Source organism: Gnatocerus cornutus, chromosome 1, assembly GCF_029298725.1.
Source record: "Gnatocerus cornutus isolate USDA-ARS CGAHR chromosome 1, icGnaCorn1.1, whole genome shotgun sequence".
NCBI classification, from domain to species: Eukaryota; Metazoa; Arthropoda; class Insecta; order Coleoptera; family Tenebrionidae; genus Gnatocerus; species Gnatocerus cornutus.
Genome location: NC_142233.1, coordinates 27373263 through 27595904, shown reverse-complemented (window position 1 = coordinate 27595904; position 222642 = coordinate 27373263). Strand labels below are relative to the sequence as shown.

The window sequence follows — 222642 nt, the reverse complement described above, 5'->3', positions numbered from 1 at the left end:
CCATATTTTTTCTATTATTTTGAATATTAATTTCCACTTTCGATCTAAAATCTGTATTCAAGGTACATTAAGTAGTTCAACTGTTCTAGTCATGGTTTGAAGCCTGAAAATGAAAAACTTGGACTCGAAACCGGAACTAAAACATTGTTGACGTAAGTGACATTTTAAATAATGTTTAACATAGTTATATTCACTATGAAAACAAAGCGGCAAAATAGTGCATGACAGGAAAACCACTGCCACCCTTGATATTGGAAACATTTTAGTATGTATAAACACCGTCAATTTTTTTAATTATTTTCATTTATTTCTATATTTTCTTTCGTGGGATTCGAGAAAATCATTACTGTCTGGTTAGTCGGACACAAAGATTTGCGAAATTTAGGTCATCTATGCAAAAATTTTAGGAGGCAATAAGTGTAAATTTTTGAATGTTAGCCTGTTTTGAAAAACAAAAACAAAAAAACACTCGAAATATTTTTTTTTTTCCAAAAGTTTTTTTTGTAGTTTAATTTTCTGAGCCGTGTGTGTAAAGCCCCGTGTGGTTTAATCATCAAAATTTAAAAAACAATTAAACAATCATCCGTTTTGATCTAAACTTTGCTTTTAATTGCTGACCTCCAAAATAAACTCGCGATTGTAAGTTTCCCAGTTCAAACTTTGCTACGTTGATTCAAAAATTATTTTGACAAAACGAGCACATAACGAACAAAATTCTCTGGCAACGTTATCAAGCTCTTGTTATTACTGCAGCTAATTAAATTTGTATTACATTAAGAACCTAATCAATTAGTGAAAAATAAATATTTGTAATGTAAGCATAAAACCATCATCAAATCAATAAAACAAAGATATTAAAGTCAGGAACTGAAACGTAATTAATGTTGCAATAAATTTATTGTAACGATTTCATGATAAGCAATAAAGCCAAATAAATTGGAGGCGAAAAAAATATAAAAATTGCAAAATGTTAGTAAAAATTGTAGATTACTAACGAAGCGAACAAATTGTACGTAAATCGAAAGTATTAGTGTTAAGCAATTAGAAGTATGTTATATTATTTATTAATTTATATCAAACTTTTGGTCAAATGAAGATAACTTAACGTATAGGCAACCAATTTAACACTACAGTAACCTGTATTACCTACATTCGGAGTAGTAGCCTTTCTTCCGTTTATTATTTTTCTGACGCTAACCTCGAAACAGTTGTCAAAGTGACAGGTGTCAAACTTGACGTTTTCAAATAATTTTATGCATTTATCTTCGGCCGGCGAACAGTAGGTAAATAACACTTATCTTCCAAAATTTAATAATTAATAATCTTAATTAATAAACTAAAGGATTCATTCAAAATTATGTAATGACCAAATTTCGTAACATTGTACAATAATTTGTAAACATATGTGAGCTTATTTATAACTACCTCAAATAGGCTCGTCCTAAAACATTATAAATTTAATTTTTACGTAATCCAAGGTCAAACCACCATGGGTCAAGACGAAACATCAAGCTGCACCGACCGTTGCAGATCGACCCAACATGGTGACATAATTACAGCAGCAATATCCAGACGTAGCGTTTCTGATTTTGACCTCTGTTCGTACCTCAGCTACATATGTACCTGTTGCGAATCTGTTAAAGATTCAATAGGAAGAACCGCACTTCATGTGGCGGCTTCCTGTGGGCGCATTGAGCTCGTTCGCTGGCTTGTACAAAATCGCCATGCCAATATTAACGCTAAGGATGACGAGTCTGGATTTACAGCTTTACATAGAAGTATTTTTTATGGAAAGATTAACGTTGCTGTTGAGCTTATTAAGCTAGGTAAGCTTAATCTCTACTAGAATATGGTAAACTTGAATTGACATTACTCAGGGGCCAACACAGCACTCTTAGATTCCAACAGTCTAAGCATTTTGGATCATGCAATGATGGATGGATTTAAACCTGAATCTAAAAGTTCTGGAGAGGTGTATGCTTGGGGATCAAACTCCAACGATTCTCTTGGACCCCAACAGTCTCGCGAAATCCCGGAACTGCTGGACGTTTTTCACAAAAAGTACCCAGAAGAGTTGGTCTGTAAGGTGGTTGTGGAGAAATTTCATAGCGTAATTGTGGCTGCTTCTGGTAAAGTGTACAGTTGTGGGCATGGACAAGGAGGAAGATTAGGACTGGGGACCCAAAACGCTGTTGTTGAGCCAGAAGTGGTTAACTTTCCCCATAACAATCATGGAGAAGTGATTACGTGTATTGATGCAGCCATTTCCAGGGACCACAGTCTGTTTCTGGGCTCAGATGGCAACGTGAGTGTATTCAAATTTTGCGCCCTTCATTTTACTCGATAAAAATAACGTCACTGATATGACAATTTGCAATGCTTTAAATGTCATTTTAGCCAAATGTAAGGTTAGCACACCCCAACACCGTCATAGCAGAAATATTATTTAAATCAATAATTTCAGTTGTATTCTTGCGGACTGAACACCCACCGAGTGTTGGGTTTAAAATCATGCCCTCAACAGTTGTTGGTTCCGACTCAACTTGCGCACTTATCTCAAGAGGTGAACCATGTCTGCGCGAGCCAGTACCACTCAATAGCATGGGGGCCGAACTGTTTGTACACGTGGGGTCTAAATGCGGGTCAAATAGGCCACAAGAAGCGAACTGATGACAATAACTACATCGCTAAACCAAAGGCTGTTGGCTACTTTTCTGAAACTAAAATTGTCGCTGTGGATTCAAGCGATGGCGCCATATCCGTATATACTCAAGACGGAACCATCTACGTCTTGCATGAATACAAATGTCGCAGAATAGCGTCTAGGTACATCTAAACTTAATTCTGAATCTCCAAAAACATATTTTATTTTTCAGACAATTAAATGTGATTCAAGTCAGTATTGTCGGCGGAAAACTCGATCCTTTACTCAGTAAGGAACTATCAGCGGACATGAACAGAGAGCTCAAAGTTGTCGCTCTAACTAACACGGGGAATTTGCTAGTTTGGCAGGAATCAGATCCACAGTTATGCAGGTGCATTTACTCCTTAAACCGACCAATTATTGTAACTCAAGTTTGTTTGAACAACAACGGGTTGCTGTTCGTGACAAGAGACGGTGAAGCATTCCAAGGGTTCATAAAACCGAGAAAAAAGAAAACAATTACAAACAGCAACGAGAAAAGCGCGTTCCATAAATTTCTAGAACGAGAAGACTGTGTTTCCGTAAAACTATCAAAGTTTCCCAGAATACACAGAGCTGTGACGATTACAAGCGATGCCAAAGGGCACGATTACTGCGTCATTCAAGTTCCTCCATATAAAAGATTTGAAGCTCCACACATTGTGGAATCGGAAATGAAAGAGAATCTTCATAGACTCTTGCAGGAATGTCACGAAAACGATGATTTACACGACGTCGTGTTCCAAGTAAAACAACGATTTTTCCCGGCTCATCGGTACATTTTAGCATCCAAAAGCTCCTATTTTGAGAAACTTCTAATGGATGGAGATAAGTTGATTGTTTTGGACGGGTACCATCCTCTGATTTTTGAGCAATTCCTATTATACATTTATGTGGGTGATTGCGATTTGCTAAAATGTGGAGAATGCGACGACAAATTCAAAGAACTGTGTGAAAAAAGGAGAAATACTGAAGGAGAAAGTGAAACCGTTGAACCAATTGACGGAAAATTGTCAGCTTATGAGGTGTACAATAATAATAAAACGAAGAATCAAAAGAAAGAAGTGAAACCAAGCAGTAAAAGTGAGAATCCTGTGAGAATGTTGCACGAAATGGCGAAGAAATTTGGCTGCGCGGAGCTGTGCTCCATTTTAAGCAACTACGACATGCAGAAGTTTATCATCAGAAAGAAAACACCAAAAGATGTTATTTTTAAGCCGCTCCAATTTAAGAACACGATCTTACGCGAATTCTGTGATGTAACGATAAAATGCGCTGATGGAAATAAAATTGGGGCACACAAATGCATTTTGGCGTCTCAGAGTGACTATTTTAATAACCTGTTTTCGAGCAGGTGGCGAGGGGTGAGTTTCTTCTTACCTAATAACTTAATTTTGATTCTTAATTTCAGACTGAAACCTCTACGATAACTCTACCATGCTCTAGAAGCATCGCCGAAGCACTGTTAGAGTATCTCTACACTGACACCCTTTCCTACCTAAACAACAGAGAGCAAGACCATTTATTTAAACTGATAATTCTGGCGGACCAGTTGTTTATAGCAAGATTAAAAGAACAATGCGAATACTTGCTCTTCCGGTGCTTGACTCTAAAGAACTGCGTTCAGTTTTTGACGTTTGCTAACATCTACAACGCCGTGAAACTAAAATATTGCTGCTTGAAATTTATCGTGTCAAACATGGCTCCACTTCTAGAATTGCGACTCTTTGATGACATGGACGATCAGTTACTGAAAGAACTGAGCGATTTTTATTTTGAGGACAAAGATCAAATCTGTTGTCGCGTTATAACTCCGTACTCTACCGCTCCTCTTGAAGAGGAAATTGTTTCTGTGAGCACCACGTATCCTGTGTCTTTATCGGAGGAAGTGGAGAAAGTTGTACAGAAAAGCACTCAGAAGAGACGATCTCGACCTCATAAACCTAGTTTAGATTCTAGTCAAAAGTCGTTTAAAGAAAACATGAATGATGACAACGTACTTCAGTTTCCTGTGTCTCCGCCTGACGTTTCTTGTGATATTGAACGTGTCGTGCCAAACAGATTAAAGGCGATAAAGTTAGCTGAAGAGAAATTAGAGCATGATGATTATTCCCCTGAGTTTACAAAGCTCGTTTCTAAAAATAGTTTTGATAGTGATGTGCTTGGGACTTCGTTTGAAGAGTTTCCTTTGCTCAACAGTCCACCAAGTTCCTTCTTCCATTCCAAGTCTCCTCACAAGCCTGAAAGCAAACACAAAATTGTGAGAATGTCGCAGAAGCAGAGAAAACGAATGTCGTCGGAGAGCAACTCGGAATTACCACCAGGTACGTTTCCGTGTTATCAATAATTTGTCTTCTAAATTTCTGAAATAGAGAGCCCGAAGAATCCGTGGAAGATTGTCACTGATGTAGGAAGTCCCCCATCCCTAGAAACAAGCATTAGTGAAATTATTTCTTCCGAGAAGAAGCAGAAGGAGAATTTAGTTAAGATTAAGAGTAAACAGTTGTTTTATACTCAAGTAAGATTGATTAATTAAATGTTCATTAGATTACGGTGTTTTTGCAGATGGAGGATAAAGCTATTGAAGATTTGTGTAAATTTTACAATGCCGACAGTATCTCTGATGAATTTATAATAGCGGAGCGTGTAAATATGGGAGCTGTAGCCGCACCTGTGTGGGTACCTGGCGTGAAAAAACTGGAATAGTCAAAAGCTTGATCTGGTTTCCAAAAAGTGGCTGTAATTTGTGATTTTATTTTGAATAAAAGTTTTATTTAAGATATGAGATTGGTGGTAGATTTTTTTTTATAAACTCAATATATCAGCTAATAAGACACGTCATGGCTACGTAGCAAATGCGACGCAACTTTGCGCGACCAATTTGAAATGTCTGGTCTATCTAAAAGAGCCATCAAATTATCTTTATCATCGGCTCGAACACATACTTAGGTATTGCCCATCCAAACTAAATGTGAATAAACAAACGGATGCGCACCAACAAATTTCACAATACGCAGCCTCGCAAATCAGTTGTTCGCCGCGTTAAGAAGTGGCAGTGGCGTCGTGTTATGAGGAGCATAACAGTATAATTTTTCATTTACAGGTTTTCAAACTTATACTAACGGCACCTTTAAATTATAAATTAAAAAACGCGCAATCAAAACTACTCATCTTAAGAGTTTTTTTCTTGTTGTCTGCGAAAGCCTGCAACTGCAACTTTATTATGACTTCAAATTTCCTATTCTCGACGCCTATGGTAGCGACTATCCTTTTCTATGCGCGTGTTTATTCACATTTAGTTTGGACGGTCTGTAAGTAATAAAAATTGAAATAACAATTTGTATCATTTAAACTTCTGACATAGCTTTGTTATTCAATGTTTTATTTATTTTTTTTATTTTGCGTTCGTACTGAAGCTAGTACGATAGTAAGTCGTACTGAGCAATTCCCGTATCGTACTGAACAGTGCAATTTTGTGTTGTAGGGTTGGCATCGATTTTATTTGAGGCGCATATTTTTTTTCATATACAGGTGTCCCAGAACTCGCGCCCCAGAGAGCAAGGGAGGGTGCCAACAGCAATACAGATGGTAAATTTCAAAACAAAAATTGACTAAGTTTAATAGTATTCGAGAACTGATAAAAAGTTAACAACAAATCTTGAAAGCTTATTCGAGAAGTGGAGTAAATGGCCATCCCAATTTCCTAGGCAACGAGAGTCTAATGTTTAACTGACCAATAGATGATAGTATGTGTCCATAATTACCAACTTTCAAATTCTCTTCAGCTTCAGAATTGGCTACAGTTTTTTTGTCTTATCTCGGTTATTATTTGAGTTAAAAAATTATGGTTTCAAACTTTTGATTCCGAATTGTTGCCTCCATAGCCCTTTCTCTCTAGGGCGCGAGTTCTGGGACATCCTGTATTGGCGCTGACTTTGTCGGGAGCAAATTACACATTGTGTTTGCAGCCAAAGCCTGAATTTGCCAACTGTGGCAAAATTCCCTAAAATGTGCTTGTTTTGTTTAAAAATGCGCAAAATAAAAAAAAATGACGTATGATGGCTCGTTTATACTGGATTTTGTCGCACTTACTCCTTTAGGACACTCCTCGTTGCGCTCGTCGTGCCCTAAACCCATGCGTGCGACAAAATCTTCAGTATAAAACTCGTATCATAATGTACTATTTTGTTCAGTAGAATGTTTGAATGGTAGAACGTGTTGGGTAAAGGAAACTTGTCAAAGTGACAAAAAAAGTAGAAAGAATTACAAAATAACCAGAGCAATAAAAGTAAGGATAATATTTTAAAGTTTATTTTTACTGGTATGTAATAGTAAATATACAGCAATTTTTCCCTGGACGGATTAAATTTTATACGCTTATTTAAATTCTTCTACGATCATTTCTGTTTTCGGGGTGCCCGGCTCTTGTAAATCGACCGTCTCTTGTCTGTTTTGATTCAGCACTACGAGGATTTTTTTCCTGGATAGGTCTTCTTCCAAAGCTTTCTGCGTTTTCTGAGTGGATTTCACTAAGCCTTCCGGCAGCTTCAGATTGTTGTCGAAATTCATACTCAGGGCGATGTCTACCGTTTCTTTCTAAAGAGTTAAACCGAAACGGGAGTTTTTCCTCTTTCATTTTAAATTGGTTGTCATGATCAAAACTTCTTTTGTTTTCAAAAAAACGACTTTCAGAACGAGTGTTTGTCCGGCTTTTTGGTGAAAAACGGTTTTCGGTGTTTGGTCTCTTTAAAAATTCGACATTTTCACGTCTCCTAGGATTTTCTATCCGTTCTGACTGAGCGTTACCTCGAAAATTTTCGGCTTTAGAAGGCGGTGACATATTGTGATTTGAACGAATTCTTTGAGAAGAACGCTCTCCGAAGGTTGGTCTTCCTCTCCTTGAGAACTCACGGGAACTTCTTCTTCGGGAATCGTTTTGCAACTCATCAGTATCGTGGTACCTTACATTTTGACGAGGTCTTCTATTATCTCCAGGTTCATCACCATTTAAACCAGTTCTCGATGAAACTCGATCTCCTGTTCTTCTTTTTTCTTCATTATTAATTGCTCTCCTATTTGAAGAATCTCGTTCCATAATTCTATGAGGTCTTCTACCATTTCGGGACCCATCATCAGCTAAACCAGTTCTTGACGAAAATGTGGGTCTTCCCCCTGTTCCTCTAATTTCGGAAGAGCTTTCATGGATATTTTCGGAACTATTTAAAGTTCCATCGTTATTAAATCCTTTTCTATTTGGTAAATCTGGCCGTGTATTTTCAGAATTTTCTAAATTTTGCCGAGGGATACGAGAAAACTCTTGGAAATGCGGCACTCCTTCATCCTTGGTTCTTGGCCTACTCAAATCTTCCGTATCTGCATTTCTATTTTTCGGGAAGTTTCGACGAAGTCCTAAATGAACAAAAACATTTAGAAAAGTACTACATAAAATCACTACACTTACCTTCAGCATTAGCGCAGAAGAAAAGAACGCTCAACAACAAAGAAGCTATTAAAACCTTCATTTTACTTAAAGTTTACTAGAAGTTTAATATACTGAATCACAGTATTGATCATTTTTATAGTAAACGAATGTGCGAGATTGTAGTAATCAGAATTAGATAACTCGTCTGAACGACGAATAGAGAAAGATGTCGTGGTCTTTTCGAAATTTTTAAAACGTGGATTCTAATTAGTTAATTCTTGTTATATTTTAAGAAATTGTGCAATTATATTAAAAAAAAATACCGAAATTTCGCTCCCTACGAGCAGTTTCATGAATATAAATAGTACTAAGGGGTAGTTTTTTTTAACTAGATTAAAAAAATCTTAATAAATACTAGCTTAGTAAAGACACTTTTTTTAAGAATATCTCGTTGTCGGGATCATCCTACATACAGAACTCATGACCCATATAGCAAGGGAGGGTGCCGACAGCAATACAGATGGTAAATTCCAAAACAAAAATTAATTAAGTCTAATATTATTCAAGAAAGAATAAAAAATTAACAACCAATCCTGGAAGCTTATTCTAGAGATGAAGTAAAATATCCTTAGCAACCAGAGTGTAATATCCATCTGACCAATGAATGATAGTATGTGTCCATAGTTACCGATTTTCAAATCCTGTTCTGCTTTGGGATTGGCTACCGTTTTTTCGTCTTAGCTCGATTATTTTTTGAGCAAAAAAATGTTGTTTCAAAATTTTAGTTCAGAATTGTTGCCTCCATAAGCCTTTTTTCTCTGGCTCATAAGTTCTGGGACACATGTGTTTCAATTTGAACACCAAAAAAAGTCTGACGTGGCTTTATGAATCGATTTGAAATAAATTTAATTCTTTTGGTAAATTTTTACAAATAAACTGATTACGATGAATTAGTTTTAAAGGGATACTTTCTTTAGAAAATTGGTAATCTTTCAAATTTTATTTTAATGTGTAATTTAGGCATTTTAAAAGTTTTGATGTGATTGCACAATAATTAATTAAGAAGACTTCAACATTTCAAAAAGGCCACGACATCTCTGAGATATGAGATATCTATACATCTGATTAGCACAATCCTGCAATCTGTTTTACTATAAAAACGATTGATATTGTTCCTCAGTATACCAGTAAATCTCAACCAAAATGAAGATTTTCAAAACGTCCTTGTTTTTAAGCTTTTTTTTCTTCTGCACCAATGCTGAAGGTAAGTCTTTACTAATTATATTAGTACATTATTACACGTATTTCATAAGGCGAGTATTGTAGCATGGAATGAGTCTTGACCACGACGAGCGCAGCGAGGAGTGGTCAAATAGAATGAGTGCTACAAGTCGTCTTATGAAATGAAAAGTGTAATATAATAATTTATGTGTTTATTTTCTATGTTTTTGTTTATTTAGAAGGGCTTCCCCGAAACCTTTCTAATGATCTGACCTCAGACACGGAAAGTTGGCAGACACAAAAAGCAAAAAACGAAGAAGAACCCCATTCCCAAGAGTTGTATCAAACTTCACATCATGTCCCTTATCACAATTTCGAAGAGGCTGAAAGTACGCCACAGGAATTACTAAATGGACGAGCAATTCACAACGACAAGCACTCCGAAAATGTTAATGAAGCCTCCTTAGAAATTAGAAGAGTGGAGGCAGCACACAGACTTTCCTCGAGAACTGGTTTAAATGGCGAGGAGTCTGAACGTAATGAAAATAAGAGATTTGGAGATAACGACAAATTCGCAAACGGCTTCCAAAGACCTGAAACAGAAGAAAATCCAATTAATTCTGAGCGTTCTCGTGATTTCTCAAGGAGAGGAATCGACACCATTAGAGAGCGTCCCTCTGAAGGAATTCTTTCAAATGACAACGAATCTCCGCGCTCCAAAGCCGATTTTCGAGGTAACGGTCATTTAGACCGTACAGGAGATTCTAGAAGACGTGATAACTTGGAAAGATCAGTTTTTTCTGACCAATTCCATCGGGAATTTTTAGAGAGACCAAACACGGAGAGTGGTTTTTCGCCAAAAAGTCATAGAGATCCTCATTTTGAAGTTAGAAAAAATTCTCAAGATAATGATCACCTCCAAAGAAAATTTACAATGAATATAGGTCCGAAAGAAGGAAAAAACCCGTCCAGTGAACGTGAAGAACTATGGAGGTCCTCAGAATCAAATGTAGAACGTCAATTTGGACGTAAAACTGAAGATGTAGAGCAATATGGAAGAAGACCTAATTCGAAAAACAATCTTCGTCTTTCCAATTCAAGACAGACAAGACCAGAAAGGGACGAGCAATCCCAAGACCCAAACAACCAGAAACCAGAAATAGTCGATTTGGGAAAAGAAAACTGAAATTACGCCACATTTTCTATACTTCAAAGAAAATTTATTGGATCAATTCTTGGTGTTGACAAATTATTAAAATTACAATTTTTTCCCAAACACCAAATTTTTACAAAAAATGCTGACGCGCGTTTCGATAGCAATGCTATCATCATCAGAGCGATGATTAAACTCAAGTTTATTTAGCATTTTTTGTAAAAATTTGGTGTTTGGGAAAAAATTGTAATTTTAATAATTTTCTATACTGTTCTTTCATACAGGGTGTGTCGTAAGTTGCGGATAAACTCTCCACCACCATGTCTGGAAAGTTAAATAAAAAGTATTGTTGAAAAAATTATTTTTGTAAATAGCATATTTCTTGAGATATTGAGTAGTATTACTGAGCTAACTGTTACTACCTATGTACCTATAAAGGTTGATTTTAACAAATCTTGTTACTTAGTAACTTACATTTTTGAATTCCGAATTAATAAAATTAAATGATCCATCGCACTTCCCAAGCACTAGGTGCATTGCACAAGACTCGTTTGCAGAAAATTCTACCATGTGAATGTATGCAAACAAGAAAATGAAAACCTAACAAAAGTCAATTTCATTGCCTATTGTAAATCAAATTTTGCAGTTTCCGTTGTTTCATATGTTTTTAACAAAGATGTGATTATACGGTGTTGCCATATTGTACACACAACTTTTTTTTAAATTTAACACTTTCAATATCAAATAGTAATGACGTTTTGATTATTAAAATTACTTGCATTCGTTGCAAATGCTTTAAAACTTCATTATTATAGTTACAGCTTTCTTTAAAGTTTACTGAATTTCCTAATAAAATGGGATTTATCTGCTTGTAAAACTGTTTCTATCTTAAGAAGTGAAACTGATATAAGAACATAAAGCACGTTTTTATGCATTTTAAAGACCGGCCTTTATGAATTCGTCAAGTTTATCCGCGACTTACGACACACCTGTAGAAAGTGCAAAATAAACGAACTCTGTTACTCATTATTGTTAAATTTATTTCTTCTCTACATTTTTTGACATGAGTTGGACACACGATAAGCACTAGCTCACGACATTTTGATATGCATATTTTTATAATATTAGTGGCGCCAGGAATAACATGCTATCATAACAATTACTGTTATCGCTTTTTTTTTAATAATTTTGGTACTAATAGTGGTAACGAGTAGAAACTATTCAAGTTTACTTATTTTTGTTCTGTTCTGGTTGAACACATGCATTGCGCACGTCAGCAGACAATGAGGTCGCAGGATCATGATAGTAATAAATCGTTCATGAAAATTTAATTCTTGCATCCGCAAGTCTAAAAGACTGATAGTTGCAAATACTAGTAACGGAAGAATATAACAAACAGCTGATTCAGCTATAAATAATGCATAACTTGGTATATTTAAGGAAAAAATCAAATATGGTCGTAGATTCTTTTATTTTTGTCTGTGTATCGAGAATTTAAAAAGCACATTAAATTTTGAAGCCATTTAAAGCGTGATCCTTTGATTGTTTAAACAAGTTAAATAGACCGATATACACATCATGATAACCCGAAACAAGTTGGCGGAACCAAAGACACTTAATAGTTTGATAATTTAATAAATTAAACGTAATTGAAAAAATAATTTTTTATTCGTAAATTGGAAGTATCATGTTATTTTAAATTGTTTTTTTTGTGATGGAATTGTCTGATCACGATCGCCGTATACTGTCATTGATAACATGTTTTCTTTAGTTTATTATTTGTCCAATTCATTAATTATGCAATTTAACGATGTGCTATTTAAAACTCCGAGAGATTAACGAATTAAAAAAGTTTGTAATGATGTAGAGAGAAGGTCTAACTTTACGTTCGTATTTTAAGATAAAATTTCAGGGATTCTCGACTCAAAATATTTTAAAACGCTTCATGCATATTCATATTTCAGTCGCCTAAATCCAAAACGCCACATCTGCATCAGATCGAAATTTGACACAGCAATATAAATTCCGGAATTGTGACTAATTGGTTTTATAAAGATTTTGCAAATGTTCACCTTTATAATTTATAAGCTTTTTCTAGTAGAGCTTTTTCTATAGCTCGAAAAATTAGAGTTGAATGCAAATTGCGGGTTTTGCATTTAAGCGACTCAATTCATTAGATATAAAAAATTCTACTTATTTCAGTAGTCTGAGCTATACTTACCTACCCAAATCCCAAAACCCTAAGACTTATACCTAATTAATTCATTAAGTTATACCTTATTTCACTACAATTAATAGTATTTTATTCCTGAGGATCGTAATTAAATTTGGGGTATATTTTTTCTTCAGATTCGGAAAAAATGTATACCTAAACCACACTAATAATACTGTATCTCAGAATTTTTTTTCAAAATGGGCTCAAATCCTTTCAAAATTTACTTTACCAACAATAGCACAAAATGTTAGAGCAACATCGTTTAGAAAACTGCAGAAAAATATGTAAAATTTCATGACTTTAGACTAAACACCGGAAGACAGATCAATGAAAATCGTAAATTTAAACCAAAATTGATTAAATTGTACATTTTTTTTATTTTCCATTTATTGCTTCTAAGATCACTCTTTCAAAATTTGGAAAAACAATTGAAAATCAAAAAACTAGAGCTGATATTATAAATCTATCTACGAATTCTTACACAATAAGATCTAAATTATAAAGAACCGTTGAGACTTCTTTGAAAAAAAAAGTAATTTTGTATGGCTGTGTAATAAATTTCGTCTCAGATCTTCAAGATTGAAACTATTTTATTTCTTTGTTGCCAAACGTACTATTTTTACTTTCAATGTAGACAAATAAGTACTCATTTTATTTGGACAAAACTGTTTTTTTTTTATGATAAACCGACTGATCTGATTTGATTCGGAGTCCGCAAAGGGCGTTCAGCCATTATGGAATAATTAAATAATAAAATTTTTGTCGTCAGAATCCTCGACTTTGATCTTTCAATTCAGCACTAACTTACGCATTTCGCACAACGTACGTAATATCACTTCATTAAACCCCAAATAAGCCATAAAATTAATTACTTTATTTTTACCAACTTGCTAATTTCGAACCCAAACATTTAAAAATAAAGAGTGGAAACTTTACAAAAATCCACCAAAATATTTATAACATCACTTTTTTCAATTCTTTCATTTGTCGTTATCACATTTCCTACATCCGGTGATCGATGACCATTCATATTATTTACTTCTTGTTTTTTTATAAAATCTGACCCATTGTCCTGCAGACGTCCCTGAAAATGGTCCAATGGCCCCGCCCACTGCGCATGCGTGTAACCGAAACTTCAAGTTTAAATGTAACTAACCTATAAAAATTGTTTACATTTTGCATGCTCGAAGATCAACATTATCGCTACGATTGAAAACAATTTTCTCCATAAATTCGTACAAGACAAACATTTGTAATCAGACAGAATTTGAAATCACTTGTGACAGTGCGACTTGACAACTTCTTCAACGACCAATTGAGTTTTTTCTTACAAGAGAATAGTCGTTTTCTGTGGTGGGTTATGTGAAAATGAGCATATACAGAGGCAAGAACAAGAACGAGATTTATTTGGCTTCTCTGCTGTACGACGCTATTGAAGACACGGATTTGAGGTAATTTATTTTTCACCTAAATGGGTAATATTCATAATCTCACTCGTTCACCCACGGAAGTTTTAATTTGAGAGGGTCTACTTGAAGAGGACACTCTACTAGTTGGCTACATAACAGTTTCATTCTAGTCAGAATGTAGAAATCTGCAAAGATAAAATAGTTTCATTAGACAATTAGCTGTTAAGTTGCATCATCCAACTTACTTTGTGAAGATCGGTCAGAATTGCAAGCACTATAATAAAAGGCACTTTCTTAAAAAAAAGGGGTTTGCCTTGAACATATTGATTAGTCCGTGCAAAAAGTCTTTTGTTATCAGAATTTAAAGTTTTAGTGCTCGTTGGAAAACCCATCGTAGATGTTCTTATTACATACTTTGAAAACAATGTATTTTTCATACAATTGAGTACTTTTTTTGGGATTACATACAAATTATTATCAACTTTAAAGACCATGTAAAATTGTCGATAATTTTTCTTAAATAGTTACATAATATGAAATTTAGAAACATTGTTATCGCAGGCAATTTTACATGGTTAAAGGCTTTTTAACTTACCTTCCTCTGCTTCCAGAAGAAGTTGTTTCAGCAACAAAAACTTTAGCATAAAATGGCATTTAAATAATTGGCCAAATTCAAAAAGTTCTGATTGGTTTGAATTTTAAGAGATAACAGCCAATCCAAATTCCCTCAGTTACTCTCGCCCTAAAACATAATAAAGTAGAACCTTGCTAATATGTACCTATTAATTGGAGCTAAAGTCTGTTCGGATTACAGAAAATATGCTCAAACTGGTAATTATCATCTCACAGACTTTAATTACATATTTTAACAAGCATGCAGACGCAATGAAGGAATAAGGCTAAATCTAATTCTAATTCTATTCGAATTAATAAAAATTACGCCCGTTGTTTGGATTAAAGGGTAAAAATAAAAACAATCTATATTTTCACTGGAATTTTCGTTAAGCGAGGTTTGGATTAGAAATTATTGTAGCCCAAATCACGAGAGTAGACGGCTACGTCATCAAATTAGGAATTAAGAAAAGACATACTTCTTTGCCTTAACGTTGTGAACTGGAAAAGGACATTTAAAAAAAGTATGTCTAAACGTCATAAAACAGGCTATACAGTCGTGAGCAAAAAATTCAATGCCTCTGTTTTGCCAGTGGTTCTCGTCTGATTGGTCGTTTGTACAGAATAAATGTCAATTTGACAACCAAAATACTTTGGAAACTTCTCTGTACCAGTTGTGTTACTTGCAAGATCGTTCTTTAAAGTAAAACTGCATCAATCTAAGGAAAACGTCTGGTATAACTGACTGCAAATAATATGTATGCAAACATTTTGAGAAAACCTTCTATTAAATCACAAGACTGTAATTTTCTCTAGAAATCAAAATGTAATTCACAGTTTCTTGATTTATCTGAACTAAGATCTCCCAATTTCTTCATCCTAGTATTTTTGGCTCTTTTCCAGAAATAAAACGTATAGTAAACATATCGTTATCATAGCAGATAAAAGGCGCCTTCGACGCGATTTTCTAGAAATTTCATTCGATTCTACGAAAAAAAGGCAATGACATTATAACAAAATGTTCTTTTTTGTCAAGTGTAAAGTGCAAATTTAAAATTGTGCTAATTCTTGCGTATTCCGTTCGTATGTAATTTACTTCATTGATAGCGATTTCTATAAATAAATGCAAAAGTTTAAAATAATACTATAAATATATCTCACAACCTTTGTTTTATCTCTTTGCTCTGTTTCAATTGTAACTAAGCGTGCATAAAATAAAAAAATCGTCTCTTTTTCACACATTGATTTTGCAAAGTTTTGTCAATCTTGTTTACTTCAAAATTGGCGTGAACTTTGTCACATTTCGCCGAATTGCTTTATTTTTCATTGTTCTAAATTTAGAATTATTATTGTTTGTTTCTTGACCATGAACCTGATTGGGTCTAAATTTAACGTCTCAGCACTGTAACCACAAATCAGCTTTCATCATCTTGTTTCAATAATAATTGTTGTTAATATCATAATTGATGAGGAGGCCATAAAAGTGTTAATTACTAGCACCCAAAGTGCATCTCATTAATATGGGATATTATGACTATCTTCAGAACTCGATTTGAAAAATACGATGGCAATTACGTCACGAATTAATAATTGGTTTAAACTTTGGATGTAAATCCATCGCCTTATCACGTAGCCAGCTTGTTATCACAAACCCGACGCCAATTGCGATAGTTCTTGCGCATTTTACATGTCTTCGAGAGTACGCTTTCCGGGTGAACCGTACCATTTCGTTCCAAAGTCGAAAAAAAGCTTTGAACTGGCTCAGCGCGGAAGCGCAGTTCCATGTATTGTAGAACTGTTATCGGTTTACGAGTGCTGTAATAGTAAACAATTGCGAGTTTTAAAAGTAGCGATTAATAGAAGTTAATTAATTATTATTCTGAGAAAGGAAATGACCGACAAATGTGATACTGATTATGCTATCGCGGGGTTTTTATTGATACTTGACGCATTGGCCCTATTATGTTCTAGAAAAGTGTTGAGAGGTCATGTGTCTCTAGAAGAGTCACGTTTCATTCGGATTCACGTTTTATAGAGATTTTATGACCCAGGGGCACTAATCTGCCCTAATCTAACTTAAACCAACATAGGCCGCTCAACTTCCAAACAAAACTAGTCTGGTAGTTCATTTGGGGCCAAATCTACCGAGTTCAGTTTTTAGCTTCACAGACTGATGATCTTTTCTCTTTCAGATCCGTGAAAACATTGCTTTCGATCAAAGGCGCAGATCCAAACTTGATCCTCCCTAGACGAAAAATCGCCCCATTTCATCTAATCATCGGCAACGATTCCGATAGCTTCGCCTTGAATGTGACCATCTTGATCCTGCAACACGGTGGAAATCCCAACATCCAGTAAGTCTCATTTTCTGAAACCAAAGTTCCAAGGTCCTCTTGGCCAATATTCCGGTCAATAACAAGGATATTTGCTTCATTTCTAATCTAATCACAATTCGCGTGTTAAGTTCTTAGAAAAACCAGCGCCAGTGTTCCCTTGACGAAACTTAAACATCTTATTTAAAGGGTCACTGCATTCATATTCGATAACAAATAATTGGGAACTTAAACATTGGCGCGATAAATGATTGCATAATAAAATTGAACGTATTTTAATGTGACTTTGATTTTTGCAGATCGGATGACGGCTTGACTCCTATTCACATTGCTGCAGCTTGGGGACGATATGAAGTTCTTAAGCTACTCCTGGATTGTGGTGGCAATCCGGAAATTAGAGATATCAACAAAAAAACTGCCCTTCATTACGCCTTGGAGGAGAAATTTGTGGATTGTTACAATTTGCTCAAACTTTACGTGACCGATAAAGCTGCCGTCATGACTAGAGAGAAAGAAGACTGCATCCAATATGCCATTAAATTAGGTAAGAGATAAAACCAGTGCAGATTTGTCGTCATGTTAACATAACGTGCTACAAAATCCGTAATTCATGACATTTAATTTGATAAGAACGGTATAAACCCGCTTTTATAGTGTCTGTTTTTTGCCATGGAACGGATTTATCGCGATTTAGCTATTTCGGGCCGCAATAAAACTGTCGTAAATTTTTTTTGTGGTTATCAATGACTTGTTTTTGTAGTAAATTTGTAGAGGAGACAGTACCGATTATAATGTAATGATAATGACTAATGAGTTGCTTACTCGTAGGTGTTGTGCTGAAACGGAATTACAGTTAAACTTTGACACGATTCTTAAAATAATGTAAACAATACCACTGAAGATAAGCTACAAAATCCTCGCTCTTATGTAACATTCTTTCTGACGTCTTTATTGAATCATTATTTAATTAAACAAGTATTAAGACGCTCTAATTAATTATACGCATCTTCCCGAAGTCGCATTAAAAATAAAAACATTCTTAAGACAAACAGCGATTACGTAAATCGCAGTCTATATTTGAAACGATTTTTAACCGATAAGTCAAAGTTTATTGTTTTCTTCATTATTCTCTTTGTAACAACAATGTAATCAATGACATTCATGATTTTTCTTTCATTCCAGATAAAATTCTCGTAAACAATGGTACTACGTTCGGGGAGTACGAGATTGTTAATGAGTACAAGACTGACTGTATTTATAAAGAAACGCAAAAGCTGCAAGATTTGCCGGAAACTGATAGTAAAGAGTATGTTATGAGTTGGTTCAATACCATCAACCAAAATGCCCCTAAAATCGCGGAGAAGATAAACAGTAACGGCAGTACTACTGGAATTAGCGAGGAATCCGATCATTCTTTCAAAGAGTCGGACGAAGAACGCTACAATCACCTTAATGAGAAGAATATTTGCTTTCGTAAAGTGTACCGCAAGAAAGTGAAGACTCCAAAGACGAGTTCGCCTATTAAAACCAACAGTGTCAATCCAAAGAAGGAATTTACTAAATTCTCTGTAGAAAGCGGAATTGAACTTCTCCCGGACTCGCTCACCAAACCACAATTTGACTTGACCAAAATCAAAAAAGATGCGAGTAGTGATTATGTTACTTGCACCTCTGGAAATTCTCCTGATATCCTGGAACGCAATATTTTCGATTTTAATATGACTAACGATGATAGCGGAAAAAGTGTAAAAAGTCAGTTCAGCGCCATTACTAAATCAGAGGGCATCAGCAGTTCAGATATGAGCTTTGTCAGCGTTTCGGAAGTTTACAAATACGTGGACAGGGATGAGGGCATTGTCCTATATGAAAGAAGATTCCTAAAAACACCTCTAAGGTGAGTTGCAATGAGTCACCATATCAAATTGTTATCACGAAATTCTAGTAATTTGATAAGCAGTATGTATCGTACAAACATGACGGCTGATTGTGTTTTTGATTCTAGTGACGGAAATGGCAGTGTCAAGTCATTTGTTTCATCGCAGAAATCTTTACCAGAGACCATCGACTATGAAGATTTTGATCCAGAAACGATTCGGAGGGAATTGACGGTTTTGGGGTACAACCCAGGGCCCATTACCGTCACGACGAAGCGTATTTACTTAAAGAAACTCAAACAGTTGAAGAGGTTGCCAAGGGTGGTGACCAATCAAGATGTGCCAAATACATGTAGAGGTGAGTCCGAAAGTTTCTCCAAAGCGCTTTCAAAATTTATTGCAACGATAAAGAGACGAATCCATTTTTAAAAGACATGCGGTGTAATCAAATTCTACGTTATCTTGTAACTAAGTGCATCTCTGATAATTATGTAAAGTTGTTTTGCGAAATTTGCAAATGGAAAAGTAGGAGGTCATCTCTTTTGAAAATAAGTCAGTTCTGATTCAAAATATTTACAAAACTGAATACCTTTTTCGGAATTTTTTATGTGTCACTGTCACTCTTAGACAATGTTTTCGTTTGTTCGTTTTTTTTATCCACAAAATTCCTGCTCTGTTTTAACCAGCCCTCTTCTTTCAGCTTACTCTAACGAGTTGACAACCACCTTAAAAAACCCCGATTGGCTCAAAGACATCTCTATCTACAAAAATCTAGAAGAAGCAGTATGGCGTCAATTCTCCACGCCCGATCCAACCAAGAAGTGGAGGGAAGGAAACAACAAGTCGTCCTTCACATACCTCCTCCTGGATCCCAGAATAACGAATAATCTTCCTTTGAGGTCAGAAAACCTCAAACCGAAGGAAATCTGGGAGACTTTCCTCGGAGCTGTTTTTTACGTGGGCAAAGGAAAACGTGCAAGGCCCTACGACCACTTATACGATGCTGTGAACTTGTGGAACAAAGGACAACAAACTTCAAACTGTAAGAAATTGGAGAAGATTTTGAACATTTGGAGTGATGATTGTGGTGTTGTCTGTTTACACTTGTTCCAAAATACCATTCCTGTAGAGGCATACACAAGGGAAGCGGCAATAATAGATGCTTTAAAAATTGAAAATTTGTGTAATGTTAACAGAGGGAATTTTTATGGGGTTGCAGCGACGTGGTCGCAAGAAAAGCGGTCGATGTTAGGGGTATATTTGCTTTATAAAGCAATGATGATATTTTTGAATGAAGGTGAAAGGCAGCTGTGCCCTTCTGATATCAATTAAATGGTATATAAATTTCCCTAACTAAAGTGTTTGTGTGTAACAATTTTGTCGTGCAGTTCTGTCAAATTGATATTTTTTGTATTAGTACAGTATTAGGGTCTTTTGTTGAAATCATGAGTACTAGGGGAAGTTGCACATAAACTTACATTGTCATGCTCTGTTAAATTGTAATTTGATAGAACTGCATTTGCGGACGGATGGTTGTAAGAGAAAGTGTATTCTGCTCATTTTACATCCATCACTATTTATAAATCATTGAATTCTAGTCTATAAATTGTACATATTTTATAAGCATAATGTGAGTTCAATTTATTTTATATTTTGACGGTGTTTTGTAATTTTTTACAATTTTCGACAGACAATAAAGTTTTTGTATAAACTACATCTCTTCGTTTTTTTCTTGGAAGACCATCTGGTGGTGCTAGTAGCAGCGAAAACTCCTATAAAAACCATTGAAGTAACTTTCAGGCGTTACATCTAAAATTCGAGATGTCGCAGAAATTTTATGGAGAAATTTTTATTTTGATTTTTGACGGCTCTACAAAACTCCCAAAATTCCATTTTTTCCGGTGATGCCAATATCGATTTCGTTTGTGTACTTCATTTACTCGAAAGCTGAATATATCTACAGTTAGATATAATCTTAGAAATTAAAAAAAAAAATCTATGCTCAATTTAAAAATGTTCTTAGAATAAAATAAGATGTAGTATATTCATGGCAACGAGTCAGCGCATCAAAACATTAGCACGGGATAATTCAAATTCAAATTAAAATTGAATTAAAATAAAATATAAATAAGTTAGATATTTCTTCTCGTGCAGCTACTAGAAGCTTTTTTATCCTTTATTCGAATTTTTTTTTATAAAAATTCTACAATCTGCCTTCGTTGAAGCGTAAAGAATTATTCAATACAATTGTTTGTTTTGACGAGCTGACTCTTCTCCATGAATATAGTATAGTCCAGAAACAGCCTACATGTTTGAAGATTAAATAATTTAAAGGTTGATAAGAAACCGTAAGCCGGCTTTACAAACCGATTCTGGTTTCGTATTTCAATGAAAAAAGAAATTTAAAATCGCCTTTCGAGTCTTTTTGACGTGCTCCATTTTCACAAGTACTTTTGCATATTTGGACAATTTTTAGAGCAGCACTTTATTAACTTAAGTTTTGCTTAAACAACATTCATCAGTTAAGTCGTTTACTCTTGAATCTTTTGTTAGAATTTACAATCTGTATAATAATCATAGTCTTTGTTATATACCAAAAATCTTACTTGAAATCATCTCATATTTTATCTCAATTATTTCTCAAACGAACACAAGGAAATTATTGTAAATTTTAATTCCCTGTAGGTGATCATTTCAAAGATAAGATAACAATTTCCAAAATATAATTGACAAAAAAATCAAAGATTAATCAGTAGTTTGTTTTTCACTGTAAAACAAAAAGTGTATCTACTAAAAAAAATGATAATAAAACTTTTAGGCTTACTTTTCATACTCTATTCCGTCGATGCTTTGGACAACGGCCTTGCATTAACACCCCCAATGGGATGGATGTCTTGGCAAAGATACCGATGTGTTATCGATTGCGATAATTATCCAGATGACTGTCTAAGGTGAAACTCTGACGAAAATAACAAATTCATCTTCTTACCCTTTAAATATAGCGACAAACTTATTCGTGACATGGCCGATCGTTTATCTGAGGACGGCTTTTTAGACGCTGGCTACGAATATCTTATTATTGATGATTGCTGGCTGGCCACCGAAAGAGACAGTGATGGTGTATTACAAGCGGATTCGAAGAGATTTCCAAATGGTATGGCAGACTTAGGCGATTACGTAAGTTGAAGTTTGAATCCTATTTGCGCTACTGATTCAATTTAGATCCACTCCAAAGGTTTAAAGTTTGGTATTTATGAAGATATTGGTACAAAGACTTGCGGGGGCTATCCAGGGATTGATGGAAATTATGAACTGGATGCCAACACTTTTGCAGAATGGGGCGTTGATTACATTAAAGTTGATGGATGTTACCAAGATACCGAAGGAATGGAAGAACGTAAGCTCTTATTGAACATATTAGAGGTACGAATAATGTATTTAACATGCAGTGTACGCCGAATTTGGACATTACCTAAACGCCACAGGCCGACCAATAGTCTACTCTTGCAGTTTTCCAGCATACAAAGAACTAAAGGTATTAAAAACCGCGTTAATTTAAGCCTCCAAATTCAAATTTGTTTAGGCGAACTACACCGCCGCCGTAGAACTTTGTAATTTGTGGCGAAATTATGGTGATATTGACGATGCTTGGGACTACGTTACAAATATAGCAGATTGGTTTGCCAAAAATCAAGGTTTCATCAACAAGTTTGCGGGACCAGGACACTGGAATGATCCGGATATGGTACCCATTTTATACGTTTACAATGAGCAACTTTTTTAAAACTGTGTCTTTTAGCTGTTAATTGGAAACTACGGATTGAGTTTCGACGAAAGTATTGCCCAAATGACCATTTGGTCGTTATTAGCAGCACCACTCTTATTGTCGGTTGATTTGAGAACGATCAAACCTGAATTTACCGAAATCGCTCTAAATAAGGACGTGATTAAAATCAACCAGGATCCTCTAGGAATTCCAGGACTTTTGTCTTATAACGTAAGGATCCTACTAAAAGTACTCATGTAATATTTTTTGTAGAAAGGGAATATCTACGTCTGGATTAAACCCATTTCACCTAAAGTCGACGAAAATTATTCATACGGTCTTGGAGTGGTCAACTACGCCACCGGTGGAGGTCCTGACCGTTTTGTATTTACCTTAGACAGTTTTGGTTTAGACAGTGATGATGGCTACACAGTTAAAGTAACGATGCCGTTTGTTATAAGTTCAGAGTTTTAATTCTCCCTGTTTTAGAACATTTTTGAACCAACTGATCCAGTCACAGTATCTCCTTTGGATGAAATTGAAATCAGAGTTAATCCTTCCGGTGAGATGTTTCGAATTCACTAAAAATACTTACGTTAATTATATGTTTGCAGGTGCAGTACTTTTCCAGATAAATCCACTTTCTGGGCAGAAAACCGATAAAATGTCCCAGAAGGTAAACAACCTTTTGCGTCGATAGAATGACAATTTTCATGTATGAATATCGCAAAATAAATATTTTTGACCATGTTTGTTTTTCCTTGTGTATATCTTTAATATCTTATCTTTTTACCTTTGATCAATAATACGATTCTCAAACGAGCAAATTGGACAAATTCAGTCAAGTGGATTGGAACTGACGTACCTGCAACAGTAATAATGATAAGATAATTTAAAAATAAGATCTAAGACAAAAATTTTGCGAAATTTAATCAGTTTCTTGGTAACTAAGGTAAGATAGAATTTCTAGGTTGCAAAATGATTGTAAAACCACTAATTTTGTTCTTCATATTATCTTCTGCCAATGCTTTAAACAACGGTCTAGCACTGACACCCCCAATGGGCTGGATGTCTTGGCAGAGATTTCGATGCCTGACGAACTGCGTTCATTATCCAGACGACTGCTTGAGGTGAATTCTCGACAAAAACAACAATTGTTTTTAATGTTTTATTAGTGAAGACCTCATACGTCAAATGGCTGATCGTTTATCTGACGATGGATATTTAAACGCGGGCTACGAATATCTTATTGTTGATGACTGTTGGTTGGCCGAAGAAAGAGACGAGAATGGTGTTCTGCAAGCAGATCCTGTTAGGTTTCCAAATGGTATTCAGGATCTTGCTGATTATGTAAACTTAATTCAGATTAAACAGTTGTGATAGTATCAAAATTGTAGATTCATTCCAAAGGGTTAAAATTTGGGATTTACGAAGATATTGGAACTAAAACTTGTGCGGGGTACCCCGGCATTAACGGAAATTTCGAACTTGACGCAAACACTTTTGCGGAATGGGGTGTGGATTACGTTAAAGTCGACGGGTGTTACGAAGATACGGAAGCAATGGAAACAAGTAAATATCTTAAGAACTGACAAATACATATTTAATATTTTTTCTCAGAATACGCAGAATTTGGGCTATTTTTAAATGCCACTGGACGCCCCATCGTATATTCTTGTAGTTTTCCCGCATACAAGGGTCTGAAGGTAGATCACATTTTAAATATTACTATTTAAAAACTCGTCATCAATTTAGGCAAATTACACCGCTGCCGTAGAACTGTGTAATTTATGGAGAAATTTCGATGATATCCAGGATTCGTGGGACGACGTTACTGATATCATAACTTGGTTTGCATTTAATCAAGGATATTTAAATAAATATTCTGGACCGGGGCATTGGAACGATCCAGACATGGTAGAAGCAAACCTGTGATCAATTCAATCCTATGCTTTTTTTGTAGTTAATAATAGGAAGCTACGGATTGAGTTACGACCAAAGTCTTGTTCAAATGACACTCTGGTCCCTTCTAGGAGCCCCCTTGCTAATGTCTGTCGACCTTAGAACTATAACACTAGAATTTAAAAACATTCTTTTGAATGAAGATGCGATTAGAATCAACCAAGATCCCCTAGGAATTCCAGGGCTTTTGTCTTGGATTGTAATGAGTTTACTACAATTACTTGAAGTTTTCTTTTCTTCAAATTTGTTTTAGTACAATAATGCATACATCTGGATAAAGCCGATTTTACCTCAAGTTGAAGAAAGCTACTCTTACGGCTTTGGAATCGTAAATTTTGGAGAAGGAGGAGCACCTCGTCAAGTTGAATTTACTTTAGATTATTTTGGTTTAGATCATGCTGATGGCTATACCATTAAAGTAATTGCTTGATGTGTTCTAATTTTGAAATAATTGTGTAATTTTTTTAGAACGTTTTTGAACCGGCAGATCCAGTTGTGGTATCTCCTAGTGATTCTATTCAAATTCTTGTCAATCCTTTAGGTAAGTGGTTGAAATACTTAAACGAACTTATTTGAATTCATTTTATGTTTTATTTAGGTGCAGTTCTTCTCCAAATTACTCCCGTTTCGAGTCAAAAATCTGACTAAAGTAGAAGAATTTGTATTGGCAGATTAAATGATATACAAGATTTATCGAAAGAAATAAAAAAAAAATATATGACTTTGTCTACATGCACATTTGCCATAGTAAATAAAAGTTTAGAGACGTGTTCTTATTTCGATTTTATTTTTAATTAAGCACTCAGTCTCTAGTAGTTTCACATTTCTTCTGATAACTAATAGACAATGAAAAGGCTCGACTTCAACAAAGTTGTTTACTAAAAAAATTGTGAAAATAAACACTTAAGTTAGTACCACAGCTCTTGTCCCCACTTCACAAATTGATATTTGATTAGTTATGATGCTCAAAAAATAGAACAAATAATCTGATTTTTGATAGTTAATCTAATCATTGCTTTCAAGAGAAGTATCAAAAAAGACAATAGCGAAGCTAGAACTTGAAGTTTTTGGTACATATTTTCGTAAGTGACAGATAAATTAGCCCAAAAAGTTTCTCAAACATTAAATTAAAACATTAAATTAATTTCGGCTTAGATAAAATGTTGTTGGGTTTTGTTGTGTTCTGTTTGCTGTATTCCATTGTCCCTCTTCACTCTCTGGACAATGGACTAGCCCTAACTCCTCCAATGGGTTGGTTAGCTTGGCAAAGATTCAGATGTCAGACCGACTGCAAAAATTTTCCAGATGAGTGTGTCAGGTAACACTTACATTAATTTTATACCAACAACAAAAATAATAAAATTGTCAGTGAAAAACTTTTTCAAGTTATGGCCGACCGCATTGCCGCAGACGGCTGGTTGGAAGCCGGCTATGAATATGTAATAATGGACGATTGTTGGTTAGCTCCTGAAAGAGACAGTGAAGGACGTCTTCAACCAGATCCAGATAGATTCCCAAACGGAATCAAAGCACTTGCAGATTATGTAAAAAAAATTGCTGAAAGACGTTACCAATCACTTACTTCATTGTAGGTTCATGATAAAGGGGTAAAATTTGGTATCTATGAAGACTACGGAACCAAAACCTGTGCGGGCTACCCGGGAAGTCTGGACCATTTAGAAATCGACGCAAATACCTTTGCTGAATGGGGAGTAGATTATTTGAAATTTGACACATGTTATGCTACCCCTGATGAATCAATGGAAAAAGGTCATCTAGAAATGGCTTCGTATTTAAACAAAACTGGAAGACCGATTGTTTTTTCGTGTGAATTTCCACTTTACAGAGGAGATAAGGTACCACCACTAAAAGTTTTCCTTTCAATATTTATTTTGTATTTTAGGCCAATTATACAGTCGCGATCGAAGCTTGCAATCTTTGGAGAACATCAGGGGATATTGATGACTCTTGGAAAAGTGTAACTGGTATTGTACAATTTTATAAAGACAACCAAGCTACTCTGCAACCGGTAGCAGGGCCAGGACACTGGAATGATCCAGACATGGTATTGATTGCAATTACCTATAAACTTTCTTTAAACTAGTGGCGATTTTAGTTAGTTATTGGAAACTTTGGGCTTAGTTACGAGCAAAGCAAAGCTCAGATGACAATTTGGTCCATTTTGGCTTCTCCCTTAATTATGTCCGTCGATTTGCGGACCATCAAACCTGGTTTTAAAGAAATTCTTTTGAATAAGCATGCGATTGCTATTAATCAAGATTCGTTAGGAATTCAAGGATATCTTCAAACTACAGTGAGTCAAAAATCATTTAGGAAATTTTTTGTAATTTTTTTTAGATCGATGATATTGATGTGTGGATGAGACCCATTACTCCGACAATCGGTCCACAGTTTTCTTACGCTGTTGGGTTTGTTAGTAACAGAGTTGATGGATATCCCTACAGGTTGGAATTTAATCTGGAGTCGTTATTGGATTTGCAATATACAGCATCTTACAAACTTTTGGTAAAAATATTTCTTAATTCTAATGCGAAAATAAACCTTTACTGCAAATTTTGATCAAACAAAATAAGAATTAACCACATCTGCACTTTTTTCGGAATAACACAACCATACATATAATCTAGAAATATGTTATATAGTTCTGAAGATATAAACCCCAAATATTCCGAAACTTCAAAATTTTTGGCCTCTAGTATTTTTCCTAAATTACAATCGCTCCTAATTCAGTTATTTGTCGACTTACACAAAAGTTTAGCACAGTGTTAGATTCAGCGTTTGATGACCACCAATAACTTAAGTATGCTTCGCGGATAAACTAGATTTTGATCAATTTTGATTTTTGAGCGGTATTTTCGACCTCATGTTTAAAAAGCGTTTTTAGGGTGGAAACGTTTAATACCATTGCCTTATATACAGGGTGGGCCAACGAAAACGAATCTGAGGCGTTTTAGGGATTTAAAAAAAGCATCAAAAAAATCCACATGGTTGATCATTCTCTCGTGATTAGAATATAGAAGAGTCTAAATATGAAAAAACTTAAGAGTTTAGAATCTTAAAATAGAAACCGGGAAATCCTATAATAAATCAACAATAATCTTGATTCTAGAAGAGTATATTGTTTATCTTTCATTGCCTTATCTTCTTTTTAATAAAATGATGCCAACGTGCTACAAACGGAACAAAATGAAACTTGGCATTTATCAGACTTTTATATGTATTTTAATATTTATAAACTTATTTACAGGATGTTTTTGAAAGTACTGAAGAGGAAATTCATAGGAGTACTGATATGCTTGAAGTTCGAGTGAAACCTTCAGGTAAACTTTGTTTTGTGAAATATTCAATGTTTTTTTTACTTTTAGGTGGTGTATTGTGGTATTTGACTTTGCAATCGTTTTAGGTAATCGAAGTAGAATTATTATTAAGTTGTTAAAAAAGTATATTAATAAAAATTGCATTTTCAAATTTCTAACGTATTTCTTGTACTTACTTCTTTTCAGTTGAAATAAAATCTTACATGTTATAAAACCGTATTTTATTCTTAACTTCATTATGGTAAAATAAGTGAACATAACTTTTCAGAAAATCCCAAAGTTAAGAAAATATTGTTTTAATGGATTTGCACTCTTTTTATCGTTGCTTTTAATTAATGCACCTAAAAATGATATGTTGTTATGTTTGTATCAATATAAATGTGATAACTGCTAACATTAAACAAATGACGTCACTAATTTTAAAATATAGGCAATCATCTAACTTTTTTTATCGCAAAACAATAACAAGAATGTAACTAGCATGTGCACAGATATAATTAATTTACATATTATGTACCATAACTGTGATAAGTGCAGATATGATAATGTAACCGCAAACCTTGTTAACAGTATTTCAGTTTTAAGTTCCTCGGCGCGGTTGTTGATTCCAACATTTGCCGGTTTATTGAACTCTTATTGATTGCGACAAATAACTGATGAAGTCGTAGTCCAACAGTTGTAGTGATCGGTTTAAGTCCTTGTCATGCCTCTCATGTAAATGTGTTATTGAATATTACAGTAAGTTGCTTATTACATTTTAATCACTCATCCAAATAAGGGACAGTTTTAGAAATCCGTTCAGTTTAAGTACGTCTTCCAAAATGTGGACGTTATGGGGAATATTAGTCTTTTTTTCTTCCGTTAAAGCCCTGGATAATGGTCTTGCCCTTACTCCTCCAATGGGTTGGATGCATTGGCAAAGATTCAGATGTTTGGTTGATTGTGAAAACTATCCGGAGGAGTGTATCAGGTTTGATCCAAAACAAGTGCTTTCAATTATTAATCATAGATTTTAGCGAAAAATTGTTTCGAGTAATGGCTGATCATTTAGTGTCAGATGGATATTTAGATGCTGGTTATGAATACCTTATAATTGACGACTGCTGGATGTCTAAAGAAAGGGACAGCGAAGGCAGACTTCAGCCAAATGCCACCAGGTTTCCTAACGGGATTAAAGCTCTCTCTGATTACGTAAATAAATCGTTTGATATAACCTGTTTGAATAAATTGCGTGTTATTTTAGGTCCATGCCAAAGGCCTAAAATTTGGAATATATGCGGATTATGGAACCAAAACTTGCGCTGGATATCCAGGCAGTCACGAATATTTAGAAATTGATGCTAACACTTTTGCGGAATGGGAAGTCGATTATTTGAAACTTGATGGGTGCTACGCTGCGCTGGATGATTTAGAACCAGGTGATCAAATTTAGCTACCTTTTATCGTTACGAAATTGTATTTTATTAATAATCATTATAATAGCGTAATTGAACGGTGGGTGAATATCTAAACATTGCAAGACCTTCATGTTGAAGGTAAATGTTTCGACACTAAACTAAAAAAAAGTTCTCTGAAAAAACTGCCATGACACTTTTAAGCACTTGGCGCTCAAATTGTTTATGAATAGTTTTTTGAATAGAAATTTTGTTATTTTTTTTCAGGTTACATTAAAATGGGTCACTATCTAAACAAGACAGGCCGCCCGATCGTCTATTCCTGCAGCTGGCCAGCTTATCAAGAACCCAAAGGCATCAAAGTTCGTATTTCAACTTTATACACCAAATTCACCAAACAGTTTTGTTTTCTTTTTCACCTTCAGCCAAACTACGCAGCCTTGTCCGACGCTTGTAATCTCTGGCGTAATTGGGACGACATCGACGACACTTGGTCAAATGTAACCAACATCTTAAAATGGTTTAGTTCAAATCAAGACCGCATTGCTAGTTTTTCTGGAAGAGGTCATTGGAACGATCCAGACATGTTAATCATTGGAAATTTTGGTCTCAGTTATGAACAAAGTAAAGCTCAAATGGCGATCTGGGCGATTATGGCTGCTCCTTTAATAATGTCGGTTGATTTGAGAACCATCGAACCGAAATTTAGAGATATTTTGTTGAATAAAGATGTTATAAAGATTAATCAAGATGCGTTGGCTGTGCAAGGAAGGTTAATTACAACGGTGATTCTGAAATTTTTGTTGTTAGAATGTAAAAGTGTAATGTTTAATTTTAGATTAATAAAATAGATATTTGGACAAAACCAATTCTGCCACAAACCGATGGTGTTTCTTCGTACGCGATAGGATTTTTGAGTAATAGAGTCGATGGTTATCCGTACAGGTTAAATGTTACTTTGGAGCAGTTGAATATTACAGGAGTAGAGCAGTATGAACTTAAGGTAAGATAAAAATACTAACGATACGAATTGAAAATATTTGTGTAATTCATCATTGTAAAGACTGAAATCCTTTTTAACGCGGTGACAATTGCATCTTTTATCATTTAAAATTAGAGAGCAAAAAACGTTAAGAAGAAGAAAAATTAAAACTTTGTTAGGTATATAATGTATTAAACTTAATAACGCAAATACAAAAAAATTAAGTAATAACAGGAAATGGTCTTAAAACTTAGTACGCCTGCTGTCATGGGCGTCTTCGTTAACGTACTGACCTTAGATTAGTTAGAGTTTGCGCCACCGTTCTTCTCGCAATTTTTTTCATAAGAAATAGTTCTTAGATTTTTCAATAGTCGAAATTTGCAAATTTTCGCGAAAATTTATGACTAAAACTATGCCAAACTTCTGATATCCATATCTCGCTTATTTTTTGGAGTAAACTAAAGTAATTATATATCACTGCACACAGAATTTGCCGCAGATTCCAAATGTGGGATTTAAATTTAGATCCGACAACAAATAAGTGAGTTATGGCCGATCAAAGTTTCGAAAAGTTGATTTTCATTTTTCATCATTTTTCCTAATTTTTAAAGTTAAATATCTCGGAAACTGTTTGAGACATTGAGATGCGGTTTGCGCCATTTTTTTTCTCGGCCCATTCTACGTTAGAAAATGCTCTCAAAAGCCCAAAATTTAATAATCGATTTTTCGCGAAAAAAAAATCCGACTCAATCGATAAACATTTTTCAATATTGTAATTTTTGGCCATAACTCGTAAACTATTTGTCCGATCGATCTCAAAGTTGGCTATTAGATAGATTTCGAGCTCCTATTTCGACTGATTTAAACATAAAGGTATCAAACGTCGTTTATAGCTTGAAAACAGTGATTGAAAATTACCCCAAAATGTCCAGTTTAAAACAGTTTTTGGCCAATGCCTCGTTTATTTGTTAAGCAAGTTTAACAAATTTTAGCTCACTTTACGCAGAATGTCACGCTGAATCCAAAGCTTCAAGAATTTTTAAATTTCGTCAACAAATAACTGAGTTATGGACGTTTGAATTTTTGGGTTGTCGCCATAGGGCCAAATTTTTGAAAGTTCGAAACAATTCATGCTCGATATCTCGGAAACTATTACAGATATTAAGATGCGGTTTGCGCCATCTTTCTTTTCGCGATTTTTTACATAAGAAATAGTTCTTAGATTTTTCAAAAGTCGAAATTGCAATTTTCGTGAAAATTCATGACTAAAACTTAGAACAAAATCAGGACACAATTATTATAAATTCAAAATTAGGATAAAATTATATGAAAAGGAAGCAGTAAACCAACTACAAAGTCAAAGCCATAAACGCACACAATTAAATCCAGTGTACATACGAGGGTAATTCCAAAAATTTTGAGAATAAAAAAAACAAAACAAGTTAGATCAAAACTGTTTATTACAGCTTTTTGAAATAGGCTTTTTGAGCTTCTATACAAGAGTGCATGCGCTTGAACCAATTCCTAAAGCATCCAGCCCATGCCTCTTGGGGTAGCGCGCTAACTTCGTCCTTGAATGCTTGCATCGCGTCATCAGGACACTGAAACGATCGGTTTCGGGGTCATAGGTGTATACCCAGGTTTTATCATCTGTAACAATCTCTGATACACGATTGGAAGTGCCATCTTCAAAGCGATCTGGCATGTAGCGGCACCGATCTACGCGCGCGTCCTTTTGCTCCTGCCTCAGCAGGTGTGGCACCCAACGCGATGCAATTTTTTTGCTCGCAGGTGTTGGTGCAAAATGTTGTCCAACGCTGCCGATCTAATGTTTAAGATGTGCTGAATCTCACAACATGCGATTCGACAGTTATTCACTATCAGTTCCTCCACAGCTTTTACGTTTTCTGGAGTAACTGCGGTTTAAAGTCGGCTGCTTCTTTCTTCATCCGTCAATGTTACGCGTCCGCGCCAAAATTCACCATACCAGCGGTAAGCCGTTGCTTTGGAATGACTTTCATCCCCAAATGCCCCTTTCAATTTTTCAAAGCACCATTCCTCCTTTATGCCAACTTTGAAGTCGTACAGGATCATCGCCCAGAAATGTTCTCTGGTCAGTTTCATTTTTATGACTGATTTGCGCTTCTATTATAGACTAAAGGGTTAGGGAGGGTGAGTGAAATTTTTGTGGTATAGTTCAGCCAAGTTGGTCTGAGCCACCATAAAAGCATAAAAATTTGCGGGCTACCGCAACGGGACAGCTTTATAAGATTCTCAAGTGCACATAATGAGGGTTTATTTGCTCATGTTTGCACCCTGCGATAAGAACAGCATCCCTAAACAGGCCAGATGTCTCGTCACAAATGACAAAATACCGCAAACTGTCCGGTTGCGGTTGCGTCTAATTTTTATGATTTTATGGTGGCTCAGGCCAACTTGGCTGAACTATACAGGGTCCGGCAACACTTGTGTCCACCCCCAAAATCGTCTTTAATTTTAAAGATAAAATTTTGAAAATTTGCATACGCTCACAGTTGACAAAGCTCTAGAAGCTGACGGAAAAATTTGTTTTTTATCACTGATAGCTTTGGCGTCGCGACGCCTTAAAAATGTAATTTTTAGTTAATTGTGAGGGTTTGTAATATCAACCCCTAATTTATTTTTTTTTCAATATAAATGTGTTAAAAATATCTCAGTTGTTATTTTAGATTCAATGCAAATTGTCTTCAAAATTTGAGAAAAAAATGCAGTTTTATCAAGTTAGTTTCCATTTTCATTACGTCAAAATTGGGAACTACGTTTACACCCATCTGTCAACATATTGTGTCACAAATGACATCTATTCATTGGTTCGCTTTAGATTGTAACAAAAGTCTTACTTGGTGAAATTGTCGCTTTGTCGATGTTAATTAACGTTTTTTGGGGTCCATAAAGTGCAACATGCCCGTGTTAATCAAAATTAACCTTTATAAGAGTGAATGAAGTGACTTGTGAAATTTTGGTGTAAACGTAGTTTGCCGCTGCGCTGTCATAATTTTGAAAACTAACTTGATAAAACAGCGTTTTTTTCGCAAATTTTAAACACAATTTGCATTAGGACTAAAATAAAAACTCAGATATTTGTATCACAGTTATGTTGAAAAAAAATTGAATACGCGAATATTTTCGCAAAAACTCAAAAATCGCTAAAAATTATACTTCTTAGGCGTCGCGACGCCAACCAAACCGTGGTAAAAAATAAATTTTGGCGTCAGCTTCTAGAGCTTTGTCAACTATGAGTGTATGCAAATTTTCAAAAATGTAACTTTAAAATTTAAGACGATTTTGGGGGTGGACACAAGTGTTGCCGGACCCTGTATAGTCACCACTAGTCGTCCGTTATTGTCATGGAAACAGATAACTCCCCACCCTTCTTGTTTCGTCTATTCTCAAAACTTTTGGAATGACCCTCGTATCTACCTGATTGCATGTAACTACTAGGTACACGCGTGCATGGCTGGTTGTCTGTAGTTTAAATTTATAACGCAATTTTTTGTTGTAATTCATTAATAATCATTAATCATTATCATGTTTAAAAGTAATGACGAAGTGACGCCACTTTTTGTAATAGATATAATACAAAAAACAGAATAATACTTTTATACCAAATTATAGAAAATGGGCATCTACAGGTTCCTCAGGTGAGATATGTTATCATGTAATATTAAAGAAATAATTTTTGTTTGATTTATAAACATCATTGACCCAATAAACATTTTCGTTCTTAAATTTGAAAAATTACTTATTACAACATACCTCACCTGTAGGTAAATAATTAAACTACCACCAGTCATCTAAACTTCGATTTATTGAATGCAAATAATAGTTTTTATAAAAAATAAAACTAGAATAGCATTGCTATTATTCTAATTTCAATAATTTATTTATGTAATTTGTACAATTTCCTATAAAACCACGTTTCAATTTCAATCTATTTCTGAACATATTTTTGTCCTCAGGCAGCAGACAATCATAAACATAAACAATTGTATAAAATATGAAAAATTTCATTTTTATCGCCATGAGCATCTACTTTCTTAATGTTCCAACTCTTCAGTCTAAAAACTTGTGGAAAAGTTATAATGATATGTTTATGTGACTAGTAAAAATTAAAGTAACTTTCGGCTAGTGGAAACTGAAAGTTCTAGTGATTTTTTTTTCTTTTTTCAATCGATACGAACTTATTGCAATATAAAAGTGCTGATGGGTGCTATTCTGTAAGTACCTAAGTGGTTACGCTCCAATCACTCAATTGAGTTGTTACGCGTGGGGTGCATGATTACTGTAACAACTTTAAAAAAAATGCTAATATGAGTTTTTAACCCAACATTTACAATTAAATATTCCATTTATAATAGAAGTCGTAAAATTTTTAAGTGTGTAATAACATAAAACCATTTTATAAAGCAAACATTGTGGCCGCCCTGGTTTGAAAACTATTCCAGTGGACTTCAGAATCATATCCTCATGAATTTCATGATTCACACCAATTGCGATTTTAAAATTGCTTTAACGAGATAATAGCCAGCAAAAAAGTTGACCTTATTTTGTTTATTCGTCAAAAGTCGCAACATTTAAATAATAAAAGCAAAAGTTAAACTAGTGTCAGAAGCCATCTGATAATTCCACGCTGGGTTAAAAGTCTTTTTCTATTTTTGCAGGATATTTTTACTCCCGCCTCAACTACCATTTCACCCACGGAAAAGTTAATTGTCCGGGTAAAACCAACAGGTAAGTGTTAATAAAATGTAACAGTATTAGATCAGAGTTCCTCGGGCTGTAAAGAAAGTGTTTTCCTGGCGAGATCTTCAAATATTGAAATAATTAGAAAGTAAAACTACAATTGGAAAGTAATAACCTCATTCATTCATGTCGATCTTGCGACACGAAGCTATGCCAAATTTCTTTTTGAGAAGTCAAGTAATGTTTAGGAATTTAAAAATCAAAAATAAAAAGGAAGAGTTATTAGGAAAACTTACGATTGCGTGACCTTTGATCGAAGGAAATAAACGGTAATAATAAAGGAATTAAGTTGGTTGTTTGTTATTTGCAAAAAATATGGACGTTGATAGGTGTACTTATACCTAACGAGCTATGTACTTAAAATAATTCATTGGAAAGGTCAATAGGACGTTTTGATTGCATTTTTTTTTTATTTATACTTTCATGAATATGAATGTTAAAATAAAAACGCAACGAAATACAAAGGTTAAAATCAGTACGTATTAAATATTTAAAGTAATTAAACTGTACGTATTGTTAGATCAACTACTTTTCCAAGGAAGTCAAAAACAATCTTGCAAATTGAATTTACATGATATCAATAACATATTTAACACCACAAAAACGCTCTATAATATGGAAGGTTATTGACACATAATTACACATTTCCTTTTGAGTTATAATGCGATCAGGTGCGTTTCCAAATTATATTTGTTTGAAAAATTGCAACTTCAAATCCATGTAGTTTGACATCACTTTACTTTCTTTTTGTAAAAGAAGATGCACTTACCTTTCTACTAAATATAGCTGGCTCCAGCCTTGAAAAATATTCAAAATAAATCGTCGTCTACAACCTGAGTCGAATGTAAAAAAGTAAAAACACAAATATTAAACTTTAGTAAACAAAGAAGAAATTGTTTATTTATGAATCACTGTTGCAAAAATTTAACATCCTCCAAGATTACGGGTAAAATAAAACACGAAGAACATTTCCAAGTATATTTTAAAATAGATTAAATTATTTGGCTTCAAACAAAAATAATAAACTTGGGTTTTCTCGCTCCTGATTCACACGTTTCTTTGAACATTTATTATAGCCTCAGATCAATTCTTCATTAAATTTCAAATACTCTGACTACAGAGTAAAATTAGCAGGACTATAATTTTGATGTGTTTGATGTTAAAGCATCTGTGGAGACGATTTCACCTCAACCTTGATGACTAACGAAAACTCTCACTTCTGACTTTGTAGGTCAAGTTCAATGAAAGCCATTGACTGGTTTTATCGAGAAAATTTTAAGATATTTAAATCTACAAAATATTTCTACTTCCTTAGTAACACTGTTTCTTTTCAGGCGTGGTGCTTTTGACGGCTACTCCAGTTTCAGAAATTTCAAAGAACAAAGACGATATTAGCGTTTCCATGGTGTCTACTGCTACACCATGACAATGCTTAAATTAATAAATAATAATTTGTTGAGAATGGAGTTTGTTTCTTTAGAAAGCGTTTGCCGCTACAGAAAGCGTGTCTATGTATTGTAAGAGGTAATCTGCCGCTTGTTTTATGGATTTAAGTTTAAAAGTGACAAACCAGTTAGCGCTTCTAACATTTTTCTGCTTGGTCATAAACATGATTTATTTCCATAACTTTTACTTTTGAAGATCAATTCGCGTGCGTTTTCTCCTTAATAGTAAGCTATTCGTCCTAGTTCGGAAATTTTGATGAAGTTTGTTGATCTTGAAACTTTCCAACAACGAAAAAATCATTTTTAAGCCAATTCAAGGGTCCAGACCCAAATTATTCCAAAATTAAGATAACTTAAACAGGAACATTTAGAGAAATTTGAAATTGGGTTTTCATTTTTTCCATTTTACGTTATACGCAAATTTCTAAGTACCTAAGCCTCATTTGAGTTATCGAAGGGTATTTTGTTTAAGTACTATGCTATGTAGGTTAACTTATTTACGATTTGTTTATTTCTTACCATTAGAAACAAAAAAGTAATAAAATAAATAAGTACCTACCTTGTTCGGCTATACAGTTAGGTAAAAATAAACAACTGCAATAATACATAGTTTTCGCATTTTTTCATTGAATATGTAACTAGTTTTTCGCACCAATAAAAATAATAAACAGAGCTTAAAATGCCCGACTGTTTAAATAAATTATTGGGACGTGGTGCTTGTTTGTTCCATATACCTACATACATGTTTTAGGTTTTGAAATATATACGTTTTTAAAATTTATGATACAATTTTAAAGAAAAATATTTTCTTAAATAATTTTTAAGGTCAGGTTATCTTTTCTATGTTGACACTGTTTTATTATGAAATTTCAGAAAAAATTGTCTAAAACTCTTAAAAATTTAACATCTTTAACATGTATAAAAATTAATATTTCAACAATTTGTTTTATACCGAACATTTAAGATCATTTTAAAGGTAAGGTGACTTGGGGTAAGTCCGAACGTAGGGTAAGACCAAACGAGGCTAGTTGCAGCCACATGCAGACAGCAACATACTTGTAGCGGAGTGTCCACGTTTGAAATAAAACGTTTGGCAGTTACCTTCTTAACTGCTATTTATTCTACTGGAAGTTCTTTGCGCCAGAATTAATATTTTGTTGTTTTTCTGTTGCAAAAATAAATTTGAACTTGCCCCAGGTAGGTTAAGTCTAATGTGGATTAAGTTCAAATTTGCACCGATTTTGCAATAATGAAAACTTTCAATTTATTTTATAAACTATGATTTTAAAATACGCAGAGATAAATTTGGAATTCAAGGAAGCCTCATTTTAATTTATGTAAGAACATTGTACGAGTTGTTTCGTTAATTCGATGTAGCCTCGCCTAACGAACTAGTTTGAAACGTAACGTTCTGGATTCATTCTCTTCAAATTGGATTTATATAAATGGGTACACCATATTAGTACCTTAAGTAACCTATGTTCAAATTAAAGTTATCATTGCTTAAATTTAGTTAAAATTGATTCATAATTCTATTGAATAGAGACATCTCAACTGGTCCCAGAACGCTCGCACTTCCTTTTAGTAGGAAATTCTCTGTCAAAATCTGAGCTGATTGTAGTATCGCACAATGTTCAGGCCCTTACAGAGTTTTTGGGTACAGGCATTTTAAGTTGGCCAATCACAGCCCATAAATCGCTAGGTAGCATTCTGTTGCTAGGTTACCTGCGAAAAGATGTGCTGTGAATGGTCAGCTTTAAATGCTTATAATTTGAATACTATAAAGCCCTGATCATTGTGCGATACAGCAATCAACTCATATTTTGATGGAGAATTTCCCCAAAGGAAGTACTAGCGTTTTTTTTTGATGTAAAAAATGTGCTTTTCGTCAATTTTAATACGCTACCCTTAGTTATATTGGGGATCATTTTTCTATTAATTTTGTAAATATAACATGCATATTAGGTATGTATGTACAGTTGCGGCGGATGAAAAGTAAGACAAAATGACAAGTTCAAAATTTTGTCTTTGTAAAACCACCTATGGTTGAAGTTTTTGAAATGTCAGTTCGATTGTCATTGAGACAGGACGATTCAGTGTCGTAGAAGAAAGAACTTTAGTTCAAACTTCAAATATTTAATAAAATTAAATGTTGTTAACAAAAATTAATATTTTATTGCTGCATCACCGGAATTAATAACACTTTCAAGTCTTCGTGGCATCGACATAATAGCATGTTGAACGAAATGTTCAGGTATCATTTGCCAGCTATCCGAAATGCTCTGGATCAATTTTTCGCGATTATTGGGCAAAATTTGTTCATTTATATTTTTGGTCATGATACCCCGAATGTTCTCAATAGGATTCAGGTCGAGACTCTTTCCGGCTAAGGTCATGTTTGCGCCCTATTGTCCTGTAAAAAATTGGTGACTGGGCTCGGACTGCAATTGAAAAGGGGTTTTTGCGAAGAAAATTTGCTAATACCACGTCTTCGTACGGGGTTGATATTTTTCTTCGACCAGTTCCTTGCCTTCTTCGGATGGTTCCCGTCTCTCGAAACTAACGTTTTGCACGTAAAATCGTATTCTTATTGACACCAACTTTATTTGCTATATCTATCAATATCTATCAAACGAGCTAGAATCAGAGTTTTTGCAATTCTGTGAGTTGGGGCATTTTAAAGATGTTTGGGACAACTCTGGTTTATTTTCTGTTGACAGTGATATTGTGACCCTTGATTAAAACCTAATTTACACCTTATAATTTTTGAAATTTTCAAATACAGGGTGAAAAGTCGATGTCTTACTTTTCATCCCCCGCAACTGTACTATCGCGGAATCAAAATTTCGAACATTCCTTTTTGACATGGCAATGTAAAGCAAGCTTTATTGTCATTGTAACTGACATACAACGTAAATTTGTAAATTTCTGACACTTGCTGTGCCGTTTATAAATTTTAAGGTTATAAAAACAAAGGACAGTTTACAATTTTTAAACATCAATCAATTTGATGTTCGAAATTTTGATTCCGCGATAGTACATTTGACGAAAACAGAAAAATAAGAAAAAAATCAAAAACCGCATTAAATTACAAAAATGCTTTCGTTTAGCATAGAGATAACAATTCGGCTTCATTTTGACGCTGCCCAATGAAACTTTTTCAAATAGTTTCAATATAATCTACTTTGTCCAGAAGAGCATAATAGTCGGTTCTTTTTCCATACTTTTTACAGTAAAGTTGACGGAATATTGAAGATATTTAAAAAGGTTAATTTTATTTGTCATGATTTAAATCATTTAAAATGTATCTTATCTCATAAAGAGGCAATAACAACATGCGTTCGCTGAAAATCAACCTTCTAACAGGTCCAATTTCCAAGAAAAAGAGCAAAAACTAATGTACCATTTTCAAATGCCACAAATCATCGAGAGCCATTTTAGACAACCCTGACAATTGTTTCAGTCTCTCGTTTTTGACAGTTTTCATTTGAGGTTGGCCGATTATGATTAATTTCAACCTAGAGAAGCTTGTTTCAGCTATATTATGTTTTTTTATTTCGATATTTTAGAAACTATTTTAAGGCATTGACACAGAAATCGTTACAATGTGTAGAAATTCAAACTTGTCAAACAACAGGATCAGTAGCGGTGCACAAAATCAATGCTTCCATTTCTTATTTCACAGATACCATCTAATCGATTCAAAAAAATAACTTTTTTTAATGGCAAAATCGACTTATTCTCGTAAACAGAAACAAGGATCTAGCTAATTTTTGGTGAATGATATTAATTTTTTATACTTAAACTTATAGTAAACATTCTGAATAAATTTAAACCTATTAAATTGCAAGTTATTGGGCTCGAAAGTATTAGATGGGTCACCTTGTATAATGTAGACTATCGTTGTGAACCTCATACGGTTGTCATGAGCAGGAGTCATCCTATTTCCCTAAATTATTGATGAAGTGCAACAAATCATCGTCGAGAAACAACCCCCCGATTAACAGTTTAACAAGTTTTGATTAACACACTTTAACATAAACAAATGATATGCATATTATGCACCATTTTGGCCACAAGAAAACCCCTGTTCCCTGGTGAAAGACAATTAACTGAGAATCTATTAATTCGTAATTATGTAAATTCTCAAACAAAAGCCCACGAAACAAAAAAAGACCTTATTTCGGTGACACTACGGTCATGGTTCTAGGAATCTAGGACTAAATAAATCAATCAAAAGGTTCCGAATCGGTTCAAAATTATTTGCCATCAATCTTTTTGTAAGGTAAGTAAACAGACGTTTTTCATAGAATTTCTATCTAGCTTAGATGTTTCATTATCTCGAAACTGTTCCGCACGTGAACCAAAAACTTATCACTTATCAGTCACCAGGCTCACATAAATGTTGAATTTACCCTGAAATGTTGCGTCATCTGATGACACATCTTTCTTGTAGTCATATTCAATAGAATACAAAAAAACGTGCATACATTTATTGGAAGAAAAAACTTGAATGGGGTGCTAAATCTTTAATAAAATGTAACAATCTTATAGAGAATACATAAATTAACAAACTTTTGAACCATCTGTTATTCATTATTCGTACGATCATATAAATAAATAATGGAAATAAATAACAAAAATTTACATAAACACAAGTGAGTCAAATTTCGAGTCATATTTTTTATAAAAATTAGCAATGCTTCTCTTTAACGAGACATTGAATAAATTCTATATTTATTACACAATATCATCTTAAATCAAATTGTAGAAATTTTGTAAAGCTCCACCATGATTGCCACGTGATAGAGAGATGGAATATCATGATCCATTACCAACAATGGTATAACTAATTAACAATAAAACCGCAACACCAGATTCACTCTCCAAGCTAACAACCTCAAAATCGGTCAACAGAAGACCTAACTTCATGACCTAATTCACAATCTAATAACGCTACCACCGTTAATGGAATCTTAAGGAAATTCAAATCCTATAGGCACTTGAAATTGAAATTTGAGCTCTTTTATACTTAAACCTATCATGTTCCCTGCATGATCTACAGACAACTACAGAATCCATAGAACCCTAAAAAAAGAATGTACTAAGCGTGACCGTTGGCCGCCACTGGAATTCTTTCGTAGAAACGTCGATGGCATTCGTCAATTCTAGTGAGGTAATAAGTTCCTGGAAAGAAGTTAGCAACACTGCTAGTGGGCTCATAAGGGGCTTTATGACAATTCCGCTGACGAAGCTCCAAATTTGCTTCGAATTTCTCAGGGGTGATTTTTTGTCGTTGTTGGAGAAGTGGCTTGACTTGCTGCAGATTTTTAACTAGTTTGTGAAGACGTGACGATTCGTTGCAGTCTTTTGAAATTGTGATAGAATATAGGGACGCTGCCAGGCCGGAACCGTAGGAAAACAGGCCGACTTTGTTTCCTGCCAATTGGGATATGTCTTTACTAATTAAAAGAGAAACGAGTCCTCCATACAATGAGGGGGTGTACATATTGCCGACTTGACTAGCAATCAACAGTGATGGTTTAGTCTTTTTCTCAAAATCTTCTTTGCTGTACGTGAGGAAAGCCTTCTCTACATCTCTATCGAAATAACTCTTACATAAACTAACATCATTAAAGCTTTCTAAACCAGCAAATTTTCGTTTTCTCGTATCTTCTGATGCTAAGACGAAATCATTAAGCGTGACTCGCGCTAGGGACTTCTGCACCAACTTACAGAAGGGAGAATGGAACAACATCGCGTCAAAATACTCCAAATTTACGTTAACATTACACTTTTTCGCGGCATTTTTGCAGTACAATTGATAGCAATTGTCTAGGGCACTTAGGTAGCATTGTATTGACAATTTTCCATCCACAGTTGGATACTCTGACGTCAAATCTGGTTTGTAAAAATCATAAGCATGGTTCATGTATGTCGCACGCACGCCCCTATCGAAAACCAAGGGTGCGTCGGGTCCCACAAGCATAGCAACAGCTCCGGCGCCCCCGGTGGGACGTGCCGAACCCTTTCCATACACAGCAATGTCCGCCGCCACCACCAACGCATACCGACCGTTCCATGCCGATGATTCCACCCACGAAATGGCGTTGAAGAGAGCCGCTGTGCCCCCATAACACGCGTTCGTCGTGTCAATGCCTTCAAGGTCCGTAACGCCATGGGGTTCAAATAGCTGCATTAAAACGGTTTTCACGCTTTTCGACTTGTCAATGATGGTCTCGGTGCCGACTTCCAAGCGTCCGATGTCTCCATACGCCAAAGAATTCTTCTCTAGTAGCTTCTTCACGACTGTCAGACACAAGGAGTTGATGTCTTCGCGGTCCGAACAGAAACCCATTTTCTGTTGACCCAAACCGATGGTGTATTTCCCAGCAGACACACCATCGTATTCTTCGAGTTCAGTTTGATCGACATACTGTGAGGGAAATATCAGTTCGATGGCGAGAATGCCGACGTCTTTAGGCCAGGATCCCATAGTTGAAAGTAAAAGACACGTGCACGTTTTCACTGAGTACCGTTTCGGATGACGGTCGAACGAGGTCTGAGGAGTTGTTAAATAACTGCCTTCTACCACTCACCTCTAACTGGCATTCCAATAATAACTTACACCCTACTCTTCTTGTATTTAACCTCAATTTCGGGAGCCGGTTGCGCAGCCATTGACAGCTACGTCAAAGGTGACGTGAAGTTGGATATCAGGGCATCCACGTCTTAAAATAGTTTTCCACCAACTTTTTTTGAGCTCAAAACGAAAGAAAAAAAATCAAAATTAATGAACGGGGACCATAAAATAGTCAAAAAGACGCTGATTACGTTAACCACCATTTAGTTCAATTATTGAATTTTGTTTAGTAAAATCACAGTGAAATCAAGACACCACTTGCATGCCTAACTTCAGTTCAGTTAAAATCGAAGAACTAACCTCTCCGGTGTTTACAAATTTTGAAATCGTTTCTGTGATTGTCGAATGTGATGTCTTTAATTTAACAGTTTTTAAGTTATTTGTTATCTAGTTATGTCGGATGTACCAACAGAAAGTAGCGGCTTGAGCGGAAATGAAAGCATCCCTAAAGACAAATTTGAAATGCCTCTCAGTTTGAAGGAAAAACTGCAAGATATTCCAGAGGCATTAGAGTATATTGGACTCCTTGAAAGACAGATTTTAAAGCAGAGGAAGAAAATTAGGAGATTTAAAGCAAAACTTAAGGTTTGAGGTTATATAGTTGTCTTTTAGTTAATCCATGAGAAATTTATATTTTATGAATGACAGAGTCTTGTTGGTTATTAGAAACTTGAGGTTTAATATTCGTACATATTGCATCATTATTTAGGTATTGTTTAATTTTGCACTTCATGTTGAAATCGTAATGAAATGACAATGCAAACAGTCTACTGATGTGACTCATAGTTGTTCGTTTATCTTGGGGACGTGTATGTTCATTTTAAAGGATAATTAGTGTAAGTGTGAATGATATGCGAAAAATTGTACAAAAAAATACAAGTGGCAAATAAGTGCAATTAATTTTTCCCGAGACATTTTCATTGCAGAAACACTTTTTTAATTGTTTAATATTGATTAATTCCAAATGCGTAGGTACTAATTGGTACTAATTAGGCTAAAATGCCAATTAGGAGTTAACAAGAATCAATAATTGGGTAGTTTCGTGTTCTGTTCCTGCATTTAAAGATATCACGTTTGACGTAGGGTACTTACTTTTTTGTTACTTAATTGTTAATTTAACAATTTTTTTATAAATGGTCTTTTATGTTTTGAATCTATTTTAAAACGTAGTAACAGTTCCAATAATGTTCTGTTTTAAAGAACCAAAAAATAATGATGAAACGATTACATAATTTAAATCTGATTGACCAGAATAAAAAAATCCCAATATTAACTTTTACGTGTCTTTTTCTGTCTACAAATTTTTTCCTACGTTTTTTCTAAACTATTGTTTCGATTAAAATTAACTTTTTATAGGTCACGGAAAATAAAGAAGATGTTAGTTGTCAAACAGAACCCCAAGAACCAAAAAGTATTACCGAAGAAATAAAAGAAGCAGCTGAATTAGCGCTGCAAGAAACAGACTACGTATACAATGAGTCTTTAGGGCTGTATTACGTCTCAAGCTCTGGACTCTACTACAATGCGGTACTGATTTTCAATAATTTTCTCTTCTCAATACTAACTCTGAATTCTCAGGAGTGTGGTTTATACTACGATCCGAAAAACGCTGCGTGGTACAAATACGTCTACAATGAAGAGACCAAGTCATACAAATATGAGTATCACTCACATGCATATTCGACCAATCCGGAAGAAGAAAGTACCAAAGAATTAGTTAAACGAAAACAGAAAAGTAAGGACGAGTCAAAAGTAAGTGTCAGTTGGTAATTGGAGCGTTTCGTCAGTGTTTTGAGAATTTTAGGTAAACATTTCTTCCGACTTGCAGCATCTAATGAGTTGCTTCAATTCTTTGACCATAAATAATCTTCGTACTTATGCTATGGGTACGTATAGATGAGTAAATCAGTGTTATTTGTAGGCTTCGAAGTTCGTGCGATTGGGGGAATCATCGGAGTGGTGTGAAAAGGAAGATGGAGAGTGTTCAATGAGTAGTGGCAGGACGACATCGGAAGATAACAATTCTGACGGCAGCGGTACTTTTTGTTTTGTTTTTGTTATAAATGTTTGAATTTAAAAGCACAGTACGAGTAAAAATAAATTGCAAGATAAAAGTGCTCGTTAAACTTCACATAAAGCTAGTCTAGAAAATGTTTATGCATTAAAGGCACAGACCATTTAAATTAACAGTTCTGCAAAATAAAATTACAATTAATCATCTAAAGATAAAAATTTGCTGTTGCAGATATTTGCCGACAGTGGCCTTGCATGCGAGTGATGGTTGAGAAATCCTCCAGCCCTAAGATAAAAGTTGGACAACTAAACGTTGTGACCTACGAAGGTGGTACCTTAGGACGAGAGGGAAAAGATCACGCCATAGAACTTTCCGATATAAATATTAGCAAATGCCACTTAAAGTTCACGTTTGATAAAGAAAAAAATCTTTTTTTTGCCATCGACTTGGGTTCCAGAAATGGTACTGTCTTGAACGGAAAAAGAATGAGCAGCTCAAAACAAGAGAGCGAAGCACTGCCGGTACCACACGGCAGCAGGATTCAAATGGGTTCTGTGGTACTTCTATGCCATATTCACGACGGGGATAAAACTTGTGGGCACTGTGAACCAGGTCTTGTTCAAAGTCATCAAAGTATGTTACTGAATTGTTTGGAAGTAGTAGTAAGTTTTATTTTGTAGAAAGAGTAGAGCCTCTTCCCAAAAGTTCAAAGAGCGAGCAGCATAGACATGAATTGAGGAAACTAAAGAAGAAGTTTGGAGTTACCAGTTTTGAGGAAGGAAGTTCGAAATTGGCGTCTGGTTATGTTGATAGAGCACAAAAAAGGAGAGATACTGTAGGAAGCCAGAATCCACATGAGAAGACTGAAACCGCATCACTAGAAGAGTACTACCTTCTGCTGTCTCTGGTTTAAACTTACTAACTTGTATTTTTTGTAGATCGATATCTTCCCAAAATAAAGGATTCAAGCTTTTGTCAAAGATGGGTTGGAAAGAAGGGCAGTCTTTGGGAAAAGATAATCAAGGAATCGTAGAACCGGTATGTAAGCGCAGTTTTGTTAATCGTGTAATAACTGTTTGACTGTAGATTCCATTGGTTGGCAATTCTGGAACTGCTGGAATGGGGAGTGGCGAACCGGTGGTGATTGAAAATTCATATGATAAAAATAAGCATATTATCTGGAAGAAAACGCAGGAGAGGTTTCAAAGTTTACCTGTAACTAGTAATATATTTGAAGAGTCTGATTAATGTTAATTGTTAATATTATTGAAATGTATTATACGATTTTTGTAATTAAAGTCTTTTTAAAATGGAGTTTTTTACTTGTTTCTTTCCTTTGGATGATTTATTTTAGTTCTGTATGGCCTGTTGATTTTTCTTAGAGCAAAGTTTCAGAGTTCGGTAGGTTTCTGTTTGAGCAGTGGAAAGTCCTTTCTAAATTAGAATTGCCTCCGATTCTGAATCCGAAGCCCATTTTGCTCTATCAGGTCAGGATTGAGATGTTTGTAAAAAAAAAATGTTGAGAACATCGTGTTCACTTTTGTTTTTTTGAGCTTTACTTAGCAACTTGCGATATTATAAAAGTTTTTTTCTATTTCGCGTTCATAATGAAGATATTTCGATACGCGTTTGAGCTTATTTTGGTGTCGTAATGCACCAATGCCGTGCCAATATTTCCAGGGGCATTTATTTTTCTTAGGTTTGCAGAAGGCAAACCGTCAGTCAACCTGCCGTCAACGTTGACAATTTAGATTTTGGTTTTGAAAAACCATGATAAATCGATCAATACACTATTATTTCTTGTTGTACTTGGCTTAATAATTCATCAGAGAAAAACCCTTGGATGCAAGAGAACCATCATGATCATGATCAACATCTTCGCTCTCTTGGCACTCTTGCGCTCCGGTATCCTCAAAACGTCACACCTGTCAAACTGACTGAAATTAGATTTGGCTACTTCGATTTTTTTTCCTGAACGTTTTGCAAATGCCAACTACCCTAAAATTCCCTAGATTTCGAAATCAAGTTTTTTCGTTTAAAATAAGGCGAAATAGAAAAAATAGCGTATGATACTTGTTCATAATGCATTTTGCCGCACTTACTACTTTATGACACTCCTGGCTGCGCTCGTCGTGTCCTAAAAACGTGCGTGCGGCAAAATGTTCTTTATGAAACACGTTTCATAATATACTAATAATACATCGTTGAAAAGATAATTAAATAATCTTTCGAAGGAACTAGAGAAGTCGCCGAATGAGTTAGTTTTTGCCGAAAAACGAAAGGTTTTTAAAAACTGTTTGATATTTTTTTGTATAGAACCTTCTTCTAAATTCATACGTTGATATTTTAAAGTAATACGTAATCATAAAGGGTAAGATCTCTGCTTTCTAACGCAGTGTTTAACACGTTATTATCTCTTGTCATTTAGAAGTTACATAACAAAGAATAAAATAGCACAAAAGTCATTTTAAAAGCTATTATGTATGTGGCTACAAATTACGATCAGTAAGCAATAGAAATATTGAAATCGCCTATTTTTGAAAAACTTTTCAATATTTTTTGTCTTGTGACTTCTCAACAATAAATGATAGCAATGTGTTTATTAGCGCCGTAGTTTTTTATAATGATACAATACAATGAAAAATCGATGTTCTTGAGTTACCTACGTGCAAAACTGCATATAACAATCACAGAAAACTTTTTTTTAGTAACATGAATTCAGCTTTTTACTGTCGAGCAATTCTAAGACTTTTTTAAATTTTTGTACAGTAGAACTTAACAAAACCGTTTTTCAAGAATATTTTTGACTTGATGGAGCAAAACGGACTTCCACTTTAGAAATGACTTTCTAATTCTCCAGAACAATTTTTCTCTAAAATTTTGTATAATTGTCTCTTTTTCCAATTTTTATTTATATTTATTAAATAGAGACTTACAAAGTGTAGGTATTTACATGGTATGACGAAATTTGTTCCAAGGTCAAAAGGTCAAAAGATAAATCTCTTGTTAATGTGATTATAATCCCCAAGCATGATAATACTGACCACACAACCAACCATGTCAGTTCTTCTGAATTTGTTTCTAATTCTTTGTCTAAGTGCCATCACAAAATGTGAATCATCACCATCAGTGGTTATAATAGGCGCCGGTCCTGCCGGAATAGCCGCTGCTTCAAAATTACTGCAAAATTCCATTACAAACATCACAATCCTCGAAGCCGAAGACAGAATTGGTGGCCGCATCAAAAGCGTGCAAGTCGGTGAAAAATACGTTGATCTCGGAGCCGAATATTGCCATGGACAAAAGAAAAATATCGTCTATGAGCTAGTTAAAGATTTAAATGTTTTAGAACCGATCGCTGAGGAGTTTAAAGCGGTTCTTTATTACTCGAATGCTTCTAAGTTAGAAAAGATGTTTACTGAGGACTTACAAGCGGTCATTTTAGGGTACGATCTGAACAATGTTAAGTTTAACGAATCTGGGCTCAGTCTGGGAGAGTTGTTTATGAAAAAGTAAGTTCTTTGCCTTTCATTTTAAATTTCCTCTTACAATGTTTGCAGGTACAACGTCACAATTATTCAAAAGTACAGCGCCGACACGCAAAAAATTAAAATATTGAAAGAGGCACTTAGACTGGCGGAGAAAGTGTCACTGATGATTGATGGTGCATTTTCCTGGCTCGACACGTCGACAGTCAAACATTATGAAAGAACTGAGGGGCATCAACTTTTAGTGTGGAAAGGACGAGGCTATAAGACGATTTTAGAAGTGTTAACTAAAGAGTTTCCCAACCCCGAAGAAAAACTACCAATAAAAGAAAAAGTGCTTCTAAACAAACAAGTCTCTAGAATTGATTGGAATACGAGTCAGAATGGAGTTCTTGTAGAAACGGCGGATAATAACACGTATTTAGCGGATCATGTCATTTTCACCCCTTCTATTGGAGTGTTGAAAGACCAAAAAGAGAGTTTATTTAGTCCTGCGTTGCCACAAGTTAAATTAGACGCCATTGAAGCGATTGGAATTGCTGGAGTCATGAAAATTATTCTGCATTTCGAGAAAGAATGGTGGAGGAGCGATGATGTAATTTTCGCGTTTTTATGGAGTGATGAAGATCTACAACTTTCAACAAAAGAATTTCCTTATGGACCGACGAAAGATGGTATTTCATGGGTTTCTGCAATTACAGTCATGGCAAAGGTTCCAGGAAACCCTAATGTGTTGGTCATGTGGGTAACTGGAAAGTTTGTTCCTAAAATAGAACAAGAATCGGATTCCGTGGTAAAAGACGGATGCATGTATCTTATGAAAAAGTTTTTGCAACGAGATTACAACATAACTGAACCTGATCGAATTATAAAGTATGTTGAAAAAAAATCATTTGGGTGTTGTAAAAGTGACTGTTTTAGGTCATCCTGGCGTTCAAATCCTCATTTTCGTGGAACATACTCGTACGAAAGAGTGGGATTTGAGAAAGATAATGTTCGTTACCAAGTGGATTTAGCAGAGCCATTGGTAAATGATCAAAAGAAGCAAGTCGTTCTTTTCGCCGGGGAAGCATCTAATCCCATACATTATTCTACAGTTCATGGGGCGATAGAAACTGGTTTTCGAGAAGCGGAAAGGATCATTAATTTGTACAAAAAAACGGATAATTGATTGTAAAAGAAAAACCTTTGTAAGTATGGCTCGATACCATTATTTTGTATACAAAAAAAGGTAAATAAAACCCTACTCGAGTCTGGTGTTATTATGGTTATCCATCTCATGTTATCAATAAAAGTAAATTTCCCGCATTTCTCACGCTCTCTATTCAATGATTCTCGTCATCATAACACCGATAAATAATGAGTATAAACGAGCTTTCGTCGTCTAGATTCGAAGGAACAAAGGAGTCGTCGACGTAGATTCTTTCCTTCCGTACGATTTCTCTTACTCAATTCTCTTGTATTTGAGAAAAGAGCGACCTCTGTGCATATGAAGATTGATTGCATAAAAAGACTAAATGCAGTGCATTGTTGGTGGCGTCTGGCCACTTAATAAACTTTAGCCTAGACTCTATACATCAACCGGTCTCGGTTCCGCCATCGTCACGACGCTGCTATTGTAAACTTTGCGACTCTATTATGGGCATATTATGGGTGGAAAAAGCACATTAAAGGTTGCCGGTGTTGCACTTAAATGCTGCAAACTTGCAATAAAGCGTTACTTCATATAATTCACTGGAAATGTTTGAGGTCATTAATATATTTCAAAAAGTTGCATCGACGACAAGTTATGAACTGGGTCGACGCTTAGAAACTTTTATTATTGGAGTGGTGGTTCATTAAATAGCATTACAAAAAAGATTATGGAAAATATTATGCAGTTTTAGCGCTGTAGTTTTCCATTTTATATACATATTTAATAATTATAATATTAATTTATCTAAAGCAATTCAAACATTGAATTTTAAAAAAATATAATTTATGTTAAAAGATAGAAAGTTAAATCATTGAAACGCTGTAAAAAATTAGATAACCTGAATAATAAAAGAAATACAAAATTAACAGACGAATTAAAAAAAAGTCTAAGAGGAAAATTTCGTGAAAATATTAAAACATGCTTAGTCAAGCATTTTTTTTAATCTTTCAAACGTAAACAACGATATAAAATAAGTAACTCAATTATTAGCAATAACAAACTGCATGCTCTAATATTAATAAATTATGTAATGATGTTTTTGACGAGGGTTATCTCTGTTATATATTTTTAAGAATAACCATCGGTATAAAACAACACGTGAAACGATATTAATGTAGTAATTCTTTGCGTGCTAAACTACAAAATGAGATTTTTAAGCTCTTGTATTTTTTTCTTTCTTACTTCCTATTGTGATGCATCAAAAAACGCCTCAATTGTAATAGTGGGTGCAGGGGCAGCAGGGATAGCAGCAGCCTCCAAATTGTTAGAAAATTCATTTACCAATGTTGTCATCTTTGAAGCTCAAGATCGAATTGGGGGAAGAATTCATACTACAACTTTTGAAGACAAAGTTATTGATATGGGAGCCCAATTCTGCCATGGCGAAAAGGGAAACATAGTTTATGATCTAGTCAAAGATTTCGATCTTTTGGAACCTTCCGCTAGCGATCCCAAATCAATTAAATTCTACAGTTCCAATGGGGAAGCTGTGCTACCAAGTTTAGCGTCAGATGTACACACTTTTCTGTTTAAATGGGAAAGTCAAATAACTGAATCTGAAAACTGTTCTGTAGGCGACGTAATTCAGAAAATGTAGGAGATTTCTAGTGAGTTTTTTTAATTACTATACTTTATTTTATAGGTACAATGAAACTATCTATAAAAAGTACAATGATGAAAAGACATTAAAACTTGCTAAAGATGCTCTTAGAACTATTGAAGCTGGAGTGATAGGCTATGATGGTGCCTATTCTTGGGATTTATTGCCAACAGATTCCAACTTTGTCAACAGTGAAGGTGACCAACATTTGTCTTGGAAAACTCACGGCTACCGCGTCGTTCTCGATATTCTCATGAAAAGTTATCCCGACCCTAGTAAAAAACTCCCAATTGACAACAAATTACATTTAAATAAAAAAGTCGACAAGATAACTTGGAGCGGTAATGTTGCAACAGTTCACGTTTGTGACAATTCCACCACAACTGCAGATCACGTTATTTTCACACCTTCTATTGGTGTTCTAAAAGAAAAAATTGATACAATGTTTGAGCCAAAATTGCCTCAAAACAAATACGAAGTCCTGGAGGATCTAGGTTTTGACGCTATTATGAAAATATTTTTACATTTCCCAGAGAAATGGTGGAATGACGACGTGTCATCTTTTACTCTAATTTGGCTTGAAGAAGATCTAGTTAACTTCACAAAACAATTTCCGGAAGCGCCTCAAAAAGATGGAATTTCGTGGATAGCCTCCATTTCCAATATTATGAAGCTCAATAATAATTATGACATATTAGAACTGTGGGTGTCTGGTGAACTAATTCCACAGATAGAAAACATGCCCGAAGATCTTCTTCTTAGACAATGTAATCAATACATTAAGACATTTTTACACAAAGATTACAATGTTACGAGTGCCGATAAGTTAATGAGGTTGGAGCGAATTCCATTGTGTGATTTATATTATTATTGCTTATGTTTGCAGAACTAAATGGAAATCAAATCCAAATGTTCGAGGCACGTATTCTTATGAGAAGTTTGGACATTTCAAAAGGAATGTATCCCATCATGCAAAATTGGCGGAGCCAGTAAATAATAGCGAGGGAAAACCGATTCTTCTGTTTGCAGGGGAAGCGACCAATCCTACTCATTTTTCGATGGTTCATGGGGCAGTAGAAACCGGAATAAGAGAAGCTCACAGAATTATAAGCTTGTATAAATGAGTTTACGTTGTGTATTTAATAAATAAAGTCAAATTGCCTTTTTTTATTTTTTATAAACGAAGTGTTTCTAAAATTTGATTTTTGGCAATTAAAGGACAAGAAGCAAAATTGTTGGTTGAGTTTTTTAAAATGTATGTAAATTTATCTACGATCAATTAGAAAATAGGCACGTTTTGAGCGTATATATTTTCGTTCAAAAAGTAAATGCGTTTAGTGCACTGTGTAATAAAAGTGTTATTGAACGTTGTTTGCTTAGATACGACAAATCAGCAATCAAATTGCATTTGTTTTAAGATTTGATGACATATGTATGATTTCAAATTATGTATTTATTTTTATAAATTAGTAATGGAGAACAATCGTAGATAAAATGTTAAACACACGTTTAAAAAGATTCTTTTATTAAATAATTTATTTATTTATTTCTATATTTATTTAAAAAGATGACATTTGTGGCTTTTAAAATACTCGTACTTCCTGTTTTAAAACAGTCACTAATAATAAAGATTAACTTATTAAATTTGTATCTTAAATATCTGTTAAAGATGTTTTCGCAAAAATCTAGATTATTTTTTAGCTTCAGAAAAAATTCAGGAAATAAAGTTTTGTATTGTAGAACCAAATTTTTTTTTTATAAATATTTTTAAATTTGGGTCTGATGGAGCAAAACGGACCTTAAAAATCCACTTTTAATGGTCTCCTTTCTTTGACCAAACAAATTTTATTAATCCTTCAATTTTATTAAATTCTTTGCAAACGTAAACAAGATATAAAATAAATAACTAATTTATTAGCAATAACAAATTACATTTTTAAATATTAATGCCAAATAAATTATGTAATGATGTTTTCGACTAAGGTTATCTATGACATATATTTTTAAACAAAACCATCTGTATAAAACAACACGTGGTACATTATTATTAATATAGTATACTTCAGCTGCTGCACAACAAAATGAAAAGATTTCTAAGCTGTTGTATTTTTTTCTTTCTTACTTCCTATTGTGATGCATCAAAAAACGCTTCAATTGTAATAGTGGGTGCAGGAGCAGCAGGAATAGCAGCAGCCTCTAAATTGTTAGAAAATTCGTTTATCAATGTTGTCATCTTTGAAGCTCAAGATCGAATTGGGGGAAGAATTCATACGACAACTTTTGAGGACAAAGTTATTGATATGGGAGCCCAATTTTGCCATGGCGAAAAAGGAAACATAGTATACGATCTAGTCAAAGATTTGGATCTCTTGGAGTCTTCCGTAGGTGGTGCCGAATTTGTTAAATTCTATAGTTCCACTGGGGAAATTGTGCCACCAAGCTTAGCGTCAGATGTTGAAAATTTTATGTTTAAATATGAAAGTAAAATCACTAAATCTGAAAATTGCACTTTAGGCGCTGCAATAAAGAAAGCGTAAGAAATTTTTGGTATGTATTTTACTTTTAATTTTTTACATTTCAGGTACAATGAAACTATATACAAGAAGTACAATGATGAAAACACATTAAAACTTGCTAAAGACGCCATGAGAGCTATTGAAGCTGGAGTTACTGGCTACGAGGGTGCATACTCTTGGGATTTGTTGCCAATAGGTTCCAACTTTGTCAATAGTGAAGGTGATCTGGGTTTGTCCTGGAAAACGCACGGTTACCGCATTATTCTCGATATTTTGATGAAAAGTTATCCCGATCCGAGTAAGAAACTACCAATCGATAACAAATTACATCTCAATAAAAAAGTTGAAAAGATAATTTGGAACGGTGATGTTGCAACAATTCACACTTCGGACAATTCGTCTACAACTGCAGATCACGTCATTTTTACACCCTCTATTGGTGTTCTAAAAGACAAAATTGATAGCATGTTCGTGCCAAAATTGCCCCAAAATAAATACGAAGCTCTTGAGTCTATAGGTTTTGACGCTATTATGAAAATATTTTTACATTTCCCTGAGAAATGGTGGAATAACGACGTGTCATCTTTTTCTTTAATTTGGCTTGAAGAAGATCTAGTTAACTTCACGAAGCAGTTTCCAGAAGCGCCTCAAAAAGATGGAATTTCGTGGATAGCCTCCATTTCCAATATTATGAAGCTTAATAATAATTACGACATATTAGAACTGTGGGTGTCTGGTGAACTAATTCCACAGATAGAAAACATGCCCGAAGATCTTCTTCTCAGACAGTGTAATCAATACATTAAGACATTTTTCCACAAAGATTACAATGTTACAAGTGCTGATAAGTTAATGAGGTTGAAGCAAATTCTATTTAGTGAATAATATTATTATTGTTTATGTTTGCAGAACCAAATGGAAATCAAATCCAAATTTTCGAGGTACGTATTCTTATGAGAAGTTTGGACATTTTAAAAGGAATGTATCCCATCATGCAAAATTGGCGGAACCGCAATATAACACTAAAGGAAATCCGATTCTTCTATTTGCTGGAGAGGGTACAAATCCTGATCATTTTTCGGTGGTTCATGGGGCTATAGAAACTGGAATAAGAGAAGCTAAAAGAATTATAAACTTGTATAAATAAATTTACTTTTAGGTATATGAGTAATTCCAAGTGATATGGGCCATCCTAAAATTTATGTAACTGTAATGTAACGTAATGTAAATGTAATGTAATTTTTTATAAATTTCCTGTACTCTGTATTCCCTGTATTTTTCGTATGTACGAGAGTGAAAAAAAATTGTACGGACTTAACCAAAAGTTTTTTAGATACAAAAGTACATTTATTAAGCTTTAATTTGATTCAATAAATAAAGTCATATTTTCAGAAAAATTAAAATTAATATAATTCATTCGCTATGTTTAAAATATGTATTGTTAAATAATTTTTTTTTTTCTTAAAACATACTTACCCCACCAATACGTAAAAAATTCTTGAATTAATTTTTTTAGTCTATTATGTATGCAAGAAATAAAAAAAACGAAACTAAAGTGTTCTTTTCAAAATAATTTCTAGGAAATTCATGAGGTACCTACCTATTCTTCTTAAAGATACCAAGATTTTATTCAAATTGAACAATAAAAATTCTGGATAGCTTACTTCACCTGGGGTTGCTAAAATGAACAAAAATGACATTACGTCCTTTTGTAAATGCAGTTTTTCTCAAATTTGACTTATTAATTGAGCAAACAAAACACAAAAAAACTTTTCTTAATTATTATATTTATTATATACTTCTAGAAACAGAGTTTAAGAAAAATATACAAAATCTAGAAATATTTTAGTTCTGGTCTTTCAGTTCTTTTTTAGTTAATTTATAGGTACCTATTATTTAAATCCTTTAGATAATCTTTTTTTTCTAAATAGGAAATTTCTTATTATTTAACAACTTTTTAAATTTTTGTATACCTACCTATTATACACAATGTTGCAGTTTCTCTAGAATTGCAAATTTTTTTTACACTAAATTCTTATTTTTTGTTGTTGTTAACAACAGAAGTGATAGCTCGCTTAATACTGACGATAAATTGTTTACACTTTTTGTAGGAGTAAAATAAGTCACGTGGTATGAAAACGGGAGTAGGAAAGTTTTATAAGCCCTTTTTTAGACACAACAATTATTCATTTTTAACCTTCAACCTGTTTATGAACTTCCACATTTCGAAATCAAACTATTTATGATATTGTTTGGCTCTGTATTTTATACGAAAGGTTATCAAATAATTAAACTTAAAGCGGTATCAAAATATGAAAATTAGAATCAGTTTTCTTGTTGTTATTCCAAAATGCACATCTCGCAGGTATCTTACCTTCTTCTGCTTCTGGTTTTTCGTTGCAGTGCATCCAACAATGCCTCCATTGTGATAATAGGTGCAGGACCTGCAGGGATCGCTGCTGCTACTAAATTGTTAGAAAATTCGTTTACCAACATCAAAATCCTCGAAGCTCAAGACCGAATTGGTGGTAGAATTCACACTGTTAAATTTGAAGAAAGTTTGGTGGACGTGGGTGCTCAGTATTGTCATGGAGAGAAAGGAAATGTTGTTTATGAAATGACAAAAAACCTCAATCTCTTGGAGGACTCAAATCTCACCAATGCAGAAGTTATCAGAGTGTATCAGTCGAATGGAAATATTCTTCCGCCGGATATGAGTTTGGAATTAGCTAATGGTGCACATTTGTATCCTGATAAGATTACTGAAGACGCGAATATTAATCTTCGAGATTCATTTTTAGAAAAGTAAATTTATATCGTATTTTTATCAAAGTGTAATTCGTGCTTTTTACAGGTACAATGAAACTATTCTCAAAAAATACGTAAACGACGAGAGTAAACTAAAAATACTCAAAAATGCAATTCGACTCCTTCACGCATATATGCTCGGTTACGAAGGAGCTTTTTCGTGGGATACCGTGTCGTCGATTAACCATTTCGAAAACTGCGAAGGAAACCCGAATCTTTCCTGGAAATCCACTGGGTACCACGTCATACTGGACATCCTAATGAAGAGTTATCCCGATCCCAGTCAAAAACTTCCGATCGACGACAAAATCCTCCTCAATAAAAAAGTTCAAAAAATCATCTGGAACGGCCACGACGTAAAAATCGAGACTGATGATAATTCTTCATTGACTGCAACCCACGTTATTTTCACACCATCAGCCGGTGTTTTGAAAGCAGGAGCTAACACATTATTTGAGCCGCAACTACCGAAGGAAAAACAGAAAGCTCTTGAAGCAATTGGTTTCGATGGTGTGATGAAAATAATTCTGCATTTTCCGGAACCATGGTGGAGAGAAAACGAATTCGCGTTTTCAATGTTGTGGAGTGAAGAAGATTTAGTTAAAAGTGGTAAAGAATTTCCGGAAGGACCCCAGAAAGATGGAATTTCGTGGATAGCGTATCTTGCTAGTTTGATAAAACCAAACATGGATTCTAACGTTTTAATCGGTTGGGTTATGTTCGATTTAATTCCAGAAATAGAAGAAACTTCTGAAGAAACAATTTTAAAAGGATGTAATTACCTTATTAACAAATTTTTTGGTAAAGACTATAATGTTACAAAAGCAGATAAAGTCCTCAGGTAAGTATAAATAATTGTAGTTTGGAGTGTGTTCATTTGATTATGATTTCCCAGATCTCAGTGGAACACCAACCCAAATTTTCGAGGGACTTACTCATATTTAAAATTTGGACATTTTAATCAAAATGTGTCGTATAATGCAATATTAGGAGAACCGTTGACTGACGAAGAAGGAAAGATAAAAGTTCAGTTTGCGGGTGAAGCTACAAATCCTGTTCACTTTTCCACTGTCCATGGTGCTATTGAAACCGGACGAAGAGAAGCTGAAAGAATCATAAATGTTTACAAGTAATTTCTAGATGAATGTTAAAATGTTAAAAGAATAAAATAATTACAATTTCAATTGGGGTTTTTTGTTCTTGAGACGAAACAATTTAAATGATGTACTAGTTTTTATCAAGGTAAATCATCGGTGCATGTGGAAAGTTGAATATTAATAATAATAATAAATAAAATCATAATTTTTTATTTTTGTGACCTGTGCGCATCCATACATACTTACTTCCCCAAATTTGAAACGAAATCTACGTAATATTTTAATGATTTTTGTAAAATTTGCTTATTTTGCATATTCTTGGCACGACAGCAATTAAGTTTTTGGTTTAAAATAAATTGAAATTTAAAAAAAAATTGTCCAACCAAAAACTAATTTAAATTAAATAAATTTATGTTATTATCACTTTTCTTCTTTTGACCTTTCTTTTCAACATTTCCGTGACCTCCACACAGAGTCACCGATAATTTTTTATTAGAAATGATGAAATAACTATTATTAGGTCCAATAATGTTGACTAGAAATTTACCACTCTTCTAACCTAAATTTAATAAATAATGTTGTTTGTTCTTGTGCTAAGTGTCATTTTTCCAATGTCGGCAACCTCTTCGGTGATCATAGTCGGGGCAGGTCCTGCCGGAATAGCCGCTGCCACAAAACTGCTTGAGTACAATATTACTAATATCACAGTTCTGGAAGCAGAAAATCGCATTGGAGGTAGAATTAACAGCGTTAAGTTTCATGGAGGAATTGTTGATCTAGGAGCTCAGTACTGCCATGGAGTGGAAGACAATGTTGCATACCAACTCGCACAAAAGTACAATATTTTGGAGCCTGGGCTTCGGGGTCTTCAAAATAATGTGTACTACTCAAATGCCTCGAAGTTGGACACCGATTTCGTAAAAGAACTACAAGAAATTTATTTGAGTTACCACAAAACTGAAGGGATTGATAATTATAATGTCACAGGGAAGGCCTTAGGAGAGTTGATCACACACAAGTAGGTACGCAATTTTTTCAGTAGGTACTCAATTATTATGTTTTTAAGATACAATACAATTCTGCAAAAGAAGTATGAGCACGATTTAAATAAAGTAGAACTAGTGGCAGCAGGGCTGAAATTTCTTGAAGGTTACATTGTTATTCACGAAGGATCCTTTTCTTGGTTAGACCCTTCCGCAGAATGTGATTACAGAATGTGTCCTGGAAATCAAGGACTAATTTGGAAAGGACTTGGATACAAAGCTGTGCTTGACATAATGATGCGAACTTATCCTGATACAGACTCCACACTGGGACTTGAAGAAAAAATTCGCTTCAACACAAAAGTTGAGAAAATTCGGTGGAATCAGACCAACTCAGTTCAAGTATTTGCATCAAATAAAATTTTCTCAGCTGATTATGTGATTTTCACTCCATCTATTGGTGTTTTACAAGGAAATAAAAACCTTTTTGATCCACCATTACCACATTCCAAACAAGACGCTATGGAAAGCACAGGCTTCGGAGGTGTTATGAAGATTTTTCTCTATTTTTCTACAAAATGGTGGGACGATAAAGACAGAGCGTTTTCCTTTTTCTGGAGTAACAAAAATTTAACACAACTAGAGACGGACAAACTATGGCTGACTCATTTCCGGTACATTTTGAAAGTTCCAGATAATATCAATGTTTGGGTGGGATGGGTAAGTGGACCAATGGTCCCAAAAATTGAAAGACTACCTTTGGAAGCCCTGAAAACAGGATGTGAAGAAGTTTTAAATAGATTTTTAGGAAGAAAGTATAACCTATCTCCAGTTGATGACATGATGCGCTCAACTTGGTGTAGCAATGAAAATTTTGGTGGAACATATTCTTTTACAAAAACTGGCCGTTACAGGAAAGATATTTCGCATCAAGAAGTGTTAGGAACGCCATTAAGTGGCATCAGGGGCAGTCCAGTTGTGTTGTTTGCAGGCGAAGCCACGAATCCTGTGCATTATTCAACAGTACATGGTGCTATTGAAACTGGTTTCCGGGAGGCCCAGAGGGTGCTTAATTTGAGCAAAAAACACGATTAAATTCTAATTTTATTTAACACTCCAATAATTCGAAATAAAAATTAATAAAACTTAGGATTTACTTATAGAGGTTAATTATTCTTTCCGCTTCTCTCATTCCAGAACTTATAGCCCCATGAACCGTGGAGTATAACGTTGGATGTGTTGCTTCTCCAGCAAATAAAACTCGAGGCTTTCCTTCACTGTCACTCAACGGTTCAGACAGTTTTCTTTGGTAAGAAACATCTTCTTTAAAGAATCCGACTTTTTCATACGAATAGGTTCCCAAAAAATTCTTGTTTGTAACCCATTGAGACCTAACCATATCCATTAATAACACAATGTTCAGTTTTCTTTAAAGATTCTTACCTAATTATTTGATCGGCTTCGGTAACATCGTAACTCTTACCCAAAAATTTTTTCAAGACATAATTACATCCTCTAAGGAGAACATCATCTGAAGTTTTCTCAATTTCGGGTACCAAATCCCCAGTCACCCACAAAATTAACGCATTTGGAGCACCAGGAACTGTAGTTACAGCTGGCAGAAATGCCACCCAAGACACGTCGTCTTGCTTAGGTCCATCTTTGAAATCAATATTTGTTAAATCCTCACTGTTCCAAAGGAAGAAAAAGAAGCCACCGTTTTCTTCCCACCATACTTTAGGAAAATGTAGAACAATTTTCATGATCCCGCTGAATCCGATGGCTTTAACAACTTCCGTTTTCACTGGTGGTAGTTCTGGATCAAAAAGAGTGTGGAACAGGTAACGTAGGACACCTATTGATGGTGTAAAAATCACGTGATCTGCTGTTAAAGAGGAGTTGTCTTCACATTTGACCACGACCTGGTTACTACTCCAATTAATTTTCTTCACCTTTTTATTTAAGTGTAACTTGTTATCAATTGGCAGTTTATCACTAGAGTTGGGATAACTCTTTAAGAGGATTTTTAAAATCGTGTTATAACCACCGGTTTTCCAAGTCATTCCTTGGTCTCCTTCACAAGCCAAGTAATGTCTTCCTGCAGCTGGTTGCTGCCAATTAAATGAACCTTCGTGCGCATTAGTTAAACTTTCAATCATCCATAAAGCATCTGTAGCAATTTTTAGCTTGGACGGATCGTTACTATATTTATTAATAAATGTTGAATTATATCTGAAAGTCTTAAAATCAGTACTTTGTAAGAAATAAGTGAAATTACTTTTCCATGAACGCCTCTGCTAAACTTGCATCATCGGTAACGTTAAGATCATCATCGTAGCTTAAAATAACGGAAATTAAATCCTTTTCTATATTTGAATCGAGAGTAGATCCAGTAGAGTCGAATATCTTAGTCGGATGAGAAGGATTAGAGTGCTCTAAAACATTGAGATCTTTAGCTAACTCATAAACAACATTTCCTTTTTCTCCATGACAATATTCAGCACCCAAATCTACGTGACCTCCGCCAAATTCAACAGTGTGAACTCTTCCTCCAATTCTGTTCTCAGCTTCAAGAATGGTTATATTTGTAATTGAATTCTGAAGTAACTTTGCGGCTGCGGCAATTCCAGAAGGTCCTGCGCCCACTATTATCACTGAAGGATTATCAGTTTTCACATTTACACAGACTGTAAATAATAGGAAAAAGAGGAACGGCTGAACCATTTTTAACTTACTGCTCAGACTTTTGGTTTGAACTGGTCATGTTATGTATTTTGTAATCGAATTTTGTTATATAGAATGACCTTGACTGTTATCATCGAAGACATGTTTTATCTACTTATGTAATGTTTTGATGACTTGAAGGTGAAGAATTTTCCAGCAGAAAGTTAAATTGTTTTCAATTAATTTTTGCCTGTAATATTAATTCACTTAAATTGTTTTAATAGTACTGTGTAAGCAGGTGAAGAATAACATTTACGATCAATAAATCTACATGAAATTAAACATAACCACTTATATATTAACTACATATCTAAAATTTAAATTTTAAATTTAACAGTCTCGCACGACTTAAATTAATTGGTAGCCAACTATCGTTCGTTAAAAGCATTACTGCATGAATAAGATTTTAAACACCTTCATTATTGTAGCTTTAAATCAAAATGTAAATGTCAAAAATTTCCCTCAAAATTCGTATAGTAGGAATACTTTTCCATATAGAAATCGGAAATATCTGCGATTTTCAATGTTGTGGGGGAAATTATTTTCATGATTTGAAAAATTGCACTTCAGATGAATTGCTTTTAACTAAAAAAACATTTATTTTTTGTTATATTTTAATATTCAAAACATTCAGTTCAATCTGCAGACAATGTGAAATTGGTTTAAAACATTTTGAACGATGAAAAGAATTGCCCATTTTACAACAGTTAATTTAGAGTAACTGCAAAATTTTGCAGCAGTTTATTTTTATACAGATTTGTTATTCTTTCAGCTTCTCTCATTCCAGAACTTATCGCGCCATGAACAGTGGCGTACAACGTTGGATGTGTCGCTTTCCCAGCGAATAAAATTAAAGGCTTTCCTTCGTTGTCACTTAATGGTTCAGATAGCATTCTTTGAAACGAAATGTTTTCTTTAAAGTAACCTACGTTTTCATACGAAGAGGTTCCTAAGAAATTCTGGTTTGTAACCCATTGGGACCTAACCATGCATGTCCATGATTAACACACTGTTAAGTTTTCTATGAAAGTTCTTACCTAATTATTTGATTGGCTTCGGTAATGTTGTAAGTTTTATCCAAAAATTTTTTCAGAACATAATTACATCCTCCAAGAAGAACATCATCTTTGAAATTTATACTTGTTAACTTCTCATGTTCCCATATGAAGAAAAACGTGGTGTCATTCTTTTTCCACCATACTTCAGGAAAATACATAACAATTTTCATTATTCCGCTAAATCCGATAGCTTGAACAGCTTGCCTTTCTCTAGTGGTAACTCTGGGTCAAAAAGATTTTTTATGTTGCGGATGACACCTATTGATGGCGTGAAAATCACATGATCTGCTGTGAAAGAAGAGTTGTCTTCGCATTTGACCACGATCTGGTTATCACGCCAAACTATTTTATTCACTCTTTTATTGAAATGTAACTTGTGATAAATTAAATTAGGATTTGAATAACTATTTAAGAGAATTTTTATAATGATGTTGTAACCACCAGTCTTCCAAGTCATTCTTTGGTCTCCTTCACACGGCAAATAATGTTTTGCTGCAGATAGCTGATACCAGTTGAAAGAGCCTTCGTACACATTTATTAAGCTTTCAATCATTCGTAAAGCATACGTGGCTATTTTTAGCTTAGATGGATCTTGACTATACTTTTTAATAATTGTTGCATAGTACCTAAAATTGTCTTAAAGTCAATACGTACGAATAAGTTTTAAATTACTTCTCCACGAAAGTCTCTCCTAAACTTGCATTATTGGTAATGTTAAGACCATAATCGTATGTAAAAATGGTTGAAATCAAATCCTTTTCTAAATAGGAATCAACAATAGAACCCGTGGAGTCAAATATCTTCGGCGAATTAGTAGGATTAAAATTTTGTAAAACATCGAAGCCTTGAGCTAGCTCATAAACAATATTTTCTTTTTCTCCGACACAATATTCAGGACCCAGATCAACATCACCACCTCCAAATTCAACAGTGTGAACTCTTCCTCCAATTCTGTTCTCAGCTTCAAGAATTTTTATATTGGTAATTGAATTTTGAAGCAATTTTGAGGCTGCTGCAATTCCTGAAGACCCTGCGCCCACTATTATAACTGAAGGATTTTCCATTTTCTGGTTTAAACAAAATGTGAATAAAAAGAAGAATACGAACGGATGAATCATTTTCAACTGACTGCTGTTGAACACTAATGAACTAGTTATGCATTTTTGTAATCTAATTTTGTTGCAATCGAACGACTTTTGAAGGTTATCGTTACAAAAATGTAGACATTGAAAGATGAAAATTATAATTAAATATTAATATGAATTTTTTTCAACTTTTAACTTTAACTTTATAAATTATTTTCGGAACTATCGTGTCGGTAATTGAAAGAGTAACATTTACGATCAACATGATATTAAAACATGACATCTAAAAATTATCTAATATCTAAATTTAAAATCAATAGCCCTCCACACTATAAATGGAAAAGCTAATGTTGTCCTCTATAATTAGGTCACTAGCTTCACAAAAATGAAAGCTTCTACTCCTCCTAAATTAAGCTTTTCAGCCAAAACGCGCAAATATCTAACAGAATATGGAAGATCTTCGACAATGCATGGCATGTATTATCTCACTGAGGAAAGAAGTAGAACTGAAAAGTAAGTGTGCAATTTTCTCCTTTTTCCACAGATTTTTATCCTTAGATTATTCTGGATCATCATTATGTCGTTTTGCTTAACTGGTTGCGTTTACATGATTCTTGAAATATGGAAAAAATACGAGACAAGTCCGATTGTTATTACCATTGCTCCTAGGGAAAGACTGTTGAATGAAATTCCTTTTCCCGCAGTCACAATTTGTCCGGAGGCCAAATGTTCAAAGTCTAAATTTAACTACAGCGGGGTGCTTTATGATATTTTGAACAGAAATCAAGTTTCAGATAAAGAGTAAGCATCGGATGATATATTTGACTTAAAAAATTCAAGGACATGGTCATTTTAGTTATAAAGCATTTCAATACATTCATTTACTCTGCGAAAAAGAAGATGAGGAAGATCCTATTACAACAGCAAAAGACAGGATTATTGGCAATGATTTTTTTCGTATTCTTGATGAAGTATGTTAAATACGTTTCATTTCTCTTGTAAATGTCTGATTGACTGTTTTCAAGGTACAGTTAGATTTTCATGCAAACTGCTCCTTTCTTGGAAACTATACTAGTTGCGAAGAATTTTTTATTCCCGTGATAACAGACCAAGGCATTTGCTACTCATTTAACATTTTAGGTCGAAGTGCGATTTTTCGAAATAACGTGTTGGTCCTTCCTATACTCGCATTACGTTTCTTTTGATGTTTTATTTGTAGAGCCCATTTTAAAAATTTTTGGAAGATAAGTCAAAATTCTAGTTTCTTTGATGGAGTAGCCAACTATCTGGAAGGAGCTCCCGAGAAGGCTTATCCGTACCGACCCTTCTTATCTGGAGCTGACAATGCTTTAGAAATATTTTTCACTCAAAACAGTTCAAATACAGAATGCGAATGCAATACTTATGTTCAAGGATTTCGGGTAGGTCATCTGAAGTTTAACACTTAACTAAAAAAAATAATTAGGTTTTGATTCATACTCCTCTGGAAGTTCCGCAGTTAAATAAGCATTATTTCCGACTCTCATATGATAAAGCGGTGATGGTAGCTGTTCAACCACACTTGTTGCTGACCACAGAAAAAGTAAAGAACTTTAATCCCGAAAAAAGACGGTGTTATTTGCAAAACGAACGACATTTAGCATATTTTCGGACATATTCCCAAAAGAACTGTTTCCTGGAATGTATTACTAATTATACTCTAAATCATTGTAAGTGTGTCAACTTTTTTATGCCACGTAAGACCAACAAAAAAATGTTATTTTTGAAATAACTTTTTCTTTTCAGGAGAAAATGGAACTTCAATTTGTAGTGGTAACCGCCTGGCATGTCTAGACGAAGCCGAACGTACCTAACCGTCACAAAATTCTTCAGTTTACTCATTTTGCTTTTTAGAAAAAATGAAAAGTTACATTATCAGTGGTAAACAAAAAAAGTGCGACTGTAAACCATCTTGCACTGTTCTGCGATACGACACTGAAGCGACTCAAAGCGATTTTTACTGGCAAGGATATGTTCAAAATATCGGGAAAATTGTTGAATACGACGAGTAAATTAACCTTAGAATTATGTTTTAAAAATAAAATTTTTATTTCTAGGACACGACACTCCTTTCTGAGCATCTATCTAAAGAACAGTAATTTTATGACAGTAGAACGAAAAGAGATGTATGGAATATCAGACTTCATTTCAAATTTTGGGGGGCTTTTAAGCTTATTTATGGGATTTTCGCTGATTTCTGTATACGAATGCATCTACTTTATGACGCTCAGAATAATTTGTAACAAACGATTGTACAAGAACTGGGCTGGATCTATGTGCTAAAAATTGGATTTTAACGCACGTGATTTCTTCAGAGCACTTATTTAACAGTTTAAGCTTCAATGTGGTCATTTTGGTGTTTTTAATGTAAACTGTCCTTAATAAAATTCCAGTTTATTTTATAGCTCTGTAAAAATCAATAGTACCAACCAACGCCCTAATATCGCCGAAATATTATACAAAGACTAATTAAAAATAATGCAAAAAAAAGGTTCCCAAGAGCACGCCCTTAACTACAACACTCTAAATTAAATAATGTCATTACAGTCACACAACTAGTTGCATTTTCACCCGTACAGAATGAAGAGTAATTTCTTTCAAAATATTCGAACTTATTTCGATGATTATTGTGCCCATACATCTGTTCACGGCCTTCAATATTTTGGCGAAAAGAAAAGGCATGTTATCGAAAGGTAAGTTAAGTTTTAATGACAGCACGGATTTCATTTCTCTGTCTGCAGACTCTGGTGGTTCATAATTTGCGTTTTATCTTTGGCTGGCTGTATTTACGCAATTTACTCAGTTTATAGAAAATGGGCAGACAGTCCCGTTATCGTAAATTTCGGAAACACCGCCACTCCAATTTTTAAAATTCCGTTTCCTGCGGTGACGATTTGTCCAGAAGCAAGATCTTCTCAAACTGCTTTTAATTTCACACAAGTCATGCAAAAGAAGGAAGATGGTGTGGTTTTAAACAACCTTGAGTACTTTTTCGGTTATTATTATATTATTGAATTTAATGTGTTTTTTTTTTGTAGGGAAAATTATTTCGAGTACATGTCTTTACTTTGTAATTACTACTCAGACTTGAATTACAATAATAACGAAACTTTCTCTGATGAGTTTTACAAGATAATAGAGCAGATTAAACCACAATTTCAAATTGTCAATTGTTCTTTTATGAATATGCCGCTCGAGCACTGTGATGCGTATTTTGAGCCGATTATGACAGAAGAGGGGCTTTGCTACACTTTCAACATGCTCGAAAGGAAAGACATTTTCCGGGAGTTTGTGTAAATGTTACAATTCTTTGAAAATTCTTATCGTATTTATCATCATTTGTAGTTTAGAAGATTTTGAACCTCCTGAACGTAGTATGAAAAACCAGTGGAGCCTTCAAGATGGTTACACTGAAAAGGCAGGCTTCGAGGTGTTTCCATTTCGAGCTTACTTATCAGGAGCAAAAACTGGCTTCTCTTTCAATATTGTGACACCCAAGCAGAATAAAGATTACGCTTGTAGAGACTCTTTTCAGGGATACAGGATCCAGTTACACACTCCAATGACCATACCGCGTCCAAGTCAAAGATTTTTCCCTGTTCCATTAGATGAATATGTGCTTGGAGCAGTGCAACCAGTTAGGATAACTACATCAACCCGAATACAAGCATACGATGCTGAACAGCGAAAGTGCTACTTTTCCTCCGAACGATATTTACGATATTTCAAGAATTACACTGCTTCTAACTGTAATCTTGAATGTTTAACTAATTTCACACTAGTAAATTGTAAATGTGTGAATTACTTTATGCCGAGTATGAATCTTAGCAGTCGTACCATGATTTTAATCCTTGATTTTAGGAGAAAATGGAACAAAAATTTGCGGAACTGGAAAAATAAGCTGTATGAAAGAAGCCGAACGTAATTACCTATAATTTATTCATAACAAAACCAAAGTTAATCCTACTTCTGATTGTAGTATTTATGCACATAGAGCATCTAACAGCTAATTTAGAGGTCCCCGAAGATGAGCGTGATGAAACCAACGATTGTAACTGTTTACCAGTTTGTGCTGATCTTACTTACGAAGTTGATACTTCTCAAACCGAATTTGAGTGGGAGAAAGTGCAAAGTGCCCGACGAAGCCTTCCACAGTTAGACAACAAGTAAGAAATCTTTTTAAATTGATTTCGTCTATTCGAACGAGATTCTAGTTCACACGTATCATCTCTGACTTTGTTTTTTACATCCGATTCCTCTGAACGAAACGAACTGTATGGGCCAATGGATTTTCTAAGCAGTGTCGGTGGAATTCTTGGGCTCTTTATTGGATTCTCGGTGTCGTCTTTGATGGAAATATTGTACTTTTTGACGATACGTATTGTATGCAATTTGTGTGTTTTCGGGCAATGGACGGGGACTCAACAATAGTTCGCTTTTCGTAAATAAAACTAATTAAACTTTTATATCACCAGATTTAACAACCAGGCGGTAAATGTAATATTACCATGATTTCTGTGCCCGAGTCTACTTTTTAACGCTCAGAATTATTTGTAACAGATGATTGTACAAGAACTGGGCTTAGTCTGTGTGCTAACAATTGTATTTGAACACACGTGATTTCTTTAAAGCACGTGTTTAATAGTTTGAGCTTTAATGTCGTCAATTCGATGTTTTTAATGTAAACCTTTCTAATAAAATTTAGGTTTAATAATTGGTAACCCTGTAAAAATCAATAGTTATAACCAACGCCTTAACATCGCCAAAATATTATACAAAGACTAATTAAAATGCACCTAAAGAGTCCCAAGAGCACGCGCTTAATTACAACACGCGGAATAAATGTTATTACAGTCACACAACCAGTTGCATTTCCATCCCTACAGAATGAAAACCAATTTTTTTCACAGTATTCGAACTTATTTTGATGATTACTGCGCTCATACAACTGTTCACGGCCTTCAATATTTTGGCGAAAAAAAAAGGCATGTTATCGAAAGGTACGTTTAGTTTAATGATTGCACGAACCTCATTTACCTCATTTCTCTGTTTGCAGAATCTGGTGGTTTATCGTTTTCGTTTTATCTTTGGCTGGCTGTATTTATGCAATTTACTCAGTTTATAGAAAATGGGCAGACAGTCCTGTTATTGTAAATTTTGGAAACACTGCCACTCCCATTTACGAAATTCCTTTTCCTGCGGTCACGATTTGTCCTGAAGCAAAATCTTCTCAAACTGCTTTTAATTTTACACAAGTCTTGCAGAAGAAGGAAGATGGTGTGGTTTTAAACGACACTGAGTACAATTTCTGGTTATTATTATATTACTGAATTTAATATGATTTCTTTGTAGAGAAAATTATTTCGAGTACATGTCTTTACTTTGTGATTACTATCCAGATTTGAATTACAATGATAACGAAACTTTTTCAGAGGAGTTTTACACAATAATAGAACAGATTAAGCCGCAATTTCAAATTGTTAATTGTTTTTTTATGACTATGGAGGTAGAGAACTGTCAGGACTATTTTGATCCGATTATTACAGATGAGGGAATTTGCTACACATTCAACATGCTCGAAAAAAAAGACATTTTTCGAAAATTTGTGTAAATGTTACACTTATTTAAAGACTCCTATCATCATATTCATCATCATTTGTAGAATACCATTCTCTGATCCTCCTGAGCGTCATATGGATGGTGAAAACCAGTGGAACCTCCAAGACGGCTACACTGAAGATGCTGGTGTCTTGGCGGTTCCAGTGCGAGCTTACTTATCAGGAGCGAAAGCTGGCTTTACCTTCAATGTTGAGACCCCTAAGCAAAATCAAGATTACGCTTGTAGGGACTCTTTCCAAGGATATAGGATCCAGTTACACACTCCAATGACAGTACCGCGCCCAAGTCAAAAATTTTTTCCTCTTCCATTAGATCAACGTGTGTTTGGAGCAGTGAAACCAATTAGGATAACAACATCAACAAGGATAAAAGCATACAAAGCAGAGCAACGAAAGTGCTACTTTTCCTCCGAACGATATTTACAATTTTTCAAGAATTACACTTCTTCTAACTGTAATCTTGAATGTTTAACTAATTACACATTGGAAACATGTAAATGTGTGAATTACTTCATGCCGAGTAAGAATCTTTGCAGTTATACAATGATTTTAAAGCTTGTTTTAGGAGAAAATGGAACAGAAATTTGTGGATCTGGGAAAATAACCTGTATGAAACAAGCCGAATGTAATGTAATTTATTCATTATAATAATAGAGTTGATCATGCTGTTTGTAGTATACATGCATCTTGAGCATCTAACAGCTAATTTAGAGACCCCCGAAGAGGTAGGTGGTGAAACCAATAATTGTAACTGTTTACCAGTTTGTGCTGATCTTACTTACGAAGTTGATACTTCTCAAACCGAATTTGAGTGGAAAAAATTGCAAAGTTCTCGACGAAGTCTTCCACAGCTAGACAACAAGTAAGAACATTTTCTAAATTGATGTTATCTATCCGAACGAGATTTTAGTTCGCATTTATCAAGTCTAACCTTGTTTTTTACATCTGACGACTTTATTCTCTCTGAACGAAACGAATTGTATGGACCCATGGATTTTCTCAGCAGTGTCGGTGGAATTCTTGGACTCTTCAGTGGATTTTCGGTCTTATCTTTAATGGAAATTTTCTACTTTTTGACGATACGTATTGTATGCAATTTGTGTGTTTTCGGGCAATGGACGGGGGCTCAACAATAATTTGCTTTTACGTGAATAAAACTAATTAAACTTTTATAATATCACTAGGTTTATCCACCACGCATTAGATTTAATTATTAGCAAGATTTCTGTGTACGAGTGTATCTACGTTTTGACTGTCAGAATTATTTGTAACAGATCATTGTACAATAACTGGGCTTGACCTATGTGCTAAAAATTGTATTATTGATTTTTTTAGAGCATTTATTTAGCAGTTTGAGCTTTAATGTTATTCATCTGAACCTTTCTAATAAAATTTTGGTTGAATAATTGGTAGCTCTGTAAAAATCAATAATAGTACCAACCAACGCCCTAATATCGCCGAAATATTATACAAAGACTAGTAATAATTAAAATGCACCTAAAGTGTCCCAAGAGCACTCGCTTAATTACAACACGCCGAATTAAATGTTGTAACAGTCACACAACCAGTTGCATTTTCACCCGTACACAATGAAAAGCAATTTTTTTCAAAATATTCGAACTTATTTCGATGATTATTGTGCCCATACATCTGTTCACGGCCTTCAATATTTTGGGGAAAAGAAAAGGCATGTTATCGAAAGGTAAGTTAGGTTTTATTGACAGCACGGTTTTTATTTCTCTGTCTGCAGAATCTGGTGGTTCATAATTTCCGTTTTATCTATGGCTGGCTGTATTTACGCAATTTACTCAGTTTATAGAAAATGGGCAGACAGTCCCGTTATCGTAAATTTCGGAAACACCGCCACTCCCATTTTCAAAATTCCTTTTCCTGCGGTCACGATTTGTCCAGAAGCAAGATCTTCTCAAACTGCTTTTAATTTCACACAAGTCATGCAGAAGAAAGAAGATGGTGTGGTTTTAAACGACACTGAGTACATTTTCCGGTTGTTATTATTATATTACTGAACTTAATGTGTTTTTTTTGTAGAGAAATTTATTTCGAGTACATGTCTTTACTTTGTAATTACTACCCAGACCTGAGTTACAATAATAACGAAACTTTCTCTGATGAGTTTTATACGATAATGAAGGAAATCAAGCCACAATTTCAAATTGTCAATTGTTCATTCATTAATATACCGCTCGAGGATTGCCAGCGATATTTTGAGCCGATTATGACAGAAGAGGGAATTTGCTACACTTTCAACATGCTCGAAAGGACATATATTTTCCGGGAATCTGTGTAAATGTTACAATTCTTTCAAAACTTTTTAACATTTTAGAATTTTTTGTATATAGATTAGCATTCTTTACACCTTCTGAACGTAATTTGGAAAACCAGTGGAGCCTCCAAGATGGCTACACTGAAGATGCAGGCTTCGAGGCGTTTCCAATGCGAGCTTACTTATCAGGAGCAAAAACTGGCTTCACTTTCAATATTGTGACACCCAAGCAGAATAAAGATTACGCTTGTAGGAACTCTTTTCAGGGATATAGGATTCAGTTACACACTCCAATGACCATACCGCGCCCAAGTCAAAGATTTTTCCCCCTTCCATTAGATCAATATGTGCTTGGAGCAGTGAACCCAGTTAGGATAACTACATCGACAAGGATAAAAGCATATGATGCTGAGCGACGAAAGTGCTATTTTTCTTCCGAACGATATTTACGATATTTCAAGAATTACACTTCATCCAACTGTAATCTTGAATGTTTAACCAATTTCACACTAGCAAATTGTAAATGTGTGAACTACTTTATGCCGAGTACGAATTTTTGCAGTCGTACCATGATTTTAATCCTTGATTTCAGGAGAAAAAGGGACAAAAATTTGCGGAACTGGGAAAATAAGCTGTATGAAAGAAGCTGAACGTAATTATTCATAACATATTAATAACAAAACCAAAATTAATCTTACTTCTGATTGTAGTATTGATGCAGATTGAGCATCTATCAGCTAATTTAGACACCCCCGAAGATGAACGTGATGAAACCAACGATTGTAACTGTTTACCAGTTTGTGCTGATCTTACTTACGAAGTTGATACTTCTCAAACCGAATTTGAGTGGGAGAAAGTGCAAAGTGCCCGACGAAGCCTTCCACAGCTAGACAACAAGTAAGAAATCTTTCTAAATTGATTTCGTCAATCCGAACGAGATTTTAGTTCGCACTTATCTTCTCTAACTTTGTTTTTTACATCCGACAACTTTATGCCCTCTGAACGAAACGAACTGTATGGACCAATGGATTTTCTAAGCAGTGTCGGTGGCATTCTTGGGCTTTTCAGTGGATTCTCGGTGTTGTCTTTGATGGAAATATTGTACTTTTTGACGATACGTATTGTATGCAATTTGGGTGTTTTCGGACATTGGACGGGGGCTCAACAATAGTTTCCTTACGTAGATAAAACTAATTAAACTTTCAAAATATCACCAGATTTAACCACTACGTGTTAGATGTAATAATAGCAAGACCTTTGCGGTTACAAAAATAAATCAATTTCATACAGGCGCTGGCACATTTTAAACAACAGTTCTTCTCTACAACATAAATAATATTTACCTAGAACTAATTTATTATTCTTCTGTAACAATGCCTACTTTGATGTTTGTTTACAACAGTTCATGCTTAATTAATTTTAATCCTGCACCCAAAACACGATTTTGTCAATTCATTTAACTTATTTCACAATAATTTATTATAATAAATGTGTACTATTGAAGCATTTTTATTGTATTTCCAAACATAGACACTAATGTAGGCAATAAATTTTAAAAAACATGAAATGTAATTAATTACGCAAATTAAATTACTTATCGTGCGTGCACAAAACGTCCTTTTAGAGATAACAATCGATTTTGAAAAAGTGGCACATATTAATGATATTGTACAAGTGTATATAATGCAACTAACTTTATTACCACCGCTGGCTGTTAAACATATTTTATGACTCAAAAATAACTCTTCCCACTAACATCTCCAAAGCACAGTTTCTCAAAAACCCGTAATACGGCCAACATGCATTCTCCAAAGAAAGAAAAGAGCTTATACCATCAGTTAAGAAAATATTTACGAGAATACAATGAGACAACTGGAATACATGGACTTCGGTATTTAACAGAAAAAAGATCGAGGACAGAAAAGTGAGTAAGATTTTGTTTGTGTGCATGAATTAAAACCAAATATAAAAGTCAGTTGATTAAAGATATCTTTTATTAAAAAGTTAAAATTAATTATTGTAACGCTCGTTTTGATTTTTTTTGCATTTTTATTAATAGTTCGTTTTTCTAAGGAAGCAGTAATTATTATATTTTTTATTAATTGTTCTATAAATCATTTTAATTTCAGTGTTAATTACCTAACCTTCGGACACCAAAGTTGTTTGGTAGCTGTTTTTAATTACGTCAATTTGCTTCTTTTGCGTTTAAAGTTTTTTGACAATTATTTTCTATTTTATTCGTTCTTGTTAAAGAAAAAATCTTTTTTTTAATATCTTTTTTAGTGTAACAATACTAAATCCAGCCTACCTGGTGTGTTTCCTGAGAATTTATGTAATCCCTAAATAAATCTTTAAAACTATAGAATAAATATCGTAATCTTCGAATGTAAGACGCCCTCAAATATAAGACACCCCCGTTTTGAGACAAGTTTGAGGGTTTTTTTTAAACATAATAAATAGTTTGTTCTGAACCTTCCGTTCGACCAGTTACACACTCACTTATCACCCATTTATCGATTAAAAGAATTTTCAAGATGATATAAAACGGGCGTTGAAAAATGAGCCAGTATAAATTTTTGTATTGATTGTAAATAAAATACATACCTAATATAAAAACCGAGCCATTATAAGTTTTAATCATGATTGTGAATAAAATAGTATACAAACCGAGGTGTGGTCGAAGTTGGAAGTTTTAGCCGTAGTTGTGAATATTTTTAAATGCAACTCAATGTATATTATTAATGTTTCGAATATTTTTCAATAAGTTATTTCAGATTCTTTAAGTGAAAAAATCATGTTTTCGGCAAAAAAATAAATGAAATCTCCAAAATTTGAAATATTATTATGTCCTAACATAATATGTATTTCAATCCGATACGTTCTATTGGTTTTAAAAATCACAACAAAAATGGTTAATTTTGAAGTAGAAAGTCGGGAAAACGATGAAAAATTTCATCATTTGGCAACCAGGTAAAAAGGTAATTAGTTTAGACTGTAAACAAAGTTAAAAAAGAATGTTCTTTGCCAAGTTTTTAAGTTTTTTTATACTTTTTTTAAGTCTTTTTGGCGAATATTTTCTTGCGCACGCAACTCCTGTAAACTAGTGACATTATTTCTGGTATTCTTCTTTCAATTTCTAAATTCATCGAATTTTTTACTTTGAAACCTTCAGCTGAAACTAAAATGTAAAACGAGTATTTTTGCGTGAGCCATGACTTCGTTCGTTTCGTGAATTATACTTTCTCACAAAATAATTTTTAATTCTTATGAGTGTTCCAAAATTGTAGCAAAAATATATGTATAGCAATATAGAACTCACTAGCATGAACAATAACACTGCGTGACAAGGTTTTGGTACCCTAAAAACTGTTAGGTGCAATAAGTAGCCCCATATCGTTTACCGCAAGTCTTTAACACGTCGCGTTTAGAAGTTAGGGAGACGTCTTTTCAAGAATATCAATTTTTAAATTTAATTTGTAAATCAAGTAAGGTTATGAGTATATTGTAAGTATTAAACCTATTTGTTTTCAAAATGAAAGTCGTACACAGCTCAAGTACAATTCATTCAAAATTAGTGTAAAAAGCACGAATTTTTGTGAGTGTAAAAATTCGAATCAAAGTAGAAGGACCAAACCTCTGATGATTTGCAAAGATTTTAATATTTTTTTTTAATTCTCGGTTTTTCTGGTATATTTTGAATCTTTATGACCATAAATACGTTTAATATCTTAAATAAAACTTAAAAATCAAGCTCCTTTCTATTTTTTATTAATTATGTATTTTTTAAATTGACATAACAAAAAAAATGGTATACGTAATACGAAGTTTTTGACGTGAAGATATTGTTTGGCAGTTTGTTTTGATCACAAAACACCAACTATGGGTACTCAAAATTAATTTTAATTTGTCGCGCAGTGTAATTTTTGCTAAAAAAGTAAATTTTTGTCTTTTTAAAAAAGTTGTCGCGCATTGAAGTTGGTAGCATTCAACATTCAACTGATTTATTTAAGAAATTTGAAAATAAAACTAGTAACAAGTTATGTTAAATTACACATATTAATATTGCCAAATTATCTCTGACAAATGTTGCAATTTTTTTTGAGACAACTAAGTGAAATTCTAATTTTAAATTTCGGTTAACATTAACACAGCTTATCATTCTGTCATTTTTGCGACAATTTTAGAACGAATTTTAGCATAATGAAAAGTACTATTGTAATAATTTTTAATCGTAGTATAATGTCCGTTTTCTATTTTTGGACTTTTTTTCCAATTTTTGGTTGACCAAAAAGAAACGTGTTTCAAAATTCTTGGCACTTCTACATAATCTCCAAATGATAATTTCGAAAACTGCTTAGCGGCGACATCGTTCTATTTTTACATATTTTGTTAAACTTACTGTGAAATTAATATTGCGAAGTATGACAGATTGAAATGTAAATTTACTTGGAACACGTTAAATATTGAGATGTTGCCAAAAACTTTTTGAAGCAATTAAGCAAAAAGTGAAGATAATGAGCAATTAGCTATACGGTTGTCAACCAACTTTTTATTACATTACATTTATTACATGTGTAAATATGAGTACTTATGTATATCGTAAAAAATAAAAAAAAAACACATTTTTAACAATTTTTATTCTCTTTCCAGAGTTTTTTGGGCCATCATTGTCATACTCTCCCTGGTTGGATGTGTTTACATGATTCGTAAGATTGCTATCAAATACGAACATAGTCCTGTTGTTTTAAGTTTCGCCACTCATGACACACCAATTTATGACATTCCGTTTCCCACGATAACAATTTGTCCAGAAGCGAAATATTCGTCTAAACTTTTCAACTTCAGCAATATTTACTTTGAGGTTTGGAGAAATGAAAGCCTTGAACTACAAGAAACGGAGTAAGTTTTTTTATTCTTAAATTGTAATATTTTTGTTGCTGTTAGGTCTAAGTACTACGACTACTTGAATTTGTTGTGTCAGGACATACCATGGGACCGTGGTAACAAGACCGTTGGTGATGATTTTGTCGACACAATTGTAAAGGTGTGCTTTTTGTCTTATTATAACTTTTGGTAACGTTTTGTTTAGTTAGCTCCTGAACTTAAAATGAAATGTTGCTATAATAACAGTTGCCAAAGTTGGCATAATTTGTTCACCCCAATTTTAATAGACGAAGGAATTTGCTTCACATACAACATTTTCGATCGTTCCGAAATCTTCACTGACCATGTGTAAGTAAGTTCAAACCTCTTAACATACCTTCAACACCTATTTTTAGTACGCATTACTCTCATTTCCACCAAGTGAATTTCACTTCGCACGACTTCCATATAGAAAAAGGTTACGACCACACTGCAGGAGTGGAAACATATCCTCGACGCGCCCTCAGCACCGGAGCCGAAAACTCGTTCGAAATTTACCTGAAGTATAACTCCAACGATACAGATTACGCCTGTAATAACTTTCTGCAAGGATATCGAGTATTTCTACGCATTTTGTGATCTAATAATAAAATTCAACTTGTAGATGTTAATTCACAAACCTTGGGATGTACCACATTTGTCTAGTCATTATTTACGGATTCCGTTGGACAAGGCAATTGTCGCAGCTGTAGAGCCTGAATTAACGATCACGTCGGATTCAGTAAAAGGATTTTCACCCGAAAAAAGAAAGTGTTATTTTTCGCATGAACAACCGCTTAAATATTTCAAAATCTACAGCCAATCCAACTGTCTTTTTGAGTGTTTAACAAGTTACATGTTGCATACATGCGGATGTGTTGAATATTATATGCCACGTGAGTTGGAAATGTAATTTATACGTGGATAAACAAAATTGTGTTCTAGGAGATAATTCTACTCCGATATGTGGCACTGGAAGCTACAATTGCACGACAGCTGCTGCAAGTAAACTAAAAATTCATCGAAAATCGTCGTCTATAAGCGACAACCTCAGCTATCCCAGTCTGGAAAAAAGCAATAAAAAGCGACGTTGTGTAAACTGAGATAGCGCAAGTTGTCGCTTAAACGACGAAATAATACTTTATTTTATTTTAGTTGAAATAAAAACCAAAAATTTGGAAAAGAAAATTTCCGGAAAAACCGTTTGTGACTGCAAACCAGAGTGCTCATCTTTGAAATACCGAGTTGATACTTCTCACACTGACTTTTACTGGAGAGAGTATTTCAAAGTACAGAAGCGCTTTGGTATTCAGGAATACTTAGAACAAACAAACGATGAGTAGTTCTTCCACTTATGTAAAAAAAAGTACTCTTATTTCTGCTTTCAGAATACATTGGTCGGTGGTGTCTATTTATTTTAAAAGTGAACAGTTTCTGACTTTGGAACGGAACGAACTTTATGGTACCAGTGACTTGATTTCAAATTTTGGAGGATTACTTGGACTTTTTACGGGATTTTCTTTGATTTCTATTATTGAAATTCTTTATTTCTTGACGCTAAGAATTTGTTGTAATTGGAGAATTTTTGGGACGTGGTATGGATCATAACAGAGAAAGTATAAGAGTGTTGTGGACCATATTATTTCAGCAAAAGATAGATTTTTATGTGAATGCAATGCTATGATGTCAATTAAGGCAGTAAATGTAATTTAAGAATTTGTATGTAGATACTTGTACAGTGGCTATAAATGTGTCAATTTTGCTGTGATTTATTTAGAAATAATTCTAATTAATAGTGCATAAAATGATAATATTGTGTAATTATTTCAAACTTTCAGGAAAAAACTACCATTCTGCCATCATGCGGTAATATTTCGTAATGACAATTAAGTAAGATAACCATTCAATCCAAGAACTGTTTTACGGGTTGCCTAAACATGTTTCCAAAGTTTGATTTTCATTCTGTAAAAGAAAATTGATGAAAATAAAAAAATTGATCGGAACACACTTTTTTAGCAGCCTTTGTAAATAAAATTCTTTTTTAAAAACATCGAAAAAGGTTCTGAAATACGTTTATATACATAAAACAAGCACCAAATTTGTGAAATCTTTGTGGATTTCCAAAACTAGGAAACTAGACAAAATGGGAAAAAAAATTATCTAAATGATGTCATTTCGTTTTTTTTTTGTCTTTAGTATTTAATTAAGCATACCTTATTTTTCCCGAAGGAAATTTGTAGACGCCAAATTTAAAATGCGGCTCTGCAATTGGTCGTTAAACAGAACGAGTTACACAATGCATATTTTTTAAATTCCCGTAATTTCTGCATAATGTCAAACAAGAACTGCCATATTTGTCAAACTATCAATTGTCAATAAATAAACTTGTTCTTGTTATTTTCAATGCAAAATAGCAGGTGTTTTAGTAAAACGTTAATACTTACTAAAATTTTTCATCATTACCTTACAGTACGTCCCCGGATTGAGTTCACAAGAGGGAAAGAAAGTTTATTTTTCATTTTACAAAAAAATGACAAAGGAATAACATTTTTTGCTTATTTCAAAACAGATAAATCTGCAATTAAAATTTCAAAATTATTAGTTTCTTCTCTTAAAATTAATTTTTTCATTATTTTTATTTATTAAATTTTGTAATCGTATTTAAATAATAGCAGGCTGTGGATTTACAATATCAAATAATGCGTTAAAGATTAAAGAAAAATTTACCCAATAATGTGTAAGCATTAAAAAATTTGAAAAAAAATGCATTTGCATCCTTCACAATAATTGAGAAAATTCGAAACAGTCTTAAAGAATTACGAGTTAGAATTGAACTATGTGCTAAAACAGGTAATGGGTCAATCAAATAGTGGAAATTGGTTGAGTTAAGGAACAAATTTCATTCCTTTGACATTTTTTGCAAAATTAAAAATAAAAAAGTTCTCCGTTATTTTTTGTTTTTTCCGATTTTAAGAACACAGCTTGATAATATTAAAGTTTTAATTCAAGATTTATTTATTTTAAATTAAGCAAAAAATATTATTCCTTTGTCATTTTTTGAACAATGAAAAATAACGTTTTTCTTCCTCTTGTGAACTCAATTCGGGGACATACTGTATATTCTGCGATTACTAAAAAACTTTTCAATAGCTTGTTGAGCCATCTACTAATCAAAACTTATTTCTTTCCAATTCTGCTGATTTTTAAAATTGTTCCTTCGTGATAAATTCTTTGCAGGAAAAATGACGTATCGATACTTTTTAGCAGGACGAGAGCGAGATCAACATCACTACGGCTCGGTTCGTCTATCCGGTCTCCAAATTTTAATGGTAATAAAATGATATTTATTACTACAAATTATTATTAAAAACTACTATTTTAACGTTTCTTATATTTTTCATACTGTATACAAATTGGATCAAATCAAGCACAGAACAAGTTTTAGCAAATGTAGAAAAATGAAGAGGAATTCAAGAGTGAGTCATTTCTGTGGAACTAAGTAAGTGTAGTAGTAAAAAATCGAATGCTTAAACTTCTTAGCTTCACTAATTAGGTAATTCTTGTTAAACTTAATATTCACTCTCATAATTTATTATAAAAAGTTCAAATGGCTTACCAAAAAAAGTCGTTTTTCGAGCTCACAATTAAAAAGTGAAACGTTTCAATGACATTTTTACGTTATTCTGGGGATAAAAGATAAGCATATTTTGGGAATCGCAACTTAACTATAACAAAAATTGTTGAGGTGTCTATAAATATGTAACTAGATTCGATTTCAGTGTGTAGTTGAAATTAGATTCTTTTATAGACACGAGGTAATGATCAACTGCACAATTTAAAAATAAAATAACCTGGAATGTGCTAATAAACCAATAACTATCCAGCTTAATTGGGCATTCCCTTATATCATAAATTTACTGTACATATCCGGTATAGCGTTCTTGTCTGATATTTAATTTATGAATGCATTTACGTTTTTCGGATGAGCTTTTGCACACAAGTCAGAAAAATTGGTCTTTATATCGTTAAACAACCCCTGCAGCTACTTGAAATTAAGTCTGAAATTACATTTACATTGGTTATACTGCCCCTAGAAGAAGCAATAAATTTGAAAGCAAAAACAACTATAAGTTTTATGCAAATCGATTTGTCTATCCGAGGCTGTTAATCTTTATTTAAACTGTCTGTGTCGAACAAAAACGTCTTTACAAGTGCATCGTCGAGCTTTTCTCCGAAGAGATTGATGTTTGGTAGACAAGTGCTCAAACCTTTGCAAACAAGACAAATAATGTTGACCTAGAATTTATGCAATGTAGACTGAATGCAATGACCGCTGTAGATCCCAACACCCGCTAAAACCTTCCGTTATTTTCATAATTCTATTATGAAATATGCTCTTGTTGTGAGTTTAGTTTTCAGGATTAAATGACGAGATAAATTTGTGATGATTCAGTTTATTACCAATTTCGTGTACTTGGTGCAATGAAAATGGCTTTTAATTAAGGACTTACATGGGAGGGCCAGTTAAGCTTCGGTTAAATGAGTGAAGAAAAATTAGGTCGAGATTGAAATAACAATTTTAAATAAATCATTTCTTTTTTATTGTTTTTGGATATTAGGTAGATATTTTATTATAATAATCACCATGCCTAAATAATGGCGGGTCCACACTACAATTAGCTAGCCTTGAGAAAAATTATGGCATTTTTTAATAAAATGATCGCGCTGTAATTTCTAACCGCTCAAATATGTTTCTAAGAATAATTCGTATTTTTTCAACAGGGTTTCATAGAAGTTTTAGGTGATTCAGTTAAGGATTCAGAATGGGGAGTTTTTTTTATTTTTCCCGATGAAACATAAATTAACGAAAAACAACTTTTGGTACAGTCAACACTTGCTACTTAAGAAATTTTAGAACGTCCATTATTTTATACAAGTTATTGTACTTTTATTGACAGGAAATTATTGTATGCTTTGTTCGTAACCACAAGCAACTACCATTTTGTGGGTATTCGAATTACATTTTTTATAAAATCTACGAAAGTTAACAACACGTGTATTTTAAATGACTCTAAATGGTAAGAGGCAATGATTGTCTGTTCTCAAATATCTTACCAAAAACTGACTACCGACGACTCAGTGAGAAGTTTATGTAATCATCTTTTCACTGAAATTATAAAGTTATAAGTTTATACGTCGTTAAATAAAAGAAAAACAAAATTGACTTTATACACAAAAGACTTTATTTCATAGGACTTTTTTTTCTACAACACAAGACAAATTCCAGTTCAGTAATCATTATTTTTGGCATCTTGAATTAATTATTGTACATTACACATTTCCATTGCACACATGTCAACCGTAACTCTATTTTCACGCTGTCGGTGCTGAAAAGTTCAACAGTGCGGCAAAAAAGTCAGATTACATTGACCGCTCAGGGACATTTAAGAGGAAAGCAACTTTTACCACAACAAAGACTATACACCAAAGTATTATTTACACTATTTACACAAGTTGTTTCGTTATTTAAGATTATTTTTCCACTTTATGAATAAAAAAATTATATGGTGGCGTCATCTATTAGAATTAGATTCGAAGAAAATGACGTTGTCAGATATGTCAGATCAACCAAAAAGCTTTTTACAAATCTAGAGTTCTATATCTATCCTATATCTCTTCAGCAAATGCTGCCTTTGCCTGCGGCGTTACAGTTGCTCAAATGTAAATAACTTTTTGCCAATTTGTCAAATATAACAAAGTAAAGTCTATCTATTGCATTGGCAAGAAAATTCAATTTTAAGGACGAAACATTGTTTACAGGACGATTTTCGGAAAATAACTCACAGCACCAAACTATTTGACAGAACCGTACATTTTTATTGTTTTTACATTTTTCAATGCAAAAATGTATGAAAGAAATTTTATCAGCACTTTCCAAGCAAAAAAATCTAATAATGTTTGAGTAAAAATCAGAAAACTAGAATTAAGAGTTTGGAGCATTATTTGAATAAACAATCTACATATAAGTAAGTACTCTATTTACCTTTATTATTTAAATCATTGTAATTTTATGACTTCAACTGCAAAAAACACAAAAAGCTGAAAATCTAAAAATGCTGAACCCTGAAAAAATAAAATGTCTCGATCCGAAAACTTAAACGTGCGGATCCACGATCTAATACGCAAATTTGACTTTTGAAATTTTATGTTCAATAAATATAAATTTGAATAGATATCACAATAAAATAAGTGTATTACAGATTTTTACCGAGATTTTGCAATAGATTAAGATTAAGAAAATTGAGTTTTGCAGAAAGGAACATGATCCTGGGAATCTTAGCTCTGGAGAATCTAGAAATCAGGTCATAAAATCAAAGAAAAAATAATATTTTGAAAAATTCACACTAATTAACTACAATATCTCTAAAAATTTCACTGCTTTTTTTTGCTTCTCACGTAATTTTGCAAGCTGTCTATAAAAATGAAAGTGCAAATTTAGTGATCTTGATAAGATCTGTTTATTTATTTTATAAAAAACTTTTTGAACTTTCAAATCTTCATAAACATTAGAAAAAAATCCAAAGTTCGCAATTGTTTATCGGAACCTTAATTTCCTTGTTATTGTCGTTTTACGGTCACAAGAATTCCTCCTAAAATTTGCGTGGTCGTCAGTATTGTTGATTTTCCCCACGCACACGAATCCAAATATGTAAACTAGTTTAATGCTTAATTGACTCGTAATCATGTCGATTCCACTTCTCAACTTCCGGCAATTTCCACCCCCTGATGCCTATAAAACTAGAGTGTATAGAATGCACAAAAGCGGGTATTATGCCCCGCTCCGCCCGCATTTCGTCCCTGTCTCGTGCCACTTGTTGCTGTCGTCTTTCTCGCGTCGCGCGTTCACCTTCTTCAGCGGCGGCAGCGCACCAGGTGCGCGTCTCCCGTCTCCTGGCGTCCGTCCTGCGAGTGCAATATGATGGGGCGACGGCGATAAACGCCCGTTGCATCGTGCAGGTGCACTCACCTGTCGGAGCAGCCAAGCAGCGCTTACATTCCCCGCCAGGAGTTTTTTTGGATCGCAAAGGCTACGGTCGTACCTCTCAGTCGATTGGTGGCTACTTGCATGCTCGGTCACGACGCGCCCGCACTGTATACACCATCACATTGTGACGTACCATCAGTGATGTAACTTTGGCCGGCTCCTGCTGCTCCTGCTGGTACCGGACGAACGGACCCATAAAGGTGAGTGCCTTGGGGTTGCTCTTGCGCTGCGTCTACGACTTTCCTCACCAACTCCACAAGAAATTTACGGGAAGTTTACGTGCATATATTAGAGATGAATGCCGCATTTTTGCATAATTAGGTGCTAAATTTAAAGTTTTGGGTTATTTTAAGATGACAGTTTCAACGATTATTCGATATTTTGGGAACACTTTCGATCGGTCGGGAGAAACTTTTGAGCGCGCAAACAATCAGTTACAGATCGCGATCAAACTTTATTTTCAATACTCGCGAGAATACTTGAAATTGAAACAAAAATTCAATTAAACTTGTGTACATAACATTGTTGTTTAATTTTAGAGTAAATTATGTTGGCAGTTTACTACTCTACGGAAAGGAAGTCGATCTTTGTCAAAATCAAATTTATTTTTACTTCTTAAAAGTATTTTCGTACGTTATTTTCAGCAAAAATGTGATAATATTTTAAAGCAAACTGGCACTTCCGGGGTATATTTTACCGTGAATAAAAATTTTAGTCCTCCCTTTCGGAACGAAATTTTTTGAAAATTTAAATAATAACATGTACTTGTGATTATTTAAGGAGTGATAAAATCAGTGAAAGTCTATAGTTATTTATGAACAACCCTGAATATGTTTTTTCCATTTTTTGAGTAGAATTTATGCGATTTTAAATAGTAGTAAATGCATGCAGAATGTGTCGACACTAACAATTGAGACTTTCAGAAAACGAATGTTATTGCCAGGAAACATAATTCCAGTATTCAGAGTTTCTCTCTCAAAATTTACTAGGTCGTGTAATTTGTTTCATCACATTCTTGCACTTGCAACAATATTTTCTGTTGATGCCTCCTCCCAAATTCCATTAAAATACAAAGACCGTTTTATTATGTATTGTACGTAACAGCACACCAAATTTCCGAAATTAATTCCCATAAAATACGCATTCACATGACTCACGAGAATGCACAACAAAATTCGTGTTGGGATAACCCACCCACCCACTGTAAATTTTTCCTTCTCTTTTCTCCGCAAAAAACAGTCATAATTAGACCAGGTCAACTTTTTTCGAAAGCCCGGCGGCTACGACTAAAAAACTTCCCAGAGCTTTTTGTGCTTTTTTTCTTCGACAAATTATGTTATGATATTCGTACTCCTACGAGTCTCAAAATGTGTCTGGAGCACAGCGGGAAAAGAGACAATTCGGTTTTAAAATATTATTTGTCATATGGCTGATTTATGTCGTGACACCTGTTTTGGTACCTACCTAAAAGACTTTTCTATTTATTTGTGGCGGTTGTGGAGGATTTCGGAACAGATATTAGTCACGTGCCAAGATTGGAGTGAATGCGGACTTTGGATTTCACAATTATGAAATGAATTTTCACAGAAAACACTTCGAAAATGGACAAGTTACGACACGAAAATACATTCCTTTTATCCATTTTTCGCTTTCACTCTCCCCCCCTCCACCTTTTTATTAGTTATTATTGTTACAATATGTCTCATTGTTCAAGGTAAACTTAAAAACTTTAAATACAAACCACCTGAAACGAGACGGTTCGTTAAAAAAATCTTATTAGATCAATAAGTGAAAGAGGATTCAGCCGATGGGTAACAATTCCAAGTATAAAGAAGCTAAATCTCTCATCTTCAACCTAATTATTATCGTTTGCCTCCCCGACCGAATTGTGGTTCAGCTCCTGAAAAAAAACTTTTCGTAGAGTTTTTTTTCTATGGTTTTGTTTGAATAAACTTTTTTCAACTTCATTATTTTCTGTTTAATAATAATCAGCTTGAATGAAAGGGAAAGTAGATTTTTTCAGACGCTATGATAAAAACATTTTGATTTAAAAAAAAGTAATCAGGCTAAAATATTCCATACAATGGATCCTATTGTCTAATTAACATTTTAATAATGTATAATTTGTGGTATTTTGCAAGTAATGATTTAACAATAAGATTGCCTTGTCTCATTTACTCGCTCGCGTCATTAGTGACATAATACGACAATCTTGTTACATTAAATATCATTAACTGAAAAAAGTAGTATTGTTTCTGTGCCAAAAATGTACAAATTATCGCACATACTGCAAATTTAATTTTCTTTGTGTAAATTGAATCTGAGACAAGTTTCTGTTAGTAGACAAACTGTTATGTTCGTTGCGGCAAATTACATGTCATTTTTGATATGCTGAAGTGTCAAGATAAAGAATTACATTTTACTAGAGAAAATGTACTTTCTTTATTAAAGGCGAAGGTAATAATGTTTCAATTTTTAATATTTTGACCTCTTGGTGGTGTTTGTGAGTAAGCATTTTAGTGATTTATTAATGAATTTGCAGTTATGGTATTTACTTTTCAGGAATTTTTTAATAGTACTGTCGTTTTACTTCTTCATGGTCAATGACACTGCTTAGCATGAAAATTCGATTTTAGCTTTCAGTTCGTTATTTTTGCACACGTATTGTTATATTTTTTAGAAACTACACGTTTTCGATGAAATTTAATCTTATAATTTATTTATTAATCGAGTTGAATGTATTCTTAATAGGTTCAATAGCTTTGGCATTACTAAAAATTGGTTGCAAAAGTTTTAAGCTTTAGAGCTTGAAATTTAGATTTTCAAATATTTAGATTCTTCAAATGGTTTTTAAGACATTTTTTGAATTTTCCTATTTCCCATGCTTGAATTTTAAGTTTCTTAAGCTGTTTTGAAATTCTCCGGTCTGTTTCCGCTGTTTCCGATTTTCGTGGTTTACATTTCTGTGATTTTTATCAGTGGTGCATTTAAATTTTTTAGATAATGCAAATCTTTCGAATTCAGATTTCCCAAATTCATTTTAGATTGTCTAGAATTCTTAGGCTTCTACGACGTTCCGATTTCTTGATATTTTTAATTTAACTTGAATTCGTTATTTTTTATTTGGATTTTGTTTTTTAGATATTTTATTTATTTATATTATATTTTATATTTCTTCTGATTTTTTCGGACTGTTACTGTTAGTCTTTGAATCTTTTGGTCACTTAGATCCTTAACACTTTTTAACGCTTTGGATTCTTTTTTACATTTTATATAAATTAGTTGTTTTTTTTAACATTTTGTTTAAAATATTGATTACATTCGTGTTGCATCTCTATTTTATATTGATTTTTTTTTATTTTTTTTTCATATGTTAAAAACTTTTCTACAACGATTGAGACCTGAAATATTATGACTTTTATATGTATTTATATTCTGTTGCAATCCTTCGAACCTTTGGATGTCTTCAGAAAAATCTAGTTAAAATAGCCCGGCGCCAACGAGTCATCACGACGCAATATGCATAATATGCAGTTATTTTAGAATAAGAGAAAGCAAACATTAACCACATGCAAACATGCAAAATAATAAATATGTATATTTATTTTAAATACCATCTTCATTTAGTCTTAACCAATAAATTGACGATACAGACCGCGCTTCATTTATTTATGAACTTGCAAACATAGCCCGTGTGAAAACTTTTTTGTAGCAAGAGAAGAATTTATCGAATTAAAATTCTCGTCACACTCAAAAAAGGTTCTTGATGGTGCACTTATTTTATTGGCAAATGTTTATTGCTTCGAACATGTCTATTAAGAATGCTTGTACAATTGTGCATACATGTTTCACACACCTTACAGTTTAAGCATATAATTTTCTTCGAAACTTGAGTGGAATATTGACAAAAATTTGGCTTGGTAATTCATTTATGCTTATTTATTTGGAAACTTGCGTGACTGTTTTGGAAAATTGGTGTCCACGAATTGGACTTGGTCTCGAAAATGAAACTTTAAAAACAGAAAAGTAGATAGAAAAACACCACCTGTTGCTTTTATATTTATATCCGTGCATCGTCGTTCCTCTCATGAATGAATGAATCACGGATTCGAATTTCAACAGCGTTGATAAACCTCGTATTTTGTCTGAAATAAATATGACGGAATTCCACACGGATTCTTTTCCAGGGTGGACGTGTTTATGTTAATTAAAAAGGAATCTCTGCCTGTCACATCTCAACAGGCGAAATACGGATTATTAATTGTAAAGAAACGAAATGAAACCGATTGCATCGAAGTAATTTTTTCATTTTTGCTCGTTTTCTCGCTGCTTAATCGAAAAATCCGTCGTCTTGCTACATAAAAAATGCTGCTATCTCTCCGATAGCCATTTTAATTGTACCCGTTAAGTTCTTAGCAAAGTACCAACTCCTACGCGCGTTCAGATAATATTGCACTTGAAGACATACTTTATCCGACAATTGGAACGCAACACCGCATTCCAGAAGGTCATTACCTAACAACAGTAAATTATTTACCTTATAAACAACCTATTTGCGTTACTCTTCCAAGAATTCATTTTTACGTAAAGACGCATCACTCACTTTTCTTGCGGCATGCAACATTGTAAAGTAGTACACAAACCGCAATTAATTTTGCCATAAATTGCGCGCATGCAACTATTACTGAAAAATCCGACCAGTTGGAGGTAGCTTGAGATAAATATGAAAATTCATAAATCATGGATTATCCGTGGAAACGGACGATTTGATTTTGCTTCCGTGGAAGCTGCCGGAGTCGTTAGCAGTTCCGGAAACGCGGTTATTGTCTATTATTTCGGGGAATAACCTAGAAATGGCCGAAGTGAGTTATCACGCCAAGTTCGCTGGTTTAGCGGAATCTGCGAAATGATGACGCAGCAGCCGCTATTTTGTTCCAGGGAAACGAAAAGTGGAAAATATTCATCGATACAAATGAAATTTTTTCTTATAAATAAACGTGCATTTTTTTCAAAAAAATCATTTTTATCATACATAAAAAGAAATTTATTATTATAGAAATTGAAGTAAATCTACAACAGACATTTCTTGTGCTGTAAGCTTGGTGGAAAAAATTTTGACCAATCTCAGATCGCATCGGACAACTATTACCGGACTGAAATCGTACATATTTTTAATAAATTTTAAGAAAATGTAATATAAAATCCTTCTAGAAGAAAACGGGTAGGTATAAAAATTACTTCTAGATACTAGCAAACTATTTTCATGGAAAATTAATATTTTTGCAGGTACGCAAGTGAGATTGGGACATTTCCAATTTTTTAATTGACGTTCAGGATGTGATGACGTTACTCCGCTTTTTTTTTGTTTTTCTTTGTATTAATTTGCCACATTTTGAATACCGAAAATTGTGCAATTATTGAATTAATTAACAATTTCGTCATATGCAAGTTAATTTTACGTCGAAAATTTTGCTACGAACTCATAGAACTAGGTTAAAAGTGTTGTTGTGAATGAATGAATTGGTTATTTTTGGATGGAATGCCAGCGGAATTGTAATAATGTTGTCAATATTGTCTTTGAGAAATTTCTACGCTAGTTCTTTGTAATCTTTTTGTGGTACACAATTTAATAAATATGTTCGCGGCATTTCACTACGCAATTTCAACGGGTTTATTATAAGTTCCTCGTTATTTCTCGTTCATAGAATCATTTAAGTTTTTGCTGTTTCAGAACTACCATTTCCAGTAAAATGCTTATACCAATAGTAAACATCCATATATCATAAAAATGGCCACAGGATGTATTTTATTGACTATTGTACTTGTTAATAGACATATTTTCGAATTGATTGTGAAATTATTTCAACGATGGAATTTGGACATGCGTGGGCGGAATTTTATTTGCTTGCTACCTGTTGCATTTCTTATAAACATTGAAATTACATTTTTGTGAATAAATAGAACTTGTTTCACACAAAAATAAGATCAAAATGCAAGAATAAGCATAAAACATTAAAGCCCTCTTCTGTACGATTTCCGTGTATCTCTTTAATTTCAAAATCTTTCCTATTTTAGAGGTTTAAGGTGGAAGTCTTCATATAAAATGATAAAAATAGCTTGAAATTCTCGGATCAGTTATTTTTTATTTCGAGCGGATATCAACAAAATGCCAGCAAAGCTTGTCGCTGTTTCAAATATGCACTCCTTTTCTTGGTGTTTACCGGCGTCAGACTTTAACTTTAGAGTGATAATCCGTTGAAATTGTTATTTACAATAGAAGCGCCGAAAAAAAATTCATAGCGAAACAAGCTGCATGTGAGCGAGCTTTCGCTGAGCTTTTCGCGGAAGTATACTTGTACATGATTTTTATATTGTTTTTTCTAGAATTATTACGTTTTTATTAAAAAAAAAATTATGTAATGTTATCAAATGCATGTTGTATTAAACTCACACAGAAGCCCATTTTGAAAATATTAATCAAAAAATATCGATCTATCTCCAGGAATATGATTTTTTTCGTTAATAATTTATCTTGGGATGTTCACGTATTTTATAATTCACTTCACATCTTTCCGCTCCAGATCGTTAAAAAAATATTACGCTTTTTCCTGGTGAAACGCTAATTGTCATTTTCGAAAACAGTTAAAAAAAAAATTTATATGTACATAACAAACACATCGCACTTAAGATTCCAAACGACTCAAAGACATTCAATCGTACTATGTACTCATTTACGACAGTTGGATTTTATTATGTCATCATATTCAATAAACATTGCATGCTTTCTGCATCAGTTTACTTGACCGTTTTAATTTTTTTAACCTTCCGCGTATGTAAGCTTTTATTGCCGATCGTAAAACACAATATTATAAACTAAAATGCATTACAGCAAAATCTCAGCTTACATCTATTCCCGCAACGACTTGTACGTTCACCGATCGAAGGTTTCACTGTAATAAGTTAATCATCATTTTTCCGTACAAATGAGTGGTTACCCTGGTGGGTTTATACTGAATAAAGCGAATATAGGCGTGCATTATTACCCCATGAGATACAAGTTAGAATCGCACAAACACTGTAAAGATAATTTTGTAATTTTATTGCTATTCCATACCGCGCTACGCCCCTTCTTGACGTCTGTTTATGTGACACATTCTTGGATATTTCACTTATGCCGTGCACATTGTTATAAAAGCCATAGAAAAACGAATATTAAATAGCCGTGTACAATACCGTCTAAAAATTCAAGAAGGGCAAAGGCGTAGTCGTACAGCGTGAAATTTAAAGTTTGCAGAGGCAAGATTACAGGTTTAGTAACTTGTTTGCACACTTTTTGGGGCCTGCTATTAATAGTGTTAAGTGGATGAGAAAAATATGTTTTTAACGAACAATTTTATATATTTTATTATGCACAATTTCTTCTTACCGTTTATTAGAAGGTCGCGTTTTGTTCGAAATCATTAGAACATTCTCTCATGCTACGATTTAATTTATTTAAAAATGAAAAATTCTTTCTCCATAAATTACAGTTCATAAGTGAACGAACTCAATTATTTATAAAAACTCAATTCTTCCTAGTTCCCTATAAATATAACCGTAACAGCACCAATGAGAGTCAAAGGTTGATCTTCTAGTTTCAGGTGGCATCGACGACGACACCCAATTATTTCTAGAAAAAAAATCTATTACTGAATGTCAGTGATTTATTTAAAAGTGACAAAAATTAATGTTTTCGCTTCCTCACGTGAGGCGACGCCGAAAATAATTATTCCGTAATTTAAGTGTTGTTTTTAGTCGTTGTAGTTGACAATAACAATTTAACGAAAGTGTACAATTGTTTACGTAAATTCGTTCATTCAAATCCAGACATGTGTAGATTAAACATAGGCGCCGACTACGCAGAGATTAAGACGTTTTGGCAACGCCTGACAAGAATTTATGCTTAGGCGCTTTGGTGATGATTTGTGAGTCTGTTATTCAAAAATTCCGCACGACATTGTAGTGATATTTTTCAATACATAACCCAAACAAAATCCAGTGTTTTTACCTCAGGTAAACACTTTCCCTTTCAAATGTAGTGTTAATTAATAGCTTACATTTGTTATTTCACAGTTCCACTCGGTTGCACACTTCATATATTCATGTTTTATAGGATATTATTTACACTATTACAGTGCCATTATCCATTGTTGCGAGCTTATGATCGAACAGAATGAAAGTGTGGATATTAAATATTTGAATTCTGCGTTTTGTTGTGACCATATATGGTCGGAATTCTCCTTTGTCAGCAGGTTTTGATAAAATTATTACGCTTCATCCTGACCACGTCCAAATATGTATCCGACAAAAAAAGTGTTAAACCACAAAAAGAACATTAACGGGCATATTAGTACCTTTTTTTAAACTTCGCGTGAATACCGGTTATGACTTGTTTAATTTTTATTATTTCAAAGAAACGGTCAGAATTCTTGCACGTCGTAAAAAAGTGCGAATTAATTTGGAGACTGTCGTACTTGGGATTTTTCATGATGAAGGTGCTAAAGGGTTTCATGGAAATCCATCAAAAATACCTTATCAGTAAGTGAGGATTATTTTACAGCTTAATTTGTTTACAGTTTCATTTATTTCAAAGTTTGCGTTTTGATGCACTGATTTTATTTCTAAATTAGTTGAACCAGAAAATTTGACGTAAATACTTAAATTGGAACAGTAGCAATTTTGGTGGATGCGCAGGGATAGTAACCTGATTTTTCCAAATAATTATTTGTTCTCGAATATTGTAGGTAATGTGCGATTATTTTACGTAAAAGAGGCCATAAAATAGGTAGCAGTACATTTAAGTTTTAAATTAATATTCTATTATTAATATTAATTAATAAAGCTGAAAATGTCTTCTGGAATATTTGTAAAATCTAACAAATTCGGCCGAAATTGCTGAAGTTATTGGTACAAATTTCACTTAAAAAAGTGAGAGAGACAAAAGAGAGACGTAACTGTAATGCGTTGCAAATTTAACAAATTGCACTTATAATTTATTATTTTGATCACCCAGTAACTCATGGCAAAAGCGCTTGCTAAACATATTTACAACATTTTTACCAGCTTTTGATCTCATGTTCTCGTCAGTGTAGTAACATTTCTACATATTGTTAAGATTTAAATATTTTCAGACATGCCGTATATCTGAGTTTAAAATTAGTTGTAATAAAATGCACACAACCCACGTTTTAGTAATAATATTGTCAAAATGTTAAATAAAAATCAGAGAATTACAAGAATTTGGCATAGCAATACAACACAATGAAACTAAAATTATGTACCTAAGTACATAAAGAAATTAAAAAAGGAGTTAAAGTTTCTACATTGGACGTAAAATTTGATAAACGGATATTGACCTAAAAAACAAAACATTTTTAATAGCGTCCAAGCAAATAATTCTGACGCATGAAACCAATACCAGAAAAAATATTTCATCATCGTCTGTTAGCAATGTCTTACTCTTTGAGGCCGAAAAAGTGGCAAAAGTTCATGCAGACTGTTAATCGATGTGGAAAGAAATGTAAATTCTTAAAATTGTTTAATAAATCCCTATTATGAGTAAATCCAGGTGTAGGGGGTCTCCTAGATTTTTTTTTGGCCAGTTTTAATGAAACTTTGTTATCATTGAGACATGGTAGAACTTAAATTTTCCGAAAATTTAGAAGAAATACTTTGGTTTCAAATACATATGTTAAAATTTCCTCCATGTATAGACTAGATAAGTAAGAGTTAATTCTGAGAAATTTTTACGAGACAATAATATTTATATAATAACCAAAAAATTATTTAAGATTTATTTTAAGAAATGTAATCTGCGTATTATTTCAATTTATCAAGATCTACATAAAATGGAAAACAAGACTTATTTTATTACTCTTTCAACACATCTTTGATGTAATTACTTCTTCTTAAAGTAAGTTATTTGACTCAACAACAAAGGATTAAAATGCATCAAACTGAATAAATGATTTGTATTGAATTAAAAATGCAAATCACCTTTTTTGGTTCTTTTTTGTGTATACTGTGTATTTGATTTAGCCAACATATCTCACCAATATAATTTCTATAATAGTGTTGTGAATTGATCTTCATCACCTTCTTTCCATTCAATGCAATAATTTTACACAATGGCAATCAATGTTCAAAAATGATGATCATAATTAAAAACGGGTTATTTTCCAAATTTCACCTTACAAGCATCGATATGGATCTCCCCGAAATAAAAATTTTTACGACTGCCGAAGATGTTAAATTCTGAATATTTTTGTAAGCACGTATAAGGAGAAGAGTAAATATGTAAAATTGTGAATATCTGATAATGATAAAATATAACTTAAAAAAAATTGTTCCACACGATTTATAGTTTTCACTAAGAACAGAAGACCTTTTTAATTAGCTTGTTTGCAGTCAGATTCTTGATTGAAAAAAAAAAAATATCCCGTTTATGGAAAAAGTCTTATAACAGTGACAGAGATCAATGCTTTGAATTGATAGTGTCGCGATTCTGAAGTAATTGTGTACTTGTAGTAAAATGTAAACAAGTCGCTATTTTTTATTGCAACATGTTTTGCAAATAACTCGTTCATGTTTATGTTTGCGTCTGTATTTTAATACGCCTGTTTATTAAGTAAGACATGGCTAAAAAAGAGAAATTGGAGGATCTTATCCCCATTACCATCGAGGACCATACGAACAATTTCGCTGCAGTAATAAAAATTTCACTCCAAGACACGAACTTAAATCCTCACTTAATTGGCCGGTGGAAATATAAATATAACGCGGTTTGGAACAATAATAAGCAATTGATATCGACATTAAAAATGCGACGATAAAAACTTGACTATTTTTAAATGATGAGTACTTGCTGGAATCGTCTCATGTGGGTTCGTATATCAGTTTTATTACGCCGATTTATTGCAATTTATTTGATCTACAACCACGCTCACTTTATTAGAAAATAAAGCATGAGAAGAATCTTTCGGATGAAAATAGATTAATTTTTGACTTGAATAGAAACCGGGGGCGTTTAATTTACGAGTAAAATTACGAAGATGTATACAACCGCGTTCCAACGTCAAATTATGTCAGTTTATGCATTTGAGCACGGCTTGTCACGAGGTAATTTCTCAGCCAAGCGATGAGTGCTGAAATTTGTTTAATGTTGTGAAAGGTTTCTGGATAAAAATATGCAAGAGAAAATGCCACGACTATCAGGCATAGATTTCTTCGTGAGTTAGTCAAAAGAGTGAACAAATTTTGGAAAAAAATTGAAGGTCCGGGTTCAGAGGTAGTACTCCTAAAAATTATTTTCTTTATTTTTTTTAACTAACAAAGTTATAGTGTAGTTCGACAGTATTTTGGAAAGTCATTTTAATAAGTTTTCCAACGACGTATAAAACTCATCGACATAGCTAAAGGGTTTTTAACGATTTCCATATGCAATTTTCCATATAAGTCATAAAATAAATAATTACATCGTTTTTTAATTGTAATGCATCCATCATTGAAGAGACTGCGATTTTGTCTTTCAAACGCGCAGGACAAAAACATTTTCAAATTTGTTTGTTATTTTTAGGCTATTTTATTTAAAATTCGATGCCAATGCTTACAAGATTGCAAATTTTTAGGCACATACTAAGACTTACTTACAATGACTTTAACGCTAACGCATCCCAAAATAAAACATTTGAGAATATCTTGATACTTGATTGAAATTGGGATTGAAGAGGACGAAAAAATCTAAGAAGGATTGTTTCTTAAATTTGTACAAAAAAAAACAGCCCGTAGCAACCGTAGTAATTCTTAATGTGAAACGTAAATGCTTCCTACTTTTTTATCAATACATCTATTTCTGTCACCGCACTGAATTTCCCATAACGTGTTTGTTATTTTAAACGTGAGAAATAGATATTAATATATTATCGATTATATTGATTAATTTTGACATTAAATTTCCTTCCAGATAGCCATAGTTGATGCTGAATAGCATGTAAGTGTTGGCTGCAGAGGGCCTCGGCCCAGCTAGTCTCCAGAAAGCTCCCATCGCAATGAATGCTGCACTCATCGCCAGGCTTGAATTGCTGCTCGTGTTCCATCTCCTATTAAAATTCCAATTCACAGTCGGTAAGTATGTCAACCTGTAAATAGCACGCAATCCTGACTAGAAAGGCTAGTTAAGCGGCAGTTAAGCGTCATTTAAAGAAGAAAAATCCACCAAGTGGTACTATTAACTTTGAGGCTAAACGTTACGAGCGAAAGTACGTTTCGCATCATTGCGTGGAAATGACAGAGACCAATTTATCAATCATTTATTTCTAAAATTACCACGTGTGGAAACTTGAATTTTTAGATTGTTGATTGAGAGTGTGAGAAAGGATATTAATCACTACAGGAAAAATGCACTTCCCCCGCACGGTGACGCAATGTGCACTTTTCTCATTTGTTCAACTCATAATTCCGAGATTTATGGACACTTTTATAGCAGTTCGACCTATTTAATTTTTATTTTATTCTAAGCACGATTTTAACGAGGATACTCTGATTTTTTAGGGATAATAACACGGCAGTCTAATGGCTGTGGAAATCATATTGATATTAATTGTATGGTACGTAATAGGCAACATTGTATCAAATTGATGCGTTAAGTGAAATTTTATACATAAATTTAAACCGCTCAATTTAATGCGCGCGCTTAACTACCCGTGACGGAGACACGACACAAGTGTTTCCGCACCTTTTCTTCATGTCTACACCTACGATCGTGATAGTTTTCAACGTAACTAAATCAATTAAATCAAAAATGGCGAAACGATTTTTTTTACTTCTCTAATCATTTCTATGTGAACAACCACATTTATGCTTCAGAAGAAGATTGATATATTGTAAACAGAAGCATTAAACTTAATAAATAGCTTAAAGATTTGTTTACATCCAACTTGATGAAGGAATTTAAGCTGGATGAGAGCAAAAACAACAAGGTCTTGGACTCGCAACGTGAGCAGTCATTTCTATAGTAAAATCGACCCCTGGGTACCGAATTCATAGCTGGTTTTGCTCAAGTCACGTTTCAAAGAAATTCAAAAGACGTTTTTTTGTACTAACTTCCACAGAATTATTTTGTCCATTGGAACTAATAAAGTTATGAAAGTGCGAAAAAACGAGTTCTAATATTTCAAATTAGTCCGGTCTTATCAGATTTTTCACTTTTTCACAATATGTGGAAATTTACTTATTAGACCGAACAAAAATTTACACTTTGATTCTAATTTTAGGTCAAGCAGAACCGAAATAAATATTGTGTGATCTATTAAATTTCTATACTAACAGGCCATGAATGCATTTTGAACGTATGTTGGTTCCTTGCGCGAAAACTGTCAAATATTTTAAATATTTAGTTTTCATAGGTCAAAACTGGCGTGTTAGCGTTAGTTAGGACATGGAACGGCCGAGTTAATAACATTAGTCAACAAATTTTGGACGAAATTACTCTATCAGGTCAAAACTGAGAGATTTTTGAATACACCGTGTTTATAAGGTTTTTTTTCAATTTTGCTTAATAACTTGCAAAATCATGGAAATTAGAACTTGGAAGTTTCTCAACGAACCGCAGAAATCACCGGGAGAGTTATTTTTTGCCAAGATATTTGAAAAAAACTGATGAAAATTTCGAAAACCAAACGGTTTTTTTTTACTTTTTTGCTTAGAACTCCTAAATTGGTTCGATTTTTTTTTAATGTATGTAATACGTCATTATAAAGGTGGAGACCTCTCATTTCAAACGCGTGTTAAACACGTTTTTGTCACTGGTCAGTTAGAACTTACGTGAAAAAGAATAAATTAAGATTTTTAGAAAAATTAAATAAAAAAAAATAATTTTAATTTTATTTTTTAAATTGTAATTTTTTGATAAATCTAAATGATTCTACTGATCAGAATAAAAGATTATAGATAAAAATTATACAACAACTGTTAGAAGTTGTTGGTCGAGTTCTTTTAAGTTCTAAATAAACTTGAAGACATTTTCTAGATAATTTTCGCCACAATTGAAATTTTCGTAAAATTGATATGAATTTTCAGATTAGCGAGTATATCTTAATCTTAATATGTAGTTACCCATTGTTGGTATTTTCAAGAAAATTTTGAACAATTCCTTTCGAAGATTTCCACCTTCTACTTTTATGGTCCAGAAACAAAGGAAGAACTCTTATCATCAAAAAGTTTTCTGAAATGTTTTCTTCTGGGCAGCGTTAGCAAGTCATTTTTAAACTTAATATGTGCCTAGAAATTACGATTTTGCAAACAATGTCATACATTTTTTAAAATCGCCAAAAAATAACAAAAAGTTTTAATTTTTTAAAAAATGTTTTTGTCCTCTGACTTCTAAACTAAGAAATGGCAAAGCATTTATTAGAGCGTCAAAAAGGCGTCTTTTCAAGGATGCATTAAAATAAAAAATTGATGTTCATATGCAAATCAATAAAAGCAGATCAGTTTTTCAAATATATCATGAAAAGTGTAAATGTACCTATTTAATTGCATTTTTAAAAATAAGATGTGGCTCATAATCATAATTTTCATTTCCAATCATAATACTTTGTGCAGAGGTCGAACAAGGAAATGATTTTGCTGTTTTCAACGATCAATAACATGATAATCAATTGTTTATTCGCACTATTTTAAGTGCAGTTACTTACTAAATACCCGCAATTTACTAATATTTACTTCATGTTTATTCGGCGCCTACTTTCCAATCACATTTTCTTCCCAGAACTAATCTAACTTCCAAATCCTTCAAGCATAAATATCATGTCTAGTTTTCATACTCATAAATTAAAACTTCAAAGCAAACGTAAATAACCCTTGATTTTTTCTAATTAATCATGCAATATCGAAACTGCGCCAAAATTCCAATTATCGCAAATAAGTCAACGAATACAATGGAAAGATCGTAAACTAGTTTTCGTTGCCACGGTCTGCAGAAACCACTCAAGACTTACTCTTTGTACCAATGATTTATGTGCCCTTAATCATTAACTCCAGACAGGTGGCTTTAATTTTGATCAAAATGTTTTATAATTCTGTAGGTGTTCACCGGCCAAAAATTTTGGCAAATAAACCAAAGTGTCATAATAGCGGAAGCTGTTGCTCTACCTAGTTTCATAACATTTATGCGACGTATTTATCACCCTGTGTGCATCCAGTGGCGTAGCAACAACTTAATTGAAACAGACCACTGTTTACATTCAACTTTGACAACGTGTAACAATTATAAATAAATTCGCGTTATTGTGTGTGTTACCTTTACAACTATATTACGAGAAATGTTGGTTTATTGGCTCGTTAAAAATAAAATCGCAGACAGACTGTCGATTTCCCCGACCATGGTGCATTGGTCTGTCTCTTGGCACAACATGTTTCAGATACGGATTCGCTCGTACAATGTAATGTGTTAAATTAATTTGCATATTTATTATAAACCGTGCATAATTTAGTTCAGAATTCGTGTCATGTGTGAAACGAAGTGTGTCTAATTTTGGACCAAGCTTTTGACTTAAGAAAATCATAAAATAATTTTGCTTCAATTTCTGTGTGGAAGTTTCCAAGAATTCGTTCAACTCATCGATTTTCCACACGACTCATCCGATAAATTGTTGGTATCTCTTTTAAATTGATGAAGAGTGTCGTATGAGTTGGCTTGTCAAAACATCGGGGACGTATCTAGTTGTTTGCAAACATAAACAATAAAGAGACCCCTATCGTCTGGTGGATATTCATCATAATATTATGATATGTCATTTTATTAATAGAAAATGCACTTAGTATTCTTCACTCCACCGGAATAAACCCAACAAAACAAACATCCGCCTAGTTATTTTATTTAGAACGTCCAACAGGTTACACATACTAATTATAGACGAGTTTTTTCCTGGTCGACGTCTTCTTGAAGAGATTCCAAATAAATTATTAGAACATGGAAAGTATTTTGGAAGCGATGATGCTTTTATTGATAACGCCTGAATCCAAAGAAATGATTTCTTGTTTTTGACCGAGGCGAGAGGATCATAAATCTCCTGTGTTTGCCACATTCTGTCAAAGATTAATTCGAATTTGATTTGTTTGAAACTGTGATTTTGTTTGGTGTGAACAGATACGCGCAGATAATTTAAATAACTTTCAGCTCTTTGTCTTTAGACGTCACCGTTTCTCACTTTCTTAGTTCTAGGTATTAAAAAAACAGGAGATTATGGGCTGTTTTGTCCATATTTGTATCATGCGCTTTGATGGCGTTCTGTCATTTTATGTAATCACAGAAGTCTACTTACAAGGATCATAAAGAAGTTTTTTGGTGTCTTCTGCTTGAAGCAGTTCCTCTTTAGCTTTTGCTTTCTTGCAACAGTTCGCACGATTTAAACTCCGGAAAAATCTGGAGCCACGAAAGAATTTAAAGAAGACAAAACATCCAAAATTGCAAAGAGTGAGAAACGATTAGAAAATTCAAAAAACAGAATGAAAAGAATAAAAAAATTCATAAATTTCTAAAACGTGAGCAGTTTAAAACGATATACAGGGTCCGGCAACACTTGTGTCCACCCCCAAAATTCGTCTTTAATTTTAAAGATAAAATTTTGAAAATTTGCATACGCTCACAGTTGACAAAGCTCTAGAAGCTGACGTAAAAATTTGTTTTTATCACTGATAGTTTTGGCGTCGCGGCGCCTTAAAAATGTAATTGTTAGGTAATTGTGAGGGTTTGTGATATCAACCCCTAATTTAATTTTTTTTCAATATAAATATGTTAAAAATATCTGAGTTATTATTTTAGATTCAATGCAAATTGTCTTCAAAATTTGAGGAAAAAATGCTGTTTTATCAAGTTAGTTTCCAATTTTATTATGTCAAAATTGGGAACTACATTTACACCCATCTGTCAACATCTTGTGTCACAAACGACATCTATTCTTTGGCTCGCTTTAGATTGTAACAAAAGTCTTACTTGGTGAAATTGTCACTTTGTCGATGTTAATTAACGATTTCTGGTGTCCATAAAGTGCAACATGCCCGTGGTAATCAAAATTAACCTTTATAAAAGTGAGTGAAGTGACTTGTGAAATTTTGGTGTAAACGTAGATTGCCGCTGCACTGTCATAATTTTGAAAACTAACTTGATAAAGCAACGTTTTTTTCGCAAATTTTAAACACAATTTGCATTAGATTTAAAATAAAAACTCAGATATTTGTAGCACAGTTATGTTGAAATAAAATTGAATTCGCGTATATTTCCGCAAAAACTCAAAAATCGCTAAAAATTATACTTCTTAGGCGTCGCGACGCCAACCAAACCGTGATAAAAAAACAAATTTTTACGTCAGCTTCTAGAGCTTTGTCAACTATGAGCGTATGCAAATTTTCAAAATTTTATCTTTAAAATTAAAGACGATTTTGGGGGTGGACACAAGTGTTGCCGGACCACGTATAAAAAAATAATAAATAGAATTTCTGAAATTCTAAAAAAGGAACAAAAGACCGGACTAAATAAATATAAGGAATTCTAAACAGTAAAGCGAATTTTAAGTCAAAAAAGCTTCAAAGGATTTAAATTATAACAAATTTAAATAATGTAAAGGAATTCTGATGAGATGATTTTGAGTTAACGTAAATTCCAAATAACTGAAAATTTCAAGATCCTAAATTAAAAAAAAAAATACAATTTATGCAAGAATTTTAAAATTGTAAAGACTTAAAGGTTTTTAGATTTATAGGATTTCAATAATTAAAAAAAAATTGAAAATATGTGGGTAGATACATATAAAGAGTATAATGAATCAAAAACTCTAGCCAAGTGCAGAAAAGAGCTTGAAACGCCCAAAGCACTCCAAAAAATTGTAACTGCAACTGAGACAATTAAAAATTTTTAAAGAATTTACATAATCCAAAAAAATAAAAAATCCGAGGTTCCAGGGGTTACCAAGGATTTAAACGAAAGGAAGCTAAAAGTCGCAAAAAAGATTTGAATTTCTAAAAACAAAAGAGACTAAAGAATGTAGCGAATGCAAAATAAAATAAATAAATACGAAACAATAAAAACAAAAAACGAATGTGAAGAATTCAAATCTTTTAAACAACTTAAAAATCTAAAAGATTTAACCAAGCAAACAATCGAACAAATTCAAAAAGAACAACTAAAATTTTGAGCATTTGAATAGAAAATACGTATAACATTCTAAAAAAATCTTTCTTTTTTTTTGTCCTATTCATTTTACTGTTTTCCACATATCCACACTTCTCTTTTCTTTTCCAATCATTAAACCTCAAACGCAAATCATCTGTTCATTATTTTAAGACAAGAACTTGGAAGAGAAAACAAGTGAATTTTACTTTGTCAATTAATGTACAAGAGATTTCAATATGAGGGTAAGACACATTCCATTCTAGAAGACAAGATTGATGATCTAGTGAAAAGCCTTCCGCAGTTTCTTCACAACTATTTGTCCCTCTCGTTGACAACCAAACCTTAAACATTTCAGTTAATCTTGCTAAGCGACTAATATTTTGAGCAGATTCGTTGTCATCAAATTAATAGTCTCATTTGTCACCAAGATTTCTAAATCACTTCGTTCTGGTACATTGCTTTCGACGCGTCGCAATGTGACTTTTTATTTTTAATCGGAAAAGTTAAATCATTTGTATTTGGGCTAGTGAAAACGAGGTGTATTGAAACGGCCTCTATAAAAATACAACTTTCTTCGAGGTGATGACAAGACAATTATTCCTTCGATTTTAAATGTGGTTCTAATTCTGGTGCCAAGCCAGGGCTAGTTCCCGACGCTAGTACCGTCGCCTTTGGCACAACATTTCCCGAAAAACAAATATTTTTCCGTGAACATTTGACGGCGCCGTTGCACTTTAATGCAAAACAACAACGTTATTTTTAGTGTCATAAAGTTTATCCGCCGACTTTAAGTAGGTGAGGAGTGTTTTCTCTTCCCAGATGAATGCAATTGAAATGTTTTCTTGGCACAATTGACCACCGTACTACCGAGAATAATACTTATTCTTATTTGTTAGTGTCACTGGCATTGTCCTATCAGCGTGAAATTGCAAGCCGTGACTTAACACCTACGTTGGCACAACCACATTTATTTCGAAACAAATTTCAATCACAGGTTGGCGAAAATCAGCGAGCTTTTTTCCGTAAACAAATCATAAAACGCCAATCTGTCTGCAGAATGCTGCGCCTAAGGACGTCTGTCATGCAATCTTTGATTTAAGTCTTGCATTCTGTATAGTCGTGCTGCAGATGCTAGGCAGAGGCGGCTCGTTCGGAATGGCAGAAGTATCTTTATGATTCTCTTTATGCATTCTAATCTCAACTACTTGGTAGATTAGATACTCAAAATTGACTTGGAAAGAGGTGCGTCTACACTCATCCAGCTGGTTGAAACTGTCAACACTGGCAACAAAAAACCTCGGTCACTTTAATACTGAAAATTTATTCGCCATATTTTAAGTCGTAATTGAACATTTATGACTACTCCTTTTATAAAGAGATAGTAGATAACTTTGATATTTTTAAACCTCAATAAAACTAATAATGACCACTGAGGTTTATTATACGTTTCAGCAATATCGTAAAATATAATAAATTTATGTACATAATTACATAACGCTTAGTCAATGCTTCGCTTTTATCTTTCGGACGAGTCCGCTAGAAAAAAAATTGCAAAAAGCACAACCACACTTGAAATATTTCCAGAAGCCGGCACTCCGGGCGGTTATTTTGATGTTTGGTAAGCGATTTTAGCAACCTTGGAGCAAAAATTCCTTTAGAATAGTTGAAATTGAAGGCGCGTAATTCAATTTAGATACCCGCCACCAATAAGAGGCGAAAATTTTTCCGAACACGTCCGGTTTATTACGATAACTTGCGATACGTCCCTTTGATTGGTCCCTCATAATCATTTATTTTTTGCAAATGTGACATAAAGAAGAAACTTTATGTGAATCCTTTTTCGAATGTGTAATCTTGTGCAAGAGCATATCGTATCGCCTGCAATGAAATCCGATATAATCTCCTTTCATCTGAAATTACGACTCGAAAATCAATTTGCAGCCGTTCCCAAAATCGCGAAATTAACATTTGTAAACACGGCTGTCGCAAAATTAAAAAAAAAAACGAGGCGTGTATCCATAAGAAATGATTGTCAGTCGAAAACAATAAAAACAACCGTCGTCGCAGACATAAACATCGATGACATTGATCGTTGGGTAAACAATATTAGCTGATGAGCCCAAATTAAGCTGAAATTATAGTTGGCATGGGGTGCAGACAAGCAATTTTTCACAACCGTCGAAGACAGACAAGCGAGCGTCGTTTAAAAACGTGTTAAATTGGCGAATTTGGCGCGGGCGCCCTCCAAGGCCGCTCGAAATCTGTCAAGGTCGCGATATTCGGTTGTCCCGGTGAGGTGGCGACGAGTCGTCCATGCAGACACATGCACAACACACTTACATAACCCGCACACCGCCGCCACGACGAACCATGTCGGCCTTTAGAGGTTATTACCTCGGCGAACTCGCGAGCGCCCGTCTCTTCGCTGTCTGCAAACGGCTTGTCCGCTTGTCTGCTGCCGATGGTGATGTGTCGAACAAAGCGAGGGAGGCGTACACGACTTTGCGTAGACAGACGAGATGATATTTCTAGATAGAAATTATTTGATAAAATGCAGTCATTGATATTCCTTGAAACTACATCGTTATAATATCGCGAAAGGGTCATACAGATGGAATTCGATTGCTCCATCAACGGCAAAACCTGGTTCCAATTACTGAATAAACTCATCGTCAGTTGGATTGACTGTTTTTTGCTTCTAGTAGGAAAAATAGTTTTTTTTTTAATTATTGTGTAAAAACGCAAAGTCAAATCGTGATGGATCTAAAGAATCTAACGGATCTGAAGGACGTGAAGGAACTAAGGAATCTGAAGAATCTAAAGGATCTGAAGGATCTGAAGGATCTGAAGAACCTGATGGATCTGAAGGATCTGTGACGGATCTGAAGGATCTGAGGATCTAAATGATCTAAAAGATCTAAAGGATCTAAAGGATCTAAAGCAGCGGTCGGGGAACCGGGGTAAATTACCCCAAATGGGGTAAAAATGAAATTTTTAGGGATAAAAATAAAACTTTTGTGAGTAAAAAGTATATATTTTTAATTTGCTATTTTATAAACCTGTTAGTATTTTTTTCAACTTAAAATAACAAGAAATTATCATTTACTTAAATTTTCTGTGGGGGCGATTTTTTTTTCCTCAACTGTATATTACTTATACTACTTATTACCGTTATGTATTACTAGGTAATACATTGATAAATTGAATAAATGATGTTTAAATTAAATTTTTAGTTATTGTTTTCTTTTCAAAATTATCATGGGGACTATAATATAAAATATGCTAAAAAGAGGCGATTTCGGTTTTTTTTTGCTCTTCGCCATGGGATAATATCAACTTACACAAAAATATTGTAAATATTACACAAAAATATATTGTGAAAATATGATTGAAAAAGTTCCCCGACCGCTGATCTAAAGGATCTAAAGAATCTGAAGAATAAATCAAATCGTTTCTAACGCAAAACTTTCCTACTTGACTGCTCAACAAAAAACAAAATGACAATCCTCGGAAAACGTGTTTGCCACATTCTGCCAAGGATTAAGTTGAATTTGATGTCTTTGAAACTGTGTTTTTTTTTTTGGCATCAACAGATACGCGCAGATAATTTAAATAACTTTCAATTTTTTGTCTTAAAGGCGTCATTACTTCTCACTTTCTTAGTTCTTAGTAGGTATGTACCTATGTATGTACTAAAAACAGGAGATTATGGACAGGTTTGTTCATACATATTTGTATTATATTCTACGCTTTGATGGCTTTTTTGTGCTATCACAGAATTTTTTTTTAAGAATCGTAAAGAAGTTTTCTGCAGCTCCTCTGTGACTTTTGTTTTCTATAAAATTCAAAAGATTTGTTTCAAAATTTCAAACATTTCAAAATTAGAAAGTATCTAAATACTTACTCGCTCTAAAGCGACGAAAGAATTTAAAGAAATGTGCAAAGTGCAAAACAATTTACATATTTTATATATTAAAAAAAAGGATAGAAAATTCTAGGAATTTGAGGACTCAAAAAATCTATTTACTCCGAAAGTGTAAGTTCTTAAAAAAAATCGCCAATAGCAAATAATAAATAGATATTATAAAACGGTGAACAAGTAAAATAAAGAATCCTAAAAAATACAGCGGATTCATTCTAAACCCAAATGGCTAAAAAGAATCTAAACGATAACAGACCTAAATAATGGAATTCTAATGAAATAGGAATTTAAAGTGTATGTAAATTTAGAATACTTATCTGACACTGACCATTATTAAAATATTAAAAAATTTATAAATTAATAATTTAAAAAAAATATTAAAAAGTTTATAATGCATTCACGATCTTTTTAGACCGCGGCAAGCCATGGAAATCTAGTAACATGGTTGGTAGTCAACCTTTGTGAGCTAAAGTTTCCTGAAAATGATTGACATTAGCTCTGTCGATTGGAGTTGTCACCTTTTTTTGGTTATGAATTGTGTCTGAAACCTTTCCTCTGTTGCCAATTTGTATCGAACATTCAGAACTTGATAATTTTATTGAATTTTTATCTAAAATTTTGAAATTATTTTTCAACAAAGGCAATATTAATCATAATGGAAGACATTACTGCTGGTACATTCCATTGGCAAAAAGTTTACAATTTTCAAGAAGCACTTCTGCCAGGTCTTGATTCTAGTCATAAAACCTTAAAAAAGTTTATTTGATCGAATTAGCATTTGACCCAGGGTTTTATGTTATGGAATCTCACACTAAAAGCAAACTTTGGCGAATTTCGTTAACCAAAAAGTGCAGCAATTTAGAATTTGAATTGTTTTTGTTTACATAAAGTCTTGTGATCGTTCACTTCTCTGTGTTTGTAACTCATAGACTTAATAATTTTGTAAAGGGTTGTTCTCTCGGCATAAAATTCTAATTGTTGCCGCTTATCAGCCAAAAGTTTTCATCTTTGGTGTCCAGAACTTTGGAAACGGTTGCACGCCGCACCTAAAAATATTTTGAAAACAAACGTCTACGGGACTTTCTACCTTACAAGGAATATTTGTAACACCTCAGATCATTTGTTCCAGTCTTAAATCAGGCCGATCTTTTTAAAGGCAAATTTTGTTCGAAAACGAAATCACTTTAGGCATTTTATTGCAATATTTTGTAGATAATGCCTTTAAACTGTTACTTCCACGATTAAAAGGAAACACACGATTTTTCCGGTATCAGAAAAGTGGCAAACTTGCGTGCATGAAAGACTCATGTCAGATGTGACAGTAAAAAAACTACCTCTGTCAGTCATTGTAGCCAACAAAAAGAAAAAAAAAACATGGCCTACTCTGGTCTAAAAAGATCGTGAATGCATTATAATATGCCGAATTTGAAAATTTTAAAAACCGATTCATCAAACTAAAAAAAATATAATGAATCAAAAAATCTAGCCAAGCTCAGGAAACCTAAACAACATAATCTTAAAATTTGTGTAGTTCAAAACTCTAAAGAATTTGAAAAGTCCAAAATACCATAAAAAATTGCTACGAATATTCTAAAGTAAAAACAATTGAAAAATTCTAAAGTATCTTCTTAATTCAAAAAATAAAAAATTCAAGGGTTACCAAGGATATAAAGAATCCACAGAATCTTGAGAACGCAAGAGTCGCAAAAATCCTAAGATTCCAACTTCTAAAAGCAAAGTAAATGAGAAAATGTCGAAAATGCAAAAAAAAGTTAAAAAACTACGAAACACTAAAAACAAAAAAAGAATTGAAAATTTTAGGAATGCAGAAATTTCTAGAATCCAAAAATGTGAACGATTTAAAGAAGATTTCAAAAGGATACAAAAATTCTGTCTGAGTATCTCAAGTATCTGAAGTATCTGAAGTATCTGAACTATCTGAAGTATCTGAAGTATCTGAAGTATCTGAAGTATCTGAAGTATCTGAAGTATCTAAAATATCTGAAGTATCTGAAGGGTCTGAAGGATTTAAAGGATTCTTATTGGAAAACAATCCTACTTTACCATCCAGTCAAAAACAAAATCACAATTCCTCAGAAAACAAAACTTACATCTGCATGGTCGTATGTATGTACATACCTAGGTAACCTAGGTAGGTATGTAATTTCGAATCTTCTCATTATGTGAATTTTTTTGAATTTGAGCCCGTTTTTTTATTGTAATTACATTACCATGTTAAATCGACATGACACGGTGATACCATTTCTTTACGGTGTTCCATATTCCTCTCATTTTTCAAGAATTTCTTGCATAAACATTCTGAGAAACTCACTGTTGGCAAATGCCACCAAATAATAAAGAGATATAATATCACACCAGTGCTTGTTAAACAACTAATATTACTGAAGTACACTACGCAGGGCATTTTCCGATTATTTATATCGTTAGCGCTCAGAAACGAAGAGTAGAAAGTTGAAAACCAATACTTAACTTTTAAAAATCTATTTAGTTTTAAAACCAGTAAGAGCTTTCAGTTTTTTTGTTACTCAGGGAGCACGATTTTAGCAGACTTACTCAACTAAAGAACAAAAAACAAGCTTTCATTTCATGTTTGTGTTGTGTTCTTTTTAGCTTGGTGCTAACATTTACCACATAATTTACAGAGACGGTTTTATATGCTGATGATGATGACATTAACGGAATGATTGCTGATGTAGACGTAAACAAGGAAATCATGAGAAAAATGCCCAAGGTTGCATTCAAGAACCATTCAATTGATATAGAGCTAACGGACTTATTTTGATTTTAATTATTTTTACGTTTTTCAAGCGGGTGGTCACCTCGCATTTTTCCAAATTCATAAAAGTTGATAAAAGAAAAACTTTACGAGCAAGTTCTTCCATGGTTTAATGAGTTTGATTTGATAAAGCTTAGACTCTCATTAATTAATTGCCAGCAAAAAGTTACGACATTAATCGTCTAGTTTATGACTAGAATTAACCCACGATACTATTAGAGTGGCAGTGAACTTTAGCAACGTTACTACTGATTTTTCTGTCAAAATAAGAGCATGCATGCTCGACGATACGTAATAATTGTATTAACAACAAAAAACACGTAGCCAATTTCCGTTGGATGGCAATAACCATCTCTTCTTCTAGAACTGCTGTCAGCTAGGAGTGCTATTCCCCGGAGGCAAACGTCTGGTTGTGCACTTTTTTCCCCTATCATTTGCTACAATTGAACCATCATTAATGACTCACTTGAAAAATTCACGAATACACTTCGCCAGTTAAGACCAGACTCAAGTTTCATACTTCGCCACGCTAATAATTCCATGCCACTGCTCCTGTCTAATTGTAACAAAATTCGCTTTTGCTAATAGGTCAAAACTCTCCGTAGAAACAGATGTAAAACTTGTTTGGGTGTTGAAGACACAAGCCTGAGGACATCTTGCTTTGAACTTGTACAGAGTTTTTCAAACTTTAGCCTTGAGAATCCTCAAGTTTCAAATGGGCCAATTATAATTTGTGTTACATAAGAAGCATAATTTATGATCTACGATTTTCGAGCGTTTTTTCAGAACAGCGAAAGGCGATCTTCAAAAATTTATACGAGATGACGCATTACGGTAGCTTGCACTTCCGGCATTGGATTTTACCTATCAGTAGTCGAACATGTACAGCGTCAGTGAATTCATAATTTATTTCAGATATGGTGATGCCGAGGAATGTTTGTGCAGCTACCGTGTACTGGAGCAACGTCAGGATGCTAATAATATTAATATCGTGGGTTGAGTCTCTTTTTGAAATAAAAGGAATCTACTGTGTCGCATTGACTTAATTTATCATCATTCCTTTTCAATTTAATTCAACTAAAAAATTATAATTAAGCTTCATTGATTAAAAATAATTACAGCAATCGAACTGATTGATAGATTGAACAATTGCCTGAATGAAATGATAAATCGAAAAATACTCAACGTTCTACTTTCTAAATCAAGCTCGAGCCGCAAATCCTGAAAACTCATTGCAACGCATGCATACAGAACGACCTTCGCTAATCACGAGTGCAGGGAGTAAAAATAGGTTTTATTACATTATCTGAAACTTTAATAATAGCGCAGATCGCCCTCAACTTAACCTTAGTGCATCCGTAAATAGTTCCCTCCTTATGTAAACATTTATGAAACTGCAGAAAAATTCGATCAAAAAACATATTACATAGTATGTTTGTGTAGATTTCAGTAAATTACAAAAGCGAGTGGATTATTTGACAGACACCTACCCTAGTCTGAAATTGCGTGGGGCTGAAGCCAGGAAAAATAAATATGAGAAGAATTCGCGTATCCAGGAAAATTAGTCACAGAGTTTTATGGGGTAATGTTGCCAAAGATTGTATTTTTGGAAAGGAGTCCAAGTGGGCATTGAAATTTTAGATGCTACAGTTTTCCTGAATGCGGGTTTTTCCTTGGTGGAATTGTAAAAAAAAATTATACTGCTGTCATCGAAAATGGCAATTAGCGGAAAAGGTTAATATTAGACTTACACGACATTTCTCCTGCAGAGAATTTACCGATTTGAAAAAGTGCAATTTTAGAAGAATTTGAAATGTCAATTTTGTGGAAGAAGTTAATAATAAAATGCCTGCCAATCTGCAATAGAAATAACAAACACAAGTTGCAATAACAACAACATTACTTAAATATTCTTTTAATAAAGCGTTATAATTATCGTAGAACAAGATCATGTATGTTATGTGCAGCATCGCGAAAAGCTCATAGCGAAAGCTCGCTCACATACCGTTAGTTTTAGTATGAGGTCTTTTCGGCTCTTGTACTGTAAATAACTATTTCAGAGCCCGACTTCATCGATCATAATTCTGCCCGCTATAATTATTTTCTTACCTACCTGCATTTTCTTTTAAAATGCTCACCTTTCTTTCTTAATTGCATACATCAATCAAATCTATTACTATGGTGCATGCAGTGTACTAAAGAAAAATGTAAATATTTAATAATAATAGTGTGAGTTCTCTATCTTATGATCTTTCAGCGGCTTACAAAAGGAAATGTTAAGTGCACATTATGCACTTTTCTAAACAGGCAGGTAGAACGTGGGTGGCTGCTTTTTGTAATTGCGGATTGCACCATTTTTCTGAGGCTTCGTTAGTAAAACAGTTTAGATGACCTTTCCCATGGTTCATTACATCTGCTCTTTGAGTTTTTTAAATTTATTACTTTGGCTTTTTACTACTTTTGATATCAAGATTAGCAGACATAACTTAAAATAAATTAAAACTGTAATAATGTAGATTACCATCTAATACGTGTTTAACTACAAATAATTTTGCATGGTATTAAAATAACTACACGTTGTAAAGAGTATATTACCATGTTTTGTCGGATAATGATGTTAATTTTATTGCTTTAAAGTTAACATCTGGCCAGAAAATGAACTAAAATTATTAGCGTCTGAAAGGTTCCACACAGAAACTATGAAATTTCTGAATAAAATCTAATTTTTTTGAAAACGCACCGCTTTCACTTTGTCTCATTACTCCAGGAAGAGTGTCGTTAGTCATCATAGGCTGCAGAATGAACAAACAGATTGATGGCGTCCAGGTACAAGTTTTTCCTTGCTTATTGCACCCAAGTGGACAAATTATTATCATTAGGCGTCATTTAGTACATATAACTGTAGAGAAATTAGCTTGGTGAAAAAGTGGCTAGTTTTTAGTGTAATGAACTGCGTGGAGTTTTGGCAGAAGGTGTAAATCGTTTTAACTTCTTCATTCAACATAAAGTCGCCACTCCAATTTTTATGTTTATGTACACGGCGAGCCAAATATTTTTCTCCTTTGTCATCCCACTTTAATCATTTCTCCAAGCAAGACAACAAATATTTACATTGATTTGCATTTTTAAACATTTTAATTTTGATGCGGACATAAATTAAACTCTATGAATCACGATCGATCGGTAAACAAGAAAATTATTAGAAAAGGTGCCAGGGCCGTCAGTGAGACAGTGCTGTCGAATTGAAATCCGAAAAATGCAAGGAATGTCCTCATCTCTGCTATTTTTAGCAGCCAAACTAATCCGGAGATAGTGTGTCAATGGGTCGACGATCCGGTCGTCCGAAGGACCATTCTTCAGAGCCGTGCATAACAATTACCGTCTCTAGTCTCGACAGAATGGAGGTATAAATTGTAATGGAGGTGTTACGCCACCACGTATCCTCTTCAAGTAAAATACGAGCAAGTGCATAGTGGCGGATGTGCGTAGATTCTAATTATGCAGCAAGCTGGACTGCACAAGGTTAACAGGTTCAGCCTTTCATTCATTTCCTCCATCATACTATTGAATTGCAGCTGATGCAAAAAACGTCATAGTAGGGTACTATGGAAAAAACGAGGCGCTTTTTCCGCACTAGTGAGTCATGTGGGCAGGAAAGGACTTAATTGACCACAGTTGGTACACCTTATCTTGCCTATATCGGTTTTCTACGACTTTCGATTGTCTGCGTTAATAGTCTTCGACTGTAATTGTGTTTATGACTCCGCGATTATAAGGTCTGCTCTTAATTGCAATCATGCATGAGATAAATAACTGCATTCGTTACTATTATGTAATTGAATTGAGCGAAAGAAATCCACTCCATTCACGGATTTTTCTAACTCAACGCCGTTGTCAAAGTGTTATTTATTACACCACTGGCAAAGGTCTTGAAAAATCGTCTTTTTCTACATATCTACCACCTGTTAGAAAGGAGACTAAAATGTGGCGCAAGATCCAACAGCAGAAACAATAATCCGCCAAAAAAGGAAGTGTAATGTTTACATTTTTGTTTCCCGATGTAGCTACTTTTAATTGGAAAAATAAAAATAATTTGCAAAGATTTACAACCCGCTCTATAAAGTCACCGACTGCGTAACTTCACGATCATTAATGAAAAGTAATTCAGCTACCGATGCTATAAACGGAAATTATATAATTTAATGTCTCAAATTAAATTGCTTGATTTTTGAATCTTGCTGTTCTTTACGACTTGCACGGATGCATGAGTGCAGCTTTTACCTTTTACTCCAAGAATTTATACGATGCAATGCGTATCTATAATGCGGGTTTAATAATTTTCATGTTATTTTACCACTTTGCTCCAATTGAATTGCTTCCAGACTTTGGGCCTTTTGAACTGAAGATTGCAAAATTTTTTCCGATATCTTAAGGTTTTTGACACTTTGGAATCATACACTGTAAATGTTTTTGGCCAGAATGTTTACTTTGTGTTAAAATTTTGAAAAAAATTGAAATTTGTCATTTGGTCGCCATTTTAAAATATGTAGTGTCAAATAACATCAATGGGGTATTTTTTTCTTAAAACAACAATTTTGTGGTTATTATATCTCACGAATACATTTTCTACAATTGTCTTGTAAAAATTTCTAGAATTTATTTTTCTAGTCTATGCGTGCCAGAAACGAAAAATTTCAAAAAATATTTTCAGGAAATTTATAAACCATGTTCTCAAAGTTCCCAAAATTTCGTTGAAAGGACAAAATTTTTTTTTTCTGCCAAAATACCTAAACGTAATTTTTCTCTTCGCTGGAACAACTAGACTCTCATGGTCAAAGCCAAAGCACCTCTAAAAAACTCAACAAATACCTACCGCCCACAACCTCGGCGCATGTACAGAGTGACAACGTAACCTATGGACATTCCCCAAAATCTAGCCTTGATGATCTGCCAGTAAATCTTTGGTGAAGCCACTCTGTATCTTGTTGGTATGAAAAAAGGCACTTTGATCACTTAGGGTGGGTTCATGCGGTGGGCTTGATAGTCACGTGTCATGATGACAAATGCCTGTTTTCGAGATGCGCCAGGACCGTAATGGCCATTTACTGAGCCATGAAATCGCAGCGTTCATTTCAATTAAGGAGTCTAGACAGAAAAGTATAAATTATATACGGCATCGTATTAAAATCTTGAAGGACAAATTTATGTAAGTAAAACCATAAATCATTTCCTGAACTAGAGGATGATGTTGATTTTTTTCGGCGGACCACAAATTGTACCTTTTAATGGCGAAGGAATGGCAAGCCAACAAATTAATTGTGTGTGTGCATCGGAGTGACTAATAGTGTTAGGGTCTCAGACGATGACGTAAGACTTTTCTAATCTAGCCATACATTATAATTAATTACTTATTAATCAATTACACGTAAGACTGCGTCTGTGGTTTAAATCACATTTTTCATAACCTATAACTAAGAGCTATAAAATCTTCAGGAATTCTTAAGATGTGTCTCATTTTAATAATTACTCGTGATTTCATTTGACGGATCCTCTAATCTAACATCGAAGAGTTTTTTTATCTCACCCAAGCCTACCATGAAAAAATTACATAAAATTTTATTACTCTGATTACCAAATTTATCGCTCTGAGTTGCGTTAATTTTATGTAAATTAAATAATCTGTTATAAATTGCTTTTAAATATTTATGTGCCCTCGTGGCGCGATCTTTTGTCGGACACTATTGTAGGCGACAAACAGCACCACACACTTCGTGCCAAAGAATTGCTCTCAAGACAGTGAATTCCAAAAAGCAATGTCGTTATCGACAGGTAAAGCATTATGAATATACATACATTTTAGTGCAGGTAAACATGTCCGCCATGACACACAGGAATAACAGGATGTATGTCGGTCAGACATAAAACTTTTATATGCAACTAACGAGTTAATACATGATTTCCTTTCATTTCAGAAAAACACACATCCTTCGATTTATGATCCGTTTTTCCATTTGTGGTAGAAACGTGCAGACATTTCACATCGAGAAGCGAAATCAGAAAAAATGAAGCCGACTTTTAAAAAAGTTGTTTTATAAAAATGCAAGTATAATATTATCATCAATATCAGGGATTCTGATTTTGCATTTTAAATGATTGAGATGATTAGATGATTAAATCTTCCATTAAAACTAAGTATAAAGTTACTACAGTTTTTCAGCATGAATTTTCAAACCACGCAAGGCAAAAACTGTAGAACTGCATTCCTTTACACTTTAATATGACACGTTTTCTCTACTTAATTGCAACGCATTTTTTTCTTATTGGTTTTGTTTATGGAAATCTCGAATTATTTGGTTCTACCTCCATAATAGGCGCTTAACTAAATTAAATGACACCATTTTGTAAGTGTTTTCAGTATTGAAACTGACCTGTCGCAATAAAAAACACTACCTGCGTGTGAATTAGCATAATTATTATTTTTTCAAACCCAAATTTCAACCTACTCGGATTCAAGGCGTTTGATCACTTGTTATTTTTATGGGGTCCTTGATCAACTGATTGTTTTTCCGAATTGAATCATTTGATTACATTCTTAGAAGGCGTAAAATGCCATGACAGCGTGGTGACACATTTACCATTTTGGGGCTTAAAACTGGAAAATTTTGGTGCGTATACTGAACGGATTCCACAAAGAATGCTTCAAAAAGTTGTTTATGGTTTTTAGACGACTTCCAGCCACAAATTGTAATCTATTTGTTGGTAGCATGACAGGAATTTTAATTAACTTCATGATTTTTCTGTAATTTATCCCTCCAGTGGTTATGAAATCCAGCATTACGAACTGCTCAAATTAAAGCGTATTTAAATAGTTTAGATTTTATTTATAACCGTGTTCCGAAAATTATGACCTCAACTGAAAAAACATCCAAAAAGTGATCAGAAGACCAAGTTGGAATAAAAACGTCAAATAAACTCCCGAAATATTCTGGCAATAAATGTTAATTTAGTGTCATTAAATCCTCCAAAGAATAATGTTTTTCAGGTAGACACGTCGCCAACATGCGAACATAAAAATGTTTCTTCTTTAAGTATTAAACAAACTTTTTGAGCCAGACAAGATTTTATTACACGTACAAATAAAAATACCGCAGACTTTTATTTACGGCACCGGAAAGAAAGTACATAAAACATATTTTTCAGTTGAGAAGATCTTGATCTGGGTGTTGACAGGCAGTATCGGGATATTTCTTGGAAAATGACAGTGGGTTGTGTATGACGGTCTCGGCGGCTTTACTACTGATCTTACCAGATGTGCAATTGCAATTTGTGCATTGTTTACGAATTCTTGCTTTCAAATTCTCTGAAATATAGTTAAACATCTTTACGTCAGAAGATCCTGTAATCTCGTGATTCATGAGGCGGTTTTACATAATTATTTGCAGTAATTAGAATGCACATGTGCTGCTATTATGATGTAATGAGTCAACAAAGCGGGCAGTAAAAATGCGGAACGGAGATCGCGGAAAGATATTTAGAGGCCAGCTTTTCGTATTAAACAATTATTGAAATTTGCACTTTTGGATAATAACATTCGTCAACAAATTTGGGACGAAATTTGTACTAGATCAGTGGAAAGTCATTTTTCTGAGTAGGTGCATCCCGTTCACATTTGTTTTTTCAGTTTTGCTTAACAAATTACAACATCATGAAACTTTATAATTTATCATTAAAAAAGTAATTAAAAAAGCTTTCTAACGTACTAAAAAAGTCGCCAAAAGAGTCAATATATCTGAGAAGAATTCCGAAAAATGAATAGTTTTGAAAAACCTTTTGATACTCAATTGCACAGAACTCCTTAATTACTACTTTAATTTTTTAATGTAATACGTTATAATAGAGGTTTAGATCTTTGCTTCTTAAGCGGTATTAAACATGTCATTATCTCTTGTCATTTATAAGATACATGACAAAGAATATGGAGTGATCATATTTTGCTAACTCTCCAAGATTTTGTAAAAAATTTAATTTGAATGCCCACAAAATTGTAATTTTTCTGTAAATCTTGCATTCCTAAACAGTTTATTCATTGGAATATAATAGATAACAATTATGCAACAATCGTCGATTTTTTTTTATATTTTAAATAAATTTAAAGCTGTTTTCAAATTAATCTAGATAATTTATTGATTTTTTGTATTTTTATCGGTTGTCCGGAAAAACGTTACATAGTTCCATTGTCTTCCCTAGAAAATTTAAAACCATTCCTTTCAAAAATTTTCGCATTCTATTTTTTTTGGTTGTAAGTACTTACATTGATTTTTTTGGCCAGTAACTTCTAAACTAAGAACTAGCCAATGCATTTGCCAGTCCGTGAAATAGGCAAAATGTTAGTCTTTTCAATGATGTATTACAATGAACAAATCGATGTAATCATTCTTGAGTTATATGCAAAATTGTCGTTTTTCGGGCATCGGGCATTCAAAAATATGTATTATGGAAAACACTAATTATAGCGATAAGTTTTGTGGCTCATTGAAAAGCTTATTAAATTATGTTTTTAAAACACTGACGAGCGATGTCATAACTTTGCAAGTTTTTAACAAAAAATGAAGAAAATAAATTTTGGTACAGTAGAATTTACCTATAGAAACAATATTTTTCAAGAATATCTCTGATCCGGACCACTTCTCCAGTACAATTTTTTTCTAAAATTTGTTGAGTACCAAGTCTAATGTAATCACACCGTTTCTATTAAACTTTAGTAACCGATTTGCAAAATCCCTATTATGTAGATTTTGTCCCATCTACATAAATACCAAAGAAGCTTTACTCATATCATCGTCTCGATAAGAAGCTGCAGTGCAATAAGAGGATTAAATGACATTGTCTGAAAATGGCCAAAACGCGAACTCCTAACTTATTCATAACGTACGTCCATTTGATTAACTGAACCAGATCAGTATCGCTATTGTTATCAACTCGTGATTTGAAGATTTCTACTCGTTTTGCTTGTGTGTACTCATTCCTTTTGGAAAAGCCATCGATCTCCTTATCACTGCCCACATCTACGAAAACAAAATGTTTTCAATGAACGTTTCTGTTGTTGAGATTTATAGTGACTGAACGTGTAACAAATTTTATCAAGCGAATCAGGACAAGGAAGCTTGTATTAATAAAGGCTAGAGTCACGTAATGCAGCAATAACGGCGTGTTTAGTGGTATGTATAATGTAGTAAATGTCTTAGACTCCCGATTTAAATGTGTACCTTTCCTATAAATTGTGTAACAGAAAACGACGTTAATGATCTAAATCGCCATTCAGGATTGTGTTGGGAAAACGAATAGCGTCAAATTGACAGAAGAATTACAGTTTCTAGAACATTTGTGGTGGTAATTTATATCAAAGAAAATACATCTCTTGTGAAATAACATTTTTTTGACATTTCAAGCTGCACTCGTTCTTAGAAAAATTGCAGGTGTGCGGTCCAAGGTCGTGTTACATGATCAGGGTCGTCCTTTCTACCTATGCAATAATATAATGCACAGATAAAATCATCAAACCGTTTCAATGAGTTGTAAATCTAACGCAAACTTTTAAACAAACACATGCAAGGTCAAAAAATCTGAAGATGTGACTTTCATATGTTGCAAAATAATTGTAAGTATATCCTTTAACAAACAATCGATGAAACTCAAAGAATTTGGGCCAGGCACAAAAAAATCGAAATTCTTAATGAGGTTTTCAGAATATACACGACTAAATTAGTAAATAGAACACACTAAAATCAATTATAACGAATTTTGGATGACAGAACATTGGTCTTAGTTAATTTACTGTCCAGAGGATCTCAGTGAAACAAGCTGCATGTGAGCGAACTTTCGCTATGAGTTTTTCGCGAGAATACTGTACATGATTTTTCATACTGCATTTTCTATAACTGTTTCTTTGTTTTGGCTTTGTCAAAACTATGGGACTTTATGTTATTGTTTAGTCACCAATATGTTAGTTTCATAGAATTTTTGATATGCGTTTGACCGAAGCTTCATTTTCTCTATGTGGTTTATGTTTGTCTAGTCGAAGCTTTAAGCGCACTAAGGAAGTCTGGGAGCTTTAGCGTGGTATAGCTATTTTGGATCATTCAACACTTCTCTAGATTTGGAGAGAAGTTATGAGAGAAGAATGAGTGGTGGATAGCAAAAGATTTTTTGAAATTGCAAGAACTTGCCGATTATTAGCGAAGGCTTCGAGCTCAACAATGTTATCTGTTGTGGATCTACGGCACGGAATCCACTTCGTTGTGGAATAATTCTATTATTACATACCTTCTGGGTAGTATGTCAATCTTTTTTCTATGAGTTTGCACGTGGTGCAGGTGAAATGGGCCGGAACGACGATGCGTCCGTATGAGGTTTGTTTGGTTTATGGAAGAGGATCTCCTTGAGAGAACTCGGTTGTATACAATGTATCTGTTAAACAATTTTCTTCTGCGTTGGGAAGTTTTTTATCGTCAGGTCAGAATCTGTGTCATGAGAGTTTGTTGATTGATTTTTTTCAAAGATCGTGAGATTTTCTGAAATGTTCAGAACTGTTTGTTTTCGATACTGGCAGCTCTTCTATTTTTGGTCGAATTGCTAAACTTGCTGTTTTGTGGAAATGCTGCTTCTTTCCTCAGACTCTAGCTTTCAACTTGCTACTTCAATAATTTTAGAATATGAAGATTTTGCTTTGACTATGAGTTACTTTGGACAAACAGGAAGCTTTCATTAAATTCAATAAATGTAATTTTAAAGAGAACAAACTGCAAATGATCGAAGAAACATTTCTATAATGAAGAGATGTTAATTTTTTTTGGATTCGAAAAAAAAATCTAATACCCACCTGTTTTGCTTTGAGAACTAATTAGTTCGTCATCATAATGATTATAATAAGCTTCCATTAATTACAATTGTAAGCACTCCGACCGATATTGTCATTATGTACGCAGGTGGTAGGTATTACATGGAGGTTGCACGGTAAAAAAATAATTCTTTGTTTGTGCAAAATAGACATAGTAAATGCATCTACGTACGTTGTGTTTCTAACATTTAATAAAAACCCACGACTGCACTGAACAATTCCTCTCGAACAATAAGTTTAATTATGGCGGAAGCAAATACCTGTGCTTAGATGGTCTTTATCAGTGCATTGCATCTCCAGTAATTCCTATCTATTCAGCATTCGTACGAGATTTATTTATTTGAACGAAACCACCTGCTCTGTTATTATAGTCTGTATCGCTTAATTCTACCTTAGTTTACATCGACGTGGTGCAACGTTGCTCTCAAGTGCAACAGGTGTGATAGATAATATGCACGTTGCATATTTGCAATTAAAATTAACTACAGAACACAATTACAATTGTCTATCATGCAAATCAATTGCCGTTAACGATGAATGGCCGTATCCTCGAGAGAAATGTTGAAATCCATATTCTGATACATACATAATTGCTATCTGTTGTGCGAAACTCATGAATGCTACAATGTATATTGCAAATAAAGAGAGATCCATCATGAACCGTATGCGCAAAAATGAATCAATTTATCCCATAACTGTACGGGCAACAAGATTTTAACCGGAATTGACTCGTAGGCTCCAACATTTTAGATTTCATGTCGTTACTCATCGTTGAAGTCTCCACGTGAATTTGACAATTGCAACAAATCTTCGGCATATCCGCGACATGTTCTTGTTTGTCGTCGTACTTTTGATTGTTATGCATGATGGACGCCAGGCAAGAAATCTAAAAAAAGAGAACTGCTGTTTACAGAAAAACACGGGTGTATATTTTGTTTTTACGGTTCATCAAGACGTCTTTCTTGGATCATAAAAATTCAAGTACACTTACGTGGGTCGACAAACTCTGCGATTTCGTTGAGATGTCTCTGCAGAAGGGATACTCAGCTGTCGGTTTGCCAATGGCGAAACGCGCATTTTGTAGCAAGTTGATTTTCAGATTACATATAATTACCAATTAGGTTTATTCGACAAGACCAAAGCTGAAAACGATTTAATTCCTCTCATGCCAATTAAGAAAGTATTAATTTCGCTCGTTTCTCTTCAAAATAAGAAGTGGGTTCATCACAAAATATGTAAAATTCTGTTTCGAATTGTAAAAAACTGTAAAAAACAGACGTTTGCACAAATTGGAAGAAAAACTCAAACCAGTTTGTAGAACTAAGTTAACAGGCTTGCAGTAAAATACCTAAAGAATGAAGAAAGTTAAACTGATATCCATATTTCAACGTTTTTTTTTTTAAATGAAGGATTTAGCGGCGGAAATAATCGTTTAATTATACTCAATTAGCGTCAGTCTTTGAACAGTAAACTGATCGAACATCGTATTTTATGTAATATTGTGCAGTATGAATTCTCGAGGGAAGAAATGTTCCTTCCTCTGAATTTCCAATAAAATACTGTATAATTAAACTCTGCGGAGAGCTGAAAGAAAATAAAATCTTTATAAAACAACCAAAAAACTATTCAATTATCTATCTAATGCTAAATGGAAACTATTTAGGACGTTCTTTGTTTTATTACACTCTGTAATTATGAATTTTTAATAGAATACCCAATTAGGAAAAAATTTAGAGACGAGATTTGAAAACATCAAATTCCTTGACCATCAAATATTTCCAATGGCAATCCTTTCCTCGTAACGTGAAGCTAAGGCCATCTGTTGGAAGACCGCTGGACCTCAAAGAGTGTTAGATTCAACTTTGTAGAAAACGTTACATGTATTTTACAAACTAGCTACTCATAAATTTTCGAACGTTTTTTTTGTATTTTAATTTGAGTTAATTTCAAGACTAAAATTACATACTCAAATGAAAGGAATTATAACTTCTTTCGTTAGATGAGCCCTGTCACTGTAATTCCTATTAATTAAAATGTTTTTTTTAACTAGTTACGTCTGTTTTGCAGCCGGAACTTGCTGGTTAGCCATGCTGCGGAACGGCCGTTGCACAGAGATTCTTTACGAAAGAAGCAGCAGAGAACACTGTTGTGCGAAACACGGAATCCACACAGCATGGTCTCCAGACGAGTTTGATTCCAGCACTTTCTTCTTTTTCCGTGTCCTAGGAGACGGGGTCCACTGTTCTCCTTGCAAAGGTAATCACTCATTGTTCGAGTAGAATAAATGATCAGAAAAAACAACTTCTTCATGTCTCCTCGCAAATTATTTAATTCCCCAGTCATTTCCTAAGGTTATTGTCTTCCAGTTTCTTGCAAAGACGTCGATTGTGGCGTGGACAAGACATGCGCCATCAAGAAAGGCCGTCCCAAATGCGTATGTTCGTCGAAATGCAAAGAGGGCAAAATCCGGTCAAAACGAGGGCCGATCTGTGGAACCGATGGCCGGAGTTACCGGAATATTTGCAGATTAAGGAAAAGAGCCTGTCGGCGGAAGGCTAACAACTTGGCCATCGCTTACAGCGGCACCTGTCAAAGTAAAAGTTTCTTGTTTCATTTCAACGTACTGAACGATTTGTTTTCTAGCTTCCTGTGATAAAATCAAATGTCCATCCGGCATGCATTGCCTTTTAGACCAAAATTTAACTCCACATTGTGTCAACTGCACGAAGAGGTGTTCTGACAATCCGAAGAGGCGGGAAGTTTGCGGCTCGGATGGACTGACTTATCCCAGCGCTTGCCATTTGCGGGAAAAGACGTGTAGGAAGGGAAAAGCCATCCCGATCGCCTACAAAGGAGCCTGTCGAGGTAAGTGACTTTAGGGGGATACTGCAAGCAAAACCTGCATCTGCTCTTCTGGTTTCAGAGGGAGCAACTTGCAGCAAAGTGCGCTGCCAAGACCGCCAGTCCTGCTTAACAGACCTCGCGACAGGAATGCCTCGATGCGTGAGCTGTACTTCCACCTGCCGTCCACGCCACATGCACGGACCCATTTGTGGCACCAACAACAGCACTTACCATTCTTGGTGCGACATGATGATAGACTCCTGCGCTAAGGGTTATATCATCGATACCAAGCATCCAGGAAAATGCGTAAGTTGTTTTGATGAAAAAGGTAAATGTGTTGAAATTATTGTGTTTCAGACGACGAACATTTGATCTTCATTAAAGTACTTCGTAGACTTAGAGAGAACTAAAACCAAAGAGTAGCAGCGATATGGACTACATTGATAAGGAATTCCATTGCATTACACAATACAAATTCTAGTTAAAAGTAGCGATTTTAATAATTCCAAAGTAGATTAATCCGAGAGATTATTCGTGTCGTAGTGAGGTAGTTGTAACACGCAGATAAGTACTTCAAGTGTTCTAATTTCTTAATTTAATACTTAAGGTAAAGTTAGCGGCTGATAGGTCTTGGCACCTTTCTTGGACGGCTTCAGATGCGGAATCGGAATTTCAGTTCGACCAGTGGGACTTTCTAAAATAAAAAAAAAACATTTCAACACACTTTCTCGTCAGACTGAAATGCCGCTTCTGAATTTGCGTCTTTTGACCTAACCTATGTAATAATTCACAGTAATAACCAGTATTGAATTTTTTAGTAAAGTAGATGCAACAAAGTAAGTGTTGTTGGTATGTTTACTTGAAAGTCGTCGTATTTTGTTGACAAATTCTAGTCGGAACTAACAGACTTGTTGGATAGCGCCGGTTTTTAAATGTAAACAAATTAAATATAATTTATTGTTCTATATCGAAATAATAACCGTTTGATTTGCATTTAAAACCTTTTACATCTGGTTCTCAGACAACAAATAACATTAACTTAACCGACGTGATCTTTATACAGAAAACGTGTTCAGATAAATAAATGGAGAATTAAGTAAATTGTCAACATTTCAAGTTTTGCATGGTTGCTGAAAAAATTATCATAAAGGTTTCCACGGATGCACAGGAATGCATAACGCGACTCTTAACCCAAAAATGCCATCTTATAAAATTTATCTCATTCGCTTTTATTGCGCGCGAAAGCGCAACGCTAAACCACACCGTTATTATTATGTCATTTAATACCTCATTATTTTTACGTGTTAACAGTTTGTGTTTTATGCCTCTTCCTGAATGGAGCGATAAATCACGAAATCTTTCTTTTAATAGTTTCAGCGATCGGCTTGCAGTTTTCATTTCTTTTCATGGCTGATACCAAAAAATTTGATTGTCTGAAAACGCTATTTATTTTTCTATTGTTTTCAATCATAATTCAAGTACTTAAATGAATTATAACTATTGTGTTTGTAATGTAAAATAGTTTGTATTGTTTTGTTAATTGATTCTTTATGTACTTGTTGTATCTTTTGTACAGTATTTTATTATATTAAAGTATTTTTGTATTGTTATTTTTAAGAAATTATGGTGACTTATGTAAAACAAGATGTATTAGACTGGCATAACTTATTAAATATTTATTGTAGATTTAGATAAATAAATCACTAAAACGTGTTCCATTTTTTCTATCGACACCAGCCTATTCCCATGCAAGCATTATGTAAACACTAATGAAAGAAAATAATATAAAAAGACATTAGAATGGTAGTAAAGTTATAAAAATAGAACGTAATATTCTCGAGACTTATTATTGTTACTTTTAGATGAAAGACCATAGAAAAAATAGTGTACATATTCGTCGAAAAGTGTCTACATTCACACTCGTGCGAAAAATGGCACTGTCCGCTCTTGTTATGTAAATATCGATATCAAAAGTGTTCTAATTATTATTTGAACACCCCTCGATTTCCGTCGATTCGGTTTCAAATTTCTTACGCACGCATCATTACTTATCTAAATAGAACAGGGGCGTACATCAGAGATCACATATCGAAATTCCTCATCCACGTTCAGTTTATTTCATACATGATGTTCGTACGAAGTCTCCTCGTTTTACTATTCCTTTCCGCAGGTAAAAATTTTTCCATTAGATCAAAGAACACATTTTACTGGTATTTCAGTCAAAGGTGACGATGACTGTCCGGCTTCAGACCGATCTAAACTCGCTTCCATCAGATTACGAAAGCACTTGCTTTGTGAGTACGACAGGAACACAAGACCCGTTCGAAACCACAAGAGCGCCGTTCCTCTGGTGATCCAGTTGATCCTCAAATATTATGAATTCGTAAGTTGGTAGGTTGGAAATGCGGAATTTGAAAATGTCGTTTCAGAATATCCATGATAACAGCTTTACGGTGGATAGTTGGATGACTCTGGTAAGTAAAAAGAAGTGGAAGAATCATTACTGAGTTTTTTCACAGCGCTGGGTAGACGAGCACCTTAAATGGAATCCTGACGATTATGAATCTATAACACGCATTCATTTATCGAACACTGATATCTGGACGCCTGACATCGCCGTTTACAACAGGTACCAGTAAGATTCTATTACCATTTTCTCATATTAATTTATAGGCGGAACCAAGGCGGGGATCCTTCCGCAATTGATAGTGCCACTTGCATCGTTTCGAACGAAGGGCGTGTGGTTTGTGTCCCTTCAACGAGCCACAACACCATCTGTACGTCTGATTTGACTTCGTACCCTTTCGATACACATAATTGCACTGTACGATTCGGTTCTTGGGTTCACAGTGGTGAAGAACTCGATTTGCGAATTCCTGAAGCAGCCGTCGATACCGGAGATATCGTTCCCAATAGCGAATGGGAACTCGTTGAAACAGACGCTGTGAGACACCCGGGGAACTATAAGTGTTGTCCAAATAACACGTATCCTTCCATCAATTTCAGCTTCAAAATCCGAAGACTCGCTGGAGCGCACATCGCCAGCGTTATTCTACCAGCCCTTGGTAAGGCTCTCCTTGAAACGATAATTTTCATTATTTTTTCTTCAGTTTTGATCATGATCACGATTACGTCAGTATGGATGGCCCCAGACAACCCCAACCGCCTCCTTCTATGTATTATAAATTTGATCTGCGGATTTTTATACATCCAAAATGTCGCTTGGATGGTCCCTTTGAACGGCGACAAAATTCCTGTGATACGTAAGTCAAAAGCTTCAATAAACACATTTAATTTGAAATGTTTCAGTGCGATTTGCCCGAGACTCCTTATTACTAACAGCATTCACAGTCATCTTCAGCGTGATACTCAAAAGTATGGTTGAAACAGAAAAGGCGATTCCCACTTGGGTATCGAAAATTGTCTGCGTTTTGGTAGCTTTCAAACCAGGGCAATTTATTCTCGTGGGCGACAATTCATTTAAAGTACTTCTTGTACATTTCCGCGACAAAAATTGAAACATTTGTTTTAGGGTCTTGGCAACGAAGACGACGTCACTGCAATAATCAGCAATGAAGATCCTGCGTCTCGTAAATCCGAGTGGTTGCTCTTTGCCAAAATTTTAGACAGATTGTGTTTCTTTGTATTTTTCGTTGTGTACGTCTTCGTATTTATAGCCTTCACTCCGTAAACGCGTTTTGTTCAACGCCTCTCAGGGCGGGCAACAAGAAAAATATTATGATGTATTCGGTAATCTACACAAATTGATTTTAAATTTAAAGTACATATTAAATTAGGTAGAATTGATAACAATGTGGTCAATCAAATTCATTAAAATATATTAAGAGACAGGATTGAGTAATTTTTATTCCTTACCCAAATTGCAAAGATTAAATGGAAACACTTTTTTAATCAGCTGCAACCACACAAATGAGGGAAGTTGGGTAAACGCTCCCAAAAAATGTTTATCGATTATGAAAGACATTTATTTTTTTGACAACAGATGTAACAGTATTGTACAACATTTATCAAAAAAATAGATAAGTAATAACAAAAAGTTTTAGTTTATTCATTTTATTAAGCAACTTTACATTAAAGCCCCTCGTAGTCTGTACAATAGGTAATCTTCTTCAAATGCTTGAAAACAAGAATTTGCACAAAATCACAATATCACAAAGAAATAAACATGTTTACCCAAATGTTCGTATCAGCGAGTGATGCATTAAATCGCGTGAAAGAGAAATTTACAAATGCGTTGATTTTGTGCGGTTAAATTTTGCATTTTATCTCCTGAGCGAAACATCACAAATGTAAATATTTTCTTGCAGTTGTTTAATGCATGAAATGGTCATGTAAATGCGTGATTTTACGTATAAAAGTAAAATAATCGAGTTTTGAATCGCGAGACCACATACAAGGCTTGTTGCAAATTTGTAATAAACTTTATACATTTTATTTTGTCATGGCTTATTTACAGAATATTACAAGATGTACAGACTCCAATCGTTTAAGTAAAAAAAGACAGTGTTTATAATTATACAAATATTCCAATAAAACTGGAATGGAACAAATAATATAATAGTAAAAATAAAAAGTTATATTCTAACCTTATTCAATTTCGTAATAATAAAGAAGACAGTTTTACATTAAAAAATACACAGTACTTTTCTAATAGGTCAAATATCAGTCTACTACAAAGTATCAACTAATTATGACTTTAAAAGACATTACTATGCCTTTACACTATTTACAATGAATAAAATAATAATGTACAATACGTTTGCGTTGCAAAACAGCTGTGGGTCTAGAAATAAAGTCATTAGGTTTACATCAGCAGTGCACACTATATAACAAGACACAACTATGGAATGCTTTTAGTCACTACGACACGGTTCAAGTTCGGGCACTCACTTGGTCGGATAAGGGTTAATTACTGTCACTGCTGCTGCTTGCTGGCTTGCTAACACTGCGGCTGAAATTTTAATCGAATTAGGCCTCAACTTAACAACAGACAAATTCACGCCAAATTAAATCTGGGTCTCATTCGTAAAAACTCTCTAAGCTGAACAAATACTGGAAGTTCCAAAGTTTCCGTGAAGAAAAAGAAAAACTTATTTTGGCAATAATCATCGTTAGTTTCTCGAATTAACCCAGATTCTGGAGTTTGGATTTCTTCTCCAAACTTCCAAAGTTTAATAGCCTCAACTCACCTCCATAAGGGGGAGGATACATGGGATACCCAAGGCCTACATGTGTATGATGATGCGTGTGAACGTGACGCTGCGGTGGGGGCGACCGCGAATCCTTGTTTTCCCCCGGCGTCTGTTTACCACCAGAAGGGGTGGTATTCGTCTGAGAAGTAGGAGGTTGAGTCATCTGCGGTTGAGCCGGAATCGTCGACTGTCCGCTGTTCGTTGACGGGCTCGAACTCGCAACCGACGTCTTCGGTGTCGGTGATTTGATTGCCCTCTCTTGTAATTCGTGGATTTTGTGAGACGAGTAGTATTGCGCATGGTGCTGCAGCATATCTAGGGCTTTCGGTGGAGGCGGCGCTCGTGATAAGTCTTCAGGAGCGTGATACCTGGGGATCTGCGCGTGCAAGTAAGGGTTACCGCTGTACGGGCCTGGAACCATGATGCCGCGGTACATGGCGTGGTTCGGGTCGAAGGGTAGGGCGCCATAGTGCGCTGACTGCATGTAACTGGGGTGGATGTAAGCGTATTGGGACGTCGGGGGCGGCGGGGGGCCTTGGGTTTCCATAGTGGGTTTCACCCCTTCTTGCTTTACATCTTTGTCCTTTTTTTCCTCGGGTTTTGGGTCTTTATGTTTGAGGTTGGGACTGGGTGGAGGTGGTGCTTTCGACGCCGAATTCTTGTGGTCTATTGATTGTTGCTCTTTTCTTCTTTGATCGTATACGTAAAACCGACGGACTTCTTCGTCTCTTTGATTGTGGTGAGTTTGTTGTTGCTGACGCGAGTACATGTAAGGATTCATTTGGTTCTTGATTTCAATGCTCTCTTTGAGTATTTGATGGTTTTCGTTTTGATGTTTTTCCTTGATTGCGGGCTCTGTTTTCACTTTGCCTGGTGTGGGGACTTGAATGGGATTTGGAATCGGCGCCGGTGGTTTGATCGGTTGGTCTATAATAGGACTCGGACTTTCTTTTATCCTTTCCTCTTTGATTTTGTCCTCCTGAACCATAGGTACACCCGCGAAGTTTGGATCCATATTGTAGGCGTACCCTGGCATGTAACCATATGGGTAATAATGTTGTTGAGGTAACATCTTTTGCGAGTAGTCAGATCCTTCTTTCTTACCGTCTTTTTCCACCGGCTTCTCTGTTGATTTATCGCCCTCCTTCTTCGCATCTTGCACCGACGGCACCAAATACTGCGGTTGTCCGTAAAACGGGTACATTCCGTACTGGGGCATGTGGGGCATCGCCTGCCCCGACTCAGTCTTTTTATCTGCATTCTTACTCTTATCTCCTTCCGTTTCCATCACCGGAGCACCGTCATCAGAGATATCCGAGTAGGCTGGACTTTGCACTTCGTCCCTGGCAGTTGGCTCTACTCCAAAGACTGGTTGCTCTGGAGGATGCGGACTTCCCGCAGGAGACTTTCGATTCTTTTTCTTGAAACTTTGGGGTTTATTGCTTGACCCGTTTTGTTGTGGCTGTTTGCTTTTATCATCAGGCATTAGTGCGGCAGTGGGCTTTACTTTGAACTGGGTAATCTTCGTCTGTTGACTGGGAGACGGAGGAGCATGAGGTGACATTTGCGAAGAGATCTGGGACGAGTTTTGTGGCGGAATTATGAGAGTCGGAGGTTGTGTGAACTGCTGAGAAGGCATGTTCACCTGAGATTGCAACTGATTCGTGAAAGACTGCGGTTGAGCATTGGTTTCAGTCTGGGAAGTTGGCTGCTCTGAAGGGAGCGAAACAGAAACGCTGCGCACCGGCGGCAGAGAGCCTGAAGTTGACATTGGTGTTCCTGCAATAACATCAGCATTAACTCTGTAACTGCACATATTACTGATATGTTTAATGACAGCGAACGGGTAAACATCGCACCGTTAGATTCGGCGTCTGATTCTCTGGAAAATTCTATTTCTCAACTGTTAAATTTTAGTAAATAAACGTTCTGTCAACACATTATGCACAATAAACATGCACATCGTGAAATTACATCTTCTGAGATGTTAAATAAAACAAAGCAACTTGTTTTGCTAGTTCGCAGGGTAATTTCTAACAAGGAAATAACATAGGCGTCATCTGCGCGAGAACATTAAGAAGATTAACTGAATTACGAGAAAAGAAGCAATCAACAGGACGAGTTAAATTCTTGTCTTCTACTTCCTGAATTTGTTCCTTTGTCTAAAGAAGTACACGATAATACACTGGGAGCGAATTACGGACGAGCATATTTATAATGAAGTCGTAAAAGTTACGTGAACATCAACTGCAAATAAATTAAAATAATCGGTGCATCCGACATTCGTTTCTAGTTGAAAAATAATTGCTTGGGAATTTAAAAGTATCAAGTGTAAAACAGAAGTTCCCATAAAACTACATAAGTAAAAAAAATTGTAATGAATTACAACGATAAGGATTTCCACGTTTACAGTTTTTGCATGTTTTTGTACAATTATTATGTGTAATGTATTTGTTGTTAAAACTGTTTTGTAATGACCATGAATGACATGTCATCAGAAACGGCCCCCTACCTGTCACTTGTTGTTTGTTGGCGCCGAACACCCCAACAGGGTATTCTTCGGTGGGGGTGTACCTCAGTACCCCCGGTTTGACAACGTTTTTGCTTTCCACGAGAGGCACGGTGGGTGATCCGGCGCCGTTACCGAGGTCGCTTTGTGGCGTCGCTGGCGACGGTGGCGTACTACGTGGCGTCGCCGGTTGACTAGGCACCTCCAGCAAGCTCGCCCCCCTGAGAATCAACGGCAATTCCGCTTCTTTCTTCTGCGGCGTCAGAGGACTGTCTTGGCTTTTATCTGGAGACTTAACCGGAGTGGCTGGACTAGGAGCCTCAATGTTTGACTCGTCGTTTTCTGACATGGAAGTGACATCCTTGGTGTCGTCGTCGTCCACAGAGCCATGCGCGTGCGACTGGTGGTACTTTAACCCGTTGATATGTTTGTACTTTTTAGAGCAATTAGGCTCGGGGCATTCCAGGAGCACTGGCGAAGGCGGTGGGCTGCCGCAAGGCGTGGGCGCGGGCGCTGGAGGCGTAGGTGGCGGAACAACAATCTTGGTCTTCTTGCCCTGGACAGCGGGCGCGGGGTCCTCCTCCCCTGCACGACTCTTGCGCTTGCTGCTGGTGTCGGGGCGCGGCGGTACGAAGGGCGTGGGGGACGAGGGGGCGGTGGACGGACCTGAACCGTTCGCTGCCCCACGACGCCCCTTTACACCACCGTTCCGCAACTTACTATGCACGGATGAGCGGGTCTCTGTGAAGTTGCTTAGATCAGTGCTTGGTGTTGCAGCGCCAGCAGAACGTCCTCTCTTACCTCGTCCTTTTGGAGTACGGTTGTCCAGGTCACTTGTGGGAGAATCACAGAATCTGCGGCAGAAAACAATGCTCACTCAGAAAAATTACTTTGCCAATCAATGAGTCACAAGACGAAATAAAAACATAACGGACAACGAAACAAAATAAAAAACCAATCGTACAAGAATAACACTTTATGTATTCAACAGTAAAATACATAAAAATTTACAATAAAAATATACAAAATAAATAACATAAGTACTACATCTAAATTTGGTAACTGTAAAACTAGGCAATGAGAACTTGAAAATTATATTTGGTTAAAGTTTTACGACTAGTTCTCACCTAGGGGGCGCCCAGTCGTGGCGCGTGCAGTCCAGTAAGGTTCCTACGTAAGTTTTTCCTCTCCAAGTAACATTAACCACCAGAACACCTGCAGAAAATTTAAACTTCAGTTACAGACAAAAATTTAATTACAAAAAGCGAATTTTATCGCGCAATTAGGAATGCAAGTTCAAGAGTTAATCGCAATACGCTTCCACTATGAAGAAGCTATGAAAACATGTTACGTATAACTAAGGTCAATACCAAATTGACACTTAAAATTCACTTAGTTCTAACCGACATTTCATTATTTTTTTGATGTTTTTAGGTTTTAGAGTGGAAGAGCTAAAGTAAATATAAAAAGAATAATAATCGATGAAACCAATAAAAAGGTATGAAAATAAATTAAAGCCGTGAAGAATGTTCAAACAAATACTAAAATGTTGATTTACAATCTGAAAAACTGATGAAAAAAAAATCAATAACTGTTGTTTTGTTTCCTTTCTAAATTCATTGCGCATTTGGTTATAAGTACTTTTTTTTGTTTAGTACGAAAAAGAAACGTTTATTAATGATGCAATTTTATACAATAATAATAACACAGATAAACTAAAATAAAAATACATACACACATAAACAAAATTTTAATGAGGTAATTAGAATTTGTATTTTATACCATGAAATATTGTTAAAATGATGAAGGGTTGCGTGTGTTTGTCGTTTAAATTAAAATTTTTAACCGATTCAATTTTATAAACACTAATTTAATTTAAAAAATATCGATGTATGTACACAACAAACTGTCAAACTTCTGTTAGAGCATATTTGAAATGTCTATGAATAAATGGCTACATAAATAACAAAGCCAGTAACAATAATTTCACTTCGACGTTTGGTTTCAGGTGAAAAGTAACTTGTATCGAACTGTTCTTTGATGATCACTTTGACCACGTTTTTTTTCGCTGATGAAACTGAACACAACATTAAAAGAATCCAACAAAACCGAATAAACTGAAATAGGATCAAACAAATCCAACTTTGCATTCTGTGCTGCACGGATTTTGGCTTATTTCGAACTCTCGCTTGTTGTTGGTAAACAGATTCATAAAGAGCATTAAATTGGTGTTGTCAGAAAAACAAAGCGCCTGTAAACATGATAATAGCTTCGAGTGTTCATATAAACAGAAACAATAAAACTTCACTATACCATAAATCTGAAACATCGGCAGCCTGGTAATGTCTTTTGTTTATCTTATCTTCATAATCGAATAGGGGATCTAAAGCGATTACGCTCGAAAAAGACTCACCTCCTTCGGTCTCGTGCCACACGATTCCCTCAAGCGTGACACTTGTACCAGGTTCGCAGGGTCCCAAACAATCCGGTTCGGTGATGGTTCCAACACTAGTGCCTATACATACGTCTGATACCTCCTGCAACAAACGTAGCGTGTCAACGAAAAACATACATCACGTGTACAATGTGTACGGCATTCGAAATGCGATAGTTAACATGACAGATGCACGAAGAATATCAACCTAAATGCTTCGATGGAAGCATGAAACAAGAACATCTGTGCACTCTGATAAAAACCTAATGGTAAAAACAAGCTCTGTATTTCAATGCTCATAAGACGTCAATTTCTGCCACAACAAAAATTTAATTATCCACCAACAAACGGAAGGCAATCATGTCACGAAATAGCCCACAAAAGAGAAAAATTAAAAGCTCGCAGAAACGGTCGTGTTCTTTAAAATTAAACATGGCAAACTGGAATTTTCACAATTTAATTTGTTTGCGATTCGTGTAACAAAGATCCGCATGTCAAAGGAAAAAGTACAAATTACATTTCGAGCCAGAAAGAATCCCTAAAAATTACGTAGCATTATTAAGTTTGCGCATCGTTCCACTGCACAATTTAATCATTTACAAGTGAGAGAACACTCTTAAGTTAGGAGCTCTGCTAATTCGATTTTAATGAAGCTAATTTCGCACAATTGATTCGTTGGAACAATCCACGGCCATGCAATGGTCAATTACCAAGAGCGTTATTTCGGAATAAGTGTTGTTGAAAGAGTTCAGTAATGGAAACCATTAATGGTCTCGCCGAAAATCAAACAAAAAAAGCGTAAAACCTCTGTTTCATTATAGAGCGAAACAACGGTAATTTCGTTAAACCACCTGATGGTAATTGCCCACACCTGTACGCCTCATCACGCAGCTGACTAATGAAGTATTTGATGACACGTTTTATTAAAAAATCACCAATGACTAGGAACTTCAAAGATGGATAAGCACGCTACGTCGAATGCTAATTGAAGGATTATTGAACATGTAATGCATGCAATTTAGAGGTCAATTTAGAGTGTTCAAATGACATGATGACTGTGGGATAAACGGAGGTAACTTCAAAGTCGAGGCGTAAATGGCTATGGAATACGAAACGATTATGGGAAAAACGGGGGCGTGAGAATGCGATACCACCCACTACGAGTTATCGTAACGTATCGACAACGGCTGTAAATTAATCACAAAATGATTATATCGGTATTTATTGTACACTATCGCCTGGAGTGTTAACACTAAACGAAAATTGATTTTTCTGTTTACAACGTCCACTAAATTTTAACGAGGTGGGATTATCACCACAATAAACAAATTATTTGTATACTGTTGTCATCAAAAAGTACAATTAGCGTTTGATCAAGGAGAAGCGTAATATTTTTTCTACGACCTTATATGAAATGACATATTCCACACAGTTAAATAGTTAAATAGTTAAATACAAGTAAAATGGTTTCATTTTATAATTGCACTTTGATAGACATTCTATTATTGTTTTATTATTTAGCGCTTTAGTGACAAAGTTAAACATGCATTGGGTAACAAAATATTTTTTTAATAAAAACGTAATAAGTATAGAAAAAGCAGTATAATAAATCATGTACAGTACTCTCGCGAAAAGCTCATAGCAAAAGCTCGCTCACATGCAGTCTCTTCGGCGCTTGTACTACAAATAACTACATATAGTATAGAGTTCATCACCTGCATCAAGCAAAAAAATCTCATTCGTTGAAATAAAAACACTTAGAACAATGGTGCTACCGCAATAAAACGGAACATTTGTTACACTGGTTGTCAAGTGTGTTAATGGTAAACCTGTCCATAAGAGTAATATCAGAAGCTGATGAATTTATGCACGCGTAATATTTTAGGGCTTTTTTATTTCCACATCGCTACGGTTTTTCGCTGCAGTATTTTACAGTATTTTGTTATAATGTGTAATCAGAGTTAATGCCCGTCAGATTTGCATTTACATTTCCATTCGCTGCTAAATTAAAATTTAAATGAGTATTTTTAATAAAATCTGCATGCGTCGCGTTTTGTAAAAAGCTGTGATTAATCATTCCAATTAATAAATAATAATCCTATTCCTTTCCTGCCACAACGCGGCCTGAATAACGTTTTTGTAAACCGAACACTGAAAGTAATTAGATTATTAATTAATTATTAACATTATTTATTTATGATGATGATTAATGTTTATACATGGAGAGGACAAATTATAATTCGAGCAGACATGTTATTAACAATGTTATATATTATCCATATTATTAACATATCATTAATAACTAACTGGTTTACAGACGAACCGTTTCATAAAAAGTGTAATAGCATGATTGTATCGACTATTAGAACACGGTTGAATGAAGAAACAATGATTCACGTCGATTCCACTGTCGAGATTACGACAACAACATTTGAAATGCAAATTCGATTTCTGTCGATATTTATAAAATAATAAATAAGTTGAAAGGATGGTAATCACCTCAAATGATTGAAATTTACAACCTGATATTTCATGACCGACAAAGCTGAATCGAGCGCTAACGTTTTATTGAATATCTGCGATCCATTTGTTGAATTTTTAATAGCAGCAACAAGGTTTTTTGTTCACCACTATTATAACCTTATAGGATTTTATTTCTTCACAAACTCAGCTGGAGAGGCAAATCAAACCGGTCTTCAAACGTTGCCTTATTCGCACCAATCAATTGCTCCTTTTCGGAAGTTGATTCGACGGATCGAACGCTTATTAAACATGTGCTCAATTTAATAAACATTGTATTGAGCGTAATTGGTTAGTGGCTCGCTGTGAGCACAATCCGAACAATGTCGATTACAACATTTCTATACATTTCTCTCGAAATTAATTCAAAGTGGAACAATATTGTTAAACCAACATTTATTCCGTGCACATTCAATAAATCCAAATGACGTGAATTCATTTCCATTTAAATTGGGTTTAGTGTGGAGGAAAAAAATCAATCACATTTTCGGCACATTTCTATGGATCTGCAACACCGACAAATGGATAGATTAATAATATTCAGCTTTTGTCATTCAAAAAGCGAGATAATACTTGGCGTTCGGAGCGACAAGGCGTCAGAATGACTGATTAAACAACGTACATTTTGCGGTTAAGTTGACAGATCGATACGCGTACCCCCCTTGATTTCCCCCAACTATCAACTCACAAAACACGAGGGTCGCACGCAATACATCTACAGCACATAACCAGAAAAATGCTCGGTTCAAGTTGTTGAATGTCAATAAAGAAGTGATTTAAATGACTCTCGCCATTCGATTTGATAGATATAAATATTTTATGGGTGTTGTGTGAAATTCCCTGTCATTTCCAACGTGTTTTCAGCGTCAATACTGTTCAGCAATTCCATTAGTTTTCATTAATTTACAAAACATATAAACCGTTTCAAGCCACTCTACTGTAAAGTCGGCATTGTCAATGTGCTATTCCAATTAAATTATGGTAATCCCTAAAGCTCTGTTATTGATAATGCAATTCGTGAAATCCTTCCAACGAGGCTAATTAATTAAAACCTCCAAAATCTGACAAAGGATCGAGCAAGAAAAGGAAACCCGACGCTCATTACGCGGGAAAAACAAGAACGTCCAGTTTCGGAAACGATCTCAACTCCATTTGCAATATGGTTTACGTTAATCTCTTCGTTTTTACTTGCTTTATCCTCCTTTAAATGCGGATTAAGTAGTTCATTTATCTTATTTTTTGCGCTGTGGTACAATTTTCAGAAATTTCCGGAAACATTGTACTGCAGCAAACTAAACCGCTTTATGACAGCTGCAGAGCGCATTAAGCAAAAATAAAACAAGCCGGTGACCATGTTAATGTGACTTTTGTGTTTATTTAGCGTGTTCTTTCGCTTAGCTGTTCTGCTTTTATTTGAAGACATCAGTATTCATTATGGGGGTCATGTTTGCTGGCAATTGCACTCGGAAGATGAACACGAAAGAATCTCATGCTTTCAAAATGGAGTCTCATCAAAAAAGTTTAAAGCGCTCCGAAATAGGAGTAAATGAATTATCATTTAATAAAAGAGTGGTGAATTAATAATGAAATTCCCAGATTTGTAGTTTAAGCAGATTCCACATTAACATTGCCGCAACTGTAGATAACTTTGTAAAGCAACCACAAATGTTTAACCGATGGCCATAAATGTGTACGTTTGCAACAATCGGTCATACGGTAATAAAGCAATCCGGAGCTTCGCCAACCGGAAATGGTTTCGAGGGGTTGGCGTGACGAGTTCCATCTGTCAGACGGAAGCTGTCGTGTCTGATGATCCGTGGAGCGTGCTGGAAACGACCGCGATTGGCGGCGGTGGTGGCGGCTTGAAGGGGGCCGGCATCACGTGGGGACGAAATCAATACTGCGGTCTGTAAAGCCGCTCGCTCGCGAGTTCTGGGGGTTAACAAAGGCGGCGCAGCAGGGAACGGGGGCAGAGACAAATTCCATTAAATTACACGAGCAGGAAGAGAGAGAAAGAAAGATGTGCGAACAAACCACAGCGTGTAACCACCTCATCCAGACGACCTTATTCGGACCGCTAATCGAAATGCGAATATTATGGGTGCTCTGCAACCACTTGATGCATTATGCAGGATGGGCGGCGGCAGGGACATGGACGGTTATAACGACAGGTAAAAATGCAAATTGTTCTGGAAATGCAAAGTGAGTGCTTTCTTGTTAACAGAGGCAATACGAGTGTCGGGGGGATATCGCGGACAAAGGTTTCTGCGACGTCATAACGAAGAAAATGGAGATGACAGCAAAAATTGCTTCACGGCCATTACACATTTGCCCACTTTGTGCACTAGTGGAATCCAGTTTCCTGTCATTAGCAGCATTTTAGCATTCGCTTTTATTTAATTACGGCAATTATCAATTAGGACACGGCATATCTTCGTTAGTTCTTATGCCTCCAAATGGTACATTCGACCATCCGACACCTGCAGAGCAAATGCACCATTTCAAACTCAATTTTTCTCATTTACCGCCCCACAAAGCACTCAGTTATTGTTGGTCTACAATGTCGAGAACTCTTCCGGTGAAGTAATAATAAGTGTTAGCTTTCCCACTTTATTTACTGCTACAATTTCTACTGTTCCATTTATCCCGTCTACATCTGCTTTCATATAATTCCACACGTAAGGTTTATTAACCACTATTTATCATAGTGCCAGCTTTGCCACCATCTCATTGCAATTCTGAATTGTAAACCGACTTCGCACGTTGGAAGCGGCGGTTAATACCATCAAGTCTATTAAGATTCTACATCTGTTACATTGAAATAAATGAATAGAACAATTTTATCAGTTATTTACGACTGAGACGATATTCTCATCCCTGCAGTGAGTATTGAATAACTGGAAGTTTAGGGAACCACGTTCCAATTTCATTCACGACATTCTGATGGAATAATAAAGATGAATGCCAGACCCTCATGCGCGATTCTCGTATAAATTCTGCCAACATTTCCTACGCCGTTTCCACTCGAACAATGAAACATAACTTCAGTTTCCAATTGGCTCATAAAATATAATAAGAAACCGAAACTGGAGCGGTCTTAGATAAAAATAGCAACTTTGATTAAAGAAGTGAATTAAGTTATTTCCTGGTTATAACGATCCAGACTACTTTAAAGTGTATGTTAATCAGTAATCACCTACAAGAAAATCCACAGACGGAGTCTGCTAGAGATTCTGTATTCTGCTCCAGTATGCACTTGTGGTTGCATTATGTCTAATTTCCCACGTATTCGTGCTTGTTTGCGCTATCTGCATTTCCACACACGAAACTGAATTCAACTAGTTCACCACAAGCTTGAGGTTTGTGCAGAGTACTAATTTTGTCTGGCTGCAACGAGACTCATTACATTCAGCTCAACTTACAGGATTATTTTGTAGCTACAAAACAATGAAACATTGTTACTTTCAATGCAATCCAATTCTAATAATTTCCGTTCGATTCTTGAGAAACGACATGCAACGGACGGAAATTTATATTTTATTTACTGAATAAATAGTAAGTAATGTATCCATTATTCAGAGAATAATAAAAAGATCTGCTTCAACAGTCGTAAATGATAACTGAATTTAACATTGCATGCGAAATTACTTTCAGAAACGCGAAAGTTCATTTGAAAATCGTGTATTTACCTTGCGTTTTTTCACTTCGATTTCCTTCCGCTCTTTTCGCGACGGGAACAACTCTCCGTAAGTTTCTTTATGGCACTTTTTTAAGTGATCAACGAGATCATTAAAAATGGTACTAAAATTCTGCGTTTTAAACATTTTAAGTTTACCTTTCTTTCCACACAAATCACAAACTCTAATATTTTCATTTTTTATACCGTCGTATGAGAAGAACCGGAAGATTTTCCGCAACTGCGTACATGTTTGAGCATATTTTAAATTCGTCTGATACTCTGTATCGTACTGAATTGAATATTCTGACAACACACGTCTCATTTTTGTAGAAATACGAGCGGCAACTGACTGGCTGGCAGTTTCATGTTCTAAAAAGCAAGATAAGTTTTTGTGGGCATGCAGGATTGGACTGAAGGAATTTGATCAATCTGATCTTTTGCGCTGTAAAGTTACATCTTTTTGTGTACATAACAATAACTCTCAGAGAAATACTGAATAATTGTCATCTTAAATTGGCTACTGACACTCCTTCAAACAATAAAACAAACCGTTAGTCTAAATGCCAACGGGAGTTTCCTGCATGCCATCAGATATCTATTGTTACATCATTCGTCAAACAATTTTTCAAACACCTACTCCTCTAACTTGTATTCAATTAGCTAGAACAAGTCGAAAAGGGTGTAAACCCCCTGCGGCTGGTTTGTCCCAACAACTCACGATCAGAGCAAATGGTTGGCTTTGGATCACACCTGCTTCTATTAATGTTGGGGGAACACAGCTCGATAAGCAAGCGGGATAATTAGAGGCAAATAAGCGGAACTGTAGCCACTCGTACCAAATTGTAATTGATTAGGTTATAATAAAATTAATAGCTTCCGACAGGCGACATGCTAAACAACGGAAAACCGGCGTGAATTTTTAATCTACACGTCAACGAGACAATTTAGATGGCGCCGAGAAGAGAGCTCAAGAATGTCGATTTGTAGCAGTTTTAAAGAAAAACGTTTAATTACTCCAGAGCGCTCCCGATAGAACAAAATTCGCACCAGACAATGATAATTAGTCTGATTAGTAGCTGAAGTTCATGAATTAAGCCCGTCGAGATAAGCAAGACTGTTATATCGCACTCCTTTGTTCTAAAGGGGAACAATATAAAACGCCAGAAATACAAAGCGCGGCTCTTCTGAATATAGTTATTGCACGCAATTATGCCATTAAAACCTACTGAATATTTCATGTCGTTATGAATTATGAATAACTACACAGTTCGCGTGATTATCTAGAGATAAACCAATATGGAAAATTGTTTCATTAGCAACTCTCCAAACACTTCCCCAGTGGCATTGTATAGCCCAGGACACAATGAGTGTAGTTATCCTACAGCACAAAGGTAAATTAATCCTCTTCATAAATTAAGCACCTGTGCGTACTCAGGAAAAATCCTCAACATCTTTACCTAATTACAGAAGCAAATTTAGAGCTGGGTCAGCTTGATACAACATCGACACCGTTTTCAAAGTTGGAGCAACCGTAAAATTGAATATTCATGAAGTGTTCGGGTTTAACACCGGGAAACTAATTTGCAGAAAATTGAACGATATTTCTTCACAGCGACAACATTCAAAATCGATTGGAAACACGCGTCCTTTATTCAAGCGTTTAATGCGGTAAAACATACAAACTCTCAGAAACTTTGTTTGAGAGCACTAAAAAAAGTGTAAAGACCAAACACCCTCCAAACTTTGCCGGATAAATATTGGGAGTCTTTATTTGTCTAAAAGAGCTAGTCAAGTTTGTATTCTTTAATGCCAACTTCCTGGTCTGCGACGCAATATCCATACAATTTGTGGCTTTTTGAAACAGCGAAAAAAAGTAAAAAAGCGTCTGCACTCGACTAATCTTCAAGTGTATTTAAATTTTCAAAAATTTATCGCCGTTCCGATTGTACAAACACGAATAAATCAGTCTTAAAATGTAAAGACGGGAACTTACAATGGCACCGTGGCACGACAATCCGACTTTTAACGATATTAATTCTTTCCACACCCGACACGACGAAATCAAATTAAAGAACAAATTTAGTGGATCGATATAGGTTGTTATTTATTCAAACGCGTTACATCTGCGAAAACACGCACGAATTTTTAGATTCCATGGAGGAAAAGTTATTTCAGAGTCCTCTTGTTGCGAATTCGTTGCAGGATGTGTGAACAGCTGCTCACTTTTACATACAAAATCAAATAAAGATCTGTGCTAGTAAATAGAAACGACGAATGGGGTCCCTAATCCCGGGCTGCATAATGTTATATTATGATTCTGTGGTGTTGAAAACCACTTTATTGCCTAATGTTGAGCACTAAACAAATTAGTTTGCTGCTTCAGTAGGAAGAAGAAACAATTAAATCTATTGTTCTAGAGATGAAACAGTAATGGAATGTGACCAACCAATTAAAACAGAAAAGCATCCTTTTTCGCTTAAAATTATTAGCTACAGCAGCTGAGTCCCCCGCAAATTTCCTTGCGTAATTGGCTTTCACCTTTCACCCACGCGAATGCCGCAATAACATTCCATTGCATGCAAGACTTGCTACAATCCATCCCTTCCATGAAACTCTGTTCTATGCGCAACACACGCAACAACCAGTTCAGTTTCGAATGTCGTGCAACGCGTACGTGCAATTTGCAACATGTCTGAACAAACTGATGAAAAATTCATGTGGGGCCACGAGGCCACTTGCGATGTAATTCAACTGTACAAGAAGCAACCAGTTTTATATTCGACTTGCAATATCGATTACAAGAACAAAGGAAAGAGATTAGAGGCTTTGAATACCATCAGGATCGAGATGGTAAGACGAGGATGGAAGACGACTCTTGAAGACATCAAGAGAAAAATTCACGGACTGAGGACCCAATATGCACATCAACTGTTAAAAATGAAGAAGAACGACGAGTTTAAGCCACGGTTGTGGTGTTACAGTCAGCTAGACTTTCTCAAAAATGTGATATATTGCTTTACTTAATCATTTCTGATTAGAAGCATGTTTTTTGTAGAGCTATGACGGGCAAGCTGAGTACGACAATGAAAACCTGCACGACTCGAAGGATTTGGGGCAGTTTAATATGTATGAGCAAAACGACGATTCTCAAGAAGTAGCAGGGTATTATGATGAGAGGAATATAGTGAAGGAGGAGCCAGTACACACAAGCAGTATTACGGAAACTCCGGTTTTTGTCTCGTCCGATGAATGTCAAAGCGAGAGAAAGGATGACGACTTAACAACATTTGGAAAGTAAGCTGTCAAAGATTTACACTGTATGCATATCATTCTTTGAAATAATATGGCTTGCATGATCAGTCTTAAAATATTGCTCGATTGTGAATTAATTTTGTAGGTTGGTGGAACTGGAGCTTCGAAAAATTACCAGCTCCCATTCATTGCGAAAAGCCAAGAAGGAAATCATCAATATTTTGATGGATGCACAAGAAGCATGTGATAGCTTAAGTTATAACTGAAAACTAAGATAATGTTTTAATAAAGATGTAAAACCCAAAGATTAAGTCATTTTGTTACTATTAGCCCTTGAAGCTTGAAGAAAATTGAAGTAGACACCTACACCCTCCTTTATTCCTCCATCAACACTCCAACTTTTCATTCTTCTCATCACACTGCACTTTCCACTTTTCGGCTCATTGAACGAACATCATTTCCACTTAGTTCCTGAATAAATTAGCTCGTCTCCCACCTCATTTGAAAATGCGTATGCCGCAGGGTGTTAAATTATGATGGAAGTTAATAATGAAGGGTGCAATGAGCCTCAGTGTGTAACAATCGTGTAATTGCAGTATCATACCGTCACTAAAACATCGACGCTAAATCATCGTAAGTGAATTTGATTTCACTCCTGTTATTAGGTGGCTGAATAATGAAATGGGGTTGTTTTATTGAAGCATGTGCCACAGTCACTCGAGGGTGATCGACCCTCGGGGTACACAAGAACGTGCTGCCGCGAGATAATTTTAATTCAGCTATGGGAACGATCTATTGTTGGGGGAGAACAGATGATGCGGGATTGTTTGCTTTTTATATGGCTCTTGTAGAGAACAAAGACAAGATCAACTACCCATAATCTTTTGTCCGATATGTCGTCTCCAATACAAAGTGCAAACAAGCTTTTGTGGCCGATTTATTGAGCGATTTTTCAGGCGGAATATTTACCGCAAAGCGATAGATAGTAGGTAAAACTGGGAAAAGTGATAAAGAAAGGTTAATTGAGAACAGTGACTATACATGTGTATTGTTAAGTTGGTGGTACGATAATGGCGAAAAGATGATACATATCGCAGGATAATAACAGCACTGTCAATGGTTCAACAGTTAATTAATGCTGATTGGAAGTATGAATGCAAAAGTAACTGTAATAATTGGGTTTTTCTTGTTTTACAAGTTGGTGGAACCTAATGCGGGTGGAATTAATTATGGGGGTTTGTTACTGATAATTATATACCAAGAGAGACAAGACACTTTTCTGGCCCGAGATCCAAACGATCGAATTGTTGAATAAAAATGTCTAACTTAAAACCAATAAAACACCTTAATGCTTACATATTTCGTTTTTTCGACATCAATTTTATTCTTCGCACCCACAGCCAATAAAACTTCAAAAGTCAGGTAAAGTTGCTTTGCGTTTAACTCTCCTTTATTTTCTCATTAGTGGTCCACAAGTCCTTTGTACCCACTGAATCAATTATTTAGACAATAGCTACAACGCATTTCCAACCAGCAAAAACTTTCTCCACCTTTTTCCCTCTAACAACCTTTAAAACTGATGTACGACTCCTCGCCCCAAACTCAACCGCCACTCTCCATCTCTCCGATAATCCACTGCCCGAAATTTCCACCCTTTCTAAATAAATCACGTCAAATTTTCTCCTCGAAGATGGAGCAACGATTCGGTTAAGTAAAAAACCTTCCGCCCACATGGTGACCGTTGAATCCTCGGCAACCCCCAGCTGTGGCAGTGACGTCAGTCGGCTTTTACATGGCAATATCTCCTCCCTAGGCAGCCGTATACGAATTCAACCCCGACTCATTATGAGTGATTACCGCGTGCACCCCCCAGCCCGAGTTACGCCAGTGCCTTGATTACAGCACATCAAGGGAATTCGCCCCTCTCGCTGATAGAGTGATTTCGGCAAGTAATGAGACTACTGCTGTCGCTAGATTTTCTGTTGGCTTTATGAAGTTTGCAAGACTACATAATAAACGGACGGGAGAGACACAAACTTTGATATTATGAGGGTACACGCCCTGAACGTAATCGAGATGTCGAAGCTGCGCAATCTCTTCAGGAATTCGTCGTTGCGGACGCGTGGAAGGGCGGAGGCCGGCGGCGGTGCATCTGACGGAACATTATATGACTGCCGACTTTAACAAAAAGAGCCAAAGAAATTGTTTACCTCTGTCGCGTTATTCATCAGGAAATTATTCAACATCCTCTCCTTATTAAAACCCACGTAAACCTTCAATGTCCGGCAACAATATCCCGGTGGGGTAAATCGCCGTATTCGTCGTGAAAGCATCAATTGTGTTTGCAAACTCATTGTTTACTATATAATCGCGCCACAAACCATCACTTTGTTATCGCCGAAGAACTGCTATCAACAGATGCGTCCCCCCATTGATACTGTTTACGCAACACGTTATAATAGTGACATGAATGATAAGTTTACGTAAATATCGCAACGAATCTGGTCGAAGTCATGAATATTTTAGCGTCTAATCTAATTCTGTCCCGTTTTTATTGTTTGTTTATGTGCGGGTGGTTCCGTCACAGTCGAGGAGAGATTAAAAAACATATATTAAACCGAAAAGGGTTTCGGTGTTTATTGTGGATCATCACGTCGTTAAAATAAAAAAATGAGTTGGGCGCGTTATAAAATTCATAATTGGAAATTCTTTGGCATCAGATGGCGAGTTAATTACCACGAAGTGCCACGCGTTGCTTAATTACACCCAACGCAAAAACATGATGCTGCGTCGTGTTTATTCAAATTCGAATTTTTACGAGCGCATCACTGAATAAATCTAACATTATTATTTATTACATGTACATACATTATTTCTGTTTGCTTTTGCCGTGGTTACAAAAGACGAAATGTTATTTCTCTTGTAATAATTTATGCTAGAAAGGAGTGGTGTAATGTTCGAAGACGAAACGTCTTGTGTAAAATGATAAATTTCTGGTGCTAAGATACTAAAATATGGACAACGAGAAAATGTACGCTAGTCATAAATAATACGAATTCTACAAATATCCTCTGCTATGCAAAGAGATTACGCTGTTTTATGACAAGTGGAGTAGAGATATTTAACGTTAACCCATTTGTTTTACGTGAATATTTAAATTTCAAACAATTACGTGTTTATTTGGCCGAGGTAATTTATGAGATAGAAAATTGACACGGATTTCGTACACAAATTTATGATGCACATTACAAATCAGGATTCGATTTTACACGTTTTCGGGCTTGGAAAATTACAGACACTAAAACCAAGTGTGAAAATACATAAATCTAGTTATGGAATAGGTTTATTAGCGTTATTTTGCAACTTTGATCGCGCACGGTCGTAAAAAATATCTAAAAAATCCATTAAGAAAATTTTATTAGCTTCGGTCATATATTGCTTCCATTGTGAACACTTTATAAGCAGTTGTATTAATGTCACAACACTAATATAATAAAATTAACCATTACTTTTCCTTAGACTGCAATATTTTCATATCAAAATTACCATATTTATGTAATGTAATGTAATGACCTGGCACGAAGAAGTGAGACGTTCTTCACAATGCGTTACAAGAAAATTAATCACTTTAATAGCAGTCGGAAGCCGTATATTCACACTTCCTACGATCGTTTAATAAATAAAAAGTTTTGTGTTCGTCATTTTTACACGTTAATGACTCCTTTTCAAGTCACGTTAAATGGTAAATATAATTATTATTCAAACTGCATTAAAAATCGGTTGTTATTACTCCTGCTCCTGTAAAAATCTTTTAGAACAAAGCGATGCACACCGCCTAATTATAATCGAATACAATGAAAGGACTACACCAAGCGTTAAGCTGATTCAATGCAAATACGGCGCCTAATTATGTAATTAGACGATGTTTAATTACGTAAATCATGATGTGGTTCACCTGTTTTAAAATGAATAATGCAGAATTGCATGCCTACGTCCATTCGAAAGGAAGAAATTAATGAACGTAATTAGTATCACAAGGAGTACACTCCTCAACATATAGTTTGACGATAGCACTCATTATAACTAATTTATTAACTGTCAATGTAGCGAATCGCTTATTCGCTGATATCTTGTTGCCTGCAAGATTGCATCGTTAATTATAATGTAATTTCAATGTACACCTTTGCAACAGTAAATAAATTAGAAGCGTTTCCCCGCCGACTGAAAAATCCCATTTATGCACACTGTAATCCCTCTTTATAAATTGTCATAAACGAAGCGTAAAGGTGAACGATTCCGGGTGGAGATACACAAACAGATCGGAATGTCATAAATTCCCGTTCACGTGTGCAGGAAAAAGATTTATCGCATGATGAAAGTCCCGACTACCGACGATTCTGTAACAAGAAACGTGACAACAGTAATAGTGTTGAACATAGCTGTCGTCGCGTACAATTTCTGCCCGGAGATACCGGACCACAACCGGAATTCACAATTAATTATCATTAACTGGAGTTACCGATTTGACCTAATAAGCATAAATTAGCAATGGTGATTTTGTGGACAATTTATTTTAATGCGGCGAACAGAAATCATGTCGATGGATTTCCATTTCAGGCGGACGCTGTTATGGTTTAATTAATTAATAATTATGGAAATTAAAGCGCTTTGTTGGCCGCTCGCATGGAGTCTGATGAGTTTCTAGTAATTTACCAAGTGAATATTTGGACAGTTGTCAGCTGTTTCCGGCTGAAGTTATGAGATATCTGTTAAAATATTCGACAAAAAGATCATGAACCAAACTATAAATCATGTTTATATAAAGCTAGGCTAAAAATAAACATCAATATCGTATCTAAATTCCAATTCGAGATGACCGTCTGTCTCTTCACATTGAGAATAAATTGGTTCTATGGCCAGCAGCTTTCAGTCGGACGAAAATATCATTCGCATATTCTCTTCAATTATCATATAGAATATAATTTTCCTGTTTACGTAAGGCTTCCATTTGTGTTTGTCTAATATTTACATATAACATTGTGTTTGTAACAACTCGTTGTTTATCTCTTAACAATTACTAATTATTTAAATATTTGGATATTTCAGGTGGTTCAAAGATTACCATAAAATCTGTTCCCACATTATATAGTACATACATTTTTGAGCAGCACCTCGACAAAAAATGTCGTCATTGTGAAGAATTCAAAACAAAATATTCCTAATAACTGTTTTCACCTTTGTTTCATTTACTAGCACTCCAACTATCATAATTGTGTTTGTTAACAATGTAATCGTTCGGGTTCGACACAGTTGGGCATTGTCGAGCATATTTTCGCCCTTCTACAAAGAATGCCCCATTTTCTCCCTCTCCGCAGCTGTTAATTTTCACGCTAGAAAGCATATTTATATTGTACATAACAAGAAAACAGTATTTGTCTTGTTTAACACAATTGTGTGCACAACAAACAACGCTCTTTTTGCGTGAATGTAAAAAGCGTTTTTGAAGCAGCTAATAAATATTAATATCAAAACAAAATTTACACGGTGGTAATTAACTGATACCACATTCCAGAATTTCTAGGAATATTACCATTCATTTATACAGTTTTGAAATTAATAATCTCGTGTTATTAACCTGTTAACGCCCATCAAGATCATTGGGCTAAAAGTGGGCGAGCTTGATATTCACGTATTGGTATTTTTTTACGGTCGGAATTTTAACTGCCACGAAAAATACTGCTTTCGTACAAGTATGTACATCCGTGATGAGATGAATTAGAAAATATTCCAACGATTTATAAACGTGTTTACACGACCAGAAAAAACTCGATGGGATATAAAACGCTTGTCTCGAGACGTTACTGGGTTAACGCACGATAATTTTTGAATATTTTCCAAATATTTGAGTGGAGCGTCAACATACGGTGAAAATAACAAAAACGAACATTTTATTTGAAAAATAAACTGTTTAAAACAAGCAAATAAGACCTCAATTTGTCATATGTACGTTGGTGAGACACAGTGGGTTTTCGTGGCGTACTCAATAATAGTCAAAAATTGGCTCATTTCCAAGTGTTTGAAATTAATTTACGGATCGCGACAAAATGTAAACAGCATTGCCACAGTCGATTTTCGATAAAACCGTAAACTTGAGCGGATCAAAAGATTAATGGCGAACGATTCCTGAAAAGTCGAGATAAAATGCTAAAACCCTTGTAATCAATGGAACATATACGCTGCCTGAAAAAAATCCCAACTGAAGAAAACGAATTTATCGCCACCGGAGGAGATTTATTGAGGGTCGGTGAGTATCTGATTTCGACAAATTACTGCGGAATGGTTTAAAAGCAAAGAGTGCTATAGCCACATTCCACTTTCTGATCTCTGCTATAAAAAGAGTTTTACTGTGTTTCCGCTTTGGAGATTTAAGCAACAAACTGTGATCTGAAACTTTATCTTCTATTGTAACGACTCTTCGGTAGCACAAAATCTAATTAGTGAGAAGACCATCTCTTCATCCCCGCGCCAAGATCGATTTCAAGTTTCAATTACATCAAACGTCAAGCGCCGACAAAGAACAAGCAGCTTTAATTTTTCCTTTCCGCAATTTCCTCCTTAGCTTCTAAAACCGTCACCGTTTACGTCCACGAGGGTTTGAAAGGGAAGTGAGATATGACGGTACTTCAGAGTCTCTACACAGCGTCCCAACCCTCTATCGATCGAAATAAGCAATTCACCGCACCCTCTTGACATCGACATTCGCTCGAAACGACGACAATCTAACGATATTTGTGCTCGTCTCTTTAAACCAGTTCAAGATTTAATAAAAACTTTGACGACTTCAAAGGATGTACCAAGAGAACGAATCAACCGTTTCCCGTTCCAAAGCTTCCATAAACAAAGTGGTCGTGATGAGGAGGATAGCCTGGAGATATCGGTTCTTTATGGAGCTCGTTGTCGGATCGGATACCACACTTCCAAACATGATTTACGCCGCGGAAAAATTTGGTTTTACATAAATTGAAAGCGATTAGAGGGATTTAATAGATTAACATTTATTGTTCCATTAACGGTGCTGTAAACTTGTCATGACGCGAGAATTGAAGAGTGAAATGAAGATTTACAGATAATTTGAACATGTTATTAGAAACGATCACAAATGTTTAGATTCATATTTATTTGATGTTCAATATCGGCGGTGCTTCTAAGTAGATTTAATAGCAGGAATGATCACAAACGTTAAAAAAAAACAGACGAATTTTGTCTTACCTTGGATTCTGTCTTGAGCTTTTTTGGTGGAGGCGGTGAGGAACTCCGCTCATCCAGGTTGGTGGCGGGCTGGATAGCCACGCTGGCAGCCACTTTGGCCTGTTCAGGCTTAGCCGCCGACCCCTGCGCGGTGGCAGCGGCCGGACTTGGTGGCGGTCCCGGAGACGGGCCCGTGGAAGCCGCTTGTGGCGGTCCTGGGCCCGTACTCGCGGGGAACACAGATCTTGGCGGTCCCGTTTGCGGTGCACTCACTCTCACAATTCCGTTCATTTCGGCAACGGACACACTCACCGCCCCGGAAGGCTGCGAATTGCCCACTTTCTGTCCACTGTTTTTATCACTTGATGAAGACGACCCGTGTTTATCCCTGATTTTGTCGCGGCGGTGGCCGCTGGAACCGCGTTTACTATTACCGGAACTGTTCGAGGAAGCGGCGGGCGGCTGCACCGCATTGTTAGTGGCGACGTGTTTGGTGGCGGTCACTGGCAACGCCGTCCCTTTCAGGTCATTTTGATCCGTGTTTCCGTTTAATTCGTTCGATTTGACGATTTCGTGTTTGGCTTCGGAGGTCTTGGTGCCTGGTTTCGTGCGTTTTATCTTCATTTTCAAGCCTTTGTCAACGGTGGCCGAGTGCTCGATGGCCATCTTGGCTGTGGCGGCGGCCTTGGCGGCCTGCGGTCCTCCGGCATTTGCGGCCATCGCGATCGCAGGCTAGGACAAAAAAAAACTGTTAAAAAATCACCATCATCACACTAAATACCACTGTCATCAGATCAAAACAAATAGGAGCAATTTAGTTTAGTGGAAGAATCTTCATTATCTTACTCCCTTGTGTAATTTACTCCTTGAATGCTGCTATGTATAACAAAAAGACCAACAATTAACTAAACCCTTCAGGTTGGCCATACAAAATATTAATAAGCACGGGAAAATTCTGTCTGTGCCAACATTTAGTCGACACAATGGTGACAATTAAATGCACTTCCACTAGATAATTATCCTATATTGGAATTTCCAATGTCTTCATTTGCTTTATAACCTGCTATGTCAGAGGTCTTTAAGCAATGTATTTTTTTTTCATTACACGCAACAAGCTAAAGCGTTGCTGCAATCATTAAATTAGTATCGATTTATATTCTTGTTTACTTTTACGCAACTCTTTGACGTTGATAAATACGTCAACACAAATTGAGACGTAACTTACTCTTTTCCTCCTGGCTTCAGATGATTGTCGATGATCAGACATACTAAAACTAAGACCATATTTATCACAAAACTTTTGCAACCAGTCGTTAGGCGCCTCAAACTCCACGTTTAATTTTTTGGCAATTTTCAAAGCCTTTTTTGTGAGAGTAACACGTGTCAAAGGCACATTTCTATTGCGAACATTTAACCACTTTCTTAATTTTTGTTCAAGTTCTTTACTTGTCTTCCTCCGTAAATCTGAATTTAGAATTTCCGCCTTATCTGCAAGAATTTTGGTGATTTGTTTCTTTCCCACAAAAAACTTTCTAGCCAATTCACGCACACTCGTTTGATTTTCTTCTGCAAATTTAATTATTTCAAGGCGTTGCACCAGACTTAAATATTTTTTATTATTGGTGGACATGCTAAAGACACATCTGTACAAGGAACTACAGAGAAATGAGTAAAAGAAAAGTTAAAAACTTTGGCCCAACGGATGGTAGAATTTCAAGAAAAAGAAAAAACGGTTTCTTTGGTGGATCTCCGACAAACAGTGTTATTGGAATGAAACTGTCAGTTTTCTTTATGCGTGTTTATAAAATAGAATATTAAATTGCGACACTTCTGTGAAGCTTCCTTTAAAAATTCCGACGTTTTCATTGAATACGATTTCTAAATATAAATGTTACGTGAATGAATAATTACTTTCTTAAGTCGATAGAGCCAACTGGACGTACTATTAATTTACGATCTAAATAATTAATCGCTCAATAACACGGCGTCTAAATAATTGATTATCGGATATTACACTGTGATTGGTAATGTAATAGAAACGTAATAAATTTATAATAAACTGCTAATGATCTTAGTGACGGCAAAAAACTAGTGTTTCTTTCAATACTTCAATCAATAACTGATGATATTAAAATGATTCTAGTAAATACCAAGCAAAATTACCAAAAACCACACAGAGGCTGCCAGCGTCCTGTGGTTCACAAACCAATAAGACAACTAAATATACTGCCAAATTGCCTCTGATTTTAATGCCCTGTCGGACTGGTCAAAAAGGTAGGGTCACTAATCTTCAGGTAAGAAACTTTCGTGAAAATAGAGAATACCCTTGTCATTGGTCAATTCAAGCAAAAGTCAAAGCAATATTAATCTAATCTGGAAGTCAAGGATTTAAAATAAACATTAATCTAAAATGCATAAATATTTTCTAAAAGGGCTTAAAGGTATAAAAGTAGCAAATGTACACACCAACTAAGGAAAACGTCTAGAAGGGCTCGTTGTAAAAGTGGAATTTTTAGCCCTGTAATATACAAAAATGATTTGTGTAGATGCATACAATGTGTTTTGGAATTCATTTATGCGTAGGTCTGAACAGGAGATAAACAAATGTAAATACAAAGTTTAAAAAGAAAAACACACAAGAAATGTGTTAAATATTTGTTCAGATTTGTACACCGAAATGCAAACTTTAGGACCACCCCTATGAAAGATTTCTCAACACCTGCTACAGGTATCTTCATAATAAATTAGAATTCTCTTCCTACTTCTGCTTTATAGCGTCAATTTGCAATCTTTTAGTTCATTTATTTTCTTTAAAGTTTTTCAAGCAGTAAATTTTGATTAGATACTTGCTTTAAATAGGTTTCCCATAAATATCACTCCAGTATTCGAGCTGGAAACAATCAAGTCCCCGTTATTTCAGAACCTTGTTGAGCCTGTTTACTTGCAAATGGAGTATAGCTGCACACGCGACAGCCACACCTACATAATTGATGTTCAACAAGAACAAAATAAATCGAACCACGCCATGAAATTCATTTTAGTTCAGAATTGGAATTTGATTACAATCTGTTCTTTTTAGCACCCCATCGAGAATACCTCCTTATTACTCGATGTAGCGGACGTAATAAAAGCTAAGAGACGGCGCCCACTACGCGGAGACTTTATAAATAGATGGTACTCTTATCGGTAAGCACCGATATAAATAAAATCCGCCCCAGTGTGCGCCAACTCTGCAATTGCTTACTGTGTGGGTGTTGGCACCCTCGTTGGTCTTTTCTATGTCCGCATCCAAGTCAATAATTAGGTCGCCAATTCCTATATCCCACTCGTTGTCATCATACTCGAAATTTGAGGGTTGGGTGGTGGTGGTTGCGATGTCTGGCTTCGCCGTGGCGTTCCCTGTCCTGGAGTCCGCCACCCTCGCTCGGTGGCCCGCGTCCTGCGAGCTGGATCTCATTGGGGCCGCCATGCGCTAGTCCGGGCCCCGCCGCCGAGTCTTTGCCCCGCGGCGCCCGACAACTCCACACACTGCATCTTACCCCTGCAAAAAAAATAATACTTTAAATACGCATTAGTGGAAGCGTTTTTAGTTTCTTTGGACTAAGTGGGCAATTAGGTAAATAGTTTGTGCTTAACAATCTCAACGTATTCAGGCAGTTAGCGCAGGAAACTGTTTTTGTTGTTACTTTGCATCCTGGCGTTGACGTGAGAATAATGAATTAAAATGTTAATGTTGCTTCAGAGACAATAAAAAGCTTAATGACAAAGTAGCCAGTGGAATGGCTGAGAGGTAAAACAGAAATTTAATACTTCAACTACGTCTCTTTATACAGCGTTCATTCCTGAGATTATGAAATACATCTTCCGCCGGAAATGCACCTGCCTTGCAGAGAATGTTAAGTTTAATCTAATTACAAAATTATCCTAAACACGACTCGGAAATGACATTATCCACCGCTTTGAATTAAACAGGCATCCAGGAAATCGCATGCAGTTTTAAGTAATTGGCATTCCAAAGTTTTACGACTAATCCGGAGTCACAGTTACACAGTTTCAACTTTATTTTTAGTCAATATAAGTTTACGGCACTTTAAAATGGTGTAGTCAAACTGTGACACCGCTGTGTCGTGAAACTTCCGAAAATAAATCAATAAAACGTCCATATAAATTTAATTGATTCCTGTCACTTAATGTAAACATTCAGCTGTATGGTTTCCATCATAAATGCTGTAGGTAATCGTACCTTCATTGCTTTCAACTTCCGCTCGTAAAACCCTGATCGATTATACGATGTAAATGAACACACGGCTGGAAAAAGCACCGGAAGAATAATTTGGTGAAAACATGTGCGGAATGCTCAAGCCCATCAAGCAGTCATGAGGCTCTTTGTGTTTTTAATCACTAGATGAAAAACACACCGAGTTCCGTTTCGCTAAATATGAAAATGGGTAATATTTATTTATGAGAACATCTACATATCATGAGTCGTAACAGCCGGGCTGTGAAAAGGTTTTTTTCCAGATAACATTAATTAGAAAAAATCTGAAAATTTTTTACATCCTGATGTCATTTCTACTAAAATGAAATGATTAAAAATACCAAATTAATATTAAGATTACGTATAATCCATGCAAGTCTTATCGTATAAATTTTATCGAATACAGGACTAATTTATGTGCTTTGTCAGTAATAGAATTCATTTGTTTTTTTGCTCTGAACTAAACGTGTGAAAAATATGGCTGACTTTTCTGCCTCCGTTGGAAAGATTTTTGTCGACTACCAAGCTATAAACGAAGTTGTAAGTACCCCCACTTTAATTTCTTTAAAATAGTGCCCTACTCAAAAATTTCAAGGTATTTGGACTCCTCGCTGTCATTTTTTCTAATATATTAGACTTTTGCCAGATTCCAAATGGCATTATTTTCAACTACATTCTTCTGGGGTGTGGAATATTTGCCTTTTTAAAAGGTCTCCTGCTTGTTTACGCCATTATAAAAGTGAGTATAACACGTAGTTATTATGATAACAGCATTTTTGTAGGGAAGTAAGCTCTGCGTGTTTATACACCTGACTCTAACCATCCTAATTTTGTTGTTAAGTAAAGCATATGTCATTTCTTGTGCCATCCATCATTATGATATGATGATGTCAGGATCCGAATTCTCTCTCAAGCGATTTATTTTCCTCTACGTTGTTTTGTTGCCAATAATTTACACACTTTTTTGGTACATTCAGTATTGTGTAAAACAGTTTCACGAAAGTTTAAAACAAATATCAACACAATAATAATTATGACTTATCCGAAAGAATAAACGTTTTTAGACCGAAGTTTGTTTGATTTAAATATTTCATCGTTTAGTTTGGATGTGTGAGAAGTACCTAGTATATTAATGTACAAAAAATTAGACTCCCACAAAGACGTCGTAATAGTAATTAATTATATACCAACGGAGAGAAAACACTTTTCTGGACCAAGCGTTATTATTTCCCGAGATCCGAAAGATCAAAGAAAATTAAAAAGTAAGGGCCAAAAAGGTCTTCTCTTCCGTGGTTTATAAATTTACTTTGTGTAGAAATTGATTACTTCCTTCTTTATCCCACACTACAATTGGCAAATTTGTCAGGCAGAGATGTGTCAACCGTGAAGAATTTCCGATCAGTAAATGCGAAATACAAATATACGGGCAAAAATATTTTTCTACCAATTACCATTTGGAGTCAATGTTTGCTTACTGGCTTTAACAATCTGATATTCTGGAAGCGATAAATACTGCCGCCTCCCATTAATCTTCTCTGGCGACATCTGTGATTGTTTGAATCTCAGATAAACCCCTATATTGCAATGCCACACCTGAATTATTAGCAGTGCAACCAACCTACACGTCTCCAAGCAATAAAACTTTTCTAATAGAACAGGATTATTGATGTCATTCGGGTCACATAAAAAGCCTTTCCATTTGTGGGTAATCGTTCGTACTACTCGCCATTGATTGAACACCGGTGCGCAACGTGCACTTCCAAACAGAACCATCATCAATTATAGTTTTAATAAAAAAGTGCGTGTTGTCGTATACACACAAAACAGCTGTAATCAACACACGTTGGTTAATAAGAGAATTGGCGTGTGTGCGAGTCATTTGTGTTCGGTCGCGTATTTATCCGACGGTAGTTCAACAGTAAATTAGTTTCGAGTGGGTGCTCACAGAGTGGGTGACATGACCGACATCTTCATTACGCCCATGTTGGTACTCGTGAACATGTTTTCTCATAATGACGCACTAATTGCACGTTTATCATGCAATTGCCGCATAACCGATTTGCATACTTCTTGCGTACAATGGCCACACCACCTCGGCCAAACCGGTAACGAGAGTATGAATATTCAGCAGGTGAAATGTGATCATTGTTTGCTCTTAAGCACTGTTGCATTTTTGTGGAAAGACGAGCTGTTTATCCTAGAGTATAAAAAAGCTTTTAGTTGATCACGATGATAAGCAAAAGAGGTTGCTCGTTGCTTCCATCAAAAGTAATCCCCAGTTTAACTTTAAAAATTAGAAGAAACTATAAAAAAAAAGTCAGTTCATTTTTCACACTCATAAACGACAAAATTCCTGGATAAAATTTATATGTAGCGACTGACGCTTTCAAGTCGTGAACCGGTGAAGTATGAATATTTACTAGATGCCAAGACAACCGTATGAATATATCCAAAGCATTACAGACTGATTGAAATGTAGAAAAGGTTGGCAGCTTCAAGAACAATTACTTTTACGATAGACTCTATGACAGGAATGGATGATGAACATGGGGGGAAATTCTAGACAGGGCGGAGATCCTTTAAAATCTGACGGTCCCCTGTGAGAGAAAAGAAAGGCACACGTCACACCATGAGACAAGAGTGATTCTTTATTGTGACGTTATCAAACACTAGAATTGTCAATATCGAGTTGTTCTTGAATGTGCGAGCCCCTTTTTCCAGCACTTCACGAGATGAAAAAGATATGAGAAAATTGAAATACGATTACAAAAAAGGGATGCAATAGAGATCAAATCTGCGTGTTTTATTGTACCTCGTAGCGTGAATTGTGATGATTGAATCCGATTATAAGAAAATAAAAACTCTCAACGGGCGATAAATCAAGTTATTATGTAATTTTCTCAACGTCGTTGTTTGTCAAAAGATAAAGTTTCTGTAATAATAATAATTGGAAAAAAAGTTGACTTCCTCCTACTTTTCCCGTTTACCACAGCATGACACATGAAACAATGCTTTTTTTAACATTGTAATTGTGAGCAAACACTAATTACGTTTACATAAATTGTGCCAGTCATACGGCATTTCGAACTACACTCTATTAAGATTTTAACTTTGATATGTACATACCGGTAGCTAAACAATCAATAGGTATTTTCCCTAATAATTTACACTTAATTTTATCAGATGATGTGGTATGTAAACAGTCATATGCCGACTTTCTAAATGCTCCTCAAATATGAAATAAGTCTGTAACCCGTATTTGCCTTGCCGATTAGTAAGATAGCTGTTCCAATTACAATGGAGATATTTTAAAGTCACGCACGTTCTTTTAATAATGTTAAATTAAAAACAACTGCACAATTTAAAACAAGTAATTATACATGAAAACATTTAATATAGGCTTGTGTAAATATGAACAAGCACGTCGCACGTTCATTGTTGTGTTCTGTTAATAAAAATTGCCGTAAAAGCTTATTCGCCGAAGTTTTATTATCATAGAACATGAAACTCGTTTGAATGCGTTCATTGTAAATGAAAAGATGAAAGGAATAAAGCGGATCGGCATTTCCGGATTTGTGAAATGTGGGTTATTTTAAATGAGAAGGTAAACACAGGCTTGCAAAATCAATATTTTTAATTTTGCGGCCACTCACTGCAGTTTTGAAGACTAATTAGTTGCTTGATGTGATATAAAAGTCATTCCCAGTCCTGAAATTGGAAAAGTTTACAAGTTTAATGAAATGTGCCACAAAGCTTATGCTTTTCTTCCTTTTCGTCCATTTATTCTGCATTCATTTATCAAATTGCTTCGTTAATAGTTTTAGAAAAAATTGGAACTGCACCTCTTTATTTAAACAATGAGTCATCATAACTGGGACACCTGAGAACTTCCTGTTGTGTCCCGATTTGTGTAGTCTCGAGAGACGATAATGAGCAGTATCTTGCATGTGTAAAGCACGTACTGCTCCCTCGGGACAACTCCGCCCCCAACGCAGCTTAATCTTCCAAGCAGTTTTATCAAAGCCCCTTGTAGGACAAACTCGTGACAAAGCGATATCTCTCCGGCATCACACGCAAGTTGAGCGTCGTTGATTGCCAAGCAAAGGGGAACGCAAGGCCTCAGCGGGACGTTGACTCGTTCCAATGTGTGTAAACTGTAAATTGCTTCACTCTGTACGTTCTCATCGCAACATAAATACACATAACGCACGGCAAAGCAACATTCTCGCCAAAAGAGCCTCTTTGTCGGATTAAGCACAGATCACGGCGTCGCGCATAGATCAAACATTTTCCTTTTCAGAGAACATAACGCGATTCCAAGTCACCATAAATATGAGACAGTTAACCCAAACGAGCAAAATAAAAAGAACGTGATTCTTTATCGGAACACTTCCAAACATACCGCCTGGGAAATAAATTGCCGCCAGTGACCCTGCGGCACATATCTATGCCCTCACCGAAACATCAAAAGCTCGTTTGAGGGTTTCACGGTTTCGCGCTATGCAAATGGCCGGGTTATGGCAGCGATTTTTCATTTTTACCTCCGCAAAGATAGACCACAGACGGTTTTCACGTCAAAGCGCGGAAAACAAGAAGTTACGTTACCGGGAGCATTTTCACATTATCCTCATTAGCGAAGCTCTTGAGACTGTAGACGCCATCAATGAAAACACCACTTGTAAAACAACACGTTTCGTGATCCGAGATTTTAACAATTCAACACTGCCAAATAACAAACCCGACATGCCATCGGCGTTTTAGCTTACAACTCACCGGTCGATACTCTTATTTATGCTACGATCTGGTTCTGCATTGTTCGACAACTACCAGACCAATGACGAGGGATTTTCACAATGCAGGCCGGAAACTAATTGGTCCGAATACCTTGTGAAAAAGAAATGAAGACACATCGCGCGATTTGCATTTCTTCAATGGTCGTCGGGTGTTGCAGAATTTAAACGATCAGCTGCCAACATAACTGCACCGTACTTTCTCCAATCTCATAATTTTAACTGTTCGATATGTGTTAAATCCGTTTACGGTGAGTGCTCCTTTGAACGTGCCTCGGTCACAGCTCAGTAATGAAAATCTTCACACCGACACGGTGTCCGAAGAGGCTGACAAGTTACAGCTCATTAGTTCAGGCCGCTCTGAACATCGTCTTCGACCGCATGTTCTACAAACTCTTATTAATTTTGTTTTCGCTACATCTACTTCCCATCCATTTATTTTATGCAAGTAATAAAGTGATAACATAAAAATGCACACCCTGTCCCGTAGGCTACAGTCTAGACGCACAGCTGTGAAAAGGTGTGTCCAATTTCAACGTTTAATGAACCATAAAAACCGAATAATGTGAGAATATTCCTGCATGAATTCGCCATTAGTTATGGCCAGTGTTACAGAAATCACGGATTTGTTGGAAATGTAGATTACGTAGTAATTTGAACATAGTTATAAAGTTGAATTATGACTCCGAGATAACTGATATTATAGAATTTACATGAGCCGATGCGCAGGATAACCATCCGTCTCATTAATTCCTGCATAATTTTCACTTAACACAGAATTATCATGTTTTGCTCCATTAGTTTAGCTGAGAGCGCCTTTTTGCACACGGGTTACACAACGATGAAACTGGAGTTGCTGTAATTTCCTGAGCAATTACGGCAGCATCATATTGGGAAGAGCTCCATTACGAGTGATTTTTTCCAGCAATGAATCTTCAACTCGTGACATAATGTAATCTCGAGTAATCTCATCAAAATGCATTTTTTTACAAACCATTTTGCTTCACTCTGTGTCGTAATAACACGCCAAGCTGCGGAACGTACTTTTATGTCATCAGATTATTGGAACTATTTGCTCGTTTTCTAATGCACCGGTTAATGATTTCAATTTGAATCATGGTAATTATTGACTGTTCTTATTACCGCTGCCATGACACGGCGTAATCATGTCATGCGGGAATGTGTTTCAAACATGTTTTTTGCAAATCCAATTAATCTAGCGGAAAATCGGATGATTTATTCAAAGCACGCCGGGGAGTTTAGAACGAAAACGGATGCATCCAGAAAACCAGAGTCTGCCTAGGAAGATCTTTCACTTGGTTAATGATTCTGAAGGATTCTGATAAACCGTTCACACGGTTATAGAACTTTACAGAATTTCGCGCCAATTGAACAGCAATCACGTTCCAATGTGTTCCATTTGCTTGAAGATTAAATGGAGAGGAAGCCGGGAAAATGAAACGGGCATAATGAAGTGCTTGGGGGTCAAAGATCGCAGGATCGATGCTCATCGTCTGGAATCTCACGAGACTGCTTTATTTTTTGGAAACACCGTGTGAAAGAAAAAAACCTTTCCTCCACTTTCGAATACATAATTTTCTACGTTCATTTAATTAGAACTGCTTAGTTTTTTCAGGTTATTAAATCTTATTTGTAAGGTATTCCGATCGGTCTGTCATTAATGTAATGGGCTAATGATGACATAAATAAATAAATAGCTCTGGGAAATACAAGGCTACCATCTCGTTTAATGTATACAGCAAACCTGCTCTTAGTCCATACTAAGTTATTTGTAACGACGTTGCTAACGTGTTTTACTATACAAGGCGATGCAATCTGTTCGCCGTAAAAATATACATAGCTGAGACGTGTTTATGTGTATTCTGTGCCATATTACTCGCTTCTATGCCTTTTGTATCAGTTTAAAACTGGCTCCCGCTAATAAATTATCAGTAAAAATAGCTCACTATTTCAAAATATCCAGATCTTTTGTATCTGAATGGTTTTGACTAGACTTTAGATACACAATGTGAAAAATTGCATTTAACCACAAATGTGCAAAATTCGTCAATTTGTAAAATGCAATTTGGACTTATCAAAGATAATATTTTGCAGATTGTTTTTTAAGACTGTGATACTAAGATTAAATTAAGTTAGGTTATTAGAAAGCCAACAGAAATAAACGTAGGCTCAGTAAAAAATACAATCATAAAAGTAAAAATATTGGAGGTTGCCTCCGATTAAAAAAAAATACATTTTAAAGAATAGGTATATTTTTTTAAAATAGTGATTCTAAAATGTGTTTGATGACAAAATGCAAATGTTATTCTGACCAAAATTATTTACAGGGATTTTATAAAGCATAAGCTACGTTAAAGCAGAATGAAAAAAATTTAGAGTGGCCCACTTCACTTGAAATTACTCATATCAGAAAATTTGCAAAATATCTGCCGCCGGCAATAACGTAAATAACGTTCTATTTTATTGTACAAGTTTTCCTTTCATCAAACAAGAACAACATAAAATTATACCTATAAAAATTACGAAACACTTTTACTCCATTTTCCACAGAACTAAAAACCGGCTTTTAAAAATGACATTTAATTTTGATGTTTTAGATAATGATCTTCAACGCAGAACACATTTAATTTTCGTAATATTGTAAACGTTCGTTAAAAAATTGAAAAACGCAAATTAAAAAAATAACGAACGGTGGAATTATAAACGTTGATTGATTGACTGTTCTATTTAAAATACTGCCATGAATTCAACAAATAAATCAATATCCTGTCGATGTAAAAGTACGATTTTCATATCATCGCGAAATGAATAATAAAATATGATATCCCATCCAGTATATAATTTTGCACTGCTTTGAATATTCATTTGAGCTGAAAAAGTGATGTCTGTTGCAATGAATAATAAATAAATTCAATATTTATGTTCATGAAAAACTCTTTCAAATGTCAGTAAACAAAATATGATGAATATGTAAATACGGATCCAATTCAACCGTTACAAATTACAAATTCATCAGCACGTTCAAGTTCTACCAAGCTGTTTGAAAAGACTACAAAACCGCAACAAAAAAGCAACAATAAACAAACACAATGCATAACAACAAAGTTTTTCATTTTCTGCTTCATCGCCCAAAGCGCCATGGAATTAATTACCGTCAAGTCTCCGGCGTCATTTTTCCAACACAATACCCGAGTTTTTACTTGACCGTTGCGTTGGTGAAATGAACTGGGATCATGTTTACGCTTTTATACACTCGAATAGACAAACACAAAAAACGTAGTACGCTATCAAAATAAACATTTTGGTGGAAACCACAAGCACAGGAAATTACCTCAACATCCTGAAGTGGGTCAATCTCGTTACTCTGGTCATTATCTGATTTCATATTAGAGCATCCAAATATAATCCAGCATTACAAGTGGGTATTTAATAGGTCAAACATCGCCATACGGCCTTACAACCCTCCATAAAACACATTCTAGCCTATCCGGTACTCTGGACCGCACCACTAAATTATCAAGTTTGGCAGGATACGAGTGTGCTATTAAATATTCGTAAGGGTTGGTTATACAAGGGTGGAACCCCAAGACTCGATCTTGCTTCATCGTGTTCATGTAATTAGTAATGGTAACGTAGTGAGAGATGTGAGCTGTATTTGGAATGCGGACGTCACCCCAAGTTTGCGGATTTAATCACCTTTCGCATACAATATGGGACGATCCGTGGTTGGGATGTTTAAGCTCCTGATTACTTAGCGCACTAATCGCAAACATCCATACGGATTAAACCTGTTTTGGATAACAGCCAATTGGGGGATTTTCGGGCCTCAGGGGAGAAACGTTCATAACAGAAATTGAAGCTTTTCTAAATTGACTACGCGATACGTTCAATCAGTTTTGACAGTGATCCAGATCAAAGAACAAACTCATTTTGATGTGGATTAACCGCTTGGGAGATTTACGCGATATTGCACACCGTGACATTCTAAACAACGAATTTATTTGTAGAAAATCGAATTAAGTTTTGCGGTTTTTCAATTTTCTTTGCACGTTTCCAAGCGGTGGTTAACAGATTTACATTTTCCTCATTCATTTTAAAACTCTGTCTTCTTTAAAAGTCCTCCATTAAGCCCAACAAGAACACTCCAATTAAAAAAACATCGCACATTAATTATAACACTTCCTTCGTGCTTTAATTCCAATTAACCGCTGCATCGCAGGATTGAAAAATCCATAATTCAGTTCCATCAAGCTTCCTCGAGCGAAGCATTTTTGCATTAGTAAGCGCCCCATGCAGCTATTGCACCCGAATATAAAGGACGATTTATTCACGTGTATTGTACACTAACACTCTCATTAGTATTTGCCTGAAAACAATGAAAATGCAAATGAGGCCTGTATTTTGAATTTTAAAAATCTAGCTGTTTACGTACGCATGATATGTTCAACGCGGTTGGTGTTGAATGCAAAAGATATGACGGAATTTTTCAGGTCGAGGTGTTCAAGTACGGAGAAATTAAAAATGGGAATTCATGCTTTATTTATTATTCAAAGCATGCAAGTTCAAAGGAATAAGCTCGACTGATTTATAGGTATAAATCAGTCGATCTTATTCCTTATGTAGGTACATATGGTAAAAAACGTTGCAACATTTTGCTTGAAATCTTGCGAAAAATATTGGATTTCATTCTCGCATCAATAAACGGCTCACTGAATGCCTAATTTAATTCTGAATTTCCCCCAACTTCTCCATCATAGTTCCAAACCGTTCCAAATAACTCATCCAAAATAAATACCTTTTGAAGACATCTCAACGCCCTTCCTCTAATTCAAAACCCCCTAAAATCTTCCGTGCTTTCAACAGTTCAAATCATGTAGGTGCTCTTCCAATTAAGCACCACTTCCGTGCCTTCCTTAATTGAACGCAAGCTAACACATCCATTTTAACGAAGAGAGAAACGAAAAAAAAAGTGAAAAACCGTTTTATAGTACAATCTGTTTTCCGCACCGCGGAGCAAATGACATACTGCTCATTTTTTGATGGAAAAAAAACAATCACACCCGAACAATACCTCGTTGGCTTCCACAGTGCAGAACAAATTACAATGAATGTCAATATAAAACACTAGTTAATCTCCATTTAATTGAAGTAATAAAAATTATTTAATGTAACCGGCTTTTATACACAGTCGTGGCAAAGCCTGACGTGAAAACACAACAATAGCGAGAATGCGGCGGCGGACGCACAAAGAGAATTCAATTACCATAAGCGCACAACGACAATGCCATTTTTGATTAAGCTTTCAACAGAGACGTCACAGAAAAACCAACTGAGTTTTAACCACAGTAGAAGAAGAAGATACTTGAATTCAAAGCAAGGCGAATACAATGGATGTTTAAATTGTGTATGAAGACATAAATTATCAAAGATGATGCACGATACACCATATCAGATCGACTTGAACGGATAAATTTTAAAGAAATGTTAATTTTAATGACTGCAGGCTATAAACTACCGGACCATTGATCCCTCCAAAATTATTATCAAAGCAGAAACTCCAAAGAGCCCCAACTTTAATTGGAGATCATTGGAGTGAATAAGATTTATAGTGGTGGTTTGGAGACCGTGGAAAACGACTTGATGACTTCAGTGGCTTAATGATAAAGCCCCTATACTGATGGTACGATAATTATGTTCTTCGTTCTCTAATTTGAGGATCTGTTCCGACACAAACCTTCAGCTAAAGATATTTAATATTAATTTACAAATCCATTACCATCACAATTAGGTTAATGCTGTTTTGCAGTTGGATTTATCGATATCTGATAAGAGTTCAGAGCGTTTAAAACAACATGAAACACACATTTAGAATACTGTCATATTTTCAATTGAAGTTTTTTTGAACCTCGGTAACTGAAACGTTTAAACTAATATAATTCGAAATGGCTAATTCCGTTTTAATTAAGCGCAATGTTACCCCTGGATCAATTGTAATTTGCTTCATGTTTTGAACATTTTCACTAATTGACAAAGTACTACAGCCGTATTTTTAGGTTTGTAGGGGTATTGAATATTCCAAAAGAGCGTGGACGTGGATTTATTACTAAAGATCAACACATGTCGCAAAAAGCGGATACTGTCTTTCATGTTTTGCCTAATTATTTTAGTAATCTATTACTCTATTAAAAACATGACATCTATGTAGGTATAAAGTAGGTGGACAAGTAGTTGCAAAAAAACATTCCGATATAAATCGTGTAATAAATAAGCTCTGTAATTAATTCTCAGACAAATTAAAAAACTGGAACGGCTTCATTAAGTTATAAAGCAAATTATAGGTATTAAACCGATTAAACTCCCCATCAGAAATAATTAATTAAGTACCACAAAAATACAACAGCTAAGAAAGTAAAACATTAACCTCGAACTTAACGAGATTTTTTCACGCCGGTAAATGAATAATGAATTATGTATATCAATGTTTTTTCGTTATTGGAGGATGGATACATTTCTGTATTTAAAACAGCAATCACTAGTTACGTCTTTTTTTCTCCAGGAAACGGATCAAGTTATCGTATGTAATTAAATTATACCATTAAAATGCGGCTAAAAAACTAAAAATTTATTAATTATAAGTAGTTTTCCGCACAACCACAATTGACACAAATGTTTTTCAAATCAGATTTGGTGTATCAATTGTACCAACAAGAGCAAAATTAAATAAACGTGTTTTATAATCGTACCTACAACAAATAAACAACACAGAAAACGCCCCATTATTGTGTTCACCATGTTTATAGAAGACTGATGAGAAGAACGAGAGTAAAAAAGGGCATTGCTAAAGACCTTGAAAAATCTTCCTTGAAGCTATCGACATAATGGAACAGACACAAAAAAAGAAGAAATGCGGCTTAAGAAGATAAATACTACATATAAGGAGAAATTAAACGAAATCTGACTTTGGTCAAAACTTTGGATCTTGGATTTGAAGCATTCCTAAAAAATTATCCACTAAAATAAATTTACTTTCATGACAAATTGAAAAGAATATTCGAATAAAAAAATATACCAATATATTGACTGTTTATATAAAGTAAGAAAATGTATTACAAAGAACTTGTCTTGGTGAATTTATCTAAAAAAGCTCGTACTCTTGATACCGCCCGAGACAATATAGAGCACGTTCAACAGCACAGTCTGATTTATAATCCGAAGGCAGCAAAGTCCCATTCAGAAGTTAATTTAACATTTCCGATGTGTGCTGCACTCCGATATACCCCTACATGAATCAGCACACTCCTCTTCCGTGGCCGTTTATACCAAATTGCAAGAAGAACCAGCAGTTTTGAGTGAATTAGTCGTCAAAGTAGTTGCGGATGTGCGGCGTCCGGAATCTCAGCCATTCGTTACTAATTTCCTCTCTCATTTAGCCCGACTTCCTGCTCCTAACACATTCGAAGTCATAAGTATCTCGGTTTCCCTTCGTTAAGATTTACGATTACGTACAAAACGTTTAATTAACACGTAGTGGGAAAGATGTACCAAAAGTTCTGCTTTTTATTTAATAACACTTCCTTCTATTTAAATGCAACATTAATAAAAATAACTCTTTTAGTTTAATTGGACAGTTATGGTTATGATGGCTATCAATTTATAAAATGAAATGAAAACCACGCTAATAAATTTGTAGACACCCGCGTATCACCGGTTCTAGCAGAAGACGTTCGCTTATGCAAATGAATGTAAAATATGTAAGCTCTTGTTTCTTGTTGGATGTTAGTAGCACCGGCTCTAATCTACAATGCACGCTTCCAACTTGAACTTTCTATTTTTAACCTGTAATGACACACGAATGTCTACTTAGCTGTTAATTGATGTTCAACTCTTCTGTGATACATCGTACATCATACGTTAGCATGAAATTAATTGCTTAAACGGTGTTTATAACTAGAATAATGGAAAGGTTGACTAATTCTATTGACGACAATGCTGTGCGTGATCACATGCTGGGGTAAATTTCTGCCCAGCTGCCATCGTTTGCAAATTAGGCTTCGAACGCAATTGACTAACTTTGTTAATTAGTGATGACAAATTGGATGAGACTAACCGAATGGAAAACCTTGAGGACTTGTCACATTAATCAAGAAGTAAAAGGAAGCCGCTTCTTAGCTGGGGGACGTCACGTTCCTCTCAAATTACCAAGAATAACAATATTAATTTTACACCCAATTTTGATTAAAAACGTAGAACTTGTTTCACAGTTATTTCTAGCAAAACCATTATCGAACAATCACAAATTTATGCTGTAAAAGAAGTATTATTATCAAAACACTTACAAAAGCACTATAAATTCCGTCCATACATTTGAAATTCATCCACTTATTTTTAATCCATTAAATAACCGACGTACCTACCTATCCAGAAAGCATGTTTTCTAAATGCACTTAAAATTCCGGCTCTAAATAAACATGACGGAAAATAGGAAAGCAAACCGTTCCGGAAGCTTCTCTTTTAAAGTTTTAAAACGTACGAGATTGCTTATTTAATTATTCGTGACATACATTTTGACCAAACGCCTTTAATTCATATTTGAAAGAGATTCGTGATTTTGACGCCGGTAGCGACCACCAGGAAGCAAGGAAATATTTAACACGGGTCTTGAATTTAAATTTTTAAGCGGATTTGTTTTAGGACAGGGTACTTTAGTGTGTTAAATTTGGTATAACAGTGAGAAAATGTCATTGCCACAGGCCAAAACCTTGAAAATTATCGTACGAGCCTTGAATAAGGATCATCAAGTAATTCCCTGTAATTAAATCAAAATTACGGTGCGCTGAACAAGCGTTTGTGTTTTTATTAGCAAATCGAAATTCTCATAAATCGCCCGAAAGGTTGCCGCCGCCAATAAATCAGTTTAATAACGGCGTTATTGCACATTATGCAAATTCGCATGATGTTATCGTTAACAGCGCCCAATGAAAAGTTGCAGTACTTTGTAATTGGTTTTTCAATTAGTTTTGATTTAGCAGCAATTCAGTTCACAACACGAAATAAATTCAATGCATATCTCATCTACTTCAACGATCCGTGTTTTCGATTTAATCTGGCTCAACGCGGGTTTTATTTTTCAGTAAATCTGCTAAAAGGGGAATGAAATGCACCGAACATTAAATTTATTCCGGCGATGGTTATATTTCAGTAGAACGATGTTGTGGGGAATTTTCCGTTTTATTCATATGAATATGAACACACGTTTTGTGTGTTTTTCTTGAAAGCTTTAGCCTGGCAAAATTCCAAGCTAAACACCATCAGCTTCAAAGGTTCAGTCCTCTTTATTGGAATATAAACTTTTAGGAAAATACGAGTAGATGGAAATTTTAGAAGGGTTTTGCAGCAGATGCATCTGTTTCCACTTTACTCACATTGTTGCACTTGTTTGCAAGAATGGGAGCTTTGAAATAGATGGCTAGACACTTTAGAACGACGATTTAACTATAGTATTCCCAGTTTCCTAAGGTTATATTGCTTACGCTATTGTAGTGGAGTCAATCCTCTTTCAATAGGCGAAATTATCCAAACTACCCCCATCATAAATTAAAAATACTTGTCTGGCTATCTATCTGGCTGTTTCCCCGGATTACAGCAGGCCTTTGATTTACAAGCGTCCCCATCATTTTAACAATGGTTATGGTGGGTGGCTACCTCTTAAACGAAGTTAAATAGGTTTAAGGAGGCCATATAACCTTATTCCACTGGGAATTCTATACAATGAAATATGATAAAAGATACACAATATCGGTGGCACGAATTTCCAAGCCGCGACGGAGAGATGTGCTTCATTTATCTATAGCTTAATCCGTTTAAAATTCATTGTCTATATTCAAAGTTTTATAGCTGTATGAAAGCACTCATAAAAGTTACTACAAATGCATGTATAGTGCGCTTCATAATAATTGGTAACATTTTGAGTTAGTTTGAGAGCAACATAAAAGATTTGAGCATCAAAAGTATATAAGCAACTTCAATCCTCTTAAAAACGAGATCTGCAAATCAAAAGATTCTCCCACACTAAAAATATTAATAACGATACGAAGCTTTGGCGAGAAACCTGATCCCTACCTCCGTAGCAATAAATCTGTCAGTACAAAAAAAAGATGGACCGACATAGCCGGCTTATGTTTCAGTAGTAGTCAAAGAACAATCTAATTCCAACATAATAACACTTAATAACCAGCAACCCAAGTCAGAAAAAACGGGCATATCTCCTCGTGGTCTAACACGACAAGAACTCGCCACCTTTCCCGAACCTGCACTCCAACCAAATTCATCGGATTCCTGCTCAATTACGTCGGCCATGAGCGTGTTATTAAAGCTCCTTTGAGCCGATCTAGATCGGCAGATTAGCCTTCAAAGCAATATATCCATCCCATGCTGCAGGTATTCCATCTCCAGTTTACCTGAAACCGGTTTCAGAACATCTTGTACAAAACGAATATCCCACGTCTGGAGCAATTTAGTTCGCTTCTCCCCAGCGGAAAAAGAGAGCACACAAAGAACGAGCTTTGGGAAAACGGACGAGACGGTGCTTTGTCAATAGTGCGCTTTATCGAACTCCCTATAAAGTGTGGTGATGTTTTATTTATCGCGTACGGCGCTCTCACTTCCTCCCCAAAGCGGCAGCTTCACCAACAGCTTTTATGTAAATATCAAAGGACTCCTGCTGGCTTGTCGTCTCGAACGCGAGAGTTCTATTTATCGACTACTTATTTAATAGCAGGAATGTTATTTATTGTTTGCACTGCTCCGGCTTCTTCCGGACGTGATAAGAACTTGTTTACATGAGGATTTCCGACTGAGTCTCGCATTTTCAACAGTTTGTGCAGGGATTGGAGGGCATTTCCATGCGCACCGTTCCGCCGGGAAAACGACCCGCCACCGTATCTTTTAGATAAAAACTGTCTTACGAAACACATTCTCTTTACGCATCATCAGACAGACATGAGGCTGACCTCTGATTGGAACAGAGGTCATGAAATTAATTAGAATTCGTCAAACACGTGCCATTATTTTTTAGTGTGTTTTTAACATCGTTGAACTTTACATTCGTCGCATTAAAATTATCACATTCCGCAATTTATGTAAACGAAGATTTAGCCGTTACACTGTCACATTGAATTAAGAGTTTTTTTGAATCTCCATTATGTTTTACGTCCCTATTAAAACAGAACTCAAATTTTACAATGGGAAGCTCAATTTCAGCTACATAATAAATTTTATTTTTAATTAACCTTGAGAGAGAGTGGGTGCCCTCAATATTATCACAACAAATAAAATTAAACCACTGCTAGTTGACATTAACTACGTACTTTTAAACACTAATTAATGATCTGCCAGTTACAATGCAAAATAAATTAAATTCTCAAAATCAATTAAAAAATTATATACTGACAATTACTGATACGTAAAACTAGTAAGGTCATGCAGGTTTACGATGCAAAACAACAATAATGGAAATCTTAGTCCCCCGTCTTCCTCGAGCGTTCCAAAGATAGAACTAAGACATTAATTGAAAATAGGTTTACCAAAAAAAAAGCATAGCTTAAAATTTGAAGATTTTAATTACAATAACCGCAAAACAGTTAAAATAGCTAAAAATTAAACCAGTGGTTCCTTCTAATGACAAGATCGGGCCTCTAAATTCACCTTTGCAAGTGACACCATATCATTAATTTATTAGAAGTTACATGCGCTCGAACTAAAAGCATTTTGGTGTTCGCCATTTAGATTTGGTTTATCAAATTTATGTTGGCGAATCCGTCCTAAAAGGTCCCAATTCGCTCAATGAACACCTGTAAAGTCAATAAATATCAGCGCATTAAAACCTTGTTCCCGTCCAAAAAAACGAACTTTATGTCTATACAATTTGCTACGGTAATTGGGCTTTAAATCAGCTATAATATCTTTATATTCCAGAGAAAACGTCCACGTAATCATGGTTCTATAAATTAATTTCATAGAGTGTAAAGGTCATCCGTATTTGAACTGATGCCAACGTTGTAATGACCACTTCTAAAACTAATTACTAGTTTCATGTAACCATAAGTCGAGAGCTCGAAAATGGCCTGCAGTGCTCAGATTAACAGCGTCTGACGCATAGCAGCAGACAAATCTCCACTCCAAGCATCTTCCAACAAATTAAAGCAGTTTCAGGCATATTTCAAAGCCATTTACTTATTAAGCTCAAGATACGATTTCAGGTTGCTCAGAGAATGTCGCCCAAATCAAATCCGCTGCTCAAGTATTGGTTCTACAGCCATAAATTATCCTTAAAAATCTAACTGTCAAATCAGGAACGTCCATATCTAAACTTGTTACTTTCACTCCTAAATCTGCCACACATCTCACACTCACGCTGACTTTAATGATCCTGTCCAAAGTTCGATTTTATCTAACAACTTTGGTATGAAATCATCTTTGGCGTGAATGCCACTTAGCTGCTCTTTTTGTACCGCGATGTTATTATCTTATCCAAATCGAGTTAATGTGAGAACGGAATTAAATCAATTTCGACATGCAAGTTTAAAATTTATGGCCTCTAAAATTATTATAATTAAATGCGGCGGAGCTGCATTTAAATTCCGTGCCACAGGTTGTTACATGCCGTAATTAAATCCACATCATAACAAAAACCCTCCTAATTATTGTTAATTAATTAAGTATGCAATTTACTCGGTACGGAGAATTTAAATTGTAATCTCGTTAGTGGGTTGAAAGAAAAGTTGCAAAGTTTAATATATGTATCAGAAAAAAAGTTGTGTTTTCGTATTGGAACCCGTAATTTTATTCAAAAAAGCTAAAACGGATGTGTTTACATACAAAGCAAATATTAAATCAATAATGCTGCAACTAAAAATTCCACGCTCGACAAATATTAAAATGTGACGTAATGTTCGAATATTTCAAATCTCTCATGTAATTGTTTAAAATGAAAATAAATGATGAAACGAGCTAAAATATTAATCACAAATGTCAGTTCATTCTGTCATCAATTATCCGCGTTTCGAAATTCCGCATCAGTAATAAAAAGCTCCGTGCTGTTTAAAAAACAAAACATTTAGCTGAAATAATTTGTTGTCGCTGGCATTACAAAAATGTTTAAAGTTAATAAGTGGGAAAAATAAACCGAAATGACTTCATTAAATCGACAATAACACAGAATTTTTTGGAAATTAAGTGGAATAGTAATAATTACCAACAAAACACAAATTAACCTGTAATTATGAAAAGTACACAGAACGTATAATCATGTAAACATAAACACACAGCGCTAGTTAAATGAATATTTTACGTCCTCGGTTCTAGACACATTAAGCTGATTAATATAAACGTAGAGGAGGTTGTCCTTGTCGTGTCAACAAAGCGATGAAATTCCTGCTGGAACAGGAACAGGACTTCGAAACCTGTAATTTGCCGGCATAATCTGAAAGCTTCCGGGCCCGGAATTTGTTAAAATTAAATCAGATTTTTCGGTTTGTTGCAGAAACGAAATTTGGAGTGGCGGTTACTTCGAAATAAAAAGAACTAGAAGTTATTTACTTCCATATTTTATTCACGTAAAATTAAAACTACAACAGCAACGTAAAAGTTAATCGATCATTATCGACGTAGTGCTTATTAGTTTAATTCACGGCTCGTTCAAACATAATAAACATTCTCAACACAATCTCTGAGCAATTTCCATTAAACGTTCTAAAATGGTTGCTCAAGTTTGAAATTACAATTACAATTACGTTTCAAAGAAAAAGTCAGAATGTCAAACAGCCGGCGTATACCAATTACATTTTTTCTGCTTCCTGTAAATAATACCTAGTCGTTTGAAGACATAAATTATGTCATAATTATAGCAATTTCTATTTAACGCTTATCGAAAAATATAAAACACTAAGGTCTACATAGATAAGACCAAGAACAAATGCGGCCGACCTCGTAAAACTGTAATTAAAGTTTCGCAATTTTAATAAAAACAGTTCGGAACTGCTCTAAAAATAAAACAATTGCGAAAGTTTAACAAAAACAAAAATAACTCGAAAAGTCTAGGATGGCAAAAGAAATATCTCCATAACTTTCCTCGATTCTATCAATTTACAATAAAACCACAGAAACTTTCTTGCAAAGCAATGATAAGTAATTTACGGCTCATTAAAATCTCGTTACTTTTCAAAAACTTGTCCCAATTATTTATGCGTTAACGCAAAAGTACATAAAATAGTCGCTCTTTCATCATTTCCATTTTATTTGTAAAGTGTCTTATAATTTATAGGATAGGCAAAATGCGCCGTTTTGCCTTCAATCATCAATTTCATGCATCATTAAGAAGAACTGAGAGAATGGTCGAACTCACACTCGATCGGCAATAATCCACCTGCAACAAAAAGAAAAACTCATTAAAATCACAATAACGCACTTGTCAGTGAAATAATTCAAAACAACAATTTGAGGTTAAATAGACGATTAAATCTCAACAATGGGTTTAAATAAATTCAACTCAATCACAAATTTAATAATTCATTAGTATTTGTGATTAAAAGTCGAACAAAACTGGAGACAGTGTGGTTATTAATAACCGCGCGAAATTGAAGAATCACACAAATTGGACACGCAAACCTATTTTTCATAGTTTCAGAAAATAATCTGCTTATTGTGAGTTTGACAATTTTTGTGAAGGCCTGTTATTTGATATTGAACAGTGCAAATACTTTTTTCGTCGGTTGGCCCACGACGGTGTTGAGAAATTTAGAATAGGGTTCTATTGTTTCATTAATCTCACATTATGTTTTCTTCATCCCTCTCAGATTTTGAATGCCATTCCCCTCGAGACAAAAAAGTTACCACTCTAAAAAATATTTTTATAAACAAACATCGTTTGTGTAAGAATTATTAACGTACATCGTGTTTACATGTTATTATAAAATGTTAAATCGCACCCCTTTTGTTTTCGGTTTCGAAATCAAGATTTGTTTACGTTAGCGCCGACTCTCAATTGCTCGTTTCGGTCCTAAATATCTTGTCCACAGTCACATGTCAGCACAGAGATTAAATTGAAATAAGATAGAGGGCAACTCAAACTTTCACGCGAAAGCCAAAAGTCTGAAAGGGACGAAACTAGCCTTGCAGTTGAAAGTATAAAATAGTAAAAAACGATGAGGAAAATTATTCCAATTAACATCAAGCAAGGATTTAAAATTACGACCGGCAATTAAACAATTACTCTGAATTTTAGTTAGGTGGTCTTAGCACTTTTATTACAACAATTCGTGACTTATTTATTAAACCTGACATTTCCAAATAAGATAAGTGAACGGCTGTTGACCTTATAAATATTAACAAGCAACACCTTAATTTACAAATTCCCAGAACTAATTACCCGCAGTGTCAAAGATGCCGAATGCAGTTACTGCAAATTCCCATCAATAAAAAAGATCAATTTAGCTGAAGGTTTTTTCGAAAAGCATGTTACATCCCGCCGTGTTTATAATACATAATTTAAGAACAAAAGATTGCTCGCCACTTTCACTATGAAACTTTAATCTGTTACGACACGCAATATATACCATAAGGTGTTTCCGTCTGTGTAATTAAGCTCTTCGTGAGAACTCTGATTTGTTGTGGAAATACGTAATTAAATTAAACACAGCAATAATTTACCGTTCAAAAGATTGTTATTTATTCATAACGGCTACCGCATTAAAATGCAATCCGTCTTCCTTCATGTCTTTATTACGAGCACTACAATAAATTTCACCACTTCAAAGCGGGGAATAGGTGCAGCAATTCTTGTTTAAGCACTGGAGTCGGTTAAAAAGATTTCAAACAATGAAATTACATAACACAGAAGATCAATTACAATGCAGAATAAATGGAAGAATTCTGAATCCAAATAATGTTGTTTTTCACTGCGGAGGAGAGCAATTACTACCTACTCTCATGTAGCGGCATTGTTCATGTAATTTAATTTAAGACAGAAGTTATTGAAAGCATTGCAGAACTACTTAAACAATTAATCTTCACTTGAAAGCAATTTACTCGAAATTTATGACAAAAAGATTTCCATTTCTGTTTAAATAAAATTTTCGAAGTTGACGCACATCTGCTCTGATAAAAAACAAATAGAACTTCCACAGCTACCGACTGTTAAACTTGCGGGTCATACAGGTCCCCGGGGTCAGTCCCATGACCCCCAGGCGAATGGTCGTTCATGTAACACGATGGAAGCTCTATTTATCATGTCCCTTTCGATGTTACGGCCGTTACGCTGCAATATCCATTACACAGTGTCATCGCGATGTTTATCTGATGATGCATAACCGCAAGCGCTTACATTATAATTTATAACACAAGAAAAACGCAAGTCGCTCCGTCTTAATAAGAGGATGTTGAAGAATTGCGGATGTCGCATCAAATTTATAGTTTTCTTTCATGTCCAGATCATCCCACGAAAATTAAAGTCCGCGCACTGAAGTTTATAATGTAATCTATTAATCAGAGAGCAAGGTTAATTTGTCCACAGCACATTTGCATTTTAATGGAATTTTCTAAAAGATATGTACATCGTTTTTAATTGCTTTCATATTATTCATCAACAATTTAAATTTATCGATTTATGTGAGCCCTGTAATAAAATTATAGTAAAATCCGCCTTCGTAGCCGCCAAGTTTGTTATTTCTCGTAATGAAAGGTTTCCGATATCCATTTAAAGGTTTTTCACATGAAAAACAACGAGCAGTAAGGTAGATGTCGATAAAATGGAAAATTCATGCCAAGCTTTTCCTCTGATGAAAGTCGAAAACTCCACCCTCTTCGATATTTAAACTCGTGTAATACCATCAAAGAATTTATGAATAAAAGTTTCGCAATTTTATCGGTCGTTCCGACAAATCTCAATTCATAAATCAAAACTGCAGTTGAAGAAGTTTAAACAGCGGGAAATGTTACGTATTTCCATTCACAGTATGTAAAATGTAAGGTCTGCTGCTTTCCGTTATCTCCGAAAGAGAGAAATAATGAAGGGGGAAAACGTGAGGGTTCTAATCCAGCTCAACGCAGGGCTCAGAGTTCGATTTGTCGTATTAAATTTACATCACAGGATTATTCTTTCAGGAGCTTCCTCGAAGGAAATGAAATATTTTGTTTTCGTGCAGCTGCTGGTCACGCCTTTTTCGGCAAGTAATTAGAGGCTCTGGCACGACAAAGTTCAGACAGAAAAACAAACACGCACAAAAGAACACCAAGAGTGGTATTTTATTAATTAGTGACTCCGTAAGTGGGTGTTCAATGAATTATGCGAAGCTGCCCATTCAGGATCTTCAATTAACATAGCGATCTCTGGATGGTAGGTTGAAACAATTTTAATAAAACAAAAATCTGATAAAAAAATCTCTTGGCATTTTTCACGTTTTTTTTTGTGACGAATTAAATTTATATTTATGTTTTCTTTTTCTAGTACAAAACTAACACCTAATGAACTGTCGGACTAGTCACGAAATCTTTTTAGATAAAACTTATTTTTAATGTGTTGGATTAGAGATTAGTTAATCAGAGAAATTATAATGAGTCCGAAAGAAAACCAACTATTAATTAACAAATTGCCAATTTATTAATCTCGTCAATAAATCGACCTTTTAGTAAAAATATTATCTTTCAGGAAAAAAAACATTATCAAATTTTCAAGTGCATTCTATTATATCTGTAATTAAATGTTTAATTTTAAATTATTACAATCAATCGTATTTTGTAGTTGATAAATGTCAAAATACTTGAACTATATGTATGATATGATATCAGACACAAAAGTAAAAACTTTGAAGTGTTCCTCATCTGTCAGCGTTTCGATTACATGCACAGATTTTTGATAGCAAAATGGCAAGATTCAACTAATTTATCTTTAAATCAGTAAACTAAGAGAATGTCCAGTGTCGTCACCTTTGTCGTTTTTGTCGGAATTTGATCTAAAGGTCATTGTCCTTCGAATAGTGAAAATCAGCAGGAATTATCTATCCTTAAAACCGCATAATTTTGATCTCGTGCGTGTAAAACCCCAATTGCCAACGAACCATCATCTATGGTTACCAAATACTCCCATATAATATGCAAACTAAAATTACAGAATTTTGGGCGGCTGTTAACCTCTATCGTTTGTCACAGTTCCGCCACTGCATCCCATCCAATTTTCAGTGCAATTTCGGCGTGCACGATATGTGCCCCTAATGTTCCCCAAGAGACCCAAAATGCAAATGCGTGAGCTTTTACGTGAAATCGATTCGCTCCAACTGGTGTTCAATAACTTAAAAATAATTAACTTCCTCACAACGTAAACATCGTTTCCATTATTGACGTCTTGATTTCCACGGTCAGATGAACGAAGCACCTTAATAACATTCTAAAGAGCTCCTTAATAACATCGCACTGACTACCGGCATTAACGTATAGAACCTCATCCTTTATACACACAAATTTGTATAATGACGATATCCGTATTCGAGACGTGTAATTGTGCTTTCAGCTTGTATCTCTTTTGAATATAGAAATAAAAAAGCCAGCAAGCACGTGAATGGCCGCTAATGGCCTTATTCGCTGCGCCTTTAAGGGAATGATAATAATTGATAAGAGGCAGAGGGAGATTTACACTAGGGAAAAAGCATATCCTGGAAGTTTTAATGAGCGCTTCTTGTTCGTTTGAGTTGCTGTCGAAAGACGGCGTTTCTTTTCGTCGATGCCGATGGCGTAGCTGTTTAGCAAGTAAAATTTAATTTGTGCAGAAATGCAAAGGATAAAAATATGGCGTAGTTACGAGCTTTAATGTTTGCGTTTTAATGTTGAGCGACCGTGTTACATGACGGTGGTGGATCAATTAACACGAAACGTAGGCACGAAAACTTTTTATCACTTTTATATTGCGGACGGCGACGACTCCACGTTATCGGGTGGTTATGTATGAACACAAGCTTTATCAGCCTAGTCTTTATCGGGTAACCCACGCTTTATATTGACACTTGGAGAGTATAATTTTCCAAGCGGGTTTAATGGCTTTTAAGGACATCAATTCCGATTGCCAATTTCGTCAAAACAAGATTATTGAATTGACCTCGCTTGGCCTCAAAATGCACGGAACGTCGATTTTAATAAAACAATTTTGATTGCTCTAAAAAAAACTTCTGAGAAGAAGACAGTGAAAAATAGGAATAAAAGTAACACCATTTATCAAATTACTGTCAACTTTTAAAATGAACACCGTGAAAGACGGCAGGCAAAATTTTAACGACTCGCTTTACGTGCAAGCTATAAAATTACTAAAATTTCCTAGTTAGGGTAGGCGCCTCGAGTCATTCAAACTAATTTAGTAAAGTAGTAAATTTCATTTCTAATTGATTAGTATGGGTTCTCCCACTGATCACCCACTTTAATGGCCTTAATACGTCGACAACGGCAACTCCACTACAATTACACATTCCCTGTGTGCAAAGTACATAATTAATAACATAGTCACAACAGTGGCGGGGAGTTTTTACACTCACAAATATGGTTACAATATGGTACTGCAACAAAAATACAAAGTCCCTATAGCTCAAAAATATAACCACTTTGATACGAATAAAAAGTTATTAAGCCAAACTATAACCGCATTCAAGGTTTAAAAAATGAACGTGCAATTCCAAACAAAACAAATTTAACAGCACCGGCGATAAACCCCACATTTGTTGCTTTCATCACAAATCAATAACCCGTGTATTTTCGATAACTCATGCCCAACTGTTTACCAGTGGTACCGATAATGTCTATCCGGTGTCCGATAACAGAAAATTTTATTACTGAACGGGTCAATGCTCCCCAATTTGTTCCCAAACTTGAGTGGATTTTTCATCCGATTTGTTCCTGCTGTAACAGGAATTAATATTGGATTACACCACCCAGCGTTATTTATCGCCGCTTTTTACTGAAAAATAAATCAACTAGTCGATCGGACCGAAAGATCCAGTTTCCGCACGTTACAATATTTCGATCCGGCAATAAAATACGTAAATTATCCCAATTCCATTTCGCCCATAATTCCAATCATCCACACGGCACTGTTATTATCTCCCGTAACGCGAAATTAACACGTTGCACAACAAAATAAATCAATTACAAACGATCCGTATCAAATGGTACAATTATTATAAAATCCGGGAACCCGGAGTCATATCACGTCAGTTTCGACCGCGTTGGAGTGCTCGCACATCGATTTTCACACAAAGAACGGATAAATTCAGGAACAACGTTTTCAGGACTCATAGTAGCACCAAAGAGGATTTCAGGCGTGACGAGGACAGAACGGCGGAAAAAGAGACGAAAAACGGCAAGAATGCCGAGCAGACAAATAACTCTGGTGAATTCTTCGAGGAACATTTAGAGAAGCTTGAGATGAACTATCGGGCGCTTTTAAAGCCCTTCTTTTTGTGGCCAAGGGAGATTAATAACGACCGAAGCATTGTCAACACAACGACATTTAATTAGACAAATTCGTTCCGAAAATCGCGGCCCAAACATGTCGGGCCACTTTGTAAAATGGCGTTCGCGGCCACTTTATTTCCAGCCGAAGACATTACAAAAAGTAAACCATTAGATAGCAATCTTGGCACAATGTAAAACCGTATCTTGGTGGCTTTTGTCTCGCGTTACTGCTGCGTTTTTATGGCTTCGCTTCATTTTAACCATTTCCATTTTATGGTTATCGCTTTGTTTTTGAATGTTAAACCGCAGTTTAGTTTTATTGCTCACATTTTTATGATGACGATGTCATATTATGAGGTCGTTAATTTTAATTGTTACCTGTCCTAGTTGAGCATATTTTATAAACGGTTAAACATTATCAAGTTTCCAAACACGTCGAAAAAAAATTGGGAGACAACCGCAAAATACCAAGAACGGAGTGTTCGCTCATCCGTTTCAAAATTCTACATTCGTTGAAAGAGACTAACAACGTTGAGAGGATGAAAAAGAACACTTTCGATTTGATCTTTATCTGTAGGCGCCGGAGTGAAAGGAATTGAAAGAACACGAAAAAATGAAGCATGAGAGAATTTATAAAAAGAGCCTTTCTTGTCATTTCTAATTATCATAAAACAGAACTGACATATTCCGACGAAATTACTTTTACTGTAATAGCGCTTTAGTGTAATTTCAACTAGTTTTGAGTTAATTAAGCGTTCCTAAATTTCTCTGAATCATAGCTTTGTCTGATCTAATCTTTGTACAAAATAGGTCCTGGTTTCATGAGTTTTCTTTTATAATTTCAAATCCCGACCACATCCCTCCAAAAAAAGTTGATCCCGAAAATCCTCTAGATCCGTTCCCCATAAAAATTCGTCACGGGGCTGGAATACAGGGTGCTTTTGATGTGAAATATAACGCACTGTTACGCACTGCGGGCTTCTCTGAGACAGACGACTCCAGAATTTCAAGTCCCAAGTTAATACTCACATGAAGTACAACCCCACTTATTCAGATACCCTTCTCAGAAGATATATTTCTGACAATGAAACTGCCAATTTATTCATATGTACAGCGCATCTGTATCTTTTTCAAGGACAAAAAAACTGTTGCTTTTCTTTAATCTTCCTTCAGGAATTCACGTACGCTCCCCACTTGGAATTTCTTTTTATAGGAGCGAGGAGATACATAACTTAATTCTGCTAATAGACGACAAAAAATTGCAATGGCTTTGCGGTAGAAATTAGCAGCGACTGAGAATACATGAAAACAAATTAGGAAATTGTCGTCCCTTGTGGAAACTTCAGACATTTCAGGAAATACCCGAGAGTTCTTAGAGACGGATGTGGTCGGGTTCAAACATGTATGACGGAATGTTACTTTAGCAAAGACGACGCTATGTCAGCATTTTCCAGATGTGTTTATACTGCAAATATCTTGTATAAAATCATAACTTTGTCTGCACCACCACATTAACAGAGATAATTAGAGGGAACTCATCCTCTTTTAGATACACTTTGTTATACAAAGTCTAATAACAAAATTATACGGTATTAAAATCTAACAGATTTTTTGTTGGGGCGACCCCTCCTAAATTACAGGTTCTGAAAATCTGGTGAAGCACTGAATAGGGGATTATATTCGTGTGATGAAACGCCCTAATTCCAGCCCATCGCAATCGTAAAGAAAAAATGTTAAAACAAATGGTAGTCTTTTATTTAACAATCACATATTGACTCAGTTTTAAGCAAACATTAATGTTGATTAAAACAATGTTTACACTGATAAGATATCCAAACACGAAATTCCTGTGATCATAAATTTATTAAAACACTTCATGTTTAGGTAATCCGATTTATCTAGTTTTCCCTCAACCAATCACTCTGTAATTCCGCCACACCACTCTTTCTAATTAAAATCAGCGTTATCTTCCGTAAAAATAATAACTGTGATTAATGAAAGCTCTCATTGACACAAACACATGCAAGCATTCAACAGTCGGTGGCGTCGATTAGTTTCACCTGAAGCCAGAAGTCGACGAATGATTAATCATCCGTGATCTTTGTTTTGTTGACGAGTGTTAAATTGCAAATTAAATTAATTATATTGCGTAACATCCGTAGAGAGATCAGCTTACGAGAGAAAACGATCGGATAATCACGGGTTTACATTCGCACAAATCGCTTCTGAACACACACGCACTACCAAGAAACTTCAGGTTAAATTAACATCAATCAAAGAGGACTTGAGGAATGGCCTTGCTTGGAAAAACAGCACGAAATTAAAACGTTTCTTATTACGACGACCAGAATTAGTCAACGTTTATGTGCCTCCAGGGAAATCGACTTCAAGACCATTAATCTGCGGAAGCGCACAGTGCGACCACGATGGACGAACAACTTAAATGTATTAGAATTTAATGCAATAATGATGCCGAGCACGGCTCCAAGAAAAAATGAAACAGTGATTTATAAATCTTTTATTGGAACAAAACTGAACTATTTGACTAGCTTGTTATTAGTGTCAATTACAACAAGATTTCCGTGAACAAGAACGGTAATATTTCATTTCCAGCAGTTACAAGAACGATATATGGAGTGGGATCCAACTTTATTAATGCAGAGGTTTGACCAAATAACTGGAAGTGTGTGTTTGCGGTTGGCACCTAAGCTGAATTAGCTAACAACGTCCTACAGGAATAAGCAAGTGTGACCCAAGTGTTAAGTTCTGTAACCCCGAAGCGACCCAACTTTCCTCTCGAAATTCAATAAGAAGTTTGGTATAGTTACACGTAACGAAGTCAACGTTAGCTTGAACTATAGAAAGTTCTAATGAGCTTTTGTCAGCAGTGCTAAAATCCATTACTACGGACTTAAAAAAGAAGTTACAAAGTGTTAAAGCAGTTCAAGAATTATAAATCCTGGAACACCTGTGCATGCTAGTCGGCTGTACTTTCCACGCATAAATCGGAAGAAGTTGCGTGCACAAGAACAACAATCATTTTCTTAAACTACACACTCAACAAAAAAATCCCCGCACGCAATCATTCAACAGTAAATAAATATTCGAACCCCGCTGAACAAAGCGAACACATGCCTTCCACATAAATATTCTCACGACAAGCAACAATTTCGCTACCAAACTCATAGCCATTCACACGGAATTCTTGTTTTTACTAATAGAAATGGTCTTGGAACGCAATGATTATATTAAAGGCATTTCTTGGAAAAGGAAAGTTGTAAATCCTATGCAAATTAGGCGAATTAAAATTTCAAATAAACGGTGAGGATGTCAAACTGCTTAACCTCCGATCGCATGATTGGTTCCATTGGAAGATAATGAAAGAAAACTTGACATATGGTTGGGGACTTGACCTCACACCATTAGCACCTCCTTGAAGAATACCAACGGATGATTTACAACTGGTTTAAATTTCGCAGGAAATTTTTCATTAATGTGCATCATCAATGTCAAAACATGTGTTGGATGATTTAAACGCTTGAGATGAAGAAGAAAAAACAGAATAGAATTTCATAATTACACCTTTGGTTATAATTATGAAAAGATAAACACATGTTCAAGTGATTAATTTTGCCGGGAGTAGCTCTAACGTAACATGTGCAAAGAAAGTGCGAAAAACACCAACAAGATTGAATGTAAAGTAAAGCTAAAGAGTTACATCACCAAAAACGAGGCAGATCACAACATGAATACAAATTTTCATGCTCCCAGAATTAATCGGATCACCATCCTTCAATAATGAATTATCCAGTAACTCTATCCTGCGGTAATGCTTTTCACTAAACTAATCGCTTTAAACTTTCCCGTCCAGCTATCCTAAAACACGGTAATCCTACACTTGAAGAGATTCCACCCCTTTTAATGATGAAATTTGGTTAAAACCTGCAAACTCTCTATCCCGCCTCCATTAAATCCCAATTTTCAGACATCCAGTTCCAGAAATGTAACCTTTCAGAAAAAAAAAATTGTAACCATTATCCCCTTTTGTTGCATAATTGCAATAAACTAAAGTTCAGCGATACGGCCATCAGCAAACAATCAAAGACTACTTCCCACCTAGCATAGAATCAATCTGCAAAAACGTAGATGCAGTTATACTTGCGGGAAATCACTTAATACAATGTCAAAGCAAAGTAATTGGTAGAAAGTTCAAGTCGGGCGAAATGTCGTGTTTCCTGCTGCGACTCAATCGATTAAGTTAGGAGCAGGAAAAATTACATGTGAAGCTTCGCTTACTCCGCCACGGTGCTGTACCCAGAGAAAAACAATGACCACGAAATGATAACTTTTCACAATATCGACACAACGCGATTTTCACCACGCGATTTAACAGACGCATCCGGTTCGATGTAATTGGCTCTGACAGTAATCCTGTTAAAAATGGAGTGGCAGGCAGTCATACCAATTGAAAAAAGAGAATGTTCTAAATGATACAGTAGAATAATGCCTGAAACTTGTTTCGGTTCCGGTCGTGATTCCCCAGCCCGTAATTTCATCAAATTGCAAGAGAAAAGTGAGTTTACTGTTTCTTCGATGATAAAAGTAAGAGACTCACCATGAAGCTATTTTAACAGCGATTTAACCTTACTTAACACAGTAATTGAGCTTACTTTTACTCCATTATTATGATTAAAGGTCGGGTTGCAAAGCATATTTATTTACTACTCAATACCTGCATAATCGGAAGCACTTGGTTTTTCTACAGCCACTTTTACCTCCGCGGAAACTCACCTGTAACAAAAGGGAGGTTAAATCAACATGACACGACTTAAATTGACGCAATTAAGCGTCCATTTATCATAACGTGATTACCATAAAATTGAAATACAACCGTAATAAATGTTGATAAATACAGTGCTAATTTTTTCTTGACAATGATTTAGTGTACAGTTACCGTAAATGGGTGTTCTACTATTTTTAAATCAGCGCAAATTGGCATTTCTGCAAACGCTAATAAATATACAAACCGTACGATTAGTTCGGGAATGTAATATTGTGAATATTATTTTTAAAGCGCAGATTACCGTAGACCACAATTCCGGTCGGTTTCGGTATTTCCGTTTACAGTACAGATAGTAAAACCGCGTTTTGGTGAAAATACCATCGAGAATCTTTATAGGTAAGGCAACGGGATCAGACGGTAGTCTCCGTAAGGCGGAAGATATTTCTTTAGTCTTCTGCACTTATATGAATAACCACGACGTTTAGGAAGGCTTTTCAGTGGTCACGTTTCGTAACACTAAAAGCTTTTATATGCTAATTAACTGGTGTTGTGTAAAAGATGGAAAAGATTAGAACGAGCTGTAAAAATACCAATTATACCTTCGTGTTTTATCCGATAATCTTTCCACTTGATTATACTTTCTTTGAAAGGGTGGTCAGACAAAGTTGGACTTTTTGAATTGCAGTCTACCTGAGAGACCACCGGTTTTACCTGAGCGGTTTCGAGCCATTATTTACTAATGACCCAAACCAGTAATCCCACAATTCGTGGTTTAGATATCAAATAAAAGGTGGTGTCCAGTAGAAGTCCCGCCAACAGAGGATTTATGAAGGGGGCGATAAAAAAATTGCACAAACGGCAGATGGGTACGGGAAAATCCCCGAGTATATTTGTTCTGTGTTTTGCCTCATTTGTAAACCAGTCAAACACAAACATATCGTAAAAAATCTGACAGAGTTCGACGACTCAATAAAGACGGTTCTGCTAGAAAAACATCTCGAGAACAACAATTACTGAGATGTCGCTACAAGCTATATTGTCATTGTCAAGCTTATCCAAGAAAGCCGAAACATCAGTAAAAAACACGCAACTTTTTATACGTCATCCGATGATAATGAACACATCCTAAAAAATATCTACTTTAAGCAAAAATTTTTAAATAAAACAGTCGTTCTTCAAATATTTCCAAAACACCTAAAACGCAAATATTTACTGTTTACACAACGTAAATTATCAAAGAAAAATTGCGCAATCTTATCCAAACAAAGGTGAAATTTACATACTGATTTGCCTGTTGTATCATGAAATATCGAAACCACATGGAAATGTCAAGTTCCCACCTAAGAACAGCTTTCTGTAATCCAATCCACTGAACCATATTAAGTTTAATAAGCCGACTAAACGGTTTACATTAAATCTAGAATGTAGACCATTTCGCGCTCCTAATAAACTTCAAAGTTCAAGAAGACGTACGATTACGGAAGCTATGCTACAAGTCAAAATAATAAAATAAAAACATGTGTTTAACACTGTCCGCAATTTATTTTCTCTGAAAAAGTGGATGTCGACGTAAAAATAGCGCAATACTAAGGCCAATGGCTATTTCCAAAGCTGCGAGCGGGCAGCTTCAATTAACATCGCTCGTTACTAAAAAAAGCACTTGAGTAAATGAAAACGTTGAATTAAAATAATTCAACGAAACATCAACAAGAAAAAGAGGTGATTATTCTAATTAAGTGTGAGCTTGTGAATGGCGAAAGATTTCTCATCCAATTAGCTCATTGCAAATGTGTAAATCGTTACGAAGCCAATAATCTATTAATGGTAGCTGTAATAAATAGCGTTTGTGGTGTTCATGAATAAAAGAATATGCGTGAGGTCACGTTCATTTTTGCTGTTTAAGCCATTGGCACAAAACCAGTCCAGCAAATATTTAAAATTAAATTAGCAGACCGATATCAGCAGGTTGTACTTCAATCGCCGCCCAACTAAACGACTCAATTAATTTTAGCTTTTTAAACCGTTGCCCAATTCGCGATTTATTTTTAGAATTAATTACCAGAAAGTGAAAAAAATCCAGTGCGACTTCGGCGCCGGAAATCGATATAATAATTACAAATAAAATTAATCGGGGACAAATTAAGCTTGCTCAGGCTCCTTTGTGCACTTTTTGCACAGCTGTATCTCCACTGTTAATTTACTGGGTCATTAAGTGAAATGAGGCGCATAAAGATGTCACATTTTATACAAAATGACAAAATTCATTTCCAACTTGGAAATTAACGCCAATTTTCTAGGCCACGCGGTGTAAGTAATACAATCGTTTCTATTTACATTAAAACCCAAACACTTTAAATTATTTGAACTTTTTACAGGTTTATTAACGATCCGGATTTTAGTATCCGACGAAAATGTAAACATCACCTATATTTTCAAGGGAGAGCAACGGATGCCAATTCGTATTTCTGACTACTTTACAACGTTTACATGATCGGTTTCTAAATAAACAGTGGAGTCGAAACGAATTCTTTGAATCAGCTTTGTATTTCCAGGCGCTGTAAATAAGAAAATTTCCCTCGTGACTTATTTGCGGTTACATTTTTGTGAGATGTTTATCTTTGGTTAAAACAAACCTGAGAGTGCTGTTTAAAAAATACACCGATATGTGAAACCACAAGTCAACATTATGAAACGGTTTATTAAGATAAGCAATCGCATTTTCTAGCGATCACTTTCTGTACTCTTAAATAGTTGCAATCTAATTTTAAACTCGTTTTCAAACTGATGTTGGCATCTATTTTAGAGCTAAAATATGACTTACATAAAGTTTAACGGTAGCAATAAGGGAAGAGATTTTGACGTAGACTAACTGATCAGTATTTTATGTTCAGAACTGAAAATGTGTTGTTTGCTTGTCTTGTTTCAAGGAAATATCGATAAACGCTCGGAAAATATTTTAATTGCTGCTATTGAGCAACGCAGATACGTGCAAGTGGTAGATAGCAACAGAAAAAAATACATAAAAACTTAACACGGCTCTACCCATTTGAATAATTAAAATCGACACCCAATAATCTGATTAAGGATCGATAAGTTCCCTGATCAACCCTCCCCAAAAATCCTCTTTCCAGCTCACAACAGTTGGTATCGTTAGTTGGTAATTCAGCCACCCATCAATTTTGTGTCCTCAATGACCAGTTTCCCCTAAAATATCAGAAAAGCTCCCCAAGTGTCGAGTCCTGCTCTCAATTGAAACGGCCTCCGATCTTATAGGGATTAAATAGAATCTTGATTTATATGACAGCTCATTATTGGCCTTTTAAAAGTCTGAGGATGCAGTTCGGCGATAAATTACAAAAAGTGCTCTCTGCCAGTCAGGCGAAAATCTACAAGAGTATGTGTAGAACGGAATTGGAAGTTGATTGAATTGGAGATTAATGAAGCGTTCGGCATTTTGGTTAACAATTAATCGAGTGAAATCCCCGAAATTTTTGGTCGCCAAGCAACAAAACAGTCCTCTGTACTCTTGTACCTGTCACAATCAATTAAATCTCACAATGGTCTCCCCTCTGGAATCCAAACAGAACGGCATAAACATCACCTCCGTCAGCCGACGACTTTCCGGTTTTATAATTGAACGTTTCGATTTAACACATCAGCACGTAATTATGAAAGTTCAGCGCAGAGTTCAAAGCGAACATCAGATAAGTGAGAGTTCGCTCATCGTGTCGATCACGATAATAATTACCGCAGTCACTTAGTTCTTCAGCTCCAGGTGCGAAAATAACATCGATAAACTGGCAGACAAGAGTTCGAGATCCGTTCGTATGATAACAGCATCTTCCTTATACGCGTAGGCAAACTGGCCTTCGACGTCGCCGGTCTTTCTCACGTTTGATATTCCCAGCTTCCGAGCAATTGCATTAAGGTCAAGAGGAGGTATGTGCACAGATTTAACCAATTAGCTCGATGACAAGTCGATTAACGACTTTCGGGGAAACAGCTGCAGACTCTCCCTCTTTTGGCAGAAAATTCGTTGTCTCTTAATTTCCAGAGTAATTACAGTGACGACCTCTGTTATTATAGTGATAGTCAATAATTGACCACGCGGCCTCGTGATGATTATTTGAGATGGTCAACTGCTCAAAGTCATCAATTACGTGATAAAATGTAGTGTCAATTATTATAAAAAATCCAGATATATTTTCGCCTAATCGAACCGGTTGTTCCGCATCTTCACACTGCGACACGGATGAACAGATTTAAGCTTTTGATGAGAAAAGCACTTGAGTGGACCAAGGGCCGACACGAAGGGCGGAGGACGTTGCAAAGGCCCACTTGAAAATTGGTAGACATGTAAAAGCCGACGGTCTGCCCAACTGGTATCCTGATAGCAGCCCTCTTGAGACACAACAAAGAAAGGAAGTCATATCGTATTTTGAGCCGAAACCCTTCCAGACATCTACATTATAGCTCAGCCAAGTTAGTCTGAGCCACCATAAAATCATAAAAATTAGACGGCAACCGCAACCGGCCAGTTTGCGGTATTTTGTCATTTATGACGAGACATCTGGCCTGTTTAGGGATGCTGTTCTTATCGCAGGGTGCAAACTTGAGCAAATAAACCCTCATTATGTGCACTTGAGAATCTTTTGAAGCTGTCCCGTTGCGGTAGCCCGCAAATTTTTATGCTTTTATGGTAGCTCAGACCAACTTGGCTGAACTATACAATAAAACCACTTATTTTCTACTCAAATATCTCTTAGCCTCAGACTGATTGTGAGATTTTGAAATTCTAATACGACGCAAAAAAATAAGATAAAAAACCTCTTTATTATCAATTCGGCCACACTACTTCTTTACTTTCTTTACCGTGTTTTATTGTTGCATTAGACTTTCACATTCAGATGCAACCTTTACAAATACAGTTTTTAAAAGGCTTTAACTGTAATTAACAGCCCCACTCAAGCCGTTAAACACTTACGTTCTAAAAAAAATTCGCGACTATTTCCCGGTGATGTAAAGTAACCCAAAAGGTATAAGGCTATATTGCACTAATAAAAATTTTGACCGTCAATTATCATCTCTTTTGTACCCTTATCGGCAAGCGCGTGTCCCAACAATAAATCATGGTTTGCCTGAACTTACCAGAACCGGCTTAAAATATTTTAGTAATCATAAAATTAGGATTTATCTGCGGTGCTAAATTTACCATTTATTGCATTCTTTAAGAAAAACAATAGAAATGTTGGTAATTTGCGATTAATAATAATCTCTTTGTCCAAGTTTGATGTAATTCATGCCCATGTTTCCATAATTTTTAAATATTATTAAGCCGGGACTGGTCGAAGTGACCAAAGTAAGCGCTGCGGTACAACCAGATGGTTTACAACTCTGGGATGTTTTCTATTGTAGACAAGTTAACTTTTACACAATGAGATAATTTTACTGCTGCTATATAGCCTTATACCTTTTGGGTTACTTTATTTTGCTTGAACTACCGTTAGCAACGAGTCGTAAATAACTGTTTACCATGTGTTTGCGATAAAATTGCTAATTGAACTAAAATAGACTGTTTAGACAAGTTACAATCACTCGCAGTCATCAAAATTTTCCAGTCCAAAGATCAAAATGACCAGAAAATCAGGTGCTTTATTTCCACTTATTTGCTATTCATTACCATAATTTATCGCGTCGTTATAATAACCAGATTACTTTTACAACAAGGTGTCAACATGCTTGATCATTACCCACACAAATTCTTGCTCAATAGAAACGATTAGACCTCGACAGCAATTAAGCAAAAAGAGCGAAACAAGAAAACGGTGTAATAAATTACGAAAATAAACTACATGGTTTCAGATCGGTGTGGCTGAAGTCCAAGAACAATGCTCACTTAAAAATGCGGAAAACGTCAATTGGGGCCAGGTTTTGACAAAGCACAACATAAAAGCAATCAATTTTAGTAAATATTTTGTTGCTGGCATGAATTATAACCCTGCATCTGCATTGTTTAATGTAAATGGTCTGTGCGAGATCAAACGATAAAACCAAAGTAGAACACTTAATTTTATCGAATCTAGACAGGCTTCAAATCAATCTTGCCGTTCCAGGTTTGCGACAGACTCTCATCTGGCTTTTTTATCAGAGAAATCAACGACCCGGAAAGTGAATAATAGAAGACCGATCTAGAAAAGCGACTGTAATTGAGTCGCTTACTAATACAAAAGCAAAAATAAGCAACGGATCCAATTAGCGCCTACCACGAGAGCTATTAAAAGCTAATAAATCTTTCGCACATTGCCGCTTTCATCGCATTGTCCAAATTGCAACAAAAAAGGTGAGCCCACAGTATCGAATCGACAGACAATAGTCATGACAGTCAGTTTTCAATAAAATTTCAAAGTGACACTTTTTTCCCAATAAATTCGATTCGTCGCAGTTTCTTATGATTAACGGTTATTAATCAATTTAAACATAAAAAAACACATTCCAAACCGACAAACAAATTAAGTTATTTCTTAATAGAAAGTTGACAAAAATGAATTCTTTTCTCGTTTAGCTTGATTGACGAAGTTGCTCGCTGAAACGACAAAATTCCAAATGAAGACCAAGATCAAAAGAAATTACGAAAATGTGACGACACAGCTGCCCACACAGCGTGTGAAAAGTTTGGTTGTTTTTTAATAAAAATGAGTTGCGCCATGATGTGATGTGAAAGCAATTTTCAAAGAAACGATCTTTTTAAAAGTTTAAAGAGGAATTACTAGTATCTCAGACCGCCACCACTAATTAATAACCGGAATGGATTTCATCTGGGATTTAATCTCAAGATGTTTCACCGCAAACAATTTCCATTAAGATAATTACTGCCGTGATGTTAAATATCGGATTAGCCCGTTGCAGACCAAACTCGCAAAGTCTGGTTTAAGTTTAATGTGTTACCTCTGTTACGTGGTTGGCTGGTTTATAATTATTTTCGATACACAATGAGCCGTGAAACAATCAATGAATATCATACATATCAAGTGATTGAGAAATACGAAAATTTTCGGTTCTTCGTGTCGAGTTTTATAAAAAAAAATAAATGAACAAGATAAACATTCTGTTTAAAGCTTTCCAATTAAAAAGCACTTTAATTTGGGATGTCAACTCAGACAAAATTTACAGAGGCAAAAAACATTACCAATAGACTTCAGGACCATATTGACCACCCGGTTTCACATTCGCAGGTTTAATGAACCCCGGCATCTCAAACCTTTAGCATTATTTACCAACAACACATTATGTAAAGACTCAATTATCTCGGCTTTATTCATTACGGCGACACGAATTTCATTGTTTATTTTCATAATGCTCAGATTTATAAACTGTTAACATGAACGATTAAATTGTTAGAAGGTAATAAAACTTTTTACTGTCACAACGTGGGAGGAATAGCCCATTAATAATTAACTTTGACAAATTGTTCGTTGAAACATCAAGTGGTCCCAAGAAAATCAATAGTGGGAGTGTAAAAGCAAACATATCTTCAATATTTTATTTGTTTTGTATATTTTTAGTTCGGTTTATTTGTGTACCTCGTCAACAAATAGCAGCAATCGGTGCTCGGGTTGTGCACATTTCACTGTAATAAATTATTCGTAGTTTTTTTTATACCTTTTAATTGACGCTGTAAAATACGAGGTAATGCTTTTATTGGGCTTTTATGCCTGCATGGCTATCTGTTTCAATTAAAATATTTACGACCATGGTCAACTGTAGAGTATTGTTCCGTCGTAAACGGGAAATGTTCGAAAGTATACTGTTATAATCACTAATAATATTTCATGTATTTGTAATTAATTTTTATTCATATTACTTAAAGTATAGTGGGTGGTAGGTTTATCTCTGATAACTAAGCTTAACCTTTGCTCCTGATACTACCCTAATATAGACGTCTGCCCTTTGATCCGGGTAGATATTCTTAATTTGTATTTCTAATAGAAATTATGTATTTGATCTTTGATCCGGATGCGACCCCCATTAGACATTTGGTCTTTAACCCATTTTTATCTGTTAGAACTCATATAAAACCACCACCACCCTGTTATAATTCAATTCCGTTTTTACCATCGTACGTTGCGGTTACCCTGTAAACGTATTTTTGTCGAATATACATTTTAATTAAGTACATTGAGTGTCTCTGTGAGTGCCCATCACTGATTTCCCTTTTTGACGACGACAAGTCCCAAGAAGGTCCCATAACAAAAAATTGGTGTCAGAAGTGGGATTGGGAACATTTAATTGGAAGATTAGAAGCATTCGATTGGGAGCATTGGAAGATTGAAACCATCGGGATCAACATTCCAAAGAAAACGCAGGATTCTTTCGCGGTAAGCAGAGATTTATTTTTCTTGCTGTTTTTTGTGCTACTTGTTATTGCTTGTTATAATCATGCCAGAAACTCCAACAACTCCAGCAACTCCAGTCCATAATTTCTCTGATATAAGGTCTTTAATACCTGATTCATTTTCGGGAGATCGACGAGATTTTTATGAGTTTCTTCAAAACTGTGAGAACGCTTATAAGTTGTGTGAAGGTACACAAAAAAGTTTAATGCTTGTTTATATTGTGTCAAAACTAAAGGGATCAGCTAGAGCTCAAATTCAGGAAAAAGAATTTACTAATTGGGATGACTTAAAAAATGTTTTAACCGAAGCTTTTTCTGATAATAGAGACTTAACTCAGTTGCTTGAAGATTTAAATAATATTAGACAAAACAGAACGGAATCAGTACATTCATTTCACACTAGGTTAGACCAGATTCGAACTCGTGTTTTAAATGCAATTTCTCTTAAACATAGAGGTGATATAAATTTACAAGGTAGATTAGATTCAATTCGCGAGATGGCTTTACAACGATTCATTCTTCATTCATCAGACGAAATCTCTACAGCTCTTCGTCGTAGTAAACCATCTACATTAGCATCTGCACTTTCGGAAGCTTTATTAGAAGAAAAACATTTGCAAGTTCGAAAAATTAACAATTTTAACTCTGTAAAAATTTGTAACTTCTGCAAAAAACCTGGTCATTTACTTAAAGATTGTCGAACGAGAAAAAAGGGCAACGATAATAACGTGAATTTCAATAATCAAAACGCATCCAGCGCGAGCAATCAAAATTCAAATCAAAATAAAACATGTAATTATTGCAAAAAATCTGGACATTTAATTCACGAATGTCGAAAACGCGAATATAACAATAACAAAAAACGACAAAATCAAACTACAACTTCCCAAGCCGATGTACATTTAAACTCCCTTACAGTCCCAGGTAACTGCCGTACCTGTGGACTTACTCTAAATCTTAAATCGGCAAGAAGTCAAAACGAAAATCTAAATGTTTGTAAATGCATTATTAATAATAATAATAATCATCATGAGTCTAAAAATAATCGAGTCGAGAACCCCAATAATCATAAACTAAAAATAGAAAACGTCTTTTTATCTCATAATGATAGTGCCTGTTATTTATCGGTTAATCACCAGAATTTGGATTTCAAATTTCTTGTAGACACAGGGGCAAGTGTAAGTCTAATTAAAGTGGATAAATTACGAAAACTAAAAGGTGTTTTTTATAATCCTCAAGATAAAGTTTCGCTGAACGGTTTGAGTGCAAACGGTTTAGTTGACACAGTCGGTAGCGTATCTTTAGATTTAAATTTCTTTAATCACAAGATAACGATTAAATTTTACATTGTTAAAGACAATACGAATATTCCATTCGACGGTTTAATTGGCAACGATTTTCTACTAACTCAACAAAAAGCCGAAATCAATTACGAAAAATCTGAATTAAAACTTAAAGATCTGCCATTTCCTTTAAAACTCAGTTTTAATTCAAATGTCAACAATAACTGCTATTATCTTCCACCTCGTTCTGAGACAATAGTTGAAGCTAACATTCTAAATAAAAATATTTCAGAAGGTCTAACTCCTGAAATCAAAATTCTTGACGATGTCTATCTTGCTAAGGCAATTCTGAAAGTTAATGAAAACGGAAAAGCATTAACCACAATTCTTAATTCTTCTAATAAAATAATCAAAATCGAGAAAATCGACTTAGTATTAGAGGAATTCGACAGTCATGCATGTTTCACGATAAACAAAGACTCTGTAAACAAAAGCCAAAATTTAAAAAATAGATCGGATCTATTACAAACCAATTTACGATTGGAACATTTAAATCCAGAAGAGAAATCTACACTCATGGATCTCTGTAAATCATATGACGATATCTTTTATCTTCCGGGTGATAATTTAACGCATACGGAAACGGTTCAACACGAAATAATAACAACAAATGTAAAACCGATTTCATCCAAAATCTATCGTTATCCAAAAGTTCACGAAATCGAAGTTGAAAATCAGATAAATCAAATGCTAAAAGACAATATAATCAGACCATCAAAGAGTCCATACAACAGCCCACTTTGGGTTGTGCCTAAAACTAGAACAGACACTTCAGGTAAACGTAAATGGCGCATTGTAACAGATTATCGTCAACTTAATAATTTCACAGTAGGCGATTCCTTTCCAATTCCAAATATAGACCATATTTTGGATCAGTTGGGACATAGTAAATATTTCACTACTCTAGACTTAGCAATGGGATTTAATCAAATATTAGTAAGACCTGAAGACGTCAATAAAACAGCTTTTTCAACACCTAATGGGCATTACGAATATCTTCGCATGCCTTTCGGACTAAAAAATGCACCTGCAACTTTTAGTAGATTAATGAAATCAGTATTAACTGGTCTTGAAGGAAGTCAATGCTTCACATATTTAGACGACATCATAATATATGCCTCTTCATTACAGGAACATAACGACAAATTGCAAAACGTTTTCGAACGGTTAAGAACAAACAATTTAAAATTACAACCCGACAAATGCGAATTTTTACATAAGGAAATCTCATATTTGGGTCATGTTATTACTGATAATGGCGTAAAACCAAATCCTGAAAAGATTCGTGCAATTGTCGACTATCCTACACCTGTCGATCAAAAATCGATTAAACAATTTCTCGGTTTAATGGGATATTATAGAAAATTTGTTAAAGACTTTTCGTCTATTGCAAAACCATTAACAACTTTGTTAAAAAAGGGTGTAAAATTTGTTTGGAATACAGAACAAGAAAACGCTTTCCAGCATTTCAAAAATGCCTTAATAAATGAACCAATTTTGCAATATCCTGATTACACGAAACCTTTTATTTTAACTACGGACGCTTCAAATTACGCGATAGGCGCTGTTTTATCACAAGGTGAGCTAGGTAAAGACTTACCAATCTCATTCGCGTCTCGTACACTCAATAAGGCTGAAACTAACTACAGTACAACAGAAAAAGAATTACTTGCGATTGTTTGGGCTACAAAACACTTTCGACCATACCTCTATGGCCAAAAATTTGTAATCATCACTGATCATCGACCATTAACTTGGTTATTCAATTGTAAAGATCCGTCTTCGCGACTCATACGTTGGCGCTTAAAATTAGAGGAATACGACTACGAAATTCATTACAAACCGGGTCGTATAAATTCAAATGCTGACGCTCTTTCAAGAAACCCCATAATGATGATAAACAACGAATCATATGATGATTTTATTCGTTTTCATTATCAAAATCAAGATTTAATCGAAATCAATCACATTCGCGAAAAACCATTTTCCAAATTTCCAAACGCTTTCTTCATTTCAAAAGACCTTAATCAAAATAACAAATATTTTAATTCAATCTCTGAACGTTATGATTTAAACTTAATTCCTCACGAAATCGACAGTTATGATACAATAACTTTGAAGAATGATCAGACGCAACAAACTACATTTTTAATGATATCACATCTTAACCACTTTGACGTACCATCCTATAAAGATGTCTTTTATAGTTTGCTCAATTTGAGAAAGAAAATTCGGGAAGCTAACTTAAGAAAAATTTTCATTGAAAATCCACGATTACTAAATAAGAAATTTAAAATAGATTTAATACACGAAATGATTCATTATATTTTCAATCAGACTGATGTTGAAGTTTCCATAACTGACCGTTGCAAATTAGAGCCAAAAGACGAAGAAGAAATTAACAACATTTTGAAAGAAAATCATTGTACTGCCATCGCAGGACATCGGGGATTTTTCAAAACGTATCAGATAATCAAAGAAATATACAAATGGAAAAACATGAAAAAGGACATACGAAAATTTATAAAAAGTTGTAAAGATTGTCAGTTAAACAAAACAAATCGTCACCCTCTTAAAGCACCGATGGAAATAACTTCCACCGCAACTCAACCATTTGAAAAATTATTTCTCGATATCGTAGGTCCATTACCTATCACCGAAAGTAATAATCGATTCATCCTAACTCTTCAAGACGATTTAACAAAATTTTCATACGCATATCCAATTCCAAATCATGAAGCTCAGCAGATTGCTGAAAAATTATGCGAATTCATCATGATTTTCGGCATACCTAAATCGATTGTAACCGATAACTCCACTGATTTTACCTCTAATTTGATTAAAGAAGTTAATAAACTTTTCAAGATCCGTCACATTACTACTTCACCATATCATCCACAAAGCAATGGAGCTCTAGAACGTTCACATTCCACACTTAAAGATTACCTCAAACACTTTATTAACAAAACACAAACCGATTGGGATAAGTTTGTATCAAGTGCCATGTTTTCGTATAACACATCAATTCACACAACAACTAAATTTACTCCCTTTGAGCTAGTTTTCGGAAATAAAGCTATTTTACCACAAACAGTAACTTCTTCACCAGAATTCAGATATAGTTATGATGACTACCATCAACAATTAAAACTCCGACTAAACAAAACATTCGAAATTGCCCGCGAAAATTCAGGAAAAAGCAAAGAAAAATCCAAAATTAGATATGACAGAAATTCGCACGACTATAATTTTAAGAAAGATGATTTGGTACTTATCCAAGATAGAGCAAATAAGCCAGGATATAGTAAAAAACTATCACCGACTTATAAAGGTCCCTATAAAATAGAAAAAATTAATCCAAATCAAACAGTCGACGTAATTATTAAGAAACAACGGAAAATATATCACAAAAATCTATTGAAGCCATATGTTTCAAATTAAGAAAACCAAAACCCTTAGTCTTATGTTCAAATTTCTCATCTTTATTACAACTCTGTTCAGTCTCTTAAATTAAATGAAAATAAGCTCAATGATAACATTAATAAATTCAACTCGTTTAGTAAATCAGTATCGGAAAATATTAACAATATCGTATCAGCTCAAGCTGTTCTTAATCATCTAACTTTATTGGAAGAACTAATTGTCGAGCTAAATGAAGAATGCGACACAATAATATCTTCAATATTATTTGCAAAGCAAAATATTCTACATCCATTCATTGTCACTCCGACCGATTTTATGAATGAACTAAGTAACATCAAACTTAAATCGAATACTCAACTTCTAATTCCTCTAGATCAAGAATTTAAAATTCACAATTATTTTGCATTAAGTAAAATTTCAGTAATTTATGATAATGATGTTCTAATTTATGTTATCAGAATTCCTTTAGTAGATAACATTAGATACTTTTTATATAAATTAATTCCTCTCCCTTCACCATCAAATCATTCGACTGTCTATTCCTATATCAATCCTAGTTTTTCCTTCCTAATGATGAGCATTACAAGGACGCACTACGGACAGTTGGAAGATCTCTCTGTTTGCTTGGAACTGCTGAATTCCGAATATCTTTGTCCAAGACCTGTCATACGTCTAACGTCACAACAACCAATCTGCGAAGTGAAACTTAGAGTTGAAGATGTCCAGTCCATACCTGAAGATTGTATGACAAGAACCATCAAGGCAAACATCGAAGTTTGGCATCAATTATCTAGTAATCAATGGTTATATGCTATGAGCCATGCAACACCAGCTACGATCTCATGCGACTCTGATTTCGAAAACGCCATCGAAATTACGTTCAAAGATGTTGGAATTTTGGAATTGGCACCTCACTGTCACTGCTACACGATGACTACAAACTTGGTTGCTTCATCCAATATTTCCCACAACTTCACGAACTACATTCCACATGTCGACATCAATTCCGACGATTGCTGTGTAGAAAATCAGAAGATTTTGGTAGCTTCGCAAATGGATCCTATTCACATCGACAGCAATAATTTGGACGAACTTCGGCATGCGAACCTCAAACTTCAAAAGTTCGATGACGCCCTGGAAACCGAGATGAACAACTCCTTTGGCAGTCATCAGTACTTCAACTTTTTCGGATTCTCGATCGCAGTGCTTTTCGTTCTCGTTGTCGTATTCTCTATCTGCTGCTGCATATCGAGATACTGCTGCGATTGCACCTGGATTCCTTGTGTCGGACGGTTTCTCCCAAAGAAATGTTCTGGAAAACTTCTGTCCAACTTTTGGGTACCTCGAAATAGACGTGACTCCATTGCACTGTCTGTCCACACTGGAGAACGTTTCGAAACAACTACAAGTCCAGCGGTTCCAATGGAAGAAAACAATGAACAAACTCCTGTTATTAGTAATCCTTATAATTTGCGATCAAGAAATAGTAGTTTATCTAAATTGTAAATTTTGTAGGTATATCAAAACTCTTAGGGAGGAAGAGTGTTATAATCACTAATAATATTTCATGTATTTGTAATTAATTTTTATTCATATTACTTAAAGTATAGTGGGTGGTAGGTTTATCTCTGATAACTAAGCTTAACCTTTGCTCCTGATACTACCCTAATATAGACGTCTGCCCTTTGATCCGGGTAGATATTCTTAATTTGTATTTCTAATAGAAATTATGTATTTGATCTTTGATCCGGATGCGACCCCCATTAGACATTTGGTCTTTAACCCATTTTTATCTGTTAGAACTCATATAAAACCACCACCACCCTGTTATAATTCAATTCCGTTTTTACCATCGTACGTTGCGGTTACCCTGTAAACGTATTTTTGTCGAATATACATTTTAATTAAGTACATTGAGTGTCTCTGTGAGTGCCCATCACTGATTTCCCTTTTTGACGACGACAAGTCCCAAGAAGGTCCCATAACAATACTTTAATCGAAGATGAAAACGTGCTTATTACTTTAAAGATTTTCCTAGCGTAAACAATGCGCTGGCAATTGTAGAAAAACGCGACGAGCTTTGATGTTAGAAGACGCGAACGAAATTTACCTTCATGGGGGGTTTTGCAATTTGTTCGAAGTTTAAATGAGAAAAATAAGCGGCACTGCGAATAATGTAAACGGCGAAAATGTTAAGTCAACAGACGTTTCAGACTAGTATTGGCCAAGATGAAAAAGGAATTTTTTGTTCCGAACAAAAATACTTGGAAATATTTAGACATGTGGTAAGCGCTCCGCAGCGAAAGTAATAATATCTTTTGAAATAACAAAATAACCTACTTACTATTATTGTTCGTTTTATGTGAGCCTTAATGATAATATAATTATTGGCTTCTTTAAAAACGTTCTTGAAAACAGTGACTCAAGCTTCTGATAGAACATAAATCGGCCATGGAGTAAAATAGTATATTAAAGAACGTGTTTTATAATGGCCAATTTGGTGCACGAGGTCCCGGTGTACAAAACGAGCCGTAGGCGAGTTTTGTATGGGACGAGTGCACCAATGCCATTATAAAAGAAGTCCTTTATACTATTTTTTCGAATTTGCACCCCTTTTTTAATAATAAAATTAAATTTTAGAATTCTAAGAGTTTTCGTGTTACACGATTGGTAATGGTTTTGTAACCACGACTTGCCACTTGATTTTCAAATTTAATTGAAAATTTGACATTTATTGAGTTTCACTGTCACTGAATTTTGACATAACTTAACCTAACCTCACAGCCAGTATTCATATCTATTATATTTAGGTACAATTATTGTTGGCCGCAAAGGACAGTTTAATTATATTCATACATTTTTATTCACGCAGCAATTTATTAAACACAAATCGTAAAAACCAAATAGACCAAGAACTTGACAGGAAACAGGTGACAGCCAGACTAATTAGTTCTGCCAATTCTTAAAAAACAAAATTTCCTACTTTGAGTTCTTTTATAGATACCTATAAACGACTCCAAATTGAGTACTCTAATGGACCTATTAAAGCGGCAAATTCGAAAATAGTTATTTACAGCACAAGCGCCTAACAAAACCTCAAGCGAAACGAGCGCTAATACAACTCAATGGCATATCCCGAGAGCTACATGCAGCTGGATTTCGCTATGAGCTTTTCGCGAGAGAACTGTACATATTTTTTTTCGATAAGAGCTATTTGTATAAAAAAGTATAAACACAACTGCTTCCAAAAGACAATCTCAATACAGCTCTCAATAGTCGAATGCAAATTTAGAAATTTTAACTTGATGCAAAAACAGAACGGATTTCATCACCCCAAAAGCTACAAATAACACTTCTTTTGGTCCACTATCTGGTCCCGTAAATGCTTAATTTGTTGTTTACATTAAAAAACCGATCAATAACCGAAGATAAAATCGACAGGTGCAATAAATCCGCCGTAATTTGAGGTCAAGGTGAAATTGAGAAACCTTGAGACCATCGCGGAATTTTATTAGATTAGCATTCGAGTAATAAATCAAACTGCACGTAAAGTGTTGATATTTACAATGCAATAAAACTCGGCGCGAAAAAATGGATCCATCAATTATGCGTTACGTCATTAGAAAGGTTTCGAATTGAAACTAATTAAAATATCGTCGATATTGTAAATCGAGGCGTGGTATAGCACGACGTTTTTTTTCCGATCACGATACATTACACACATGACGTTTCCCATTATAACCAACTGCTAATTACGGCCCATTGTGGAAATAGCAAACGATGGTAGTGGAAAGAGAGGGAGACATCGACCCATTAATTACTTTAAGATTAACTTGTCATTGTGCACAACATTAGCTTACTTTCAAGTTTCAGAACAAGCAATTTAATTTGATGATAGTAATTAGCTCGGGTACGTGGCATAGTCGACCAAAATAACAAACAATTAACGCTGCCATTATGATACTACACTCGTTTGGCGTGCTGGTTTCTTGTTTTGGCTAGGCAAGGAAACCCATTATGCGAATTTTTGTTGGAGTTGCTATTGTTTAGAGTCATGATGATTTTTGCGGCGTCATGAAGCAAAAAATTAATTTGTTTAGAACCGACTCAATTATCCCATCGAAAAGGCTCCGTGGTATAAATTGAAAAAAGGTTGAGTTATATTATTCATTCATCGCTCCGTCTAAAACGCCCATCCTGTTTTTTCAGACAGAAAGCTGAAACAGGTTCCTTCAAAATTTACCTAGAAGTAATTTATTATAATTTCAAATATACATTTCAAACAAACACCTTTGCGCCGAAATGGGATCTTTTTATGAGGTTTCTACCTGGGTGATGGAGACGAGATGCCATAGTCGTGTGTAAGTGGAACCGGGCATTAGGAAAAAGCATTTTACTTGAATTACTACGAACTTGTTGATTTACCAAAAAGATGTGGCGGAAGATCCACAAACCAGAATTCCTCGAAAAATGATTAGTGAAATGGATCTCCAAACAAAAATTCCCATACATATTAAATTCTCTTAAAATGACCATTGGATTATTCTTTATAATTACAATAAAAAGATCTTTCGCCAAAACAAACAATGCTGAGATATGCAGACAGACATCTATTAGCTTTTTACTGATTGGAGTGGCACGTCCTTGATCTCTTATTCTTTTTTCATCACCTTCAGTGGATTTCGCGGTAAAAGCAAGCTTAGTCGTGATACACAAGAAAAAATATTAAACTATTATAGATAATTGAAAGGAGTGATTTTAATCTATGATTGACTACAACAAGATACCGATTAAAACTATTTAATTATGCTATCATTGCTATTACCCGATCAAATTGCAGTCAGTTTCTTGATTACAGCTTACAAGTAAGTCTGATATACGGTCGCCATATTTCGTAATTTATTCGATAAAGAACAAAGACAAAATCACCGCAAGTCTAAAAATAGATATTATGAAGAAACCTTTGATGTGTTTGTACATTTTCCACGGTCAAGGCATAAAGTGGTGAGCTTCTATGTATCACTTGTAGCTAATTAACATACCCAGGTGTTACAATGAACCACATCAATGCCAACATTATTACCGAGACATGTTTTGGCCGAGGTACACAGAGATGCCGTACAGATTAAAGAGTCAAAGATCAAACAATTTCGTCTTTTTGGAAAATGGTTTGAAAACAGCCCGAAATAAGTCCCAAACAAAACGAGCCAACAAACAAGAAAAGTGTGACTTTTGTGTTATTTACGAGGTGTTAATTACCGCTGTTTGGAGCTATTCTTGGCCACGAAAGTGGTTCGACTTTCCAAGCGCTTTTAATGCAGAATTGTGGTCTATAATCTCGACACGGTTTTAATTGAAGTATAAATCGCGAAAACATTACATTTAATTTATAATTTTGCTAGGAGCAACAAGAAGTGCTCGTAACAGCGCAGCGATACAGTGCTCACAACTTAAGGGTCTACGAGCCTGCCCGAAAATTTCGTGTTTGAAAAGTATGCAACTTTAACAACACCTTTGATTGACAGCTGCCAAAAGGGATTACCGAGGATTTGGTAATGAGCGGATCATAAACTTTATGGAAACGGTCGCTTGACCTGCACATTTCCTAAGAAACCCAGCGGTTGGAACAATAAATTCGTGTTGGACCAAAGATGAGTTAAAATATCCGGATTTGAGTTTCTCTGCGTTTTGAGCTTGTGAAATTTCTGGTTCTAGTAGACAAAAATTTTACGGGTGTAATTTTTTTTCAATTAATGGAAAATGTATGTATAAAATCCCCAAATTTCCAGTTCCCATAGTACGTAATGGAAGAATGTTTTTTTAATTGAAAAATGTAATTTTCGTAAATGTGATCCAAAATTTTTCCTCACTGGTCGCCGGGGAAATTTTAAAATTACTTATTATTTTAATATTTTTATTTGAGAAAAACGCATTTAATTTTTTTTAACCAAACCTTTTACCTGACACATGAGTTTTTGGACCTTTTAGACTCTGTTGTTTTCTGTGATTTAAAAGTTAACTCTTCATAATAATACATCCCACTAATCAATAAAAATACTTCCCTAATTAATATTTTTTAAGCCAGAACCACTCAGGAAAAGCAAAATTGGCGTTTAATGTTATTATGCAAAAAAACTATTTTTTAAAAAATCTGAATCCACTTGTGTCTTTAATTGTACGAATTTTACACAATAATCCTCGTCTCTAATCTTACCTGCTACCGGTGGATTTTATAGGTTACCAATAAGACAATTAGCTTTCAAATATGTCGAAGCTAACACCATAATTTTCATTTCAAGAAAAGACTGTAAAACCCAAAACCTATAAATAAATACCTTGAAAAAATATTTAAATTCTTTCAATTTTTGGATACTTGTGTTTTTGACTGGGCTCGACTTGTAAATCAATGTACTTTTTTAAATTTCTAGAGTTTTATCCATTAAAGTTCAATGTTGTTTTTTGATGTTTTTGATGCTAGAAATACGGGTTTTTGTTGAAAAAAATGCATAGAAAATAGGAAAATGACTAAGAAAACTAGGCATAATAATCTGAGTTAGAATATATCATATATTTAACTACTTATTGTTTCAACATATAGTGTATTAACTTAAAAAAATGTATGTTTGAATAAAAAATAAGTACCTTCAACTTTTAACTTTTTTAAAAACAAGGGAAAGTCTGAAAAATATACTTGAAAAGGTAAAATCTCTAATTTTGAGTGTTTTTGAAAGGGAAATTCGCTTCGCTCATGGAGATTTTGTCCGAAATTTGTTTGAACGAAACCGTATTCATTTTTGTTCTGAAGTAGCCCAACAGAAAAAACAGGGTAAAAAAACGAATTTTAAGTATTTTTAAATGGTAACTTTTCTTGGCCGAAACCGTATTCACGTTTGATAAAACAAGATATATTTCTTAAAATTTTGACTTTTTTAAAAAGGGTGACTTCGAAAAACCGGGCGAATTCTTTAAAAATTTTAACTTTTTAAAAACTTTTGAAAACCAGACTAAAAGCATTAAAAACAAAGTGTTCTGAGAGGGCCTACTAGTACAAAATTCAAAACAGGGTAAAATCTTTGAAAACAGGACAAAAGACGAATTTTAAGTATATTTAAATTGTAACTTTTCTTGGCCGAAACCATATTCATATGTGTGCTGAAGTGGCTCCATAGAAAAACTGAGCAAAAAAGGCAAATTTCATCTTTTAATTAAGAAGACTGTTAAAATAGGACTAAACTGCTTAAAAAACAAAGTATTTCGAAAAACCGGGCAATTTCTTTAAAAAATTTAACTTTTTAAAAGCTACTTTGAAAACCAGGCCAAAACCGTATTCATTTTTGTTCTGAAGTAGCCCAACAGAAAAACAGGGTAAAAAGACGAATTTTAAGTGTTTTTGAAAGGAAATTTGTTTGGACCAAACCGTATTCTTGTTTGAAAAAACGGTGTATTTTCCTTAAAATGTTGACTTTTAAAAAAAAGGGTGACTTCGAAAAACCGGTCAAATTCTTTAAAAACTTTAACTTTTCAAGTTAGTTTGAAAACCAGGCTAAAAGCATTAAAAATGTGTTGTGTTCTGAGGGGGCCTACTAGTACAAAATTCAAAACAGGGTAAAATCTTTGAAAACAAGGTAAAATTCCTAATTTTAAATGTTTTTAAAAGGGAAATTTGTTTGTACGAAACCGTATTCACGTTTGATAAAACAGGATATACTTCTTAAAATTTTGACTTTTTTAAAAAAGAGTTCGAAAAACCGGACAAATTCTTTAAAAAATGTTAATTTTAAAATATACCTTAAAAACGGGAGTCTTTTCACGATTTTTCTGCTTTTCTGTTAACCCTTGAAAATCGGGGTGTTTTCCTTAAAAAGTAGCTGTGTTCTCAAGGGGCCATCTTAGTAGTTTAATTATACGAATTTTAAAAGCAATTAAAAATGTATTTCGAAAACCTATAAATAAATATCTTGAAAAAATATTTAAATTCTTTCAATCTTTGGATACTTGTGTTTTTGACTGTGCTTGACTTATAAATCAATGTACCTACTTTTTTAAATTTCTAGAGTTTTGTCGATTAAAGTTGGTCAGTTGCTTTTATCAAACTTGCACGTCAGCAGTTTTTGACAAAATTTGGTGTTTGGGAATAAATTGTGTTTTTGATAATTTTTATCAACACCAAGATTTGAGCCAACAATTTTATTAAAAAACGGTGATGAAAAATATTAGGAATAGTTCCGAAAGTAAAAATGTAATTAGCGGTTTTAAGTCAGAATTATCGGATAAAGTTTTTGAAATAGAAAATGTTCCCAATAATACACATTTTATAATTGCGGAAAAAAGGTCTTCTAATTTAAAACTGGAAAATACGAAATGTAAAATTAATGCGTAAATAACAAAATTTTGTGTGAAAAACAGTGAATTATACCGAGTCCGGCAACAGTAATAATCACCCCACTTAGGGCCCGATTTTAAATCAGTGGCGTAAAATTGCGTTGTCGCAGTTGAAGATACCTTTGCTCCCTACCATCGCTAAAGAATTATTTACAATGTCAGGATTAATATGAAGGTTTACTGCCTTAATTACTTAAATATTTTTAACACATTTATATTAAAATATATATATACATATTGAATGGTTCCAAAAACCCTCACAAATAGATAAAAATTACACTTTTAAGGCGTCGCGACGCCAAAACTATCGGTGATAAAGAACAAGTTTTTGCGTCATCTTCTAGAGCTTCTTCGATTATCCATTAGCGTATGTAAATTTTTAAAATTTTACCTCTATAAGACAATTTTGGGGGTGACCACAAATGTTGCCGGACCCTGTATCAGAGATAATAAAATATTATTTCTCAATACACTAGCTACAAGTACCTTCGATATTTGTTGCCGAGAGCGACCAGTTGGGTCTTTACCTGCTTTTACCCGATAGCAGTTTATTACAATTGGGCGGAACGTCAGTGACCCCCTAGTGAGCGGTCGTAAATCATGAGATTTGCATAAGATGATTTGCGTTAATTGTACTGTTGGTTGCCTATTTTTGATTTGTTTTTTTATTAATAACTTCAAAATTATAGCATAATGACAAAAACAAAAATGTCACCTCCATAGAGGTTTTAATTCTCCACATGTTGGTATTTTTTTTAACTTCCTAGGTTGCTTCATATTCCTTAAAAACGAAAAATGGGAATTTCAGTTTTTAATTAATTAAAGTCAAATTTTTCACTTTTTCAAAATTCGAAGATGTCACCTCCATAGCTCTACCTGAGACGCATACATACAGAGGTCGAGCGATTTTTCAAAGTCCAAAATGCGCTTCAAAAACGAAAAATCGTAAGCCATATACGGGTATATGCGTAGCGTAGACCCTTAACCACTTTGTCACGCGTTGATGGTCACTAAATCGCACGAAGTTTCAAGAAAACTTCTTCGATAAATTGCGAATTCGCTACAATTACGAAGTGTTGAAACTAGTTCACTAACAAATACAGTTGCCACAACTAACAATCTTTGGGAAAACCCCTTTTAATATGAGACAGTTATACCCGTAACTTTCCGGAAGGACCTCGAACTGCTCTGTCATGGAAGTGAGAGATCACGGTTTAATTGGTCGATGGCATAAAATTACCAAATCAACAATTAACTTGTTTGTTACAACTTCCAGTAATGGAAATTGCAGAGAACGTTGCCAACGCTTTTGGTAATGATTTGAAAAATTTCACTAAACGCTTGATTCCAATTTTAATTTGGGAAGTTGGCTCAATTTCAACTTCGTTAACGATCCCGCTCATCATTTGCACATAATCTCGCTGAATGGTGAATGGTCTCATAAATTAGCGGTTTCGGAAAAGCAATTTGGGTTGAAAGATACAAAGTTTTAAGAGAACAATGCAACTGGAAGCTCAAAATAAATAAAAAGCTGATCATCAAAATTAGCTTTCAAAAAAACTGGTCAAGATAACTCAATTTAAATACGCAGACGGTTTATATCAGTTCTACAGATCAGAAAAAAGTTCTGTTGTGTATTTTCAATCGACGCTTGTGGCCACTCATTAACGTTCACCACCTATTAAGGAATTAATCGAAGACTGGTAATCCACATTCCACAACTGAAAAATTCCAACATCGAGATTGTTATCGTGATCGCATCTGCACTGATGTTCATCGAAGCAAAACAGTGTCCTAAAATAACTCATACTGTTGCTTCATTATTTAGTTCCAAATGGAAGCAATACACGACATCCTCCAGACGAAAAAAATACCCTCCCATTAGCACCCCAACCGTTACTACGTCCGTCTTTAATTAGATTTTACTGCTCAACTAAAACTTTAAAGCCTCCCCAAAACCAAAATTATTTACCAACAATAAAAATCCAAATTTTAATACTCGGAACGGTATGAAATGTCCATGTGGCCGTCGTAAAAGATCCCTCTTAATACACCTAATAAAAGATACGTTATCTTTTTCCAACTTGCTCGTGCGTCTCTTTCGTTCGCACTTCACTGAGCAAAAGCAGTAAAACCGCAGCTTACACTGACACATCTATTTCAAATGTGTTTCAACTGAATTTATAAGCTGTACGACATAATTTTTAATAAAACTGTCGTTCGTGATAGCGGATTTGCCTTCAAGCCGCACCTCCTTTTTGTGAATCATACAATTTAGAGATTTCATGACAAATATTTTGCCGGAAAGGTAAACATTTTAGTGGGTAGAGCAACTTTCCGTTATCTTTTATTAGCGATTATATTTTATAATGATGCATCAAGCAGTGGCGCCTGCATTGTTTTAACAAGAAAAAGATAACGATGTGGACCGAACGCATAGTTTGAGGACCAGCTAAAACTGAATGCGATAGAATATTTAATTAATATTTAATGTTTTATATACACATTGAGGACTCTTATTTGAGGTGCTAAAGTTGCAATGGAACCTGTCACTGCAAATGCAAGCAAATTAAATTTAAGTTTACGCGTCAAGTGGTGTGGAAATTAGAGAAGTTGCACTAATTTTCACATTCAAGTTTTTATTAATACAACTTGGCAAAAGTAGATCTCATTAACAAATTAAGACAACTTTCTGGTAAGCTTCACCTGTGGTATGTTTCTCAACCATTATTTCGATTTATTTAGTTGGATAATTTAATAACATTAAAATCTGATCAAAGTTGAGAAAAGAAGATTAATTGGATTAACAGATGGTGCCAAATTCTGATGAATATTTGACTCAAAAAGATGCAACACCTAATCTAAAATTATCTTTTTGTAATATTAAAAACGGGATGAATGTGGGAAATAACGTGTACTTATATAAAACTATGAGAACCAGATGTTAGATATGAAAATATAAGACATCTCCTACAGAGAGTATGTATTGATGAAGTTGTATCTATCTATAATTATACTTTTTCTGTATATTTAGATACTAAACTTGTATGTAACTGCATAGTATTAAAGAAATAAATCAATATCAGATTAAAATGTTTAATCAGAACTTGTATGAGATTGTAGTTGTAGTTTGTCGCAATAATGATGTAATGGTTTCCATATTATTTATGTCAAATTTGAGTAATCAAATATTAATTTGTAAATGGATACCTATCTAAATTTATCTATCAAAATACCTTTATTAATAATTAATTGCCAAAATTATAAATAAAACAGATATAAACTGAATAATCATGAACTCATTAACATTATTAATCATCGCTAAAATACTTCGGACTACTGTGGAGCTGATTTTTGTCGCAAAATTGTGATAATTAGTTAATTACACGTTCACACTTTCTTATCCATTAGCGAAATCAGCAAATTTGGTAATCCTAATTAGTAATACAATATTGATTGAATTTTTAATCGTGCAATCAAAGTATTAGGAGTATTTGTATTGAGAAAGGATATGCACGAGTGGGGATCATAAAATAAGAAAACTGCTTTTAGTACCAGACAGAATTCAATTAACACATTTTATGTCTTACAAATACATTAATGCTTATTAATGGACCTGAACTACATAGGTACATTAACCAACAAATCACATGCTGGGATATTAATGAATAGAAATAGCAACATTTGCAAAATTAATAATTAATTTAAATTTGCAATGAATCACTTTAAAAATGAATCAAACCTTTGAAAGCTTTATAAATAAACTGGTATTGCAGAATACGCGTCATGTATTTGATAGAGCAAACAGACTCACACCTGTGTACCTCAGGATTAGGAAACACGGATAACATTAGGAAAAAAATAGATACCTAATTTAACATTTAATCCATTTAATCAGAAAAACTAGTTCTCAACTAGCTCCATGAAAAAAATAGTATAAATTACAATGTAAAACAATCGGCTGTTAAAAGATAATTTAAGGTTTTTATCGAACTGCTTCTGCATCCTCCACTGGCAAAACTGGTAGTCTTCGCAGACCATTTACGGTTTTCTAATTAGTTGAGTATCGGAAAAAGAGAACAACGGAAGACAAGTTGAATGTCAAAGTGCAGTAACATACCACCTGACTTGCTGTTTGCATTAAATGAGCAATGTGTGTGTTCAATTAAAATTTGATTAGACGAGACAAACAAGCATTAGCTTAGATATGTTAAAACCCAAGTCATGTCAAGCAACACCCTAATTAGAGATCAGTAAGAAAATCAAGCACTCAACAAAGTTTATTACAGATGTAGAGACATAAATGTAAATAAACTCATAAATATGTAACAAGATTTGTGTGTATAAATAAATTTTTTCCTTCAATTAATAAATAACAGTAACGGTCAATGCATGATCAAAGTCGTCGTGCTTTTAGTGTTTTTATCTCGCCGATCTAGTTCCTTATTACCCAATACATTAATCTATTAGGTTCGAAAACACCTAAGCGCTGGTGGAAGTTGATTAATAGTAATTTACGTGGGCGAGAGCGCAAATAGAGTGAGATAACAATTACGTGATAAAGGCGGCAAACGTTCCAAAGTTGGCAACAATGGCCGCAAAAATTTTCAAATTTTCCCCCCTAACGGTCGAAAGCTCGGGCCGTAATCACAAAATGGCTTCCCCTAGCGATCGAACAGTGGAACGACGCTTGTTTACAAACGATCGTGAGAGAGAAAGACGATTCTCTCTCTCACGGTCCTGAAAAGGATAGACACATCCAACGTGTACAATCGGAAGATACTGAGGCGTCAGTCGCAAAGACGATAGAGATGGGAGACGACAAAGACGTTCGCATGAAAATGGCACCAAAACAAACGAAAAACTGCTTAGGTGTGGTTCACTTACCAGCGTCGGTAGGCAGTTGTTTTACTCCAGAGCACACTTGCACGAGGTGACAGTAAAGTGTAATCCACTGTGGGAATCCACCGTGCACACAGGATAAACACCCCCACTTCACACTAGGCACTACACTCACTACACACTGCAGTGTACTAAGGACGCAAAAAACGCGCCGGCTGCCACAACACACTCCATTCCAAAGCTAAAAAAAATTTATAACATCAATGTTGTTGTCACTGCACTAACTCTGCTCACACGCACTGCTCGCAACAGAGACAAGGCAGCAAACTAGTGAATAGCACTCCGGAGTAAAACCGATTGAGACCGGAGCTTCCCGAGCCGATAACAAAGCCGGCGAACTCGAACACGGCCGACTACGAGATGAGAATTTCAGAGCTTTTACGCCTGAAAAGAGCAATTTTCGGCTGTTTTGCTAATTGCTACATGCAGGCATCAACGGTTTACCAACATAAAAAATATTGACACTTCCGAAGTGTCGAAGTCAACAAATAACAGGGTTACCAACACGGAAAAAATTAAATTCCGCTTAATTACCTTTTCTTTCATTCATGTGGTATTTTCCGCCTTGTAATTCTTTTATTACATCAATAACATCAGGACCTCGTCGATTTTATGAGTTTTTTATAGCAAAAAATCTGAACCTCAGCGATATATTTATAGGGCAACATAACCACGCCACGTGTGTAGGGTAATATTTTATTGCAAACCACTCAAGTATAATATTTCGCCACATATGTGACACCAATTCCTCAAAGAGCCATTCTACTGTCACTATGCCAGTTATCCTACCCCAATAATTATTGACGATTTGATATCACACAATTTAGATTATCCTGCAGCTTCAGTTGCAGGTCAACTTTACCCCTAACTGGACACGTGACTAAACCATATGAGCTCGGATTAGACCGAACAATAATAAAGCAGATCTATTCAACGACGTGAGGCGGTCGTTGTTAGAGAAGAACCCCAATATCAGTTCACACCACTATGACAAATTGGACTAACATCAGATAGTTAATGGTTTTTATGCGATCTTGAGATGGAGACGATGAAGTGAGCCCTTATATGGTTCAGTCGCACCTATTTTAAAACCCAAGTTGGTGTTGCCATCCATCAATACATACTGGAAAAACGAGTTCATTTTTGGATTTGTAATTACTGGGGGATTAAGGATCAAAATTAATTATCTTGAAAGCCTTTGGCGTGACCAGTTTTGAGGCGTTTATCATGACAATTTTAACTTTAATCTTACAATTTTTTGACTCTTTTTTTTACATCAACATGTCGTGCTTCATTGCTATGCATGCATAAGCTTTTCCACATCTTCAATCGTCAGCTGACAATACAGACAAATCTCTATCTTTCTTCATTAGGTAACGGGTGTTCATTTAAATTTCCGCTCGAGTTATCCATGGGAAATGAACGTATGTCGGATTTGGTCGGATCGAAACTGTATTTTCTAACCTCACTTATTATTGTAATTGCTAAAATTGTTAAAAATCGACAAAATATTAGATAAATCAAATGAGGAAACATACAGAAAAACAGAGAAAATCATGTAAAAGTACATCAGTTTTGACACTCTTCTACGACATTCAGAAAAATTTAACCAGAAAATCTTGATAACTAGAGGGAACATTCAAATGAGTCCATACTTCTCGTCATCTTCATCAACGTGTTTTCAAAATTGGTCGTAGACTCTGTTCTCTTCATTTATCTTTTCATCTCCAGAAGAACAATTTTCCGGTAGTGACGATAGAGTTTGCACGGTCTACTAGATCTTTAGCTACAGGTTTGGCTACAAGAAGATATTTTTTCTACTTCGAAAAGCATGATTACTCTAATGAAAACATCTTCGTCTTCTTCAGTTGTCTTGAAGTCAATTACTGACAGATCAATTACTGTTTAAGAGATTAAGAGAATTTTGGCATCATCTCTTTTGCGCTATTTCTTCTCAATAGCCCTTGTTGAATGCCTTCGCAATGATGAGGCATTTTCCCTGTTTCATTTCCTGTTTCGTTTTCTTTGTTTAAGACACATTCATTGTTCATTTAGCGTAATTAGGTAGGTAATAATTAAAACACTATCTTGATCATTTTTAAGAATTATTCAAATCTGTTTCTTAAGTTATACGGTGTTTTCTTTCTCTTCCTTTTTTTTTCAATTATCTAATTTTTTAATGTGTTGTAGCATCATTTTCACTTATATGGTGCTTCTACACTGCCACCAACGTCTAAAAAATGCAAACCTACTAGAAAGAAAATGCAATTAAATTTTAAATGATTATGAAATCGCTTTCATTATTAACGCTTTGTAAAGCCCATTAATTGAAGAATGAGTCATTCTGATGTCAAAATGAACCATAGCTCCTTTGACACAAGTTCAAGGCAGAGCCGCGACCTAGAATATCTTATCATTGCGCAAATATAGAGTCACTGCTTGCGCACTTTGTCCTATTAGTTTATTTCACACACGCACTTCAGTCTCCAATAAAGACGTTGGAATTACCAGTAATCAGAGTCATACCAACAGAATCAACAACACAATGGAGAAAATTATTTGACAGGTATTAAATGATACGTTTATTTCAAGCTTACGTAAGAAATACTCGCCGCAGTACAACCCGATGTTACAAGAACACGTCTCGATGTTGTTCTATTATCAACATTACAAGATTCGCGTTTTGCCATTTATGTCAATGTAGTTAACAGTTACAAACATGACACAACGCAGCAATTAAATTTTATTGCATCGATAAATAATACTTCTTCACAATTCGTGCTAAAGTTGCGGCAAATTATTTAAATAATTACAAAAACAACAGCGGATGAGAGACTGAATTATCAAGTTTCTCATTGCAAACAAAAAATAGCCGCAGAAAAAAATTAGCGGAAAGATGTCGTAACAATGTTGGTTAAGCGGAAAGGTCTTTATGGAAGTGTTAAATTTTAACTTTTATATGTATTTCTAAAATTAGATTTCTTTATTTACGAAGTTTATGTTAGGATTTAGCACTATAATAAATTAGCTGTGCGCGAAAGTCTGCTAGAAAAGTTAAGCCTCCAATGTCTTTTTTTGCATTACTTAGGTTCAAGTGCATTGTTTCGAGGTAATGGCATCAACATGTCGCTAATTTGTTACATATTTTAGCACTTTATAACTAACTGGATGCTTATTCAGAATTTTGCACATTATGGAAACAATGCGCGAAGTGATAATTAGGAAGTTAAACATAATTAAGTGGTCACACCGGAAAAATCTTTTGGATATTATACGCAGCGCTCTGAACAAGTTTGAGCGAGATAAAACAGTGTTTTATTAACATTATTATTTAATATGGTTAAGCTTATAAATACACTTAAATCCTACAATTATAATTATTATTTTACTAGCTATTGTGGCGAAATCCTGCTTGGGATTTTCCAGGTTCTCCTTATTACAATTTAGACAGTTTGGGGTTACACGAAAACCTCATAAACAGAGCTACCAACACAAAAACAACGTGTATTTGCAGAACTATTTTGTTGCATGACTTTTAGTGCAACAAAAAACTATCCAAGGATAAGTAAAGCACTGCAGCGCCGGATCAAAAGGACTGGAAACAACCTTCGTACAACCATGAACTACATGGCTTCTCCAGATCATTAATCACCTTGCATTTCAACAAAGAAGGTGTGGGAGAATGTTACCGAAGAATTCATCAATTTCTACTCCTAGTACAACAAAAAGTAAATAATGGACTTTATAATCACAAAGTCTTTAAAATAATAATACTTCCTATGGCCTTGTACTGGAAACAAAATACAATGTTTGCTAAAATGTAAAAATAAAATAAAAATGTTTAGACATAAAAAATAAATGACCACGAAAATAGGAGAAATGTTTGTTTGACATGAATGCTCATTTTATAAAACTAGGATCTTTATCAAATGTTACCAAAAGGTAAAAAAAGCCAATACAAAAATATTAACAAGTCATACAAACTAACAAAAATACGAGTAAAAACAGACATCCAAAAAAGTAAAACAAAAAGTACAACAGTGATTGCAAGAAATAAAAGGAAAAGACAATATTAAAAAAGATTTAACAGTATTATAACAGTAGATAAAGCAATAGCAGATTGACTTAACACAAAAGAATGAAACAAAAAAAAATCAAAGAAGAAAAAGAACAAGCAGAACAAAAACTAGCAAAATAACCTAAAGAGAAGCAGTTCGACAGAGCATCTGAAAAGTGTTATCATACAAAAAGATTTTTAAGACTTTAGTTAGGAAAGTTTAGTTACGAATAACTAAACTACCTAAACATAACGGTATAATAAATAGACATTTAAATATCTGCCACTCAATAATAACTACTAATAGGTAATCAAAATAAAGAAGGGAATTTAGACTGCGAAAGTAATGAAAGGCAATATACATGTACCTACCTAAAGAACAAACATGACTGTACAAAACTATCTTCAGGCTGATACAAGAGAACGTGCTATAGTGAAAGCACAGAAAAGCAAAACACAAGATACAAAATTGATAGACCTGACAAAAGTCAAAGGTACAAAGAATCAAAAATAATGCAGCAACTGACAAATTAGACGTGGACTCAATTATAGCTACAGACGAGAGGGTAGCAAATCTAATAAAATGGTTGATGGAATGAGCAAATAAAGACCAGAGAATAAATATATTATTTATACATCTTCGTGCAAATAAAGTTTTGAGTTTTTAAATACCTATACATATTGATAAAGATGTTAATAATTGAGGTCTAAACAAGCACAGAGTGGTAAAATGGAAACAATAACCTCTTATTAATTAATGTACCTACGCAAAATACCAAATTTTGTTGCACTGCATAAATTTTTCCTATAATTTGCATTTAAACAAATTTCCAACAAATTAATTATACTGACGTATGCGCGTTTTACCACAATAGTTAATTTAATTCTTATCATTTAGTAACCGCTTTTGCGTGAAAACTTTTAGAAAAATGCTGATTAATTTTACCAATGTTCAGCTACAGTATTCAATTGTTTTGTAGAATCTAATTCCACTTATCACCGTGAAATTGTCCCTTTGATCGGTCTTTCAAAAATGGCTATTGAAAGAAAAACATAAATCTCGATATAATTTAACGGTTTCCCATTTACGGGACAATAGAGCGATTAATCCATACTGAAAGTTCAAATTTCCCGTCAAACGGCAGATCCTATTAATAACAACAACGTGGTCTAATAACGTGTTCTTTACGATTTAATAATTTAAAAATTCCTCGGATTGCATGTTTGAAAAGAATTTGTAATTAATAGGTTTTGAAACTCATTATCTTGAATCGAGTCATGAAACCCGAAATTAGTGGGTTCTTCAACTGATAATAATTACTTAAAGCAGCATTACGCTTCTTTTCTATTATTTATTCTGTTTTTAATGTGTACAGCGAACATGGAACCCCGGGTCAAACGATAATTAAGCACTTAACCGTTGAAATTCGTGCACTGCAAACACATTAAACGAGTAAATCATCGATGACGGAAATTTTAAACTAGACACGCATTTAAATAACAAACAATTATCGGACTGTAAATGTAAATAGCACCGGTGCATAAAATAAAACATTAATACTGTAAATTATACCTTTGATTTTGTTTAAATTATTGATTATGTCGCTTAATAAATGAACGCAGGGACATGTCATTAATCAGAAATGGCCTCGTGCCTCTTTACAAAAGACAGAGATTTTCGCAGTGGCATGTTGACTACACAATTAACCGCTAGAAATGGCGATGGTAATATAGATTTGCTGGCGTGTGTGTGCAGCTAATGAGTGATAATGTCGCTGACACATATTGCAGTTAATCCGTTCTCTATGGCAAGCTTTTGTTTCATGGAATCTCTTTGTTTCTGGTAATTCAGCGGCAATTCATGAAAGCACTGCTAGATGGCTGGCGTTTTTGTACCAGCTTTAAAACCATAAAACGGTAATGACACTGTAATTAAATTTGGATTCGGGATTGACTCCCAGTGCGCTGGAATACCGACGGAATAAACAAAAAAGCAAATTAACTTCAATAAGAGTCATTAATTCCCCAATCGCATTTATATTTTTATTGTTTTCTGGGGAAAAATACATCGGCGGAGCCCCAGTTTCCGGCCCACAATTTCATAAACCATATTATAGTATATTCACGGAGACAAGTCAATTCTGCTTAAAAACCGCCCAGCAGTACGGATTTTGCTGCATTTCTACTGAATGCTTCGATGCATTCATCGTTTTTAATAATGAAACTCGGAGGGTGACATCCACGACACCTTCAAAAAAGACTGAAATAAGTTCTTATAGTTGTACACGAGGAAGTGCCACATAACACACTTATAAAAGTGATCATATTTTTTTAAACGATTTTAATTGAATTATCACGTGCTAATGTTTTAATGCTCTGTCTCGTCTCCGTAAATGTACTACAGAAAAAAATTTGGCTTGCCCTTGGCCCAAATGAAATACATTTCAGAGTCTCTAATTTAAAATAATCTTTTCAAATCATCAGACAACAGTGGCTTTATTACAAGATATCATGTTTGAAAGATCATTAATAAATATGTAAAAGAAGAAGTCTCAAATCTGACCCGTGTGGCACTTTATTGTGGAAGTTGGGACAAATGAACAGAAGAGATAATTTTAACAACGTACTCAATCAAAAACTTCTTGCGTAAAGCACATTAGGTCAAAAATTTATCTAATCCTTATCGACTACTAATTACCGCGTTGTAACCAAATCAGTGTTTCTGACTTAACATCAATAAGTCTCATCAAAGTAATTTCAGCCCACGGATCGTCTAAACCGTTGCATTAAAATGTCCAAACAACGTTAAACATTTCCACAAATAGCAAACATTTCCGTAACTATTTCGACAAGTTGAATATGGTAACGATGGTAAATAGATATGCTTCGCTAGATCATAACGGAAACTTCCTTGGCTATTTCATTCGAACCCGAGTAATTTTAAATCAAAAATAAAATTCCAAGACTGCATGCTTCGTATCGAAACAATCTGACCACCTTGAACTTGACTAAATATTTAAGGACTCCGAACAGTGTATACGTTACCTGTGCGTATAAAAATTAGGCATGATTATAATACAATGCCACATTACAAATGTTTCCTTAATGAGCTGGAAAAAGTCTGCCGCTGAATTCCGGTACAATGCTTGATTAAGGCCACGTTAAAAAATTTGTTTTAATTTTACATGGCCCTGAATCAATACGGATTTGTAAATACATATTAGGACTTTTGATGAGATTAATAAATCATTATTTTCACGAGCGTCCTATTCATTAAATCAGTAATAATAATAATAAACGTCATCAAGATCGATGTTAATGTGATGCAAACAAATAGCTAGTTTTGCAACAAGTTACAAAATAGTAATATTTTACCCACAACACGTCCCGTGCGCACCATTTCGCATGAGTAGCAAACAAGATTTTTTCGCAGTAAAATACGATAAATACTTCAAGTGACAGTTCTAAAAATTATTTAGAAATTGACACTTTACATGACAGAATTTCCAGACTGTTTTGAGAAAAAAATAGTTTCTTTGCATATTCAACGGTTGAAATTTGAAAAATCAGCGCAAATATTTGTGAAATCTAATAAAAATCGATAAATCATCTATAAATGGAGAACAAAACAATTGCTTACTTACGAATTCAATTCATGTTAAAGTGACATATTTTTATGCACTCGATTGATCACTTTTACGCACTATTTTAGGTATTAGGTATCATATTATATTACGTACTTGGTTCGAAAAGAAATTAAAAGACAATCAAAATGTCAACTTTATGTGGCAATTGTAAAAATTGTAAAACTGTTTTTAAAAAACTGAAGTTTATTATTCTCGTGTACTGGTGGTTTGGAACTTTTAAACATCAATACGGGGATTCATTGTAATAATGTTGAATCCAATTACTGCCGTTATTACAGACTGCATTATAGTTTATTAGTGGAATACCCTTTTCATATTTTATAATATCATTGAGCCGTTCATTAGGTTTAATAACTAGTTTCGTAATTCCTTTCTACCCTTGATAATAACGATGATTACTTTTCCATTTTGACAAGCGAAACTCTATCCATTATAGGCGGGAATTTAATTAAATATTGTCAAATTCTCAACAGAAGCTGCAAGACAAAACATGAAGAAAAGCTACTGACCCATTTTCTCGGGAATTATTTCTCGACAACTCAGCAGTTTTTCAAGTGCTTGTTGAACGTGGATCTACTTCTAACACTGGTAATGACAAATTAATCTTATCTTGTGTACTTTTCTTACCACAAAAGCGAAAATATACAAGTTTTAGAATTAACTGGAAAGATAAATAATATTATAAACAAGAAAAATTAAATAACCGTAGAAATAAAATAAATGTGTTATTTTTCTGAAATTTAACTCTAATCAAGCTAATGACGAAAAATTTCATTAATAGATATGCGATTACGTGCACGACCCCCATTTATTGGTTCAAGCTTCGATATTGCCGGACTTTATTGAACCTCCAGTTTAAACGCACTTAGCCAATATTGACCAGAAAATAGCAATCCGCTTGTAACACCGCAAAATCCTATCATTCTCTATGTAATGTTAATGTTCTAGTCTACATTATTACTACTAAAATCGCGTCATAACTCTCCAAAACCACAAGTGTTTTATCGATTTTGAACCAAAGTGTTCTGAATTGTCGTTAACAATGTTGACAGATTCGTGAGATAAAATTGCAAAAAGCGTATTCATCGAGGAGTGTATTGTGGAAATAATTATTTGTTGCTCGATTTTATTGTTCCAAACATAATTTCCAGTTTGCTTTTTCAGTTAAAATCCTGTACTGATAATAATTCCAAACGCTCGAAAAACCTCGAACGGGAATTTTCCAATAAAAACCATTTTCCATGTCATTGGATAAATTGAAAACCGATATTAAAAATAACCAACTTTACTCAGTTCCGCACTCGAACCAAATATGATTTGCATGCAACGTGTGTCAGTTTCAACGAGATACATTTTTCAGGTGAACAATAACTGTTATAGTGCATATTAAAAGCCAGATTACAGACAATAATAATAAATGGTCGGCTAACAATCTGAGCGGGAATGAACCGTAATGATATTTAATATTCTGGCAAGCTCCAGTCGACGGCGATACGGCCGTGGATTCCATTATACCACGTAATCCAATCTAAATAGTGTTGGGAGCCTCGTTGAGGTGGATTGACACTCCTTCTGAAACGATGTCTGTGATGAGAGAAGAGCTTTTACACCCCTGAGATGATCGACGAGACAGCTGTTCTATTACAATCTTAGAAAACAGTTACAGTTATAAATAACGGATTATTGTTAAGCATACAGACGATTTTAAGAAATCTTCCAGATGTAGAAAAAAAATTTAATTTATGAAATGTTACGTTAAAATATGAACAACAGCAGCTCTTTCATTCTACTGTTTCTCTGCTGGAGAAACATAGCGTAAAATCTAAATGAGTTTTTTATCAACATCTTTTATATTCCTTCCTATTTAATTACCAAAAAACTTGTAGCACCTCTTAATGAATCTTCTCGATGTTTTGAATACTAATGAAACTCTTTATTACAGATATATTCCGAACTTCATTAAATATTATGATGGATCGGATAGTTTGAAAACGTAAATTATTAGAGCTACATCAAAAGGTAATTATAAATTGAGCAGTCTCACCAGAATTATTAAATACTTCTAGTTCCAAACTCCGTACAAGTTCACACAATTACTACCAAATAAATTGTTGAAATTCAGGGCAGATTCCATTGTCACACCACCATGACAAGTAGCTGAAACTTCTGAATTATTTAGGAGTTTTTTAAACGCCACTTTCCATGAGGTTGATACTTTTCAAAGAATCTTGCAACTATGCACGACCATGAACTCATCGTATGTGTAAATTTATTCGGTTGGGTCAATACGGGGTGTTTTGTGAAGATCAAAGTGTCATTATATCAGGTTTTAGTGCGCGGAGTCACCGTTTTGTGTCTTGAATCTCAGAAGAGGAATTTCTGCAACCAAGCAATTGTTTATGTGATAGCTCGAATGCTTCCAAGTTCGAACAGATGTGATGGCAATTTCGGTAACAAGAGATTTCGCGAGAAGCTCTCCGAATCGAAAATGTTGAAATAAGATTCGAGGTATCCTATTTTCGGATAAACAATTTTTGATCTGGTGCACTATTTCTAAAACTTGTTTTATTATCACTATATTAGCGCTATATTGGTCAAGTCCTAATGTGGATCGTAAAATTATTCAATTACGAGATGTAATCACTGTTGAAAATATAAATTATATCGTATCGTAATACGCTGTATAATAAAAATTAATGTCTTACACTTATTGATAAGTTGAAAGCAACAACATCGGCAGCAAGTTATGTCTATTTTATGCAGACATATTTAAATAGCAGCCATGAATTTAATTATCCCAACCATTGCTCTATAAAAACTTGCTCGTTGAAGAAAATCCAGTTGCCGTCATAAGATCATTGCTCCATCTTTGTCTGAAAGACAACGAGTGGGAAAGTGATTGCCCTTCTGATTGATATTTTGCACCTTTAGAGTCGAGGGATTCCCACAAAGAAAAGAAAGAAAACCTAACTTGTATTCACGTTAAAATTTCGGATAGATTTCGCCGTCCCCGAAAATTGATTAAATTAAATCTGCTTCCTCCCCATTTATTTTCCACCGTCGCTTATCACGTGACTTCCGCACCCTGTAAATTCCCCCTTTTTATTGTTTACCCATACTTGAAAAATGAGCCAATAAACTTTACAAAACAGAACTGATTTAAGTACTTCGTTTATTCATCGTTACAACGGATAAATGTGTTGAGTTCATAAGCGTGAGGTTAATTGATCTCCTATGTTTAACATTGTTTTTGCTCATGATATAAATGCTGTTTGAGGTCAGATTTAACATCTCGTATTTAACTGATGAGATGTTTTTTTTGCTTGATCCTTGGAGTCATTCTATGAAATTGGAGTCACGCTTATTACTGCTGTAGATAAGTTTATAGTGTTTGCCGAACTATCAATCTCTTGGTGTGATTGAAGTGTGAGAATTTCAATCAATTTTGTGTTCAGTTCTTGATAGGATATTTAAAGAAGACGCAACTCGAAGAGAGTTAGTATTCTATAAAATCTAAGTGCTCAGGAAATGGCAAGTAACATCGATTTTGGGTAAATTAGATCTTGATAAAGACGTGCAGCAGTCAAAAGAACAATAACCAACGCCACTTGATGATTTAACACGTTGACTGCTATATGACCACAAATATTTTCTTCTTTTGTTATTATTTTTCATTGAGTTACGGAAAGTCAACTACAGAACTTCAAATTGTAAGGGAATAAAAACCAAGTTTCATTTAATATTTTAAAATTGTTTGAAAATTGTGGGGAAAATGTGCATATAAACGTCTAAATCTTCCGTTTTCGATCAATCCTAAGCATTAGCAGATGTTCATTATCCAAACAAATCATTTTAAAAATCTAATAAAGTGTTGCTTGTGTGAAGCAAGCGACTAAGAATGAAAACATTTGTCTTAAAATAAATTGAATAAAACAACTGACAGGCATACAATTTATTATTCATTTATACTGTTATCTGTTATATAAACAAACCGATTATTTTGTTCATATGAAGCGATACAATAAATTTAAATTAAACGATTAAATCTATTATTATTACATTTATTATTTTAGATTTAATTCAATAATATTACGAGTACATACATACCTACATAGTGACGTGGGTTCTCTTTGCATAATGTTTAATAATAGAGAAATATTTATCTACAGTGGAACCCCGCTATAACGAGACACCAAAATGTCTCGTTATAACTAGGTTCTCGTTATATTGAGTATGCAATAAAAAGTGTAGATCTCAGACTTTCGACTTAAGTATACACCGGATGCACTTCTCAGAAATGAATAATTTCCAAAAAAAAGTCCTAAACTGCGTGTGGTCTTTCGTTATAGCTACCGAGGTTTTACGTAGTTGAGTAGACAATTCAAAATATCACCTCGCTATAATCGAGTTATGCTCCTTATAGAGAGATTAAATTATAAACAAATGCCGTCGTAATATCTGGTCTCTTGCTCTATCCAAGCTCATTACAGCGGGTTCCACTGTAGTTCAAAAAAGATTTTTTTATTTTCTGAAATTTGTATTCTTGCAATTGCTACTTTAGAGCTTTTGGCATTCTTCAAACTAAATACAACAAAGTTAATAGAAAATGATGATACCTAAGTCTTGGTGTTAAAACATGAAATGGCGTTGCTACAAACGGTAACTACCCTTAGAAGCAACGGGAATGTTGACATATCGGCTCATATAATTGTTTGGTGTTTACAATTGTGTACAATAATTTATGCACGACATACGACGTCCTGTGAATTGAAGAATTTACACTAATTGTGGACACTGTTTTTCAGTTCTAAACTGCAATGATAACAAATAAACACATCGGACAAACACTAATTTTCTCTGTTCCCACATAATAAAGTACATCTGTTGCAATGTTAATATTGGAAAAACACACCCTTAGCCCTCAAATATTTATATTATACATCG

At 34.8% G+C, this 222642-nt stretch overlaps 27 protein-coding genes and 1 pseudogene across 33 annotated transcripts; 23 read left to right on the top strand and 5 right to left on the bottom strand.

The window, feature by feature from the left end:
- The first annotated feature begins 1193 nt into the window (after window positions 1–1193).
- On the top strand, window positions 1194–5468 carry LOC148181188 (inhibitor of Bruton tyrosine kinase). Its single transcript, XM_088045715.1, has 8 exons — window positions 1194–1283; window positions 1479–1826; window positions 1878–2305; window positions 2465–2826; window positions 2877–4047; window positions 4095–5007; window positions 5056–5201; window positions 5249–5468. The coding sequence occupies exons 2-8, from the start codon at window positions 1490–1492 to the stop codon at window positions 5387–5389; spliced, it is 3498 nt and encodes a 1165-aa protein (XP_087901841.1). The 5' UTR covers window positions 1194–1283; window positions 1479–1489; the 3' UTR covers window positions 5390–5468.
- A 1510-nt stretch (window positions 5469–6978) lies between these two features.
- On the bottom strand, window positions 6979–8241 carry LOC148181187 (uncharacterized). Its single transcript, XM_088044532.1, has 2 exons — window positions 8145–8241; window positions 6979–8092 (listed from the first exon to the last, which is right to left on the bottom strand). Exons 1-2 carry the CDS (start codon window positions 8203–8205, stop codon window positions 7065–7067), a joined length of 1089 nt encoding a protein of 362 aa, XP_087900658.1. The 5' UTR covers window positions 8206–8241; the 3' UTR covers window positions 6979–7064.
- A 1016-nt stretch (window positions 8242–9257) lies between these two features.
- On the top strand, window positions 9258–10933 carry LOC148181186 (uncharacterized). Its single transcript, XM_088043380.1, has 2 exons — window positions 9258–9369; window positions 9566–10933. Exons 1-2 carry the CDS (start codon window positions 9309–9311, stop codon window positions 10510–10512), a joined length of 1008 nt encoding a protein of 335 aa, XP_087899506.1. The 5' UTR covers window positions 9258–9308; the 3' UTR covers window positions 10513–10933.
- A 2877-nt stretch (window positions 10934–13810) lies between these two features.
- On the top strand, window positions 13811–20638 carry LOC148181185 (uncharacterized). The gene is made up of 6 exons (XM_088048324.1): window positions 13811–14145; window positions 16908–17069; window positions 17348–17592; window positions 18231–18942; window positions 19051–19280; window positions 19623–20638. Exons 1-6 carry the CDS (start codon window positions 14063–14065, stop codon window positions 20252–20254), a joined length of 2064 nt encoding a protein of 687 aa, XP_087904450.1. The 5' UTR covers window positions 13811–14062; the 3' UTR covers window positions 20255–20638.
- A 1035-nt stretch (window positions 20639–21673) lies between these two features.
- LOC148181184 (alpha-N-acetylgalactosaminidase-like) lies at window positions 21674–23436 on the top strand. Its single transcript, XM_088038189.1, has 9 exons — window positions 21674–21873; window positions 21925–22099; window positions 22145–22319; window positions 22372–22457; window positions 22506–22667; window positions 22722–22919; window positions 22962–23126; window positions 23178–23250; window positions 23303–23436. Exons 1-9 carry the CDS (start codon window positions 21722–21724, stop codon window positions 23386–23388), a joined length of 1272 nt encoding a protein of 423 aa, XP_087894315.1. The 5' UTR covers window positions 21674–21721; the 3' UTR covers window positions 23389–23436.
- A 191-nt stretch (window positions 23437–23627) lies between these two features.
- Window positions 23628–25381, top strand: LOC148181183 (alpha-N-acetylgalactosaminidase-like). Its single transcript, XM_088036658.1, has 9 exons — window positions 23628–23818; window positions 23864–24038; window positions 24086–24260; window positions 24309–24394; window positions 24444–24605; window positions 24652–24849; window positions 24904–25068; window positions 25119–25191; window positions 25249–25381. Exons 1-9 carry the CDS (start codon window positions 23667–23669, stop codon window positions 25296–25298), a joined length of 1236 nt encoding a protein of 411 aa, XP_087892784.1. The 5' UTR covers window positions 23628–23666; the 3' UTR covers window positions 25299–25381.
- A 306-nt stretch (window positions 25382–25687) lies between these two features.
- On the top strand, window positions 25688–28121 carry LOC148181182 (alpha-N-acetylgalactosaminidase-like). The gene is made up of 8 exons (XM_088035351.1): window positions 25688–25968; window positions 26020–26194; window positions 26243–26506; window positions 26554–26715; window positions 26767–26964; window positions 27009–27176; window positions 27919–27991; window positions 28037–28121. The coding sequence occupies exons 1-8, from the start codon at window positions 25811–25813 to the stop codon at window positions 28072–28074; spliced, it is 1236 nt and encodes a 411-aa protein (XP_087891477.1). The 5' UTR covers window positions 25688–25810; the 3' UTR covers window positions 28075–28121.
- A 415-nt stretch (window positions 28122–28536) lies between these two features.
- Window positions 28537–36608, top strand: LOC148181181 (alpha-N-acetylgalactosaminidase-like). 4 transcript variants are annotated; one of them, XM_088043586.1, is made up of 9 exons: window positions 28542–28726; window positions 28773–28958; window positions 29005–29179; window positions 29232–29406; window positions 29650–29744; window positions 29808–30167; window positions 30221–30385; window positions 35065–35134; window positions 36481–36608. In XM_088043586.1, exons 2-9 carry the CDS (start codon window positions 28810–28812, stop codon window positions 36570–36572), a joined length of 1281 nt encoding a protein of 426 aa, XP_087899712.1. In that variant the 5' UTR covers window positions 28542–28726; window positions 28773–28809; the 3' UTR covers window positions 36573–36608. The 4 variants fall into 4 exon arrangements, with proteins under 4 accessions (XP_087899697.1, XP_087899706.1, XP_087899688.1 ...); XM_088043571.1 differs by having other exon boundaries at window positions 28537–28726; window positions 28767–28958; window positions 29650–30167; XM_088043580.1 differs by having other exon boundaries at window positions 28538–28726; window positions 28779–28958; window positions 29650–30167.
- A 4497-nt stretch (window positions 36609–41105) lies between these two features.
- Hmgs (hydroxymethylglutaryl-CoA synthase) lies at window positions 41106–43189 on the bottom strand. Its single transcript, XM_088036025.1, has one exon. The coding sequence runs from the start codon at window positions 43085–43087 to the stop codon at window positions 41696–41698; it is 1392 nt and encodes a 463-aa protein (XP_087892151.1). The 5' UTR covers window positions 43088–43189; the 3' UTR covers window positions 41106–41695.
- A 216-nt stretch (window positions 43190–43405) lies between these two features.
- LOC148181179 (angiogenic factor with G patch and FHA domains 1) lies at window positions 43406–46562 on the top strand. Of its 2 annotated transcripts, none has more exons than XM_088036005.1 (8): window positions 43406–43819; window positions 44591–44761; window positions 44813–44986; window positions 45156–45270; window positions 45480–45881; window positions 45929–46133; window positions 46187–46286; window positions 46335–46562. In XM_088036005.1, exons 1-8 carry the CDS (start codon window positions 43628–43630, stop codon window positions 46494–46496), a joined length of 1521 nt encoding a protein of 506 aa, XP_087892131.1. In that variant the 5' UTR covers window positions 43406–43627; the 3' UTR covers window positions 46497–46562. The 2 variants fall into 2 exon arrangements, with proteins under 2 accessions (XP_087892131.1, XP_087892138.1); XM_088036012.1 differs by lacking the exon at window positions 45156–45270 and adding an exon at window positions 45039–45120.
- Window positions 46563–48268: 1706 nt separating this feature from the next.
- On the top strand, window positions 48269–49988 carry LOC148181178 (spermine oxidase-like). The gene is made up of 3 exons (XM_088038988.1): window positions 48269–48760; window positions 48809–49609; window positions 49658–49988. The coding sequence occupies exons 1-3, from the start codon at window positions 48279–48281 to the stop codon at window positions 49905–49907; spliced, it is 1533 nt and encodes a 510-aa protein (XP_087895114.1). The 5' UTR covers window positions 48269–48278; the 3' UTR covers window positions 49908–49988.
- A 1071-nt stretch (window positions 49989–51059) lies between these two features.
- LOC148181177 (spermine oxidase-like) lies at window positions 51060–52692 on the top strand. Its single transcript, XM_088041445.1, has 3 exons — window positions 51060–51524; window positions 51574–52365; window positions 52418–52692. The coding sequence occupies exons 1-3, from the start codon at window positions 51076–51078 to the stop codon at window positions 52653–52655; spliced, it is 1479 nt and encodes a 492-aa protein (XP_087897571.1). The 5' UTR covers window positions 51060–51075; the 3' UTR covers window positions 52656–52692.
- An 895-nt stretch (window positions 52693–53587) lies between these two features.
- On the top strand, window positions 53588–55313 carry LOC148181176 (spermine oxidase-like). The gene is made up of 3 exons (XM_088038717.1): window positions 53588–54064; window positions 54113–54904; window positions 54957–55313. The coding sequence occupies exons 1-3, from the start codon at window positions 53613–53615 to the stop codon at window positions 55192–55194; spliced, it is 1482 nt and encodes a 493-aa protein (XP_087894843.1). The 5' UTR covers window positions 53588–53612; the 3' UTR covers window positions 55195–55313.
- Window positions 55314–56367: 1054 nt separating this feature from the next.
- LOC148181175 (spermine oxidase-like) lies at window positions 56368–58039 on the top strand. Its single transcript, XM_088041726.1, has 3 exons — window positions 56368–56852; window positions 56902–57696; window positions 57751–58039. The coding sequence occupies exons 1-3, from the start codon at window positions 56398–56400 to the stop codon at window positions 57986–57988; spliced, it is 1488 nt and encodes a 495-aa protein (XP_087897852.1). The 5' UTR covers window positions 56368–56397; the 3' UTR covers window positions 57989–58039.
- Window positions 58040–58472: 433 nt separating this feature from the next.
- On the top strand, window positions 58473–60095 carry LOC148181174 (spermine oxidase-like). The gene is made up of 2 exons (XM_088049751.1): window positions 58473–58970; window positions 59019–60095. Exons 1-2 carry the CDS (start codon window positions 58528–58530, stop codon window positions 60028–60030), a joined length of 1455 nt encoding a protein of 484 aa, XP_087905877.1. The 5' UTR covers window positions 58473–58527; the 3' UTR covers window positions 60031–60095.
- Window positions 60027–61696, bottom strand: LOC148181173 (spermine oxidase-like). The gene is made up of 3 exons (XM_088049750.1): window positions 61214–61696; window positions 60379–61167; window positions 60027–60326 (listed from the first exon to the last, which is right to left on the bottom strand). The coding sequence occupies exons 1-3, from the start codon at window positions 61657–61659 to the stop codon at window positions 60089–60091; spliced, it is 1473 nt and encodes a 490-aa protein (XP_087905876.1). The 5' UTR covers window positions 61660–61696; the 3' UTR covers window positions 60027–60088.
- A 670-nt stretch (window positions 61697–62366) lies between these two features.
- On the bottom strand, window positions 62367–64067 carry LOC148181172 (spermine oxidase-like; annotated as a pseudogene).
- A 210-nt stretch (window positions 64068–64277) lies between these two features.
- Window positions 64278–66169, top strand: LOC148181171 (pickpocket protein 28-like). The gene is made up of 9 exons (XM_088047399.1): window positions 64278–64315; window positions 64361–64603; window positions 64659–64773; window positions 64828–64970; window positions 65022–65139; window positions 65391–65538; window positions 65588–65647; window positions 65696–65849; window positions 65899–66169. The coding sequence occupies exons 1-9, from the start codon at window positions 64278–64280 to the stop codon at window positions 66122–66124; spliced, it is 1245 nt and encodes a 414-aa protein (XP_087903525.1). The 3' UTR covers window positions 66125–66169.
- Window positions 66170–66396: 227 nt separating this feature from the next.
- LOC148181170 (pickpocket protein 28-like) lies at window positions 66397–68643 on the top strand. Its single transcript, XM_088038456.1, has 7 exons — window positions 66397–66534; window positions 66583–66825; window positions 66880–67134; window positions 67187–67656; window positions 67703–67762; window positions 67821–68007; window positions 68056–68643. Exons 1-7 carry the CDS (start codon window positions 66422–66424, stop codon window positions 68270–68272), a joined length of 1545 nt encoding a protein of 514 aa, XP_087894582.1. The 5' UTR covers window positions 66397–66421; the 3' UTR covers window positions 68273–68643.
- Window positions 68644–68647: 4 nt separating this feature from the next.
- Window positions 68648–70755, top strand: LOC148181169 (pickpocket protein 28-like). Its single transcript, XM_088038419.1, has 7 exons — window positions 68648–68841; window positions 68898–69140; window positions 69194–69448; window positions 69504–69979; window positions 70025–70084; window positions 70135–70321; window positions 70370–70755. Exons 1-7 carry the CDS (start codon window positions 68684–68686, stop codon window positions 70593–70595), a joined length of 1605 nt encoding a protein of 534 aa, XP_087894545.1. The 5' UTR covers window positions 68648–68683; the 3' UTR covers window positions 70596–70755.
- Window positions 70756–70800: 45 nt separating this feature from the next.
- On the top strand, window positions 70801–73197 carry LOC148181168 (pickpocket protein 28-like). The gene is made up of 7 exons (XM_088038444.1): window positions 70801–71161; window positions 71210–71452; window positions 71509–71763; window positions 71820–72289; window positions 72336–72395; window positions 72454–72640; window positions 72689–73197. Exons 1-7 carry the CDS (start codon window positions 71049–71051, stop codon window positions 72912–72914), a joined length of 1554 nt encoding a protein of 517 aa, XP_087894570.1. The 5' UTR covers window positions 70801–71048; the 3' UTR covers window positions 72915–73197.
- Window positions 73198–73412: 215 nt separating this feature from the next.
- Window positions 73413–78456, top strand: LOC148181167 (pickpocket protein 28-like). The gene is made up of 9 exons (XM_088038433.1): window positions 73413–73667; window positions 76394–76642; window positions 76688–76787; window positions 76833–76975; window positions 77023–77224; window positions 77271–77541; window positions 77591–77650; window positions 77801–77984; window positions 78034–78456. The coding sequence occupies exons 1-9, from the start codon at window positions 73543–73545 to the stop codon at window positions 78251–78253; spliced, it is 1554 nt and encodes a 517-aa protein (XP_087894559.1). The 5' UTR covers window positions 73413–73542; the 3' UTR covers window positions 78254–78456.
- A 5019-nt stretch (window positions 78457–83475) lies between these two features.
- Window positions 83476–95781, top strand: LOC148181166 (uncharacterized). Its single transcript, XM_088045556.1, has 2 exons — window positions 83476–83890; window positions 95692–95781. Exon 1 carries the CDS (start codon window positions 83477–83479, stop codon window positions 83816–83818), a length of 342 nt encoding a protein of 113 aa, XP_087901682.1. The 5' UTR covers window position 83476; the 3' UTR covers window positions 83819–83890; window positions 95692–95781.
- Fs (Follistatin) lies at window positions 95696–122807 on the top strand. Its single transcript, XM_088045542.1, has 6 exons — window positions 95696–95852; window positions 121582–121770; window positions 121881–122108; window positions 122158–122379; window positions 122438–122664; window positions 122716–122807. Exons 1-6 carry the CDS (start codon window positions 95777–95779, stop codon window positions 122728–122730), a joined length of 957 nt encoding a protein of 318 aa, XP_087901668.1. The 5' UTR covers window positions 95696–95776; the 3' UTR covers window positions 122731–122807.
- Window positions 122808–123184: 377 nt separating this feature from the next.
- On the top strand, window positions 123185–126203 carry LOC148181164 (acetylcholine receptor subunit alpha-1-A-like). Its single transcript, XM_088047274.1, has 16 exons — window positions 123185–123194; window positions 123252–123268; window positions 123380–123406; window positions 123476–123668; window positions 123730–123836; window positions 123935–123984; window positions 124096–124117; window positions 124183–124185; window positions 124228–124528; window positions 124578–124741; window positions 124788–124832; window positions 124878–124987; window positions 125032–125423; window positions 125469–125621; window positions 125668–125843; window positions 125891–126203. Exons 1-16 carry the CDS (start codon window positions 123185–123187, stop codon window positions 126047–126049), a joined length of 1929 nt encoding a protein of 642 aa, XP_087903400.1. The 3' UTR covers window positions 126050–126203.
- A 119-nt stretch (window positions 126204–126322) lies between these two features.
- Window positions 126323–210037, bottom strand: sbb (scribbler). 3 transcript variants are annotated; one of them, XM_088031570.1, is made up of 9 exons: window positions 172684–172704; window positions 152458–152754; window positions 149235–149945; window positions 132494–132617; window positions 131208–131295; window positions 130882–130934; window positions 130084–130821; window positions 127569–129350; window positions 126323–127330 (listed from the first exon to the last, which is right to left on the bottom strand). In XM_088031570.1, the coding sequence occupies exons 2-9, from the start codon at window positions 152680–152682 to the stop codon at window positions 127266–127268; spliced, it is 3786 nt and encodes a 1261-aa protein (XP_087887696.1). In that variant the 5' UTR covers window positions 152683–152754; window positions 172684–172704; the 3' UTR covers window positions 126323–127265. The 3 variants fall into 3 exon arrangements, with proteins under 3 accessions (XP_087887696.1, XP_087887687.1, XP_087887683.1); XM_088031561.1 differs by lacking the exon at window positions 172684–172704 and adding an exon at window positions 209980–210037 and having other exon boundaries at window positions 130084–130934; XM_088031557.1 differs by having other exon boundaries at window positions 130084–130934.
- LOC148181163 (uncharacterized) lies at window positions 136711–137505 on the top strand. The gene is made up of 3 exons (XM_088049461.1): window positions 136711–136905; window positions 136950–137205; window positions 137259–137505. Exons 1-3 carry the CDS (start codon window positions 136711–136713, stop codon window positions 137432–137434), a joined length of 627 nt encoding a protein of 208 aa, XP_087905587.1. The 3' UTR covers window positions 137435–137505.
- LOC148181162 (uncharacterized) lies at window positions 141374–142270 on the top strand. Its single transcript, XM_088044104.1, has 3 exons — window positions 141374–141716; window positions 141769–142007; window positions 142111–142270. The coding sequence occupies exons 1-3, from the start codon at window positions 141402–141404 to the stop codon at window positions 142229–142231; spliced, it is 675 nt and encodes a 224-aa protein (XP_087900230.1). The 5' UTR covers window positions 141374–141401; the 3' UTR covers window positions 142232–142270.
- Window positions 210038–222642: the final 12605 nt, after the last annotated feature.

Bases quoted from the DNA above. Each gene is read 5' to 3' on its own strand.
- LOC148181184 (XM_088038189.1), top strand. From the start codon at position 21,722: ATGATAATAAAACTTTTAGGCTTACTTTTCATACTCTATTCCGTCGAT. The intron at 22,668-22,721 runs GTACCCATTTTA...TGTGTCTTTTAG, and splicing joins ACTGGAATGATCCGGATATG to CTGTTAATTGGAAACTACGG. The intron at 23,251-23,302 runs GTGAGATGTTTC...ATATGTTTGCAG, and splicing joins AATCAGAGTTAATCCTTCCG to GTGCAGTACTTTTCCAGATA.
- LOC148181174 (XM_088049751.1), top strand. From the start codon at position 58,528: ATGTTGTTTGTTCTTGTGCTAAGTGTCATTTTTCCAATGTCGGCAACC. The intron at 58,971-59,018 runs GTAGGTACGCAA...TATGTTTTTAAG, and splicing joins GGAGAGTTGATCACACACAA to ATACAATACAATTCTGCAAA.
- Hmgs (XM_088036025.1), bottom strand. From the start codon at position 43,087: ATGGGATCCTGGCCTAAAGACGTCGGCATTCTCGCCATCGAACTGATA.
- sbb (XM_088031561.1), bottom strand. From the start codon at position 152,682: ATGGCGGCCCCAATGAGATCCAGCTCGCAGGACGCGGGCCACCGAGCG. The intron at 131,296-132,493 runs GTGAGTCTTTTT...AATTTTCTGCAG, and splicing joins GTGGCACGAGACCGAAGGAG to GTGTTCTGGTGGTTAATGTT. The intron at 130,935-131,207 runs GTGAGAACTAGT...TTTCTGCCGCAG, and splicing joins CACGACTGGGCGCCCCCTAG to ATTCTGTGATTCTCCCACAA.
- LOC148181182 (XM_088035351.1), top strand. From the start codon at position 25,811: ATGTTGTTGGGTTTTGTTGTGTTCTGTTTGCTGTATTCCATTGTCCCT. The intron at 26,195-26,242 runs GTAAAAAAAATT...ACTTCATTGTAG, and splicing joins TCAAAGCACTTGCAGATTAT to GTTCATGATAAAGGGGTAAA. The intron at 26,965-27,008 runs GTGAGTCAAAAA...AATTTTTTTTAG, and splicing joins AAGGATATCTTCAAACTACA to ATCGATGATATTGATGTGTG.
- LOC148181175 (XM_088041726.1), top strand. From the start codon at position 56,398: ATGCACATCTCGCAGGTATCTTACCTTCTTCTGCTTCTGGTTTTTCGT. The intron at 56,853-56,901 runs GTAAATTTATAT...TGCTTTTTACAG, and splicing joins CGAGATTCATTTTTAGAAAA to GTACAATGAAACTATTCTCA. The intron at 57,697-57,750 runs GTAAGTATAAAT...ATGATTTCCCAG, and splicing joins AAAGCAGATAAAGTCCTCAG to ATCTCAGTGGAACACCAACC.
- LOC148181183 (XM_088036658.1), top strand. From the start codon at position 23,667: ATGATTGTAAAACCACTAATTTTGTTCTTCATATTATCTTCTGCCAAT. The intron at 24,850-24,903 runs GTAATGAGTTTA...AATTTGTTTTAG, and splicing joins CAGGGCTTTTGTCTTGGATT to TACAATAATGCATACATCTG. The intron at 25,069-25,118 runs GTAATTGCTTGA...TAATTTTTTTAG, and splicing joins CTGATGGCTATACCATTAAA to AACGTTTTTGAACCGGCAGA.
- LOC148181178 (XM_088038988.1), top strand. From the start codon at position 48,279: ATGATAATACTGACCACACAACCAACCATGTCAGTTCTTCTGAATTTG. The intron at 48,761-48,808 runs GTAAGTTCTTTG...CAATGTTTGCAG, and splicing joins GGAGAGTTGTTTATGAAAAA to GTACAACGTCACAATTATTC. The intron at 49,610-49,657 runs GTATGTTGAAAA...TGACTGTTTTAG, and splicing joins GAACCTGATCGAATTATAAA to GTCATCCTGGCGTTCAAATC.
- LOC148181171 (XM_088047399.1), top strand. From the start codon at position 64,278: ATGTATTATCTCACTGAGGAAAGAAGTAGAACTGAAAA. The intron at 64,604-64,658 runs GTAAGCATCGGA...TGGTCATTTTAG, and splicing joins AATCAAGTTTCAGATAAAGA to TTATAAAGCATTTCAATACA. The intron at 65,648-65,695 runs GTACCTAACCGT...TTTGCTTTTTAG, and splicing joins ATGTCTAGACGAAGCCGAAC to AAAAAATGAAAAGTTACATT.
- LOC148181188 (XM_088045715.1), top strand. From the start codon at position 1,490: ATGGGTCAAGACGAAACATCAAGCTGCACCGACCGTTGCAGATCGACC. The intron at 2,306-2,464 runs GTGAGTGTATTC...CAATAATTTCAG, and splicing joins TTCTGGGCTCAGATGGCAAC to TTGTATTCTTGCGGACTGAA. The intron at 5,202-5,248 runs GTAAGATTGATT...GTGTTTTTGCAG, and splicing joins AACAGTTGTTTTATACTCAA to ATGGAGGATAAAGCTATTGA.
- LOC148181164 (XM_088047274.1), top strand. The intron at 123,837-123,934 runs GTACTTAAATGA...TCTTTTGTACAG, and splicing joins TGTTTTCAATCATAATTCAA to TATTTTATTATATTAAAGTA. The intron at 125,844-125,890 runs GTACTTCTTGTA...CATTTGTTTTAG, and splicing joins TGGGCGACAATTCATTTAAA to GGTCTTGGCAACGAAGACGA.
- LOC148181168 (XM_088038444.1), top strand. From the start codon at position 71,049: ATGAAAAGCAATTTTTTTCAAAATATTCGAACTTATTTCGATGATTAT. The intron at 71,453-71,508 runs GTACATTTTCCG...TTTTTTTTGTAG, and splicing joins GTGGTTTTAAACGACACTGA to AGAAATTTATTTCGAGTACA. The intron at 72,396-72,453 runs GTAATTATTCAT...TTCTGATTGTAG, and splicing joins CTGTATGAAAGAAGCTGAAC to TATTGATGCAGATTGAGCAT.
- LOC148181179 (XM_088036005.1), top strand. From the start codon at position 43,628: ATGTCGGATGTACCAACAGAAAGTAGCGGCTTGAGCGGAAATGAAAGC. The intron at 44,987-45,155 runs GTAAGTGTCAGT...TGTTATTTGTAG, and splicing joins AAAGTAAGGACGAGTCAAAA to GCTTCGAAGTTCGTGCGATT. The intron at 46,134-46,186 runs GTACTACCTTCT...TATTTTTTGTAG, and splicing joins GAAACCGCATCACTAGAAGA to ATCGATATCTTCCCAAAATA.
- Fs (XM_088045542.1), top strand. From the start codon at position 95,777: ATGAATGCTGCACTCATCGCCAGGCTTGAATTGCTGCTCGTGTTCCAT. The intron at 95,853-121,581 runs GTAAGTATGTCA...TCTGTTTTGCAG, and splicing joins AAAATTCCAATTCACAGTCG to CCGGAACTTGCTGGTTAGCC. The intron at 121,771-121,880 runs GTAATCACTCAT...ATTGTCTTCCAG, and splicing joins CCACTGTTCTCCTTGCAAAG to TTTCTTGCAAAGACGTCGAT.
- LOC148181173 (XM_088049750.1), bottom strand. From the start codon at position 61,659: ATGGTTCAGCCGTTCCTCTTTTTCCTATTATTTACAGTCTGTGTAAAT. The intron at 61,168-61,213 runs GTAATTTCACTT...TAAGACTTTCAG, and splicing joins GCAGAGGCGTTCATGGAAAA to ATATAATTCAACATTTATTA. The intron at 60,327-60,378 runs GTAAGAATCTTT...GGATATGGTTAG, and splicing joins GAAGCCGATCAAATAATTAG to GTCTCAATGGGTTACAAACA.
- LOC148181166 (XM_088045556.1), top strand. From the start codon at position 83,477: ATGCCCCGCTCCGCCCGCATTTCGTCCCTGTCTCGTGCCACTTGTTGC.
- LOC148181176 (XM_088038717.1), top strand. From the start codon at position 53,613: ATGAAAAGATTTCTAAGCTGTTGTATTTTTTTCTTTCTTACTTCCTAT. The intron at 54,065-54,112 runs GTAAGAAATTTT...TTTACATTTCAG, and splicing joins GGCGCTGCAATAAAGAAAGC to GTACAATGAAACTATATACA. The intron at 54,905-54,956 runs GTTGAAGCAAAT...TTATGTTTGCAG, and splicing joins AGTGCTGATAAGTTAATGAG to AACCAAATGGAAATCAAATC.
- LOC148181167 (XM_088038433.1), top strand. From the start codon at position 73,543: ATGCATTCTCCAAAGAAAGAAAAGAGCTTATACCATCAGTTAAGAAAA. The intron at 76,788-76,832 runs GTGTGCTTTTTG...CGTTTTGTTTAG, and splicing joins TTGTCGACACAATTGTAAAG to TTAGCTCCTGAACTTAAAAT. The intron at 77,985-78,033 runs GTAGTTCTTCCA...TTCTGCTTTCAG, and splicing joins TTAGAACAAACAAACGATGA to AATACATTGGTCGGTGGTGT.
- LOC148181177 (XM_088041445.1), top strand. From the start codon at position 51,076: ATGAGATTTTTAAGCTCTTGTATTTTTTTCTTTCTTACTTCCTATTGT. The intron at 51,525-51,573 runs GTAGGAGATTTC...TTTATTTTATAG, and splicing joins GGCGACGTAATTCAGAAAAT to GTACAATGAAACTATCTATA. The intron at 52,366-52,417 runs GTTGGAGCGAAT...TTATGTTTGCAG, and splicing joins AGTGCCGATAAGTTAATGAG to AACTAAATGGAAATCAAATC.
- LOC148181187 (XM_088044532.1), bottom strand. From the start codon at position 8,205: ATGAAGGTTTTAATAGCTTCTTTGTTGTTGAGCGTTCTTTTCTTCTGC. The intron at 8,093-8,144 runs GTAAGTGTAGTG...TTGTTCATTTAG, and splicing joins CTTCTGCGCTAATGCTGAAG to GACTTCGTCGAAACTTCCCG.
- LOC148181169 (XM_088038419.1), top strand. From the start codon at position 68,684: ATGTTATTACAGTCACACAACCAGTTGCATTTCCATCCCTACAGAATG. The intron at 70,085-70,134 runs GTAATGTAATTT...TGCTGTTTGTAG, and splicing joins CTGTATGAAACAAGCCGAAT to TATACATGCATCTTGAGCAT. The intron at 70,322-70,369 runs GTAAGAACATTT...ACGAGATTTTAG, and splicing joins CTTCCACAGCTAGACAACAA to TTCGCATTTATCAAGTCTAA.
- LOC148181186 (XM_088043380.1), top strand. From the start codon at position 9,309: ATGAAGATTTTCAAAACGTCCTTGTTTTTAAGCTTTTTTTTCTTCTGC. The intron at 9,370-9,565 runs GTAAGTCTTTAC...TTGTTTATTTAG, and splicing joins CTTCTGCACCAATGCTGAAG to AAGGGCTTCCCCGAAACCTT.
- LOC148181181 (XM_088043571.1), top strand. From the start codon at position 28,810: ATGTGGACGTTATGGGGAATATTAGTCTTTTTTTCTTCCGTTAAAGCC. The intron at 29,180-29,231 runs GTAAATAAATCG...GTGTTATTTTAG, and splicing joins TTAAAGCTCTCTCTGATTAC to GTCCATGCCAAAGGCCTAAA. The intron at 35,135-36,480 runs GTAAGTGTTAAT...GTTTCTTTTCAG, and splicing joins TGTCCGGGTAAAACCAACAG to GCGTGGTGCTTTTGACGGCT.
- LOC148181163 (XM_088049461.1), top strand. From the start codon at position 136,711: ATGGCCATAAATGTGTACGTTTGCAACAATCGGTCATACGGTAATAAA. The intron at 136,906-136,949 runs GCCGGCATCACG...CGGTCTGTAAAG, and splicing joins GTGGTGGCGGCTTGAAGGGG to CCGCTCGCTCGCGAGTTCTG. The intron at 137,206-137,258 runs GTAAAAATGCAA...TCTTGTTAACAG, and splicing joins ATGGACGGTTATAACGACAG to AGGCAATACGAGTGTCGGGG.
- LOC148181170 (XM_088038456.1), top strand. From the start codon at position 66,422: ATGAAGAGTAATTTCTTTCAAAATATTCGAACTTATTTCGATGATTAT. The intron at 67,657-67,702 runs GTATGAATCTTA...CCTTGATTTTAG, and splicing joins TGTGAATTACTTTATGCCGA to GAGAAAATGGAACAAAAATT. The intron at 68,008-68,055 runs GTAAGAAATCTT...ACGAGATTCTAG, and splicing joins CTTCCACAGTTAGACAACAA to TTCACACGTATCATCTCTGA.
- LOC148181162 (XM_088044104.1), top strand. From the start codon at position 141,402: ATGTCTGAACAAACTGATGAAAAATTCATGTGGGGCCACGAGGCCACT. The intron at 141,717-141,768 runs GTGATATATTGC...TGTTTTTTGTAG, and splicing joins AGCTAGACTTTCTCAAAAAT to AGCTATGACGGGCAAGCTGA. The intron at 142,008-142,110 runs GTAAGCTGTCAA...TTAATTTTGTAG, and splicing joins GACTTAACAACATTTGGAAA to GTTGGTGGAACTGGAGCTTC.
- LOC148181185 (XM_088048324.1), top strand. From the start codon at position 14,063: ATGAGCATATACAGAGGCAAGAACAAGAACGAGATTTATTTGGCTTCT. The intron at 14,146-16,907 runs GTAATTTATTTT...TTTCTCTTTCAG, and splicing joins ATTGAAGACACGGATTTGAG to ATCCGTGAAAACATTGCTTT. The intron at 17,593-18,230 runs GTAAGAGATAAA...CTTTCATTCCAG, and splicing joins CCAATATGCCATTAAATTAG to ATAAAATTCTCGTAAACAAT.